The sequence below is a fragment of the Talpa occidentalis genome, unplaced genomic scaffold, assembly GCF_014898055.3.
Source record: "Talpa occidentalis isolate TD23 unplaced genomic scaffold, MPIMG_talOcc4v2.1 talOcc4.4, whole genome shotgun sequence".
Classification (NCBI taxonomy): domain Eukaryota; kingdom Metazoa; phylum Chordata; class Mammalia; order Eulipotyphla; family Talpidae; genus Talpa; species Talpa occidentalis.
In genome coordinates, this window is record NW_023604295.1 from 143,187,522 (window position 1) to 143,472,102 (window position 284,581).

Here is a 284,581-nt window from a genome sequence, read left to right on the forward strand (position 1 = left end):
AATTTTCCAGATATCTAAGTCCCTGGCTAACGCTCTACCCTCTTTTGAGTCCTGGACAAGTGTCCCCTTCTCCGTGAGAAACCCCTGCAGGGGCTGACTTACGTATGAAGCTAGAGAAGCTTCCATTGCGAAGCACAGCTCTGTCAAGCCTGGGCTTGCGTGCTTGTGCTGGTCGTTGTAGAGTTGGAGAAGGAAAGTCAGTTTATAGTTAGGAAGATTCGCTATATAAGCATTTCAGATAAATAGCTTAATCAGAAAAGAGAGACCTATAACTCCATTGTGACAGTAATTACTTATGAATAAATATTCACTTTGGGACCAATTTGTATTTGCCATTTTGTGTTTGTTTCTCAAGAGGAAGATCGTTTAAGCTTGGGGGCCCATAACCTGACTGCTCTGCCTATTTAACACTCGGCCTTCCTTGCCCTATCTTGGCCTAGCTGTCGCGGCTACCCTGCTTTCACTCCCCTTGCTAGCCCTCGTGTGTGCACACATACACACACACACACACACACACACACACAGAGCCTTCATCACCTTCTGACTCGCTGTATGATTGACTTCTGCTTGTTGCTTTCTGTCTGATGCCCCCCCCTTAAAATGCAGGCTCCAAGCAGGCAACGTTGTCAGTGTTATTCCTGGAATCCACAGACCTAATACAGTGCCCTGCACATAGTAGACACTCATAAAGATCAGCAGAGAAGACAAGAGTGAGGGAAAGGGAAGTGGAAGAAGAGAGAGGCAGCAAGGGCTGCCCTTGGGGCCCTGACCAAGCCAGGGAGTGATCCCCAGTCCCCACCCATGGGGGTGGACAGTCCCTGCCTACAGCGCATGGGAGCAGTGACCAGGGGTGGTCGGTGAAGCTCCGAGGACAGCTCTAGGGCCCGAGCTTGGGGACCTGAGGTTTCACCTCCTTCCTGGTCACTCTGAAGTCACTGCAGCCTGCCCGTCTCCCCAGCCATCCTGGGCAGGAGCAGTCAAAGGGGAGAAGCTCTGAACACCTGAGCATTTACCTGGATGAAGGTATTTAAACCAGAAGAGAAAGTTTTGAAGTCCTTCCTTCCCCAACCCAAGTTCCCTCCCCCTCACAAGCCTCCTGCGTGGATACACTAGGGCTCAAGAACAAGATCGCACCAATTACAGAAAGAAATATGTCGTTCTTTGCACATGTGAGCAGTAATAGATAACCTTTCAGAGACTATCTCAAGCTCGTGATGGAAGCACAGAGAATAACTGGTGGATTACTACATGCTTTATTCTAAAAGGTATGAGAATATTAACCAAAAGGAGGTGGGCCATCAATATTTTGGTCAGTTTTATTAAATAAAGAAGTCTTAGTTCTAAAGGCGTGTTAGTATTTTCACTAGCATATGTGTTTACTTTGGATTTATGACAGCGTCTACCAAAATAGGAGGCACCTGGTGGCTTTCAGCATGCCTAGCAGTCTTCTACAAAGTCTTGCTTTAAATAAGTTGTGATTTCATGTAAGCTTATGCCTTGTAGCTTCCATTATATTAAAAATGAGAAGAAAGTAATTGGATTTTAAAATTGTTCATTAGACAAATGAATGAACTAAATAAGTACCCTTAATACAGCTTTTATTTATGTTCACCTTTGTACTCTAGTCATATGATAAGGAGCGCGCACACACACACACACACACACGCAGCCTTAGCCTTTGATGTAGAAAATCTTTTTTGGGGGGGCAAAGGAATGTATCATCTGAAATTTAAAGGAGCTGGAAATTCAAAATATTTGTGTGGCTTTTTTGAAAAAATAAAAACTCGCAGGTTTTATTTATCCCTTTGTGACCTGGGGAAAGCCTTCCCACTCAGACAAGGGTCAATTGCCAGAGGAGCTCATGGTTACAAGTTTATTGAGATGATTTTTTTCCATCAGCAATTTCCATTCACAGGACCAAACACTTTCAGCGGATCCCAGGTCTGCAATAGCTAGGACCCTTGAAGGTAAAGAGAAACACCTACAGATTGTCATTTTCATCTCATTTTGCAGAGCCATTCAGAAAGAAAGAGGCCAGGGACAGATTGAATTCATTAAAAAAAAGCACAAGCCAAACTGTTCCTCTCTGGTGCATAAAAAAATGGTGGCTGTTGTTGTTAAAACCATATGTTCTAGGTAAGAGGACATGTTTTGTGTTCATGCTGACATTTGTTCGGAGGGATGTTCATGTACTTAATGCTGTATGTGCTTAGAAGTCATTTGCAAATTTGAAGAGTAACCTAGAGTTCAAAAATGAGTAAGGAAAATGAGAAACTTCATCTGAGAGATTTCTCAATTATCATTGTGTCTGAATGTTAGAGCAGAAGTGAAGACCTGTGACATCTGTCAACATTTCACAGGTCTGGGTGTGCAGATTCAACTTTTGAAATTTGTTCACTCCTAAGAAAGAGAAAAAAAACTTAGATTTTCTAAAACTGCTGTACAGTGAAGTTAGTAGAGGTTTTGAAAGTGACAGTAATTTGCATGTTTCAACTGAAACTCTGCTCAGTTCTCCAATCCCAGATTTTTAAAAAAAACTTTCGTATTGCTGCGTTGCATATAAAGTGTACATACAAAGCAAAGGGCATTGTATAGAGAAGCACACAAATCTTAAGTGGTCAACTTGACAAACTGTTACCAAGTGAACATATAAGTGACTTCCACCCAGGTCAATGAGAGCTGTTTTTTCCCCAGAACCAGGTCAAAAGCAAGTGATGTCAGTAATGTGACTTCCGTGAAAACCAAAGAAGGAGCAGCATTAACCAAAGTTAATGATGTCATTATAAAGATAATGTAAAAGCACTTTTCTCCTTTCTTTTTTTATACTGATTTTTAAAAATGGTATAAAACACTATTTATATAATTAAATTGTTGGTCTAATAATATATAGAAATGCAGTATCTTCCCCAATAACAGCACAAAGGAGGTGATGTGTGCGTTAGGCTGTACTGGAGGGAAGGGTGTGGTACTGACACTGTAGCTAAAGGCTAATGACTTCCTTTTAGGGTGATGAAAATGTTCTAACATTGTCTTGATGGTTGTACAACTTGATAAACATTCAGTAGCCTGAGAACTGGAGCTTGGATGTTTTATAAAACTTGAATTATACATTTTATATTATTTTATTTTTGTAGGAGAAAAAGAATAAACTGAGTTACAGAAGTATGGGGAATTCAAATTTTAGGGATAGACTGAGGGCTTTCATTATCAGGCTAATGAATGGAATAGGGGCTTGGGTGTAAAGGAGAGAGAAGGACTCATGTGATGAGGACACGGGAGCTCACATGACAAAAACCAAAGCTCTAGTTGTTCGTCTTACCAACAAGATGGCTTTCTCTGATGAAAGGTGATATCTGGAGATGCCCCTAAATCTGGGTCATCTTCATTTTTCCAAGTAGTTAAGTTAATGACAACAGTTTCTCTTGAAGCCTTCAAGGCCTTGTTTGATCTTAGTGTTTTGTATATTTTAAATGAATAAACTGTATCTCTTAAAGCAGTCACTAAAACAATTCATTGCAGACATGTCATGACATTCTTAGGAATGTGTATCCTAAGAACTGGAGCTTGGATGTTTTATAAATAAATGTTATTGTTGTTTTTCTGATCCAGAGGTGTAATGTTTCCCTTAGCATGCATTGTATATATATGTGTGTGTGTGTGTGTGTGTGTGTGTGTGTGTGTGTGTGTGTGTGCGCTACATCCCAGAGCCTTAACAGTTGTAGAGCCAACATTCCATAAAAACCTTCCATATATGGATCCAAGATATAGAGCAGAGAATTTCTCAAGACTGTGCCAGTTAGGAATTGCCTTTTCCAGTCCTTCCCAGTTTGGCGTAACCCAGGGACTCAGCTCTTGCTACAGAAAAGACTTTATTCCGGGGCCTCCCTGGTGTTGCAGGGGCCAAGTCTCAGTGCTATCAAGGGATCACCAACTACAGTGGTATGAGTTTGATCCCCGGCCAGGGAGATACCCACATGGTGCAGCAGACCTCTCCTGTCTCCCCGCTGCTCCTCTCAGCAGTGTATTTCAGTCAGTCTGCCTGTTCTGCTCCCTACTCTGTCTCTGGTGAATCCTCTCATCCTCCCACACATCTGGCCTGCACCCCTGTTCTTGTATACATAAATAAATGGAAATAAATCTTTTTTTTTAAGTATTTTATTCTCACCTGCCTAAGAAAAATCTTTATCCCTGGACTTGTCACCCTACAATTCCAGTCAGTGAATATGGTAGACTCCAACATGACCTTGAAAGTCACCTTGAGAGACGGAAGAGCTACTGTCAGCCTGAGTTCCTGAAAGCCAGGGAGAGATTCACCTGCCAACCCAGAACATACATCCTCAGCTGTGACTCCTGCAAACAATGAAGAGTTATCTTGAGTCAGCATGTTTTTGTGGCCTTTGCAGCCACAAGAAATAGCACCCTAACTGATACTGTAGTCTCTTGACTACAATGTTCTTTCATTCAATGTGTAGTTAGTTCTAGGAGATAAATCCCTCACCCCGAATTATGGCCCCTGATATTCGCCCATCAACAGGAAAATTCACCCCAGGAGACAAGAATTTTTGAAGCAGCTTGTGAAGAAGAAGAAGGCATCCAGCCATCCAAGGCACTTTCAACCTCCTGCTCGAGCCTCTCCCACACCTCTCAAGGAAGAGCTTTTTCCTCATTTTCTGTGATTTTTCTATCGGTTCTTCCACAGACCCCAGAGCTAGAAACTACCACCTTAATGCCCAAAAACAGATGACTGGATCAAAAAGAAGTGGTACATATGCACAATAGAATGCTATTCAGCAATCAAAAAAGATAAACTCATGCCATTCGCAGCAATATGGATGGAGCTAGAAGGGATGATGCTCAGTGAAATAAGCCAGAAGGAAAAAGAAAAATATTGGATGGTTTCACTGACAGCAGGAATATAGGGGAACCAAATAAGACATCAGGGGAAAAATAATAACAATACAAAACAAAACGAAAACAAACAGGCAATTATAAACCAGAGACATCCTGCAGGGGAGGGGCAGGGAGAGGCATCAGAGGGAGGGAGGGAGGGGCACAGGGGACTGAGGTGATGGTGCAGCCATGCATTGGTGGAGAAAATTCTATGGGTACTACACCTGAGGGGGGGGGAGAAAAAAAGCAAACATTGTTTAAAAATGAACAATGATGTAAAAAATAAATAAATAAAAAGAAAAATAATAATAAAAGAAGCTATCACTGTGACAAGAAGACAAAGGGCAATTTTTCCAGGCAAATCTCCTTGGTTCCGTAAATGTTGATCCCAATATTTCTTCTTGTCCTGTCTTATTGGTTTCCATATGACCGCCGGCAGTTTGGGTCGATGTCCATGAAGGTGACAGATCTTCTATGGTGCCTGGCATTTTCCTCTAACAAGGAGACCTGGTCTTCCTTTTCCTATCATAAAAATGTGCAGGTGGGCCTCCCTGATGGCACAGGTGGTTGAGTGCAGAGCTGTGAAGGTGTCGGCAGCCAGTGCAATGCCAGTTCGATCCCTGCCGGCCTCGGAGCAACCCACATGGAGAGCAGACCTCTCCTGTCTCGCCTGCTGCTCCCCTCAGCAGTATATTTCATCAGTCTGCCTGTTCTGTTCCCCTCTCTGTCTCTGGTCAGTCCTCTCACCCTCCCACGCATCTGGCTTGTACCCCAGTTCTTGTATAAATAAAATAAATCTTAATAAAAAATGTGCAGGAAGGGGCCTCTCTGATGGCGCAAGGTGTTAAGACGCAGCACTATGAAGCTATGCGCAGCTACTACAGCATGGCATGAGTTCGATCCCTGGCCAGGGCGGTGACCCGCATGGCGCAGCAGATGTCTCCTGTCTTGCCCACTGCTCCCCTCAGCAGTGTATTTTAGTCAATCCACCTGTTCTGTTCGCCCACTCTGTCTCTGGTGAATCGTCTCATCCCCTGCACCTCTGGCCTGTAACCCAGTTCTTGTATGCATAAATAAATAAATCTTTTTTAAAAAAATGTGCAGGAAACTTTGCTTTTCTACCTGGCAGTGGGCATATGCCAGAGGCACTTTGAAACAGTCTAGGATTTTCACGGAGGACTATTTTTAAAATATCTGAGCACAGACAAAAGGTGGGTACTTTCAATATGTATCCTTATTACTAGAAAGTTTCCGGATTGCTAAAATTCCATGACAGTCCTAAAATCTTTTTATTTGTTTGTGGGCAAAGAAAAGCTGAGATAGTCAGAATCCAATATAAAGCTACATGCAAGCATATTTCCTAATATTAATATTCTTCGGGGAAAAGGTGACATTAGAGAGGGATTAGCTCCTGCTAGAAGCACGATTTTACATAAATGAATGCCTGATCGTATAGTTTCACCACAGTTTTATGGTTGCAAATCAAAAACACAGCAAAGATTCATTTTGCCTTCTTTTTCCTGTGTGCCCTAAACAAACAGTAACCTTGAATCACCGTTTTCATTATCATAGACGGTAGAATTCCTTCAAGTATCTGTGGCATCGACTATGTCAACATTATGAAGGTAAAACCAAGCTCTCAGTTTACCTGTTTCAAGCAATACTCTGCAAACACAGTTCCTCCATTTCCCAAAACTTATACATATGCAATGCCTTACAGCCTGTTTATTGCTCAGGTAAGAAGAAGACACATTTTGGTTTTTTTGAAGGAAACTCATAAATAATGGGGCTGTCAGTGAGGGCCAAATAGTCCTCTTTGCTTTCATCTAAACAAAAAGCCCTCAGAATGGGCCTCAGAAGAAAAATTCTTGAAGACGTGGGGAGAAGCCCAAAAACATTTATCTGAGCATCTCTATAAGTATAGCTAAATCCACCTCCAGCTATTGCATAAGCTCCACATTATATCTCACTAGGGACTTTTTAAGAGGTGATTTTTCTCATGCACATAAGTTTAAAACAAGACATTTTCTGTATTCATTAAGTTACTAGCTTCTGAGACCCATAAGAGAAATTCTGAATTGACAATTTTCCTCCAAAAAAGGTCTGAACGAAGAACCCCGGCAAGCAGTAATTTAACAATTTTCTTTTCTCTGTAACACTCAATAAATCCAGTTATTTTCTCTAGCCAAGACCTGGAAGTACAGTAAAGGTAAATGACTTTGCAAACACTGGATATATTTTATATATATTCTGGCTAAAGACCAAACTCAATCTAACTTCCACAATAAGTGAAAATAATTGGCAAAGTCATACATCGCGAAAGTTTTATTGGTTTTTACTTTAAGGATTAAAGGAAATTTTATGTAAGAAAGAATTTTTATAAGGTCTGCCAACACCGAATTTTTACTTTTAAAACCTGGAGCTGGTCTGAAAGGTAATACGTGAAAGGTAAATCCAGGAAAATGCATGAGCTGCAAAGATATTTCTCTTTAATGGTAGTTAGTCACACCAGAAACCTGTCATTAAATGAATAATTAACCCTGAGAAGAGAAAAACTAAAAACCAAGTAAATATATAACATCCATAGATCAAACTATGACAAGCTAAGGTCGAATAATTTGGTAGCTATTTCTGCTCACAGCTTTCCCCGTGAAACATCGGAATCTTACCAAGATCCTCAACAAGGACCCTCCCAGCCCAGAGGTCTTTCTAGAACAAGACCTTAGAGTTGCTCATAACCCACCTAATGAGGTAGCCTCTTTTTTTTTTCAAGTTCAAAGCTTTCAATTTTATTTTTATATTAAATATTTGATTGAAGTAATGTTGGTTTACGGCACCGTATAGCGTTTAGGAATATAAGTCCACACCACACCCACCATCAAAGCACCCCTAATCTTCCACCCTAGTCCATTGGGCCTCCTCCCTGTTTTGTTCCCCACCACCCTTCCCTCTGGTGACCTCATTTCTGCAGACAGGACCCTCTATCAGTCATGTACTGGGTATGCGCTGGGGTCAGGACAAGAACCAGGGGTCCTTAGTCTCTGTGTAAAGCCTCAGGGAGCTGAATTCAGAACCCACATGGCTTCTCTTATGGCTACAAATCTTGTGCCTCGAGTAGAGAGTAGCCACTCTGGGTTAGTGATATTTACTCTATTGCTGGCTGTCTGAGGCTTAATATTAAAGATTGTGTGCTTGATCTCATGGAAAGCGACCGTGTCATGGGAAACAACCTCCTGGTATCTCTCACCTGCTTCTGACTATCCAGATACTTACTATTTGCGGCCATCAAACCTATTGTGGAAAGTATAACCTATTTCAAAATAGTCTGCAGAAACAATTCACCAACGTAAAGAATATTCACGCAAAGCTTTGAACAGTCACAGAGGTTTAAAAAGCAGAAAAAGAAATAAGTGGGGAAGGGGGAGAAAAACAGCACAGCAGCTCCTTAAAAAAATTAAACAAAGAGTTACCATATGATTTAGCAATTGCACTTTTGGGTGTGGAACCGAAAGAATTGAATTCAGGGATTCCAACGGACATTTGGAGACCCGTGTTCACAATAGTCACTAGGCGGAAACAGCCCAAGTGTCCATCAGCAGATGAGCGGATGAACAAAATGTGATCTATACAGACAATGGAATATTATTCACTCTTAAAAAGGAAGAAAATGTGAATCGTGCTACAACGTGGATGAGCCTTGAGGACGTGATTTCTAAGCAAAATTGACTAGATACAAGAAGACAGCTGGTATATGACCCACTTACACGGGGAACCTGGATTAGTCTAGGTTTATAGAGACAAAGTGGAGTGGGGGTTCCCAGGGATGGGGACACTGTGGGGGGACAGAAGGGGTGGGGAATCAGTGCTTAATTGGGGACAGGGTTTCAGTTGGGAATGTGGAGAAAGTTCTAGCGATGGAAGATGGTGTTGGTTACAACAGTGGGAATGTTCTTTGTACCACTGAACTGTATACTTACAATTGGCTAAAATGGTCAACTTGATGTTGTGTGCATTTTAAGACAATATAAAAGGGGAGCTTTTGGTTTCAAATTTGGAGTCGGTGCAGGGAAGACATTAGCGACACAATGACGAGGAAGCGCTCTCTTCAGACAGGACATTTCACTCAACTCTTAATTGCATTTGTACCTTTTCAAAAAGCTCAGAAAGAATGATGTTGACATTGAAAGACCCCGTCCACCACCGTGGGGCCACAGCCCAAGGAAACACCGTTATCTTCATCTCTGTCCCTGAACAAATCTTTTTCTCATGTTTGTTGTCGCCCTTTGATGTCTGCCCACAGCCAGCCAGCTACCCCGCGTGGCTGCGTAAACTTCTCCTCTTGCCCTGGACCTCGAGGTGACCCGGGGGTTGGGGACTCCTGGCTGAGGGGCAGGATATGCCACAGTAATAATGGCAACTGTCTGATCTCTCCCTTTTATCTACCTCCATCCGCTGTGAAGTGTGTCTCCCCCGCTCCCCCTACCAGGTATCAAACACCCAGATAAAGGGGAGAGGAGTCATCTGAAGTATTGTGCGCTCCCAGTAAGAAATCCAATTATTTGTGGTCACTGGAGACGCTTTTCTTTTAAGCGTGTTGGTGAGTGACCTAAATGCATGGTCTCCTTCTCCCAGGGACAGAGCCCCTCCTCGACCTCACCTGTAAAACCTCTTCGCCAGCCCCTTCCCTTCTTCCAGATAAGAACAAAAGTTGGGGGAATGTGCTCTGAGCTGTCCCGGTGCAGAGAGACCTGGCTTGAGTTTTTGTTTCTCAATTTTTAAGCTAAGAAAATGTCTCTGGCACTTACGGTCGATGTAATTGCTCACGCGACCGTCGAGCGAGGCTGATTCAGGGGCTGCCGGCTCTGGCCCTGGCGGGAAGCAGCACCCAGGACGCGGTCACTCCGGTGTCCCACAGTCCCTCAGTGTCTCCACGCTCCGCAGCCCCGCAGGAGGAGCCGGGAGGGGCCTGAGCTCCCAGTGCTGACGCCTCAGACCCCACTTGGGTGGGGGAATCCTCAGACCAGAACATCAGCTCTTTTCTGAAAGGCCCCCCTCCTACGCTCCCCCCACCCCACCTTGGTCTCAAATGCTCAGCCCAGTTGGGGGGCCCACTCAGGTCCCTGACCCCCTTGCAGAGACTTGGAGACCCCCTGGGTTGGACACCTGCGAGGGTGTTTGCATCTTTGCCCCAGGCAACGTTCCTACTTCCAGGCCCCCCCTGGGACTGAGCCTCCCTTCATTTCCTAGCTGCCTGCAGGCCGTGTAGTTGGAAGGTAAAGTCACCCGAGCAGCAGCTGGAGAGGAGGTCCGGGTTGAGCTCGGGCAGCAGATTCCAGCTCCCGGCTGTGGCCTGTGCCTCCTCTGGTCCCCCATTTCAGAAAGGGTGAGAAAGCAGCGGAGGGGCCCAGGCTCTAGATCAGCCCCTCTCCCCGCCCCCCCACCCCCCATGACCCCAGACCACCAAGTGCAGGTCCTTCCAGGCACTGAACAGCCCCTGGGTCTCGGGTCTCTGTGCCTCCCTCACCCAGTGCCCTCAGCCTTTTCATCATTATCACCCCCATAGGGGGCTTGGTAAGCCATTTTTCCCTGTCACCTCCCCCACCATGACATTTTATTTACACTTTTTAAAGATTTATTTATTTATGCATACAAGAGCTGGGGTACAGGCCAGAGGTGGGGGGGGGTGAGAGGATTCACCAGAGACAGAGTGGGGAGCAGAACAGGCAGACGGACCGAAATACACTGCTGAGGGGAGCAGCGGGCGAGACAGGAGAGGTCTGCTGTGCCATGTGGGTAGCTCCCTGGCCAGCTGGGGATCGAACTAGCTCTGCAGAGGATGTGGATTGCTTCATAGTGCAGTGCTTAACCCCTTGAGCCACCAGGGAGGCCCCCTCCAAGACATATTAATAGCATGGGAGCACTGGATGCCATGTGCGCATTCAGCAAGGTTCCCACCCTTCCCAAGAGCCGATATTGCCCCTGCGGAAGGGTGTGCTCTCCTCCCCGGGGGAGCTGCTGGACACAGGTAGCTGCAGACAGAGCTGCGTGGCCAGCCCCGGGGCAGACGCTCCCGGCAAGGTGTGTGGCGCCCGAGCCGCCGTGGGAAGCCACACTCAGCAGATCCGGGGTTCTCGTCTCTCCGCCTTCCCTTTAGTTTCTGTCAAAAGCATAATGTTCTGGTTTATATTCCGCTTTGTGTTCTTTAGTAAGATTTTATCTCCTTTGCCGAAGATATACTCGATGGAAACCTCATTTGCAGATGAATGTGGGATGTGCTGCCGCTCCAGCTGGTGTGTAAATGTTAAGTATCCACAGCCAGTAAAGCTAATCAGACATCAAGGGAAAATAAAGTTATACACACACTCAACCTTTACAGCTCGCTGAAATTTCCTTGCACTCGAGACACGGAGTACATGAATCACTCTCTTCTCCCGACTTCCCTTCCCCTGTCACAACCCGCTGTTCTTTCCTCAGGGGCCCGAGGCCAGGCACCCCGCGAAATGAGAGTGTCCCTTCTTTCCTCGGGCTCACCCTGAAAAGAACCGGGTGATGGCAGGGCCTCTCAGGAAACTTTCCAAGATGATAGACTTCCTCTGCTCCACCCACCCTCACCTCGTGGTGGGCCCCAAAGTCCAAATGAGTCTTTAACTCTAGCCCCCACCCCACCCACCCCCCCCCCCCCCCCGGGGAGAAGGCACAGCGGGGTGTGCTTTGGAAACTCTGTGTTGCAGCCAGGAGGGCTTGGGGACCACCTAACTGGGCACTAAAGGGAAGCGTCTGAAGCGACTTCAAATGACGGGCTTGGAGAGAGGGCCCTTCCTGCTAAGAAAGTCCTGGTGTGGTGAAGTCAGTCAACCGAGGAGATTAAATGCTGTTCAGTGTCAAATGCGGATTTTTTCCTGGCGTCAGAGTCAACGCTGCCTCCAGGAGAGTGTTGCTGGTTGACGGGTGTTCTGAACTGGATTGCCATCAGCCTCCACGGTCTGGGGTGTCCTCAGGCACCCCTGGGGACAGAGACCAGTGAGCCAAAATCCCCCCCGGGGAGGAAATGCTCCCCAGGGCTGGAATTCATCCTTAGGGCCTTCGCACACCACAGGGTGGCACGAAAACATGGTGTGGGGCTTTGCTTGTGCTTTAGACACAGGCGAGCAGCGGCACCCCTGCACCCCTGGCCGCGGTCACTAGACAGGTGCCTCTTTTTCCTAATAAATCTGTCCTTTAAAATGTGAAAGAGGGCCTCCCCAGTGGCGCAGCGGTTGAGCGCTGGGTTGCGAAGCTGCCCGCGGCCTCTGCGGCGCCGGTTCGATCCCCGGCTGCTCCCCGGCCACCTGAGGAGGGTCCCACATGGCGCGCAGACCTCTCCCGCCGCCCGCTGCTCCCCTCAGCAGTGTACTTCGGTTCTTCTGCCTGCTCTGCTCCCCGCTCTGGCTCTGGTGAATTCTCTCACCCTCCCGCGCTTCTGACTGTACCCAGTGCTTGTATAAACAAAACAAACAAACAACCAGCAAACAAATAAATAAAGCATGCCTCTATAAAAAAAAAAAAAATAAAAAAAATAAAATGTGAAAGAAAAGAAGAAATGATGCCGAGCTGCTCAGGCCACAAAGAAGCCCTGGAATCTCAGTACGTAGAGCTTCGTGCAGCTTCCGTCCAGCTTCCATCAAGTCCACTGTGGACCCCGACTCTGCAGAGGGGTGTCCTCCATGTCATTGACCCGGAGCCTGGAAGCAGCTGGCTGTCCCCACTCCAGGCTTCCAGAACGCTGCTGTGGAGGAAGTGAGCGCCCCACCCCTGGTATCCTTCAGTCTCTTCCCAAGGTGAGGGCTGAGTGTGGGGTGCAGGGGGTGCTGGATGGCACCACTGTCCCGGCTGGCATAAAGTGGTGAGACCTCCCTCTGCCTACGGTCACGTGCCCGCTTCCTCCCCACTGCACTCTGGATTGATTTGGGATGGAGGGGCCATAACTAGGATGATTTATTAGAGGGCTAGAGCCGATTTCCCTCCAAAATGTGTGAGCACCGAGCAGCACCCCGCTTGCTTCTGGAGGCACGAAGCCTGCCCTGTTGGCTACAGCAGTAGGTATTCCGAGCTGGCCAGGGCTCCGCGGTGGTGGGGTCCCGGCCAGGTGAGCCCCGAGCGAGGAGGTCCATCAATATGGCTTAGCAGAACCCGCGTGTCAGCTGACAAGCCCAGCATGTCGTTCACCGACGTCTCCTCCCTTCCTCGGGGTGTTTCTGGAACCGAAAGGGGCTGCGTCTCCCAGGACGGTGCTGCTGCCGGGGAAAGCCATACCCAGACCCGCGGCTCTGTCTGGAGTGTCCAGACATCTGGGACCCAGAGAGTGACAAATGGGCCTGTCCCGATCGGCGCAGATGGCTGGTGCGCTCGCCGCACCTCGGACTCATTTTCAGGGATGAGATCAGTCACGGGGAAGCCAAGTTCTCCTCTTTTATGAACTTTTAATGCTTTCTGGCATCCTGGAAACGTGCAATAAAGATGAAAAAGGAGTCATCCACATTCGCGCTGCCTCTGGGGTCGGCCGGGGCCTCGTGGCATCATTAATTACGCGCGGCCCCCGTCGGGAGCGCGTTGCGCGGAGCGGAGGCTGAACACCGAGGCTTGCTTTCTTGTTTCCCCTCCAACCCGGGTCATTAGCTCCCCAGCACTCCCCCGGCCTTGCCCGCTCGCAGCCGGGAGCTGGCACTTCGCGCTGGACCGCGGGGCCGCCCGCGTCTCCCTCCAGCTCCGGCCCGCGCGCCCCGGGGCGCTCCAGGCAGCCGCGGGGCCCAAGGGGCCCCTCGCGCGCCCGGGGCGAGCTCTGCGCCAAGCTCGGCCTTCCCCTCGGGAGCAGCGCGACGGCTTGGCAGTTTGGGGGTGACGGTGCATGGATTCTGACACCCCCAGCCCCGCTGCAGCCGCCCGGAGCCGAGACGCGGGGCACGAGCGCAGAGGCTGGCCGCGGGGGCTTGGGGTCCCCGAGGCGCCGCGCGCCTTCGTCTCCCGCAGGCGGGAGAGCCCGGCCAGCACACTCCAGGGACCCTGAGTCCTTCTCCTCCGCCCCCAAGCCCCCCAAGCGAAGAAATCGGGGTGCACCCACGCGCAGGGCCTCGCGTCTCCTGCAGGTGGCAGAGTCTGAGCGGCCAGGGGCTGTCGCCTCGGGGCTGGGGGTCCCCCAAGCCGCTTCCCACCCGCGCACCCCCAGACCCGCCATGGAAGGACGTGTCTCCCCCTGGGAGGACAGCGGGGGGCGAGGGGAGGGGATCGTGGCCGGAGCCCCAAGGGCCGGCGCGAGGAGGTTGGTGCTGACCCCGGCGGGAGAACCTCGCGGGGGTCCGGCGCCCCAGCTGGCGCGGGGAGAGGGGCGCGGGCACCCGCGAGCTGGGCGCTGGCTCCAGCCTCGCAGCACTGAACATATCGGGGTCCCGGGGCAAGCGGGAGGCCACCGGCCCGGCCCGGGCTGCCGGCTGTTAGGCCACCCAGGGGGATCCTCCCCCAGCCTGACTCCTTTCTCACTGCGTCCAGCCCAGCCTTCGCCCCTCTTGCGTCTGGAGATGCGGAACGCACAGCCAGTAGCTGCCATGCCGCTTCCTCCGCGAAGCCCCCCTGGGTTTCCCTCTCCTTGCTGTCAGCACAGGACACTGTGTTCACCTGTCTGCCTCGCCCCCCAGGACTTTATTTTGGCATGTCAAAAACTGCGAGGCTCTACCTTGCTCCCCAAAGTTAACTTATTGTCTTATTTATTGAATAACTTTAATTTTCTTATTTCACTGCCACGCTGATCACATACACTTTCTTATGTGCCTTAGGCACAGTGTCGGGGACTCCTTTTATATAGGAGCCCTACACGCAGAGCTTTCTGTCGGATCCACTCTTCAGCTGTGCCTTACTTGTTTTAGTATTGGATAGTGCCAGATCCTGCTAACTTCCCTCCTATTATCAAATGTTTGGGGGCTGTTTTTTTTTCCCCGAGGGGTATCTGTATTACTTAGTGGTTTTTGATTTGGATTTGAGTTTTTACGCACAAAGTTTTGGAATAAGTGGGCGACCCTCTACAAATAGGATACCTTTTTATTTCTTGCACTTGGATTCTTATTACTATTTACAGCCAATTTTAAACAAACTGTAGGGTAAAGAAAAGGTCAGGCTTTTCTGCCCTCCCGCCATGAGGATAGATGATGGATCCTTGTCCTGAATGCATGCCTGATGGCGGCACCTGGAGTAGGGTGTGGGCAGATGTAGATAGGATTCACCTGGGCTGAGACTGGGCTTTTTAAGGGCAGCGTCACGGGGACGCCAGCAGAAGCTGAGAAAGAAGCCCACGTGAAGCCAAGAGAGAAGCAAAGCAGCAGAAGCAGAGAAGGCCAGAGAGCCCAGAGAGAGTACGGATTTGCTGGGGGCTGGGGGGCCTGCCAGCCTCCCGGACCCCCAGCACCCCTGCCTGCCGTGTACCTGGTAATCCCAATGAAAGCCTGCAAAACCACTGAGGACTCTGACGCCTCCTTTACCCGGTCTGCATGGGATCAGAAAACCTGCCCTGTGTCCAGTCCTGCCCCTACACAAACCAATAAGCATCATCTCATTTTTGACATCGCAGTATCTGAGAGTGCAACCAATGTGAATCATTTTATAAGAACCCCTTCATATTGTGACTTGAAGTTCTCCTAGCACAAAATGCTGAGAATAAATGAATAATGTTGGGCATTATCAGCTCCTGCAGTGGGCCAAATTCTTTCTCCATTTAACTGTGGAGATAATGCCACATTATACAGACCCAGGCAATGATGATATAGATGTGACACACTGCCAAATGAAAAACTAAAACGTACAGTAGGGCTATCAGCTTGTTTGTGACCCTCAGCAATCAGTTTCTCCTATCCCCCGCCCCCACTCCCCAAATTAACTACCTAAGCAAGTTCAGTCCGGGCACCTGGAGGCACAATTTTAAAGTTGCAGCTCATTAACGCACACACGAACACACACAAAACCTGTGGGTCTTGCTAAGTCTTTACATACTCTGCAGAGAGTGTCGGAGCAAACATCTTAGAGATCCAGATGGTTCACGAAGCAGCTTGTGATTAAGTGATCTGGAGCGAAGAACCCATTGGTGGCCTTGTATTGTTAGTAGTTAAATATGATTTGGCTTCTGTAATCAGAATTCATGAAACGAAAACAGAGTGGGTACTACGGTTTGTACTTGTTGTGCCAAGTTAGGCTTCTCTGTGGACTTCAAGAGATTTCTTTAATGTTGTTTTATTATATTTGTAATTAGCCCTCGTGAAGACAGGCGCTTTTGGTTTCCGCAGTGATGCATTGCAGCTTTCATTACATCAAATACCCATGACCCCTGGTGCCTAACTGTAAACAATGATAGTTACTAGCCTCATTAGGAGACTAGCAGATGGCTTATAAAGTCCTCATTGGAGTTTAAATCCATTTGTGGCTTGCGGTGCGCAAATGTTTGTCTTTAAACAGTATAAAATATGTCAGAAGGGGTATGCGTCCTGTTTTCATTAGTATTAATGCATTCTGATCCTAACAAGAAAAATTTCTTTGATTACACTTTTTGTTTGTTTGTTTACTCTATGTGAACTGATTCGCAGGGTATTTTTTTCTGACTTCTTACTTTTTTGAAGGACGACGTTTTGTCATTTTCTCACTTTTATCTTTAACTCATTCTACAAATATTACTTGGATACCTATTAGGAGCCAGTAAAAAAACTTTTGAGATACAATGATGAACACAGTACAGTAGATGTTCAGTAAGGCCTGTTCAAAGAATCAAATTGAAAGGAAAGCTTCGTTTTATTTTATACAGTGATGTCTTTCAGCTAAAGAGAGCTTGAACACTATTTCTCAGACATAAAACCCTATTATTTTTGTCCATAGACAATTCCTTTAGACTATTAGAAATGGGCAAACGTGGACAAAAGACTTTGTTTAGTCCAACACAAGAGAAATGTTATGTGCTGGGCCTCCCTGGTGGTCTGAGGGGTTAAGTCGCAGCACTATGAAGTTGTTGGCAGCCTCTGCAGCACAAGTTTGATCCCCGGCCGGCCAGGGAGCTACCCACGTGGTGCAGCAGACCTCTCCTGTCAGCCCGCTGCTCCCCTCAGCAGTGGATTTCAGTAAATCTGCCTGTTCTGCTCCCCACTCTGTCTCTGGTGAATCTTCTCACCCACCCTGCACCCCTGGCTTGTACCCCAGCTCTTGTATGCATAAATAAATAAATCTTTAAAAAAAAAAAAGAAAGAAATGTTCACTGTTAAGAGTAACCCAGATATAATAGTAATAGTGAACATGAATTGAGTTATTATGTGTTAACATTTAGCTGTGACAAGGACTTTATATTTACGAACTCACTTCTATGAAATCTTAACAATTCATGGAGAAGGAACTATTTCCTCATTTTACAGCTGAGAGTAAAGCTTTATAATATCAAGTTGTGGGAGAGGGATCTGAGGGAGGGAGGGAGGCGCACAGGGGACTGAGGTGATGGTGAACGGGTGCGTTGGGAAGGAAACTCTATGGGGACTACATCTGAGGGGGTGCAGGGAAGCAAATACTGTTTAAAAATGAACAATGATGTAAAAAAATTTTTAAAATTAATTAAAAAATCAAGTTGCCCCCCCCAAAAAAATTAAATTAAAAAAAAGTCAAGTTGCCCAGATTCTCCCAGGTGAAACTCAGCAGAGACCATCTGACCCCAGACCCCACACTGCTTTAACCAATATGCAGTCATCCTGACGGCTTTCTCCTCCAGTCGCCCACAGGCTTACCCAGGTCTGTTCCCACCCAGCATCTCCTGGGAGACAACATTTACTAGTCCTTAACCATCAGACGCTGGAGCTAGACAGCTGTCTTCAAATCCTGACTCGGTCATTTAAAGCTCTGTGACTTTACACACGTAACTTGACCTCACTCTTTTCCTTATTTAGAAATTAATGACAATTACAGTACCCACCTCAGAGGCCCCACGTGAGGATTAAATGATAATGTACACAGAACACTTCAGAGAGCGCAGGGTGAATAGTAGATGCTATTATTCTCCAATCAGCACTGGCGACTATTCTTATCATGGTTATTAAAGTGTCACTGTAATGTGGCCATCCAGAAATACCTACATTTTCTGATTTTCAAAGAAAAGATGGAAATCTAAGTTTTAAAAAAAAAACCCCAATTTTGAAATGTCAGCACTTGTGCAAAATTTCAAAACTGCCGAGTGAGCCAAGGAAATTGTGTCTGTAGGTCTAGCTGGTCCACCTGTGACCTCTGGTGGAGGGAGGGTGGTGCAGAGCCACAGAGTAAGAGCGAGAGACTGCGGATTCGAGGGTGGGAAGAGTCAGAGACATCTGCCAGAGTCCAGGGCTGGTCTCTCCATGGGTGGCTTTAGAGCATTCACCTGTCTGCACCACTATGCTATGTATATATAACCCCCTTGGGGTGAGACAGACAAAAAGAGAGAGAAGTCTGGTTCACAGACCACATGATTTTTAGCAGTCTATCACCATCTGTATGTGTCTTCAGAGGAAGAGCCATCAACCAATTGTTTATATATATGTCATACATTTTGAATGAAAGATAAACTATAATTTTCATAGAAATACCATTAAAGCACTAAAAATATTTAGGGTCTAGAGGTTGCATATAAACAAAAAACTGTGTTGATTATTTGAAGGAAGCCACCTTCCAGTAAACAGGGTGTGCTACCTTCTGGCTTAAATGCTTCCAGATCGTTTACATGCTTAATTAATCTTACTGCTTAATTAAACACGCCTTTTCATTTTTACTCACATGTTGCATTTTAGTTCCATTTCACAAAAGTGGATTAGTGGCTCAGGATGATTTATTGAAGTATGAAAACAACAATGTAACAATGACATGCCTACTGCAACTCAGAGCAGCTTTCTATAGAATGCACGCTCAAAGCAAATAAAGCAAGTGAACGTGTGCATGCTGGGGCAAGTGATCTGGGAAGGTGATGATTTTACACAGCCTTGGAAAAGGAAAGTGTGAATGCCACGCAGGAAGAAGAATATCTGAAAATTGGATTTCATTCGACAAGTAACCCATTCACTCTTTGTCCCCAGTGTATCACCTGTATTGAAATTTTGTCACAGAATGACACAAAACCATCAAAACATTTGCATCTTTTTCAAACAAGTCAGTCACCTTTCTAGCATTCATACAGGGTTTTTGGGAATATAAGCAAAATACTGCTTTCCAAGTATGAATCTGATTCATTTCATCCACAGAGGCAAAAAACGAGGTAATAGGTATCAATGACACAATCATCAAGGAACATAGAACCAACACAGAAGTTAATGGCCAGTATCATAAGACATGCTATTGCATATGGAAATGTTGCATAAGAGAAATACAACATAAGGAGAAAGCAGAACAATTCTTGGCAAAAATGTTTCTATCAAAGACCATTGGTTGATATCATAGCAGACAAAATGGCAGATAAAGTGAACGATTAATCACTACACTGTCCTCCTGCTGGCAAACATTTCTTTTTCCTGTTGGCAGGAGCATCAAAGAACAGAGTGTGAATCCACCCAAATAAAAAGCCAGCATGGCCAAATACATTACTAGGCAAAATCAGGATGATGAATCCATGTTGGATGGATGGATGGATGGATGGATGGGTGGATGGATGGATGGATGGATGGATGGATGGAAGCAGAGGGCTTACTTAAGATGTTAGACCAAAGACAACAAGATGGGTCTCCTTAAATTCCCACCCTCTAGGAATTCAGTTGGTTCCAGATTCTGGATATTCCAAGTAAGGACAAAGTGGCTAATGTAACGGAGATGCCCTATAGGTTCAGAGGATGAGCCATAATATAGAAGCGCTTAGAGGGAATAGCATGGGTGCTGGCACACGTAGAAAAGCGATGAAGGCTGTTATCTCAGATTTACCTTAAAGCTGGAAATTTTTGTTGCCTGGTGTAACATTCACCCTCTCAACCCAGCTGACAGCCAGCACCAACTCATTAGCCAGCCGTGTGTGTGGCCTTCTTGGAAATGGACCCTCCACACCCAATCAAGGGGCTGTAGTAAATACCACGTGTTTATGCCAGACCCTGCCCAAACTTCCCCAAAGGAGCAAACTAAGTCAATTTTGCTGCAATATTTTGGGATGATTGATATACAGCAATAGATATCTAAAACCTCCCTCTTGTTTCTTCTCCTTCATTATATGTTACATAATGAAGTGCTGCTCACTTACTGTAGGTCCTCGTCATGTCTGACGACAACAGAGTCTAGCTGGTTTCCTGCCTCTTGCATTGCATCCTCTCTCACCCTGCACTTCTCCGAGGCATATCCCCAATCCAGTCTTCAGAACGATTTTTTTGTAAAACATAAATCTCCTCAAAATCCTTCAACGGTTTCCTTCTACCTTCGGAATAAAGTCCAATCTTAACTGGACAGATAAGACCCTGTCCGTGCATGACGGAGGGGCACACGGGGACCCCAAACTGTTAAGGAGTGCGTACTCTGAAAGGGATCCATGCAAAGGAAGTAGACTCTCAGTGTGAAAGATCTTTAATAGAATTAGTGTGTGTAAAGAGAGAAGGAAGGTTATTCCCAATAATAGCCTCCCCACAAAATCCCCAAATTACCCATCCCCCTCATGGGCAAATGCCCAGCTAAATAAGTTTGGCCTGAAGACAGACTGCTGAGGCCTGAGAGCTTTTCACAAGTCTCAGTACCTTCTGGAGGGGAACAGCAAGAAAGGGGCTAAGCAGGTCCCAGACAGGAGATACCTGGGACAGGAGACACCACATCCTGGTATTGGCTGCCCACCACCCTGCCCACCACCTGAAATGCTCATCCTGGGCTGCCTCCAGGCAGCAAGTCTTTCCCCTGAGGTCCCCCTTTGACTCTCTCAGGGGCCACCCAGGTCCTGTGACTCCATGTGAATATGGGCCTCTTCCACTAACACCACGGCTACTAGCACGACCGCTCCCTGAACACAGACCCACTACCCATGGCCCACTTTGAGCCCCTCACCCTCAGAAACTTCTCTTTATCTTTCCTCCTGTTATATTCTCTCACTATCTTTTCAATTCCTTGGACCAACTGGAGTTGCTAGAGTTTCCCTGAGGCTAAGGCACTAATTCTTCTTAGACCCTTTTTTTTTTTAAGTATAATTTTTTCATAGGAGATATATTTTTTTTCCTATGTTGGTCCTGGGTGTTTTACAAATGCACAGAGAAAGTAAAACTAAGCTCCTTTCTTTAATTAAAAAAAAAACAACAACCCACAAGGGGCCAAGTCTCGGCACTATGAAGCTATCCATAGCCGCTGCAGAACTAGTCTGATCCTTGACCAGGGAGCTACCCACATGGTGCAGCAGACCTCTCCTGTCTTGCCCGCTGCTCCCCTCAGCAGTGTGTTTCAGTAGATCTGCCTGTTCTGCTCCCCGCTCTGTCTCTGGTGAATCCTCTCACCCCCACCCCCACACCTCTGGCCTGTACCCCAGTTCTTGTATGCATAAATAAATAAATCTTTTAAAAAAAGAAAATGGCAGCCATCATCTCTGCCATCAATTCCACCCCAAGTTCCCAGTAGCTCCCCCACTCAGGAAGTCCAATTCATGGCACACTGGGGCTTGTTATCCAGGGTGGCTGCATGTAAGTAGGGGTGGGGAAGTGGTGTCTCTCCTTCACAGAGGTGGATATGTAATGACTTTTCATGGTCAGGAGCCTGTCAACTCTTTGAGCTTTCAAAACATGCCCCCTCCTGCACCCAGATCCACAGTAATGTGGACAGTTGAGTTTCAAATGGGCTGAGAATATATTCTTAGGTTTCTGTGCACTTGAAGATTTTCCATCCACCAAGTAGACCATTGTTCATTATTCACTATTGCCAATTGGAAACAACCTAAATGCCCAGTGATGAGTGACTACGTAAAGAAGTTACAACTCAGTTATTAAAAAGATGAAATCTTGGGCCTCCCTGGTGGTACAAGGGGTTGGGACACAACCTATGAAGCTGTCTGCAGCCTCTTCAGCATGAATTCAATCCCCCTGCCAAGGAGCTGACCCACAGGGTGCAGCAGACCTCTCCTGACTCACCTGGTGCTCCCCTCAGCGGTGTATTTCAGTCAATCTGCCTTTTCTGCTCCCCGCTCGGTCTCTGGTGAATCCTCTCATCCCCCACACATCTGGCCTGTACCCCAGCTCTTGTATGCATAAATAAATAATCTTTTTTTAAAAAAGGATGAAGTCTTGCCTTTTACAACATGGGTAGAACTTGAGGTGATTATAATACTAAGTGAAATAAGTCAGAAAGTAAAAGATTATTGCTATATGGTTTCTCTCACATATGGAATATAAATAACCAAAGTAAACAAACAAATTCCAACAGAAATAACTGTTATATTCTATGAAAAATATAGTGGTTACCAGAGGGGGCTGGAAAGAGGAAAATAAGGGAAGCTAGAGGGGGTCAGTCTGCCAGCGGGAAGGCGCTAGAGCTTCCGTAGTGGGTGAGATGAGGCTTATACACACACAGAGGTGAAGATGTACCCTAAAAATTATATAATATTGTAAATCCATAAAATTTTACTTTGAAAAGAGAATGTCATTGCTCCCACTCATCACCCACAGAGAACAGTTGGGGAATTGTTGCCTTTGCTGATAAAACTTAAAATGTATATAGAAATTTTAATGCTTGAGGGCTGATTCAAATCCAGCCTGGATTTGGGGAATCCATTCTAATCTGTGGTGCTATTTAAGACAAGCTCAAAAGCAGAAAACCAACTCCATCCACCTCAACTACATGACAATCAATTTGGATGTTGTAGAAGATGCTAGAAGGACGTGTCTCCACCTTAGGAGGTCTCCAGCCTACTTCAAAAGAAACAGAAGCAGTGAAGATTGGGAATGAGTTTTCCTTGTTAGGCAAAAGTTTTAGCAAATTATTGATACATTTCACATGTTACATAATGACAAGTACAAATAATGACATCTAAGTCCAGTCACATCCCCAAGGCTCTAGGGCATATTGCTGGGATGAACTTTAGTGGCTTAAAGGGACACAACAATTTTTTTTTAATAAAAAAGGAACAAGATTCTAGAGTAGACTTCATTCACCTTTGTAATAATTCTCCTTTAAAAATTAGGAAGCTTATCGGGAAGAAAGTCGCCTGATGATCAATTTAACTGTGTTACAGCGACATTTTCACAGTATACGTTCATAAACTTTAATTACTGGAATTAAAAGAAAGCAGTACATATGGCAAGACTATCTTAAAATGTAAAGTGACAGATGTCTATAAATATTAAATTCTGTAATTATCGGTATAGTTCATTCATGATCTGTCTTTGGATCTTAAAAATAGGAATGATATTTATTCACAAACACTCAGCCATTTAATGAATAAGACCTTATATGAGGAAACTAAGATCTGACATGTTGACACCTTTTTAGGGTTGTATTTGACTCTTAAGACTCATGTGATCGGAGGTACTGGGTTGACGTAATATATTTTCATAGTGTAAATAGTGCAAACCAAAACTCAATTTGCATTTCAATACATGAAATTTCCTCAATATTTTTTTCCTGAACACTGAAGAAAAAAAAAAGGTGCAACTAGCAGAATGACGTACATTGCTGGGGAATCATTAGGATATGCTCAGACCTGTTTGTTATCAACACTGACAGTAGCTGGACAGAACAGCAATAGCCGGCTTTCCTTCCACCAAGCAGCCTCACAAGCCTTTTGGAGGGTGATTTATAGCTTCTTCTCAAGGTTACTAAGCCAGGACTTCTAGACTTTCTCCTTCCTACAAATCTCTGGGAGGGAGAAGGCAGGAGGTGAGGGAGGAAAGAAAAAGGGGTGGGGATCCTTGGGCATGACAGCAAGCCTTTGCTAACCCACTCTTCACTGAGGTGACGGCCTCTCAGGGGCCCCTGGGGGATGTGGGAGCTCAGATCCTCCCCCTGTCCACAGAAGGCCAAAGTCCAGGTCTCCCCTGCACCCAAGTTCCAGGGCACATTCGTTTGTTGTGTCTTCAAACCACAAGCTCACAGGTCAGTGTTAGCTTCTGGATATTTCTCTGGGACTCACGTTCTTGAGCCCTCTGCTCTACATTTTGGAGAATTCTTGTGCTGTTTTGATTTGTTTTTTAAAGATTTGCTATTTATGCATACAAGAGCTGGGGTACAGGCCAGAGGTGTGGGGGGTGAGAGGACTCACCAGACAGAGTGGGGAGCAGAACAGGCAGACTGACTGAAGTACACTGCTGAGGGGAGCAGCGTGCAAGGTTGCTCCCTGGAGGGCTGGGAATCGAACCCGCGCTGCAGAGGCTGCAAACAGCTTCATAGGGTTGCGTTCAACCTGCTGCACCACTGGGGAGGCCCTACCCGTGCATGATGGTAAACAGAAGCCTTTTGCCCGGTTGCAAATTTTGTATGGACTTTTAAATAAAATCATGACATTTATGTCCTTTTGTGTCTCAGTTTCCCCGTTATCTGCAGCTCATTAGCACTGCTGGGAGCAGTCCCTGCTGTGGCTCCTCCTTACTCCACAATAGCCTGATGCTCACCAATTGCCCCCACCTGCACCCAGCACCCCAGGGGTGACTTGTGGCTCTTACCCTGCCTAGGACAAACCATGTGTGACTTTTGCCTTTCCCGCTTGCTCGAGAGAGTCTGGAGTGGTTTATACTTCTCTTGGAGTTCTTGGAATGCAAGGAGTTGTTTGGTTACTAATGAATAATATTTTCAAGTCCTTTTTTTCACCTGCAATCGGAGATAAGGCACACAGAGAGCGGCCAGCAAATTCTTGCAGGATAATATCCTCAGTGCTTGATCAGTCACCGGGAACGCTGGGAAGCCAAGTTCTGAGTCAGAAATTTGTATTTATTAAAAAAGCTTTTTTTTTTTTAATCAGTTGCTCATCTTTGTTTGTCTGTCACTGTGGAACGCGGCTTACAGCCCTGTGTGTTCTACAGAGGACAGAAGTAGGGTGCCAGGCCATGACCCCCTGATCACAATAAGAGTATTTCAGGTAGGTGACAATTAGTGGAACTAATCCTGAAATTGAGTAGTTCTTCCAAATTCGTTGATTCTCACTGACTCTGTGTTTATCCCACTGGATTTGTAACTACTTCTATTTCTAAATGTACTAAAATTGACTCACAATTTAAATGCAACCAGGAGATTGTGTTATTTAGAGATCCACGATAAATGAATCTAGGATGTAGCAAATCTACATTATGAACCAGTTTCTCCAAATAGCCCCTAATTTATGTCTTTTAATTACAGAAAATTCTCATGCTCAGTAAAGTATATTTCAAAAGCTTTTGGCTACTTATTTGAACTCAATGGAGTTTCTCTAAAAACAATTTATTTTTTTTCCCACTTTTTTATTATTTTTATATTCCCCATACAATTGCAACCCCAATTTTGACCCCAATTCCTCCCTCCCCCCCTAAAAACAATTTATTAATGATGAAAATGTTCACAAATAATCTCTTAATCCACAGAGAGCTGAAAGGGTTCACACTTATGATGAAAAATAGTAAAAAGTAACATTTATTATTAGTAGAAAATGGAAAATGGGTGAGAATGATACATCGCGTTCCTCAGTGTTGGTGCCTCAGGAAAAGTGGGTAAAAGTGGTGTAGACACAGCTGGATGAGAAGACAAAGGGGGGTTGTGGACCTCTGGGTCCTTCAAAGCCCTTTAGGAATTCACGGAAAAGTCACCCACTGCATGATTTCCTTGGAACAATGTTTAACAGAGGCCATTTTCACCTTTAAGTAATGATTAATGTCATTCTTGGCACACAAATGGAACCTAAAAAAGAAAGAGAAACCACCTTTTCTAAGGGAACTGAACAAGAACTGAGAACCCAGAGAAGGATGGAGAGGCTAAAAGAATGAGTTTTCCCAAGAAAGCAATTGCGTGAAATTAAATAAACTGTGTCGTAAATGGTAAAAAGCAAAGGAAAAGCGATAGAGACAGGTCGGTCCCCTGAGTAATTATCCCAGTGCCTGGTTCTCAGGTAAGTTCAATAAATGTCTGTGATCAGAGCAGACTGGAGCTAGAAGTGGGGCGCCCCAGGGGGAAGTGAGGGGGTGAATGTGGGTTACCCCTCATGACCACCAGGTGGCAGCACCACTTCATGCCCCCTCAGCTGTCCCGGGGTCTAACCTGGGAAGGGGGCTGGGTGGGGAGGGGGGGCAGCCTGTTAACCCACATGAGTCGTGGCCCCCATTTGGGAAGAACCTGCATGAAACTTCTCCAATCAGGGGTAATGTCACTGGAGTAACCTTGCTGATGACAGTCTGACCTGAAGTAAAGCTTCAGGTTAAAAAACTTCAGGTTTTCAAAACTTGCCCCCCAGCTCCCCCATTTCTGATCAGTGATATCAAGTTAAAAACACATGGAATGGGGGCCAGAGCAATAGATTTGCTGACTGAGTCTGAGCGAGAGCTACGCTACAAGACGTTACCTTTTTAATGGTAACTGTGAACTGACCTACTTCCCCCAAACACAATTATTCCATTTCATTATTTCAGGCTGATTCATACATGGATATTCTTCTGGGTGTTACTAAAATTAAAACCACGTGAAGCAGATTAAAAACTATATTTAATAGTCCCCGAAGAAATAATCTTTAAAAAAAAAAAGACAGAAAACCTTTTCTCTGCCCATAGCAGATGACACCAACATAGTTTGTAAGCGCAAAATAAGCAGACATGGAAACAAAATGATTTTACGACACGTTGATGCAGATTTGGGCAAACCCTTAAGAAGACAGAAAACATGAGCGAAAGCTACGCCTTTAAAAAAAAAAAATCTCTCATTTGTCTAAATGATCCCAGCCTAGGAACTGCGCACCGCTGGCTGAGGTCTCTCCTGGTGCATTCCTCCTCTGTGTGTGCACTGAGGCTCAGCCCCCCTCTCCTGCCCCGCCCTGCTCCCCCACTCCCTTACCCCCCACTCTACCCCCCACCCCACCCCACCCCAACCCTCCCCACCGACCCCATGCACCGCGGTCCACAAGGCACCTGCCTGCACAGTTCTCTCTGCCCCGGGAGCGTGGAAAACTCCAAAACTGCCCCCACCTCCCCACAGAACCTCCCCTTCCTGCCAAGACCCAGTTTTCCGTGAACATCCCCCCTGGGGACCTGTAGCTCTTGGAGCCGCAGAACAGACTGGAGGGAAGTGGTGAGTGCCCAGGACTTCACCCAGCACGGGCACCGGCCTGGCTGGACACGGCTGGGCGCACTGGGCACAGGCCTTGCACCCCTGGCACTGAGCATTTGAAGTCGTCAGTGCAGGCAACACAGAGGGAGGTGAAGGCCTAGGACTGACGCTGCCTGGGCCCACACCATGGGCCCCGGCTTGTAGATGAGCGTCTATAAACTGTGATGAGGGTCCATGGAGTTAAAAATAGCCCTTGGAAAAGGAACAAATAAAACGAAACCAAAGCAAACCCTAGAGGCCTGGCTGTAGAGTGCAGCTACGGAGCAGGTGGGTGAGCAAAGTGGGGAGGGCCAATGAATCATGGGTGCTTTGGTGGTGGGTGGTGGTGTGAGGTAACATATAACGAAGAGGCGTGAACCTGTCCCCCTAAATCAAATACAGCTCTGGAAATCCATGTTACCCCAATAAAAACAATTCAGCTTTTATGTAAAAATATCAGAATTCTGCTCTTCTCATTCCCGGATGGGACCTACTTGGAAGGTAAGTCTTGTCATGGACAGAAGACAAGGACAACACATAGGCAGAAGAGAAATATTGCTGTCTGCAGGGTCAGCAGCCTACTCCGATCGCGAAATAGTCTGACACGACATCAGTGCCAAGCATATTGAGAGATTTTTCTAGAAGCCAGCTTGTGTCAAAATATCCTTTAAAGTTGAAAAGGAAGGATGTTTAATAGACCATAGAAAACCATGAATGCCGACGGAAGGAATGTGGGCCTTGTTAAATTAGGCAACAGAGATATTTTGACAAGAAAATAGCATAATTTGTGTTTAGGAAAATACCGCCTTGAAGGGTGGAATCCGAACTGAAGAGAGAAAGACAAGGAAGGGATTGCCAAGCGCTGGGCGAGTGACGGTGAGCGACGATTTGCGCGGTGACCAAGAGTGCCGGGAAGGGAAAGGGAAACCTTGTAGAAAATGATTGATGCGGCTTGGGGACCACGGGCTGGCGGAGGAAGGAAATCAGTGATGGCGGAATGACTGCATGGCCTGCGTCACTGAGACAGTCACGAAGGTAGGAGAGAAAATGGGGAAAGTCCAGATGCAAGGACTCTGGCCTTGGCTGGGCATGGGCGCGGGGTTTGCCACGCAGGTGTCTGCGGCGCTTGGAAGGTCTTGCAGATGGTAGAAGGAGTGACCTGAGAGCCACGGGTTTGGAGGCCTCGGCCTACAGGTAGGAGGTGGCACCATGAAAGAAGATGGCCATGGTGGGAGAAGCGTGGAAACCAGGGGGCTGTGCAACAACGTGGGCATGTTTCGCAGAGGAGCCGGGTGCGCCCCAAGAGGGGAGTCCTGGAGGTGTCCAGGACGGGGCCGTGAGGTTAGAGACAGTCTGGGCGGTAGCGCTGGAGCTCGGGCTGTACTGGTTTGCTGGGACCGCCATCGTGAACCCCCAAGACAGAACCACAGACCTGGAGACTTACACAGGAATTTGCTCTTTTGTGGCTGTGAGGTCACCTGGTCCAAGACCTCGGGACTGTCAGGCTGGGTTCGTCTGAGGCCGCTCTCCTTGGCTCGGGGATGCCACCCTGTGTCCTACCTGGTTGCCACTTCTTATGAGGACACCCCTGGCACTGGATTGGAGCCCCTCTCAGGACCTCATTCTCGCCCTAATGGCCTCTTTAAAGGCTCTAAGTGCAGCCACATCTGCAGTACCTGGGTTTAGGAAACAGCATATGAATTTGGGGAGGGGAGCGATGAAGTCCCTAAGGGGTGGTGAGATCTGGAAAGTCCTCACTGATGATTGAAGGGCAGGCATTGCAATGGCCATGGCTGACCCTTACTGAGCACACACTACCTGCTGGAGCACATGGGGAGCACCTCACAGGTACTAATTCCCCTACTACCCCCAGGGCTTTGAAGCAGGTGATATGGAGGAGCCAAGAGATACTTTTGTTGATTGTTTTACTTTACTGGTTTTTAATCAGTGGTAATGTCTTTTTTTTTTCCCTTTAAGATTTATTTATGTATGCATACAAGAACTGGGGCACAGGCCAGAGGTGTAGGTGGTGAGAGGATTCACTAGAGACAGAGTGGGGAGCAGAACAGGCAGATCTACTGCTGAGGGGAGCAGCGGGAGAGACAGGAGAGGTCTGCTGCACCATGTGGGTAGCTCCCTGGCAGGGAATGGAACTCGTGCTGCAGAGGCTGCGAACAGCTTCATAGCTGTTTAACCCCTTGCACCACCAGGGAGGCCCAAAGGTAACTTCTCAAATTTTGTGACTCCAGATTGGACTTTAAAATAAGAAGATTGAGTAGAAGGAAGTGCACACACATGCACACACAGATGTGCATAATGGTGCAGACACGCAAACATGTACAGGTGGAAATAAAGAAGTGGAAGGAAAAGAAACAGCCTGGGGTTATTAAAGTTAGACGTCAGCAGCACCCACCAGCCAGGCTTCCTGGAGAAACTGGGTAGCACGTCACTTTTTCTAGGACAGAGAGACTCCCAAGGCAATGGCACAAAAGATGGAAAATGATTCTAGAAAGACCTCAGGAGTGCTTTACTTCTTTGATCCGTTTCCAGAGATGCTACCTGGAACTAGAAGCCTCGAGAACCAGGATGAAACCACCTGAGGGCTAAAGGTAAGCTGCACCATGAGCTATGGCCAGTGTTGGATGCCCTTGGCACTTGGTACTTGCAGACAGGCACTGTGACTGCCTTGCTCTCCTTGCTCCTTTGAATCACTCATCCCACAGAGACACCCACTGGACACATCTGACTGCCTGAGCGCAGGTGAGTGTCCCACCGGAGGTGTAGGACTGGTTGAGCCCAGCTCAGTATCACAGTGGAAGTATCTGATTGGTTGAATCCAATTCCATAGCAGGGAGGATCTGCGTGGTTGAGAGCAGTTTAGTGTCACAGTGGGAGCAGGTGATTGGCTGAAGTCCACTGAGGTACCCCTTATTGTCCTTTCTAGAGTCCTCTAGTGGGAACTGGGGCTATATCAAAGCTAAAGAAGAGTGTTCTTTACTGGGCACAGAAGGAAAGTCCATAACAATTTGTAAACATTTGTCAGAGACACTGAAAAGCTTGAAATCAAGAGATCTCCAAATTAGAAACAAAAATGATTTATTCAGTAAGGAGAAAATATTTTAAAACTTACTTTCTTCTCAAGATAATGCAGGTTACTTGATGGGTAAGGAGATAGAGAAGCGTGGCAAAGAGAGAAGACTGGTAGAGGGTGGAAGGAGGAGCCGGGCAGGTGGACTGGTCAGCAGCTGCGCCCCTGTGCTGGGCGTCTCAGCGCTCGCTGCAATGCCCTTAGGCAGGCGCTGCTGTTCCCCCTTGACAAATTAGCAAATTGGAGCTCAAAGTAAAGTTGATGGTTGGGATCAGCCAGCTAGTGTGTGGTAGAGCCAGGAGGCAGCTGAGATCTCCCTGACCCCCAAAGTCCTGGCTTTTCTTGGGGGCAACTGTGGCTTTATCTTGTGCTTCTCAGAAAAGTTAGTGGGAATCTGCTCAAGGTGGAACAGTCAGAAAAAAAATGAGAAACAGCAACACGGAGATACCCAGCTCTGCATCCGTGCTTACGTCTGTCACGGCCACGGTCGCTGAAGGCGAATGAAGGGAGCAGCAGAGCATTGCAGGGGAGTCAGAGGCAATAGTCCTCTCTCTGTGCTCTCGCGGGCCAGGATGGTGTTCTCCGCACGTCACCCCGACCTAATCCAAGTTCATCAACAGCTCTTCACGCCGGCACCTGTGTGGTCCAGGTCTCAGCCACTTCCAGGGGCGTAGAGCCAAGGGTTACTGATTCTCAAGAAACCAGGGTAGCAAAGGCACCCACATCCCATGCACTCTTAGTGGAGTCCCTTGGACTTTTCAAAAGGTCTGAGCGGTCGCTGCTCAAAGGAAAAGGCTCTCTGTGGTCCACACATTTTTGTTGTCACTTAGCAACACACTTTTTTTTTTTTTGCATTGATAAACCAGAGCAAAACATAGGAGTGAACTTTGTAGCTGCCTCACTCAAAAATCAAAGACTATCCAGGTTGTGTAGGTGCCAACAGAGATCAGCTGCTGTTTGCAAACACACGTGTCAGTTACCTGGGGTATATTCACACACAAAGTCATCTCCGTGTGGACAACCTCCTTACAGTTCACGGTAAATCAATACTGGCCCTAGGATGATACGTTTCTCTGCCTTCATGGACTTACGTAGAAATCCACCCACGGGTCTAGCTAATACGTGTGCTGGTGAAAATATTTCAATCATGAATATCTCGAATACGCTATTTCTCTGGATATTGAACCCAAATTAGTTTCCTGGCTCTCTACCTCCCATTCTTATTTTTCAGTGAATGCCTTATAAGTTCTTATTCCATTATCTATTAATAAACTTGATGGGTCAATATTTAAAAATGGAAAAGCATAAGGCTATGTGACAGCCACAGTGGCAGAAGAATGGGTTTTTCATGCCTGTTACAATGTAAGAGCCAAAACAGGAGAATGTTCTGGTCTTTGGGGAGTTCAGAGTCCATTTCTTTCATCCGCTATTTGGCTATCTGGATGGTTGGACTTTAATTCCTCATCATCATACTGAACTTTCAAGAACAAACAGAAACGCTTATCTTGCTGTGCACAGATGTGTTCTTACACATTTAAATAGAACTTAATTTTTACATCTTAACTGTCATTGGTCTTTAGAATTACAGTTTTGAGCATTTAACCTGAAACCGTCACAATTCACCAAATATATTGTAGGGTGTCTTCTACAAAAATATCTTTCGGGCCTCCCTGGTTGGTGTAAGGGTTAAAATCTCAGCACTAACAAGTTCCCGCCAGCCACTGGAGTTTGATCCCTGGCCAGGAAGCTGACCACATGGCACAGCAGACCTCTCCTGTCTCTCCTGCTGCTCCCCTCAGCAGTGGATTGCATTAGTTCCCTTGTTCTGCTCCCCACTCTATCTCTGGTGAATCTTCCCAACCCCTGCCCCTCTTGCATGCCCCCCACTTCTTGTATGCATAAATAATTAAAAATTTAAAAATCTTTAACAAAAATCTCATTCAAAAAGATGGGATTTTAATCACGAGAGAAAAAAATGTGACTATGTGCAATGACAGATGTTAACTAGATTTATTTTAATGGTCATTTCAATATATACAAATATAAAATCATTGTATCAGACACTTGAAACTAGTACAATGCTATAGGTTGATTATGCCTCAATTAAAAAAAATACTGGATTTTAAAAGGCATTTTCAGTCCACATGAACTGGAAAAGCAAGCAAAACTACTTAGAAGTAGTACTTCTTAAAGATTTTTGTCTGCTTTTTAAAAATTCTAGTTCTTGTTTGCATAAAAACGTTATTTATATATTTCATGAGGTTTAGTTACAGAATACAGTCACTGTCTTTGCACACTAAATATATAATATTTCAAAATAGTCCATATTTCATATACTTCTTGGCTTTCATAGATTTCTAGCCAACATTGCCGGCACTGAAGGCAATCTAATTCCTCTCCGTTGGAATCATAGATCCGGAAGAAATCTCAAGATAGCAAATGGTGCAGCCTCCTCCCCTCATGGGAGGACTGCCTGCCTGCTATTAAAAAGTGGGACTTTGTGCACTTCAGGCGATCTCCATAAAGGGAGGTCTCACATTGCTTGGTTTCCTGCGCCGGTACGAGATTAGATCCTCTAGACAAGAGGTCACCTAAGCGAATTGTCCTTCAGGCAACACTTGACTTTGGAATTACTTTAGAGTCACAGAAAAGTTGTCGTGTGAACAGTTTCTATACACAATTCACCCAGTCTCCCCCAAAGTGAAAATCTTATAAAACCATGGAATACTTGTCAAACTAAGAAATTAACACTGTACATCTGTGTTCACTGCCTGACTTTGTTCATCAATGTCCACTCCGTGCCATGTTCTGGTCAAACACAGAGCGTTTAAATCACCCCATCTCCTAGTCGACTCTGGGTCATGTCTCCGTCTTTCCTTATTTTATGGCCTATTTTGTAGAATGTCCTTCATCCTGGGCTTGCTGATGTGGGTTTTTTTGGTTTTTTGTTTGTTTTTTCATGATTAGTCGGGGCCTCTGGGCCTTGGGTAAAGCAGACCCCGGGATGAAACGCCTTTCTGCTCTCACCGGAGCAGGGCCAGTTATTAAGGTGGCATCACAGTAATATCAGCCTTGATCGCTTCATTGGAGTTGCCAGAGTCCTCCCCTACACGGTCACTCCTTCCCTCTCCTCTGGTTCTTATTTTTTATTTTTTTAAAGATTTATTTTATTTATGCGTACAAGAGCGGGGGTACAGGCCAGAGGTGTGGGGGCTGAGAGGATTCACCAGAGACAGAGTGGGGAGCAGAACAGGCGAATCTACTGAAATACACTGCTGAGGGGAGCAGCGGGAGAGACAGGAGAGGTCTGCCGCGCCCTGTGGGTTGCTCCCTGGCCGGCTGGCTGGGGATGGAATTTGTGCTGCACTGGCTGACAATTGCTGGATAGCACTGTCTTTAACCCCTGCGCTACCAGGGAGGCCCTCCTCTGGTTTTTAAGTTTATTATTTTTAAAGATTTATTTATTTATGCATACAAGAGCTGGGGCACAGGCCAGAGATGCAGGGGGTGAGAGGATCCACCAGAGACAGAGTGGGGAGCAGAACAGGCAGACTGACTGAAATACGCTGCTGAGGGGAGCAGCAGGCGAGACAGGAGAGGTCCGCCGCACCATGTGGGTTGCTCTCCCTGGCTGTCATGTGGGTCAGCTCCTTGGCCGAGGGATCAAATTTGTGCTGCAGAGGCTGCGGATTGCTTCATAGTGTGGTGCTTAACCCCCTGTGCCACCAGGGAGGCCCCCCCCCTCCTCTGGTTTTTAAAATTAGTCAGTAGCCCTGGTCTATACTCAAGGGGGAGCAGGGAGGCTTCATCTCCTGGGTTCTAAGAGAACCCAAAAAGGATGAAAGGATGTTGGGCTGCATGTCCTTAATGGCAGGTGAATCTCCATGGAGGAGAGTGTCATACCTGTGCTTCTAGAGAAAGGTGGATGCTGGGAAGATCCTGTCAACCAAGATCTTGTGCAAAGGCAGCGCTTACGTTTTCCTCACCGACAATTTGGAAAACGTAAATTTTGTCCTTTTGCAGGGGGAGGTAAACTTCACCTAAGGAGCTGTTGAAATAAGAGCTGAAAAGAACATGTGAGCCAGATCTCTGAGTGCAAAGTATTGAGCTGTTGTTGATGGAACAGTCAGTATTGGATATTGGGTATGGAGGTCCTGATAGTGCGAACCACATTAGCAAGGTGATAGCCATAGTAATCCACCATCAGGTGCCGTTACTTTTTTCCGGATTTTAGAACAAGCAAAATTGGGTTGTCAAATGGGGAAGCAGTGGGGATAATCACTTCTTTATTAATTAGGTTTTGTATAATAAGTTTTAATCCTTGAAGGCTCTGTTTTAACTTACATTGGATTTTATTAACTATTTTAACTGAGAGTCCATGGGGTCCCATTTTACCTAACCAATTTTTTAAGTGCCAGATACTTACTTTAATTTATCATGTATTGAGTTAAAGGGTCTATAACCATATAGACTATTTTAGGGCAATGGGGTTTTTTTTTTATATACTTTTTTTTTAAGGTATGATTTTATTTTATTTTTTTAAGATTTATTTATTTATTTATACAAGCACTGGGTACAGTCAGAAGCGCGGGAGGGTGAGAGAATTCACCAGAGCCAGAGCGGGGAGCAGAGCAGGCAGAAGGACCGAAGTACACTGGTGAGGGGAGCAGCGGGCGGCAGGAGAGGTCTGCGCGCCATGTGAGACCCTTCTCCAGTAGCCGGGGAGCAGCCGGGGATCGAACTGGTGCTGCAGAGCTGCGGGCAGTTTCGAAACCCAGCGCTCAACTGCTGCGCCACCGGGGAGGCCCTAAGGCAATGGGTTTTGATGAATCCAGGAAATTGAGGCCAGGCTATAGTTAAAGTAAGGCATATCTGTTTTTAATTATTTTATATTTAGCTATTTCCCTAAGATTATAGGAGCACAATGTTCAAATTTAGTAATTGGAGCCCCAGTATTAAGTCCATAGATTTTATCCACAAAACGAGTGGACAAATGCTAAAGTCAATGTCAGACTTAGGTAGAAAAGGCAAAAAGCCATTCAGCTTCTTTTTGTCTTTTTGTTAAAAATTTTAATATATAACATTTGTTGTATATTATATAATTATACAAAATCGCTCATGCATTTTTTAATATATAGATTTTGGAGTCCCAATTGGGTCAAATTATGAAACTTTGTTTTAATTGAGGCACATATATATACATATGAAATTAATTCTACATTTATATTAAAATGTTATATATATGTTCATACAATTTATTTAATTTTTTCCCCTCTCCCTTTACCTAGGGTAAAAACATAGCAAACATTGGTCTTTTTGTTTGTTGTTTTCCTTTTTCTTTTCAAACTGATTTAGTCTCAGAGTTACTCAAGTTTCAGTTTCAGTTTCTGCCTGATAAGATGAAAGACAGGCAAGGGAAGGGGCTGGTACCTTCAACCACCAGAGTCTCCCTGGGAAGCCCCCTGTCCACTACATGGTCAAGCCCTCTTCTCCCTGCTTTTTTCCATTAAACATAATTTTTTCCCCTTTAGTTTATATTGCAGTAACATCAGTTTATAATATGACATAGTTTCCAGTATACAATGCACATTATATATTACATAGCATCGTATCATATATCATTAAATATCCCATATACAGTATACAGTATACATCAATCCCTGTAAGCACTACATTAGGTCCTTAACCAAAAAACGAGCTTCTGTCCCCTACCCTGTAATTGACAACTTCAACCCCACTTCCATTCTGAGCCGCCATTTTGTTCTGATCATCGAAGAGCTTGTTATTGTTAAACAAACCTCCAGGCAGATAAGTGTTCCTCTTTTTGTGTGTGTGGGGTCTCCTGTCTGTCTCTAACTCCTCCCACATCTTCTCTCTGCTTTTTGGGTATTTACCTGGTGTTCCTCAACACCCTCTGCTATGAGCTGTGGGTCCTCCTTTTCAGAGTCTCCCAGACAACCTCAACGGGACTGGGGTCTACATCCAGAAGGCAAGGATGACCTCAGCGTTTCCTTTTTCAAGTCCTTTGCTTTTTGACTTTTTTTTTTTTTTTGAAAAAGCAGTACGACTTAAAAGGGCTGTACTGTTGGCCAAACTGGCCACCTCACACACAGCCTCTGAGAAAGCACTTAAGTGTCTTGGGAGGGAGGGGCAGAACAAATGATTTCTTTCCCCTTTTTCCTTTTTTACGAATTATCCAGTGGCCTTCCAAAACAGGATTCTTTACACCCCAGTGTGGGGGATGAATCAGAATCACCATAGCGGCCCTCCAGGCAGCAACAAAGAGCCTGGCCATGAGACAACATTTATGTTTACCCAGTGTCATGGTTTTCTACAAGGAAGGTGCCTCATGCCATGGTTAGCAGATCCTACAGCTCACCAGACCAACGCCCAGATTCTTCACCAGGGACACCCTGTAGAAGGCCCAAGCAGTGAATCACCTATAGGGTGGGGCAGACTCCAGTAGGGAGTCCAGTTGGCCCCTCTTGACCTCAGTGCTCATGGCTAGGTTGAGCAGACACCTCCCCAAGACTGTCTTACGGGAGGAAGTGTTTCCTCACAACTCTTGTGGGGGACCTTTTGTCTTATAAGTTAGTCCTTTTAATCACACTTGGGGTCTCTGGAATCTAGGCGTATGGAATCACGGAAACCAAGTATGACCCAATGGACCAAGTTGTCCCAGGTAGGTGCCAACCTTATGGGAATTACGGCAGCTGCCAACCTAGATCAGTACCTAAGAAAAACGAGGTTGACTTTGGAGGTGCAGGCCTTCGAAGTCCTTGCGCACTTCAGGTTGGAGACAACAGCAGCTTAGGGCAGACAGTTATAAAGCCATGGTAGCTGACGTACAAAAGTGCCGATCATGAGGTGCCTTCCCCGGCAGCACTTGCTCCTTGGTGATTCCAATAAAGAAGCCAAGACCAGTCTATCAACATTGACAATCCCCACCCCAGACCATTCAGGGCCACATGGGGAAACGCCAGGCTCACCATGTATTTTCCTGCCTCAGCCCTGAAATCAGCCATTTCTCTAAGAAATTCTGGTTCTTTTTATAGGGAAAGTGGTATTAAAAGCCAAGATCTGGATGCTGGGAATAGTCCTTGTTACTGAGGTGACATTCTCTAGGCCTTCAGTGAGACAAGTTAGGAAATGCACGTGTGTATTCAAACCCATGGAAATACCTATGTGCCTATCTGCCTGTCTCTCTCTCTCTCTCTCTCTCTCTCTTTCCATCCATCCATCCATCCATCCATCCATCCATCCATCCATCTATCCATCCATCCACCCATCATCTCTCTATCAATCAAGTATCTGTCTATTCACCATCTAGCTATATGTCTGTCTGTCTGTCTATATGAAACTCAACATGCATCTACAGTGAAATTTCCAACACCCTCCACTATACTAGGGTTCATTCGAGGCTCCTCCCTAGCTTATTTGTAACTTTTTTTGACTGTGACGAACCGGTTTCAAGTCTATCTAAACCTAGACCTTTGCTAATAATAATGACTCAGCTGGTTTTTCAGAAGGTACAGAAGCAATGTGCTCCTTGTAACTACTGTCACACTGACTGCTAACTGCTGTGACATGACTAAGGACACAGAGGCGGGGGCCATCCTTGGGGCTGGGTCCACCTTCATCACTTAACAGCTATGTGACCTTGGGGGAATGAGTTAAATGATCTATGCCTCAGTTTCCCCACCTCTTAAAAAAAAAAAAAGTCATACTAGTTTACACATTCCATAGGGTTAATTGGAGGATTAAATGAGCTTATGTAAGGAAAGTCTTCTGCACTGCCCAGTCCATGGCAAGTGCTCAATAATGATTAACTTTTTTATTAAAATTTTTTTATTTATTTATGCATACAAGAACTGGGGTACAGGCCAGATGTGTGTGGGGTGAGAGGAGCACCAGAAACACAGTGGAGAACAGAACAGGCAGACTGACTGAAATACACTGCTGAGGGGAGCAATGGGCAATTCAGGAGAGGTCTGCTGTGCCATGTGGGTTTCTCCCTGGAGGGCCGGAATTGAACCCACATTGCAGAGGCTAAAGATAGCTTCACAGCATGGCGCTCAACCTGCTGTGCCACCAGGGAGGCCTAATAATGATTAACTTTTAAGAAAGTCTAGTTCAGGGCTTCCCTGGTGGCGCAGGGGTTAAAGACAGCGCTATCAAGCTATTGCCAGCCACTGCAGCATGACTTTGATTCCTAGCCGGCCAGGGAGCAACCCACATGGCACAGCAGACCTCTCCTGTCTCACCTGCTGCTCCCCTCAGCAGTGTATTTCACTAGATCTGCCTGTTCTGCTCCCCACTCTGTCTCTGGTGAATCCTCTGACCACCGGGCAACTCTGACTTACACCCCAGTTCTTGCATGCATGCATAAATAAATCTTAAAAAAAAAAGTCTAGTTCAGATTTGACCAAAATATCCAATAGCCAACAGTGACCTGATGTCTTTAAATTTTCAGAGTGTTTATAAATATGATTCGTAAATCAATATAACACATAAAAATCATTTCCATATGGAAACTCTTCAGCAGTGTAGTATTCACACTATATAAATCAATGCATTCCTCTGTGGCAAACCACCTCACTATAACTTCTTCAAATTACACATCACTCCTTTCGTCCCGTATCACAGGGGCCTGCTTTCAATCCCTTTTTATCATTATTATTGTTTTCTACTGGACTCATTTCCTTTTTCACTGAGAAACTTGAAATCTTTTCCTTTTAATTTGAAGAGTGATCTTCCTGCAGGCCTGAAGTTTTTATTTTATTATGGAGTATTCCATCACTTTAATATTTCCAATGAGAAGGCAGTACAGAAGTATCCATGTGCAACCTCGACATTTTAGGACTATTTTAAATCTTTGCAGGGACAGTTTCTTTAAAAATGTAAAAAATATCTGAAATATTTAGCCTTGAAAAAGATATAAAAACTATGTTTTGAATCTATCCTTCATACAAATTTCATTTGAGTATTAAGCCGCTCTGTATATAGCCTGTGCATTTCCCTTTAAAGTTCAAGCCTGTTGGGCCTCCCTGGTGGTGCAGCCAGTTAGGATGCAACCTATGAAGCTGTCCACAGTCTCTGTGGCATGCGTTCAATTCCTGGCCAGGGAGCTACCCACATGGCGCAGCAGACCTCTCCTGTTTCACCCGCTGCTCCCCTCAGCAGTGTACTTCTGTCAATCTGCCTGTTCTGTTCCCCACTCTGTCTCTGGTGAATCCTCTCACCCCCTCTCACCTCTGGCCTACATCCCAGCTCTTGTATGCACAAATAAATAAATCTTAAAAAAAAAAAAAATAGTCCAAGCCTGTTGGCTCATAATGAAATAAAGTCTTGTACAGTTAGGCAAAATCAAAATAGTATAGAATGAGAGGACGTTCAGAGTTGAAGAGGGCAATATTTACACATCCGTGCAACAAGAGTACCGAGGCCCTGTTGGGGAGAAGCTCACAGCTATTGTTAAAAGACACATTCCTACTTCCTTCCTCTGGGGAGTCACATACAATTGACCTGCGCCTGCCTATCTGACTTGTTTTTATGGCAAAAAATGTACATTTAGAAGGAGCCAGCGGGCTCGGTTTAGATGATCCGCTTTTGTGGCGACGCCCAGGGCGGCAGGTCAGGAGCAGGGAGCGGTGCCCTCCACCCTCCTTGGCCCGGCAGGGCATTGACCTCAGTCTGTCAGCGCCGGGAGACTCTGCACACCTGTCTGACCGCTGCTTGTCGGCCTCGACGGCCACCGGGAGCACAGGTGCGTGTCCTTGCTCCTGCCTGGCTGACTCTGCAGGGCCTGGGAGCAGGTGGGGACTTGATGGCTCCTGCCACGCTTGTGTCCCCTGGGGGCGCGCCCCTGGGATTATCTGGCTGCTTTGGACCCACCTTGGGTGGATTGAAAGGTGGGTGACCCGGATCCTCTCTTTTTGTGGCTGTGCAGCCTTCCAGAGCAGCTTCCCTGGCCTTGACAGGCTTGGCTCTGGCCTGGGTGGGGAGCGGTGGGGACTTCCTTCTTTGCCCTGGGCACCGTCTTCATGAAAAAGTATTTCCCCAAATCTAAATAATTAACAAGAGTTCCAGGTGATGTTCATCATTTGGTAAGTTTGGAAAAACACTGATTCCATCCATCCTGATTGTAAATAAGGAAACTGAGGCTCAGGGAAGAGGAAGGGCCCCCCCATCTACCCCCAGCAACCCTCCCCCCATCATTTACCACCTACTCACCTGCTCTGTGCAGGTCCAGTGAGAGTCTCAGGAAAGGTTTGGGATAGTGCAGGCAGCAGGGGTCGAAGCCCACCTGCCTAGGGCCAGCCTGGCGTGGGACCTCTGAGCCCTGGAGGTATAAGAAATTGTCCACCCACATGGATGGGGAATACAGGGAGCAGAATACATATGATATGCAATGGGGGAGCCACCCATTGTGGGGTGTCAGAGCCCCGAGCAGACAAGAGGAGCATCATTTGTGGGGGCAGAGTACCCTGGCATGCAGTGTTGGAGTTTAAGTCGAGTATGGGGGACCCTACCCTGGAGGTGGCCTAGCACCAGATGGGGATCCCACCCAGGGAGGGTGGGAAAAACTTCTCTGGGGTGAAGGAGTGCTGAGGGCCAAAGAAGACATCTCCCCCTGGGGGGACAGAGGCCACCTGTTTCCATGCAGGTAAATGCACGCCTATTAAGGACAAGGAGCAGCAGGAATCTCTTGTTTGCAAAGGTCGCTACAATTCTGGGAAGGGGCTAAGTGAGAATGAAAGCGACGGTGCTAGATTTGAACAGAAGGAATTCGTGCGACCACAGGAACTTGATAGGTAAATGGCTTTCCATGCAGACACGCGTCTGGACTCTGTCCACGCAGAGGCACTGGGTGACGACCCAACGGCCATGAGTTTACTGTGAGCCAGCAGTTAGTTTCCAAGGACCATTCCCCACCAAAAGGAAGCGGGTCCTGGGAGGAGTGGCCGCCCTGCTCCAGGGCAGGGAAAGCCTCAGAGGCGCCTGGAAGAGCTGCTTGTGCCAAAAGTGCAGAGGACACGGGAGTCAAACCCGAAACATTCAAAAAATCCGAGCATTTAAAAAAAAAATGCTCCCATTGGCCAATCCTAAGACATTAAAAAAATCTGAACATTTAAAAAAAAAAAAACAAAAACCCTGTACATTTGTCAAGAGCTGGGGGAGGGGGTTGGGCACTTGGTGTTTTAAAGGTGCAGAGTTCAGCTGGGGAAGACAGAAAGGTCCCCAGATGGATGTGATAATGGTTGCACAAGAGTGTGAGCGTGCTTAGACCACTGATATGTCCACCTAACAATGGTCAAAATGGCAAAATTTATGTTATGTGTGTTTTGCCACAATAAAAATTCTTATAATATACTAAATAAAAAATAATGCATGAGTCCATACAAACTAGTGCTAATGGCAGGAAGGAGTAGAGAAGGTCCTTCACAGAAGACTACTGGCTGAGGAATGTAGAATTAAAACTCCACTTTGGAAGCCTGGTGTAATCATTAAACCAAGCGTGTATCAGTGACACCCACCAAATGCGGCGGGCGAAGATTTGTTGGGATGAAGGACATTCACACAGTCTCAAAGGAGCACCCTGTAGAGAGTTACTAATTGCAAAAGAGAAAAGCTACTTTTAAATGTTACCAGATATCACTTTCAGCGAGTGATCAAATTTATGTCCCATCAACGATGGCACAGAGTTGACAAGTGCCACCTCGTGTAATGAAGAGCCATGAAACCTTCTGGACCAGAACTCTAAGCTGAATCTAATCCTGAGAAATCATCCAAAACCAGATTGTGGGATATTTTGCAGAACTGCTGGCCTAGAATTTATGTTACTGTCATGTTTAAGATGAAAGAGAATCAGGGCCTCCCTGGTGGCGCAAGGGGTTAAGTCTCAGCATTATGAAGCTATCCACAGCCACTGCAGCCAGAGTTCGATCCCTGGCCAGGGAGCTACCCACATGGCACAGGAGACCTCTCCTGTCTCCCCGCTGCTCCTCTCAGCAGTGTTTCAGCAGATCCACCTGTTCTGCTCCCCACTCTGTCTCCGGTGAATCCTCTCACCCCTTGCACCTCTGGCCTACACCCTGGCTCTTGTACACATGAATAAATAAATCTTTTTAAAAAAAGATGAAAAAGGATCAAAGAGACATAAAAAGTAAGTGTAAGATGATGTTGCTGTAAAATAACAAACCAACAAAGAGCTATTCAGGGCATCCCAGGGCAATTAGGACAATTTGAACGTGTCTATTAGTCATCATATCTATTTTAATTTGGGGGATTTGATGATAACACTGTGATTATGGGGGGTATGTCCTTATTTTTAAGAATGCATTTTGGGGCCTCCCTGATGGTGCAGGCAGTTGAGTGCCGCACTGTGAAGCTGTCCACAGCCTCTGCAGCATGGATTCGATCCGGCCTGCTGGCGAGAATCCCACGTGGTGAGGCAGACCTCTCCTGTCTCCTTGCTGCTCCCCTCAGCAGTGTATTTCAGTCAGTCTGCCTGCTCTGCTCCCCGCTCTGTCTCTGGTGAATCCTCTCACCCTCCCGCGCATCTGGCCTGTACCCCGGTTCTTGTATAAAAATAATTTTTTTTTTTAAAAAAAGGATGCATTTTGAAGTATTTAGGACTCAGGTGTCATGATGTCTAAACTTATTTTCAAGTGGTTGACTCAAAAAACCTACACCTCTGTCTACAGACAGAGAAATCAAAGTGATGTGGCAAGATTTTCATATTTCCTGGAGAATCTAGAGGATAGAAACCCAGATACTTATTTATTATTCCTTCAGCTTTTCTGCAGTTTTCACTTTTTTTTTTCAAAGTGAAAAGTCAGATGTGTGTCTCAAGGAGCAAATGGTTCAGACTTCTTATTTATTTATTTATTTATTTTTGTGGGACCCTCGCCTGTGGCCGGGGATCGAACTGGCGCTGCAGAGGCTGCAGGCAGCCTCGCAACCCAGCACTCAACCGCTGCGCCACCAGGGGAGGCCCATTTTTTAAATCTTAAAATAAAAGTATTACACCAGCAAAATCACAAATATTTCAAAATATACATACAGCCCCATATATGGAAACACCCACACACTACAAGTCAGTATTAGAATCAGCAGGGCCCTGATTGTTACTCACCTTCTAGTCTCCAGGACAGAGCATTCATTGTGTACAGTATTGTGCATACAAAATATATTATGATTTTAGAAAGTACAAGATAACAATTTCATAGTTTTGTTTCATAGAGATGTGTACTTGGATCTGATTTGTATATATGTCCCCCAATCTATAAAGTAATACACAAGAGAACTCTCAGTCCATTTTAGAGAGAATAAACCTTTAGTGTAGCATTTGCCTTCACACACTAAATGTGCTAATTAAAAGTAAGTTTTTTATTTGTTCATTAAAACAGTTTTCCCAGGTGTAGGGATTGTGTTGGATAATCTTCACACATCAAGACTAAGCTACAGGATTTGGGTGTGTGTGTGTGAGAGAGAGAAGCATAACACGTATACAAGTGTATAAAATATGAACATATAATTTAATGAATAAATATAAACAAATAGTAAACCATAATATTATCACAATTTCTTCCCCATGTCCTTCTCCACAAATACAACAGCATTCCTCCTTCTAGAAGTGAGCACTATCCTGCTCTGGGTGATGATTATCTCCTTGTTTTTCTTTACACTTTTCTCTCTTTTGTAAATATCCTTAAACAGTATGGCTCATAGTTTTATACATTTTTGTGAACTTTACATGAATTTTACTATGCACATTCTTTTGTTTCTTGTTTATTTTACTCAACATTATTTTAAAAAGTTCAACCAAGGGGTTTGAAAGGCTGTAGTTTATTCTTTTTCATAATTGGATTGTATTTCATTTTTCAAATAGACCATTTATCCACTACACTCTTTATTGGGCATTTGCATGGCCATTTATTTTTTGGCTACAGTATACTGCCATAAATGTTCTTGTACAGGAGTCTGGTGCATAAACATGTGAGTTTCCCCAGGAATATACCTAGGAGAGGAACCCCTAGATCCTAGGATGTAGATGTCCTCAATTTTCCTAGATAAGGTCAAGTTGTCATACTAATGTTGTACTAATTTCTATTTCCACCAGTTATTGATGAGAATTCCTGTTTCTCCACATTCTTTTAAACTTTTGCCAATAGAATGACTCTATGAATATCTCATTGCAGCTTCAATGTTCATTTCCTAGTTACGATGACTTAGAGCATCATTCCACATATTTGTTGGCAAGTTCTATTTCTTTGAACATTTTTTGCTATTTTGATTTTTCACACCTCCCCCACCCTTTTCATTTTGAATATTCTAGATCAGACACACTTAAGAGATCATATTGTAGCTGAATTTCCTAAAGCCACATTCAACAGCATTGAGCCAACATCACAGGATCAAGAACTGAAGGGAAAAGAGAGCATGAATGGACAGAGACTGGACAATAAATAAGAACAAAAAATTTAATGGAAAATTCAGAGGGATAGCAAAGGAGATTCAAAATTATTTTATAAGATAGGGATAAGGGAATATAATTCCATCTTTTAAAGAAGCTGTTTTTCATAGTTGGAATGGGGAAATTGCAAATGAAAGTTGGTAAAAGGAAATTTCATTCCATTATATAAGAAATTATATAAATGAATACTTACTCTAATACCACACAGAGTTTCCAAGAGATGGCTCTCTGCCAATATCTATCTATATATCTCAAATAATATTTGTATCTATATACATGTGAGTTTTTGTTCCTTTTCGCCAATACAACAGAGATTTTACATGTTCACTCTTTAGCAAGCACTGAATTTCTCAAAGTAGGTTTCCCACCTGCAGGAAGGTAAAGCCTAATCTGTTTGATGTTGCTCACTATTGAATTGGAATGATTGTTTTTGCCTAAGGTGTTGGTATAATAATTAACTGAAGGGGAAGTGGTTATGCTAATCAAGATTTCTGGTTTGGCCCCGCACTGGGAATTCTTAAAGATCACATGCCTATCTTCTTAAGGACTGTCTGGACAATAAAATTTAGGAATTGTGGACTGGGGTTACCTAGTCCCAACAATTAGAGATGTTATTTATTTAAACCAGTTTGGTTGCAGAAGGGCAAAAGCAAGCCATCAGAAGCCACTACCCTGATTCCAAAAAAAGAACATTCTCTTTATTTAGAAGTTTATATAATCACTGATCTCCTTGAGGAAACAGGGGCTAGGAAATAACTGAAAACCAGTTCATCTTGACCTACATGAGCCGATTCACTAGCATAACCATAAAGGTTATAACAATAATTCATCGAGATGATTTATACACGAGTAACTCATTCTTAGACACATCAGTTGAAAACGGAGGCCACAATTTACAATAAATGAAATCCTATCAAATTACTGAAAAGGTATAGGCTAAAAATAGAATTGTAAATGAGTTACTATTTTTTTTTAAATGAACCTGTGCTTTTTGAGGAATCTTTGGCATGCAGCACTGTGTGTGACTTTGTGGAACAGGGTCCCACCTCTTCAGATGTATGTGACCACATCATGCCCACCACCAAGTTTCCCACAGTCCTTCACCACAGTCCAGCACCCGGTCCCCACCCTCCTGCTCCTGTAGCCTCCGTTCTGCCGTCCAATTTCTAGAGTTTGCTTTGGTTCAGTCTTGCTTGCTCCTTTGCTTTGTTTCTTCACATTCCACTTCCGAGTGAAACAAACTGGTATTTCTCTTCCTCCTTTTGACTTCTCTTAGCATCCCTGATGAGTGACTTTTAATTCTATGTCACTTTCAGGGATGTTTCCTTTTCCAAGATCTAGTCCCTCTAGATCGACTTGCACGTGGGTGCCACCCACCCTTCTGTCTGCAGTTCTGCCCTTTTGTTGCAGCTACACCTCTGGCCTCGAACTTTCTGCGCGGTGTCTCCAATTTTTAAAATCAAGCCCCTTCGCCCCCTTGGGCTTCCTCATCTGTTTCAGCTATTTGAGTCTCTCTTGCTGGGCTATAAAATCTTGGATTCATACCAGATTCCTCCTTCCAGTCTATTCACCTCTCCCTTCTTAATCTAATCAGTAGTGAATTCTTTGCCAAATCATTCCTTTTCATCCCCCCTGCCTTATTGCTAATCCAGACCTTTATCTATCTCATACCTACACTATCGCGCCAGCCTCCTAGCGAGACGGCTCCAGCCAGTCTTGAGCTCCTGCCCTCCAGATTTGTCTCTGAGCTTTGCAGGGCCAGTTCTGTTTGCAAGCATGCCCTGCCATGCCTGTCCATTTCAGGGGCATGTCTGAGCTCCTCTCCACCCCCTTCTCTTTCCCTCAATGACCATTTTCCTAGTGTATATGTCTTGGAGGCATATTCCTAGTGTGTGTGCCTCCCTGCCGGGCCCACCTTCTCTAGAAAAACTTCCATATTTTCCTATCTGAGTTCTTCCTGTCACACCAAGCAAGTGCACAGGGGACTACACTTTCTGATGGCTGGCTCCCACCTGGAGTGAAGTCAGCCAGTGACTTTTTGCACCTTGCTTTTTTCACTCAATGTGTATTGAGTAAAATCGTCTTTCACTTCTTATTGGCATATGTTTCTCTAATGTTTTTTAATGCCTGTGACTACGGAAGTATCAGCAGACATTTAATCAGTCTCCAATGGGTGGTTTTTCCAGTTTTGTTATTTTTCAACATGCCATCATGGACATTGCTTCAAATCTTGAGGAACGGTAATAGCCAAGGGTGAAATTATAGCATAGGTATCACCAAATTGAAAGTTTGTATATTTTAAATTTGCACAGAGAGAACGTAAGTTGTCTTTTGAAAGAATTTTTACGTCAGCTCCCACTTTTACGAGTGCTCATTTTCCTGCTACGCCACCCAGGATTTGCTGAATGGCTTTTTTTTTTTTTTTTAAAGATTTACTTATTTATTTGTAGAAGAATTGGAGTGTAGGCCAGAGGTGAGGGTGAGAGGACTCACCAGAGACAGAGTGGGAAGCAAACAAGGTGGATCTACTGAAACACACTGCTGAGGGGAGCAGCGGGTGAGACAGGAGAGGTCTGCTGCCCCTTGTGGGTCAGCTCCCTGGCCCAGGATAGAACTCAGGCTGTTGCGGTGATAGTGCTGAGACTTAACCCCGAGGCCACTGGGGAGGCCCCTGAATGGCAGATTATTCCCATACACTGTAGTATTGGAGAAAAAGTAAGGCCAGGAGAAGAGGGTATGGAGGACTCTTCAGTGACGAGTCTAGACTTCCCTAGAAGGGGATGATCTGGCATTCAGGACAGAAGACCACAATGTCTTTCTCTGCCTACCGTGGGCTGAAATCAAATCAGAAGGTCACGATCTATAGCATAGGGTCAAACTGGATATTTATTTTCTTTTTAGGGACAGGAACATAAGTGAAATGAGCTCTCATTGTCTTAACCCTCAGGAATTCTCCAAAGGGATGGTACTATGCAAATTTTGTGAACTCAGAACAGCAGAGCTTACGCTGGATCAAGACAACACTGCCCGTAGGTGTTTCCTCTCTGTCCTCTTAACTGCTTTTGTCACACCAGATGTTTCCTGTGTCAGCCAGTAGGAGAGAAGAAGTCAGGCGTCTCTTAATGGCTTCACTGTTTAGCTCCTCCACTTAGCTACCCTTTTTGAAGTCTCAAGATTTATAGAACTATAAATGTCATTTACCACTGTGTGCTATTTCAGACTCCTCGTCGGGTTTAGACTTCGGGTAAAAATATTTAGTTGAAATCTTATCAAATCTGAAATACACCAAGAAGTATTGTACAGGAGTTCATTCCAGTGAAAAAAATTAAATTGAGGCAACTGCAAAGTGTGTTACTTTTTTTTTAATAGTTGGATGGGGACATTTTGGTATAATACATGTTTTCTAACAGGGGAAGAAGGGCCTGGAAGCAAGGTTTGACCAAGAATGATTTGCTTGTTTGTCTGGTGTTATTAGCACACCTGAATGCAATTCCAGCCATGCAAATAGGCCATTTTAGGAGCGTGGGGATTAATTTTGGATGGGTTTTACCCTTTTTTTCACAACATTCAGAAGTCCAACTGCAAGATCACCCTCGGGGATGTCACCTCTCTCTGGGAACCTTCTCTGAGCTTGTCTCAATCACCTTAAGATGAACGGGTCGGGCAGAACAGGCACCAGGAGGGGAGGTGCCTCTCACCGAGTTCTCAGCCTGCCTTCCTGGGTGTAAAAGAGGCAAAGACCTAGACAGAGTGAGCCTGTGAATTCCTACTGGGTGATCAGCTCCCTGCCCAGCTCCTGTCTTTCTCTACTTGATCATTCCCAGAGTTCTGCAGAGTTTCTGAGGTTTTACAGTTTGTTTCCTCCCATCCTCCAGACTTCTCCAGCAAGCTCCTTCTGGCCCCGTGCTCCAGAGGGCAGGTCCAGGCCCCTCTGTGAAACTGCGCCACGCCTGGCCCCTGTCCTTGTGAGCCAGGACCACCCTCTTCCACCTCAGATTGACCTCAGCGGCCTGCTTGCCTGCCTCCACCCCTACCCCGCCGCCTGGGGCTCAGGAAGCGTCTCTACCTGTTGGGGGGAGCAGTTTACCACCCTACCCAGCTCCGCACAGCACAGTCTCAGGTCACTGGACTCCCTCACATGTCTGTGAATCCAGGAGGGCAGGAGAACGTTACCCCAGACCCTGCCCAGGGATGGTTATCCACAAGGGCACAAGTCCAGGGGCACCAGCCCTCCTGGGGCGCGGGGAGTGGGGGCACCCCTAAAAGGAGCTGCTAAATAACCTGGAAGAACAGGCATGGGCGATGGCGGTGTGGATTTGGCTCAGGTTTGGGGATTGCGAGGCTGTTCCTAGACCGAGGGGCCGGGGGCTTAAAGCTCCGTGTTCAGGCCCTGCCAGTCCCGCTGCTCCATTGTCCAGCCCGAGCCCGACGTCCGGCGGCGCCTCGGAGCCGCCCAGGCCCCGCTCAGGGCTGACTCGAGGGACGGGACAGGACGCACGTCCCACCCCGCACACCCCGAGCCCAGGAGCGGGGCCTGCGGCCGCGGCGGGCCCTCTCCGGCCCCGGCCCCCACTTCCCTGGGCGTTGCGGGGCCCGGGGCGCGGACTTCCCGGGCAGCAGCTGGACGGAGGGGTGCCCACGGGACGTGTCCACTTCCAGCGGCCCTGCCAGCGCAGGGGAGCCCCGGGGCCCGCCAGCAGCCAGGGGTCGGGGCGCCCGCTCCCGCGGGGCCGCTGGGGAGCCGGGGCGCCCCAAGCCGGGGCGCGGCGGGGCAGCTCCGACGGCCGCGGGGTGGCCCCGGCGCCCCCGGAGCCGGGCTGGCGTGGCCCCCGCGGCGCCCCGCACCCCGGGCCGCCTCCTCTTTCCGCCGCGGGCCCCGCGGCCTCCGGGCTGAGGTCACCCGGGCCCGGCGCCCCGCGGAGGCCCCAGGGCGCCGCGCGCGGACCCGCCCCGGACACGCTTCCTCGCGCGCCCCCCGCGCTTTCCCGGGCGCACCCCGCGGGCCCCGGGGGCGCGGGCGGGCCGGGGGGTCTTTGTGCCTCGCGGCTCGCCGGGACGTTTCCTTCCGAGGAGCGCGCCCCGCCCGCTTCCTCTCGGGCCCGCGCCTCCCCGGGAGGGGGAACGGGGGGCGGGGGGGCGCCCCGGCCGCGTCGCGGGGCCCCGAGCGATCGCGGCCGCGGCCGTCGGGCGGGGGGCGCCGGCGGGGCGGGGCGGGGCGGGGCGGCGCGGGGGTGGGGGGCGCCGTCCGCGGCCCCGCGCGCCCCGGCCCCGCGCGCGCCCCGCCCGGCCCTGCGCCCCGGGAGCGGCGGGGTTAAGCCCGGGAATGCGGCGCCAGGAATGCGCCGGCAGCCGCGGGCGGGGCGGGCCATGCTAATCGCATGCTAATCGCATGCTAATCGCATGCTAATCCACGCAAATGAGCCGCCCGCCGCCGCCGCCGCCCGCCGCGCGCCCGGCCCGAGCCCAGACGGCGGCGCGGGCGGCCCGGGCGCCGCGACCCTCGCGGCCACTGGGGACCGGGGCGGAGGAAGGGGCGGAGGCTCGGCCCGGGGGAGGAGGCTGCGCCGCCCGCGCCGACGCAGCCATGGTGGACTGACCGCCGCGCCGCGAGCAGGGTTTCCGGAGCGCCCGCGCCTGGCCCGCCGCGCCCGCGCCCCCCGCCGGCGCCCGCGAGGGGGCGGCCGGCCCGACCCCGCCCGCGCCGCGGCCCATGGAGGCGCCGCCCGCCGGCCAGGCCGCCCACCATGCCTAGGCGGGCCGGGAGCGGGCAGCTGCCGCTACCCCGGGGCTGGGAGGAGGCCAGGGACTACGACGGCAAGGTCTTCTACATCGACCACAACACGCGCCGGACCAGCTGGATCGACCCCCGGGACAGGTGGGCGCGGGGCGCGGGGCGGGGGCCCGCCCGGCCGGCGCGGCGGCGCCTGTTGTCCCGGAGACCCGCGGGCGGGCGGGGCGCGGGGGGCTCCCGGGAGGGGCGCGGGGCCGGCGCCCCGGGGCCGCCTGCTGGCCCGGCTCCTGGAGGACCCGGCGGGGGGCGGGGGCGCCCCCACTTCTTTGCCTCCTCCTTCCCGCCCCCCCCCGGACCTTTAGACCCGTCGCGCCCCAGGGTGCGGGTGCAGGGGCGCCCGGGCCGGCACCCCTGTCCAGGGAACGGATCCAGCGGCGCCTCCTGACCCAGGTTCCGATTCGCCGCCGCCCAGCGCGGGCCGCGGATCCTGGACGGCCCCTCGGGCCTGCGGGGTGGTCCCGGCCCGGGGCGCACGGGGCGCAGGGGCGCAGGGCAGGGCCACCTGTGGCATCTCTGGGGGGCCTGGGCGCCCCGCCCGCTGCTGGCCCCTGACGGGACCCCCCCCCCCCCCCCCCCCCGCCTCCCGGCCCGGTCCTGGGCTTGGAGGGTGCGCCCGGGCTCCCTGCCTCCCGGGCCGGCTCTGGGGTGTCGTCGACGGCGCTCCCCACACCTGAGAAACTCTTGTTTGGGTTTTCCTGCCCATGTTGAGCGTTTACCTGAAAACTTGAACTAACTCCCAGGTCTTGAAAAGACAGACTCCGGCTGGAAGGAGCCGGCCGTGGCGTGAGCCTCACACCTGAGACGTGGTCAGTGAGAACCTGGCCGCAGCGCGGCGTGGATCCTGGGCCCCCCCACGCCCGCTTGTATCCCTGCTGCAGGTCGAGGGAAGATCAGATAAAAAGTTCAGGAGCTGAATGTCCCCCAAGGTTGCTCCTGCAGCCCATCTTGCCTTTTGCGCTTGTAAAGAGTCTCTCTTTGGGTCCCAGTGACTGTGAGAAGGATCCCAGGTGTAGCTACTGGACACGTGCACCTTATTCATTGTAAACTTATATATTGTGTCATCCCGGGCTGCTGCAGCGTCTTTCACTTCTGAGACTTCTTTCCAGCTCTTTCTGGAATGTGGCCTTGGGGCTCCGTCACCTCTTGAGGTGCCTCTTGCAGCCGCCCCCCTCGGCTCACTTGGAAACTGAAATGATTTCATAGTTTATATTCTCAGATGCGTTTATTCCAAGAGTGTTGTTTTTGAAAGCGATTAAAGAGCAATTAAAAGAAGTCATAAAACGACATTATAAATTTATGGAACAATCCTTGTTAAATTATCCATGAAGGCATTGGTTTAGGTTTCTCCTCCTGCCAGGGGAAGGGCAGCTGTGCAGAGAGCCTGGCTCCTGCCACCCAGCCTGGCTGCCAGCTGCCGGCCCCGCGAAAGTTATGACAGGCCTCACACCTCCACAGTCTCCCCGGACATGGTAGCTGTTGTCACACAGACCTCACGCGCCAAGCCAGCTATTTGACGCATGTCGTTGTGCTTTGAAACTGCTTAGCAGATAGTAAATGTCAGTGATGGGGTGCACCCAACAGTGGCTTTTAACGCACCTGTATAAATATTTGACTTGCAGCGGTGTGGTCATTCTTTCTGCTTCCCGATAACTTGGAGTTTCAGCTTCTTGACGTTGCCATGAGTTCTTGGACTATTTCGGCGTTTTAGGTCCTCTTCTGCTTCCGTTTACGTGTTTTATTATATCGTCCTATTTGCGTGTACCAGAAATGAGGACTGGAATACGGGGCGCCTGGGTGAAGCAGATACAGAATAAAGTGACACGGCCCGGCTTCTCCGTATCCCGGCTTCTCCCACGGGTTAAGCATGTCTTTTCTTTTAAATGGTTAATGGATTAACAATTATTATAAACTCTGTTTTCAGGAAACTGGGTAACCAGCTCACCTGGCCGGGGGACAAACAGTTTTGACAAAGATGACTTGTTATTATTCCAGTTTTCCTTGAAGCTGTTGGGTCTTTGAGTACTTGTTAATGTGTATTTGGCTGGTTATAAATGTTTCTGGGGCTGAGTATCAGAGCTTGGGAAGGTCCTCAGATCAGAGTCAACATTGACATACTTCAATTGGAGTGTGTTTTCTTTCAGGACAATGAGGTGACTGTAAGGCTGCTAAATGGTGTAGGAGATGGTGGGAGAGGATGTTTGGAGTAACTATTAACTCCAGGCCATTTGGTTACACACTTACCAAGCACAGGCTAATTGGAGGGCACCCCTGCTCCTGGATGCGCTGACAAGCCCTGAAAACAGCCCTGGATAAACGGCGCCGGCCTGCAGGACTTTGAACTTTTCATTAAAATGATCGCCACGATTTCTCCTGCCCTATTTGTTAACGTTAAGAAAAAGAGTTCTGTGTTCTTGAGTCTGTCAGAATTCCTGAAGCATTTCCCATTGCAAGGTTAAGTGTGCGGATCTGACCAAGGGATTTTCCGAGCTCACCCTTGCATTCAGTAAGTGGTGTGTCGAGGGTGCTGAAGGATTGTTTTAAAAAATACCTTCACGCTCCTGCAGCAGATGACCTGACTGAGACCTGGTCCGACTTTGGCTGTTCTCAGCTGGGTAAGCGCAGAGGAATCTCCGAAGCCTTCTCAGCCTCCCCTTTTTAGGGGAGCCCGGTAGGAACTGGGGGCCGTCGTCGTGACCGCGGACACTGTACACATTACCCAGCTCTGTGCCAGCCGCTGTGCACGCTCTTTAACTGTGATCTTGTTTTCTTTCTCCCCCTCAGTCCTCTGTCCTATTATCTTCCGATGACAAACGAGGACAGGGAGCGACAGAGAGTGTGAGTTTTGCAGTGTGCCGATTGCAGATTGCCCCTGCTGTGAACGTGGCGCCGGCATCGGCGGGCAGGTAGTGCCAGGGGACTTGGGGCAGTGGAACCTCTGCCCAGTGTTGATTTTTCTGGCCGATCGATCCGTCTTTATTGACCTGCAGAGGTGCCTGTCAACTTTCTACGTGTCTGTGACTCCCCGGAGAGCCGCACGCGGGCTGGATCTAGTGCCGAGGGGATGTGGGTCGGGGACTCCCATCCATTTGACCTCAGCGCAGGTAGAACTTGAAACCCACTGTGTCCTCGGGCACATTGGCAGTTCTGTTTGGGGAAGAGTAAAGGGCTTTGTCGCCTCCCTGAGTAGCCCGTGATGTTCCTAAAACAATGTTGACTTGGCCGGCCCCGCCACTGTGGAACCCCGGGGAGATTTACCTGTCCAAGAAGAGTCTTTGCTCCCCCCACACTGGGCTCAGCCCCCCAGGAGTGTTCCTTTGCAGATCTGCTCCCTCGTTCGCTTCCTTTTTGCTCACCATGGACTTCCTGTGACCTCTCCAGCGGGTGTTGACGGCGGGTCATAGATCATGGCCAAATGGTCTGGTGCTTAAAACACCACCACCACCACCCCACCAGCGCATCTAACACAGGAGCCGGGTGGGATGGATTCACGGCCTCTGGGAAGAGCAGGGAGCCAAGGCGGGCAGCCCTGGAGATTTGGGGGGGTGTGGTGGTTTCATAAACTCGCAGATGAATTTTGCTTATTTTTAAATCCTTGCACTGAATGATACCCAGGGAGACAATGACTTTGTCAAGTTGAACTTACAAGATTGACAGCCACACACAGCAGCTTTGCATTAAAACTTGCGCGTCCCCATAATCTGTGGTTGGGGTCAGGTGTCCTTTCTAATCGAAGAAATGGGGCAGGGGAGCCGCCGCAGAGGGAGACAGTGAGGAGGCAGGGGTGTCAGCTGGGCGTCAAGGATGCACGGAGGTCGCTTTTTTTCCCCCTTATATCATTGTTGATTTTTGTACAGTATCGGATTTCTTCCCTCGTGTATAGTCCCCATAATTCTCTCTCCAACACAGCACGCCTGACCGTCACCATCGTCTCTTGTGCTCTCTTCCCCTGTTTTTACTCCTCTCTGCCCCTTTCCCTGCTGTGGGCCTCAGATCTATGGTTTGCCTGCAAATTTTGTCCTGATCCTTTGTTCGGTTTCTCTGTATTCTCCCTATAAGTGAGACCCTCCGATATTATTCTTGTTCCCTCTGACTTATTTCACTTAGCATAATAATCCCTTCTAGCACCGTCCATGTTGGGGCAAAAGGCATGAGTTTATTATTTTTTTGATGGCTGAGTAATATATCCCATTGTGTGTATAGACCACATCTTCTTGATCCATTTCTCTGCTTTGGGGCATTGAGGCTGTTTCCCTATCTTAGCTGTTGTAAATGGTGCTGCAGTAAACATGGGGGTGCAGTTTCCTTTCAAATTAATGTTTTTGTGTCTTTTGGGTAGATTCGTAAGAGTGGAATTGCTGGATCGTACGGTAGCCTCATTTTTAGGACTCTGAGGGTCCTCCACACAGCTTTCCATAGTGGTTGGACCATTTTGCATTCCCACCAGCAATGTAAGAGAGTTCCTTTTTCTCTGCATCCGCACCAGCTTTTGTCGTTGCCAGTTTATTTTAATATGAGCCATTCTCACCAGTGTGAGGCGGTATGATCATAAGTGACGTTGAACATTTTTTCATATACCCATTGGCCTTTCTTCTTTTGAAAAGTGTCTTTTTAGCTCTGCTGCCCTTTTTTTGATTGGGTTGTTTGCTTTGTTTTTGTGGAGTTGTATAAGCTCTTTATAGATCTTTGATATCCGTCCCTTATCAGTTGTATGCAAATATTTCCTCCCATTCTGGGGGTTGCCTCTTCCTTTTGGTTACTGTCTCTTTCGCTGTGCAGAAGCCTGAGTTCGCTTTTGCAGAGCTGCTGTGGTAGGTGAGAGGATCTGAGAAACCCTGTATTGTCTTTCTTTCCCAGTCAGAGCAAGCACTTTGGCCAAACCCACTGCTAGGGTGTAACCTTGTCCGGAGACCTATTTGCTTACTACTACTTCCTGTATCCTCTGAGATGCTAGATGTTACGTGATGTTGCTTAGGTCAGTTAATGATGAACTTCTGTTACAGGAATGAAAGAATATTAGTTGAGCTACTCTCTCATTTCCCTATTGTTGGGCTTTCAAACTATATACCCACAACCACCAGCCATCAGAGACAATTGATTTTCCAGTGGGATTAAAAATAAGAGAAAATTAAGCTGCTACCTCTTGACTAATAGTATAAATATGTGGATGACTTAGGGGAGCAAAGAAAGCCCAATCAGTCCCCATAGCCTTCATCACAGCTGCATTGGCAGAGATTGCTGGAAATCACTGCTCGCCACCATGTGAGTCTTAGGTGCCAAGTAGTTACTGTGAGTTAATTAAATGATTATGGTATTTGAAGTTTGGGGAGGTTGTTAAAAGAAGCAGTTTTTTTTTTTTTTAAATCACCCGAGGAAGCACTCATTTAAACGATGCTGTCTTCCAAAAATTGCCAAAGAAACATTTCTTATAATCAACACATTTTGCTCTAATACTTGCTGGGCTGAGCAGTACTGGGTTGGTGTATGTGACGAAGATTTTTTCGTGACTTGAACAGCCCAGAGCCTGTAGTTTGACTCTGTTGGCAGTCTCGGGACAATAATTGCTTTCCAAGAAAAGTACCATTTATAAATAAATGCTTGTTTGAGCTGCAGATCACTAAGCTGGGAGCTGCAAGTCAACCAGTGTGATGTGCGGCCTCTGAGAAGCCAGTGTTTAGCTTTCATGGGGGAAGCACTCAGGACAGTCGGGAGGCTGCCCTGCCGTCCGATGGGACCTGCCCCGCCTGCACTTGGAGATGCTACCTGTTAATTGCATTTGTGTACTGTTTTTGAGTAAATGTCTATCGGAAAATGATCCAACTGTGATAAAGGGGCATGGCCAGCTTTGTGGAGGTGGGAATTATTGAATGGTAGGTTTTTGGTATAAGCCACCATGTTGTGCAACCATGACATTCTGTAATTTCTGACCATTTTTATCTCCCCTAAAAGAGCCCTCCTATCCATTAAGCGCTTACTCCTGTTCTTTCATATTGCCTTTGACAGCCACTGGTTCACTTTCTGTCTGTTGATCTACCTATTGTGGACAATAAATATAAATTATATTCTCCAAAATGTGTCTAGCTTCTTTCATGCAGTGTAATGTGTTCCAAGTTCATTCACATCGAAGCTGGTGTTAGTACCTCATTCCTTTTTATGACTGTTTAGTATTCCACTGCAGGAGTAGACCAAACGTTTATTCATTTATTAGCTGATGGGCAATTTGTGTTGTTTCCACTCTTTGGACATTATAAACAAAGCTTAAACATACATGAATTACTTCTGTAGGAATATGTGTTTTCAGTTCTCTTGGACATATAAGTGAAATTCCTGGGCCATATGGTAATTCCACATTTACCTTTTCGAGGACCTGCTAGCCCAAAGCCATTTTCTGCAGTGGCTGTTCCATTGACATTCCCACCTTGAGTACGAGCGTCCGCACGCCTCCTCATCCTCATCAGCACGAGTTATTTTCTGGTGGACACGAGGTGCTGTCTTCCCGTGGTCTCGGTCTGCTTCCCCCTCTTCAGAGTGTTTTGATTGTTTTATTGACCCAGGTTTTCCTTCTTAATTCTAGCCTTTTCACAGCCTCTCACCACTTGACCAAGAAAATGTTAGGTAGAGAAATTACAAGTTCCTTTTAGTCTGACCTTTGCTCTCCCCCTTTCTCCCATGCTTGACTGCTCCGATGATTTCCACAGTGAAGCTGTAGATAGAAATTCAGCATCACTTTTTACCTGTCAGCCAGCCAGGTACCGCTGATCTGGGAGCTACAAAGCTTCAGGTCCAGCTCAGCTTGCTTGCCATCGAGTTTGCGTAATCACATTACAACAAAGTGAAAGAAACTGAATGCTGTCAGTTACATTTTCCCTAGAAATCTCTCTGGTTCTGCCTGGTGGTCATTACCGCCTTTCTTCCTACTAGGCAGGGAGAGAAGTGTGGAGAGGGAGTCAAAGTAGAAATACACTGGCATAGTGCATATTCGTTGTTGTCTTCATCTCAAATAGAATGTATTATCTGAGGCACACATAGGAATCCCATCGATAAAGAGACATAATCTGAGTGGCCGTGTATGTGGTCAGCTAATTCACAGTGAGTCAATGTTAAGAGCTTTTAGCTGGTTATATAAATTTTTTTGTTTGCTTTTAAACACCAAACAGTCGAAGGAAGCCTGACAAACACTGCCTCAGCCAGGTGATCAGACTGAACGTTAACACGACGGGTGACGTCTTGTTGATGTGATCGGTGTGACAGTGTGACAGTGGCACTTCCCATGATGGTCTTTCTCCCCAAAATCATGTTAACCACAGTCTAGCCATGTACGGCACCCACCGTATCTCCAAGAGGGACCTCATGTGAGCTCTCTGGCCCGTCCTCAAGACTGTCCCGGTCATCAGAATTGAGGGATGCGTGTGAAACTGTCATAGCCCAGGACGGGATCCGGGAACAGAAGAAGGACTGTGGTGAAAACTAAGGAAATCTGGACACAGCATGGATTTTAGTGAATAATAATAATAATAATAATATATTAATGACACGTTCATATAATAACTAGTCAATATGGGTTCATTCATTTTAACAAAGGTGCTTTCTGACTAGTGTGGGCTAGATGGAAACTATCCCAAGTGAATTTTTTCTCTGAATTTAGAACTGTTCTAAAAAATGAAGTTATTTAAAAAGACAATGACAAAGAACACACAAGGCAGTTGGAAGTGCTTTTCTTTCCTTCATGTGCAACCACGCAGCATACCAAGGGATTTTGGGTGGATGTGAAGAGCAAGGGTGGGCAAAGCCGGGGCCCGGGCCGGGGCCAGGGCCCACCCAGCCTCCCTTGTCCACAGCCCTGCCGCTCGGAGCGGGCTGGACATCATGGGGAGGGCTGTAAACAAACATCCCAAGACAAAGGAGACTGTGTGGCCGAGGTTGTCCGTGGCCTACAAAGACGAAAGTATTTACTCCCTGACTCTTGACAGAGAAGGTCTGGAGCCCGCTGATAAAAAGTGAAATGATTGAGTCTTTAAAGTGTCTCCTCTAAGCATTTCGAAGGCGTTTGCGTCCCGTGAAATGGCGCGCTTGCCGCTGTCCTGGATTCCTGCTCGTTCACTGACCCTCGCCCGGGCCGAGGCTCGGGCAGTGTGAAGAGGCCAGTGCGAGGGGGCCGGAGGACTGGCCTCTCGTGCTGCTTTTCTTCCCTGAGACGCAGCAGCCACTTAACATCCTCCAGGCCTCCCGGCGGCGCCCCCAAGAGCCTGCAGTCGGGTGCGGTGACGCGGGGAAAGCAGGCGGCGGTGACTTCGCAGGGCCTGTGGCTCACGTCGGAAGCGCAGACCCTGGAGTACCTCACCTCACCGCTGCCTGCTGACCACCTGCCTCCCGTTGATGGTGTTGTAAACCCACAAGCTTGGAGACCCTGAGGGTCAGGCAGAAAACAGTCTTCCCCTGCGTCATCTTGACCGTCGGCGCCTGTCAACATGCAGGGCTGCCGCGGTGCTGTGCAGGGCCAAGCTTGTTTTGCTCCGTGGATCTTTTCCCTCTTCCTTTAGCCGGTGGGCGGTGAAGAATTGCGCCTTTGAGAAGGGGGTGGTGAGTGGCAGAGACCTGGGAGCCAGCTGGGAAGTGAGGAGCCACAGCCTACGTTCTGGAACTTTCACCCCGTGACCAAGTTGGTGTGACAGTGGTCCCAAGAGAGGATTAGAGCCAGGGTGTACATTCAACGTACTTGGTCTTGCTGGGAGGGTGGTAGGAAACTTCATTTTAAAGAGATGTAGGGGGCCTTCCTGGTGGCGCAAGGGGTTAAGTCTCAGCACTAGGAAGCTGTCTGCAGCCACTGCAGCACGAGTTCTGTCCCCGGCCAGGGAGCTACCCACATGGCGCAGCAGACCTCTCCTGTCTCCCCGCTGCTCCCCTCAGCAGTGTATTTCAGTAGATCCGCCTGTTCTGCTCCCCACTCTGTCTCCGGTGAATCCTCTCTGGCCTGCACCCCAGCTCTTGTAATAAATAAATCTTTAGGAAAAAAGAGATGTAGACAATAATTATTTTGATGATTGAAATATATGCCGACTTTTGGCATATATGGGTCCTTGCACAGAGGGTGTGTCGGCCACTGGCACCAGGAAGGGGGCCCTCGGTGCCATCACTGGTCCTGCATGGCCCTCAGCTCCAAGTGTGGTGCCCAACGCGTCGTGACCATGGCTGTCCCAGCCCCCACGTCTCTCCCTTTTCCAAGCTGCTCGAGCAGCTCGGAGGTTAGTGGGGTTCAAGCGTGATCCCTGGCCTTGGCTGGGACAGGCTCACAGAGCACAGAGCTGCTCTCCTGTGGGCCTCCACCCTGCAGTTTTCCTAAACTTGGTGTGTCACGGTTCAACAAAGAAAGAAACTCGTGGTGGTGCTTTTTTCCTTCGATGAAATTGTGACAACGAATGATCGCATGGAATCCACATGGCCTGGGGTGTCCTGCAAGGACACTTCGGCCAGCTTCTAGGTCTGCCGTTCTGTCCACACTGTGGGATCCTCCCCTTTCTGCTGACTCTCGGGGTGTTGGAGCTTGTTAGGCTCATAAGATTTCCTTTGTCGCCCGGTCTCTCTTCCCCCTTCACCAGGTGACACAGCCCCTGGCACTTGTGCGCCAGCGTGACTGTGAGCCGCTCTGCCCGGCTGCATGTGGACCTGGCATTGATGCCTGCTTTGCTGTTGCAGTTCCAGAAGCTGCGGAGTTAGCTTGGCCCTTGGCCGTCTAGCGCTGCTTCCTGGCCTCCCCCCGAAGGTAGAGCTGTGCAGGGTCAGAGCCAGCCGCCCAGGTCTGCTGTCTGACCTGGAAGGGCGCTGGCGTCTGCTCACCACTGCTTCGTTAAGCTGCTTTCCAGCCAACTCAGGGTGGACCCCTGCTTTGCGTGCCCTTCCTCTGTGCCCTTAGGGGGCTGGTCCCCACGGGCCACTTCAGAACCCTGTCGAGCCCCGTGCCCACACGAATGAAGAAGTATTAGAAGGACCCCTGGCCTCCTTCCAGTAGCTTCCGGAATCTCTCCCCAGCCTATTTTGACTGACTTGCCCTCCTCGACACCCACTGCTTTCCCCAAACATTGACAGCACCCTGGCAGGCCCCGCCATCATGGCAGGGAGAGGTAGGCGAGGTCCCTGCTGTCAGCGGTCTCGTGTTCTCGGGTGGGGGAGGCACGCTGCACGGGCATAGCGGTGGTTTCGAGGAACCTAAGCAAGGTTAGGTGAGGATGGCGTCAGTGGGGGCTGCGTTGGGTGGGGGCTTGGGAGAGGTTTTTCTGAGGAGCTGGCCTTTGGCTGGGCAGGAGGATGTGGAAGAACCGTCATGTGACGATCTGGGGTGCACAGGGCAGGCAGAGGTGAAGCATGGCCTTGGGGCACATGTTCGTGAAGGTTCACCAGTGTGGAGCGAGGCTGAGTGGTCTCCTGGGTGCTCGTGGCCACAGGGGCAGGGCGTGGCATCCTGGCCTGACTCTGCCACCGCATCAGGCCGCAGCATGACCGCATTGTGGACGAGAGGAGGCAGAGAGGCCAAAGGGGTCAGATCATGCTGTGGGGATACGTTTGAAGGGTATTTGAGACATTGGGGAGCTGACAGGAGGGAGGGCAGGGTGTGTGTGCATGCGTGTGTGTGTGTGTGTGTGTGTGTGTGTGTGTGAGTGAGTGATGTGGTCCCGGCTGTGCTCCCAGCTGTCACTGCTCCGTGGGGAAGGAGTTGCAGAAGTTCTGGAGTCGCAGAAGCCCTGGCAAGACAAACTTGGTGCAAACGCGTCTGGGACTGGCATGATGGTCTTGGCCGCAGAGAGCAGTGAATGCGTGGGGGTGGGAGTTTCTTTTTAGGTAAAATGGAAGAAACTCACTCATGCTTTGGAGATGTGGAGCCTGAGGAACAGAGAGGGCTCAAGGACTCACTGACGGGAACTTCCGAGGGGGACTGAGGCTGGTTGGTACCCGCTGGCTCTGCCCAGGCTCCTGCCGGGCTCACCCCTCTGGGGTGCGCTCACGGGCAGCCGCCGCGGAGGTTGGATTTTGGGAGCCAGCTCAGCTGGAGATACTGAACTTGGGGATACACAGGTAGCATTTACTATTGTGGATGGGCAGTGTGGAAGGGCCCTCCGGACCAGGGTCCTCTGGAGCCACCCCTCCACAGATGAGTCACTCACCTCACTGAACTCCCCCACACCCGCCCCCCGTCCCTCTGTTTGAGGACAGGTGAACTGATTATTAAGAGTAGAGAATTTTCAGAGCGATAAAGCTTGAGTCCAGCAACTCCAGATTCTTTTCTGGAACTCTCTTTTTCACAGGGTGAAGCCCGGGTGGGCGAGCTATAGTGAGAGCCTTGGCTGCGCACAGATGTGTCGGTTACAGACCGTGATCAGAATTCCTTTTTCCACTAGACTTGTGGAGCTGAAGTCACAGAGGAAGACGCCTTCTTCCCGCAGATGGCCTCGTTACCGTTTGCTCTAAATGACTTCTTCGATTTGCATCCAGGCCCTCGCCTTTGTCGGTGGGAAGGGATGGACACCGAGAGGAAGTGGGGTGTGTTTTTGTTTGTCTGACTTGCGCCATGAAACCTCCTGGAGGAGTCACACGGGGATCTGGCCTTGCCTTTGCTTTGTCAAAACCGGCTCCCCTTCTGCTTGCTCTGGCCGTGTGAGGCTAGACAGTATACGGTGTATCTGCTTCTAATTGGGGACCCAGTGGTCTTACATTTCTTCTGTTGACTTGGTTTGAGATCCAAGTTTGTGAATCTCAATGAAATGCTTAGATTATGCGTGTGCAACATCTTTTGTCCCTGGGTTGCTGTGAGCAACAGTTGTTACAGTGAACCTTCCTTTTTAAAGGAAACGCATACAAATAAATACATGAATTTGAACAGGTTAAAAAAGGCGAGGTCATCCTTGACGGCCGTGGACGTCCTGCCTATAAAATCACTTGTTACTGTGACCGTGGCTGTCCTGGCAGGGGGAGAATGCAGAAGGAGAGAATGATCCCCAGACACGTGGACAAAACATTCCTAAAATACTATTCAAATGAGGCGAGACTTGATGGGGCTGCTGCGGGCAGCCAGGCTGGAGTCCTTTCTGCCAGGGTCTGCCCCGGGTTCCCTGTTGTGGCCCCAGAGGCCCGGAGTAGTGGTTTACATAGAAAGGGGGTGGCCTGTGTGAACACTCCCAGCTGCCCCCTTTTAAGTCCCTCCTCCCTTTTCTTCCTTCTTAGAACTTCTTTTCTCCTGAGGGCACTTGGTTCTTGGCTTTCCACCTGACTGTCTGATTTAATGTCTCCCGAGGGCAGCTTGCACTTGCCCCTGGGTCTGGCCTGTGATTTCTGATTTGCTGCTTCATGCTCCTTAAACTCGCATGTTTGCTTACCTTGGAGGCAGTAGCGAAGGGTGCAGGTTGACCCCTTTGGATGAAAACCGGAGTGAAACCCTGGCCTTGCTGCCTAGCACCCGATAGATTTCCAGAAGGTGCTGGAACTTGGCCGGACTGCGGAAGCCGGCTCCCCAGCTGCAGGCAGGAGGTCAGGGAACGGGTTGGTGAGGGATTCATGGTGATCATGTAAGGAATTCTCCTTCCGAGAAGATGGGAAGAGGCCCCTATTGTCCTCTCCTGCATCTTGCCTCTTCCCAGCTCCCTCTCGAGAACCAACACCGGGGGCTGGTCGTTTAGACAGTTTGTGGGAGGAAAACATATACCTTCCTTCTGGAAGATTCCAGGAAGCCTCCTGCGCTCTCCACCTCCTCCTGTGCTCCCGTGCAGAGTAAATGTTGGAGAGCATTTGTGGTTCTATTTTTAAACAAAGGTTTTCTTTTTAGTTTTGAAATTTCGAGTTGGGTTTTCGTATATACTTTTGTTAAGATGTCCATTTTTAAAGGCACACGATGCCGTGCGGCCTGTTGCTTTCAGAGCTCTTCTGGGCTGAGCGCAGGAGCTCAGATGGGCATGTGGTCCTGGAGGTGCTGCTCAACTGACCTGCCGGGGACAGCCCGTGTGCGCGTTGGGTGCTGTGGCTCTTGTCCCCTAACTTCTTTCCTGGCCACCACCCTCAGTTCTGGTTCCAAGGTCCACCTCCGACTCCTGATTTCTTTACGCTGAGAACCATCCACGTGATCATTACCTGGCTCTTAAGAGCTCATCAGAGAACTTGACTTTGTTGATGGGTTTTAAAGAAATGGAGGCTGTCTGGAGCTTTGGTGTCATCATGATTCTAGAATGCATGGCCTCGCTTGGGGGTGAAAAGCCACCCCTGCGGGAGTAGAAAAGGCTGCTGCTCCTTCAGGTGAAATCCTTCTGCATCAGTTCACAGTTTGGGGGTTGAGAGAGCAAGAAGCTGGTTTTCCTCTCCTGGTCTTGAAGAGTGAAATGAAGAGCTGGTTAGTTGGAAAAGCCCAGTAGGATTTTCAGGGTCGTAAGGTTAGCTGCCTGAGAAGGAGTGTGTGTGTGTGTGTGTGTGTGTGTGTGTGTAAATTTTGGTGAAAAACAAGCACCATTATTCGTATTTAATAAATCATCATGGCATACAGGAGATGGTCTGAACTGATTACAAGGAAGGTTGTGTGATGCCAGATACAAGCTGTCCACTGTGATCCACTGCAGTTAGGATGTGTGCACGCACATGCCCACACACACACACACACACACACTCATATTCAACATTCGTCAGCTAGGAGGGTTTTGAACCAGGGCTCTTCATTAGTGGTATCTCTGGGGCGTGAGGCTGTAGGTTCAGAGAATAATTGCATTTTCTGTGATTAATCTTTGGTCACCTGAGTTAATGCTATGTGCCTCATTTACTATTTGTTCAAATAAAAACCTTTAGCAAGAAGAGTTCAACTATTTTATGTTGGTACTTTCTATTGCTGTGCCAAGTTTTTAAGTCTGCTGTAGTCCCGCATGTGTGTTTTTGCTTTTGTTGCAAATGCTTTTGTTGTCGTGTCCAAGAAATCATTGCCAAATCCAGTGTCACGAAGTCTTTCCTGTGTCTTGTAGGAATTGTGTGACTTCAAGTCTTACCTTCAACTCTTTAATCCATTTTGCCTTAATTTTTGTGTTGGTGTAAGCTACAGGTCCGTCTTCCGTCTCTTGCACGGGGCCGTCCATTTTCCAGCTTCGCTGGTACAAGAGGTTGTCCTTTCCCGTCACACAGCCTGGGCACCCTTGTGGGACATCCGTTGACTATACACGCAAGGGCTCATTTCTGGGCTGTCTTTTCTGTCTTCTTATCCTGGCAATCTTTGCAGGGTCGGTAACATTGTCCTGGTAAAGAAAATGAGTTTTAGCTAGAAAATAAGGAGCCAGACTTTCACAAGACCCAGGCTCTGAATTTGCCCACGAGGCTCAGCTGGTTGTCACTATTCAGAAATCAAGAGGTGATTACTCCTTGCCCAAGAAGTCTCTGGAGATGGGCTGTGTTCCCCTTCTCTGGATGCCTGTGCGTGTGCGTTTCTGGTCTCTCCTGCTGAATCACAAGGTCACTGAAGTTCAGGATGTGCTTTATTTTTGCTGTCTCCTGGGAATTCATGTCAGCCGATGGGTCACTGGAGGTTGGAATATATTACCTATCACAGCATGGCCCAGACTACATAATGTATACTACATCACATCGTATTTTATCAGATTATATTACACTGTATTATGTATAGTCTGGCCCCCAGACTATATAATAACCATCTCACCCACCCAGGGCGTCCTCGGGAGCCAGGCCCTCCGCCAGCACCATCTCCTTGGTTCTGAACTATCTCGCCTCCAGTGGATGATTCCATGCTTGGGTGTCTGCTCCTTGGATTCACTTGCTTGTTTGCTCATTTATATGAAAAATGCCACTGCCTGTCGCATCTCACTGCTTTTCCTGGGCTCTGCAGCTCGACTGTCACTGTGGTCCTTGGCTCCAGGGGCCAGATGAAGCCCTCAGATCCAACTGGCGACTGGAAGAGGCCCCACTATCTTAGCAAAGACAGGGCTGGCCAGCAGATCTTTTTCCCTTAAAATGATTTAAAATTCCTTCTCTTCTTTTTGAACAGGTAGTACCTGTACATGCCACACAATCCAGGCACACAGGCACACTCATGGACAGCGAATCTCTGTGCTGTGTTCCTGTCCCCAAAGGGACACGTCCGCCACCAGCTTCTCGCATTTTCTCCCAGAGACGCCGTGTGCGTGTACAGGCGTGTGCTTCTGCCGTTCCCTTAGTGTTATTTTTGACCCAATTCTAATACTATTTTGCACCTTAACTCCCCACTCCCTCCCCCACCCCCGTATGTTTTTAGAGATTGTTCCATTTCATGGCTGTGATCTGCCTCTCGGCTTTCTGTTTCGTGGGTGTATTGTGTTTTTTGGAATCCTTTTCTCATTCATGGACGTGAAGCTCCTCCCAGTTTTATTTTTGTGTAACAAATAGTGCTTCGCTGAAACTAGGGCGCGTGTCTCCTTCGAGCAGTTCCGGGGCGTGAAAGGCTGGCTCAGGCGCTGCTGCGCTCGGTGCCCGCGGCTGCTCCATCTTGCTGTCCAGGGGCCGCGCCGCCCCCCACTCCCCGCCAGCTCTGAGCGAGGCCCTGCTTCCCACACCTCTGCCAAGCACCGTGCTTCGAAACACCCTATTTTACTGATAAGAGAAATGCACGCCAAAGCTGCAGCGAAATGACATTCTCCACGTATTATGAGTGAGGCGCAGCCTTCGTTTATGTAACAGCCGTTCATGCTTCCTTCTTCTGCGAGCCGAGTTCGTATTCCTCACTCGCTTCTCGGTGGATGGTTGCAGATTTTGTTTCTGGCCTGTTATTCATGTGTTAGGGAAAGGATAACATCAGCGGCCTTGGGAATGGATTAGTCAAATGGTGTGGATGCCACAGGTCGCCTTACAAAATAAAATTCAGATTCCTGTGCTTTTCGCCAGCCACAGAGCTGTGCAGATGACTGCTGGGGATAATCACATGGAAGGAGATTGTGAGCGCTGGAGCTTTATTACAGGGGGTTGGGGAGCTGTGTGACCAGTGGGGGGACTAGTCCAGGCTGTTTACCAGGAAGGTGACCAGTCTCACTACTGACCAACTCGCACGTGACCAAAGGCATGTCTAAAACTGAAGGGCAGAGGAAAAGAAAGTCGGGGGAGGCAAGGTTCCTGTACCCAGGGAGAAGCTCGGAGCCTGAGCGAATGACTATCTGTAATTCAGTCATGAACTGAGACACAGAGGAAAATGGGTTTCTCAGGAGGAAGAGCAGAAGGTCCAGTGAATATAGGGGAAGAACCCATTTCACTAGGAACACGGGAAATGCAGGGTAAAGCTCCAGTGAAGTATATTCCATTTCCCTCTGATTTACTAAAACCAATAAACCTACTAACAGCAAGTGTGGAGGGGATGGGAAGAAATGGGACAGAGTGACTCCATCACACCCGAGGGCCGCTGGCAGCTGTGTGCAGGTTTCAGCATCTGCGTTGCCGCCACGAGTCCCCGACTCTGCAGAATGCTGCCTGGTTGGGGACCCTGGAGAAGCTCTTGCACGTGTGCACAAGCAGGTTCATGGTGGCATGATTTGTATGAGCAAGAAATTGGCGACCATCCAAGTGGCCATCAGTCAGGGATTGTGGTAAGCATTTTCTCTGGAGTAGGTCTATAACGGAATACTATGTAGTCGTTAAAACATATTAGCTAGACTCTCCCTCCACGCCCTGCCGTAGATCTTGGTGATGGTGTTTCGAGAAACAAGTCTAGAGATATGTCTGTTTCATTCCTGTAAATCAACCCCCTACAAACCAGAGTACACAGCTGTGTGGCATTTATGGCTGCCTCATCATGTGGTCAAGATTTAAAAACAGGAATGGTCTCCCCTGACATCAGGGTGGTGATTGGTCTGAGGGCATCTCTCGTGGAAGATATCTGTTCTACGTCATGTTTGTAAATCTAAAGGCGAGAATGACTTCCTTAAGCCCTGGTGTTAGATGTCCCTTCATCTCTGTCTTTTTTTGTCTTTCATCGTGCCTTGCCACCATGTGGAGATAGTCTGTGCTTTAAGCTATTGGATAGAAAATTTTATTCATAGATTTTGCATTTTGCCATGAAGTCCACTTGGTCACTTAGAAAATGTATCCCCAGATTGCGTTTGCTATTATTTTAAGATTTTTGCATTCATATTCATAGAGTAGCCTGATTTTGTTTTTCTTCTCCTTACTGAATGCTCTCTTGACCAGATTTTGGTTTTAATGTTATAGTGACTGCCTAAAAAATATTTCTAAAGAATTCAGAAGCTTCCGTTCTTTTCCATGAAACAGTTGAAGTATCCTTGAAATTGTATGACCTTTGTGGTTTGGTAGAGGTCACATTTATGACTTACTTGATCTCATCCTGTTTCTGGGGGGGTCTTGGGTAACTTTTGGTATCTGTGTGGTTGAAAAGATTTTCCCCTGTCTTTGTGGACCACTTTGGTATTTATATTTTCCTGGTAAATTTATTGGACAAGCTGTACCTGACTGTTCTTTCTGCTCAGTCTGTGTTTTTCCTCTTTTCACTTACCACCTAGGACAGCTGGACTTTTTCATTTTTTTCCTTCCTACGTCAGGCAATGTACTTTACTCGGTTATTTGGGTATTTCTTCTTAGAGTAACCTGCCCCGGATGTCTTGCTATTAACTGCTGTTTCTCCAATTCCCTGTTTTTCACTTTTATCTTTATTCCTTCTTTGCTTGCACTTTGTTTCTTTCTCTTTTTTTTTTTTTTTTGGTAATTTCTTGAGGTTTGCTGAATTTATTTTCATTATTATTAATTAGTCTTAGCAGTTAAAACTGAATATTCTTTTGATTTGTTGGGGACCCGTTGTCCCCAAAGACAGCGCCCTTCCTAAACTGCCATGTTTTCCTGCAGAGGTGTCCACCCCAGCATTAAAACAAAAATGCACCTGTCCATTTCTGTGGGTCTTTATTTCCTCCCAGAGGCTCCCGAATCTCAGAAAACTTACTCAGTGCACGTATGTGCTTTACTCCCATTACCCCATTAGTATGTCAGTTTCAGCTTTAGACCCAGGGGTCCCCCCTGTAAGATCTCTGACCTTAGCTTTCATAGTTTCAGAGCTTCCGGTATGTGTGATTTTATGGTTACTTTGTACATATTGATCAATACTCACTTTCGATTTTCTCTTTATCTGAGAATTTGGAATGCGTGGCAGCTCAGATTTCTCTCAAAAGGTAGAAATGACTAGACGTATGGCCAGAGAAATCCCATGTGCAGGGAATGACCCCAGTGCCGTGACCCTATCAAGGTGTTTGGACATGACGTGGGGCCCCTAGGGCTGCTTTGAATGTGTGTGTTTGGGGGTGTTTGGGGGGGCATTGAAAGGGAAAAGTCTGGTCCAGGGTTGTTTCCTTTCAACCCGCATCATCTCCGATGATTTGAGCCTGGCTGCTCCGCTGTGGAACGGGTGTGTTCCCTGGAATGAGGGTGGAGGTAACACCTGTATTGCCAGGTGTATTTTCAAGTGACTCGCAGCTCAGGGGCCGCAGGAACTCTGCCTTCGGGTGCTGGATCCAGATGATCTGACAGACTTCCCTGGCTGCTTGCGCTCCCAAGCACTGGTTTTATAATTATGGAAATATTTTAAATAAATTCATTTGGTAAAAGTGGATGCTAAAACATTTTGAAAATGCTAGTAAATATTAGTGAAAACCGGGGTGAAGCCCTCTCCTTCAGCCTAGAGCGTCTGTGATTTAGGGCAGTTGTCTCTTGCTCGGTTGGGAAAGGAAATCACAACTTGGGCCGTTTATGTTGACTTTGCATCTTACATCGGGTCTGGAGCTTCAGGTACATCCCAGGAGCCACCACACGGCTTCCTGCTCTCTCCTGCCTCCGTGCGCCACCAGGCATTTTTCATGCCTAACTTCGGGATGCCTTTTCCGGAACGTTCTCACATCACAGTAGAGAGCTCTGTGCCTTCTTGTTTGACTCACTCGGCCTGTGGATGTGTATTTATCTTTGGAGTTCCAGCGGCATTCCTGCGCCCTCCCCGCCTCCGCACAGGAGAGAGAGGAGTGAGCAAATTCCTAGCAGCGCCGAATGGATGCCTTGAGGGCCGGCTGCTGAGCGCGTCCGGCGGGTGAGATGAGGGGCTGGCCCTGTGCGTGTCCAGGGCTGGACCAGGGTGCGGCCCAGGCTCGGGCGTAAGCGGCCCCCTGAGGGTGCAGTCACACGTGCCCCCGACAGCCAGGGTCTCCTTGCACCTCGGCCCAGGACCCCGGCTTTCCTCACCCGGGCCGGGTCCACCCTCCTGCTTCTGCAGAGACTCCCAGGAACTTCCACCCACCTCGCAAGCCCAGCGTGGCCCGCCCACCCCTCCGTGGAGGCCTCCTTCTGCAGCGGAGACGCGGCCTGCTGGCCAGCGAGTGGTGAGGGGGCGCCGCCGGGGCCGAGCAGTGCAGGGGCCTGTGTGTCCCTGGCCGTGGCCTCCTCTTCGTCTCCCGTTCTGTCCGCCTCAACCCCACATGGGGCTGCAGGCGGGGCCCTGGGTCCCCCTGCGGAGCCCCCGTCCGTATCTAGGCAGGGTCATGGCTTCCGGCCAGGAACTCCCATCTGCCTCAGGCAACGTGCACCCCTGCTCACAGCCCGCCACGCGGGGGAGATTCTGGGAGGTTCTGGAAGGTGAAATTTGGAATCGGTGGACCTGGAGCTTGAGTCTGGTTCTGCTGTGGACTTGGAAGCTGGGTGACCTTGTGCCGTGGTCACACTGACGGGGCGAGGGCTGCCCTTTGTTGTGGCGCCCACGTAATTAAATCATTAATCCCTCGGACGAGATCGCCTCACAGGTGAGGGAAGTGACTGAGGCTGCAGCCACTGACCTTGTCGGGCCTGAGATAAAATCTGATCTGTGTGGCCGGCTTCTCGGCGCCTCATTGTGGAACGTGGAAAATGGGAACGTTCTCTGTAACGCCGGCCTCATGGGCTCTTTGGGAGGATTAAATGAGGCAAAACGGAACATTTCGGGACGGGGCATGTCACGCAAATAGCCGCCGAGTTACTCCTGCTGCTGTGCTGGGCTTGCGCGCCCGCCCTCGGGGTGGGGTCCGGCTCGTTTTAGGCCTCTGGTGAGTGTTTGCGGCGAGTCCCTCTCCCTGACCCTGCTCCTCGCAGCAGCCCCCGGCGCCGGGCCTGCTCGGGCAGTGCTGGCTGCCGCACGAGAGTCCTGGCCTCCCCCGTGACCGTGACGCCCGCTCCTGCAGCTCCTCTCATCCTCTCTCTGTCCCTGACCAGCCGGCTTAGTGACAGGCCCTGAGGCTGTTTATGAGTCAGACACTCGGCGTCCAGAGAGGTGTCTTGCAGGACGCCTCTGTCGGGAAGCGTTGGCCCCTCTCGCTGGCCACCCGCGCTCCTGGGAGCTGGGGTTTTGCAGAGCGTCTCGCTGTGACCAGCTCTCCGAGCCAGATCAGTAGATTGAAGGGCGTTTGTTCTGTGGGTCACTTCGGGGGGTGTGGATTGCCTCCCATCGCTCTGTGTCACGGGGGCGAAAACAACCCCCGTGAGCAATAGCAGCTCTGTTCGTCGGGGCGGGTGAGAGGCCGAAGAGTGACCGAGGCGCCGCCCCACGAGACCGCCGTCGCTTCTCGGGCTCCGCGAGAGACACCCGAGCCCGGGCTCTGGCCTCGGCTTCGACTGCCAGCTCGTTCTGTTCTTGAGCGGCTCGCCACCATTGCTCTCGGGAGCTGGAAATCTCTGGTCCTTCCCAGACCAGGACAATAGCCTTTCCTTTCTGTCCGCCCTCTGCGCACACGGCCCGGCCCAGGTGCTCGGGCGCCGTGGAGGCGAGTTTCCGGCTCCCGCGCCTGCAACAGCGCAGGACGCGGCTTCTCCGCTCTGACCCGCCGCCCTCTGTCGCCGTCTGTCCCCCCCAGCGGCCGGCCAGACCTTCTGCCTTTGCTGGATTCACAGTGGCCGTCGCTAGCGAAGGTTGTCATTTTGTCTGTGCGCCTAAGTCACTGAAATGCTTTGCTGGGACATGGTTTTCGGGGTTTTTATTTGTTATTTTATGACTAATGTAAATGCACTTTCCGGGGAGGGATTAAATCTGATGTGCTAACAATGGTGTAGCACTGTTACTGTTCCATTTTCTAGATACATTGCGGAGGGCCTGCACCCATGTGGTGCCTGCGTGGAGACCTTGGGCTTGGGGTTCGTGACTGAAGATGACTCTGGAGCCCTGAAGTATTTTGGGCTCGCTGCCACCCCCTTGGGGCTCTCAGCTTTCTGCCTTCGCTTCTGCCTTCTCTGTGCCCTGAGAGCACTCACCCACCCGCAGGGCTGAGACAGTCTCCCCGGACTGTCCTGCATTGCAGCAGGATGGGGTGGCAGCAGCGAGCGAACCCCACGGGGGCCTTTCCCGGGCTGTTCTCTGTCTTTGAGGTGTGAGGCTGTTGCCCCTTTCACCTGCTCGAAACTCTCCTGCCTGGGCTACCCCGAGATGTCCTCGTCCCACCCCATGCGTCGGTCGTCACACCTGCGGCTCCCAGCCTGGCCCCCACACCCGGGCCCTGCACCCTCTCCCCTTCAGGGGCCTGTGGGGCCCGGGGAAGACACCAGCCATGCCCGGATTGATGTTTTCTTTGGGCTTGGTTACGGATTTGGACGGTAGCTCTGAGTTCAATCTGCTTTATTAATAACTTGGAGGAAAATAGTGGCGTATTTATATAGGCCAGGTTTTCAGCAGCCAGGATCCCAGCGCCTTGTAGGCTTGGGTGAAGCAGCGAGCGGAACCAGACCTAGTGCACCCGGCGGCCTCGCACCCGGACCTGAAGCTGCCGTAGAAGCACGGTGTGCCCAGCGGGGCTCCCGGGGGGCGGGGGGACTTAAGCATTTTAATGGGTGATTTGGATTCAACCTAAGTAAAGAGTGACTTGATTTCTGAGAATGCTTGGGTGTCTGGTGGGGTCAGGAGCACAAGCTGCTCTTCCCTGCGACGTCACACCCCGACTCTGCTCTTCCCTGCGACGTCACACCCCGACTCTGGTCTTCCCTGTGACATTATACCCCGACTTTGGTCTTCCCTGTGACATTGCACCCCAACTGCTGCATTTGGTTCAGGGGTCCCCGCCCCCCGGAGTCCGCTCAGAACTGATGGCTTAAGGGACGGGGAAGCACTTGGAAATGACAGCACAGCAGACATGGTCAGAGAAAAGGCAAATGCTTAAAAAATATTTCCAGAGGCCGAGCGGTGACTCGGAACCGGGTGGTCGAGCGGTGACTCGGAACCGGGTGGTCGTGTAATTTACTGTCCACAGCAGGACTCTCTGGGACACCAAGAGGGCGCAGCTGATAATCATGCTGGGGCGACAGGCGTGAGCCACGCTGTCCTGGGCCACTGAGGCACAGGGCTCCCTGCTCTTGAAGGGTCCGAAGGTCTGTTGTGTGAAGGGGAAGGGGAGACCTCATTTGTGGGGGTCAGAGGACCAGGGGCACGCCGCAAGGACCACGCGTCCTTCCCCTCGAATGAGTCAGTGCAGCTCCTCGGGCTGTTGCGGATGGACGGGCTGCGTCCCCCGCGGTGTGCTTCTGCTTCCCGCCCGGGCCGGGAGCGCGTGTGGCTGCCCTTCCTGCGTCTGGACACCGTTGGGGTCAGGTGAACCGATTTGCACCAGTCCCTCAGGCATGGGTGCGCCTGGTCCGGCTGAGTCCTCTGCAGGTGTCCGTTTTCTCATTGCACTCAGCTTGGCCGTCGGGAGGGCTGTGCTCCGGGCGGGGACCGCCCCCAACTTCCTCCCGCTCCCCCCTCCTCGCCCTCCTCCTCCTGGACGTACCTGATTTTGCCCTTTCCAGTAGCTTGGAGAGGCAGGTGTGATGGTTTCCATTCTGGAAGTGAGGGTTACCGAGGCTGAGTACCCTGCCAGAGGCGACCCTGCCGGTGGGCTGCAAGCTGGGCCCAGGCCCAGGTCTCTTGGTTTGTCCACGTGTGGATTCATTCAGCCAATGTCTGGGGCCCGCATCGTGCCAGGCGCCCCGCCAGGTCCTGGCTGCACCTCCGGAGTCCTAGCAAGTCACTTTGCATCTCCCCACAAGTCCAGCCCCCCGGCCGCACTGGGCACTTCCCTCCAGGGTGCCGCGCTTCCTCTTGTTGGCCAGGAAGACAGGCCCAGCCCCCCTGCTGCCTGGAGTCGGGGTGGGTGAGCAGACTCGGAGCGGTCATTTTGCTGGAAGCACCACTAGTGCCCCAACGAGGAGGACAGGATATAATCGCAGCGTGCGACGCCGCCGTGATTTCCTCCAGAGGCTGGGGAGGCCTTCCCGGGGCACGGAGGAAGTGGCTCTACATGGAAAAGTGAAGGATTGTAGGAATCAGAAGTGGAGGGAGATCATTTCGGGGGGACAGGAGAAAGAGCATGTGTGGTCTCTGAGCAGGAAGACTTGATGCCTTGGGCGTTCAGAAAGAATGCAGGGTGTGTGTGATCGCGCATGCGTGTGTGTGTGTGCGTGTATGTTTGTGTGTGTGTGAGAGAGAGAGAGAGAGCGCGCTCTGGCAAGCAGGATTGGGAAGCAGGTGGCTTCATCGGCAATAGGGGAGGTAGGCAGGGACTAGGTCAGAGTTGGGTACTTTATCCTCAGGGCAAGATATTCCCCCCCTTTTGATTTTCCTTTTCTTTCTTTTTTTTTTTTTTAAAGGTTTATTCATGCATACAAGAACTGGGGTACAGGTCTGATGCGCGGGAGGGTGAGAAGATTCACCAGAGACAGAGCAGGGAACAGAACAGGCAGACAACTGAAAACACTGCTGAGGGGAGCAGCGGGCGAGCCAGGAGAGGTCTGCGGTGCCATGTGGGTATCTCCCTGGCCGGCCGGACAGGGATCGAACTCATGCTGCAAAGGCCGCGGACAGCCTCACAGCGCTGCGCTCGGCCGCCTGCGCCACCAGGGAGGCCTGGTTTTCCTTTTCTGACTAGGTGAAGCAGCCACATCGCTGATGCTCAGAGGACACCAAAGGATGAGGCAGTGTTGCCACCTTCCCCCATCTTCCTTCTATTTAATTCCTCTCCCTGGAGACAGCCGTAGTTGCTTTTCTTATCTGTCCTTCCACAGGTATTTTGTACACCTGCAGGCAACTAGATAGCTATGTATTTTTTCTGCACCCCTTTTTTTTAAACAAAAGTAGTAAATATTATGTATAACTTTTTATATCCCTTAACTTTTTTCAGTTAATTTATTTTAGATGTCATTCTGTGACCGGAACTCTACCACAAGTATGTACTCTGGTATCTCTAACAAGCCTGGGGACCGATGTGGGGGGCAGTACTGGGGGATGGTGGGTGACTGATGGGTCAGCAAGGAGGTGATGTCACATGGGTTCACAGAGTTACAGTGGAGCTGGAGATCAAGTGACTGTGCACGAGAGAGGTTTAACCGTAAGCAGCGAGAGCATCTGCTGACGGATGGGATGTTGGTGGCGAAGCAGAGGGATGACTTCTACCCTTGCAGGCTGGTGCAGGTGGGTGGACCATGATGTCATTTAGCAAGTAGGTTCTCCAAAGGGCAAGGCGGAGTTCAGCGGGGGAACCTGTTAAGGTGTTTGGGAGACAAGCATGGAGAGCGGGGTGGACATTTGACTGTAGAAGTCTAGAGCTCAGGACAGAGCGTTGGTCTTAAGAGCTGAATTTGGGAAGTGTTTTTGTGTAGCCCTGCACATTGCAGTGCTGGCACTTGAAGTCTGGGCAGTGGTCGGCCCTGGTCAAAATGTTGAAGTGGTGGAAAATGTGAAAAGGGGTGTGCTTTCAATCCCTGGGGAAATGACGGACAGCTTATCAGGAGGTTATTAAAGCTCACTCAGTGAGTTTGTGAAAATGGCGGCAATTTGTTTGATATCAACTAGCACACGAGGAGCGTTTGCTAAGGAGTTTGATTCCCTCTTCTGCCAGGAAGTTGGTTGCCAAGCAGCTTTGCAAGGCTTATGCGTTGCAAACGCAGAGCAGATAGTTGGAATTTTGCACTTTTGTTCTAGTCATTCTTTTATCGATTTAACACATGCTGAGCGCTTACCCTTACAGGGCGGTGTTCAGAAAGGGTGTTGTCTTGAGATTTTCATGTTTCCAGTTGCTGTTTTAGCCGCCTCATTATTATTATTATTTTTTTAAGATTTATTTATTTATTTATACAAGCACTGGGTACAGTCAGAAGCACGGGAAGGTGAGAGAACTCACCAGAGCCAGAGCGGGGAGCAGAACAGGCAGACTGACGAAGTACACTGCTGAGGGGAGCAGCGGGCAAGACAGGAGAAGTCTGCTGCGCCATGTGGGACCCTTGCCGGCGGCCAGGGATTGAACCAAGGCTGCAGAGGCTGCGGGCAGCTTCGCAGCCCAGCGCTCAACCGCTGCGCCACTGGGGAGGCCCCTGCCGCATTATTAATTTCAGCTGCAGAGTATCATTATCTTCCATTTAGTCCTCGGGTTATTATTCTGACTCAATGTAGTAATGCTCATTTACAGCAATGGGATTTCTTACCCGTCTTTTTCTAGTAACAGAACTTCAGACAAGCGTGAATTGCGGTTAAAATATGAAACATGCCATATTTACTCTTACTGCTAAAACAAGGAAGTACATGCAATAATCCTCCCAGACTTTTCTTGTATAGCCACAAATGTCTTGTTGGAAATGAGTTCCTTTTTCCACAAAAGAGTAGAACCACTGGGGGCCTCCCTGGTGGCCTAGGGGTTAAGTCTCAGTGCTATCACTGCCACGGTCTGAGTTCGATCCCCGGCCAGCGAGCTGACCAACATATGGCGCAGCAGACCTCTCCTGTCTCACCCGCTGCTCCCCTCAGCAGTGGATTTCAGTAGATCTGCCTGTGCTGCTCCCCACACTGTCTCTGATGAATCCTCTAATGCCACAGGTAGATTGCAGGACCCAGAGCATTGAAATATCTAAATTTCAGCACTTGCCAAGAACCAGTTTCCCCCTCTTTGACGACAGCATCACGTGCACTTCTGCTTCAGGAATGCATGGGCTGGTAAAGGGAGCCCTATTCAAGTGACTATAGACTGCGTGATTCAGCTCCTGGGATGTTCTTTTTTTTTTTTTGAAAATTTATTTATTTATGCATACAAGAGCTGGGGTACAGGCCAGAGATGCAGGGGGTGAGAGGACTCACCAGAGACAGAGTGGGGAGCAGAACAGGTAGATTGACTGAAATACACTGCTGAGGGGAGCAGCGGGGAGACAAGGAGAGGTCTGCTGCACCATGTGGGTTGCTCCCTGGCTTGCTGGGGATCGAACTTGTATTGCAGGGGCTGTGGCTTGATTGCTTCATAGCGCAGTGCTTACCCCCTTGCACCATCAGGAAGGTCCCCCTGTGATGTTCTTGAAAAGGGGAAGCTCTAAGGTCAGAAGACACAGCTGTGGTCACTGGGGCAGAAGGAGGGTTTCACCACTTTGGGGATGCGGGAACTTATGGAGGTGATGGAAGTACTTTATTTTGTGATTATGGTAGCGCTTATGTGTCGTATGCAATTTGTAAGAATTAATAGAATTGTTTTAACAGGTGAATTGGGTGGTATTTAATTAGACCTGACAAGCCCAACTTTCCCACACTAGTGTCCTGGGTTGAACCTAGAATGGTTATGGGGAACAAGAAGACTGGCAGTCGTGAGGCTGATCATTGTGTGACACTCACCCATCTGTCCCAGAGTGCTGTGAGTGTGCCGAGAGGCTCACATACAGTATCATACATGACACCATAAAACCTGCATGTGCGCGCGCACACACATAATGTGAAACCCACGTGGTGATGAAAGAATGTGTTGATGGAGCGTGTCCAGGGAGCCTTTGAAGCCTTCACAGTCCAGCCTCCTGAGGACAGAGGCCGGTCCAGATCATCATGTTGGAAGGACTAGTATTTCCTTGGGTGCTGCTGTGAAGCCAGGTTGAGTTTTAATTTGTAAGAGGAGAGAGAACAAAAATAATGCTGCCTTCCTTTTCTTAGTGGGAACTGACATATCGCCAGGCTGAAATTTGGTTAAAAGTGTCTCAGTTCCTGGGGCATCTAATGGGAGGAAATGTTTTCAATGCTACATTTGCCCTTTTTGTAGTTGAAGGTGAAAGTCTTCTTTGTTCCTGACTGCGGGCTCCAGCTGAAGTATAGTGTGTCCTAGGCCAGGGACGCAGGGGTGGTAGAAATACAGGTTTTGCTTTTGAAATACCTTTAACAAAGGTATTTGAATTTGTAAATGTTGCCAAGAAATGGAGTTTCCTCCCCCATTGAAGTCTTATGTATGATCGTTGTATAGCATCTGATTCTGAGCCAATTGTTATACTTCCAATGCTCTGGTGACAAATGACAAATGAGCTTTTTTTTTTTTATTTTGAGAGCCCATCCTGAATCGCCACACATGTCGGGAGGTTCCCAGAGAGCAGCAAAGGGCGATTCTGCTTCTTGCACTCTTCCAGTAGCCGGCACAGGGCTTGTGGTCAGCGGCGTGGACTCGCGCCACTCCCAGGACGGCACCTTCCGGGCTGCAGGTCACGGAGACGCTCTTGCTGACTTCCTTGGTCCCAGAGGACAGGCCTCCTGTCAGCACCTGTGGGTCGGTGTTTGCAGCACGCCCGCTGGGGCTGGACGCGGAGGGACGGACGAGGACGTGCAGTCTTCAGCCTCGGCCACTGCGCACTGGCCTCACGGCGCGCCGGCCCTGGGCTGGTCGCTGCGCACACAGCGGCCCCTGCCAGACGCTCCCCTGACCGCGAGCCCTGGATGCGACAGGGCCGTGTCTGTCAGCGCGGTTTTGTTTGTTTTTCTTTGTGGTTTACTCTCAAGTCACTCTTTTCGCCCCCCTTTCTATAGTGTCCTCTTAGACAGGAGGTCACTGTGTGCAGCCCACACCTGCGGAGTGGGGGCTGCGACCGCCTCGGGGCGGAGCTCGCCCGTGACCTGCACCGTGTTTTTGTGGCGAGCCAGCGGCTAACTGGACGCCGGAATTGAAACGATGCCCTTACAGTGTTTTCCTGAGAAATGAGCTGTGGAGACGTGCACCTCATGTACGGGCCACCGTAATCTTTGCAGTGACGGTGAGAGACATGAGGCGGCCCCCAGGACGTGGGGCGTGGTCACAGGGTCTGCAGGTGACCCAGAAGGGAGCTGATTCTGTGGCTGGAGTCTGAGGCGGGTGAGAGAAGCAAACCCTCGCCCGACGGGGGGAAACACCTGCAGGTCACTTATCTAAGCAGGTCTGGTTTCGAAATTCTCAGAACTCAACAGTTTGAGTTGATTAAAGCCGGTTGAGTCACCACAGAGGACGTCCAGGTGGGAAGTCAGCAAATGAAAAGGTGTTCAGCCTCGCTGGCTTTTAGGGAAACGCAGGTTACAACCGCGAGACAACCCCCACGCCTGTGAGGACGGCGGAATAAGAGAATATGGACAAGACCCACTGCCCGCGGGGCGTGAAGTCACTGGAACTCTCCTCTGCTGTTGATGGGGACGGGGAACAGCGTTGGCTCTGGAAAGAAGTCGGCAGGTGTCTAGTGCAGTTGCACACTCTCAAACCGTGTGACGCAGCAAGTTCTCTTCCTCGGTATTTTTCGTAGAGAAATGAAAACTTACATTCAACAAAAGCGGACACATCAGAGCTTCTGGCAGCTCTGGTCCTAGTCCCCCCACTCTCCCCAGAACAGCCCTCTTGGAACTTCTCCATGGGGACGGCTGTGGGCCGCTTGTCACCCCTGCCCTGCGGTCTCAGGAGGGAGGCAGAGCAGGGAGGCGTTCGTGCACACCGGGAGTGGGCTTGCTGGGGTCTGTGGTTGCATGTGCACCTTTGCTAGGGAAAGCCAACTAGTCAACAGAGAAAACTTATTTTTTGTAGGGCAGTTCACACCCAACAACGGTGAATGAGACTGCCCAGTTCCACACATTCTTGGCAGTACTCGAAGATGCGTGAATTCTAATCCCCCGCCCCCACCACACACACACTGGGGTGGCTTTGAACTGGTTTGAATTCTTCACTTCCCAAATTATCTGTGAGGTTGGACATATTTCTGCATGCTTGAGGCCGTTTGTTTGCCTCTTCTTTGAAATTCCTGGGTGGGTTGCTCGTAAGTTTGTTCATCTTCCTATTCGTTTGTTAGTTTATTACTGACTCTTTGAAGTTCTTACAGATTTTAGAAACAAATCCTTGTGAGTCGGGGGTGCTGCAAGTATCTTCCCCCAATTTGTGGTCTTTTTTTTTTTTTTGACACACTCTTTATGGAGGTTTTTGCTAAATGTCACTTCTTAATACACTCAGATCTGTCTATCTTCTCGTTTATGGTTGTGCGTTTTGGTCCTTCTTGGAGAAAGCTATATCCTGCATCCTGAAGTCATAAGACATTCTACTAGATTTTCTTTGCAAAGCTTCAGAGGTTTGCTTTGTGCCTTTGGGTCTTCAGTCCCCTGAGTATGAGGTGTGAAGCGAGACCAGTCCCAACCCCCATGCAGCAGCCCCCCCCCCCCCAATATGTCTCTGTGTTTTGAAAAGTCTGACACCCCCCTCCCCCCAGCAGCAATGACACCTATTCTGACATGTCAAGTTTCTGTTTCTGGGGCTCTTTTTTATGGGGCTGTTCAGTTCCTTTAGTCTATTCGGTCTGCTTGCCATTATCACGCTGTCTTAATATTACAGTTTTATTACAAAACCCAATATTTAGTAGGGAAAGTTTCCTAGATTATTTATGTGAAGGCAACGCTATGGTTTGCAAATAATGACACTTTTGTTCTTTCTTGCTTATCCTAAATCCTTTCATTACTTTTCCTGCCCTGCTGGCCTAGCTTGGACTTGGAATACAGTGTTGAATTGAAGTGGTAATAATGGGGATCTTTGTTTTGTTCTAAATCCTACAGGAAATGCTCTCAATGTAAATAGGTATTTTGCAGACACCTTTATCAGATTAAGGAAGTTCCCTTCTGTTCCTCGCATGCTAAGAGTGGTTTTTTATTTTTTTTTAAATGATGCTGGATTTTACTAAAAGGGTTTTGTTCTTTTTGAGGTAATCGAATGATTTTTTTTCCCTCCTCTGTGAATGGCACAAGTTACATAAATTGATATTTTAATATTACCAACCTTGCGTTCCTGGAATAAGCCCACACTGGTCATGAACTGTTATTATTACTCACTTGCCAGATTTTGGTTTGCCAGTACTTTTTGTCCCCACATTTAAAATGCCATTTATGTAAGATGTATCCCCTTTTCAGTGATGTTAAATTTTGTTTTTTTATATATGCACATTGATTCTTGGTGATGAGCACCTGAAACTTATATAATGTTATAATGCAGTGTTAGTTCAATTTAAAAAACAAATGAAATAAAATAAATTCACCGAGTAAAAATAATGCTTAAAAAGAAAATGACTAATGATGATTCTAAGATGCCTCAGATTATATAATGTGTTCTGGCTTCAGATGTGTTAAAATATCAAAAATCTGTATCTTTATGCCAATTATTGTTTCACGCTTTATATCCATGTTCTTTAGTGAACTTGGGTTACACTTGTCCTTCCTCATTCTTGTTAAATTTCAGTCTTAAGCTTATCCACCATGATAAAGTGAGCTGCAGAATGGACCTGCATGTTCCGCACTCTTGACTAAAGATGGCCTTCTTTCTTTCTTGATTGGCTGATTGTGCCCATAAAATCAAATGAGTTTAGCTTTTTTAACTACTAATAGAGTTTCTTTAAAACTTATAAAACTATTCAGGTTTTCTTTTTCTTCTTGATTCAGTTCTTTTGAGCTTCACTTTTAAGGAACTTGTCCAGATTTGTTCGTCTGAAGTAATTCATAGTAAAGTCCTGTGTTTAACCTACATAGCACCTGTGGCTACAGCTCCTTGTCGTGGTGCTATTTTTTGTATTTTCATTTAAAATTTAAAAAAAAAAAATATTTATTTATTTATGCATACAAGAACTGGGGTGTAGGCCAGAGGTGCAGGGATGAGAGGATTTACCAGAGACAGAGTGGGTACTCTGCAGAAGAGGCAGATTGACTGAAACACACTGCTGCGGGGAGCAGCGGAGAGACGGGGTAGGTCTGCTGTGCCATGTGGGTCAGCTCCCTGGCCAGGGATTGAACTCATGCCACAGTGGCTGGTGATAGCTTGATAGTGCTGAGACACTTAACCCCTCGCTACCAGGGAGGCCCCTTCATTTTTTTTCTTTATCAGTTCTTGTTAGAGGTTAATCAATTTTATTATTCTTTTCCAAAAAAGGAATTTTAATATTAACATTGTTCATGTCTTTAATTAGCTTTCTGTTTCATTCCTTTCTGCCCTTATTATATCCATCCTTCTATCTGGGGTTGATTTTACCACCTTTTAAAAGGGATGCTTAGCACATTACACTTTGATCTGCTCTCTTTAAAAATTGTGTTCATTAGGTAATAAATCTACTTGATGCTTTCCTTGAATTTCATATACTTTTATACGCAGGGTTTTCTTTAACCTTGACTTTGCACTTTTTGTAATTTTTAGCTGGTTTTTTTTTTTTTTCTTGTAACCCATAACTATTTAGAAGTATCGCTCTGAATTTCCAAACAACTGAGATCTGTTACTGATTTGGATCCCTCGTGTAACTGGAGTATGGTCAGAGTGAGTGTGGAGAGTGCCATTCCTTTGGCTTTGCCGAGACTTACTTTATGACCTGTTCGATTGCCATTTCAGTGAGTACTACATGTGTGTTTGAAAACTGTGTGTAGTCTAGAGGAGTGATTACAGCGAAGCTTTCATATACAAGACTTGAGAGCAGTGCTCCACGGGGAGAGGGGCCAAGCGCTACCAATAGACAGAAAAGACAAAAGCAGACTTGCTTCATTTTTTATTAGTGGAAGATACTCACATAAGAGTCATAAATACCAACTGTTAGCTCGGGACTCTTCCATAATTTCAAGGATATATTGGGATGAGAGCTATTTTTAGTGTACATAAAGAAGCATTCTTTTCAATAAGCAGGTAGAATTACAGCTTTACTGTTGGTTACAATGATTGATGAGACCTCGTAAGAAGAGCCCTGGAAAGGAAAAATAAATTGCTTTTCTTGCCCAGTGCCCACTTTGCTTGCTTCGCTAATATGATCGCCGACCTTAGTAATAAAAGCCAGACACTGGGTTGAGAGAACCCGCAGTCAGACTGCCGCCTGTGAATCTTGGCTCCGCTGCTTCATAGCCGTGTGACCTTTCTGTGCCTCATTTTCCTGAAATGCGGGTCTGGGTTGTCCCCACTGCAGAGTGTGATTTGGGGAGTAAAAGTGGATCATTGGGTCCCCAGTAATAACAGCCAGTATTATACAGCTCTTCCCCTGTGCCGGGCACCCAGCTGTGCACAGACCACCCTACGAGGAGTATTGCTGATGCCCCCAAATTAGATCTGCTGGGGTCATGGGGATGGCAACTCAACCTTTCCAGAGCCGACACATCTGGTCCTGACCTGGGACGCTACAGCAGCCCCTCTGTCTGTCTGGGGCGGTGGGGGGAAGCAGGCTGGTGGGGGAGTCCCCTGGGGAGTCCTTAAGAGGGAGAGGGAAGGGTTTTTGAAAAATTCAAGACCCTTCAGGGTCGTTTTGTTATAGGACAGGGAGAGGGGCAGCCCAAGCCCCGCAAACCTGCCTATTCTAAATGGGTTCTGCCATCCGCCGCATCAACACAAAACACATGAGACTTTAATGGGAAGGAACTTTAATAAAACTAGGAAACAATACAGGAAAGGCAAAGAGTCTAGTTTCTAAATGAAGCACCCAAAGTTACCCATCCCCTCGTGGGTAAAAGTCCATCCAAATGGGATTGGCCCAGAACAAGGCCCCAAAGCCTGCCACAAGTCTAAAGCATCTTCCAGTGGGGACCCACAGAAAAGGGTCACAAACAACTGGACAAGCCCGGAAGGAAAAGAACAAAATCAACATCAAAATAAAAGCTGCCATTGTCACCTCCCCACGGGTCTCACCCACATCTGTGTCACCTAGTCCACGACCAAAAGACAAGCGCAGTTTCTTCACGTGTCTCTAGGCTCCATGTGCCTCCTCCAGGTCTCCTGGCTCCATGCTGCTTCCTTCCTCAGTCTCTTCTGCCGCTTCTTCTCTTGCTGCTCAGCTCCACCCTCCCTTGGGTGGGGCAGGGAACCTCCCCCTTTCCTGGGGACCACCCTGTTGCAATCCCCCCTTTTAATTTTTGCCACCATTTCCATGGTGATGAAGATCAAATATATGGAGGTTGGGATGCAGTCTCAGATGAACGTTTTGTCAGGTTCCAGTGTGAAAGAAAACCAGTCTCTCCAGGTATTTGTCCATTGTGGAAAGCAAAAGTCCTCCACTCCAGGAAAAAATAGTTCATCAGTTTAAGCCAAAAAAAAATCTGGAGGCGTTAGCCAAAACAAGTCAGCAGATATGTAAAAATTTCAGGAAAAAAAATCTTAAAATGGTTCAACTGATGTAAAAACACAACCTCCCCCTTTCCTGGGGACCACCCTGTTGCAGTTTTGTCCTCACCCTCTGCTTACTAGTCCGTTTAGCTCACCCCAACAGATGAGACGCCCTGCTCTCTCAAGGCCAAGGTGCTGGCTGATGCGACTGCTGGGGAGGGGTCTCTTCCTGACTCGCGGTTGACCATCTTCTCGCCAGTTCCTTGCCTGGTCTCCTTGAGGCAGCTGGAGGAAGCTCCCTGCGCCTTCCCTTTCTTAGGGGCCACCCATGCTGCTGGGTCTGGTGCCCACCCCACGGGCTCTCTGACCCTTAATCACATACTGAGACACCACCTCCCAACGCAACCACCTTGGGGGTCAAGATAGTAGCCTGCGGACTTTTGGGGCAGACAGAGTCCAGTCCTTAGTACCCCCACCAAAGGCTGTACCCCCTCAGCCGCAGCAGCTTCTTTTCTCCCTCCCAGTGAGTGTCAGGTTTTAATCACAAGTTGTTCCCGGAGGGGTAAAAGTCATATCTGTCTCCCCAGTGGCTTATCTCTGGAGGCAGCGAGGGGCCATGGTGTTGCTAGAACAAGGCCAACCTGGCACCGCTCGGAGGCCTGGGGGTGTCTTAGGGGGCTGATGTGCGCGCCTGGCCCCTCCCATCTCCTGCAGCTCTGGACGATGAGATGCGTGCGCTCTAGCAGTCATTCGTTGAGCAAATAGCTCATTACCCGGCTGGGCTGGGCACTGTTTCTGGTCTCTGCTGACAGAGGAACAGCGTGACAGAGCAAGGCCTGCACCTCGGTCTGTGCACTGGGAGAGGCTCCCTCGGTTGAAAAACTGGTGGGGAAGTAAGGGTGTGAACCAGAAACGTCTGCGAGAAGATTACAGAGGGGCCACTAGGACGAAGCACAGAAGCCCACGGTCACTCGTGCGGGCAGAGGGCAGTGCCCAGTGGGGCGCTCCCCACTGCCCCGACTCCAGGGATGTCCAGTGCCGCTGTTAGGATCTGATCACGTCTAGCGAGGGCTGCAGTAAACCAAGCTTTTCCTGCCCAAATGTAGTTTTTTTCTTGGTGGCTCAAGCGTGGCAAGAACCAGCTTGCTGCCCCTTTCAAAACCAGGAAAATTGTCACCTCTTGCCAGCCCACGGCTCTGGCGCTGACCGGGTCGGTCTGTCCTTTGAGTTTCCCTCCCGTGCGAGGGAGACTGAGCCCGGAGAGGGGTGTGTATCCAGGTCGCTCCAAAAGGGGAGCGTTTCTTTGTGATCTTGTTTTCCTCTAGAGTCGGGCCAATTTTACATTCTTCCAGGGCTGTGTCTGCGCCCGTCTCGTGCGAAAGCCTGCCTGAGTGTCTGCCTCACGCATTGCAGCGCCCTGGCCCCAGCGCGTGCCCCAGGCAGTCGGCGGGGTGTGTGTTCTGGCCTGGCTCCGGGGCTAATGGCACCCCAGGGCACAGGGCGTGGGCTGGGTGGTGCTGCCGTTCAGTATCCTGTATAGTGAAACCCAAGAATGTTCAACTTCCTTCCATAAATTATACGTAGAGTAAAAACCAAGAAATGCAGTTTTCTTCCCAGAGAGAGCAGTGTAAAGTGAAGCATCAGAAACCCCGATCCCAAGTCAGGGAGGAAGGCTGGACTTGTCCTGTCCCCCAGTCACTGGCGGGAGCCCAAGGGCGGACGCACCCCGGAGTGCTCAGATTTGGCTTTGGGACCCTAAAGAGGACTGCACTTGTGCAGGCTAATTTTCTTTTTTAAATAATGTTTTGCTGAGTTAGTGTTAAAATTCACTTGGTGGGCCCTGTGACTGCTCCTTAATAGGGGCTGGAGGTGACTCTCACGTCCCGGGGGGCTGTCCCCCTGCTGCTCCTGAGGCCTCCTCAGCCACCTGCCAGGAACCTGCTGGACTGATGACACGCGCTGACCTCCCTGCTCAGGTGGCTGCGTGCCTGGTCTGGATTCCAGTTCCTCGTGTACTTGGTCCTGATCATCATCCTTCTGGCTTAGTGTATTTTAGATCATGAATCTTTTCAGGCATGCATAATGTTAAGTTCTGTTTCCCGACTAGTCAATGAATATTTCGAAAGTTTTTCTAAGATTGAAAATGATCTCTATCGGAGGTGAGATTTTGCGCATGGGCTGACGTTTCTCGCATAAACTCTCCCTTGTGGCGAGGTCAAACGACTAACTGTGAAAGTAAGGGGATGGCCACAGAGGCGTGGAGGACGGGAAGGGTAATACGCTCTTTTCCAGCATCTTCTGCAGGGACCTGTATTTCAGAATCTGGCGTCCATGTGCCCTTTGCACGTCGTCAGCACTTCGGACCCATTGGTTTGCCAGGATTGGGCTCCCTGATATTGGAAAGCCCCAAAGCTAACTTGCCTACAAGCGGTGGGTGGGTTGATTGCATTAAATCAGCTTTTCTGACGTTTCTTTAGTCTGAATCCAGGAGCTTTTTCTCCGATGTGAGTACTGTGCTGAAGTAGTTAAAGAGGTAATGTAAAATAATGGTTGGGTGAAATGGGACCATTTTGACTTGAATAAGCAATTATTGTTTCCTGTGAAAGCTTAATGTTTAATTTAGCGTCCTTGTTTTGGAATTTCCATTGCGAATTTAAAATACTTTCTAAATTTAGAGGGTATTTTGCTAGGAGGTTAGTACTGAATTGTGCTAGGGGCATGAAAACTGCCTGGCATTAATTTCATCATCTTGGAACACTGCTAAATCACCCTTTTGATGGCTAAAGTTAATATTTGAAAGTAGTAATTAAGGCCACTGCTGTAGGACTAATTGAAATTTTTGTAGTGAGAAAATGTATGATCCCAGATGCCGGTCCTAACTCATGGTGTGTCTGATAAGGGGGAGGCTGGATTCACTTGTGTCCACACAAGCTGTTTGTGACAGGACCAGGTTTGGTTAATGCTGTTCATTGTGTTTGCAGCTCTGGTCATGATGGATACATGCTGCATTGTAGTTAGAAGATCTTATGTAAACAAACATTTCAAGTACTGGGAAAAAAGGCCATTTGGCTAACAAACACCTAGGCGGCCTCCAGGCCCCTGTGCTTTGCTTGTGTTTCTCAGCGCTGGTTTGAGTAGGTTTTATTAAGCTGGTGACCCCTGAGAAACGTGGCAGCCCCAGGCAGCGTGGCTGTTCAGGCGAGAGGGCGCTTCTCCGAGGGCCACCCCGTCTAGATGGAGAGAGGCGGCCCCCGGGCCCCGGTGTCCCCATAGGGTAGCTTTCGGGCTAGAGGTATGCTCTTGTGAAACGTTTATAGATCACAGAGCCTTGTGGTAAGTGAAGGAAGATGACTTGTAAGTCCAGAAAGAAAATTCCGGGCAATCTTTATTTTCAAGCTGTTTGAAAGTATATCTGGCAAGCATTTTCCCCTTTTATTGTTGTTGAAAAGAGGACGGACCAGCAGTCTGACAGAAGAGTTTAAAAAGAATTATCCATATGCCCATCTATTTTAAAATGTTTGTCTGCATATTACCTTCTAATTATCATTTATTGCATGCATCTTTTTTATTACTGAGATCACCACTGTTTTGTACCGGGGCCACTCACAGGCGCCAGCGACGTGACTGGCCCGCTTACTGAGGCGTGGGTCGGGCAGCGAGGGCCCCGGGAGGGCCAGAGCAGCCCCACTCAGAAACAGAAGGGGGCAAAGCTGCTGAAGCCTCCGAGCCGTCTGCAGAGAGCAGCGGGCTTCGCGTGCGGCTCTGTCTCGGCCAGAAGTCCTCATTTGTTAAATAGGCAGATGAGCTGGTAGCGCCAGCCTTTTACTAGTGGGGCTCAGTCTGTTGCAGGGGTTTGTTTGCAGGGCCTGAGATAAGGCCGTGGGAGGAGGGATGTCAGAGCGAGGCCAAGGGACGTGGAGGCCCGTGTCTCGTCTGCGCCCTCTGACCTTGGACGAGCCCTCCAGGCCGCGGTTTCCTTGCCAGCAAAACAAGGTTCCATGAGTTGATGGTCTTTTCTCCACCCCTAAATTTATCCTGCCCTGTGCTGTGGAATTGCCTTTTGGGGTGTGCGTGTGATTTTATATCCTGTGTATGTTTTGCTCGGGGACAGTGCTTCTGTAAGATCGGATGGCAGCACCATCCCGTGCTTTCTAAACAGAGTAAGTGAAAAATTCCTGGTCATCAAGATTGCCTTGCAGCGGTCAGCTTAAAGACATGATCTCTAAGCAGAAGAAATGCATGTGTCCAATAAAATGAAAATGTGCACAAATAAAATGTAAAAATAAAAAATAAACCAGTGGATGCTGACAACAGAACTGAGGCTCCTGGGGGGCAGGGGGAGGATGAGGTGGGGTGAAGCGGGGAGACAGTAGAGGGTGGTGGGTGTTTCCTTTTACTGAAAGGAATCATACAGTAGTGGTAGACAGTGGTCCAAAAAACCCCACAATATAATAAATAGAATTTAAATAAGTGTGTTAAAAGACACTTTTGAGGACTATTGTAAAAATTACCAAGAAATTAAAAAACAGAAACACCTAGAAAGCTCATTGAAGCCGTTTCCTGGGCGCATTCCCAGAGTCTGACTGCCGGGATGGCCGGGCACCTGCCGTGACCTGCGCAGGCAAGCTTTCTTACTCCCACCTCGGCCTTTTCTGAGAAGGGAAGGAAGTGGGAACCTCCCAGAGGCACGCATGTGCATGTGCATGTGCATGTGCATGTGCATGTGCAGACTGAAATCCCTGCTGTTACATACCGGGAGTTACCCACGGTGCGGTCACGGCACTCTCGCTCTATAAGGCAGCAGAGTCTGTGCGTTCTGGGAGGCTCCGGAGGCTCAGAGAAACTGAGTCACTTCCCTGCAGACACACAGCCAGACTGGGCGATGTCCGGTTTTCTAATGAATGCCAGATCCTCATGGTAGCTCTTACGCTACGTCTTCCTGACAGGGAACTGGCCAGCAGGGCAAAGTCTGGGTGATGAAGGAGTCCTGGACATCTGCGGTGAGGACTCTGGTGCCTGTCCTCGCCAGGACGTCAGCTGCGCCAAGTGAATCTTTGGAGATCTGTCATTGCTTAAAATCACTTCAACTTTTGCTCCAAAATGTTGTAAAAAGAGGATATTGAAAAATAAAATGATATCGAAAAACAATTTAAATGTAAAAACCTAGGGTCACGGTAGGAATGGCACAGGCATTTCCGGCACGTTCTGTTGAGGATTTCAGTTATGCTGCGAGAGCCTGAGAGTGACAGGAACACAAAAGATCATCCAAATACTTACTTTCTTTCAAGTTCTGTGTTTGGAACCATCCTCGAGGCACACATGAAAGCAGCTGAGGAGAAATATAAAAACAGTAAGGTGAAGCATGTTTTTTTTTTTTCTGGGGAAGTATGTATTTGCACATGTTAATATATTTCATTATTTCATTGTTCGGTATGAATGGGAACAGCCTGTGTAAAATAAAGCCTCAGAATGTGCTGAATAATCCTTTTGTTTTGAGTAGTTAAAAAAAATAAAAGTAGGTTATAAGAAATTTTAGAACTCTGTGAAATTATAGCTCTGCAGTTAGCTGATCTTTCAAACCGCCCTTCAACTCTGATTTACCTCTCTGAGTACAAAAGATGTGTGTCGTGTGTGAAGCTGTGGCTCTCGCCCAGGATTTTAGGTGTGCACATTTTCCCCTTCTATAAAAAGAACCTGTCTTGGCAAAAACAGTGGGATTTTGGGATATTAAATATTTCTGCAGACAAAACAAAGACAAAAACAAACAAAACAACAACAATAAAAACCCAGAAGACTCTTCAAGGGTTAATTTGGCGGCTGGTTTATCCCATATTAACATTGCTGCTAATGAGTGTTGAAATGTACTAAGCTGGACTCAAAGGCCTGCTTAACCTTATTTAAATGTGATCTGGTCTGAGAGTTTAATGGGGCGACTGTTTAAGATGACCGTACTGCTGCTGTGCCGTCCTCCGCATTTCAGATCGCAGTGAGGTATGATTCTGAGTTTCTTGCTAAGCTGGTGCAGTAGAATGTTTCCCAAACCCTGGCGCTGCCCCACTGCCTTCTCCACTTCCTGTGACTCTTCCTCTCCAGGGATGCGCTCAGTCAGCCACGCTCAGCTCCGCGCTGACCCACATGGCACGGCAGGCTCTCCTGTCTCCCCGCTGCTCCCCTCAGCAGTGTGTTTCAGCAGATCCACCTGTTCTGCTCCCCACTCTGTCTCTGGTGAATCACCCCCAACACCTCTGGCCTGCACCCCAGCTCTTGTCTGCATGAATAAATAAAAATAAATCTTTTTTAAAAAAGAAATAAAATAATAAATCTAAAAAATTAAATGTTAATTTAACATCCACATAAGTGGGGATCCAGAATTGGGAGTTTCATAAATGAAAATGAGGGTGGGGAATTGCTGCTTGTCCCTGGGACCGGGATTGTGTCAGTGTAGTTTGCACTCACGGATGTGCAGAGACCAAAGTTACCTGTCCTTGCGGGTCCCCTAAGAACAGGATTTGGCATTGATCTCCTGTAGGTCTGCTGTTCTATGTGGACTATAAATTTTTGTCTTCAAAGTAAGTTTAGACACTTGGTGTCATTTTCAAATCTCAGAGAGGCTAAACGCCTTCCCCGAGGCCCCAGAGCTGGAGGACAGGCGAGCTGTGGTCCAGGCTGCTCTTCAAAGCCTGGACTCGGTCCTCTGTGCTTCGCCCCTCTCGGGAAAAGGAATATGAGGACGGAGTCAGATGCCAGGTATTTTTTATGATTATTTGCTCAAAAAGTCCTCTTTAATTTGTGTTTATTTCACTTGAGTTTTAAAAGACACTGTAATTCATATTACAACTAAAGTAGTTAAAGACAAACTGTGTGCCTGCTTAAAAAGTGACAGTTGTTATTAAAGAAAACGATCCATGCTATATTAATGTGCTATTTTTATTAAGCTAATAATTGAAATGTCAGTTTTTAGTAATTATTATTGCCCTACAAATAGGCATGATTAATGAGCTTGCTATTTTAACAGCGATTAAGTTGGCTTTTCAAAGCCAAAAAAAAAAAAAAAAAAGATCAAACCCATCATGTAGTACCTTTTAAATTAGACTGCGTTCTAGACGCTAAACCAGAAGTATGCAGTTAAATTATTTTACTTTCTGGCTAATTTTTAGAATGCCTTGATTCGATCTTTTCTCATTTCCATTTGTAAAATGGTAGAAAGTGCAAACTCCAGACACTGCCTGCATTTGAATCCTGGCTCTGCCTCTCGCTGGCTGTGTGAGTTAGGGCCCGTTACTTAACATCGCTGGGCCTTGGTTTCCTCATTTTGGGAATACCTAAATCAAAGGCTGACGATTCAGTGATTTGATTTCCACTCAAGATGTGTTAGCTGCTACTACTATTGCCTTGACTTGTGGAGACGGTATATTTAGGTTATTTAACATTCCTGAAGATTCTTCCAGGGAATAATAGTTCACAGTAACCTTGAAGCCCTGGTCCCTAGGAAGGAGGAAGACAGGGGTCAGGTGCAACTTTGAGATTCCCGCTGGCGGATGTCTGCCTGCACCACGGGATCTTCAGCGCTGTGACTGAGTGGTTACCTCTCCCCGGAAGGCCTCGCCGCTGTCACAACTGTGCTTCAAAGGTGTGGCAACATTTCATTAAGTTGGATTTCTCCCGTGGGAATTGTTCCTAATCTGTGCTGGAGTAGGATGTAGCTCAGCCTCCTGACCAGCCGCCCCTCACCCCCACCCCGGCAGCCCCAGGCCCAGCGGACAGCGGCTCTCGCGCCGTGTTTACCTCTGGCCCCTGCTCTGCTCTCGGACCACAAACACCGGTTCTTCCTGCACTGCTTTTCCTGTATGCTTCTTGGAGAACTCCGGCCCCGCCCGCGTCTCCACGCTCTCCCTGTCACCCGCCCCGCTGTGGCACAGAACAAGCGTGTGCCGAGCTACCTGCCGGGCCAAGTAGAGACAAAGAATGACAGGAGGGGAGGGAGTGGGCAGGAGCTAGAGGACTGATCGTCTGAAAAGCAGAGCTGTGCGGGGCTTCCGGGCCGCGTTACCCGCCCCAGCTCTAGTTCCACACCCTCCGTGGGGAGACAGGTGGTCCGGGAGTCGGAGGCCCCGCGGCCTCTAGGTGCCTTCGCTGAGCGACCCCGGTCAGCGTGCACAGAGGCTGGTTTGGCTGAAGGGAGGCTGGAGGACAAGTTTGGAGACTGATCTTGAGGGGAACGTAGTTGAGCCAAACCTAAGCCTCTTCTGAAAGGTTTTGGTAAGCGTGACGGCTTGGAAGATGTATTTGTAGAAGAATCTGGAAGGGTGTAGGTGGAGAGACCGAAGGGGGTGGCCAGAGGGAAGGAGACGGGTGAGCCCCACACTAACGAGGAGAGGCGCAAGGGCACCTGCCGAATCCTGGTGCAGTGACGTTACGTGAGCGACTCCGATTCTCACCTGTGTTGGCAGCCGGGGGGACTCCGTGCCCTTGAGGGTCATCAGACGTGCTTGGAGACCACGTCACAGAACGTCAGCCCGGCCCTTCTCCCAGCGCGGGTGCCGCCGCCGGCACCCCATCTGCTCCCAGCGCTTGCCTGAGAACACGGGGAGGCAGAAACGTTTTTTCCAGTTGGTGCCAAAACCAGCACTTCCCAGCCTGTCGTGCGGAGCCTCGTCCTTGGTCACATCTGAATTCGGATTTTAAGATGCTGTGATAATGCTAATTGTGAATTTCCCATCCCGTTTTGTTCTTTGTCCTCGTCATACTCCCCTCCACACGCCTGCCCTGGATCGCAGCGAGCGAGGTGAGGACGCGCCCAGGAAGCACACACGGGCAGACTAGGCTGAGTCTCTTTTCTTTTCAACTCCTTGTTGTGAAATGATGGCATCCTTCCAGAAGAGCTGCAGAGAGAGTACAAAGACTCCCCAGTACCCTGCCCCCAGATTCCTCAAACGTTAACATTTTTCTGAGTTTGCACACACACCCTATATGCATTATTATTATTTCTGTCCTGGACTGTCTGAGAGTGAGTTGCAGGCACTTCCTTCTGCCCGTAAACAAGGGTGTTCCCTCCCGTAGTCACAGGCGGCGGCGTCTCGCCTCTCAGATTGCGTGACCTCGCCCTACCTGCCTTCCCAGGGGCTTCCCCTCCCGGGCACTGTACGGTCGGGGTGCACCTGCCTATTGATTGCCACTGTCCCTTTCGTGTCCCCCTGCGATAGTTCCTCAGCGTTTCTTTGTCTTTCACAAACCTGACGTCTCCGAAGCGCACAGGCCATTGATTTGGTCTGAATGAGGGTCTCGGGGTCTGAATGTCCCTCTCGGTCTGATGCTTCATCGTGATTGGTTTCAGGTTATGCATATTTTTTCGAGAAAGACCCTAGAAGTGATTTGTGGCCTCTCGATGCCTCGCGGGGCCGAGGGGGTTCCTGTTGCCTCCCCACTCCAGGTGACCTTAACTTCGGCCTCTGTTCAGGGGGCGCTCACCAGCGCCGGGACGCGGCCTCTAGCATGTGCTGGACCGCACAGCTTCTGTGCTGCTGGGGGGCCTTAGGCGCTCCCTGTTCTTGAAAAGTTCCTTCTCTTGCAGATTTCTGCGCCCTCCATCAGGTGTCCTTTCTCCTAACTCTGCAGTTCCCAAAGTGCCTCTCTCCTTTCCTCCTGGGGTCCCCCAAGTAGCGGCCTTTCCAAGGCTGCCTCAAGTCGGGTGCCATGTCACGCTGTGGCCCCCTCCCGCTCCCTGCTGTATCCCCATTTTCAGGTAGTGATTCCAGATCATCCGCAAGGTCACAGCTGCCACCCCCCTGTCTCCCACCTGGCTTTTCCCAGCCCCTTCCTTCCTGGGTGGTGCCCCCAGTGGGCTCGGGCTGGACAGCCAGGCCAAGGCCCCATGGCCCGTCCATCCCGGCACATCTGCATCATGAAGCCGCAGGGGTCGTGGGGAGAACCAGTTTGGGGACACGTATTTGCCCCCTCAGGCTGCCATGACACCAGCCCCACAGACTGGGTGATACAAACACCAGACTCTTCCCCTCACAGGCCTGGAGGCAGTCGTTCAAGGTCTGGGCCTTGATGTGGCTTCCTCAGGCTGCTGCCCCCAGGTGCCCTCCTGGGTCTCTGCTCTACGCGTGTCTGTGTCCTTGAGTCCTTGCGTCCCGTCCTGATGAGAGATGCCAGCCCTACTGGATCGGGCCGCCGCTGTGACCTTGTTGAGCCTTAACCATCTCTTCAAATGGGGTTAGAACTTCAACCTAAGAATTTGGGGAGGAACGTAATTCAGCCCGGGACAGAGCACAGCACTCAAGGAATGTCAATGGCCCATTAAAAAAAAAAAGAAAGAAAAGACAAGGCCCTAACTAAAGACTGTAGCACCGTGTTAAATCACTGGAAAACCTAAAGACCCCATCCGCGCGGCTTCTTACCTTGACAAGGACCTGGGCTTGGCCTGTGGGACTTGGGAAGGACGACCATAGCTGTGAGTTGTTCTGTCGGATGCCGAGTTGGCGCCACGTGAGGGTGGTGCGGCTCCCGGCTCCCCGCGGTGGTGGATGTCGGGGGTGTGTCTGTGCTTTCGGGCTCCTGCCAGTGTGGTTCAGTGGGATGCGGTTTTCTGCTTTCTCTAGTGTTTCTTGCAGGTGAAAGTGCTCATAAGTGAACTCAGAATTCTCATTAAGCTCTAATTGTTCCCTAAGATATCAATTACACGAAGACCAGGCTTTGTATTTTCGAAACAAGTGTTACAGCAGGGCTGACAGACCTCGCTGGGATTTGGTGTTTGTTTTCTTACTTTCAGGTAATTTGCAGACACTGTTCTGTTTATCCTGAGGGCATGGGCTTTGTTTTTGTCTTTTAAAGTTGTCCTTTTACATCTGAGAATGTGCTGGGGGATCTGGCTCTACCGAGCTGTCCTAACCGCTGCTCCACTGATGCTCCCTAATTCCGCTTTTTGAAAATACCTCAGTCACCATAAATGAACGCTGTGAATTAATGTGCTTTAATGTGAAATTTTCTCGTAGCCCCTGCATTCTTCTGTCCTCATGTCCCTTATTTGTATAATTAACTTCTCCCTTTTGGTCTTAGCTTAGGGTCTTTGATTCTCTCCTGAAGTTGCATTGTTTCAATAAGCTACTCAAATCTTCAGCCTCCTTGGCCTAGGTAGGTCATTTTAAATTAGGGGTTGGAATGAAATAAGGCTGCTCTCCCTTTGCGTAATTCTGATGTGCGTAGACGGCAGTTTCCCTGGTTTACCAGCAACACGGCGCAGACTTCAGCCACCACCGTGTAGTGACCATGAGTAACTGCATACAGCACAAGCCTCGTGTCGGCCCACAAACCACTGCCGTGATAAAACACGCGCGTCCCCATCTGTGGACGGTCCCTTCCCCTCCCGCTGCATCCCTGAGTGAGCCGTTCACACGGACGGACAGCGGATTGGGTGCTTGTACTGGCGCCGGTTCTCAGTGATAAACCCACACACAGTATAACAAGAATGAGTGAGTAAAGAGGGACTTGGCAGACCAAAAGGAAAGTGCAGCAAAGCAATGAACAGTGATAATGCTAGAAGTGAAATCAGAAGCGATGAGAAGATTTGAAAATGTAGACAGCCAAATCGGACGCGACTCAGGCCTGCAGGCCGCTGGGGTCCAGTCCATTCCTGAGACTGTGAAACAGGGTGGGTCAGTTCACCAGCTTGGAGTGTAAGTTGCAGTAGGAGCAGAATACAAGTGACAGTCAACACGGGAGGTTTACTTGCCTTTGGATTGAAGATTAATTAAAAAAATCCTAATCAGTGTGACTTATCATTTAGGGCAAAAATTGAGTTAGTTGCCACACTGAAAGAAAATGGCATTACCTAGTAATTGAAGAAGAAACAAGATCCGCAGAGACTGGTTGCAGAAGTGGACGCGAATTGATTCATGTTCAGCCTTCAGGGGAGACGTAGCCCAGCCAGATCTTATATGCATATCCCAGGGATTATTTAAGATGGCGCAGGTGATCATCATCTGTATTTGATGTTGAGGTGGTTTGGAAAGTGGCCCCCACAGGAACTCTTCCCATGAAAGGCATAAGATATCAAAGTGGCTAGAAAGGGGTTAAACTGAGTCACCCCTTTCTAGTAAACCAGGGAGACTGATGTGCACATCAGAAAAGTGTGGCAATGCAGAGCGACTTCAAATGCACACCTGCTCATTGATCAGTCTGACTCCTCCGGCTTCAGAAAATCATGCGAAAGCATCTCAGCCGGCCACAGAGATCTGGGGGATGGCGTCACTGCTTGAACTTGTTTCAGTTGTTTTGTTCAAAGGTAGGAAAATAGTTTAACCTTTAAAGCAAAACTACGACTTAGATAAATTAGATGTTAGATGCTACATCATGTTCCAGATCATCCCAATTTGGGGGGGTTGGGGCTTGAATGAAAATGTGAAAATTTACTTTTTTGCAAGCACAGCAGTTTCCATTCATAGCAGCCAAGAAGCCTGTTATCTTAGATGGACTTCTGGAGAGGTTATTGGTGCTCCAGTTGGAGATGGTACATTTTCTGGAGCTGAATTTGGGAAGAAATAGAAACATTTCAGGCATGACAGCTGGTGGGAACTGTGAGTGATGAGGGTACAGACTGGCAGAAGCTTCTCCCACCCTGTGCAGATAACCTGGCGGGACTCGACTCGAACACACAAAGTCTTAGACGAGGCAGTGACCACATGGGCGTCACCTCTGTCACCCCTGGAGGTGACAGCCAGAGGGCGTTGGGGGAGGCAAACTCTCAGACAGAAGTGAGGCAAGTGGTTGTGACGGATGGATGAAATGTCCCAGAGGAAGTGATGTCACCAAGTACCTGCAGGTTAAAGGAATACCTGCAGGTTAAAGGAATTCTGGGGGATAGTTCATGACATTGGGAGAGCACAGGATGAAATGTGTGCAGCTGGACCAAGCTGAGAAAGGAGTGTGGCCATTTGTCAAGGTAGGGAAGAGTCTTACTCCGCACGTTTCCCGAGTTACGCAACAGGATAAAGCAAGTCCGTTCAAACGACTCTTGACAATGTTTTTTAAAAAGAACTGAACACTTTCATTCTCAGTGTTTAATGTGTTAAATTACAGTGTACTGAATAAATATTAGTTTTCCTGTGTTTTTGCTTCCTTATCCATCTATGGACAGTGTTTAATATTTTGGCAAAAATGGTTTCGAAGGTCATAGAACAATTACAATGCTTTGAATTATTTATTCTTTGTTATTATTTTTTATGTTATGTAAATATTGTATTATTATTTATTGTCATCATTAGTTTCTTATTGATTCATTACTAAAACCACCTCGCACGGTCTGGGATTGCACGTTCTTATTTCTGGTCCTGCACTACCATGCAAACGAGGCTTGCCTGTGTCAAAAGTCAACTTTTTTTGCCTCCATTGCCATCCCTTCACTTCAGCAGCCACGATCAGCTTTTAATTTTTGTATCTAGCTGTAGCCCTAGACTCTGAACAGTATTTCCTGTGAGCAGTTACGAGCCACCCTTGCTCTCTATGGCACATCTTCTCAAGCTGCCCGTTCCTGGCTGCAGAGCTGGCCGCTGTTTTGGGTGGGACTTCCAGATGGTGTGACTCCTGAGAAGCGGCGTTCACACGATGCGCCCCCCACCCCATCTCCACACCCCACACCCTGCCCCTCAAAGCTCTCCTTCCCCCGATTGCTCAGCTTTGCCTAGTTTACCGGTTACCTGTGGGTTCTAGCACCTGTGCTTGGAGTCTCGTTCTGGACCCCCAAGTCTCAGCCAGGCCTTTGCCTTTCCAGGCGTGTTCATCTCTCTTCTGTGTTCCTGCGGGCGGCGTTTCCACGCTTCCGTTTTTGTCCTTCCCAAGGAAGAGAAACCTTCCCACTTGAGCGGTGAGCAGTGAGGTGCCTTCGGATGTGACCGCAGGCTGTGTTAGGGACAGAGAGGGCAGGGCCCTTTAGGGTCCACTGGGGCCCATAAAGCAGACGTGCTCCAGGCAGTAGAAAAAGTGGCACTGTGGAAAGGGAAGCAGGCCGGGCCCTCTGCCCGCCAGGCCTTGGCTTAGATGCTAGAAGCTCCAGAAGCTCCCTCCTCACTCTGGCCCACGCTGCACTCCGCCAGCTCACATGGGCCGCAGGGCGAGGGGAGAGGGGCTGGGACATGGGTTCCCCACACCAGAGGAGGAGCCCAGAGTTCACCGCTGGAGGGGTCATTGGAACAGGGCGGCAAGTCCTTCCAGTAAGCAGCGCGTCTCGGGGTGGGGAGGATGTAGAGAATCTGAAGGTAAACTATGAGGCTGAGAGACTTCCGTGACCTGGTAATAAGTAGCGCGAGTACCAAGCTGAGAACTTCACACGAGCTTTTGGGGTCTGACGCCAGGTACGTTAGGACACACCTCTGTCTCCTTTATCAGTTTTCACTTGGAGTGTTTGAAATGACCCCAGCCAGAGCCGTGGCCAGATCGCACTGGACGTGCCCTTTGTCTGGACTCTGTTATTCTGTTTGGATGTTGCTGCCAATGATCACCATTATTTTAGATGTTTTCAATGTTGTGTTTGCTAAGTCATGATGCAGGAGCTCCTTGTGACCTACCTGTTGGATACCTTCCAAGTTTATAACGATTATACATAGAATTGAATCATCAAACAAGGTAGCCAGATTAGTGGGAGTGGTTTGCTTAAACAATGCAGGTTGTATTAATTTTAGATAAAATGGAATTCAGATAAAATGTCCCTTGTGCCTGTGGGCAGCTGGGCCAAGTTACTGAATTGCTCTATTCAGTTGGGATTGACTCAGTCTAACAAAATGGTACTTTTGGAATTTTTGAGGCCAGTGGGAAAGTGGGACTGAAATTACAACTCTCTCCTGCAGTGTGGACAGCAGTGGAGGAAGCCCGTGTAAGGGGTTTACCTTCTGCTCTCAGTCTCTTTTAATCAGATTTCATGATGTTGAGACTCCCTGTTACTTTACTTGGAAACTGTTGTGACTTAATGCAGGTCCTTGTCCTCAGCATTGTGTGATCTGACATTCTCTCTTTTAAAGTAATGGGAACAGGGGGAAGAGATTGGGGGTTAGTCTTTAAAAGACAAAAAAAGAACTAAGTGAGAAATCCCTGCTTTTTTTTTTTTTTTAAATCAAACACGTTTGGGAAACTCACGAGCCACTCTCCACTGTTGGAAGAAAGGCTGTGCTGCGTGTGGCTCCCGGCATGACACAGGAGCTGTCCTGCCTGTGGGCTTGGGTCTTGGAGTACATCAAGTTTAGGCCACTTGAACCACTTATTTGGAGGATGCTTCTCAGTGGAGTCAGACCCTCTGGGTACTCCTGGACATGGGCTGATGTCTGGGGACAAGGACAGATGTGCAGAAAGACCAGGCCGGTCAGTGGTGGGTGGCTGGCTGCGTGACAGCCCCAGGACAGTGCCATCCACATTCTCATCACCGTGAGGGGTTTTCTCCACCCGCAGAATCCTGCGCAAGAGGCACGTCTTGCGCCTTGAGGGTCACCAGGGCCTGATGAGGGTCAGACTCCTCCAGGCCCCATCTTAACCATCTTCGCCGCCCATGTACGTAAACAAGCCTCCCCGACCCAGCCGTTCACCTCACATTCCAGCCCTACGCAGGCTGGGTGAGCGCCCATGGGGATTTAAACCGTGGTTGGGCAAAGCCCTTGGAGGGAGGGTGGGTCAGGAAGTCGGGGCGAGGGCGGAGGGTGGAAGGGCCTCTCCTGACTGGGAGTGTCACGGCACATTCACGGCAAACATCGGAAGGGCCTCTTGATTAGGGCTTGGTATGTGGAGACTGGCAGCGGGCTGCTCGGCCTTCTTCTCGCCTCCTAAATTCCACCCTGATAACAGCAGAAATGCTGCTGACTCGCGTGGCCCTGAAATATCTGAGCGCGGAGGGTCAGGTGCTAGGCTGGAAGAGCCCTCGAACCCAGGCTAAATACGGCTTCGTGGGGATGTGGTGTCTGAACAAAGGACTAGGTGCGCTATTTCCATGAGGGACTGTGTTTAATTCTTACAGAGCACAGCAGGCCCTTTGAAGGCAGTTTAAGGAATGGGTGTGGAAGGGGGTGTGGGGGAAGGAAATCTCAGCAGAATGCTTTTAGATATTTCCTGTTATATAAATGCTACATACTTCTCATGCCTTCAGACTCCCAGCAGATGGGAATGAAGCCCACTGAGGCTTAAATTTAATTACAGTTACAAAGAATGTAGAAACTGTATAGGTAATGAAGGAACTTTCCAAGCTGGCACAAAGTAATGTTTCATCCGAATTCTGCATGTGCCGCTTGAATGGGGGTCATGAAATATACTTGGACAGAAAAAAAATGAAGTGTGTTTGGTGGGAAAAAAACGCTTTTGTTTAATTCCTGGGACTTTGTGTTTTAGTAAAAGACTTGAGTCCATCTCCAGGTGGACATTCCAGATGATAAAGTGTCTCTGGACGGTGTCCCCAGAGTAACTTGCTCTATTTCCGGAGCAGACTGTGATGTGCTGTGAACCAGCCCCCCCATTCCGTCACCCTCCGCGCCTGCGTCTGGTTAGTCACCGGGATTCTGGGTTCGCAGTGAGACCTTGAAGGTGAACACGTTCCACATCCAACTGCCTTTTGCTCTCATATTTCTTTTTTGTGGTGTCGCCCCCCCATCCCCCAGAACCCCCGGGCATAACCAGGCCCGTCCCTCCTAGGGGCTGGCAGGAGCTGCCAAGGAACCGTCCCCGTGTTTCTGAGATGCGGTCACTGTGGCGGGGTCAGGTCGGGGCAGTTGCCTGCTGTTTCCTGCGGCGTCCCGGGGCTCTCGGCGCGGGTGCCTTGTCCGTCTGTCCGCGCGGGCCCAGAAGGCCGGAGGCGAGCCCTGGCCCTGCCCTCTGCGGCGCCCCGCGAGCCGTGGGGTCGTGTGGGGACGGCTGCGCGCCCTGGGTGTGGCTGGGGGTCGGCGGCTCCAGCTGGGCACAGCTCGGGTGACTTGCTCGTGGGTTTCAAAAGAAATGTGCTCAGCCGTGTCCACTGCGCGAGCCTGTGTGCTGCCCTGGGCCCTGACCCCTGTGCCGCCCCATGCCTGGCCCCTGTGCCGCCCAGTGCCTGGCCCCTGTGCTGCCCCATGCCTGGCCTTGTGCCGCCCCGTGCCTGGCCCCTGTGCCGCCCCATGCCTGGCCCCTGTGCCGCCCCATGCCTGGCCCCTGTGCCGCCCCATGCCCTGGCCCCTGTGCCGCCCCATGCCCTGGCCCCTGTGCCGCCCCATGCCCTGGCTCCTGTGCCGCCCTGTGTCCTGGCCCCGCATGTTCCCTGCGCCCTGACCCTGGTGAGCCGCGAGTGGGCCCGCTGCGCCCTGTTCCCAGCCCCGGCTCCCCCGCCCGGAGCCCAGAGGCCTGGGGGGCCGGAGCCTGCGAGCCGGGCCGGGGTCGTCGGCTGTGCCCGCGGCTGGGCCGCCCGCGAGCAGGACGCGTCTCCGCAGGACGGAGCCTCGTGCGGTGTGAACACGGGGTGTCCCGGGGACGGCTGGGGGGTGTCCAGCCTGGCCTAGCGCGAGACGGACAGGCCTGGGCGCTCGTCCACCCTGCGGCCCCCGGGGGAGGGGGGGGCGGCCGAGCCCGTGGGGCGCCCTGGGGAGATGAGCCCGCGCAGAGGTCGCCGGCGGGGAGGGGCGCCCCTGCCCTTCCTGGCTGGAGGGTTGGGGGGAGGATGGGGGCGCGGGCTCCCGGCTGGGGGGCGCGGCTCTGCGGGTCGGGGGACGCCCGAGCAGGCCCGCGGGGGGCGGCGGCCACTCGGTCACGCACTTGGCTCACGGGGGCTGCACGGGGTTGGGGGGCGGCACCCCGGGGCTCTCCGCAGGGGGCCAGGCGTGTGGTCTGCGAGTGATTTATGTTTAAAGATTTAAAGTGATCCTTGTGTTTCCTGCCAGATGCCGTGAAGGACTCTTCTGGGGCGCAGGAGTTTAATACAAAATTGAGGGGCCCTGCCCCCCGGGACCCACTGAGGCGCCTGTGCGCGAGGGGAGGTGGTGGGACAGGAGGCGCCAGGAAGCAGCCCCGGGCCGGGCGCAGGACTGTGGCTCTTCCAAGCTGCTGTTTCATGGATGGAGAAACCAGCAGAGAGTTAGATGCTGGCGTCGTCCTGCCAGTTTCTGGCCCACATGGGTCGGGGCCTGGGTGCTCCCATTTCTCGTGGAGAGTGACCTCCATCCTCACAGAGCTGTTATTTGGGGGACACCTCCATTTATTTTGGGCCCAGTCACCTCAGCATCTCTGTCTTGGCTTAGTGGAGACCCCACACACCACTCCAAGGACGCCGAAGCTTTAGAAACATCTAGTGCCAGCCATTCTTTGAAGAAGGCGAACATTAAGTAGGGAGAATGTCGAAGGATTTCACCCCTCCCTGTGTGCACTGATGTTGGGGTGCAGAGGCTCTGGAAGGATCTGTTAAAGATGACAATGAAAAACAGTGAAAATAGGTACCAGTCTCCCACGGTAGCCCAGCGTTGGAAGTGACCTGTCGTGTGTGCAGGCAAGAGTTTCGAGATTTTCCCTTTAAATTTGAAATGTCACTTTTCTTTTTACCACATAAAGTATTTTAAAGCCTGTTGTCATTGTAAAAACATTTGAAAATGTTAAATTAAACAGAATTGATCATAGGAGTACAGGCTTATGCAGCCTTGACCAGTAGGGGAGGACTTTATTTAACTTTTATTATACACGCTGTCACTGATACTCATTGAAATCAGCTGAGTTACTTTAACGCTGTTAAGGTTCAGGAGGGACTGACATGGGTGCTTTCTGTAGTGTTTATACCTTTATGGAAACGTGCCTTAACTTGATAAATAATCATAGTTGTGGATGTCCATTGGATGTCCGTTTTGAGTGACCACGGTATACCCAGATGATGCAGTAATATCTTCATGCACACAAGCCTAATTTGTTTATATTACATAGTATTTATGCTCAAGGAAGAAAGTAATTTTGGAGATTCAAGACCTAGTGTAAAGAAACGAGATGTTAAATGAAGTGCTACAACTTACTGTCTAAAACTAATGTTTTTACTGCATCCCTAATAGCGGTATCCCCGAATAAACAAATGTAAAATTATGTTTTCATCCCAGAAACACTTTGGAAGCCCGAGTTTAGTTTACTGTAAGGTAAGCCCTCAGGTAAATAGAGATGTACCTACACGGAGAGTTGTTTTGAAATCAGTACCTTCTCATAGACTCCAATTTGAGTTTCAAAAGAAAAGAAGACATTTCCCCCACGAAAATGTATAACAGGTCAGCAGATCCGTGCAGGCGTGCTCAGCATGGCTGGTCCTTAGCGAAATGCCAATTAAAACCACGCCCTGCTTGTTGAGAGGCTGCCCTCCTCCAGTAGAGGAGGTCAGTGCCTGTGTGGATGTGGGGCATGGGGACCCTTGGGGTACAGCTGCTGGGATTGTGAATGGGCACAACCACTATGGGAAAGAGTATGGTGGAGCCTCAGAAAATTCAAAAAAGGCCTACCGTATGATCCAGCGAGTCCCTGGCTGGAAATAAAGCCAAAGAAAATGAAATAGCTAATGGTGGAAGGTATCTGCACCCCATGTTCACTGGGGTGCAGAGTAACAGGAAGCAACCTAAGTACCCATGGGTGTGTGAATGGGTAAGGGAGGCTTGGTGTTGTATACGAAGGAATACTATGCAACCATGTAAAAGCAAGGAAATCCTTCCATTTGTGGGGCAACATGGATGCACCTTGAGGGCAGTGTGCTAAGTGAAGAAAATCAGACAGAGACAAATCTAGAGCACGTGATCCCACTGATCTATGGAAGCCAGAAGAACAAAAACCCAAACAGACTCACAGGAAAGATTCGATTTGAGGTCAGCAGAGACATAGGGTAAGGTGGGGTGGGGGGATTGGAGGAAAGTGGTCAAAAGGCACAAACTACCAGTTAGAAGGTGAGACAGGACTCGGAAGATAATGTGCAGTGACTCCAGCAGTGCCTGCTGCCCGAGGGGTGGGACAGTGGTACAAGAGAGCACTTTTCCCCTTTCCTGCCTTCTGCCCTCTGTCTCTGTGTCAGAAGGTGGGTCTCGGCTGAGCCTGTCGTGGTCTTCCTTCTCCAGTGTCTGAGTCACACCCCACTCTGTGCTGAAGAAGAAACGTACCTCCAAAGGATGACTTTATTCTCTTTGGAAAATAGGTGCTCGTTACTTAGAGAACAGTAAGTCTGTGGGACAAAATGAGCACAGAGCTGCAGCAGAAGTGAGGCTGAGAGGAAGATGCCAGCTGCACCTTCCAGGTGCTGTGAGCATAAAAAGGCGAAACCGCAGCTCAGCCCTGGGCCCGAGAATGCTTTCCACGCCAGAAAACCGTGGGTCGGCTTCAGTGCATCGTGAGGCTTAAAGCACCAGACACTAGCGTGACACGGTGGGGGGCCCAGCGGGCCAGCCTGAGGCTGAGCACCTAGAAATAAAACACTGAAAAACTTCACTGGAGGAGGATCTCAGGTATCTGATGGGGCTTCCGTGAACACTTGCCAGCCCCGAGGTCCCAGGGCAGTAGCCGTTGGTGAGAACTCATGGCAGTGGGGCCCCGAGGGGCACTTGGAGAGCGTGAGGTCTGTACTACGGCAGGTGGGCAGGTGCGGGGAGAGGAAATGGACGTCCTCACGGCCACACAGGCAGCCTTGCGTGTAGACGTGCTCTTTCAAGGGTGTTCTTTGTTGCATTGATTTTTCATTTTATTAATTGACAGCGCGGTAGGAATAACAGGGCAGAGAAATGGTCATTGTCTCAGGACATTTCAAGAGTCATTTCTTCAAACGAACCTGTTTCTCTGATTTATAAAAGGTACAGAGAAGGTGGCTGACAAGCTGAGCGAGCCGACCACCATTTCACATGCAGCCCCCGGAAACGGCTCTTCACCCTCTTGCTGTCTTCTCTGTACCGGCCCCGCGGTGCCTGGCACATGCGGCACGTGCTTTATCTTTCCTGCTAGACGGTAGCCTCTTGGAGAGCGTGGTCAGGGGGCAAATGATAAAAACGACAAAACATAAAAAGAAAAGTGTTGATGCTGTGCTTTCACACTTTACAAACTACTTTTCCTATATATTCCTTGATATCTCTTTTTTATTGTATTTTTATTGAGGTAACTGGTTTACGACACTGTGATTTTGGGGGTATAGACTCTCAGCTCTTCAGACAGAGGTGACCACACCACACCCACCACCAAGGCCCCCAGAACCCTCCACGAGTCCACTGGGCCCTCCTGCCTCACTGCCTCCTCTCCCACCCTCTGGTACCCTCGGTTTTGCAGTCAGATTTCTAGAGTTTGTTTTGGTTTAAATTTACCATTCCCTTGTTTTATTTCTCTATACTTCACAAATGAGTGAAAGCATCCTGTAGTTGTTTTTCTTCTTCTGACTTATTTCACCTAGTATATTCCCTTCCCATTCCATCTGTGTTGTCCTAAATGGCAAGATTCCATCCTTTTCATAGCTCAGTAGTATTCCACTATGTGGAATACTAGAGACCTCATCTTCCTAGTCCACTCCTCTGTCCTTGAGCACTTAGGCTGTTTCCAGAACTTGGCTGTTGTGAATAGTGCTGCAGCGAGCAGGGATCCCTCTGAGTGTTTCTGCATTTCGGGTAGATTACCGAGGAGTGGAATTGCTGGTGTTTGTTGTGTCTAGACTGTATTGAAGCTAGCAAGGACTTCTAAATAAAAACTAGAAAACCAAGATATATTTGTGTTTTCTATTTAAGATTAACTAGAGCTTCGTTTATACTAAATATCTTCACACTTGTAGGTTATGCGTTTTAGAGTACTGAAAAATATGCTTTACATAAGCTCTGAGAATATGTAACTTTACAAATTTATATGAAATTTCTTAGGGATAGATTCACAATCACCAAATAGATACCGTAGAGAAAATTTTTCTGACCTCTGAAATTAAAGTTGAAAGCTTATGGGAGATTTTTCTTAAATGGACGATCTGACAACTTTTTTTTGATCAAAGTCATATTTGTGAATGATTAATGAACACAACTAAGCCCCCAAGCAAACCAGCACACCTCGCACCACTCTTCCTAACCTCATTTTCTCTCTCCTAAGACTCTCTCCAATTCCATAGTCACTGGCTTCTCCAGGCTTCTCTTATCTCTGTTTTTAAACAACATATTCATGTTCCTTGATTTTCCAGTTGCAGATTTTAGGGTTGAAGATCTGCCCTCTTCCCTTTGGGCGCCCTCATGTCCACTCTTCCCCCACACCCATCCTCTTTGTGTGTCAGATCACCTTGTAAAGAAGTCAGCAGGCAGTGTTTACATTTTTATGACTATGTCAATATTGTTCCTGGATGACCAATCAAGTACTGTAATTGAATTTCCTTTTGTTTCCTCTGTAGTTAATAATTGTTTCTCTTTTCCCATTGGCTTAATTTATGGCTGGAATTATAAACCTCCTTTCAGTGTCCCCAGCATAGCAGCATCCCCTCAGCATCAGACCTGCTCCGTCTGTCCTCCACCTGTGGTTCAGACTGGACCACCATGCAGTTGGCTGCAGAGTCATCACTCAGTTCCTTTCCCACTATATACTCTTGGGTATAGTTTCCATACTCCAGTTTTCTGAATGTCAGGTCTTCCTGTGTCGTTGGCGTCTTCTCTCATGTTGAGAGCTGTCTTAGATAAGAAGCACAGGGTAAATCAGCCTAGGCGTTGAAGATCAGCAAGGGACAGGCTGTTCTACTTTCATGCGCATTTGATATTTTAGCTGGGGATGTAATTCCAGGTTGGAAATAATTTGGATGAAAAAAGTTGATGATGCCACTGTATTGCCTTGTAGCTTTCCATCTTATTTTGAGAAATCTGATGCCTTTCTGATTTTCGACTTTTCTTTTTTTGTGACCTGGGACCTCCCTGACGCTTTTAGGTTCTTCTCTTTGTCTCCCTGTTCTAAATTTTCTCAGCATGGTGCTTTGATGTGTCTTTTTAGGCACCGTTGTTTTGGCGGGCTCGTGTAATCAGGAAACCTATGTCTCTCCTGCACCACGTCTCCAATGATATTGCCCTCTTCATTGTGGTTTGCTCTTCCTCCATCCCTCTACCTTTCCCCACCCCGCCTCCTGCTAGTCAGACACTAGCACCCCCCAGACTGGTTCTCCAGTTTTCCCATCTTTTCCATTCTGTTTGTCTTATTCTCCAGGAGGTTTTCTTCACTTGATCTTCTAACATTTAATAGAGGGATAGATTCAAAAATCATTAGATACCAAAGAGAAAATTTTCTGGCTTCTGAAATTAAAATTGAAAACTTTCTGGAGATTTTTTTTTAAGTGGACCATTTTACAACTTTGTTTTGATCAAGGTTATATCTATAAATGATTAATAAACACAGACCGGTGCCTTAGTGTTTGTTTCCAAGAGTTTTCCAGAATTCTTTCTCCAAATATTTTCTCCTATTTTCTAGGAGATGCAGTTGAAAGTTTCTTTCAGTTCCTCTGAGTGAAATTCAAATGTGCTACTTAATTCAGCATTTTAAACTCTGCTTTTACTTTAGAGGCCTAGTGTTTTTAACGTCTGCCTTAGACAACTAATACCAGTCACTGACTCCTGGCACATGAGGTGAGTATCTTACCTGCCCCCATGTGATCTGTTTGGTCCATCACTGTCCTTGGTGACTGGACTCTTGTGTTGAGATGGGGGTGCCTCAGTGACCCCAGATCCTGAGCCATGATATGGGGGTCAACTGCCCTGAAGAGTTATCAAAACCATTTTGAACTTAACTTGAGTGGGAAATGAAGGTTTGTGATGTTTTCCCTTTGAGACCTTGGTGTTTTTCCTTTACTGCCGCGTTACCTAGCCTGCTGGGGCCAAGTCCCTGTCCGTCTTGTCTAAGAGCGAGGCATGACAAGCTGTTCGAAAGTGCTGGGCTCGTGAACAGGGTCAGCCTTGCTCAGCCTTCCTCTTCGTGCTTTCCCTGGCGTTAATGTCAGTACTTCTCTTTTCTTGTGCTTATTAGTTTTCCCAGGAAAATCACTACTGATCTCCCACCATTTGCCAGCCCTGCCACTGGGATGCCCCAGATCTGTAGGGAGAGGGAGTTGGGAGGCTCCCGGCTCATGCAGGCTGTGCCTCCGTCCTCCTGCTTGTGCTGAGGCTCTCCTTTCAGCAGCACCAGCAGCCTGCATGGGCACAGTCCTCCGCTTGAGTCCTTCTGTAGGAGAAGCCTTCAGGTTCTGACCGGTGGTTCAGGGGCCAGATGCGGAGACTGTGAGGGCCTTGCCGCCGACCCGGCCCGCTGCTGGGCGTTCTCCGCTGGCTGGGGCTTCCTGTTTCTCAGGTCTGCTTCCCACTGCCCCGGATTCTGTTGCTCTTGTCCGCTGACTTGCCCTTTGTCTTCTGGTGTGTAGGCCTTTTTATCTTCTTTCTGCTATTTTCTAGAGGGATTGTAGGTGAACACATGTGTTGGCTTAGTTGTGTTGACTGGACTTTTCTTAATGAGGGATTTTTTTTTCCCCTCCCAACCTTTTGTTATGAAAAATTTTAAGCACACAAAAAAATGAAAACAGTGGAATGAACATCCGTGTGTATCTTCCATCTAGAGCTGACAAATGGCTTACTGCTCTCTCCCTACGTGTGTGCGCGCGCGTATATTCACAGCAGCATTGACTTTCTTTGCTGTGACCCTGGAAGGTAAGCTATAGGTATTATGCCCCTTCACTACTACATAGTTCAGCGTACATCTTCCAAGAACAAGGATTTTCTTCAGCACCCCACAGTTACCACATCACACCCGAGGAAATTAAAAAAATATAAGTTCCATAATCTCATCTGATTACATCTAGGACATTTAAGCTACCCAGTTTCCAAGAATTCTTATATAACTTTTTTTTTTTACCCTTAAGAATTGAGTTGCAACTGAGGCAAACATGCTACAATTGGATGTTATTTCTCTTTTGGACTAGACAAGTTTCCCAAGTTTTTGTTTTGTATTTACATTTTATTCTGCATTTCCACCCCCTTAGTCCTGAACAGTAGTAACCCCATTAGAAGTGTGAGGGTGATAAAAGACGAGGCCCTGCAAAGGGGAGGATATCAGTGAAAAAATAAGGGACTAGAGTAGGTTTTTTTTTTTTCCTTTGTGGCTAACTTTTGATTCATATATTGTTGCATAATGTTTTTTTGTTTATTATTTTTCTAACCTTCCTTACTGAGGTAACAGGTTACAACAGTGTATATGATTTAAGGGTGCAGGTTCACACCTCTTCAGAGATATGTCCCCACACCACATCCACCTCCAAAACCTCCATAACCCTCCACCGCAGCCCATCGGGCCCTCTCTGACTCACTCCCCACCCCACCTTCTGCTTCTAGTAGCCTCAGTGCTCCAGTCAGATCTGTAGGGTTTGTTCTATGTTTTGTTCCTTTACGGGGAAAAGCATGAGTTTTATGTTATACAGTAATCTTAATGTTTTGTTTTTCTAGCTCAGGGGCTACTAATGTAACACTAAGCCAAGCAGTGCTTGCACTTTTGACTCACTAACATTTTAGACACAGATGTAGTGTTCATCTTCGCGGTCAAGAGCGCCGTCCAGACCATCTCTGGCCGCCCCAGCCCGCCTCACCTTGCGCCATGCCCGCGGTCAGCCTTCTGACTTTTGTTTGCCTCAAACTGGATTTGAGCCTGAGCTAAAGGGCATGCCTTTTTGTTTATAACTCAGGGCTGATCCCTGAGGTTAGTATAGCTCTCCGACATTCCTCACATTCCATATGTCTAATTTTTAGTGCTTGGAGGAGCTGGGGCTGTGCCAGAGCAAAGCAGAGGCTAGAGAGCACCAGGAAATACCACCAAAGAAAGTCTCCATCGAGTCATAAAAATTCAGTCGTGTTTAGCTAGCAAAGCAAACGCTCGGTATGGAACTGATTTGTGGCGTGTTCACGCCATGCCTTTTGCGACGGAGAAGCATTTCTTAGCTTTCTGATACTGGATTCTTGAAATTCCTATCCTCCAGCTTTGGGGGAAAAAAATTCTGTGATTCTTTTGGATTGTGAGTTCATGGTACTCAGGCCAAGACGACTTTCCACGGCAAGGCTGGGCCTCCCGAGAGGGGCCTGGGTATGGATGGCGGGTCCACACAGCACCATCCCCACATACGTTTGAATGAGCCCAGCAGCTGCCCTGGGCGCCGGGTTGGAGGTGGTGGGCACGACGGCCGTGTGGAGGCAGGAAGCGATGTAGCCATTGAGAAGGCGAGTTGCAAGGCCCAGCCTGAGGGGCATCAGCCCGTGACTGGACGCAGTGACTGCCCACAGGCCTCAGTGACTCCCAGGCCAGATGTCCGCGTCCTCTGTCCCTGTCGCCTCAAGGCAGGTGAAGAGGACGCTACATCAGTAATCGCGTCCACTCTGCATCTAAGGGCTGGGCACGATGCAGGGCCTGTTAGCTTGTTTGATCACTGAAAGTATGTGTTTTTTTAAAAATTCAGATTTGCCTCATCAAACAGACACATTTCACAGTCAGATTAGATTCTGGTGTTAATATGTAAAATGATAACCTCTGTAGATTCCTTAGAAGACCATTTAACACAAGAAAATGGAAGAGGATTGTAGGGCGCCGTGTCAGGAGCCTCAAATTTCGTTCTATTCCTGAGGCGGATACCCAGGTTCAAGGAAGGTCAAATAAGAAGGGGAAACCCTGTTCTTAGTGGAGATGTTATCTGTGAAATACGTGAGTAGACACTGACTGTAACCAAGACTTATACCACACTCTAAAAAGCTGCTGCTGGTGTCAGGAAAGAATTTCAGAGTCGCGTTTCTGACGCGGGCCTAATGCTCACGTGTGTGAGGGGCCATCTCGGAAGGCCGGACAGCAGGTGCCCTTTCTTGGTGTGAGAAGCTGAGGTGCCCGGCATGGACTGGCCCCTTTACCTCTGCAGGTCTTCCTAGAAAGAGTCAGACACGGCTTAATTTTATGGGTACCTGAGTTGTCTACACCCGGCCCTAGCTTGAGAGTCTTTTCACTGTGGGTTCCTGGAAGATCCCTGACCATCCAATGCTCAATAACTCCCCTTGGGTCAGTCACCCGAGCGGGCTCTTAATGCAAAGCCAGACCCTGTCATGGGATCAGGAAACTTCTGCAGTTAAATCTAGTGGGAACACAGCATCCACGTGGCCAGGCCTGTGTGTTTCCCTGGGGCACACACACCATTTTCCATGATGGGGTAGCTGGGAGGGATGTGGGGAGCGGTGAAGAGTTGGGTGTCACGTGAGCTGTGGAGTGAGATGCCCCTTGGGATGCCCTGGGGACATTGGCACTAAAAAAACCTGGATCTCCACAGCGGGGTCTGTCCAGGAACACCCCACTGCTCTTTCTAGCAGACCCCTGTGAGCACCAGCGCTGCGTGGTAAGGGCTTGGAATGCAGAGACAAAAACCCGTCAGGCCACAATGAAAAATGTGCAGAGGGTGAAAAGTGACTAATTGCAGGAGAATATTTCCAAACCAAAGCTCTTACTGTGCCATTCCCTGGTGACAGCCTCGGGATCAGGATGGCATTCCCCAGAAGATGATGCCTGAAGTACCTTTCAAGGGAGTCAAAGTTTAAAGGACAACTGTAAGGGGAAACTGAGGCAGGGGACACGGTGGGAAGACACAGGAGAGAAGGTGTTCCCAGCAGAAAGAACAGCACGAATAGTTATGCTTCGCTCCCTCACATTAGCCCGACTTGCTGTCAAGTTCCCCCAAGCCCTTTCAATAGTCTTTTACTCCCAATAAAGTTCATGGGTAAGTAATAGCCTCAGGGGAAGAGAAAATAATTGCAAATTGACAAAAGAATAATACCAAACTATGTTAAAAGTTGCTGTCAATAAGAACAGACGACATGTTTTGAAAAGAACAGGTCACAAAATAAGCAAATAAATACAGAGACGAGTTACCACCTTCCCCTGTAATTAGCAGAGAGTGCTGAGGAGCGGGTAGCAGCCACGGTAAGAGCTGCCCCGGCTTTGCACGGCGCACGGGTAGGGCTCACGTGAGGGGTGCCAGACCCGAGGGTTTCCATGCCGATGTGTCTTCAGTGTCCCTCTAATGCGCGGCGACACTTTTTAATTTAAAATGCATGGCTGATCTTTGACTCGTTGCCAAGAATTTATTCTAAAAAATAATTGCACAGCTGAAAATATTTATAAGCATGTTCACTAAATCAAGTTTCTCTTGAAGGAAGTTGAAACTGTCTGTTAATTGGCGATTAGTTAGATAATGAAGTATCGGCTGCTCAATACATGCCGCTCTCAAAAGGTGGAGGGAAACCTTTACGAATGCCCATTGAAGGCTTGCTGATGTGTAAACTGAATAAAGCCACAGGAAATCCACAGGGTATGGCCTTGTTTGTGTGATTTGTAACAGCTTTTGAATTTTAGACAGACCGAGAAGATGCTAGAGTATTAGAATATAAGAAGGGACTTTACTAACAGTTTATCCTCTTTATGTAGTCTTCACCTGTGTAAAGTGTGTTTTTTAAGGCAGCATTCAAAACCAGAGTACATGTACAGTTTGTTAAGTTTAATCCCAAGCTTGTGAAAGCGTGTGTAATATTGCATGCGCAGAGGTATACATACGGATATTATTTATTTAATAATAATAATAAAAAAACAAGACAGCCTGGAGTGAGGCTTGTGGTGAGCTGGGATTACCCCAATGTCATGAGATTATAAAGATTAAAAAAAATCTTCCAAGTTCCTTGATTTTTGATACAAGAATCGTACGTTCACTGTAGTCATTCCATCTGCCTCTCCGGGGGCTGAGTGAAACGCGGGCTGTCGGTCCAGGGCCCTGCTGAGCGCCGAGCCGCCGACGGGAGGTCATCCTTCCAGAGCCAACGCTCACTCCGCCGTCCGCCTCGGCCCTTGAACCGCCGCGCGCTGTGAGGAAACCAGGGCGTTGTGCGTTTGACCTCTAGGGAGGGGAGGGGACAGTCTCGGTGGCGTTCGTGTGTTTGGACAAGAGTCTTCCAAGAACCCGTCCTTCCTCACACTCCTGTCTTCTTGGCTGACACCTCCCCTGCAATTCTCAAAGCATTTTCCACAACCACGACGACCCAACAAGCAGACATTTCCCGGCACTTTAGAGAGAAAAGAGATGCAGGTTCAAGTGTTTGCTGACCGCTCTCTCTTCTTCTGGACGGTGAAATCCTAGTTAAAAAAAAAAAAAAAAAGACAACTTGCTGAATTATTGAAATGCCTGCGATTAGTGCGCTCACCTCCTGCCCTGTTTCCTCCTCAGCAGTTCATCTGTGACCCCTAATGTGATTGCGCTAAACTAAATTACAGGACCGAGTGTTTGCTGCGGTATTGACCTTTCCAGCTCCTCAGCATCAACCTTCATGTCGATATTTTAGTAAATACCTTTCCCGCTGCACCTGTGGGACAGAACTCCGGGACAGAATTGTTTGCCTTTGTCGTCTTTCCAATCCGCATCCAGCCAGTCAGCACCGAATCCGCACCAGCTGCCCAGGAGGCCGGCCTGGTGCTGGGGACCCGGAGCCCAGCAGGGCCTGCCTGGGGAGCGCGTGGCTGGCGGGGCTGGCGCATCAGAAGATGCCTCGAGTAGCTGCTGGGTCTTCGTGGGCGTGGCAGGTGGGACAGCGTGTAGGGCACACTGTGTTGGAATGGCATCCCCACCTTCCACGGAAGCCACATTTCAGTGGTTTTTTAATAGTGCCAAAGGGCTCTTTAAAGGGACTGTATATCTCATTACAAAATACTGCTCGTTACACCAGCAATAAATGAAAGCAGCTGATCGCCCACATCCTCATCAGAACTGAGTTTCATCATTAAGACAGAGCGACACAAAACAAACACTCGACACCTTCCCAGACTTCACATTAAGCCGCACGTTGTTTTCTTTGGCATTTTTTATTATTGGCCAAGTTGAATGTGCTCCCATATTTTCATTATTTCCCCATATTTAACGTCCTCCCATGAAAATGTTTTATTCATGTGCAATCCTGGCATTCTTCTAACTTGTTACTGTTTTTTGAAGACGATGTATTGAGGTGAAAATGCACAGAACATGAAATGAGCCCCTGGCGGCGGGCGGCACCCACGCTCCCCCCGCAGCCCCCGCCCTGCCTGGGCCTGACTCCAGGAGACCAGGGAGCAGCTCCTCTCCACGGCCCCTGCAGGCCCCTCCCGCCCTGCCGATGGCTCGTGGGTTTGTGTATCCGTGGACTCGCACCACGGGGGCATCGAGTCTGGCTTCTCCGGCCCAGCATGATGCTCTGGAGGCCCGTCCCCTCTGGCGCTGTGCGGGGCCTCCCCTGCAGCACGTGGAGAGACCCCACATCCTCCCATCACCCTGGCGGGGTCGGAGCCGCCGGGTCTAGGCCTCCAGCGGTGCCGCCGTGGCCGGGCGTGCCCGGCTTATGCGAGGCTCCGTTCTCATGAATCCTGGGCTTTGGCCTCCAGTTTCATTGTCTGACTTTGTTTTTTGTTTTTCATTTCCCCATCCCTGGGTTGAATTCGGGCTGAAATTTGTGCCCCTGGCCAGTCGTTCTCAAAGTGTGGTCCGGGGACCGGCAGCATCAGCATTATGTGGGGGTTTGTTAGAAATAAAAAGTCTCAGGCCCCTCCGCCAATCCCTGGAGTCAGAATTTGTATTTAAAATTAGAGCTGGGCACAGCCAGGTGGGGCAGTACGCCCTGGGATGTGCTCTCAGATTTGAGAGCCCCTGAGAGATCAGCAGCTTCGGGCCAAGGGTATGTTAGATATTGTTAATGGCCTTGGGGGAGACTCATCGACAGCCTCGGCCTCATCACCACCAACTTGGTCTTGAGCTGATAGACAGTTTAAACAAGCCGAATCATGCTATAGCCTGTCTAAGCATGGCATGTAGAAATCATACAGTTTTACTTAGAAATTGCTTCTCTCTCTATAAATCATGTCAAAGAGACGTCATTTATTTTTAAAAAATGTGTTGAAGTCATGCTGCATTACAACATCACAGACGTTATTCCCCGGCTTCAATCACAAACAAGCTTTTTCCCTGCCTGGACTATTCACACGGTGACAAGAATTGCATGTCCTATGCAGAGTTTGATGGGGTTTAACTCCGTCCATAAAATTGCACGTGGCGCCTGATAAACACTCAGCACGTGGGTGATACCATTAGCGTCATTTGCATATGTATAAATTGACTTTTTCAAAACAGAGTATTGGAAGCGTTGAGGCTTTTGCGAGTCATGTATCTGGTTCCTCAGACCAGCTGCCCTCGTGCTGTGCTCTTTCAAAGGTGAATCACCCCGACGCTGGCCTTCGAGGACACACATGTCCGTGAGGGCAGAGCCGGTGCGAGGCGGCATGGGGAGATTCGGCCAGGCCTGCTGGAGTCCTCCAGATCCCAAGCCTCTCGGTCAGAACCAGTGGGGAGAGTCTGCTCTGACTCGTGGGGCATGGGGGGCGAGGGCAGGGAGAAACGTGGGGTGAAGAGTGGGAGGGGAGAGACAGGAGGAACAGTGAGAGGAGGGGCCTTTGGGCACTCGGAGAGCAGAGGCGGGGGCCCAGGTGGTTGTGCTCTGCTGCTTGACAGCCCTCATGGGCCGAGGATGGACCTAGTTCTCTTGGGCACCATGGGGTCAGAGGGGTACGACTAGCCCCAGCCTGAGGAACTGCAGGAAGCCTGGACCTGAGCCTCCACCGGAGGACCCAAGCTGGTGCCAGGATGGCCAGAGCCGGTCTGAGGACGGGAGCCCGGGGATCGCCCGTCACCCCCTCCGGCTATGTGGCCACGGCGGCTGGCCCGTCCCCCGTCTCACAACCGGACTGCTTGGAGGCACGAAGGCCAGTTTCCCCAAGACCCACCGTGGGCTGCAGTCGCCTCTTCTGAAGTGGTCTGTGCTTGCTCTTTGCTGGTTTTCTTCTTGCTGCCTCAGTCCCCCCTCTGGCCGCCCCCTCCCCTGTCCCTCTACTGACTCCTTCCCCCGAGACCTGGGTAGTGAGGGAAGCAGGTCCATGTTGCTTGGAGAAGACTCCTCGTCATTATATGAAAATGCCTGCAGAACTCTAGCAAGATGGCAGGTGTCTCCACCCCGTCAGCTTAGATTGTGCACCGCGGCCTCGCAGAGGGGTTCGGCCGTGGGCGTGGGGGCAGATGCCGTAGTCACCAGACCGTGCACAGCCAGGACTCTGCCTTGAGTGAGGTGAACGGTGAGAGCCGCAGATGCTCCGAGCACCCATCGCGTAGGCTGTCTCGCCCCCGCGGGAGCTGCTCTCTGGGGAGGCACGACTCCCGTGGCTAAAGATTTATTGACCTGAAAGTGGTTTTCTTGTCAGGGGCTTTTCCCTTCAGCGCAGTGAGTCACACTCAGTTACGAGAACAAACACAGTGTCTTGATCATGGATCGGGCACGATCTACGCTACGTCGGCGTGTAGCCTCGCACCCCGCGGGCAGGTACCGGGGCTCGACGATGAGTGCAAGTGCCAGGCCGTGTGAGAGAGTGACACAGCACCACGAGGAGCGGAAATGCCACGCAGACTCCAGGCTTGGTGTGTAGACTGTGGCAGAGCGTGGCAGCACATTCCCGTTTTCTTCACATTCGTCACAGTGCGGGGAAGACGGTTTTTGAAGCAGAGTCATGTCAGGAATGTAGCAGAAAGACTCGTGTTAATTTGAGACTTTGTGCATGATTTTGCTCCTGGCAGGGAACGAGCCAAGAGCAGACTCCATCTTTTCTTACTCCCTTGCCGTCAGGGCAGACGGGGTGTTTCAGAGATTCCGCGCGAAGCCAGAGAAGAGACCGAGGAGCTGGGGTCGCCCCTGCCTGCCCTGTCTGCTCGGACTCCGCTGGCCGGGACTCCCCTTGCGGCCCAGGGACGGGCCCGGATCAGGACGGCGGCGTCACGAGCATTTCGTCTCGTTTGTCATCCTGGGTATAATCTGTAATTCAGGTTCCTCAGACCAGCTGCCCTGAGAAAGTCATCCTGGGTATAATCTGTAATTCAGACGAGAATCAATTCCTAAAACTTCCCCGTCTACACACATGTGTCCCGCGGTTTTACGCGTGGGTAGAGAGCGAGCTGCAGCCGCCTGCGTGCAGCCACAGAAAGTCAAGGGTTGCGCTGATGGTTGAAGTAACGTGGCAAAGAGTTTTTGTGGAAATCTGCAGGAGTGGAAACAGGAATTCCTAGCCGAGCCCAGTGACGCGTCCACGCGAGGGTGGCCTTCTAAGGAGCGGGGCCGTGGCTCGTGCAGTGCCTGCCGTCTGGGGACACCTGGGTGCCACGAAGTCGCTCAAACTTGCGGTCCGAGCCCACGAGGTGATGCGTCTGTGATGCTGATTCCAAAAGCCACAAACACATCCGTGTCCCACTTGGGCATCCACGTGTGGTCGGAGCCCCAGGATTAAACCCGTGGAACCCCCTCGCTGGCGCGCAGCGCTGCGCGGCTCTCGTGCCTGCCACTTCGGGGTCCCGCGCCGGGGGCCTTCTCTGGCCAGGCCTTGCCTGGGCGGACGCGCGGGAGTTGGTCCCCAGGCGCTGCTTGGAGTCAGGGCCGCCAGGGTGGACGGGACGGGGCTCTTGATGAGTCCCCGGCCGCCCAGCCGGCCCTTCTCCCCGGCGGCTTCTGCACAAGGGGGATCCTGAGCACAATCCCCTGACCAGTTTTTGGACCCAAGCTGAGCTCGGCTTGACTCCAGCTTCACACGCCGCATGCGGCCTGGAGCGGCCGGTTCTGCGGCCTGTTTCTCCCCAGTTCTGGTGCTGGCACGGCTGGCCCGGGCACCGTGGCCGAGAAGGCTGCTCCATGCAGCGGCTGACTCGGTGGACTTGGCGCCTCTGGCGCGTCCCTGGGGGAGTCCCCGGGTGCTGCTGGCATTCAGGGTCACTGATGCAACGTCCTGCCGCGTTAGACACCGCCCTCCGCTCCCTTCACCCCCTCATGTATCTTTCCGTCCCCTGCCCGCCCCACTCGGCCCTGTAGCCTGGCAGTGTGTTACTCTGATGAAAGCCACGGTTCTGGGAAGGAGCCGGATTGCCCGGGAGCAAGGGGAGTGTTGCTCCCCAGTAGCTCAGATAAAAGGGGTTCCAGGTGCTCTCACATGTAGGCTCTGGGGTGCCAGCTCATGACACCTCAGGGCAGATCTACTGAGGCTTCTCCCTGCTGCACCCCTGCTGCGTCCTCCGACGTCCCCCCACATCCTTGCTGCACCTCACTGCATCCCCCCAGAAACCCCGCTGCAGTCTACACTCTGCTTAGGAAAATCAGGGCTCCCCCCTAGTTCTCAAGCTTAAGGAGGAAGCATGAGGCCGTCTCAGAGGCTGAGGTCACACCCACAGGTAGATGCCGTGTGTTTGGTTTTGTTCAAATTTGTGTTGAGTGACTCTTAGATACAAGATACTAGCGAAACAAAACGTGTCACCCTTCTCGGGAGCCCACGGTCGAGGACATGGCCACTGAGTGGCCGGAGCATGCAGGGCCACATGGGGCGCCTCTGTCCATCTCCTCTTTCAGGCCCCACAGGGGGCTCTGGGCCTCCAGGGCTGGGGTCTGGGGTCCGGGCAGATGTTTCTGGTTAGTGGGATGACGCGTTAGCTGCAGAGCCAGACCCCAGGCCTCCCCGCTCTCAGCGCGGGAGTCTCCCTGAGCCCAGCTGCCTCCTGGCTGGCTGTGTACGTTTATCCACCAGTCTCAGGCTCTGAACTTTCAAAGGACTGTTAGGACATTTTGATTATCCATCTTGGGTTGTCACTGCATTTTATCCTGGTGGTTGTTTTCTTTCAGACTTCTAACACAGTGGTGTGAACTCTAATCAAGAATAAAAAGAAATGCAACCTGGACACTTTGATGTGTGTGTGTGTGTGTGTGTGTGTGTTGGGGGGCGCTGCCCTCTGGCTGCCTGCAAAGACTTACCTGTGTCTTGTTCTGTTCTGTTGCAGGTTAACGAAGCCCTTATCCTTTGCGGATTGTGTTGGCGATGAGCTGCCGTGGGGTTGGGAAGCTGGGTTTGACCCCCAGATTGGTGTCTACTACATTGATCATGTCAACAGTAAGTTTTCCTTGTTGGTAAACCCCAAACATACTAGGAAAACAGTCCTCTCCAATCTAGCGTCCACAAGAGCACACATCATACAGAGCGAGAGTATTTATGTGAATGTCACTTTATCGGGTGACGAATATTTCATTGATAGGCACATCTGGGTTATTGGGAGCAGGTGTGCAGAGCTGGGCTTACTGGGACAGACGGAGACGGGTCTGTCAGTCTGTCTGTCTGTCTGTCTGCCTGTCTGCTACCTGCCCAGTAGGGGGAGTTTCTTCAGTGCAGAGCTGGGGGCCTGTAACCCCCACAGCCATTCACCTGCTCTCCCTGTGACCGCTACAGCTTCAGAAGGGGTACAAGGGGGCTCCCCTCTACTTAGCCTTGTCATAGAAAGCGGTGGCGCTGTCACCAGGGCCAGCCAGGTGTCTGAGAGTGTGGTGGGGGGAGCTTGGCCCTCACAGCAGCTCTGCAGGAGGCACCTGGAGCTGGTGGGAAAGTCTAGTCAGTTGTTCCCAGTTGTTACAGTTACTTGATGTGGTGTAGACAGCTGAGGAGCCAGCATCTATGCAGGCATCAGTTCAACATAAATACAAAGAACAGTTCCTGCGAAGTTTTGTCCTTGCTTCCCTTTTTAAAATAATATTGGAAGAAATGTAACTTTGTTTCAGAGAAATCTCTCCCTGAAAGTTCCTACAGGAACTGTAGGTTAATTGTAGGTTTCAAAGTTAGCTTTTATTTTTGTATTTTCTGATAAACCTTTCTTGATACTATATCATATTCTAGGTTTTATTTCTTCTCAGTGATTAACAATTGTTTTCATTTATTTTTTTTTTCATGTCTGCAAAAGAATTTATTTTACAGATCATATTTTGGTAAACAACAACAAATATTAATCAAATATTTCCCAAGGTACCAAGGTACAATTGTTTTAACGTCATGGCAGAAACCAATTTGGAAAGTTAAATTAATTTTAAATTGTTGTAGTTCATTTTTGAGCCATTGCAAATAAACAAGGCAGTGGTTCTTGACCTACTAAACATAGAGCTTCCATATGATCCAGCAATTCCACTCCTAGGTATTTACCCAAAGGACACAGAAACATCCATTCCAAAGAACACCTGCACCCCTATGTTTATAGCAGCACTATGTACAATAGCTAAGCTTTGGAATCAACCCAAATGCCCAAAAATAGATGACTGGATCAAGAAGATGTGGTCCATATACACCATGGAATATTACTCAGCATTCAAAAAAGATAAACACATGCAATTTGCAGCAACATGGATGGCGCTGGAAGGGATCATGCTCAGCGAAATAAGCCAGAAAGAAAAAGAAAAATACCGATGGTCTCACTCATAGCAGAAATCTAGAAAACTTAAATAAGGGACCAGGAAAAAGAATAACTATAAGAAAGAAAATATCAAAATCAACAAACAACTATGAACCAGAGACACTCATTGGGGGGTGGGGGTGGGGAAAGGAGAGATTGGGGTCAAAATAAGGGGGTTGCAATTGTATGGGGAATATAAAAATAAAATTGAAATAAAAAAAAATAAAGCTATAAACAAAAAAAAAGAAAGAAAAAAAAACAAGGCAGTGGACTATCTGGCTTGTATAGCTATTTAAATCTCATTTTTATACTTATTTTATATGGGTAAAAGTTTATCTTTTTCCTCATAAATAATATTTGTGAAACCAGAAACAAGCCTATCTGCACCGATTTGGTAGAAATAGAAGCTGTCAAGGAGGGAAAATAAATTCCTCAGCTTCCCTCCCACTACCTACAAATTCTCTCGTTTCTAAACTCACATTTAAGATCTTCTTGGTGAAGAGGTACCCTTATGGTCACACCCCCCAGAAAAGACTCCCTCTTAATAACTTTTCTATCTGATCCTCTGTCCAATATTTGGTGTCTTTACTAGTTATGTGCTAGTTTAAAAAAATTTTTTCTCCCAACTTTTCTATTTCTGTTGATTCTTTTGTACACAAACACTGAAAGTGCTTAAAATGATTCCAAACTAAAATGACAAGAAAAAGCAAAAGCAGGCATCCGTTTTGCTGTCTCAGCCCCAGTTCCTTGCCAGCTCTGATCTAGTCTTCGCCCCATCTCAGTGAACCTGCCTGAGAACCATGGTCTGCATGAACCTCGCGTGGTCCGTTGTTGCCCCTCAGTTCAGAACCTGCCGGCGCCGAGGTCCCTGAGACCCGCACAGGAGCCGATCCCTGGTCTTATGCCCTGGGGCTGAGGGGCGTTGTCACTGGGCTCCGCCCTCTTGCTCCTTACCACGTTTCATGAGGCTCCTGGTTGGCCCGTTGGGGACCTACCTGGCTGCTCCTGCCCCTTTGACTTTCTCTCGTCCCTGCTTCACCCACCCCTGGTGTATGGATCGCTGTAAGGTCCTCTCTCTGCACCTGCAGGTCACTGGGGCGAGGACTTCGGTCTCTTCCCGGAGGGGCTGGAGGCCAGTGTGTCTCTCCCTCTGGTCCAGAGCTGCCCCCACCTCTCTCTTCATCCCCGGGCTGGGCACCAGAAGACACCCATCGGAGCCAGTGCTTCCTGGGCGTTCTGGCTGTCTCCTGTCTGGGCCCTGGGCCCTTCCTTCTGACCAACTGGCTTCTCCTTCTAGGGTCCCCCTGCTTGGGCCCCAGCGCTTCTCAAGGCAGGTCCCCACCCTTATTCTGAGTCAGGTGCCCCCCGTGCAGGGATCTCTGTCATGCCAGGTCCTTAGGGGGGCATAGAAAGCAGTTGTCATTGCATTTAAATTGCTTGTGTATTTCCCTGACTAAATTGCAAGCTTCTGGGGGCAGTGACTGCACCTTCTATTTTTTTAATCTCAAGGTGCCTGAAAGATGATAAACTTTTAAATGTTAGAAGGAAGGAAGAAGTTTATTAGTCACACTTATACACAGATTAAAAGCTTTCTGTTTGCTTTTTTAAGGAATTAAAGTGCATTTCAAGTATAAATTATGCTTCAGAAAGCATCATTCTGAATATATAAAAATTAGATTAATCATCAGAATATAGATTTTTAAGTCTACCGTTTTGCTGCAGTAAAGGTATCCCAGCAGCCTGATGGATTTACTGGGCCCTAAAGTGCCCAAATTACCCACAGCAAGTAGTTTTCATACTAAAGAGGGTCTGCCCCATCATCTCATTAATCTTCACGACAGTCCTGAAGGAGTTTAAGGAGCACATGGTATTATCCTCTCATAACAGCTGGTCCACGCATATGCTGTGTCTTGACATTGTATAGTTTCAGCATTATTTTCTCTTTATTTTAATAAAAACTGAAATAAAGGTTGTATGGCTGCCTAATACCATTTTTTTGTAACACAACTAAATATCTCGAAGGAAAAGATTTGACCTTGACAATGATAACTGTATAGATATTGGTCAGAGATGTTTATAGCTGGCTGGAAGGTAACTACGAAGTATATTTATAATACATTTATTTTTTTATTTTTTATTTTTTTTAGAGTTATTTATTTATTTGTTTGTTTGTTTATTTGTTTATTTATACAAGCACTGGGTACAGTCAGAAGCGCGGGAGGGTGAGAGAATTCACCAGAGCCAGAGTGGGGAGCAGAGCAGGCAGAAGGACCGAAGTACACTGCTGAGGGGAGCAGCGGGCGGCAGGAGAGGTCTGCGCACCATGTGGGACCCTCCTCCGGTGGCCGGGGAGCAGCCGGGGATCGAACCAGCGCCGCAGAGGCTGCGGGCAGTTTTGCAACCCAGCGCTGAACCGCTGCGCCACAGGGGAGGCCCTATAATACATTTATAATATATATTTATAATATATATAATATATGTAATATATTTTAAATATATCCTGTTCACAACCAGAACTAGTTGCAACTAGAAGAAAATCACTTTTGGGGGAAGATCAGAGTTACACCTTAATATTTTGTCCTTCTTTTAGTAATTGAGGTCTTATTTACATACAAGAAAAAGATAGTTTTTAATTGTATATTTTGATAAAATTTGATCATCGTATAATCCTTTGTCACTCCAGTCAAGATGTAAAATACTTTCTTTCCAGCCACTGATGAAATTATTCTGTTTTTCTACCATCATAGCTTGGTTTTGCCTGTTCTAGACCCTCATGTAAATGAAATGTGTTCAACTTTATGAATGGATTCTTTTAGTCAACATATTTTCTGGGAATAGCCTATACTGCTATACTAAAGTACAGTATGCTGCTGACACTACTATACTCCTGTACTATAATACAGTATACTGCTGATGTGACTATATTGCTGTACTCTAGAATAGTATACAGCTGTGCTCTAGTATCTGCTGATAAGACTATATGGCTGGACTATAGTACAGTATACTGCTAAATAATGCCATACCGCTGTACTGTAGTATACTACTGAGACATACAAGATCATGGATGCATTTTCATAGTACAATTATCTGACAAAGAACCCATACCCAGAATATATAAATAACTCCTGAAATTCAACATTAAAAAGACAAAAAAATATTTAATAGACACCAAACAGACACTTTAAAACAAAGATACACCAGCCTCGTGTTTGTGTTCCTCCATACTTCTTGTGTATCAGAGGTATATTCCTTTCAGTTGCTGAGTATCCCACTGTATGAACAAATTAGTCTTTTAAAGCCATTCTGCCATTCAGCTTGTAGTTTTCCCCTATAGGAAAAAGGCTAATACGAACAGTCCTATACAAGTCTTTTTGTGGATGTGTATTTGTATTTCTATTGGGATAAATACCTAGGAAGACAGTTGCTAGGTCAGAGGGCAGCTTGTGAAAGAAACTGCCATCAGCTTTCCAAAGTGGCTGGGTGTTTTCTGTTCCCACTACTTGGTACTTACGTTTGCTATTGTCAGTCTTTATGCTGTAACCATTGGAGTGGGAGTAAAATGGTGTCTCATGGTTTTAATTTGCATTTTTCTGATGACTGAAAACTTCTAGCACATTTTCATTTGTTTATTAATCTTGGATTTTTCTGTTAGTGAAATGTTTTACTAGTCTACTATTTTTTGAAAGTTGGGTCACTCTCTTTTTAATGTTGATTTTTAAGAATTCTTTACATTTTCTAGGGACTCCCCTGGTGGCGCAGGCAGTTGAACGCAGCGCTGTGAAGCTGTCTTTAGCCTCCACAGCGCCGGTTCGATCCCGGCCAGCCGGCGAGGGTCCCACATGGTGCGGCAGACCTCTCCTGTCTGGCCCGCTGTGCCCCTCGGCAGTGTGTTTCGTCAGTCTGCCTGTTCTGTTCCCTGCTCTGTCTCTGGTGAATCCTCTCACCCTCCCGCGCATCTGGCCTGTACCCTGGTTCTTGAGTAAATATATAAATCTTAAAAAAAAAATAAGAATTCTTTACATTTTCTAGATATGTCTTTTATCAGATGTAGGATGAATATTTGTTTTCTAACCTGTGACATGTCTACTTATTTACTTACTGGTGTCTTTGGAAGAGCAATATTTTAAAATTTTGATGAAATTCAGTATATCACTTATTTTTATTTTTTACATAGTATTTTTTTGTGTGTTTATCCAAAAAATACCCCAAGATTGTGAAGATATTCTCCTAGTTTTAGTTTTCATGCTTAAGCGTATGAACCAATATGAGTAATTATTGGTGTGTGGTATGAGTTAAATGTCGAGATTTTTTTTTTTCCCTTTTATATATCTCACCAAGTTGATGCAGCACCATTATTATTTCCCCACTGAGTTAGAGCTTCAGTTGAAAACCATTTGACTTTATATGAGGGTGAGCCTGTTTATGGCTCTCAGGTCACTGAACTTACTTCACTGTGACTTGATGATAGTCTGAAAGTCAGGTAGTGTAAGTCTTCCAACTCTGTTCTTTTTTCAGGTTTGGCTAGTCTAGATTCCTTGCATTTTTATATAATTTTAGAATGAGTTCATCAAATTCTTCAAAAGAATCTGTTGGATTTTTTTTGAGTTTAGATTGTATCTATAGACAATTTGGAAAGATGACTGTCTTAATACCATGAATATGGTATAACCTGCCATTCATACAGGTTTTCTTTAGTTTCTCTCTGCAGTTTTGTGTGTTTTTTTTTTGTTTTTTTTCAGAATAGAAGTCACTTTCAATTTTTATTAGATATTTCTAGGCATTTTGATTTTTTTAATGCAATTTTTAAGTGATACCAAAGAATCAACTCTATTGGCGCATAATTTACATTCCACAGAATATACACACATTAAGAGTATTGCCACCACAGTCATGCTAAAGCAGCTTCTTCATTATAGAAAATTTCTCTCTCCCCTTTGCAGTCACTCCTTCTTCAACCCCAGGCAGCTTAGTTTCTGGCACTCTCGATTAGCCTTTCCTGTCATAGACATGAATGGGAATGGAGTAACACAGGGTGAACTTATGGTTGAGTCATGTTTTAGATTCATTCATGTAGTTGCATAATCAGGCCTTTCACCCTTTTTATTACTGGCCAGTAGTGTTTGATTGCGTGGATAGACCTGGATTAGTTAGGTCATCAGTTGGTGGTGTTTCCACATTCTGGTTATTATGTACAAAGCTACTTGGAACATCTTTGAGTAAAAATATATCTTCATTTCTAGGGCAGAGGTCCAGGAGTAGAACTACTGGGCCATGTCATATGTGTGGGCTTACCTGTTCCAAGAATTTGCCACAGTCTTGCAAAGTGATTGCACAATTTATTATTCACGACATCGGTGTTTAAGAGTTTCGGTCGTGGTGTTAACTCTAAATTTTTGCCATTTTAGTGGGTGTGAAATGGTGCCTCACTGTGGTTTTAATTTGTATTTCCCTATGACTAGTGATGTCACCAGCTCTTAATGTGTTTATTACCATTTGTGTATGTGTTTGTGAAGTATCTGTTCAAATCTGTTGACCATGTTCTTATTTGGTTATTTGCCCTCTGGTTATTGAGTTGTAAAAGTTCCTCATGTATTCTATCTACAAATCTTTTGTATTGTGAATATTTTCTCCAAGGCTGTGGCTTGTTTTCATTTGATTAACAGCAGATTTTCCAAGAACTGAAGATTTTAATTTTAAGTTTAATTAACTTTTAAAAAAGTGATTCATACCATTTGTGCTCTAAAATTCTTTGACTTCCTGAAAGTCATAAAATCTTTCTCCTCTGTTTTATGATTTTCAGTTTTTATGGTAGAAGTTTCTATTAATCTTAATTTTTAGTGTGCTATAAGGTCAAAATGCATTCTTTTTTTCCCCTGAACAGATATCCTATCATTTAAACACATTTCTCTTAAAGGATATTCTTCCCCCATGTGATCAGATCATTGCTTTTGTTGGAAATTACTTGGTTGTTTATGTAAAGGTCTATCCCAGCATTTTCTGTTTTAGTCTGTGGACACATGTCCAGCTTATGCTAATACCACATAGGTTTGAAGCTTTGTGGTAGCCTTGAAAATGGCTCTTATAAATCCCCTAACTTGGTTCATTATCAATATTGTTTTCCCAATCAAGTATATGACTTTGGATTTCTATATAAATTATAAAATAAGTTACAGTTTCTACTAACTACCCCCCTTTACTTCTCACCGGTTTTCTATGTATTTTGCTGAATTTATTCTTGAGTAGTTTTCTTTTTTGGATGTTATTGTCATGGTAGTTTATTTTTTAATACCGCACTAATTGTTTTTGTTTAGTCTATAAAAATACAGTTGATTTTTATAACTAATCTTGTAACCATGCTAAATTTACTTTGTTTTTATAGATGTCTTTGGATTTTTCTGCATAGAAAATCCTTTTTTCTGCAAATAAGGAATAATTTTGTTTTTCCTTTCCAGTCGGAGCCTTTTCTCCCCACACCCTTATTTTCTTTTTCTTTTACACAGTGTAAGGAGCTCCCTCCCTTATAGTGCTGAATAGATGTGATGAGAGGAGATATTCTTCCCTTTTATTGATCTTAGAGGGAAAGCATTCGGTCTCTCACTATTAAGATAGTAGCCACAATGTTTTATTGTTTGTAAATGCCCTTTATCAGGTTGCAGAAAGATCCTTCTAGTTCTAGTCCCTAAGTGTGTGCTTGTTTTAACCACAAATGAACACCATGTATGAATACTGTAAAGTGAGTCCTCAACATTTGTTAAGATGATAATATCATTTTTCCTCTTACTGTGTTAATTGGGTGATTTTCATTCATTTGTGAAAGTTCAACCAACCTTGCATTCCACAAAGAATGACAGAGTTTACCAGTCACTGAAGAAAAAGGGATTGGCGTGGGCTCGGAGCTGGGAGGTTCAGGAGCTCCTTGGGAGAAGGAAGTATCTCTCAACTGCCCTGGCCTTTAACCAGCCTTCTGCAAGGCTTTTACAACTTTCTAGTGGGTAAATAGTTGTTATATTTCAAATTCACTTGTCACAATTTCTCCTGTGTTTTGTAACTTCCTCTGCGGGCGAGAGGGAACATTCCTGAAAGTCTGTTTTCCCCCATGCACGTAGTAGATGGTCAGCAATTGTAGGAGTAGCAGATAGTAGATAAACAGCAGATAGTTTCTAAAAAGACAAGATAAGGAAAGTTATTCATTTCGTTCATTCTTCCTGAGCACAGCAGGAAGAATAGAAATCTGCACAACAGACAGAAATAATATTCCTGTGAAGCCTCCAATGTTATCTTCCTTCCACGATAAGCTCTTGTAATTCGGAGCAGTCCCACGTCTGTAACACTGATGGAATGTGAATCCCCTGGAGGCATGTGACATTTTAACAGCATGTGACATCTCAGTTCTTTTATGTAGTAAACAATATGCAAATTGCATCGAATTATAGTACAGCATCTCCCAAGGCCACCAGGTCTTAATAAAAGAACACCACATTTGTATAGTAGCTTTGAGTATTTACATTTAATAAATACTCTTCACAAATCTGTGGGGCAAATACAGCTGATGGAGATGAAGCACAACCCTGCTCAGTGACGCCCTCTTCCAAGGGGCCTTGGGGACCCCTCTCGGAGCTTGTGTCTGAGCTGTGTGGTGTCTCAGAAATGTGCATGCTTCCTGCTGAGTCTCCTGTGTCGTGCACAGCCTCCTGGAATGTGTCTGCTGAACTAGCCAAAGCAAATGCTGACGATTTATTGTTGTTATTTCTCTTATACTTTATTTGTCCGTCAAATAAATTTCTGTGACAGTTGAGCTGTTGATTAGTATTTTATTGAAAGTATGTCAAGTCCCCAGTATGTGGGGAAATATGTTTCAGTCAAACCTCTGAAGACTTGAGAGAGAACCACTGGTACGTGTCCTGTTTGTAACTTACAAATACTTAAAAAGTTTCTCATGTGTGTTTACAATTTGTAGTGTCTCTTATTTGGTTAGTTAGTCAGTTATCTCATGATAACAAATTACCCCAAAACTTAGTAGTTTAAAATCCCTTCATTACCTCACAGTTCTGGGGCTCCTGAGCACTGGCAGGTTTGTGGGCTCTGTGGGCTCCAGGCGTCCGGCAGGCGTCCGCCTGAGGTGCGCCCAGGCCACAGGCCTCTGCAGGCAGGACGGGGAGACCCGCTTCCAGGCGGTGTTGGCAGGATCCGGGGCCTCTGTGGCTGCTGGCTGGTGGGGGGGGGGCCTTGTTCTTTGCCATGTGCACCTCTCCATGGATTAGCCGACATGCACTTTGCTTCATGAAAGCAAAAAGCCAAGAAGGGCGGCCAGAGAGAGAGAGAGCGGCCAGCCCCAGCCTCCTGCAACCTTGTCTCAGCAACACCCACCCCCCGCCGTGTCTTGTTTATCAGGACAAGTCACCTGCTCCAGGGGCAGTCGGGGCACCGCGCCACAGAAGCGGTGGCTGCCTTTGGATCCACCAGCACCTGGTTCCACTGCAGAAACTAATCGAGTTTCTGAATTTGAGTGGTGTTTGGAGCACACCGGTGATTCTACTATGCAGAGGTACGAATCCAAACACCAACTTTCAACTGTAGTCACCAAACCAGAACCAGTTTGTTTTTAAATTTCTAATCCGCCTTGGACAGACGCGCACCTTGTGAAACACACTAGAAACGAGTTATTAGAAGTGGGGAGAAAGGAAACATAGGCGGCGAGCCCCAGGAGTATCAGCCCGCAGATGTGCAGTAACCACATAACGTCGTCGGTGCATGTTTCGAGTGTTTATTCTTGGGCTCTTCACTTGCCGTGGACGCTCGCCTGTCCGTGAGCTGGTGCTGGCCGCGGCCCGTGGGTGCCCAGGTGTCGTGGGCGGCCTGGACGGGCCTGTGCAAAGTCGATTGGGTTCAGGTCCTGTGGGCCTTGAATGCTGGCATGAGTGGCTGGACTTCGGCTCTTTGGGTCCTGGGGTGCCAGAGAGATCTCGAAATACCCGGTCTGGCTGTGGACATTGTGTACAGAGGCTTCAGGGTGAGAGTGAATTGCCGACGGGGACCTGGAAGGGGCTGAGAGAGAGCAAGTGAAGTAAAACAAAAACTGTTGCAAATTTCTAGAGCAGCCGCTCCACCAATGCTAATGCACTCCTCAGAGGATACAAGAATTTAAGCTGGCTGCTCTTTTCAAAGCTGGAACGATCTTTTAAAAAATAATTACGTTGTAAAAAAGAACCCACCTCATGTATTTTCAGAAACCACACAGATAGAAGATCCCAGAAAACAGTGGCGGGGGGAGCAGGAGAAGATGCTCAAGGACTATCTCTCGGTGGCCCAGGATGCTCTCAGGACGCAGAAGGAGCTGTACCACGTGAAGGAGCAGAGGCTGGCCTTGGCGCTGGATGAATATGTCCGATTAAACGATGCCTACAAGGAAAAGTCAAGTTCCCGCACCAGCCGTAAGTACAGGGGGGCCATTCAGACGAGGCGGAGTTTAGTTCTGAGCCTTGTCCCTCCGAGGCGGTAGGAGTCCCTCAAAGCCCGGCGAGGACACACACAGCGCCGATTCCTCAGCAAACCCCCTCAACCCCACTCCAGAGAAAACTCTCCTCATTGGGGATTATGGATCCTTTTGCTCCTCCCGCTGCCTGGTTGCCTTTTATTTGTTTATGAGTTAATTTTTACCTTTCCAGATGCAGGGAAATCACAGCCCTTTTTGCTGCTCTCCAATGCGGTGGGGAGGAGCTGGAACTGTCAGTCACAGTGAAGTTTCTGTTGACCCCAGAGTCGATTCACTTCACTCTCAGCACATAAATCAGTAATAGGGCGCTGGCCTTGTCGGCAGAAGGCTGACAGGTGTAGAAGGACTCCTTACTCTACACAGAAGTTCTGTGGAGTCGGGAAAGTTCTTCTACGCTGAACCTGCAATAAGACCCTCTCAGATTATGCAGCTCTAATCCAGGATGAAATCCAGCACCAGGGTCTTTATGACATTCCCCTCTCCTGAGTTTTTAGAAGAAAATTATAAAGATTTGAAGATTACATTTTATATTTAGATGCCTGACGAACGACAGTATAGGAATTGTTGGGTAATTATCCCCCGAAGTATGTACCATCGTGTTTGTAGGGTTTGCACATTCTAAGCTGAGGACTTCGCTTTGCAACTTGTAAAAGTTACTCCCCCCCCCCTTTTTTTTCTCCTTCAAAAGTATTCTCAGGATCTTCATCCAGTACTAAATATGATCCGGATATTTTGAAAGCTGAGATCTCCACTACACGATTAAGGGTAAGGCTTTCTGGTTGTGGTTCCGCATTGAACATACACCCAGAATCTGAAGGGTTGGGAGGGGCTGTGAGATCACTGCCATCTCTGTGCAGACTTCGAGCCTCCCCACTTGCCCCTGACAGAAGGTCTTTCTGCTGTCTGGCGGCGTTCGGCGCGGGGGTTGTCCTCGTCTTGAGACCGTGTGCCCTGTTCCTGGGCTGTCTTACTACTCACAACGAGTGAGCCGATGTTTGAGTCCCAGGAACTCACTTTCCTTCCTCCTGCTGCAGTGTGTCCTCCTAGTTGCTCTTTCGTCAAACAACCTGGTACTTGGAGAGGCCCACAATCCTTGTCCTCAAGTTGTTTCTTCTCTAGGTCAAACTCACAGTTCCACACACTTCCTCATGGGTTGTTTCCCCATCTACACCCTAAACCTTTTTAACGAAGCTATGACTAAGGCCAAAACTTTTTATCCTTGATTTCTGGAGTGTTAAAGACTATTCACCATGTCAGTAAATCCATGCAGCCAAACCTAGGTGACGAACTGGACAGGCCTTCGCTACAGCAGTCCCCATAGGCCCCTCATCGCCACTCTCCTTCCTCCGGGAGGCAACACTAACCTCATCAGCACCGTAGGTTAACTGTCCGCTCGCTTAGAACTTTGTCAGACTGGAATGCTGCCATTTGTGTTATATGATGGCTTCCTTTGCTCGGAAGCACTTCGAGATTAACCCACATTTGCTCCTACTGCTGTAAAGCATTTCACTTTGGTCCACATACCAGAACTTCTTTATCTCCTCTGTTGATCTGCATTCAGCAGCATGTATTTTCTTCTAGCTGCTGATAACGAAAAATTATACTCTCACATATATGTCTATTACCCGTGTCTTTTGGTGCACATATGTGTACATTTTTTGTTGATTATGCAACCAGGAGTAGAATTGCTGTGTCAAAAAAGATACATGGCTTCAGCTCCAGTGAATGCTGACAAATAGTTTCAGGCCTTCTCATTTTCAAATATGCGCCGTTTAAGCCCAGAATTCCTTTGAGCACATGGCTTTTGTCTACATTCCACAAGTTCTGAATTTTGTATTTTCATTATTAATCAGTTCAAGATATTTTCCAACTTCTTTATGATTTCTTGTGAGTGTATTGCTTAATTTTAAACTAGCAGGGACTTTCTTTTCTTGCTGATTTCAGCTTTATCTCACTGCGTGTATTCTCAGTTCTAAAACTTCTATCTGATTTTTTTCTTTTTTCTTGTTACTTGCCCAAATTCTGAACATTGATAGCTTTTGGAACACAATCACTTGAGTTACTTTTAAATTTCATGTTCTGTTTAATTATCTAGATTTCCTAAAAGTTGAATTCTTCTGTTGGGTCTATTTTTTTCCTCTTGATTTGTGATAAATATTTGACTTCTTATAACTGCTTACTTTTTAGTAAGAGGCATATATTATATATGAAAAAGATACTGTGGGGTGTGGGGTGATTTCACCCTTTAGAGAGTATTGTGGTTTTGCTCCTTGCGGGCAGTTGGGCCAGGGCAAGTAATTTTAATTTAATCGAGGTTTGAGTTATCTGGAACCTGCCCTTTGTTCCTTTGTGACGTGTAGGTCTATTACCAGCTTACCCTTTCTTTTAGGGCAAAGCTCTTCAAAATCCCAGTTGAACTCCTGGGATATTTTATCAGGGCCCCTTCTGCTTAATTGTGTCTGAACTCCAGAGCTCTCCCCCGTGCCTTCAGTAGTATGGGGCTGCCTTTGTTCACTGCACTGAATTATTTAAATGACAGTTTGGGATAATATGTCATTTCATCTGTAAATACTTCACTAAGTATTTTGAAAAGCTAAGGACTTTAAAAATACATACGTAACATTATACACCACCATTCCCTCCAGCAAGCAGTCAGGAAAGTGGCCTGTTTGGAAAAGCCGTGCTGCGTAAAGGAAGCCTTTCAGCCTTTGACTTGATTGCCATCGGTGGCTCACACAGGTTTGCAGCTGGAGTTCGCACCTACCTGGATGGTCTGGGGAATCCGAGCTGAACAGTTAGAGGGACCTATGCCCAGTTTGGGCAGATGGCTGTGCCCCCGGGCGCCTGCAGGTCACAGCCCCCGTGCGGAACACGCCTGCCCTGCACCTCCTCTCCATAAAGCGCCAAGCACCCGAGCGCCTACCTCCAAACTCCAGTCCACACAGAGACTCATCATTGAGGTCTCACCACTAATAGGAACTGACAGGACCAAACAGACGGTAGACTCGGATCTTCAAATGCTTCCGGTTTTGTTGATTTTAGATACAGAATAAAATATATGGGTATTGAATATGTCTCAAGAAATAAAGGAGGAATTGAAAATTTGAGTAAGGAACATATGATGCCAGTGGCCAAGGGTATATGAAAAAGAACGAAGTGGGGTTTCTATCAGTTTATCTCCTGATCGTTAAAATTCCAAGCTGCCAGAAGAAAGGTTACTCGTGGCATTCCAGCAGCTAGAGACAGCTGGTTAGTCCACACCAGCGGTGGCAATAAAGTGACAGCGTGATGCTTTCAGTGTCCTAAGAGAAAATAGCCAACAACCAGGATTTTATACACAGCAAACCATCTCTCACACACTTGGATGAAATAAAGATGTTTTAAGACAAAATTAGAGAGTGACACGTGGCACCACAGTCCTCCACCACTGGAAATTCTTTAAAAAGGAAAAAAGGAAAACCAAAGGAAGAGTCTAATATAAGAGGGTAAAATGACACCCAAATGCATCAGTATTAGAATTATATAATACTGGATTAAGCGCTCTGGTTAAAAAGACAGAGATTAACAGAAAGGGATTTGGAGAGACAAGCCTTCCTGGCTGATGGTGACGAGACACCTAAAACAAGGGTATGAAAGAGTCAGAATTAAAAAGCTGAAAACAGGGCCTCCCTGGTGGCGCAGCGGTTGAGCGCCCCGCTGTGAAGCTGTCCGCAGCTGCTTCAGCACCGGTTCAATTCCCCGCTGGCCAGGGAGAACCCCACATGGCGCGCAGACCTCTCCTGCCTCGCCTGCTGCTCCCCTCAGCAGTGTCTTCGGTCCGTCTGCCTGTTCTGCTCCCCGCTCTGGCTCTGGTGAATTCTCTCACCCTCCCGCGCTTCTTACCTGCACCCCAGTTCTTGTATAAATAAATAAATCTTTAATAAATAAATAAAAAGATGGAAACAAAAAACAATACCAAAGTCCAATCAGAATAAAGCTAGTATTGTTATCCTCCCTATCCGGAGTTTGGCTTTCCATGGTTTCAGTTACCCATGGTTAAGCACAGTCTGAAAAGAAGATATTTGGGCGGGGTGTGGGGTGGTGGTGTTATGGAACTTTTATTACAAAAAATTAATATTTTTATTAATATTCTTACTATGGGGGCCTCCCCTGGTGGCGCAGCGGTTGAGCGCTGGGTTGCGAAGCTGCCCGCGGCCTCGGCAGCGCCAGTTCGATCCCCGGCTGCTCCCCGACCACCGGAGGATGATCCCACATGGTGCGCAGACCTCTCCTGCCGCCCGCTGCTCCCCTCAGCAGTGTCCTTCGGTCCTTCTGCCTGCTCTGCTCCCCGCTCTGGCTCTGGTGAATTCTCTCGCCCTCCTGCGCTTCTGACTGTACCCAGTGCTTGTATAAATAAATAAATCTTTAAAAAAAATATTCTTACTATGAAATATTGTTGGAGTTGTTCTATGTTATGATTATTGATTCTTACTCTGCCTAATTTATTTTTTTTAAAGAGTTGTTTATTTATACAAGAACTGGGGTCAGAGGTGCGGGAGGGTGAGAGAATTCACCAGAGACAGAGTGGGGAGCAGAACAGGTAGATGGACTGGAAACACTGCTGAGGGGAGCAGTGGGCAAAACAGGAGAGGTTTGCCACACCATGTGGGTAGCTCCCTGGCTGGCCGGGTATCAAACCCGTGCTGCAGAGGCTGTAGACAGCTTCACAGTGCTGCGCTCAACCTGCTGCGCCACTGGGGAGGCCCTGCTAATTTTTTGGATACTCCTCTCTTCCTGAGTCTGGGCTGGATTGAGTGATTATTTCTGATGAGCAGAGTCAGAAGAGAGAAAAATGGCAAATGATAGCGAAGAACCCTGTCAGATATCACTGCAACCAAGTAATGAAGGCTAATGTCACCAGTGCTAGTCATGCTGGTGGCACGTGTCCAGATGTCATGCGGCAGGAGGGACACATGGGCTCGTAGGCGGCCTGCCCAGGGCCTGTGACCTCGTCTAACTGTGCGGAACAGCATCAGGCAGACACAGGACACGCTTTACAGGGCGTCTGACTTACTCAAAACTCACAGGTCACGGAAGACAAGGGAAGACTGAGGAAGTGTCATGGATTGGAGGAGTCAAGAGGCGTGACCATAAATGCGGCACGGCACCCTGTGCTGGGGCTGGAATAGGACACGCACAGTGGAAAGACTCGGGGAGCCCTGTCCTGCCCATGGTCAGTGGTGCTCGCGGCATCGGGAGAGAAGCAGAGACAAACTTAAAGCCTTAAGTGGATCTGTTGGAAATCGTAGTCTTCAGATGGTGAGCAATGAATTCCTCCTCAGAGCAGCAGGGTGAGTCCCAGACAGGAGAAGGAGCAATGCAGTCAGGGGAGGCATTGCTGGCGAGTACACAGGACTCTGATGGGGTCAACAGAAGAAAAATTTGTTTCTTAAAATAATAAAATTGACAGATGTCTGTAAAGATTGACTCAGCAAATGACAAGGAAGATAAAATTGATGCTTAAGAAATAAGAGAACAGGACCTCCCTGGTGGCACAGCGGGTTGAGCACAGCGCTATGAAGCTGTCCGCAGCTTCTGTAGTGCCGGTTCGATCCCTGCCGGCCGTGGAGATACCCACATGGCGCAGCAGACCTCTCCTGCCGTGAGGGTCCCGCATGGCATGCAGACCTTTCCTGCCGCACCCGCTGCTCCCCTCTGCAGTGTACTTCGTTAGTCTGCCTGCTCTGCTCCCCGCTCTGGCTCTGGTGAATCCTCTCACCCTCCCACGCTTCTGACTGTACCCAGTGCTTGTATAAATAAATAAATAAATAAATAAATAAATAAATCTTAAAAAAAAAAAAAAGACAATTACTTAGTAAATAAAAGTAAAGTCTCTGCTCTCCCTGTGAAGACCCGTCAGCTCGTGACTCACCCAGCCGGGGCCTGTTTTTCTCACCTGTCAAATTTTACTATTGCTGTCTCCGTGGACTATATCTGCCAACAGGAAAAACTGTTTCTTTTTGATCAGTTCGACAACAAATATTTATTGATCACTACTGTGTGCCTGGTACTGTTCTAGAAGCTCGGGGTGCAACTGGTGTGAATGCGCGTACATTCCCACGGGAACAGGCAGTCAAATCTCACAGGGAATTTCAGCTCTTGAAAAAGTTTATCAGCGTATTGTCCGGGTGGGGCGGAGGGACAGGCCCTGTTTGCAGAGGTAAGGTGGGCCAGTGGCTGCAGCTCTGGGGAAAAGCCTCCCAGCCAGCGGGAACAGCACGTGCAGAAGCCCCGAGGCAGCTCCTGCCTGGACCCTGGGGAGGCTGAGGGCGGCCACAGGGCCTGGGGCTCGGCAAAGGAAAGCTGCAAACCGCCTGGCAGAGCCAGAGACGCCTCGGTTTGAGGTGCTGGCGAGGAGGAGCGCCATCACAGCCTTCCTTGCGTGTGGACTCTAGAGAAAGCGAAGGTCAGGCAAAGCCAAATGAGAATAACAAACCCTGTACGTCTGGCTGTGGAGTCGAGGCCACAGGTGGGGAGACGGAGGGAGAAGACAGGAAGGGGTACGGGGCCGGGGGCGCCCTGGTGGTGGGTGTGGGGTCCGGGGCTTCTGGTCACACAGTGTCCCTGCAAAAAAGTAATCTAGATAAATACATTAAAATTTCTGACCCTCCCTTTCTGGCTTTTTGTCACAAAATAGAGCTGGTTGTGTCCTGCTCGAAGGAATTTTGCGAGATGGAGGAAGAGGGCATGTGTTCACCACCCTGCGTGGCGCTGGCGGTCGGGCACGACTGATGTAGCTGCCGGGGGGCGTACGTCAAGGAGAAGTGGGTGGAGGGACAGTGGAGCTGACGGCCGTGTTTGTGTGTTTAATTCCTCACTAACGGATTATGTTTTAAAGCAGTGCTGCTAATTATTTACAAACATTCATATTTACATTGATTTTTCACAAAAGGTTAAAAAGCTGAAGAGGGAACTCTCGCAGATGAAGCAAGAGCTGCTCTACAAAGAACAAGGCTTTGAAACGCTGCAACAGTAAGTACCAAAACACCGACACCGGCCGGTAGCGTGGCTCAGGGCCCCTCACGCCAGCGGAAGCGGAGGCCCCGGCTTCCCTCAGCGATTTCTCCCCGAAGCGTGAAGTCAAAAGCTCAGAGCTCTCACCAAAAGCCGAGAAAGCAATCAGCCCACAAAACCAAAACTTGGGGAAATCTATACACTCTGAAAGGGCTGAAGCTGTTACCAGTCGTTGGAGAGCCAAAGAAACCCGAATGAGAAACTCCACTGCGGCTCCCTGCCTTGAGGGGCTGAGGAGAGGGCCGGGGTATGGGCCCCCACCTGGCTCATCGGCCCCGGGCCTGGGCCAGGCCTCCCTCCCACTCTCTGCGGCCCCACGCGCGCCCTGAGTCCCACCGCAGAGCTCAGGGGCCAGGCAGGAGTCAGCAGAGGGGCTGACCACGTCCTCACGTCCAGCCTCTCTGTGCCACAGCCTGGGCCTGGCCCTCGAGGTGGAAGCGTAGATGACATGGGGTGGCAGGAATCCCTGCCCCGCTAGGAATCCCTGCCCAGCTCCCCGTCCCTGGAAGCCACAGTTCTCCCTGCTGACGGACCCCAGACCCAGGGAGACTCCCTGCTACTTGCCACCCCCACCCCTGGGCGTCTGCTCCAGGGAGGAAGCCTGTGGGTCTCAGCACTGCCTGACCAGAGGCTGCTAGGGCAGGACTTGGCTGCTCCCTCCCAGGGCACAGGCTGGGGCAGTGCAGGGAGCCTCCCGGGGGGCTCGTGCTCTTCCTGTTATAGAGCAACCCCGATATTAAACGGGTTCCTGGCTGTGGGTCCTCACCCGCGCGCTTTAAAGGGACTTATGAATACTCTACTACAGACACACGCAAAAAGGTTAATAAAAAGCTTATTTACAAGAGGAAAGGAAATAAGGAAAATGTACAACTCAGGGAGAAAATAGGGAAATAAAGTCTTTAATGCGTCCTACCCGATCCGACGACCTGGAAACCCAAAGTCACTCTCAGGGCTGGCCGGACGCTGCGAGCTGGTGGAGAGCCAAAATGGGGTCCCCCGAAGTCCATGTGTCTGCCTTTTATATCCACCTGGCTGCTTAACCCCACTCTCAGGTCCCAGCCACCTTCCCTTGGGTGGTGATGGGATTTGGAGTTCCCAGTGTCTTTGGCTTTGACCTGGGGTGGGGGTGGAGTCCACAAAGCCTATATGGAATTTGCTTTGGGACAGCCTTTTCCCCCTAACATTCCCACCCCCTACATAGCTCTTCCCGCCCCTCCACATAGCCGCAGAGCCTGTGTGTTTGCTGACTAGACACTCACAGGCCGTTGCTCTGGGTGTCAGGGTGATGAGTTGTGTGGGGGACACCACGGGTCCACGCCAGTCCGCAGTCAGTGGCCGTGGCCTGCTGTCCTCTCAGTCGCCCAGCCTCGTGGTCCTCAGGCCTCACGGCCTCTTAGGGTAACCTGAGGGGCTCTTAAAAACTTGCCTTTTCTGGTCCCCCAGGTGGGTCGTGGGAGACCCCAGGTGCTTCTCGGGTCTGACTTTGTTCCAAGACTCCCCCGGTGGCAGAGCTCCCCCAGGCCTGAGCGGGCCCAGAGTGACGGGAGTGTGATGTTCAGTCACAGTGAGGGGGGCTTTGGGGTGGGAGCGGAGGGGAAACAGGGCTTTGAGGAGTGCCAGAGTCTTCGCCATTCGTTAGACGTCCTTAAGGCACGTGCAATTATAGCTCCTGCCGCCACCTGAGGATTAGGCCCTGGCCGTGCTTGCTGTTTTTGTTATATTGATGTAACAATGCCGTATTGTTTTAAAGCAGTTTGCTTGCTAGCAAGTTTTATAGGAATCTAAGGCATGTTTAGGAATCTGTCAATAACATTCCACAGGAAAACAATAGACATTTGTTGTAGAAATCCGGGCCTCCTCCCGCAGCCGTTCTCATCCCTCGGGGGCAGGGCAGGAAGGTGGCAGAGCCGACAGGGAGCCCTGGCCGCCCGGCGGAGCCGCAGACAGCACAGAGCCGCTTCCCTGCCAGGCTTGGCGGCTGAGCTGCTCCAACTTTGAAGCACAGTTGAACCCGGAGACCACACTTTCCAGGGAACCCCATCCCTGATACCAGACAGGGGCTTTCATGGCGAGTTGGAACAGAAAATGTATTTCAGGGCAAGATTTAAATAGAATCCCACCAAGGCCTTTGCGGCCTTTCACTTATTCACAGCACAATGGACTATTTTTGTGGAGTCCGGCATTATAACGTAGTTTAACTCCGGCTTCAGTTTTGCCGGGCCCGGACTGGGTGCTGGGTGAGGGAGCGCCCCCTTCTCTCTCCGTTATTCTCTTCAATCCCGGTCCCGAGCCTGACTTTGGCCTCACTGGCAGAATAGCGGGCACGTGGCCGCTCCCCTCTGCCGCCCCTGGCTCAGCGCTGGAAGGTGGGAGATAAGGAAGCGCCAGCCAGACAGACAGACAGACACTGCACACGGCCCGTGCACGCTAGCTCTGGGCGCTCATGTTTTCCAGGAAAAAACCTGCAAATGTAACCTCTTTCCTTTCAAAAGAGACCAAGATACGGGGAACAAATTAATTACAGAGTACACACCAACCAAAACCATTTAAAAAATTTCAGGGGACAGTATGAAAGAGCGCATCCCAACTGAAGAACAAAAAGCATAGTACTTTGTTTTAAAGATCAGTGAATAATGCTGTATTTTACTTTATGTTCAGGTAGGGTGGAGGAGAGAGTGGAGGCGGGAGATGGTAGTGGAGGAGGACAGGAGAAGCATGGAGTAGAGGAAAGCCGGAGGACAGGAGCAAAGACCATGCGCTGCCGGCTTGCTCGTGTCACCCGTGACGTTGGGCTGAGTGGTAGAGAGTTAAGACTTTCCATCGCTTCATTTGGGTTTTTTTGCAGAAATTGTGGAGTTTCTTAAATTTTTTAATCGATTTTGTTCTTTTGCCCTGCCTTGGTAGTCGTGGGCAGTGCTGCTGTGAACACAGGTGTACGTGAGTCTGTCCCAATGAGAAGTTATTTTGTTGTTGTTGTTTTTTGGGGTGACAATACCTAGCAGAAGTATTGCTGGATCGTACAGGGTGGATCCATTTTTATTTTCATAGGACCTGTCCATGCTGGTCTCCATAGAGGCTGCGCCCACCTGCACCCCCACCTGCAGTGGACAAAGGGCCCTTTATTGCCACATCCTCGCCAACGTGCGTTGTTTCCATCCTTTGTGATATGGACCATGCTCACAGGGGTGAGGTGGCATCTCACGTGGCTAAGCGATGGCCCCCATTTTTCCAGATCCGGGGCTATCTGAATGGCTTCTTTAGAAAAATATGTATTTAGGTCTTTTGCCCATTTTTTTGGCTGGGTTGTCTGTTTTCGTGTTGTTGGATTGTCTTAGTACTTTGTAGCTTGGGAACCAGCCCCTCGTCAGATGTGTGACATGCAGGTATTTCCTCCCATTCTATAGTTTGCCTTTTTGTCTTTGTGATGATTTCTTCAAGATACAAAATGGACGTAATCCTGATGTTGACTCCCGTTTTGTTTCCCCGCCATTGGAAGGGTGTCCCCACTTGCATCTCCGTGCGGGGCGTCCCGAGTGCGCCCCCCTGTGTTTTCTTTCAAGTAATTTGTGGTTTGGGTTCTTATCTCTAGCTCTTGAATCAATTTTGGATTTTTGTGTATGGAGTTAAGTGGAGCCACTTGGGACCTTTCGTGGCTCCGTACAGATTTTATAATTATTCGATTTCCTTGAAAAAGTCTTTGGGATTTTGATAGGTATTACATTGAATCTGTAAGTAGCTTTAGGGAATCTGGCCATGTTCACGATGTTTGTTCTTCAGGTCTCTCATGCAGGGTATTTCCCCCCAGTGATTCTATCAGTTTCTTCGTTTCTTTGTGTGCCTCGAAAGTTCTAGATTTTTGGTTGTGATTACCAAGGAATGATGCGTGACTCACTATGTCTAAAAAAGCCCTCGATGAGCTGGAGTCAGCCCTCTGGCGCTTACCTCTGCGGGTCATGCCCGTTTCTCCCTCCCATTTAGTATTTTGTTGTTGACTCTCCGTATTCTCGCTCAAGCGTCTGATTTTATATTCCTGTTGTCATTTTACTCGGGGTTTTGTGTTTTGGTTTATTTTCTTGTAGAAACAGTTCTTGAAGGCCAGGTGTGGTGGTGATAAACTCTACTACCATCAGGGGGAAACTTTCGCCTTCCTATTTTGAATGATAATTTTGTAGGATAGGGTCTCCTTGGCTGGAAGTTCTTTTCTTCCAGGACAGCGAGCACCTTCTTGCTGGAGACGGGGACGGAATCTCAGGGAAGCCTGATTTGGAATCCACTGTAAATTGTCTTTATCCTAAGCTTCCTGTAAATTTTTTTTTTTGTCTTTGATTTTTGATAACTTGACAGTGACGTGTCTTGGTGCAGGTCATTTTATATTTAGAAACGTGGGTGTTCTCTCTGCTTCTTGGACATCATGTTTAATTCATTCTTTAGGTTTGGGAAATCGGAATGCCCATTGTCTTGATGTTTCCTCTTCTAAAGTGAGTCTGCTGTTTCTCCGAGTGTCTCTCTTTTCCTAATTGAGTGGTTTGTTACATTTGAGTCTTTTATTTCTGAAATTATTTCTTCTACCAGTTTAATGCTATTTAAAGCACTTTCTAGATATGTCCTTGTTTCAGAGTCTCCCTTTGTGTTCTTTTAATGCCGCCAGTGGTTCTGGTGAGGAACTCGCTCCACTCTTCCAGCTCCTTTCTACAATCTTGCACGTGCCTCTCTGCCTTTGACTAACCTTCCAGCAGCTCATTTTTTTTTTAAATAATAAATTTTATTGTTATATTCCCCATACAATTGCAGCCCCCCCATTCTGACCCCAATCCCTCCCCTCCCGCCCCGCCCCCCTAAAAGTGTCTCTAGTTCATAGTTTTTTGTTGATTTTGATTTTCACTTTCTTAAAGTTATTCATTTTCCTGGTCCCTTATTTAAGTTTTCTAGATTCCTGCTATGAGTGAGACCATCCGGTATTTTTCTTTTTCTTTTTGGCTTATTTCGCTGAGCATGAGCCCTTCCAGCGCCATCCATGTTGCTGCAAATGGCATGTGTTTATCTTTTTTGAATGCTGAGTAATATTCCATGGTGTATATGGACCACATCTTCTTGATCCAGTCATCTATTTTTGGGCATTTGGGTTGTTTCCAAAGCTTAGCTATTGTAAACAGTGCTCCAGCAGCTCATTTAGCATTTTTAATATTTGTTCTTTCAACTTCTTCGTCTGATCGGTCCTCGACTTCTGTATCCTGTGTGCATGTCCCACATCTTCTCTTATCCTTTGCTTTTCCACCTTGTGTTCAGATGTCCCTTGCTTCCTGCGCGTGTGTGCTAAGGGTAGATGCTATTTTTGTGGTTGAGGAGCTCCAGGCTTTTTTCTGTTTGTTTCTCTTGCTAGTTCACCTTGGCATGAGGTGGGGGCAGGAACGGTTTCTGGGGCTTAAATACTTGATCTCAGTTCTGTTGGGGAGTGAGGTCGGTGACCTCTGCCTCCCCGACCCCTCTGCTCCCTTCTCCTGTGGATGGAGCTCTCTGGAGTTCCATCACCTGGCGACGGGGTCCTCTCTGGTCCACAGAGCTCACACTCGGGACTCACTGGGCCTGGCAAGCAGGAGGTATGTGTGTGCGTTGTCTGCCTGTGCAGCAGAAAGGGCGCCAGAGTAGCCGCCAGCTCAGTAGCCCCCACTCTGAGGGCCCAGGGCTGCCAGCTCCGGAGCCCCGGCTGCTGCTTTCCAAGGGGCTGGTGACTTGTGTCTCTCCAGGGCGTCTCTCTGCTGTGAGCTGATGCAGCCCCGCCTGGCTCTGCGGGGCCTGTGCTCACTTACTTCTGTGTGGGGGGAGAGCCTCCTGGCCGCAGGACCTGATGTTCCTGACATCCCAGGCGGGGTGACTGACTCCTTTTCTGAACAGCCCTCCAGGGAAGTCTGCAGTGCCCGCCCCGGGGCCTGGGCCCGCCTGCTCAGTCCACCGACTGCACCCTCTGCTCTCCCTGCCACTCTCTCCTTCACGTCCTCCCGAACTTCCCTGCAACAAGCCAGAGCCTAGTGCCAAGTCCTCCGTGGGAAAGTCCTGGGCCTGGCAGGGAGCTTTCAAGTCTCCTTTTGAGCAAATACTGTCTTTATAGATGTTTTTAGGGGGAAAGGTGATGCCAGCCTCTCTGTTCTGCCACCATGTGGGTCGAACCCGGTCATTTAGTTTGAAATTAGCAGCCATAAACTAGTCTGTTTTTAATTCTGTTTTTATGGTAGTTATTCTCTCTTGTTTAATGTATTGAATTCATTTTTTTATTGAGGTAACACTGTCTTCCCAGCTGTGTATGATTCACAGGAAGAGGATCACACCCTTTGCCGGGCGTGTCACCACCACCCCCCCCAGGACCCGGGGCCCATCCAGCTCCGGCCTGTCCCTCCCCCCCCCCCCCCCCCGCCCCCTCTGGCAGCTGCAATTCCAGAGTCAGATTTCTGGGGTTTGTTACTGGCTTGGTTTTACCTGGTCCTGTGCTTTGTGTCTCTGTGTTCCACATATGTGAGGAACCATCTGGTATTTGTCTCTCCCCGGATTTCATTTAGCATCACCCCCTCCGGTTCCATCCGTGTTGTCACCAGCGACAGGAGTTTTTCTTTTTTAGTAGTCCTGCTTTTATTCTTAAATGTTCAAGTTTATATCTGAAAACAGCTCATGATACTCTTTCATTTTGAAATGCTAAGTTTATTTCTGAATTAAAGATTTCTTTTTCAATGAAATTCTGAAGGCTTTACTGAAATAGGAAGAAATTCCTTGGGCCTTAGAAATTCATGTTGACACAGCTTGAGATACGGCATTGCTCGCTAGTGCACGAAACCTCAGAATTTTTTTGATAAAATAAACCCTTTGTCTCAACTAAGTTGTTAGATATATTTCATTGGCACTTCGGGGTGCCAAAAATTTCATGGATAAATCCCTTCCCAAATAAATGGAATTAACTGATCATCAAAGTACTTTCCAGCATTCTTATCAAATATTCTAAATATGACAGTCATGCGAGCGCCATGCCTGATCCCGTTGTTTCGAGGACAGTCTTCGTTGGTTCGGAATTCATGCACTATAGGGGCTAAATTTGCATAAACTTCTGACTCAGTTTCTTCATTTGGCGAAGAACAACCAGCAGGCTTCCGGGGCCCTTTGCACACTGAGTCCACCGGGTGTTTAGTTCAGTGATTTGGTTGGTTTTGCTTTTATTCAAATGACATTATCATGAAATTTATTTTCTTAAGGTTCTTTAAGGCTTTTACTGCTTATTCAGCAGCATAAAATATTTACGGCAGTCGTACTTGAGGAAATACATTGCCGACTGAGCTGCATTTATCTAAGTAAACTGTGTTAGGAAAAGCGAGTTAAGGCGGCACTGTTTTGTTTTTTCGGATTCAACCCTTCACATTGAGATAAATATAAATTATGAAATGTTTTTCGCCAAATGAGCCCAGAGCCAGTTTTCTGCCGTATGATAGGTGCTGTTTCTCTGGGTGAGAATCTGGGGGGCAGCCAGGCAGAGCCCCCACCCCACAAGCAAAAGCTTGTCCCGGCAGCGCAGGTGACTAGGAGACCAGGGAGTGGCAGCAGAGAAGGCACTAGGCCATTTTTAAGAGAGCACCTGGCGGTCTGATGGGCCTCCGCCCCTCTCCCCCCAACACAAAGGCCTGGGTGGCACCAAGTCCCCTGCCAGGAGGTACCCTGGGAGCTGTGAGGGTGGCTGGAAGGTGGGCCTGCAGGACAGGACACTGCAGGGGCAGGATACTCGCCCTCCGCCGTAGCTGACAGGTGAGCTCATCTGTCCCTCCACCTGAGCGCGTTCAGCAAGGCAAGCAATTTTAGCTCCACTCACAACCCTCTTAAAACCAGAATCAATACTTCCCAGGTACTAGGAGGAGGTAATCAGCCAGCCACCGAGCCCCATGCTGCGGCTGCTCCTGGCAGAAATGAGAAGCACTGCGCCCCTGGGGTCCCCTGCTGGGTGTTGCTGCACAGCGTGTGGCCGAGGCTGCAGGCGCAAGTCCTGAGGTTGTCCAGGTCATTGGACTTTCGGTCCTCCTGCGAAATCACCCCTGTGACCTGCGCCCATCAGGGTGGAGAGCAAGGGCAGCATCCGAGGCCACTGGGGATCGGCCAGAAGTGGTTTCCCTCGGACAGACTGAGGACAAAGGACTGAGCCCGTGAATGATGAGAAATGAGACAGGAGTGTGTGGGGGCCGGGAGGGGGGTCCAGCCGAGCCGGCAGCAGGGAAAGGAGAGGCGGTGGCGTGGGCGTGAGCGCGGGTTTCTGGAGCGTGAGAGTCCAGTGGGAAGACCACCCGCGGCTGAGACAGCCTAGAGACCAGCTCCTACTCGTTTGTACGCTGGCGTTCTCTGACTTCTTTTTTTTCCTTTTTTAACAGGATTGATAAAAAAATGTCTGGAGGCCAGAGCGGCTACGAACTCAGTGAAGCCAAGGCCATTCTAACCGAACTGAAATCTATCAGGAAGGCCATTAGCTCAGGAGAGAAAGAAAAACAAGACCTGATGCAGGTTCGTTGTGGAGCATAAGTCAAATCACTGTCTTCCGAGCAGGAGTTCTCCCTGCGAGCCGGGGTCCCTTCATCACGCGCCACCCCCTCGTACAGAATTTCATCTGCGGGAGATTGTTATGGGCGCTGAGGCCACCTGCTGCCTCAGAGAAGACCAGACTGTTTCCCGGGTTCTGATGGGCTTATTTGAAGCCAGGCTTTACGTGGCCCTTGAGATGGTGGGTGGTGGATCCCAGAGCCCATAGGAGCTCAGCCTCTTGTGTGCACCCGGGAGCTCACTGCACGTGGGACCCAGGTGAGCAGGCTGAAGCAGTGGTCCCCAGCCCAGGGCACACACAGGGTCTGTCAGTTGTCACCCGTTAGGGATGTGAGGAGCTTAAGAAGGCTTTCCCGAGCCCAGGTGACTCCAGGGGCTCACTGGGGGCTGGAGGGTGGAGGGGGGTAATGTTGGCCCACCTGGGGTCTCTATGGTCCCCTTAGGAAGGCTGTTCACACCTGTACAAGTCTCAGCTTTTGGGTCTTAGCTTCAAGGGACCCCAGGTCATTTGAATATCCATCCTGAGCAGAGGAGAGTCAAGGTTTTTTTTTTTAAGCATGTATCTCTTCCCCCGCCTCCATCCCATAATTATCACAAGCACTGGGAATTCTCTGTGTTTCAGAGAGGTGGAGTTCTCTACTTAGCTCAGTAAGGGCTCAGTCTGTGTTTGGGAAAACAGCACAGCCGCGGCCGATGTTTGCATTCTCAGTAGAACCTCTGTGTCTAAACGCCATATTCCACTCCTCCATGTCAGCTTCAAACTGCTGTTTTCATATTGTAAATAGGCAAATGTTCTTGAACCCAGATAATTTTACATTTGGGAAATTTCGAAATGACTTGCAAGAGATCAAATAGAAAAGACAGCAGTAATAATAGCACATGCTGGTGAGTAATGACTTGGCGCCTGCCTTGGGTGGAAATAGTTCCTTTAATTCTCACAGCCACCCTGAAGATATGTGCAATTATTATCCTCAACTCACAGACTAGAAAACTGCAGTGCAGAGAAGATAACTAACTTATGTAAAGTCACACAACTGATTAACGGCAGGACCGGGGTTCAGACCCAGGCAAAGACTTGCTCCAGAATATGTACACATAACACGTGCAAAACTTCACTTGCATGTATTTTTTCTTCTACAGTGATCTATTCATTGGATCATTAAACTGTAATAGATTCTTTGAAAAAAAAAATAGTTAATGGGACTGGAAACAAATACACTTTGGAACCGTATAACTTAGCAATTTTAGATCACCTCTGAGTCTTCCTGTAAACTTTGGATTTACACACAAGCCAGATTCAATTAAAGACTAGAGTCTCCCCAGTTCCTGCAGCAGAGAAAGCAGCGAATGGGCCAGAAACCCAGGCGAGCTGAAAGAGACTTCTAACCCTCCTGACCGTGACCCACAGAAAGGGATAAATATTTCACTTTCAGACCTGCTGACACACAGTTGGAGCGGCTGAAAGTTCCGCAGTTTCGGGGTTCTATTCTTTGTCCCCACTTCCTAATCACTGACATCAGTTTGGGTGAAGTCATCTCTCAGGTTCTGTCCAGATGTGAAAGGCCGTAACCGCCATTCTTTTAAGTAGGGCCTTTCCGTGCTGCGGCCTGTGTGAGGCAGCATCCTAGGCAGGGCATGTTTCCACAGTTTCCACTATGGAAAGGGAGTAGTTCAGGAAACTTCTTTTCATGAAATTTTAAAAAGAAAAAATACATGTGTTCAATATAGAGAGACCATTATTCATGAGTGAACCGTTCCCCGGCCCCCTTGGGAAAGGTAAGATAACCTGTGTAGTGTCTCATACCTGCTTCCAAAGCACCTGTGTGTCTATGCAAAAGTGCATTCTACTCTTATTTTTCAATAATTTAAAGTGACACATACCTACTAAAATAAAGTGAAAATTGTTTTTTCCACTAAGATTCGCTTTTGCCATTAATTGTGCGTGGTGGGGAAGCTTTGCCCTCCTAGACGTTAAGATTTACGAAGGACTTTGTGTTTCCCGAACAGAGTCTTGCTAAGCTGCAGGAGCGGTTTCATCTGGATCAGGGTCTTGGACCAGCGGAACCGGACTTGAGATCCAGCCCAGTGAGCTCTCACTTGGCCCTCTCTAGACAGACCCTTGATGCAGGGTCACAGACAAGCATTTCCGGAGATGTGAGTGACACACATGGGAGGGCGGGCCCCGGCACTGCCCCCACAGGGACCTGATCAGAGCAGGACAGGTGGTCTGGATGCCACTGTGCACTTTCAGGATATTATGCTCAGAAGATTCGTTTAGAAAATCGTAGCCACCTTCTCTGGTTGCCAAGCACATCGGGATTTTGTTCAGATGTTCTCCTACTGGATGTATTTAGAGACACAGGAAAGTTTTCAGTTTTTCCTATGAAGTTTAGAGCCTTGGGAACTTAGTTCCTTTCAAATAAACATTAAACATGAAATAAACATGTTTCTCTAATGAGAAACATAGATCTATATACCTTTAAAAACTAACCAAAAACTTGGTTTTATGTATCTAAAGTTGATTCTATTGAGATATTCCATTGTGGTATATACCTGGCATTCTGAGACAGCTTACAGGCCTTACACGTCATGAGCTCTTGTCCTTCTTCCTTTTGGGGTGCCATTTGCTGATATCTACTTTTTTTTAAGATTTATTTTTTATTATTTATGCAAGAGCTGGGGTATGGGCCAGCGGCGTGGGAGGGTGAGAGGATTCACCAGAGACAGAGCAGGGAACAGAACAGGCAGACGGACCGAAAGCACTGCTGAGGGGAGCAGCGGGCGAGACAGGAGAGGTCTGCCGTGCTATATGGGTTTCTCCTTGGCCAGCTGGGGATAGAACCCGCGCTGCGGGGGTTGCGAACAGCTTCACAGCATGGCACTCAACCCGCTGCGCCACTGGGGAGGCCCTGGGATATTTACTTTTTAATAAGTTCCCAGATTTTTTCTTATTCTCTTCTGCTTCTTTGAATTCTGCGCTATGAAAGTAAAGCAGAGATCAACAGTAGGGCTTACCTGTTTGTTTTAATTTTTCAGTGATTTAGTTCATAGTGTATGCAGTTGAAAGCTAACTAAATGATGGAAATTTTGGCTCATGGAGACTAGGAAATTAGTTCCAGTTCATAAATTTTATTGACCTGGACAGCCTTCATAAACCCTTAGATACCAGAAACATTTACCTGACATATTTTTTAACCTCAAATTTAATGTGTGGGGAAAAGGATGTGAAAATCTTTGAAAAACAGACAAGCCAGAATTTGAAAGAAACATTTGCCCCCACCGAGAGGTTAAAGCAGGTGCCTTTCCAGCCCTCCCCCGCGCTCTGCGCCCTCTTGGTGAGCGATCCCATTACCTGTGCTGCCCAGAGACAGAAGCAGTTTACTTCCTTCATTGGGGGCGTCATTGACTTTTCCCCTTTTTGTTTCCCACCAGATCGCCATGAGAAGTAGATCCAACTTAGCGGAAAAGGTCAGACTCAGCCTCCAATATGAGGAAGCCAAAAGAAGGTACCAGCAGGGGGCAGTCCAGCTGGGTGGCCAGCGGCTCCGCCAGGGCTGCTGGGTGCTCCCCGCGGGTCCTGACCAAGGTCACCCGTGAGTCTGGTGGAATGTGAGGGTCCCTGCGCCCCCTCTGTCGCTCCGTTCCTTTCCCGTCCTCCCCACCCTAAGGACAGTCCTGAGCAGTGTGGGGATGCGTGCGTCCCTTCTCTGGAAGAAAGCGGCTCTGAGTTGGGACAATACTTATAATTAAAAGTGAGAAGGTTGGTTTCTCAGATAGAAACTTGATCCTGGGCTCTGGCACGGCCTTGAGAGCTGCGGAGTCCCCGGGGAAGCGCCTTTCAGGGTGTCCTCGGCTCTGACGGAGACCGGGTGCGGATCCCCCAGGGTGCTGAGGTGTCTGTGCTTCAGGAAGAAGGAAGAGAGATTCTTATTTCCCCACTTTATCTTAGAAACGCTTATTAACCCCTGTGCTGCCTCTTCTTAGAGATGGAGGGGCAGCGAGAGAGGAAGATCTGTGTGTGACGGACGTGCAGCGGCAATCACCATGACAGTGAGCCAAGGGTTAGGTTTGGGTTAAGGGACTTAGCCATCTGGTTGTGGACCTGTGAGTACTTGATTCACATGTGTGTGTGTGTGTGTGTGTGTGTGTAAGTGCGTCTCCACGATCCTTTCAGCATACCTACGGGTTTTGTTTCCTACAAAATAATTGTCAAAATCAGGAAATTTGTCCTAATCCTGTTATCTGATCTGCAGCCCACCTGAGGTCTTATCTATTGTTCCAATAATGTCCTTTACAGCAAAATATAAAAAACCCAACCTCAGGTATGTCTCTTAGTTTCCTTATCTGGAGGAGTTCTGAGGCTCTGCATTTCATGACTTCAGCGTTTTTTGAAGCCAGTCATTTGAGTTCTTGTGTGTTTGTTTTTTAATATGCAATAATTTGTTTTTCTTTTTACCTTTTGACCCCCTTCGGCCATTGCGCCCATCCCCCACCTTTGGCAAACCGCCATGTTCTCTGTCTCCAGCTCCGTGGTTTTTTGTTCAGATCCCACATATAAGGGAGATCATTAGATATGTGTTGTTCTTGACCTGACTCATGTCACTTAGCAGAATGCCCTCGAGGTCCATGTTACTGCAAATGGCAAGATTTCGTTCCTTTTTCATGGCTGAATAATATCTCATTGTAGATACAGTCCTGTGTTGCTTAATGTTGGGATCCATTTTGAGGTACGTGTCATTGGGCAGACGTCATGTGGGGTCTCCTGCACATCCCGACTGTCTGGCGCAGCCTGTGGGGACTGCCAACACCTGTGTGGCCAAAATGTTGCTAAGTGACCCCCGACTGCATACGCCATGCTTTCTGTATCCACTCATCCAGCTGGCGTGGTTAGCAGGACTTGGTTATTGTGAAAATGCCACAGTGAACTTAGGGATGCGTGTCTCTTTGCAAGTTAGTCTTTGTTTTCTTCAAGTGAGTACCCCAAGGTAGAATTGCTGAATAATATGGTAGATGTAGTTTAAATATTTTGCGGACCCTCCATTCAGTTTTTCTTTAGGGACCAGACCAATTTCTGTTCCCACCCAGAGTCCGTGAGGGTGTAAGGGCCGCATCTTTCTGGCAGGAGCCGTGGTGGCAGGTGGGAGCTGACTTCTCACTACGGTTTGGATTTGTGTCTTCTTGGTGGCTGGTGACTTGGCATCATCCCTGTGCCTTCCGGCCACAGGTGTCTCCTTCGGAGAAATGTCTCTTCCGATCTTTTGTCCAGGTCTTAAGTTGGTGGTTTCTTTTGTTCTTTCTGCCATTGAGTTGAATGAGTTCTTTGTATATTATAGATATTAACTCCTTATCAGATAGGTGATTTGCAGATATTTTCTGGCATTCTAGAGGCAGAAAATTCTGTATTCATTTTGTTGATGGTTTCTTTGGCCGGGTAGGAACTTTCTAGTTTGAGGTCGTCTCGCTTTTTGGTTTTGCTTTTGTTGCTGTTGGTATTAGATTCAAGCAGTCACCACCAAAATCTCTGTCAGAGAGATTTGTCCCCCGGGAGTCCTGTGGTTTAAGGTCTTTAATCCATTTGGAGTTAATGTTCTTGGGTGGCACACGGCAGAGGTCCGTCTTTTTCCTCCTCTTTGACTCTGCCTGGGTGACCTTGAGCTTCACCGTCTTCGTGTTGTGTCAGACCCAGCTTGTTTTCGACACGTAGAGCCCCATGCTTATTTCAAGAGTCACACTGATACATTTGGTTTCTATATTTTCCTGTTGAATTGCTTAAAAATGCTATTGATTTTTTATTCAGGAAGACATTGGGGGGGACCTGTTATCTCCCCGCAGGGGCCGAGGCATTTGGCACGTCCCTCCTTGTGGGCCTGGGACGCTCAGCTGAGAACCTTTTGGTGTCAGGGTTTCCTCCCACAAGGAAGAGCATCAGATAGCGGCAGAAGGATGTCCACTATTCTGGGAGATGGTGGTGATTTAAAAGTAATTGACCGTCGTTCTCAGAGGTTATCTGGCTTTGACAGAGTAATTACATGATCTGCTCAAAGACAATTTTTAGCATCATCGTCTCGGTTACTAATATTTACTTGGTTCTTTGATTTACTGAAAGAACCCTAAACTTTCGTCCACAAATCACTAACTGTCTGAGCTTGAGCAAGTCACTGAGTCCCCTGCACGTTTTACTTGGCTCATTTTAACGCCTGTCAATTAGATGATCAATTTCTTGCGGTTGGGAAGAGTCGTGCGTACTTGGTTGTCTGCTTCTCAGCGTCCGGCTGGCGTCCTGTCCTCACCAAGGACTTCGGACTCTCTCAGGACCGAAGCTGGCGATGGGATGCCTCTGTGGACGCTGCCAGCATCCCCTGGTGGTGGGCGTACCCCCAACCCCTGCGTCCTCCGTAAACCACACCCGGGATTTGCTTAACCCTGGAGAGCCAGGCGCCTGCCCTGGGGTCGCGGGCTTGCCTGGGTCCAGGGACCTGGGCTATGCTTTGGCTGCAAACAGTCCCTTTCTACTTGAGCTTACGCAGCATTTTCCCTGCTGAGGTGTCCCAGGAAATCTTCCAGATAAGCTTGCAGACCCACTGCATGCCTCGACTGCACAAGACATGGTGCCATTCCTCGCCCTGTTGGTTAATTCCATCCAGATTCACGACACTGCTCCTTCCCTTTGGTTGCCACGCCGTCCTGTTACCCCGCTTGGGCTTTTATTTAAAGTTACTGGCGATGCTGATGAGGGGCTAAATCTCAAGGGCTGGTGCATGTGTTGAAAGGCTTCTTATTCCTTAGTTCTGAATAAGTAAAGAGCCGGGTTGTGTATCTCTGAAACCTGTTTTCTCCTTCCAGCCTTTGTTTTATGCGCTTAATGAAGCTAATAATATCATGCTTATTTAGCATTTTGATGATTAATTTTCCAGTATGTTGAGACAGTTGTGTATGGTTTTGTGGATAAAGCTAAAGAACAGCTGATGTTACATCTATCATAAGTGCAGACGGTGGGTGAAATTCACCAGCACCTCGGATATGCAGCGCCAGTCTAAGGCTGCAGTTTTAGTTTGACCAAAACAAGAGACTTACGGCCCGGGAATGTGGAACTGCTTCCACCTTTGCTCCTGATAACATGTTTGTTCATCTTTTCTCTTCCCTCTACAAAAAGGAAAAGGCATTCCTTCCTGACAGCTCTTTGGCTGCAGGGTGGGCCGGGACGGTGCCCGACGTTTGGCCAGGCAGCTCCCCGCACGCACGTGGGCTCCTGTGTTGTTGACTCACTGCACCCCCTTGCAGAGGACACCGTTGTCCTCGGGCCCACAGTGCAGGCTGGATGATTCGGGCGTTGGGACGTTCTCAGAGTTGGGATGAGGGTCTCGATGCTGAAATCTGGGGCTGGGTAAATTCCTGAAGCCAGAGACATTGCCCTGCGCCCTCCTCCTCCTCCCGTCCCCCCATTGGCACCTGTGTTCCCGCCAGGGGGCCCCTCAGCCGCCTGTGCTGGTGAGCAACCCCCCCTCACCCCCACCATCGTGACAGCTCAGCAGGCGTGTGGACGCCTCCAAGGCCCCGACCTCCAGGGAGAAGATCTCCATCCTCTGAGGCCAGGGCAGGCAAGCCAGGCCTGCGCCCTGCCTCTTGGCTGTGGTGGGCCCTGTTGGCCTCGCTTGGTTAAAACAGTGCCTTCTCCGATTGGCACATGTCCCGGTGCCCAGTTTCCCCGGGTCAGTGTCTTTACCCTGAGGAGCGAAGTCTATAACAAAGATAACACAGGCATTTCGGGGACCACTTACCACAGTGGTTTGTTTTGTCTTTAATGGAGGAGCCCAGGTTCACACCCCACGAGGCAGGTGCAGGGCAGGACTGGCCCCGTGCTGGGGGAGCTGCCTGCCCTGTAAGCACGCGTGCGCTTTGACCTCTGTCCAGCTGTCCTCCTTTTAAAGGTGGGGACGGGAAGCCGAGGAGGAGGAGGTGTGCAGTGGGGCAGCCCCAGCCCTCAGCGCTCCCTGGGAGGGTCCTGGGCACCCGCGCCTTGGCCAGCGTCCCCTTCCCTCGCGTGTGCGCTCAGCTCTGCCCCTCTGTCCCAGCATGGCCAACTTGAAAATCGAACTGTCAAAACTGGATGGTGAGGCCTGGCCGGGGACACTGGATGTCGAGAAGGAGAAGCTGATGCTGATTCATGAGAAAGAAGAGCTGTTGAAGGAGCTGCAGTTCGTCACGCCACAGACGCGCTCCCCAGACGAGCTGGAACGCCTGGAGGCCGAGAGGCAGCGGCTGGAGGAGGAGCTGCTGCCCGTGCGGGGTGCTCCCAGCCCAGCGCTGGCCGAGAGGTGCGTCTCCGAGGGCGGGTCCGGGCCGGCAACCAGACCACGCCATGTCCAGGTCTGGACGCCTCTGTGTCTGGGACTGAGACCAGCAGTGGCCCCCCTCCCCAGTCCCTCCGGGCCCCAGGGCTGTGGGAGATCCCATGACAGACAGTGGATAACGCAGGGAGGGTGACGTGACCCCAGGGACGCGGCTCAGTGAGCGCTCCTGCCCACGCAGTGGACGCCTGGGTGTCCCACAAGGACGGCAGCGTGGACGGTCCCGGCCCCCCGGGCGCCCTTGGCTCTCACTACGCACGAGAACGCAGACGTTTCTTGCTTTTCGTTCGAAAGCCCTTGGGTGACACAGAGTGGCTTGTCCAGACCCAGGAGGCTGGGGGCTCCGGGAAGGGGACCCGTTTCGCACTCACCCGTGGGGGTCGCGCGTCTCCTGAGCCCCGGGCTGTGCCCTGACGCGGCAGGCGCCGTCCCCACCACGACCGGGTGTTAGTACGAGGGGAGTGATGTGTTTTACGGGTTGATTTTCTGAGTCATTGGAAAGCATCGAATCATTTATGATTAGCGTTGCCAAAAAGAAAGGAACGTGAATTTCCTCTTCATTGTCCGTGACCAGAAGCCTCCGCAGAGGCCCTTGGCGTGTGGGGCGTGGGCACCCGCGCCCCGACTTTAGTGACTGCAGGTTTCCTGCTGCTCCCCTGGGTGCAGCTGGCCCCGAAGCACCCGTATTTCACTGCACCCGGAGCCCAGAGCCTCCTCCCGAGGTGAGCGGCCCTTCCCTCGCCTGCGGGCATGTGTGGCCGCCCTGGGTCCCCTGGTGTCGCTGCCGTGTGCTGTCCATTTTCTCCTTCTTCACCCCTGGTTCTTTCTTCCCCCTCCCGGCTCTTTCTGCATCTGACCAACGCTGTTGACCCAGAACGGGGACGCGAAGGCGGCTGCAGCCAGGACAGTCCTGGGGTCGGGTCCTCCTGGGAGCAGGGCCGGGGCGCAGCTTCCTCCCTGCCCTCTGGGGCTTCCCCTCTGCTTGGAGAACAAGACCAAGACAGAAGCCAGGCCCCGGGAGCAGGGCAGAGGGAGGACTGTCCCCCGATGGGCACAGCCGAAGCTTTGGGTTCTGCTTTGCAGTTTGAAACACGTTCAGGACCAGCTTCTGGTGCCCCGCCCGCAGCCCCCGCGGAACACCAGAGGAGCCGCTAGCTGCCCGTGCAAGGCTTAGTTTCAAAACTGACTTCAAAAGCGTTTTCTTGAGACTGCTTCAGAAGACATGGGTTTTAGTAGATTTGGGGGACGTTCTCCAGGACTTTATGTTCCCCCTAATTCAGTTAATCTACTTTGTATTCATTTTTCTTCCTTGTTGAGTTTTTGTTCACGTTTATGAGATTAAAACTTAGGGACTGTGTTCCTCTTCAAAATACCTCTCTGGAAGCTGCGAATTCAGGATTTATCAGCCTTTGAAGTCGTGAACAAAATGACGAGAATTCCTTTTTGTGCTTTAACAATCAGTGAAGTTGTGTTGGTGACTCATCAAAGAGCAGGGGCTGGTGATAAAATGCAGACTCACTTCCTGCGGCCTGATACACACCTCACGTTTCAGAGAGGCCAGGATCAGGGGTATTGGGAGGCTCCACACAAAAGCAGCTCCTTTCCCCCCAACCCAGGGCAAGCCTCCTGTCTCTGGCTGCCAGGCTTTGTGGCAGATGTTGCTCTTTGAACCCCTTTAGTGACCTCAGGCAGCAGCACCCCAGGCCTTATACCACTTAAGAGATGAGAAAGGCGAAACCTTGAAGAAGCGGCCGAGCAGCACGGCCAGGACTCGGGCCTGTGGAGGCCCCTGGACCCCACTCTGCTGCCCACTTGCCTGCCCCGAACAGGCGCCTCTTGCTGAGGCGCAAGCCCTGGAGCTGCCATGGAGAGTCTCCAGCGAGCCCTGGGCTTGGAGCTCCTTAAATGTGGCTCCCCAACCACGTAATTCTATCAGACTCGGATTTCTAAAAATCTCATAGATACGGGTGCAGCTGAATGGGGGTGAAATTTGGTGGTGACCTGGGGTAGGTGGTGAGATGCGCTGCAGGCAGGAAAGGAAATCACCTTTGCTTCTTTTTCTTGCTAAAATAGGTAAGCCACAAATTGTTAGCTCCCAATAGCACTGTGGACTGACATTTTGTAATTGCTGAAATACTAGCATCTACTTAATAATCGCTGAGTGTTATTCTGGAGCCAACTTTCCCCAAATTGAGTATTTAGGATGATCTTCGCTGGGTTTTTTTTTTGTCGCTGAAGGTTTTAGTGACATGAATTCAAAGGAAGTAGAGGTGCCTTACCCTTTTAAGAAAATTCTAGAATACCAAAAAGTTTGGAGTGTTTGGCAGTGCTGGAGGTTTGAAATCCTCCTCTTTATTTGGCTTGGGGCTGGCTGGTCCTGCCACTCTGCTTCTCGCCTGTTGCTGCATTTTCTCTCGAGTTCATCTGGGATCCCCCTCCTGTACCCTTGCATAACAAGAATCCTTTCCTTTCTGTCAGTTTTCATGCCTTGTTGTAATCCCTTGAAAATAAATTCCCTTGTGTGATTTTTCTAGATTGAAATTAGAAGAACGGAGAAAAGAGCTGCTGCAGAAACTTGAAGAAACTACTAAATTAACTACTTATTTGCATTCACAACTTAAAAGGTACACCTGTTTGAGTCCTGAGGGGCAACAATTTGGGTGCAGCCTAGTTCATCTTTGATCACTTTGTATTTTTAACTCTTCAACACTAAATAAAATAGTGGAACTAGTACAGTTTAAGACCGAGGTGATCAAATTTAAATGTTGCACAGAGTTTTTTCATGGACCCCAAGGTCATATCTGAAGTGAGTTTGGAGTGTGTCGTGGGAAGAAGATAGAGCTCAGGTCTCAGTACCTTCCGATGAGGATGACAAGTCTCTCCACATCACCCCTGCTTTTTAAGAGGGGTTGAGGCAGGGGTGGGGTGGGGACTTGCCTTAAAGAGTTCCCCATGTGGTCGGTCACTCCCGCTCAGCACAGAGAGGACGAAGGTGAGCACTCAGGGGCCTCTCTCTCGACAAGCTTGCCTTTTTCTACATCAGAATTTTTTTCTTGAAGCAAAATAACTATAGAGTTTACGCCCTCCCCCAGCTATATGTGAAGTTGCACAGCTGCTTGTAACTCTCTGCAGGGAGATTTGTCCACCAGTATTTGATATTCTTTTTAACTTTTGCAAAAGAGCCGTGATTTTTAACAGTAGAATTGCTGTTTAAAGAACACTTCGAGAGCCTGCTCGGAGATGTTCGTGGGTGAACACGGAGTGAGGAGGGAGAGGCTCCTTGCCCTGGCCCCAAAGCCCTTCCCTGTCCGGGCTCCTTCCTCCCAAGGGGAGCAGGGGCCGTGCTTGGCTTCTGCACAGCGGCGCGTCTCTCCAGCCTGTGTTTCCCCGCAGCCTCTCCACCAGCACCCTGTCTGTGTCGTCCGGGAGCAGCCTAGGCTCCCTGGCCTCCAGCCGCGGCTCCCTCAACACCTCCAGCCGGGGCTCGCTCAACTCCCTCAGCTCCAGCGAGCTCTACTACACCAGCCCGGGGGACCAGCTGGACGTGGACTACCAGTACAAGCTGGACTTCCTGCTGCAGGACAAGGGGGGCTACATGCCCTCCGGCCCCATCACCACCATCCATGAGAACGAAGTGGCCAAGTCCCCCGGCCAGCCCGGCCAGGGTGGCTCCAGTGGGGCGGCCACGGCCACCGGCCACACGCCCCCAGCCACTGAGGCCCCCAAGTCGGTGACCTCCCTGTCCTCCCGCTCCTCCCTGTCCTCGCTGTCCCCGCCCAGCTCGCCCTTGGTTCTAGAGGGCACATTCCCCATGTCCTCCCACGACGCCCCCCTCCACCAGTTCACTGCCGACTTCGAGGACTGTGAGCTGAGCAGCCATTTTGCAGACCTGGGCCTGGGCGAAAATCAGCTCTTGCTGGACTCTGAGGCGGGCGGCGCCTCCCGGCCACTGCTGGAGGAGTCTGGCGGGGCCAGGGAGCCGCTGTATGGAGGAGCTGCAGGTAAGTGGCAGCCTCAGTCTGGGCGCCCTCTGAGCCGTCTTCAGGAGGAGGGCGGGGGGTCGCCCACTCCACAGAAGTGGGGTGCGGCGCTTGCTCTCGCACTGCTGGTGCAGCACAGCAGCCACGGCATGGCCTGTGCCCAGTAGCCCCCCTGGCATGAGGTGGAGCGACCGAGCACCTGCTCTCTGGCCCAGAAGCCTCTGCGTGTCGCAGCTGCCAGCAAGCATGTTGGGCGAACCCACTTCATCCATGCAAATAGGTGCTGGTCCTGAAATTGCAAGGGAAGGAAGACCTTCTTTTAAAAGTTGGCCTAAAACAGATTAAAACCCACGCAATTAGCATACCAGCTAATTAGTACCAGGGTTCAATGTTCCGATCGCTCGGGGAATGCTGTATAAGTACAACTCTCCTTTCGTGCCAGGCTCCATCTGCCCGTGTGGAGCCAGGGCCGGTGCCCGTGAGCTGGGGTGCGCTGCCATCTGCTGGCCGCCCTGCTGGTTGCAGCCCCGGAAGAGGACCAGGCTCAGAGGCAGAAATAGGGGAGATTGAAGATTTTCAGACTGTTTTCTTTTGCAAGGCAGAAACGTGTCATAGAGTCAATGTGGCTGTAAAGGAAGCAGGGCAGTGCCCTTGCTGGCAGCTGATGGCCGCTTGGTGCAAGGAGGAGGGCCCAATGCTGGAAATGAAATGGGAAATGCAGGCCCCCGGGCTGGTCCCGGGAGCCCTGCTCAGGTCTGCGCTCGGCCTGTGTCCATAGTCAGACCAGACAGCCTCATTCAAAGTGATTGTGTGTGTGTACATGTGCTTAGTGTTTATCCTCTTAGGAATTCTAAGTATTCATTGATTGGCCAACTCAGATGTTTAAGGAGATAGATGAGTCTGACTCGTGGTCTGGTTTCAGAGCCTGAAACCCACCTGCCTGGGGAAGGGGCGGAGCCCAGGGCCCGGGGCAGGGAGAAGGCAGGTCCCGGAGCCCTTGGTGTGGTTTGTGCGCTCCAGCCTGGCAGGTGCTTGAGCTATAAGAAAAGTCTTATTGAACAAATCGACATCCAAAAAAAAAAGTGCAGAAACGGTGTTGACATACTGGCCCCAACTAGCAGAAACCTGCCAGGGGCTCCTGTGCCTCTGGGAATGCGCTCATTGCGGGGGGTCACCCCCTGGAGCCACCACACACCTGCAATTTGGCTGCCCGCTGACTGGTCATGTGCTGGGGAGCACGTCACCTGCATGGCAAGACTGTTCTGAATCATGTGCAAAATGGGGTTCACCCAGGATGGACCTTGTGGGTCCTGGGAGGCTGGTGCATCCATAGCACCCCTATGCCTGGCACTGGGCACCCCGCCCAGGCCACTGTCACCACGCAGGGGTGAGAAACAACACAGGCCTCAGAGCAGACTCCTTACCACACCGCGCTGACACTGGGGAGCGGAGAACCAGGAGCGGGGTTTTGTCCCTTTGCCATGGAAGAGCTTCCTTCTCCCGAGCGTTTCAGAGCTGCTCGGCTCTTGGCGTGTTTGGCGTGTCCTCTGGGGACCACGTCTCAACACTCCATCGCTTGGGGGGGCCAGGGAGTGAGGACTGTGCCGAAAGCTGCCCAGGCCGTCCCTGCCCAGCCCCTGCCTGCAGCATCCTGGCCCGGCCTCGCGCCTGCCCGGGCAGGGTCCACTGCCTCTGAGCCGTGCCTGGAGCCCGTCCCCCCAAGAGCCACGAAGCAGCCTCCAGCCATGACAGTGAGTATCACCTGAGAAAACTGCTGTGGAAAGGCCCCCCCCCCCGAGGCAGAATATGTCCACGTGTGTTCAAGACCTCGGTTGGTAAATCAGATTCAGCTGCGTGTGCGGAAACAGCAGGAAAGACCACTTCCCCGTGGGTCACCCGCTTGGTGGGGCCATGTCCACCCCCCAGTGCTGAAGACGTCCTGCCCCGCGCCCCAGCACCGTCCCTGCCGGGCCACAGGAACCAAGGTGGGGTAGCTAGCCACGGCCGGTCTCTGTCATGTCAGAGTTGGTTTCGCGGCCGTGGGCGATCAATATTCTGGGGGTGATCAATCACCCCTCCCGAGGGGGCTGGGCGAGCGCGCGCACTTCATCATCAAGGAGGACGCAGCCCGCTGCCAGCAATGAAAGGGGCCGTGCAGCCAGCCCGCCTGTAATCTGAAGCCTTGAAACTTGCACATCTTAACCAGACGTAGAGTCACGACGCAGAAGTGGGGCGCGATGCACAGCAATCCCGGCCGCGCTGGCCCCGCAGGAGGATGAGAGAAGCCACGGGCTTATTCCGCGGGAGCGCAGCGCTGAGTGGGCGCCTCGTTCACCGTGGGGTGCTGCTGGATGAAGATGAGCGAGAGAGAAGGTTCAGTGGTAGTTGCTGCTAAAGATTCGGGAGCACAAGGATTTTTCCACGGTACCCGCTGCTGAGAAATTCTGTATGTCCAGGACTTATTTGTCCTTTAACCTCCGTGACAGTCACAGCAGAGAAGGTGGAGCTCGGCCCGCGGGAGGAGGAGGCACAAGAGCCTCCGGCCCTGGAGTAGCCCCTGCCTGTTAGAAATGGAGCCACTCCCTGGGGCCAGAGCACCCCTCACCCCTGAGTCTGGGGGCTCTGCCGCCAGCACCCCAAAGGAGGCCAGAGAGGGGATGTGCAGTGTTCCCTTCCCTTAAAATATCTCAGGACAAAGAACAGCCATATTCTCCCGCAGCCGTGACCAAAATAGATGGTGACCCCGGAACTGACAAGCCACCCCGGCCTGAACCCGCTGCGTGCTCGCTGGGAGGTGGCGTCCCTGCTTCTCAGCTGGAAGTTTCATTTTGGATTTCTCATCGCCAGACTGCGTGCGTGTGTGTGTGTGTGTGTGTGTGTTTTATACACCGAACTCTTGCCAGTGAGAAGCCCTAATTAGTGCTATCACTTCCTTTCCTTAGATGTGGAAAAATCGTTACCGAAAAGAAGAGTCATCCACCTGCTTGGGGAGAAAACCGCGTGCGTGTCGGCGGCTGTGTCTGACGAGTCTGTGGCTGGGGACAGCGGGGTCTACGAGGCCTTCATCAAACAGTAAGGAGTCTGGGTGCTTTGCCGTACCTCCTCCTGGCCAGGCAGGGGTTCCATGCTGCAAAGGCATGCTGTTGCTCACCCCCTCCCCTCTTTTTGCAACAGTAAGGGCTGCGGTGTGAAAGAGATAGTGTCCCTAAAATGACATCAGCACCCTAAAAACATGCTGTCAGTCAGCCTGGGAAAGCATGCACGGGCCGGTGGCTCAAAGACAGCAGACCCTCTCTGAGGCTTAACCTGGGTGTCAGTGAGAACAGGCTTGGCCGGCACCTGCTCGGTGCTCGGAGCTTCTCCTGTACGTGTCCGGGGGCCTAGATAGTATTCCAGGGTGTGGGGTGCCATCGAGGCTCAGGAATGCCAGGCACAGAGTTGTTCCCATGAAGGCCCAGAAGTGGACTCTTGATGAGGGGAGGAAGACCACCAACAGTCAGCTTTCCCGGGCTCCATGCCTCTGAGGCGGTGGGTGGCAAAGGGCCACTGTAGATTCAGGTTTTCGTCGCCATGGACAGCAGTCACCATAGCAACCAATATCCCACTGATGAACCTTCTGTGCCCACTGTCCCCCCGCCCTGTCCCCATCCCCAGGCCCAGCGAAGTTGAAGATGCAACATACGGTGAAGAGGATATCGCCGTCATGGAGACTGCCCAGGTGCAAATTGGACTCAGGTAAAAGATTGAGCATGGGAGAAGGGGCGATTCTAGAACCTTCTGCAGTGCTTTTCCCTCACCTCATCAACATCTCTTTTGACAGATATGATGCAAAACGGTCCAGTTTCATGGTGATTCTAGCACAACTCCGAAATCTTCATGCCTTCTTGATACCTCACACTTCAAAAGTGTAAGTAAAACCGCCCGTATATGATAATTGTACACCGTAGTCAAGCAGTTCATCCAGTGAAGATCTGGAGAGGACTCGGCTGGGCCGATCGCGTCTCAGCATAAAGACCGAGAAGGAAGGAGCATGCAAGAAAAAGCAAATTGGGTTATTCTACCCATTCATTATTGAGAATAGGAACCAAGACGTTATCACCCTTTTCAACCAGAATTTCCGTCGTGTGCCATATTGGGACCTGGTTTTATTTAAAAATATAATTTTAATTTTCATAATGGCCTAATGGTGACTTCTGGGTTGGAGGAACTCCCTGGTCTTGTACATGAAAATGGAGTGTTGAAATTTCACCTGTCAGCCCAACCGGTGAGGGACCACCCCCACCCCCACCCCCACCCCCCCGCCACAGCAGGACAGGAGAAGCGCCCCTACCTTCTTTCCCCTGTGGCTTCAGCTCTTAATCCTGCAAACACTCAGAGTAAAACTGAAGTCAGGGGAAGCAAGAACCCCTCCGTCCTTCCCAGCACTCCCAGGAGCTCCCAGAAGCTCCCTTCTGTTGCTGCTCCATGAAGAGAGAGAAGATTCTGCCTGACAAGGCTCAGGCCTGGACAGCAGTGGCCAGCGTCCTCTAGGGTTTTCAAGCTGTGTCTCCACGATTAATGCTGACATAAAATATCAGAGTAGCAGGACAGGCTTGCTTCTGCGTTGGAATGTACAGTTTTTATAATTGAGCAGGGCACTAGCCTGGAAATGGGGCAGGGGCAATGTGAGGGGTGTTCTCTTTCTGATCTAAAAGAAAAGACCTTGTGCTGTTTCCAAGAGTTTTGAGCCCGCATGCAGTGTGTGCAGAGAAAATCCTCCCGAAAAGCAGTTTCACAAGTTCCTGCTTTTCTGTTAACTCTTCACTGAATTTTACAAAGCATAAGGCTCTTGCCAGAGCTGCGACTTCTGAGGTGCTAGGCCGTGGCATTTTGGAACTGTTCCCCTGTATCTGCTGTACAGTTTCAAAACACGATGCTACTTAGCTTTTCTCCTGTAGCAGGATAGGGTATTCCGTTCCTGGGAACTGTTTCTCGGGGTCTCTCGTTCAATGTTCAGGATGAGACTCCTTGGGGACACGTTGACCCATACCCGCTTAGTGTTCCTCCCTGCCCCGACTCGGGCACAGCCAGGGAGGGAATCAGGTTGCCTTGCGCAGGTGGAACGTGGATTCATCTTCCCCACGGACTCCTGCCGGGCGCAGATACTACAGAGTTTTAGGTGGACGATGAACTTCCTCACCGCCACGTGTCCCTCTTTTGCAGACAATTTCCAGCACCCGCTGTGAATCCAGTTTCATTAAAGTGCCTCTGAAATCCATTTTATCTTGTGCTTTGCAGATATTTTAGGGTTGCTTTACTTCCCTCCTCAACCGATGTCAGCTGTCTATTTCGAACTAAAGTCCATCCGGCCACGGAAGCCATTTTATTTAATGATGTGTTCAGAGCCACCATTTCCCAAGCAGCCTTGCAGCAGAAGACCCTGAGAGTGGACCTCTGCTCTGTCAGTAAGCACCGAAAAGAGGAATGCCTGGTAGGTTGCTTCGTGATCGTGGCAAGCAGCCCTTGTGATGGATGAGCTGAGTTGCCATTGGCCAGCCCTGGTGCCACTACCATCCACCCAAAGCCTCGGGCACCTGCGGCGGGTGACCCATTCTTTATCTGAAGTAGTGATTTCTGGTATTCAGTCCCTGATTCCAGACCTTTGAAATCTCCGGGTTAGTTGTGCTTTTCTGTTTTACTTTCTATTTCTACCTTTGGTCAAAGATGAACTCTGACCTCTGGTGTAACTGTCACTGTGGATTTCACTTATTCCCAGTCTGAGTCTTGTGCTCAGTGCTGTGTTTACATTATTTCATTTAACCCTCAAGACAGTCTTATGAGAAGGGAAGGATCATCCACTGTTTTCAGATAAGAACTATGTAGAGAGTTCGTGTGTCCTGAGCCACACAGCTTAGTGAATAATGGAACCAGGTATCGAAGACTCCCGCATAGAATTCCCTGCAAGATACTGTTTATTGTTCCTTCAATCAACTGGTTGTTCCCAGCCCTTGTAGGAGAACCTCTTGGAAGACCTAAGTATTGCTCTAATAATATTTAAATGCTGAACAGCAGAACTTCCTACATAACCAGTAGTGAGTTTAACACACCTTTGTGCACAGTGACCAGAAAGCCACCACAAGCCAACAAAGGGTACATGATGGTCAAATGCAGGCATGTGGGGGGTCAGCATTCAAATACAGGGGTGTGAGGGTGAGCCCCAGCAATGAGAACTCAGTGTGGTCTCCAGAAGCCCAGTAGGAGGCATGAAACGCCACGATCACCATGAAAGTTGAAGAGAGTGATTGATTTCTTACAAAGTTTTTCTTTTCTTCATATGAAAAAATGTCTGATAATATTGTCTAGCAATAAAGAAAGAGAAAAGCGCAAAGGTCATAGGCCTGTTAGGTAACATGTTGGAAGAGCCAATACAGTCAGGAAATCTGTTCCTAGGTAGCCTTTAAAGAAGGGTCCAGCTTAATTTAGATTCTGGCTGAAATGTGTGCTTTTGTGGAATATGAAAATCTCTCACCTTTAATTTCATTGACATCCTACTAACTTACCCAAAGGAAAACATTTCTATCTGGTTTCTTAAGAACCAGAGCGGGGATTTTGTTTGTTTAAAATTTTTTAGGGAAAATGGGATTTGTGTGTGTGTGTGTGTGTGAGCAGTCCTCACTCTGTTCTGTGGTGTGTTACAAGAAGTTTTATGGCTTATGCTTATTACTCATTTATATTTTTATTTTTAACTTTCCACCTGAAAGCAGCCCCACACTTACAAAACGTTGCGTCCCTAAGTCATTGGCCAAATAGTGTCTGACAAAATCATCCCAGGGTTGACTTTTATATTGGGGAGTGTTTCTCCTATTTCAAAAACTTAAGATATCTCCAGGTTTTTCAAAAATCCACCAATGCTTATATCATGAGTGATGTATTTCTTTAGCCTAAAGCGAGCTTGCTCGATTATCTTAATTATGTCAGAGGGAGCAAATGTGAGTTTCAACCTTTCCTTTTCTCTCCCCCTTTTCCCCTTTTTGTTCTTTCATTCCACGCAGGCTGGGACTCAGATCAGCCTGGCAGGTTTGCCATTTTCCAGTGACGTTTTCACTCTGTGGTATAACTTACTTCCTTCCAAGCAAATGCCTTGCACGAAGGGCGAGGACGACAACGAAGACTCTGTGTTTCCACCAAGCCAGCCATTGGTAGATTCTATAGACTTGGTGAGTCAAAATTAAGAGAAAAAAAAGTCATTCAAATTAATCAAATGAGCTGGGAATGCTATGATATCTCTGTGTTGTTATTCATGCTCACTGTCTTTACTTTCCTGCCAGGCTTCTAGCAAAAAGAAAGATAATTACCAGCTCTGTCTCGAGGGCAGATCATTAAAGGATCACTCATTTCTGCTCACCCTTCCTTCCATGAAAATAACCGATATGGAGGCTTCATTGACTTCAGTGTCCATGGAAGACCTTTTGATTTTAATTATTTAAATTTTCATCCACCGTGTCACGTCTTTGATCCCGTCGCCAGGCCTCACATCGGAAGTCTGTTCCGCAAATGTGAAATCATTAAGCCTGCAGCGTCTTAGCTTTCCATTTGTCACATCGATACCCATACATATTTTCTATTAAAAAGTTTGTTTTAACCAACAGTGATCTTCAGCACTGAAAAAAAAATTACTAAAGGATATTTCGTGATGCCCTTCTTCAGTGATGTGGCATCTGTGGCTCTCGTTTTCCCCGGGCTCACTTGAGAGAAATATGAGGAATGAGCCCACCAAGCAAAAGCCAGAAACTTCAGCAACAGTGTTTCATGATCATCTGTGATGTGCAAGAGGCATAAAAAAATAAAATCTTAAAAAATATGCACATACCATACAATTTGCCCCCTTAGAGCACACAGTTTGCATTTGAATTATATAATTTGAAATTCGTTTTTTTTGCATATTCACAGAGCTTTGCAACTGTCACCCTGATCTTAGAATGTTGTACCAGCAGTCATGCCCATTCTCCCCAACACTCACTAATCTTTTTGTCTCTAAAAACTTGCTTATTACAGACATTTTCTGTAAGTGGAATAACATGATATTTATTCTTCTGTGACCAGCTTCCTTCACTTAGCCTAACTTGTCACACACAGTGTGCCCATATTGTAGCATGTACCTCATGAGTACCTCATTCCTTTCTATTCCCAAGTAAAACATTCTATCGTATGGCTATACCACATTTTGTTTATCTGTTCACCAGCTGATGGGCTATTTCTTCTTTTTGAGTACTAATGACACTGTTGCTCTGCACATTTGTACACACAGTTTCTGTGGACATGTGTTTTCCATTCCCTTGGGAACATACCTAGGAGCAAAATTGCTAGGTCATACGTAACTGTGTTTACCATATTGAGAAATTGCCAAATTGTTTTCCAAAGCAGGTACATCACTTCACTTTCCCACCAGCAATGTGTGAGCGTTCCAGTTTCCCTCCACCCTTACCCCTGACTTTTTTATTCTAGCTTTGCTAGGGGGTGTGCAGTGGTGTCTGATGATTTTGTCTCACATTTCCTTAATAACTAATGATGTTACGCCTATTTTCATGGACTTAATACCATTAATGTATTTTTTTAGCACTATCTCTTCAGACACTTTGTCTCTTTTTTAAATGAGTTGTTTATCTTTCATTATTGACTTAAAAGAGTTCCTTGTATATTCCCTTACCTAACACATGACTTGCAGGTGAATTCCTCTCCTCCTGTGGGTTGTTGTCATTCTTGATGGTTCTGTTTGCAACATAAAAGTTTGAAGTTTTGATGAACGTGCGCGTAGTCTGTTTTCTTTTATTGCCTGTGCTGTTGGTGCAGTATCTAAGAAGGCTTTGGCCAACCTAACATTGCAAAGATTTATTCATTGCTTTCATCTGAGATCTTTAAAGGTCATTCTTATTTTCAGGTCTCTGACCCATTTGAGTTGTTTTTTAAGTGTGATCTGAAGAACAAGTTCGATTTCTTTCTTTTTTATATGGGTCTGCGATTCAATAACTGCTTATTGAAAAATTGATTTTTTTTCTCCATTGAATTATCTTGACTCTTGTGTCAAAAAACAATTGACCATAAGTAGAAGTGTGCACACTTACATTCTTGACTGCACATTCTGGGCCATTAATCTGTATGTCTGCGCTTAGACCAGCACCACCGTCCCTGGGTAAGAGGAGCTTATTTTGAAATCAAGAAATGAGAGTCATCCAATTTTGTTTTTCTTTTCCAAAGTGATTTGGGCTAGTTGGGACGCCTCATGTTTCCATGTGAATTTTAATATCAGTTTGTCAGTTTCTGCTAGGGGGAAAAAAAAAAGACAACTAGGATTTGGTCAAGTTTGTACTGAGTCTGTAGGTCCATCTGGCAGGTGTTGTCATCGTAACATCCACAAGTACAGGATGTTTTCCTAATTTCTTTCAACAGTGTTCCATAGTTTAAAGGATCCACATTTACACTAGTTTTATTAAATTTATCTTTAAGTATTTTACTCTTTTTGATGTTATTGTAAATGGAATTATTTTTTTCATTGCAGATTATTTCTTGCATAATTATATCTGGTATCCAGTTGCCTTGCTGAGCTTTTATTATTTCTAATAATTTTTCAGCGATAATTAGGCTTTTTTTTGTATGTAATAACCATATATGCTGCAGATATAGTTAGTTTTACTTCTTCCTTTGAAACCATCTTTTAATTCTTTTTCTTGCCTACTTGGCCTGACTGAAACTTCCAGTACAGTATTAAAAGAAACAGTGAGGACAGCCATCCTTTCTTCTGCCTCATCTTAGAAGGGAAGTTTTTGGTCTTTCACAGTGAAGTATGATTTTGTGAGTTTTAGCTAAATACCTTTTATCAGATTGAGGAAATCCTCTTCTTCCCTTGTTTGTTGAGTGTTGTTTTTTGTTTTTTGGTTTTTTTAATCATTAAAGGCTGTGGGATATAACAGATACTCTCCGGCATGTGTTGATAATCACGTGGCTTTGTCCTTTATTATATGGACAATTGTATGGTTTCTTGATTTTCAAATGTTCAACCACTCCTGCGCTTTATTCAGAAGTTTCTTCTTATGTGCATGTCAGTAGCTTGTCTCTTTCTAGGAACTGCTCACTTCATCTCGGTGGTCTCATTTATTGCCATGCGATGTTGAACAGTATTCCCTTGTGATCCGTTGTGTATCTCCCAGAAAGTCCTCTCATCCCTGATTTTGGTCATTTGAGCTTTCTCTGTTGTTTTCAGTCTGTCCAGCTAAAGATTTATCAACTTTTCTTGATCTTTTCAAAGAGCCAACTTTTGGTTTTGTTGATTTTCTCTCTTTTTTTTATTCTCAAGTTCATGAATTTCCACTAGAGTCTTATTACTTCCCTCTGATTGCTTTAGATTTATTTTGCTCTTTTTTCCCATTTTCTCAAGATGTAACTTAGGTTATTGATTTGAGAGCTTCATTTCCAATGTAGATACTTAAGCTGCAAATTTTCCTCTGCAGCAGCAGCTCATAAATCACCAAAATTTAGTATGTTGTTTTTTTTAATTTGCATTCATCTCAAAATATGTTATAATTTTCCTTGTGATTTCTTCTTTGATTCATTGATTACTTAGAAATGTGTTAACTTCTTATTATTTCCTCTTGTTACTGATTTTTAATTTCATTTAAGTGTAAAGAACATATTTTGTCTGATTTCAGGGCTTTAAATGTACTGAGACTTGTTCCGTGGCCTAGCATATTGTGTATCCTGGAGAAGGTTCTACATGCACTTGAGAAGGCACTATACTCTACTTTTGGGGTGGCATGTGCCACAGATGTGTGTTTGGTTTAGTTGCTTGATAGTTTGAGATACATACATTTATGCACACACACATACATTTTTATTAGACTTTTTATTGTATTCTAATCTCACTGTCTAACTTGTTTCTTTTGTGGAGAGGTATGATGCAGAGATTTATAACAAGGTACACAGACCATCATTTAATTTCCAGGTTTCACAAAGCCGACGCACCTTTGTAGCCATCACCCGGATCAAGATATATAGTACATGACCAGCACCCCAGAATCTTCCCTGGGGCCCCATCCCCATCATTACCACTCTCTCCTAAAGTCAATCTCTATTTTAACTTCTATTACCAAATATTTCTTTTGCCTGCATTTGAACTTTATATAATAAAATCGTTGTGTAGATATCCCTTTATGGCTTGTCTGTGAGAGGCGTCCCTGTTCCATGTTACCATACTCCCCTGTGTCACTGTAGTGAGGTGTTGCATTGTGTGACTGTGTCACGGTTCATTTGTTCTGCTCTCAATGGCCATGAGACTCACTTCTCGTTTGGGGAACTGCCGTGACCTGTGCTGCTGTTAACATCCTCTTACGTGTCTTTTGGTAAAATGCTATTTACCTTCCTTCCTTCTAGCCACGTAGGTAGGGTCAGAACACACGCTTGTGTTTTGTTTTTTTTAAACTTTTTTTTTTAAGATTTATTTATTTATTTATTTATTTATACGAGCGCTGGGTACAGTCAGAAACGCCGGAGGGTGAGAGAATTCACCAGAGCCAGAGCGGGGAGCAGAGCAGGCAGACGGATGAAATACACTGCTGAGGGGAGCAGCGGGTGGCAGGAGAGGTCTGCGCGCCATGTGGGACCCTCCTTCGGTGGCCGGGGAGCAGCCGGGGATTGAACTGGCACTGCAGAGGCTGCGGGCAGCTTCGCAGCCCAGCGCTCAACCGCTGCGCCACCGGGGAGGCCCTACGCTTGTGTTTCTTGCATGTTCCTGGTTAAAATGTTTAATCAACTAATGATTATGCTTAGGAGCTGAATGGATATCATATTCGTGAAATGTATATGCAATACCTTGCCCATTTTTCTGTTGGATTCATGTATATGTGTGTGTATATAAATATAGGTAGCAGTTCTTAATTTTATACTTGAGTGTTTTGTGAAATGTATTTGTTGGAAGTGTCTTTTCCCAGCCTGTGGCTCGCCGCTTCATTTTCTTCATGTTGTCTGTAGTAATGGAAATACTCAGGTTTCATGTAGCCTTACTTGCCAGTTCTTCCCTTTATGCTGAGTGTGTTTCTTTTCCTGTTGTAGAACTATTTGCCTGCCCCGAGGCTGTGAAGGTTTTTTTCTGTATTGTCTTGGCACTCGTGTTTGTTATTTTATCTTCCACATGTAGATCTGCAGTCCCCTCAAAATTAATTTTTTGTGTAAAGTATGAGGCAGGGGTTAAGATTCCTTTTTCACCCATGGGATGCCCACCTCGCCCAGCATTGTTTGTTGAGGAGATTTTCTCAGCTGGTCATAGTCACCTTGGTCACCTTGGTCATAGTCACATAGTGACTCTGCGTGTGTGGGTGTCTTCAAGTATCTCCTGTGTCCCAGTGGCCTACCTGTCCTTTGTAGATGATACTGTACTTTTTCAAAGTGGAGACTTTCAATATTTCATCATTTAGAATGATTTTTCTAAGGCTCTTTATAGATGATCACTATCAGATTAAGAAAGTTTCCTTCTCTTTCTAGTTTGCTAGAAGTTTTTTAATGCATGGATATTGAATTTTATCAAACATTTTTACTGTATCTCTTAAGACGATTACGCAGCTGTTTCCTTTTATTCTCTTAATGTGATGGATTATGCATTGATTGACTGAATTTTAAAGTGCCCTTGGATTTCTGAAACAGAACAAACTGCATTTAGTGTAAGAAAATGTATGCGTTGTTGGAGTTGATCTTTAATATTTTGTTTGGGTGTTTTGGATTTTTTTTATTATATATCAGGAGAGAAATTAGTTTCTCTTCTTATACTGTCTTTGTAATTTCTTGAGAATAAAGCTTTGCTGATTGCATAAATGAGAAAGTATTCCTTCTTTTTACTGTTTGCAAAAGTTTTTAAGGTGGGTGTCCTGTCTTCCTCAGATCCCTGGGAGAAGCCCCCACATGCCAGCCCAGCCTGTAGTTTTCTTGGTGCAAAAGCAGCCGGTGTCACCCGGAATTCTGGGCGAGACGCCCAACAGAAAGGCTTTCAGTGGTTTTTTCTCGTTTCTCTCAAGGATGACACGTAACTACACCATCCCGGCTGTTCTGTGTTGACGTAAGGGCTGCGTGAGGGCGTCAGGGCTGCCGTCCCAGGGGGTGTCAGGGAAAGGGCTGATGGCCCACCTCTCAGTTAAGAAGTCCGTCTCGTCCCTGGGCGCAGCGCTGTTCTGACTTCCTGTACGTGCCCTGGTCTTCTTCACTTGTATTTTTCACAGGATTTGTCCATTTATCTAAATAATCAAGATTTTGGCAAAAGTTCTTCATTTATGTCTCGTTATTATCTTCCCATATGCCGCAGGATGAGCAGTGTTCTCTGTTCCATTTCCTGATACCAGTGATTTGTTCCTTCCCTTCTTATTTTTTTTTTCCTTTGTATCTTCTTGCCAGGGACTTGCCAAACTTTTTATTTTATATAAAGAAATGTTTGGCCTTGTTGATATTTCTTACTACACATGTGTTTCTATTTTATTAATTCTGTTCTTTCTTATTTCCTTGCTTCTACTTTCCCCTTTTTCGGACTCTCTGCTCGTTAGGCAGGTGTTCAGGCAGCTGTTCTACCATCTTCTTTTCCAGTATGTGCATTTTGGGGCTACAAAAAAATCCCTTCAAGCACAGTTTTGGCTGCTTTTCACAGGCTTAATAATGTGACTTATCCTAATACCATTGAGTTCAGAATATTTTATAGCTTCCATTGAAATTTCTTTTTTGATCCATGAGTTCTTTTATAGAAGTATATTTACTCGATTCCCAGAGAGTGGGGTTTCCTAGTCGTCTTTGGTTATCGATGTCTGATTTTATTTACTGCTCTCAGAGCACGCCACTCATCCACACTGAACATGAAGTTTGCTTTCCGACTTAGCCTGTGCTCAGTTACAGAAGTACCAGGTGCTCTGGAAAAGAACATATGTTCTTCAGCTTAAGTGGTTAATTTTGTTTTCCAGGCCTTGCACAGTTTCTGATTTTTCAGTTTGCTTATTTTATCAGTTACTGAGAGATACATTAAAATGTTTTTTTAAGATTTATTTTATTTATGCATACAAAAGCTGGGGTACAGGTCAGAGATGTGGGGGTGGGTGGTGAGGACCCACCAGAGACAGAGCAGGGAGCAGAACAGGCAGACTGACTGAAATGCACTGCTGAGGGGAGCAGCAGGGAGACAGGAGAGGTGGTGGCGTCCGGGTTTCGCCTCGCGGCTCAGCTTCTCTGCATGTGCAACCTGAGAGACGGCTGCGGCCCGGACAGATGCCCCACGCAGCAGAGGCTTGTCCCGCCTGTGTCCTCCGGCCCTTGCCGCCCGCCGGCCCCAGGGAGCTGGGGTGTTTGCCCCCCGCGCCCTCCCGCCAGCATGGCCTGTCTCCCAGGCTGCTTGCCCCTGCCCGTGCCACCTCGTGCCGTCCCTCCGCCCTGGGCCCGTGGCCCCTGTCCTGCCCACCTTGCTGCCCCTCATGCCGTTGTACCAGCTGGGGTTTCGTGCTTGCTTGTTTTCTTCGGCTTTCAAATTTGTTCTCTGCAGGAGAATTGGGTCTAGTACCAGCTTCCCTTTCGCAGCTGGAGGCATCGGTCACCGTCGCATGTTCCAGTCATTTCTCAAAGTGCCTGATGCTAATTGCTGTGTGTTTTGCTCTCTCCCAGGATGCAGTGTCGGCCTTACTTGCAAGAACATCAGCTGAGCTGTTGGCAGTGGAACAAGAATTAGCACAAGAAGAGGAGGAAGAAGAACCAGGACAGGAAGAAGAGCGCAGGGGTCCCGAGGGAGACTGGTGAGTTATTTCCTTTCGCTACTGGGGGCTCATGAAGGATGTGCTTGGTTTCGGGGAGATCTTCATAGGGTCACAGCTCATCCTTAATTATGGAAACCTGCGCCAAGCACCGTCCCTCTGCAGTCACTAGGGCGTTGAAGGCCCTAGCAGCAGCCTTCACCCGTGAGCAATCTCTTTGTTCTCGCCTGAGGCCCTTTTAATGCTATTTCCTGAGCTTTTAAAGTTTTAGGTTTAAATTCCTATTTTGAAATGTCTGACCATTTATATTATAATCATAGATAAATTTAAAAGGAGACTCTTGAAGTGGTCAGAGGTACCACTTAGGCTCTGGAAGACGGAGCAGGTATTTATAAAACAGCTGCTGGGAGTCATGTTTCTGCTTGAGACCACCTTTTCTGTCCCTTCTCATTACCAATAGCCCGTCCTTTAAAAAAAAAAGTGAGAATAAAAGGTTTTGGTTTTTACTAGATTCACATGTGTGTGAAGGACTCTCTGTCTTTCCTGCTTTGCACCTTTTTCTCTGAAAACAATTTTCAGTGAATGTAGCAATTATTAAAAAGTATATGCAAATCATTTGCATTCACTTGGCTTAACTCTGTGCTGGTTAACTGTGTTGCTTATACTATATGTTTGATTGAACTACTGTTAACACACATGCATATCCGTATGTAACATGCATTTGTGTATCTGTGCACATACAACTGTCTACCAACTTAGAGTGACAAGGTGTACCTGTTACAGGGCTGGGAGAGGGGCAGCCCAGACCCTGCAAACCTGCCTGCTTCAAATAGGTTCTGCCGTCCACCGCATCAACACAAAACACATGAGATTTTAATGAAAAGAAACTTTAATATAATTAATAGCAATACAGGAAAGGCAAAGAAGAATCTAGTTTCTAAATCAAGTGCCCAAAGTTACCTGTCCCCTCATGGGTAAAAGTCCACCCACGCAGGATTGGCCCAGAGCAAGGCCTCAAACCTGCCACAAGTCTAAAGCATCCTCCAGTGGGGATCCACAGAAAAGGATCAGAAACAACCAGACAAGTCTGGGAGGGAAAAGAGAAAAATCAAAAGCAAGACAAAAACTGCCATTGTCACCTCCCCACGGGTCTCACCCACATCTGTGTCACCCAGTCCACGACCAAAAGGCAAGCGCAGTTTCTTCACGTGTCTCTCGCCTCCATGCGCCTCCTCCAGGCCTCCTTCTGGCTCCATCCTGCTTCCTCCTTCCTCAGTCTCCTCTGCAGCTTCTTCTCTCCCTGCTCAGCTCCACCCTCCTTTGGGTGGGGCAGGGAACCTGGGCCCCTTTCCTGGGGACCCCCCTGTTACAGATCTAAATAACAAAATCACAGATATTGGAAGGAACAGCTTAGTATAGTGATGTAGAAAGGTACAGATACACGTTGTCCTTAGCAAACATCCTTTATAATGAATAAAAATCAGAGCACTGCGGAGAAAAATAAATAAATCTTAGCTCATTTATATGCTCCCATGGAATCGTGGCCTATAGAGCCTCCCTCACATTTGTAAAATACAATTTGTGTCACACACATTTAGCATATGACAGAAAGGGATTAGTAACTCACAGTGTTCACAGCTAGGCCCCCTTTGTTGGTGTGGAGGGGAGGCGATTAATAAAGAGTGGGAGGCCCAGCTGTCCGTGTGTCACCAGCCGTGTTAAGGTTCGACTTTTGTTATCGTGAGTGTCTCTATTCCAAGAACATGAAACTGCAAAGCCTGATGAGCTGCTCTGAGCCGTGCAGGTCTCTCTTGCTTCCCTGTCAGTGTCATTTTGGAGATATAAACCGAGCTTAGGTGCCCAAGCCCAGGCCACGGCTCTTGTTCCAGACAAACTCACAGGCATAGCGTCCTCTGTTGCTTCAGGAATAAAAAATTCCCTTTCACAGGGCACGACCCCTCTAGATCCCAAACACAGACGATGATGTGCGGGTTTCTGTTCATGCTCAGAGTCAAAGCCAGCTCCCCATTTGATGTGGTCAGTGTATCATGGATGGCACGTCATGTCAGAGGGCACCAGGGGTCACCATTAACGTGGGATTTCAGAACGTTGCTATTTTAGTATCTAGGAATCATGTCAAAGTTCAGGAATTTAACTTTCTAGGACCAGATTCCAGTGATCTTGCCACAGATTGCTAGAGGATATGGTGATGATTTTCTTTTTCACGAACATTTTATTGAATTAAACGTTCCAGCCCGGCCAGCGGCAGCACAAGTCCCCTTGCGTGCGTTTCCGCCCAGGCCAGGCAAGGTGCTGACAGCCCTGGCTCCCGGGGTCCCGGGGCTCGCTGCTCAGCCTGGTGTGTTGTGTCTTGCTCCCGGCAGGTTAACGATGCTGCGAGAAGCCTCTGATGAACTTGGGGCCGAAGAAGAGGCTGCTGTTGAACTGCCAGGGGGCAGCAGCCATGCAGAAGAGGCAAGTTCCTGCCCGAGTGTCCCCGAGATGAATGAAGACTCCAGCAGGAAAGACGGCCACGGAGCCCAAGACCTCGGAAGTCGGCCGCCGGCCGGAGCGCCTGCCCTGGTCAGTGCGTTGCCCGTCTGCTCCCGGAACAGGTGTAATTCCATAGTAGGGTCTGTGCCAGGCGCAGAGCCCGGGGGGCGTCCTTGAGCGCAGGCAGTCAGACGCGTTGTAAATGCTTTATGGTTTCTGAGCCCAAGATACTCGTTCCCAACTTAAATTAAAAGATAAATGTCCTGAGTATTTGGTGAAGCATTTTCAGAATCTCCTGGATAAACACCAGGGTGAGCACTTCATTGCATTACATGTCATAAGCGGTGTAAGTTTATCTCCATTTTAGACACACAGTGAACATGTCAGTTCATTTAGTGACGTGGTGTTCTGATTGACACGTCTTCTGGAAGGTGGCAGGTGACCCAGTTTGGTGCAGGTGTCGGCCAAGTTACTGACATGCGGAGGCTCCCATCCCCCAAGGGCAAAGACCACTTCCAGGCTCTGAGGATGCTGGAAAACTGGGATGTCAGTAGTGGAATTTAGACAATTTATATTCTTTATTCCTGAGAAAAGTAATCTCAGACCCTGACTGAAGACTTCCTTTTTAAAGGAACAAAGCAGCATGAGGCAGTTTTCAAATCACGAAGTTCGTATGAGATCTGCAAGAGACACCCGTGGGTGCCCATAGAGCTGGTGTCCTGACAAATCTTGGTTTTACTTAAAGTTTTCTTTCTGTTGCCTTTCCAAGCATCCAGCAAATGTCCAGACTGGGGTGTCCACAGTATATAACAGCAGCTATCATGTTCATGTACATATAATCGCATAGTCTCTGAAATCTGGTAACTTGTCGTATATTTTCATTTTCTCGTATTTAATGGCTTTTACCATTTAGTCTGGGAAAAAGGTAGCCAGAAAATTGAATATTGAATGATTAAGCATTCCCAAATGCCATTCTTTATCGACCCACATTTATGCCTCAAATATCTAAAACTTCCTTTTGGTTATTTCTGATCTGTGGGCGGTGTCAGCTCCACTTCTGGGTAACCCGGCTGCTCCCACGGAGGATCGGTGACTTCCTAAGACTTCCCGTGGGGAGGCACACAGGGCTTTTCTCTGAGGAGGGCGCTGGGGCAGGGCCTGTGTCCTAAGAGCAGACATCTCTCTCTCCCCCGTGCCCCTGAGGGTGGAAGGGACATGGACCCATCTGTTTTCTACTGACCTGTGACCGGCCTGTCTTGCAGGTTGACAAAGAGACCAACACCGAGGAGGCGGGCAGCCCCAGCGTGGCGGTGCGCCCCAAGGATCGCAGTGGTGTGAGCGCACGCCAGCGCCCCTTCGTGCGCAGCAGCGTGATCGTGCGCTCACAGACCTTCTCCCCGGGGGGCCGCAGCCAGTACATCTGCAGGGTGAGGGCAGGGGTGCAGGGTGCGGCGCGGTGGAGGGGGCTGCTGGAGATGTGGTGCGACCACTGGAAGCGCCATGAAATACACAGGCAGTGTCACCCCCAGGGTCCTTCTAGTTTGGGCTTATGGGGGTATGTTTTTTTCTTTCCCCAAATTCAGTATCTGTGCCATTTACCTGGTTCTTTAGTGAAATTTCAGGCCCTGGCTGCTAGGTGTATTTGGACTTTGATCTCTGTTTAGAAACTTAGTGATTTGAGATTTATAAAAGTTTCCAGTATTTCTGCTCTCCACCAATACATGCTCCAAACCATGTTGGTTCTGCAGGAACAAAATTTTTCCAATTGGATTTTGTAACAAAAAGCATTTCTCAGTAATGCCTCGAGACCCTGAATCAGTCTCACAGTTCTTAGGATTAGTTTTGAATCGTTTTGCCAAATTCCACCTCCAAAAATATTTTTGACTTGTAGTAATACAGGTTTAATAGTATAAAACGGGTTGGAAAGTGCTTTTAAAGTTCTCAGTATATTCCTTCAGGCGTATTCATATGGTTGGATTTTAGAACAAAAAGCATCTCTCAGTAATGCCTCGAGACCCTGAATCTGGACTGACCGTGTTCTAGATTCAACACACGGTGACCTACTCTCACCAGGAGTTCCTAAACCATACACATCTTTAAAAAAAAATTTTTTTTAGCGAGGTAGCATCCGTTTACTACACTACGTTGATTGAGAGGTCTACGCTCACACCTCTTCGGATGCCTGTCACCACACCGCACCCACACCCAGGCGCCCATCCGCCTCCAGAGTCCTCGCCCCTCCATCCTCTCCCTCCCTCGCCAGCATCTTAACTCTACTGTCAAATTTCTTGGGTTGCAAACCTGACTTTAAAAAATATATATATATGGGCCTTCCCGGTGGCACAGCCGGTTGAGTGCAGTGCTATGAAGCTGTCTGCAGCCTCTGCAGCACCGGTTTGATTCCCGGCAGGCCAGGGAGATTCCCCCGTGGCACGGCAGACCTCTCCTGTCTCGCCTGCTGCTCCCCTCAGTCAGCAGTGTACTTGGGTCCTTCTGCCTGTTCTGCTCCCTACTCTGTCTCTGGTGAATTCTCTCACCCTCTTGTGCCTCTGGCTTGTACCCCAGTGCTTGTATAAATAAACCTTTTTATATATATATATATATATATATATATATATATAATATTAGCTAAAAACACAAAGGGTAATTTTATTTCAAAATATATATAGTTATCTCCACACTTGGCTTCTTGATAAACTACCACCAAAAGGTGATGATTTAAATTATTTAAGATAATTAAGTTGTTTCAGGAAGGTATAGAACAGAGGAAAACATGGTTGGGAGGGAAATCACTCCCATTGTCACCACCACCTGCTTTATCTGATGCCCTTGTGGCTGCCGAGCTTCCCTGGGGCTGTGATAGGCACTCATTTTACTGATTTATTTTTTATCTCTAATTGCCAGTTAAATCGCAGTGACAGTGACAGTTCCACCCTGGCTAAGAAATCCCTGTTTGTGAGAAACTCCACTGAACGGCGCAGTTTGAGGGTCAAAAGGGTACGTATCTCTTCGGCAACACCCCGTCCAGGCAACACCCCCGTCCCAGCAACACCCCATCCCAGCAACAGCCAGGTCACCCCCAGCAACTCAGATGCCCAAAGGCAGAGCACCAATAGTGGGGTGTGGGCATCGCCCCTCTGGCCCCGGGCTCTGAGCAACCCCAGCAGTGGCAGAAACGCAGATGAACCCCTCTGTAGGGCTGGGACTGGACATCCCTGGTCTGGGACCTAAGATGGTGAAGGCGGGAGATGGAGTTTAGTCCGCGGAGGGGCCTCACGAGCAGCCGGGACCGTTTCTGCCAGGTTGTCTCTGCCCTGTCTGGCTGTAGAGCGATTGAGAGAATATGAAACCCAGAACCTTCTCCAGAGGCTGAGGTTGTGGTAAAGCAGGAACACACAGAGTTGCCTAAAAACAGACTTTGTAGGTTACAGGGAGTACAGACGGGGGGCTCAGAGCCAGGCGCCCAGGGGGCCCTGGTCTCTGGATGAGACAACTGGGTGGAAGGGGTGGGCTGCCCCTGAGGTCAGCAGGTCCCGCTCCCGCCCCTCAGCAGCACACTCACCACTCGGGGAGTGTCCAGGCGCCTGTGCCAGCTCCAGGTGCCGCCTGCAGGCTCTGGGGTCTGAGGCAGTGCACGGGGGCCTATTGCAGGGCGTGGTGGGTGATCGGGGCTTCTGATTGGGGAGTCACTGAGACTTCAGGGAGGAGGCCTGAGACATCCAGCACCCCTGGGTGGCTTTCAGCGGAAAATGGCAGCTGGGTGGGGGTGGGAGAGGAGACAGATGAGGGGAGGAAAGAACTCAGAGGAGCGGCTTGCACACTGGGGGTGGGGGAACCTGGGATCGAGCGCTCCCCTGTCTCTGGTGCCGCGGGCCTGACCCCTGGGTCCCCGGGTTTAACCTCTTAATCACCTGGAATTGATAAAGATGCTCGTTTTTTTAGGGAAGTCTGCTGGCATAATTCAGCATTCAGCATTTCCAGGAAACGCCGAGGAATAAAATACTCAGGTCGCCACACCGTGGGCTTCAAAAGCACCGAGTTGCCAATATTTTGAGAAGTTTTCTCAACTTCTTTAGGCGCCTGCATTCTCAAACAGCACCTCCTCTTGGAGCATGGGAGAACGTTCCCGGAGGGCTTTGGAAGGGTGTGGGCCAGGAAGAAGCTCAGGGTGCTTAAGGGAGTTCCTAGAACCTCTTGAGCCAGAGAGAGGGGAGTCCCGGCGTCCTCCGCGGGAGACGGTGCCCGCTGGAGTCCAAGCCAACGGTTGGCGGTTGGCGTAGAGGAGTGGGGAAGGGTCTGCACTGTGCTCGGGAGCCCTTATCTTGACGAGCCTGGAGGTGGGGATCGCAGTCAGGAATAAAGCACGTCCTTAATCTCAGGCGGGGAGATCAGGCAGGAGGGTTCTCCGTTTCTGCGCACAGACTCAGCTTTGTGGGGAGAGCTGCGTTCCCCTGTGCTGTCTGCAGGGGATGTTCTCCTGACTCAGGGTCACCTCCAAGGAACAGGAGGGGTGAAGGGAGCCGAGCATCTGGCACATGAGTTGAGGGTCCGCCTGTCTGTAGCCCCTCGAGCCCTACAGCTTCCTGCTCCCCCCGCCGCCTCCGCGCCCTGCCCCAGCCAGCTGGCCGCCTGCTGGCACCTGCCAGCTGGCCGCGTGCTGGCACCTGCCAGCTGGCCGCGTGCTGGGGCCCTCGGCAGGATTTCTGAGGCTGAGAAGGGAGTAGCAACGGGTGCGTGTGGCGATTCTGCCGTGGGCTGAGTCTGCTGGCGAGGGCAGAGGTGGAGGAGAGGGGCGGGAGCCCGTGGGGGTGCTGGAGGGTGTGGGAGAAGCTCACAGCCCTCACTGCGCGGGGACGAGGGGACCACGAGGACTGTCCGGGCCAGCGCCGAGCCTTGGGGATAAGGGAGCCGGGCCCCCTCCCTCCGTCTGTCCTGAACCCCCCGCGGCTCCAGATCTTTGGGCTGCAGGGCTGAGGTTCTCAGGCCCGAGCCCCCGCCCTCTGCTATCGGCCGGGCCCTGCTCTTTCCGTAATCTTATTTTCCATTCCCGCTGCCAGTGGTCCAGGTGACACACCCTCCTCGTCCCCGAGGCGTGTGCAGTCTCAGCAGCCTCTGCCGCCTGCTTTCCTGAGGCGCTCCCCGCCCGAGGCCGTGCCCCCTCCCCGCAGCTCCCTGGCCACGGGCCTCCGCTCAGAACGGCGCCCGCTCCTCCTGGTGTCCGCCGGCAGAACTGTGTTCATACGTGCTCGATTATTACCTCTTGACGCGCGGGTGAAGACCAGCAGCGGTGCCGTGGTCAAGGAGACCAGATAGTGGAAACTGAGGCAGAGCTGGCGGAGACGCGGCTGGATCAGACGCCAAAGTCTTAGCCCCGTTGGCCAGCTGCCTTCTGCCGGCACGGGAGCGGCAGCAAGGGGAGTGGACATCGGGTGTGTGTCCCGCCACGGGGGGCCTGGCAGTCCTGTGACGTGCTTCTTTCTCCCGCTGGGCAGACCGCGAGGGGACAGCGGGCAGGCAGAGCTGAGCCATCTTCAGGTCATAACTGTAAACGTCTCTGTGGGTTCAACGACAAAGGCTTAGTCCCTGCTCGGGCCCTTGTCTGCTGCAGGGTAGTGGGGTACTCTGCTCCTCGTTCCCCCACGACCGGGCTGAGGGGTCTTCCCTCGCTTTGAGAGGCCCCTGCCTGGAGCGAGCCACCCAGTGCCACCCACGGGTGCTGGCCCCGACTGCGCCCTCCAGCGCGGCCTGAGCGTGCCCTCCTCTTCCGTGCAGGCGGTGTGCCAGCCGGTGCTCAGACGAGCCTCGCAGGAGTGCCCAGTGCGCACGTCGCTGGACCTGGAACTGGACCTCCAGGCCTCCCTCACGCGGCAGAGCCGCCTCAACGACGAGCTGCAGGCCCTGCGGGGCTTGAGGCAGAAGCTGGAGGAGCTGAAGGCTCAGGGAGAGACCGACCTGCCCCCGGGCGTGCTGGAGGACGAGCGTTTCCAGAAGCTCCTCAGACAGGCCGAGAAGCAGGTACAGAGCTCGCTGGGGCTACCCCTAGCCCTCTCCCCACCCCGGTCTTCAAATCCTCTTTCTCGAACATTGAACACTTTTCTTTTAATTGTTATCGGCCTGTTTGGAACCCACGACAGTGCCATGAGCCTGGCCCCACCAAGGTGCCACGAGACCCCCCCCACAGGCTGGCACGGGCTCCTCTGGCCACAGCATTGGCCAAGGGGCCTCGCCATGTTTCTGTCTCAAGAGGAGCCAGGCCAGCAAATACACCGCACCTGTTCACGTAACTGCTGACTTTTCTTGAGTTTTACACAAGTAGCTCCTCAGTTTCAATAACCACATTAGTTGTAAATGCATCGCTGACTTTAAAGTGCCTAAATTTTCATTCTTTCTTACCTTCAAGAGCGATTGCATGTCACATTCTGGCCTGTCCCTTGCCTTTCGTCAGGCAAGCAGCCACACAAAACAGGGCAAAATCGCTGACGGAAAAGTTAGTTTTCAAGGGTCTCTTTCTATAGTTCTGCTACCTAAATGTGACCAGATTTTCAAGAACCTGCATATTTATGAAACTGATTTATTCTCTCAAGATTGGAATTTGTATTTTGCTGTAGGCATGTGTGTTCACTCCCACTTGTAATAACCAAATCGCGTTTTCCACATAAGTGATGTATTACAAATGCCACAACATTATTTTCTTTCAACTCGTTTGGATGGAAATCTGCAATAGGTTAGACTCCTCCTTAAACAACAGGAAATCTTGGCCATAATGAACGCTTCTCTTTTTGGCCCAAAGTTATTTTTTCATCATGTCGCGTTTGATACTGGACTGTGGGGAAACAGTCATTGCTTCTTCTCACACGACTAGTCCCAGCGGAGCTCAGGAGTATGACAGGTGAATTCTGGGGATCAGGCTGACGCCATTAACTTTCTCAGAAAGTATAAGAAAACGTGTTAACACTTCTGGGTGACAGCCTGTGCGCACAGTAGGACTAGCAAGTACCTGTTCCGTGGGGAGTTGAATTTCGGGCTTTCTGCTGGACACTGTGGCCACGCAGAGGGAATTCCCACAGACAGGGCGCGAGCTTGTGGTTTGGTGAAGGAGGCAAGGCTCCAGAGCCACCTCCTGGCGAGACCAGAAGTGGTTTCATGGATGAGGTGGTGCTTCAGCTGGTCTTGAGAGCAGGTAGTGGGGGTGAAGAGGCCCAGCAGGCGGGAGACCCTAATAGTAAAGGAGCAGAAGCTCCAGACAGGCAGGGTCACAGCAGGAGCCACCGGGAGCAGCCGGGCTCAGCTGGCTTTAGAGGCTGCCGGAAGCCTACGTGACCTGCTTTTGTGCCACGACCTTCGTGGTCACTGCCCCCGTTGCCACTCGCTTGAGTCTTTCAGTTCAACCGCGACAGGAATTTCAAGCCCTTAGTTGACTTTCTCATCATGGAGAAGCTCCCGAACCTTTTGACCCTGATCCAGGACTCTCAGAGCTGGACTGGTGACTTACAGTGGTTGGTTTTAGTAGAACTTTGAATGTTTGGGGTTTTTTTGCTGTTTGTTGGCTTCTAGTTTGTCATGATATGAGATTCTGGAATCAATAATTTATAAAAACTTTGGGACTTTTTTTTTTTGCTTACCAGCATGTTGCTAAGAGCCATCTGCAAATTGCTTGACTATAGTTTGTCTTGGCTGCTGTCTCTTCTCCACTGTGGAGAGAAGCTCAGTAATACAGAAACTTGGTTCTTCAGAAAAACCTATAAAAAAATAAAACGGCCAAGATCAACAAAGAAGACCCAAATGAAGAAAAGTATAAAAGTAAAGAGAGACAGAACTACAGATAAATTTGAAATTCAAATGATAGGTATTATCAAAAACCCACGATTTGGACAAAATCTAGGAAAAATAAAAATACTAAGACTGATGAAAGAAGGGGAAAAGGATTAAAAGCCCTCCGCCTCTTGAAGAAATGAAAGCAGTGATAAAAGTCTATACACAAAGAAAGCAAGGTTAGTTGTCTTACAGACACGTCCACCAGATTTTGAGTGGACAAATTATCAGTGTTTTATACAAACTCTTCCAAGTACTAGAAACAGAGAGACTATTCTACAACCCATTATGTATGACCAACATCCCTAATCATAAAACTGGACGAAGATATTATCAAAAAGGAAAATCACAGGCCAGTTTCATTTATGAACATAGATGCAAAAACCATAACTAAAATCTTAGTAAACAGAATTCAACAGTGTAGTAAAAAGATGATATACTTGACCATATAATTAATCTATTTAACACATTTAAGGGAAAATAAATACTTGCTCAACTCAAAAAATGCAGGGAAAATGTTGATAAAAGTCAATCCTTATTCTTGTCTAAAACTCCCAGGAAGTGAGGAAGAGATGGGGCTTCCTTAACTTGTAATGAGTAACAGGCAGTGAATGTGGCCCTAACCAGAAGAACGTGGGAATTGCTCCCTTTTGAATCAGATTCAAGCAGACAGTTCCCTCTGCTCAGGGTCGTCTCAGGAGTTGTAACTGGGACGTGAGAAAAGCAGAAGCAGATGTTGGAAAGGAGGAAATAAAACTGTCATTATTTGCAGGTGACCTGGTCACCTACCTGTGCATTATTACAAATAACATGAGAGTATGGCAAGATGGTAAACAGAAGAATGATCTAGAAAAGTCTGTTGTGTTGCTCTGTCAAAAGCAATCAGAGAATTTAATTAAGATCTGGTTTACAACAGTAGGAGTGATCATCAAGTATCAAGGAATAAATTTTTAAAAAATGCATATAGTATAGGGAAAACCTCATGGGGAGAAATAGAAAAACCCCTAAATTCGTGGGAGAACATACCACCTTTAGCTATGAGGGGCCAGACAGGATAAGGTCTGCAGGCCATGGAGCCCCAGTCACCAGCACTCAGGTCTGCCACTTAGCACAAAAGCACCAAGACAAGATGCAAACAGAGGATTGTGGTTCTAGTAAAACTTCACAAAAGCAGTGGCGACCTGAGACGGAGGAAGAATTAATACTGTGGAGCCTGTCCATTCTCCCTAAAATGCGCTGACAATTCAGTGTCCCTCCCAACAATGCCCATGTGGTTCTTCGTGGAAATTGATGCCGCTGATGGAGAACAGAGAACAGCCAAGACTTCTCTGAGGGAGAAAGCCAGGAGGGGGCTTGCCCTACAGGGAATCGGGATCTATTAAGCTGCCAACATGTATGGGCAGTGTGGCTTGGGGGAGGAGTTGAGACCCATCAATGAAGTAGGGAGCCCAAACCAGCCGTACCCACGGGCCGTGTTGTGTGGTGGGCGGAGGCCATTTGTCAGCAGGGTCAAAAGGAGGGAGTGCAGAATTAGTGAGGCTGGGAAAGGAGCGCCCGCAGAGAAGAGGACTCTGGGTCCCTGGCTATAGACCCAAGCCTACTCCATGTGGAATAAGGAGTTAAATCTTAAAAATACAAATTGAAAACTCAGGGTTAAACACATGAGCTGGCTCTTTCCATGCCTGGGTTCTGTATCTCTGGCACCTGATGTGTGTCCTACAGAAACAGCTGGAGCTGAGCTAGACCACGGCAGACTTACTGAGAGCCACAAATGTCTGAGGACTGGGGAGCCACGGAGGTCTCACAGCAGGCCTGGGAACGTGGCCGCGGTTGCATGCAACGTCAGCCAGAGTGGGGGCACCGCCCTGTCCCACAGGTGTTTCCACAAAATCAGTGATCTTGGATGTGGAGCCAGATCCAGGGAGTGCGAGGGGCCCACACTGAGGGAAGGAGACAGGCTTCGGCCTCCTTCCCAGCTGGAAGCGTCGAAACGCCAGTGCTCCAGCAAGTGTTTCTTTTAATCATCTTCTATTATAGAGTTCTGAGATTTCTGCAGGTGCTGATGAATGATTAAAAGTCTGCAGGATTTTAGGGTGACTCTTGTTTCCCTTCTACATTAAAGGAATCCGTAGAGTTTCTCTTAGTACAAACAGATGGAAACTGGAAGGGGTCCAGATCCCACAGCAGGTTCTTCAGGGCAGATAGAAGAGCCGAGGCCTGATGCCTGAGGCCCACCTGTTCATTTTGTTGATGGTTCTCGTCTTTCAATGAGCCGATCGTGAACCGGTGTCTGTTTTCAGCTGCAGAAACTTGTGGGAGGCCTTGACCAGAGAGTTCCCTAAAAAACAGCAGAGCCTCTTTGTGCACATCCTCGCTGTCCTGAAGCACCCTCAGCCAGCGGGTGGGCACCCAAGGGGGTGTGAGGCCCCTTTTTGCATCTGTATTTCTGTGCCTGAAAGTAGTGGTTCCACCCAGCCGTGGTGCAGGCTGCCTCTGCCCGCTGCTGATCTTGTTGAGCAGACGCGTTTCTCTCTTACTCCAAGTTTTGCTTGTTCCACTGTAGGGCCAGTGGGCACAGGACAGGTTCACTATCCATTCGGGCAGACAGATAAAGGAGAGTCCCGGAGCCCTCGGTGGATTGCTCAGGCTTTAGTGCTCTCCCAGGGAACCAGGCACACAGGCACACAGGCAGGGAGGCTGGTGTGCAAGGGAGGCGGGCAGGGCAGGGAGGCAGGCACTAGATAGAGCGGCCAAGTTATGGAAACAACCAAAGTGCCCAGGGACAGATGAGTCGATAAAGAAAATGTGGTGTATTTACACAGTGGAAAACAACTCTGCTGTAACAGATGAACTTACGCCGTTTGTTCCAACATGGAGGCAGGGTGATGCTCAGAGAAATAAGCGAGAAGGATAAAGACACAGATCAGGTGCTTTCCGTCATAGGTGGAATAGAAAGAAACGAAACAGACGAAACAAACCCTAGAAATCAGTTTGTAGAATAGAGACTGCTGGAGGACATGGGTGGGAACCCAGGAGGAGGGAGCACAGTGGTGGAGGTGTAAGGTCAGGACATGGGCACAGGGCAGGTTTTCTGATCCCATGCAGATCGGGTAAAGGAGGAGTCAAAGTCCTCAGTAGTTTTGCAGGTTTTTTATTTGGGGTTCACCAGGCATATGGCAGGCAGGGGTGCTGGCTGGGGGGCCGGGAGGCTGGCAGGCCTCCCAGCCCCCAGCAAGTCCTCACTCTATCTGGGCTCTCTAGCGTTCGTTCTGCTGCTTCTCGGCTTCGGCTGCGGCTGCTGCTGCTGCTGGTGCTGGTGCTGCTAGCGTCCCCCCGTGACGCCGCCCTTAAAAGCACAGTCTTAGCTCAGCTGAATCCCATCTACCTATGCCCACACCCTATTCCAGGTGCCCGCCATCAGGCATGCATTCAGGACAAGGATCCATCATCTATCCTGATGGCGGAAGGGCAGAAAAGCCTGACATTTTCTTTACCCTACAGTCCACCCCCTCAGGGTTTTCTGCCATATAGTCTATACATATATATACAATTTTCTAAGCAAACAAACAATGCAGCCATGGCCCACAAAAGCAAATACATCAAATATAACAAAATACAATATAACAAAATACAACAGAACACAAATAAGTCCAGGCAGGGCACCAACCAAGTGCAAAAGACAATTATTGGTACCAGCAGATGAGCCACCAAATCTGCTGCCGAAGGCACTGCTCATACGAGGGAGGGGAAATCACACACGGCATCTGCTATAACACACCAGGAGCCGTCAGGCTTCCTGGCCTTCTCTGGCTGTAGTCTCAGCTACAAGGCACACACAGCATCCACCCCCAGGATGCACTAGCTCTGGGATTGGCAATTTTATTCTGTTGGGGGTAATCGCCAACCCTCAGGGTTTCTGTCTGCAGTCGCTCCAACACTCGGCCTTCATGGCCACCCATGCGACTCACAGACCCCTGCACTCAAGCCAACCCACTGCACAAGCACATGGGTTGGGGATCCAAACTTTGCATTTGGCTTGGGCTCCACCCCAAGCCACATTCCCCACCCGTCCCCCAAGGACAGGTTCCTCAGCTCCTCACCCTCGCTCAAGAATGAGCAGGGCATCACCCACAGGTGATTTTACGAGACTCACAGTTCTTCAGCATACCCAGGCTGCTTAACAGCCGCTCAGGGCTTCTCAACTTATCATCAGTACCAGCTTTTGCCTTCTTAGTTGGCTTTTCTCCTCCACCTGGCTGCTGGGCATGCACAGGCTGCTTTTGGCCATCAAGGCCCACTGGCCACCCCCAGATTCCCATCTCCTGGGGTTTACAAACAAAACTGTTCCACCCCCAGGGTCCCAAAACATATCAACCTGCAAGGTCCTCCGCCTTCTGGCGGCATTGTCAGTCCAAGTTTATCAGTCCATGTCCATTGGCCTCTCCCTGCGTCAGCAGCGGCCTGCTGCCTCAGGGGTCATTGGCTGGTCCTTTCCGGTGTCATTGGCTGGTCCTTTCCGGTGTCATTGCCTGGTCCTCTCGGGCCTCTCCCCACGCCAGGTCTTGTCCTGTAGCTCGTGGACGTATCCATCTTCTGTACCGCCATGGCGCCTCCAGCGTCGTCACAGTCAGTCTTTTACTCCTTAGTCCCTCCAGGTCTTCGGAGGGCTCCAATACCCGTCTGCATGGATCTTGCCGACTTACGCCAATTGTAAGGTCAGGACATGGGCACAGGGCAGGTTTTCTGATCCCATGCAGATCGGGTAAAGGAGGAGTCAAAGTCCTCAGTAGTTTTGCAGGTTTTTTATTTGGGGTTCACCAGGCATATGGCAGGCAGGGGTGCTGGCTGGGGGGCCGGGAGGCTGGCAGGCCTCCCAGCCCCCAGCAAGTCCTCACTCTATCTGGGCTCTCTAGCGTTCGTTCTGCTGCTTCTCGGCTTCGGCTGCGGCTGCTGCTGCTGCTGGTGCTGGTGCTGCTAGCGTCCCCCCGTGACGCCGCCCTTAAAAGCACAGTCTTAGCTCAGCTGAATCCCATCTACCTATGCCCACACCCTATTCCAGGTGCCCGCCATCAGGCATGCATTCAGGACAAGGATCCATCATCTATCCTGATGGCGGAAGGGCAGAAAAGCCTGACATTTTCTTTACCCTACAGGAGGCCTGTGGGCGCCTTGGTGGTGGGAGTGGGGTGGTGACACCACCTGCAGGGTGTGATCCTGCACCTCTAAATCATACACAAGATTGTAAACCAGTGTTGCCTCAACAAATAAGTACTAGAATGAAAAAGAAATGAATTTTTAAAAAATGAAATGGCCAGATGACAAAATATGAGGAACAAGAGGTTGGAAGTATACCTGCCAGTGTCAACAGTAGTTATTTCTTGGACACAACGATAAATCGTTTTTAATTTCTTTTTGGAGGGCGCTTAGGTTTCCCAAGCGTAATAAAATAACCACATATTGGCAGTGTGATAAGATTTTGAAAATATGATAAACTCGCCCCGTCAAGGTGAGCTGGCGTGTGGGAGTCACCCCCGATGGCGGACACGGCTCCCTGTCGGCCACCCGGGCTGCTGCCCTGGCTCTCGGGCCGTCTTTCGAGCCTTGCAGCGCACCTCCAGGATGTCCTGGGTCACGTTTTATGGATCGTGTGTGTTTTCACGCCCTGTCCAGGCTGAGCAGTCAAGGGAGGAGCAGAAGCAAGGCTTGAACGCCGAGAAGCTGATGAGGCAAGTCTCCAAGGATGTGTGTCGGCTTCGGGAGCAGAGCCGGAAGGTCCCCCAGCAGGTGCAGTCCTTCAGGTGAGCCCTGGCCAGCAGGCAGCCCTCACGCAGGGGCTCCTCCAGAGCAGAGCTGGAAGGACTGGCGTGGGGGGCTGCGGAGGTGAGGCCCAGAAGGGGGAGCCCCTCCTCCACCTAATGAGTTGAGAAATGGAGGGACTGAAGCTGGGGTCCGGGGGCTCTGCCCTCTTGTTGGAATATGACAGTTGACAGTGAAGAGTTTTCCCTGCACTATTCCGCTCACGATCCCTCCTGTTACTTTCGAGAAGGCTGCACCTCAGTCCTTTAGAGCATCAGGGTGGTGAGCAAGTGGTCACCTGGAGAGGCCCCCCGTCCAGCTGTTGCTAAAACCCCAAATACAGCGTCATAAACGTGCCCCGCATCCCTCGCCAGCGTCGGGCGGGTTGGAAGAAAGGGTAAGATGGACTGCAGCAAGGCCGGCCTAGCCGGGAACGGGGGCAGCAGGGCCTGAGCCCAGCCGCTGCCCCCGGGGAATCGAGAGCCCATGTTCCCTGGTCTTCTCACTCGTCCTGGAAAGTTGGGTTTCAGCGATGTGCACGTCAAGTATCTCAAATGCACACACCGGCAACTAAGTCAAGTATTTAAAAACCCCACGAGGTCAGAGAAACCTGTTGGGGTCGTGCCGGGGCCCCCTCGGGTCTTTGCTTCCTCCAGAAGGCCCAGTGGCGGGTGCGCTCGCTGCCCTCGTGGAGTCTCGTGGGATTGGACTCACCCCGGCCCCACGCTCGCCTCTTCCTTTTCTTCTCTGGCCTCCGCTTGGTCTTCAGAGCGTTTCTCTCTCCACTCTGACTTCTCGCCTGCCTTACCCTCCTCCACCCAGACCATCCGGGTCTCAACAGCGGGCCCGGCTTCAGGTGTGTGTGCACGTGTGTGTGCACGTGTGTGCACACGCCACCCTGCACTCTTCTCTCCCGGCCTCCCCCGTCACCTCCTTTCTACCCAGTGCTGCAGCTTTGAGACAGTCAGACTCGCCAGGTCCTTCCCTTTGGTTAAGCCCTGGGGTCGCCCACCAAGCCGCCCTGGCCGTTGCCAGCCATCCTGGACTTGAAATCGTTTTCCAGGAGGCCCCTGAGGCGGTTGCCGGGTGTCCTCCCTCTTGGTTCTCGCCTTGCTGGCTCAGACGCGCTCAGCCTGGAGCAGACCCCAGTGGGGACGAGCATCTCCCCCCGGGACCCCCGGGAGGGCTGCCCCCCTGGCGTCCAGGGACGTGGCAGCCGCTGCCGAGGCCTCCTCCCCGCAGCTGCTGTGACAGGCCCCGGAGGCCTGGATTTTACGTGATTTTACCTGAGGAGCCCTGTCTGTGTCCAGCCCGGAGGAGGCCGAGGGGCTCCTGGGGATGCTGTGCAGGGTCCCGGGGTTCTCACCACCGTGTTCGCGTCTCGCCCCACCCAGGGAGAAGATGGCCTACTTCACCAGAGCCAAGATCAGCATCCCGTCCCTGCCGGCGGACGACGTGTGACGCTGCCCGCGCCGTCCCGGGGGCGCCGAGGCGGGGGGCCTTCTGTCACCACCTGGACTCCTAAAGAGCTTTTATTTCACGTCAGATTTTCAACACGTTCCTTCGCAAAGAACCTTGAATGTAAATCATAAGTGTTTAAAAAAGGGAAAAAAAAGCATCCGCTAAGCAGGCCGGGGTGCTCTGGGACACGGCAGCGAGCGGCGTGCAGGTGTCGCCAGTGGCTGTAGCTGGTGACACGGAGCAGAGGCCGAGCCCGGCGGGCGCCCTGCTGGACTGGCGGCCGAGAGCCCTGGGCTCAGCCGGATGCCTCTGCTCTTCCCCGGTGTGCTCGGGAGGGGACTGCAGAGGGCACCAGCCCAAGAGACGCCAGCAGCCCGCGGCCTGCGGGTGGGCTCGGCCTGAGGGTGGGGAGGCCAGGCCCGCACCTCCACCGCAGCCGCGGCTCTGAAACAGTGTCCTTTTTGTGCTTTCCCGCCGGGCTAAAGAAAACCAAAACAGAATGCCCCGTGCAAGAATGCGATTGAGCAGTCCTCCAGGCCACGCTGGGGAGCTTGTGGTGCAGGACAGTGAGGGGAGCGGAGGGGGAGAAGACAGTCACCTCGAGACACCCCGGAGGAGGCGCATCGGCGGCACCTGCTGCTTCCACTCTGCCCGAAGTGGCTGGAGTGTTCACGTGCAGGCTTGGGGCTCGCACCCGGCGTGTTTGGTCCCAGGTGCAGGGGTGTGCGTGGACAGCCTGGCCCAGACTCTGGGCACCGGCCGTCCGGCCGTGGGGAGGCCCCGGAGCAGCACCCTCTGGGGCAGCCAGGAACAAAGCAGCAGGTTTCCTGATGGAACCCAGGTTGCCAAAAATTAAAGAGAGAACACATTCACTGAAAAGATTTCTAATATTTGCTAGAAATTCCTTTGCAGTTATTTTAGGGGAGCCCAGCTCTAATTTATGGGAAGGAGTTGGGAGGCAAAGAGAAGTGTGTGCCTGGGGAGATGATTGACTTGAAGTATAAGCAAAGTCATTTGTTTTCCAAAAAAAGTCTAGAGAAACAGGTTTAGAGACTTCAAGTGACCTCCAGTGTAGAATTTGAGCTGACTCAACCCAGGCACTTCTGGAAGGAAACAAAGCTGCCGATGTCTCTGCCAGCGTCAGGCTTCTAAGGTCAGTGGTGCCAATGGAATTTAAATGCTCCTTAGAACTTGGTCGGCTATACTGAAACAGGTAATTTTAAATCAAAACTTTGGAAATACAAATCATCTTAAAAGAACAGGGCCCTTGGGACGGGGCTGGGGGTGGGGCGGGTAGGGCTGGGGGCGGCACAAGTTCTATTCCTAAGCTAGAATCCTCAGTGGCAAAACTTACACTTTCTTGAAAGTAATTATACCTATTTTGGAAGGTTCACTTGATCAGAATCAAAATTCAGATGAAGCCATTTCTGAGCCTAGAACTTTAATTGTGTTTTTCCTCTGTGTCCCGTCACTTATATACAAATGTCTTTGAAGCTATAACTGGACATGACACTACTTTGAACAAAATCAGCCTGAGTCGGCCAGGCGCAGACCTGCGTGGCTGTCTATTGGATGACTAAGGAGAACTAGAAAGAGTATCGTTCGTCCTCGTCAAGGTCAAATGTGAAAGGAGTTTATTTAATGTAGAGTTACATGAAGGTCAGCTGTTTCCAGCTTCTTAGTTTGACCATGAAAATGTTTATAGAATTATGTGTAGTTGTACCGTACGATTTTATTTTCTTCATTTATTTATTTACGGTCTTATTTATGTTCTGTTTAATATATAGTTCGGTTCTGGCCATTTTTAAATGTTTGACATAGAAGAGGCAATATCGGAATATTTACAGCTTTATAAAACTTCATCAGATGAGCTGTTAGCTTTTTGTAACACAAGAAGTTTCAGATAAGTATAAAAGAGCAAAATCTGTCTCCGACTGATAGTGTTAGTAGTGTGACCAAGATGCTTTTGGTTTTCTTACACAAAATTTTCTCATTTCTAACATGAGAGACAAACTCAATATAATCCTTTTCCACACTTTAAAAAATCAGCGATAGTGTTATGTATTTACAGGCAGCTTTTAACAGTTCTCTCGTATTTGTACTAACCCCAATGATTCACAATGACAAGACATTTTAATAACTTCATCACAAAACCATATGGACAAATAAGAATTTTAATATTATAAATACTATTTTTTAAAAGGTAGAGTTTATTCTGCACAGGGTAAAAAGAATGTAATATTTAGTTCTCCAGTCTGAATTATCAATATGTTATTACAATTTTGTATATGAGAATCTGTAATAGGTACAAAAAGGATATTGCTAGCCAAATGAACAAAGTTTAGCTGAATCTCTGTAGCCTGCAAGTCAAATCAATTTTAAAATCTTTTTTGTTACTACGTTATATTGTATTAAATATCAAAAGCTCAGGACTGAACTAAATATTTAATCAGGTTAAATTCTGAATATGTTTCTGTTGTCATTTGTCATGTTTGTAAAAATATGCAAATACATCACATAGTTTAACTTTGGTTTCTGCAGTTTTTGTGTGTTTACGGGTGGGAATTTTTTTTTTTTTTTAACAAAGATACTTTGTTAAACAAAGATACTGCCTGATACTCTATTTCAGTGACCTTTATTGTTCAGTTAATTTCCTTGATTGGCGCAGACACAAAAGTTCACTTGAACTATGTCCATAGCAAATATGAAATATTCCATGAAGAACTCCCCAGGCCCGAGGATAGTTCTTGGTGGACAATATGTATTGCTGATTTTTTAAAAAAAGGCAGAGGATTTTCACTGGGCGAGGGCACCAAAGGGCCCCAGAGTCCTGGCCACCTGTCCAGGCTGTGTGCTCCCAGACCCGGGGCCTCGGTGCCAGGATCTTCTCCAGCCCCACCTGCAGTGCCTTGGGGTAGGCGGCCGGGGTGGGCAGGACTGTCGGCCGTCCAGCATGGTGCCTGGAACACAAGAGCCCGAAGCACATTTGTGTGGTCGATGTCATGTGACCCGTCCCAAACTCCAGCTCACCCCACCCCCCCACCCCCCCACCCCCGCTTCTGGCAGAGGGGAGATGCTACGGGTGAAGGTGGCCGAGAAGCTCCTTTGACTGAGGTCTCCCATCAAAGGACATGATGCGTCAGGCGTGTCTTACCTCTCACGCTTTCACAGAGCCAGCGATCTTTGTTTTTAGTATGATCGGATATACATTTTAAATAAATGTGCAAGGAGACGTTAAGTTTTCATATAATAGGTGATCTTACACACTCGGAAGAAATAGCGATTAACAGGAACACTTCCAATTGCCAAGATGATTCACCTCTATAAATAACACCTTCAATGACCCCTAAGTCCTAATATGTCTTATTTCCCAGTTCTGCGCAGACCTTGGAATCTATTTGAAAGTTGAGAAAACTCATCCACTGTAATGAGTATGATTACTATTAAGTCTTGATTGGTATTGCTCAGAGTAGAAAATAGAAGTGGTTTACCATCTTAGAAATTCTTGTTTAAGAAGCTAATAGCCCCAGGAGGAAAAAAGGCATTTTGAAAATCAGCAGCAGAGTGACTGTAGGGCTGTGTAGTCAGAGCCCTCCCAAATCCAGAGCAGAGGAAGCGTCTCCGGAAGACGACACCGCTGATCCCTCCTGGCTCAGATCCTCAGGTGGGTGGTTTTCATCTCCAGGTGTTGGCAGTGATACTGCATTTCCGCCGCTGCATAGTGGCCCGAAACTAGAGGGGGCCGGGAGGAGCAGGCTGCACAGTTCAGCAGACAGCCTCCCAGGAGCAGGAAAAAACCAGCGAACCAGCCGAGAAACAGGGCATCCCCAAACTCCCACCGAGGCACGATCTCCGGGACCGTCTCGTCCCAAAACGCCTGCACCGTCATGTGGGCGACCCAGGAAACAGGAGCCAAGACCGAGATGCCTGCTGTCCAGAGCAGGATGCCCCCCAAGATCAGCAGCTGCTTCTTCAGAGCCTGCTGACTCTCTCCAACTCTCAGGCAGTCCAGGCCAAAGCCAGAGACCAGCAGGCCCAGAAATCCCAGCCCGTTGGACAGAAACATTAAAATCCTGGAGATCCTGAGTTCAGCAGGCAGAGCCAGGAAAGAATCGAAGGTCTTGCACTGTATCCCACCTTCCTCTTGGACGACACAGGTTTGCCAGAGGCCCAGGGTCCAGGTCTCCATTTCATTTAAATCCAGGTTGAGGTCTTTCCACTGGGGCAGGTAGTTGGTGAGGCAGGATAAAACCCATCCCAGCAAAGACAATGAAATCCCAGCCCACTGTGCCGCAGCTCTAAAGGTGAGCGCCATCGGCGAGCTCTGAGCGCGTTGGGCAGTCTCACACCGGCTCTGGGGTGTCGTGAAAAAAAGTGCAGCCCTTGTGTTATCACTTCAGCACTTTTTCATTGTGTATATAGGAGGATTGCTGCCAGAGTTGACATTGTTTGATTCCATGTTGAATAGGTTTCAGAAAGGGATAGGGAAATAATTCTGCAAACCAGTTATGCCGAGGTGTGGCCAGGATCAGGTTCATGTCCTATGGGCTGGCTTTTGTAACGCACAGCATGTTATGGAAACAACCTGAAGGGGTAACACGCCTCCTTTCCTCGTGAAGGTCTGGATGGCTTTCATGCCCCCACCTTCCTACCGTCCGAGAAGTAAAGTCTAAATGCACAGCGTTTCCTTGACAGCTTTGCTTCAACTCCCGCTGCTTTCGAGCTTGCTAAGGGCCTCTGCCGGCTTTTATCTGCTCATTTTATCCTCACATTCTAGTCTGTATATCATGTCAAGATGTTGCCACTTTTCAAAATAGTTGCCAGAAAACTGTTACTTAACCAAATAAATTACTGTTATCAAATCTCTGGAGACTGAAATCAGGCCATCTTTTCCAAAGCCCTTAGCACAGGCCACAGAACCTGAGGACGCCACGGCCCGCTTACCTACGTGTCTTTCTGCCAAATTCATGCACGTGCGCATCAACACGTGTGTCTTTCCTTTGCCGAAACACGCTTTCCGCGCTGCAGAGAAGTTAAGCAACAGGACACTGTAGCTTAGACTCAGCTGGGTCGGCCCGAAAGCCTCTATCCCCAGCTTGTCATTTTTAATTGAACAAAGGAAAGTCTTCTTCGGGCAAATGAGCTGTCCCTATCTGCTATCAAGCGAAATATTTTTGGAATGTTTCTCTCTTAGATATGCAGCTTTTGGAGGAGAGAGGAGGCTGGCCCTTATTTTGAGCCTGAGAGCATCGAGCTGTGCCGAGAATCCCCAGCCTCTCACCTTGTCGCACAGGTGTCTGAGCTCAGCCCCTTCTGTTCAAAGAGCAGCCTCAGCTGTGGAAATAACACTGGGTTGACTTAACATGTGGCTTGCTAATGCGGGCAGCTTATAAGATTTCAGCTTTTTTTTTCTTTAGGAAACTAGTTACTATCACTTTCAGCTACCAACAAGAACACCAAAAACCTTTTCTAACATAAAATTGACATGAAAGCTGAAGCCTTGGGGTATTGCATGACCAGCAGCACATTTTGATTTTAGTAACCCCAGCGATGACATGCTTTGGCTCATATCTGTGTAACGCTTAGCATAATCATTTTAGATTTAAGATTTACCTCTTTCTTACTTCTCCAGCCTTGAGAGGGGCTGGGGGAGGGAGGACCTGGTAGAGAACGGGTTATTGAATGAGAGTGTGAGCAGCCCAGATTTAGTTGCATAACAAAGACCCTTTTATCACAGTGGCTGTAGCAGGATGCATCTCCAATCTTGTGAAAGCCTTACATTTTCAGATGTACATTTCCACTCAGCTATGGACACTGAGTTGGCATTTCCGCCGCTGCATAGTGGCCCGAAACTAGAGGGGGCCGGGAGGAGCAGGCTGCACAGTTCAACAGACAGCCTCCCAGGAGCAGGAAAAAACCAGCGAACCAGCCGAGAAACAGGGCATCCCCAAACTCCCACCGAGGCATGATCTCTGGGAGGGTCTCGTCCCAGAACGCCTGCACCGTCATGTGGGCGACCCAGGAAACAGGAGCCAAGACCGAGATGCCTGCTGTCCAGAGCAGGATGCTCCCCAAGATCAGCAGCCGCTTCTTCAGAGCCTGCTGACTCTCTCCAACTCTCAGGCAGTCCAGGCCAAAGCCAGAGACCAGCAGGCCCAGAAACCCCAGCCCGTTGGACAGAAACATTAAAATCCTGGAGATCCTGAGTTCAGCAGGCAGAGCCAGGAAAGAATCGAAGGTCTTGCATTGCCTCCCACCTTCCTCTTGGACGACACAGGTTTGCCAGAGGCCCAGGGTCCAGGTCTCCATTTCATTTAACTCCAGGTTGAGGTTTTTCCAATGTGGCAAATAAGTTGTGATAATAGAGAAAACCCATCCCAGCAGCGATAATAAAAGTCCAACAAATTGCATAATCACTCCAAAGCCCAAGGCCATTGCAACAAAATGGGAAGGCGTATTCCGCCCCTATAGAAGCTGCTGTCTCCGTGGTTGACGGGAGTGTGACGGCCTTGCATCGACGCCGCTGGAATATAAGCTGCGCTCGTTAACTCTTTGGGCACTCTGAAACGCGTGTTTGTTCTTCTCAAATATAGTGTTTCATGTAAAGGATGAAGGACTCTGTTAAAACTATGAGTTAGGCTTTCTGATAAGGATTTGATCTGTTACCTTCCAATTTGCTTGGTAAAATTATATCCCCAATGCTTGATGATTATAAGTCTAAGGATGAACAAAGAGGGCTCTATGACCCCTCACCCTAAAACACAACAGAAATCTTTGTGCTTCAATATGGATTAATTAGATTTTAAGTGGTGATAAAGGGCCAGCTCTTTCTACAACAGGACCTCATTGTAATAGCTGAATCTGAGATTTCAGGGACGCAAAACAAGAGCTTGAACAGAAAGGTAGCTGTTCCCCTATAATCTTTATTCTTCTCAGACTTCCTCATCCTACACAAGAGCCTGGCCCGTGTTCGAGTGTCACAGGGACTCGGAGGGGACTTGGCAGAAAGTTGCCCTGAGATTCCTTTGAAAGGTAGAGGCTGGTTCACTGGGTTAATTAAAATGAAAAAGACCCAGGCCGGGCCCAGAGGTACTAAGTGAGGACCGAGAGTTCTAGAAGCTCTGGATCTCACGCTATTATTTTCTCCACCCTCAGCAAGGACTTGGGGTGAAGCCTGATTTCTTTGTGTCTAGGGAGAGTTTTTGTCCAGAACTGGGCTTTCTTCTCTGCAGTTGAAGCCTCATGGACAAAGCAGTGCCGGCGTGAAGCCTCCTGCCAGTTCCAAGACAAAACGCTGTAGTGTGAAAACAAAATCCACAATGGGGCTGACCTTTGAGGCTTCATCTTGTTTGTTTGGTTTGGTTGAGGCCACACCTATGAGCAGACCTCCGCGGAGGCTGAGCCCTTGGCGGGTACAGGGCCCCAGTCAGGGCAAAGGGCCCTGTCTCCAGGTTCCCAGCGCTCCTGGCGGCACAGCCCAGGGCCCAGGAAGCAAGCATGCCCCTCGCGAGCGCAGGGCCTGATGGGCCTGCAGGGGACCCGACAGATTCCCACAGCGGAGCCACCAGCTGGAAGGTTCTGGCCAGGTGAACCGAAGCCACTGCCCATCATGGTCTAGCTGTTGAGTCTGGGCCAGCCTCGGAGAGGATCTTTTGTGATGTTGCTCTGCAGGCGAGGGGAGAGACAGGACCCCCATCCTGGTTGTAGGATTGATCGGGCTTTTGCACTGTTGGCCTCTGGGCTATCACCTGCGGCCTTAAATGCAGGAGGTGCTTGTGAACGTGAGCTCAGGGTATGCATGCCTGATGGTGGACACCGGGGTATGGTGTGGGCATGCGTGAGTGGGCACACCTGAGCCTGGAGGCTGAGCCTGTAAGGGCAGTGTCACAGAGGACGGGGCAGCAGATAGCAGTGGACAGGCTATGGGAGGAAGGGACCAGAAAGAGTAAAGATCCTGCTGGGGGCTGGGAGGCCTGCCAGTCTCCTGCCCCCCAGCACCCCTGCCCGCCCTGCACCTGGTTGCTGCACTACAAATGGTGTAGAAAGATCATCAAAAGCCAGAAAACCCCACTAAGGGCTCCAAGATTCTTCCCACATCCATAGGAAACCTGCTCTGTGCCTTTCTGGCACTACAGAAAGCTCGCCACCACTGGACTCTTTCTCAGTGGTTGCAGTTTTCCAGGATCCCCGAGGCTGTGTTGCTGCCCTCCATGGACTTAAAGCAGGGAGCTGCTCCAGTTGGCGTAGGTCATAAGGGTCCGGGAGACACGGCTGTGGTGAACCAGACCTGGCCTTCCAGGAGGCAGACAGATGAGAATGTTCTGAAAAGCAGGCGTTAAAAATTATAGGCAGATGGTTAATAGTGTGTGGAAGTCTTTTTCTAAAAATGGAATGGAACCTGTTTCTCTGAGGTAGAGAGCTCCATCCAGAAGTGTTTATACGGATAATGATCACTTGTCAGGGCTATTGAAGAGGAGATTTCTGTGGTGGGAGTTGGACACCAGAACCTCTGTCGAGAATCCAGAAATAGCAAAACTAAAACCACCAAGTTAATAATCGTATTCAGTAAGAGTTTATTGTGCATATAAGAACAGTTCTCTTTCTGGGAACCGTCAGCCCCTGCTGTGAAGTTGAGGGCGTGGAGCCACAGGCTGGCTGAAAAGTGGAGGCACAGGAGTAGCTTACCCTTATTATTATTTACGGTTATTTTTGCCACAGACTCCTTGGATGCTGAGGGATGGGTTTAAAGGGATGCCCTCGTGCCCTGTTTAGGATAGCTGAAGTTCCTTTTATAATTGTCAGAGGCTTCTACAAGAAATAACACAAATTCAGCTTCACTTCTGATAAACAGTTTCCGTCCTACTTACATAGTGAAGTGATTTCGTCTGCCCAGGTGTAGGGTAAGTAAATGATGTCAGGCTTTTCTGCCTTCCCGCCACTAGGATGGATGATGGATCCCTGCGGCCCTGAATGCATGCCTGATGGCGGCACCTGGAGTGGGGTGTGGGCCTGCGTAGGGGGGTACACCTGTGCTGAGAGGCTGGGCTTATGAGGGCGGTGTCACGGGGTCGCCTGCAGAAGCAGAGCAGAGCAGCAGAGAGAACGAGAGTGAAAGAGAACAAAAGTGAGGCAGTGACCGCCAGGGAGCCCAGAAGGAATGAAGATCTCCCAGACCCCGGCACCCCTGCCTGCCGTGCACCTGGTAAACCGCAAATAAAGCCTGAAAAGCCACCAAGGACTCCAGGACGCCTCCTTCACCCCATCTGCTCGGGCCTTAGAAATCCTGCTCCGTGCCTTCCTGCCGCTACACCAGGGAATTTTCAAGTCCACCTCCATTTTGTATTTTGAGTCCCCTCTCATTTATCCTTTTAGCATTTAGAAAGACACCCCTCGAGCGCCTCCTACTGGCCAGGCAGTGAGTGCGAAGGTGCAGGGGGGTGCGCTGAGGGCCCCCGTGCTGGGTGGTCTCCAGCTGGGCTCCCTCTCAGGGCCAGAGGCCATCAGGAGGGCGTAAGCAAGAGCATTCCAAGAAATAGAAAGGGGTGAGGGTTCCAGGCAGAGGAAAACAGTGCCACGGCCCCCAGGCTGGACAGCAGGGAGCCCCAGGCCCACCCCCCAGACCTAGGCGCGCCCTCCTAGCTCCGCATTTCGGGTGGAAGTGAAATCCAGCCAGAAAGAAAGCAAATTACCACCACGTTGTTCAGCGTGTGGACAACGGCGCTACCTCAGCCTCAGGAAACGTTCATCTGAAAAACCAGACAAAGTCTCACACTCAGCGCCCGAGTCACGTGCACTTCCCGTAGGCCCAGCCGGGGCGACCAGCCAGCCCCGTATGTCCAAACCTCAAATCCTAGGAGACCTCTCTGTCCGGGCCAGCGTGCGACTGTTCGCTGAGAAACCACCCCGAAGCTCAGCTGCCGGGCACAGCGGCCACGCGCGCGTGTGAGTCTCGTCTGCTCCCGGCGCCTGAGCCCAAGCAGGCCCTGATGTGAGCTGGCCCCACACTCCTGGAGGCCAGGGCCTGCTGAGCAGAGGAGGCACAGGCCCCCTCTTCTGATGCGGAGCAGCAAGGTTCTGAGGAGCTACGGAACTGGAAATACCTTTGTGGCCATTTGGGGGACAAATACATCTGTCAGGAAAAGCAAATGAGCGAGTCCTGCCATTGGAACTGTTAGGGGGAAGGACGTGCTGAGCAAAGTCCGTGCAGGCTGTGTGGTCGCCACCCCCACGACGCTGGGAACTACAAATCCCATCGTCACCACAGGGAAGGCTGCGAGGACCTGAGGGCGCAGTGAGCAACCAGATTCTCGGGCTGAGTATTTACCTGGCCGTGTGGCCGGGGTCGCCCTCTTGGCCTGGCGGCATTGTCAGGTGCTCTCCAGCTCGGCGGGTCCTTGGGATCCAGGCCGCGGAACAGGTAGGACGCATTTACGACCACATCTCCCTCTTTTCTCCCTGAGTAATTTATTTTCCCTTCCCCTGTAAATCTTTTATTCACCTTGTGCGTGTGTCTGCAGTTGAGCGTTAATAAGTCCCCTTAAGCGCGTGGGTGAGGACCCGCAGTCAGGCAACCTGTTTTATATCGGGGTTGCGCTGTAACAGACCCACTGACCAATCCTAGAACCCAGGAGCTGTCTGGGGAGCCGCGCACAGGCACCATGGCTGCCAGTGGCTCCTGGTCTTCGCCTCTAGAGTTTGCAGCCACAACCAAAACGTCTGGGCGGTGCAGACCCTCCTGGGTTTCCTGAGGCCCAGTCCAGGGCAGACATCAGGGGACAGAGCCCCCAGGCGGCTCCTTCGTTCAGCATCCCACCTGCTCCAGGACCGAGAGACAGAGCCTGGGCCACAGAGCTTTGCTCTCCAGCATGAACCCCAGGGAGACAGGATGCGAGATCCTCGAGCAAAGCCGATGTGCAGAAATGGGCGGTTGCGTCAGGGCAGGGAGGCAGCCAGAGCATTTTGGAAGAAAGGGCCTTGCACAGGGTGGTGGGTGGGAAACTGTTTCAACATCTGATGCATGGGGGCTGGCAGGTAGCAAGGGACCCACAGAAAATGGGGCTGGGCTATAGTCTCCGTGGCGGGGCGCCGGTTTCCCTATTTGGACAATCAGGGACTTTGAAGGGCTCTACTCCAGGTGTGAGTGTCCAGGATGAGCTTGTGCAGGTGATCTGAAAACCAGCGAGGCCCGAGGTGGTGGCTGGGGCCTGGGTCTCTTCAAGGACGGTGCCTGCTAAGAGCACTTGAGGGGAGATGGGGCGGGTTGGAGCGCTCCGGGCTCTTGCTGAGTCATTACAGTCTGAAGTCGCCGAGAGATGCCAAGCCCGGTTGTCATAATCACCCGACAAACACCCCTTCAGTCACGTGGCCGAAGTCCAGCACCCGAGTTTCCTCCACAATGGGCTGAGCACAGATGACGCGGCCGGCTCGGTGGGGATCTCGAAGGACGACTGTCCACTAGATCAGGGACTGTCAGGGAGCAGCATCTGCAGCTCTGGATTTGCAGCCGCCATCCCTTAGAAGGCGCCTCCTCATCCTCTTACTAGACCAGCATCTGCTGGACGTGGAGAGACAGGCCTTGTGCGTGGGCATGGGAGGGTGGCAGGCGGACCTGGCCTCGCAGTCAGCTCAGAGAGGGGCTTGGCAGGACGAGGGCCAGGAAGGAGAACAAAATAAACTACAGGTTTTCTTTTAGTAAAAACAAAGCAACCAGTGTCTGGCACGAAGACCTCTTGGTCTTTAGGCAGATGCCAGGGAGACAAGGAGGCCTGAAGCTCCTCCTGGAATTCCCCGACATACAGACGCTTACCCCTGGAGAACCAGGCCCCCTGATTTTGCTGCAAGGAGCTCAGGTCTGAGACATTCAGAATTCCTGGCCGACCCCCACCCCTGATGGAACTCAGCCTTTACCTGGAGAAGACGGAGGTGGGCTGGGTTTTACCAACACCCTTCCTGCTCCGCCTACCTCTGGATTTTTGTTCTAGGTGATTTTTCCAAAATATCCAGGTGGCCCCTTATGTCTTTCTGATCAGCCCCCGGCGTCGACTGTGTGGCTGTCAGGTCTCCAGAGAGTGAGGACAGTGTCAGTGTAACAAAGGAAATCTCGTTTTCAAAGTCATAGCACTTCTCAGCTCCTGCAGCTGATTGGTTTGACTTGATGTTGGCCGGGAAGTCCATCGAATGCCCCTGAAACTTTCATCAGAGAGTTTGGGGTGGGGTGGGATGAGGTGGGACCATAAGAGACTGTGAGGCTGTTTCTCAGCAAGTGTAAGCGGGTAGAGCCCTACAGCCTTCCATGTGGACCTGGGGGGAGCCAGTGGCTGCCCACGACAGAGGGTCTTTAGGGCATTTTCCCACGGACCGGATAGGCTTTGAGCAGGCTCTTCTGGGGGCGAAAGGACTGAGCGCAGGAGGCCGGCATGGGGTTCAGTCCAGCAGAGCATCTTGGGGATGAACCAGGGAGGAGTCTGGGCTTTTCCCAGGGCCCCAGGGGAGGGGGCTCCCTGAATGGACAGGCCCAGCATGTACAGAACACAACACCCTGGGGCCCCTCCGTGTGCTGATTCAGGGGGTGGCATTTAAGAGAGGAAGAGGGGAACCCGGGCCGTCTTAGCCTGTCTCCCCTTGGAGACACCGGCGCTGTCCGGAAGCAGATCTGAAAGGCCTTTTTCATAACCGGGTGTGTGGGCGGAATGTTTCTGAAAGCCTTGTTATCTGATGTTTCTGTCTTCTGAGGCCCCAGCCGAGCTTTTATTCCAAGCCTTAAAAGGACTGAGGCTTAAAAAAATAAGGCGAGATGGACCGAGAGAACGGAGACCATCAGATCCGATAAACAGCAAAAATAAACAACCTTGGGTCCCTTCCACTGGCTAAGCTTTAGGACAAGGGCTTTCTCTGCGTCCCCTCACTTGCCCGCCTAAGAACCCTACCATGTGGGCACAGTTATTACCTCTGCCAACAGGTGAGGAACCTGACGCTTACATAAGTCACCTAGTTGCCACGCGCATAGCCCCCCAGACTCCAGGGCAGGCCTCCATCGTTTTATGCTGAGGTAAGTGGTCTCGGCCATGGCCACGCCCGCCCCTCCAGGCCGTCTGGCCTTCACTGAGCACCTTGCTGCCCTTGGACCGGAGTCAGAGCCTGGGTGTGCTGAGGGCAGGGCCCCGTCCCTGCCCCCTGCCAAGTGGCGGAAGCTGATGCTGGCTTTGTGGCTGCAAAGTTAGAAATTGCAACCGCAAAGGGGCTTGAAGGGGAGGAAAATGGGACTCGTCCACACCCACTCCACAAATAGGAGTGAAAAGACCTCTATCTCAGGATTAACTGGGTTCTTTTCTTTGTAAATCCTGTCTAAATATTACCCTAGGCTCACCCCCGTGGCGGCTCCGCTGATTTCCCGTTAACAGATGAGGAAGGCGCTGGAATCAGTGGCGGCGGCAGGGGCCACGGCGCGCGGGCCCGGGAGGCTGGGGCAGGGCCTGGCCTCCGCTGTCTGCTTCCCTGTGCTCAGCCAGGAGCGCGGGCCAGTGAGATCCAAGGAGGAGACGGGCTGGCCGCGTTTGATTCTGCCCCGCTTTTTGATTGCTCTCCGCAGACATTGTGGTTTCCCAGCCCTCCCCCCGTTGAGATCCCTTCTCCTGAGGACCTCGCTCATGTGCTCCTGTTCTAGCAAGAAGGGCTGGACGTGCTGTGAGACACAGCGCTACTGCTCACTTAACACACTGAAGTAGAGTGCAGGTGCATTTTTCTTACATTTTAAAAGAATGGGCTATTAGGAAAGAGACGCCCGTGTAGGCCCAGCAGGACTCAGGAGGAGAGGGCGCTGCTGCTTTGCGAAGGAAAACACCTGCGTGGTCGCCATGGGCAGGAGGTGGCAGCTTTGTCGTGCAGGTTGGAGCCACACCCAGTTATTTCCAAGGTGCGCCTGTGCTTCAGCTGCTGGAAGAGTGGATAGCACAAGGGTTTTGGCCCTGGACACGTTGCTGCTTAATCCAGGGAGGGTTAGCAGGGAGGGCTCGAGAAGGGGCAGAAATCCAGGTGTGTTCTCTGAAGGGCGAGCGAGCCCTCTGAAGGAGCTCGTGCAACTGTGCTTCTTCCCCGCTGCTGGTCGGCTGCTGCGCGCCGGCTGAACACACGCCCTGCCCCGAAGTCCCTATGAACTGATTCTTCTAAAACCAGGGTTTGCACCATCAGAAGAGGCCTGGCTCACTTGGCCTCCCCATGAGGCCATGCTGTCCCCTCGGACACGAGTGGAAGATCCTCCGGCAGGCTCGCTCCCCCTCACGCTGAGCCCCTCACAGTTTTGTGCGACGGCCTCACTCGCCTTTGGATTAAGAGCATCAGTTACTCGGCATCAGCTGCGGTTCCTGTGGCCACCAGCCCACCTGAGGCCGAGGCCGGACTCAGCCACCGTCTCTTGCCAAGTTCCCCTGGGGCCCTGCTTTGGCAGAACTGCTGTAGATGTTATCAGCACAAATATTTCTACCAGCCTTAGCTGAAAGGAAGATTTTGTTTCTAGGAGGAGAAAAATGATGAAAGAGATTGTGAATCTTCCTCCATCCTTCCTCCATCATCATTCTATTCATTCCCCTATTTTTTCATTCATCCATCCACCCACCCACCCACTCATCCATCCACTCATGCGCCCATTTCCTCCCTGTAGGGTAAGGTAAAAAGTATCCGGCTTTTCTGCCCTCCCGCCATTAGGATAGATGAGGGAACCCTGCGGTCCTGAATGCATGCCTGATGGCGGCACCTGGAGCAGGGCGTGGGCCTATGTAGATGGGATTCGACTGGGCTTTTAAGGGCGGCATCACAGGGTCGCCAAGTAGAAGCTGAAATCAGAAGCCAAGAAAGCATCAGCAGAAGCCGAGAGAGAAGTAAAGAGAAGGCCAGAGAGCCCAGATAGAGTGAGGATTTGCTGGGGGCTGGGAGGCCTGCCAGCCTCCCGACCCCCCAGCACCCCTGCCTGCCATATGCCTGGTAAATCCACATAAAAGCCTGCAAAAGCCACTGAGAACTCTGACTCCTCCTTCACCCGGTCTCCTGGATCAGAAAACCTGCGCGGTGGCCTGTCCCGCCCCTACACTCCTGTAGCGGGTATCCCTGGGATTGAGACCCTGTTAGTGTGTCAGGCATGTGAGGCCCAAGGGGGTCAGCGTTGGAGAAGAGGGATCCTCGCTGTCAAGTACCGCACAGACCACTCAGGAAAATGGGCGGGCAACGGGACAGGTCAGTTGTAAGGTAAAGAAAATGTCAGGCTTTTCTGCCCTTCCGCCATCAGGATAGATGATGGATCCTTGTCCTGAATGCATGCCTGATGGCGGCACCTGGAATAGGGTGTGGGCATAGGTAGATGGGATTCAGCTGAGCTGAGACTGTGCTTTTTAAGGGCGGCGTCACGGGGGACGCCAGGAGCAGCAGCAGTAGCAGCAGCAGTAGAAGCCGAAGTAGCAGCAGTAGGAGCAGCAGCAGAAGCCGAAGCAGCAGCAGTAGGAGCAGCAGTAGAAGCCGAAGCAGAAGCCGAAAGAGAAGCCGAGAAGCAGCAGAACCAACGCCAGAGAGCCCAGATAGAGTGAAGACTTGCCTGCCAGCCTCCCAGCCCCCCAGCTAGCACCCCTGTCTGCCATATGCCTGGTGAACCCCAATAAAAGACCTGCAAAAACCCACTAAGGACTCTGACTCCTCCTTTACCCAGTCTGCATGGGATCAGAAAACCTGCACTGCAGCCAGTTTCTGCTCCTTTACATCAGTGCAGGGTAATAAATGTGACCTTAGAGGAAGAAGAGACAAGTTGGCGAGGAATGGGGCGGGTGGGGGAGAGAAACATTTGCTGAGCTCCATGTGCCGGGGCTGCCAGGCAGGCGCCCTCCCGAGCGGGTGATATGGCATGCCCACGGCAAGCACCACTGACACAGGCAGCAGAGCGGAGAACGGGCAGGAATGGCCCCAGTAGGAACAGTATGTGTGAGGCTCAGAGGTCCCCGCAGATGGCCGGCTGGGCGGGTGGGTGACAGCCACAGGGCCGGGGGCCGGAGGACAATCCCTGTTTCCCAGCGCCAGCCCTCATCAACCTCACTGGCAAGTGGGGAGCCCAGAGATCAAGTGGCCCAAGGTTCTGTTATTAATGCAAAGTTGTTCACGGTGATGTGAGAACAAAAGAAATTCACTTTCTGAGCAGTGACTCGAGCTTCCCGCAGTGGAAATGCTTCTCACACGAGAGTAAAGCAGGTGGCACCTCCACTCCGGGGCTATCAGGAGTGGCCTGAAAGAGTCGGTGATGAATGGTTTAGGTCAATGGGAGGGTGATTCCAATTAAGGAATCTCAGTGGAGAGGCGAACGCAGCTGCCCGCTGAGGAAGTGAATGGCCATTATTGTCTAGAAGAAAGCAGCCAGACCTTCGAATAGAGAACGCATTGTTTTGGAGAACTGATGAAGAACATGTCTGAAAATGGATGTCAGTCTATTGGGGAGGGTTGTTCTAAGTATAGAGTTTGTGATTTACTTCTTGCCACTGACCTTATCGTGAGTGAGCTGGGGTATGTTCTGGGTCTCGGCCAGTGCTCGCTCCTGGAGCTGACCTCACTGTGATCAAATAATCAGAGCTCAAGTTCGTCACAGCAACCACCTTCACAAGCCCAGGAAAAGCAGTCAGGGGCGAGTGTGTGATGCCCACATGTGAGCTTCTCAGGAGAGCTGTGTGGGGAGATGGTCCCTGAATGAGGGTGACACATTCCATCACCTCTTCTGAAATCCCAGCATCATTCTCTGCTATTGAAAAACAATTTGGCCTAAAATTAAAAGGGAGCTCTTGTGGACCCACCTCAGACGTCAAGTGACCTCATGAGCACGTCTGGACCCCGAGGCCCTGAGTGCGCAGAGGAAGGGGCTGTGGCTGCATGCGGGTGAGTGGATTGCTCAGGCTTTTATGCCCCCAGTCCCTGTGGCTGTCACCTGAGGCCTTGAATGCAGGAGGAACTTGGGCGCTGGGCACGGGGCACCTGGAGTGTGGTATGGGCACACGTGAGTGGGCACACCTGGGCCTGGAGGTTGAGGCTATAAGGGCGGCGTCACTCAGAGACAGGGGACAGCTACAGGAGAGTGGCTACAGAGGAAGAGAACACAAGAGAATGCCAGAGAGGGCCCAAAGAGAAAGAGTAAAGATTCGCCAGGGGCCAGGAAGACTGCCAGCCTCCTGTCCAACCCCCCACAACCCTGCCTTGCCAGCCTGTGGGCTTGCCCAGAGCAGTGGGCATAGAAAGAGCATTAAAGCCTGAAAAAGCCACTGAGGGCCCTGGGTCTCTCCTTTACCCGTCTGCCCGAATCGACAGAGAATCTGCCCTGTGCCCGCTGGCACCACAAGAAAGGACCTGCCTGAGAGCCACCTCTGGACCTTGGGGGGCTGTTCAAAACCCCATTGGAGCAATTTATTCCACCTCAAAATCCAAGTTCTTGCAGACAGGAAAGTCAGCATGTGTTCAAGATCTAACAGCTCTGAGAAAGAAGACGGTGAACGAAATGTTGACAATAGCCCCCCTCCCAAAGCAAACCCCTGCCCTCAGATGTGTGTCCACCCAGAGTTAACCGTGACCTGTGGCTCTGCTCTCCTCCTGTCTAAGCAGCAGTGATGGGGCAAGAGGACTTGCTGCTTATAACTCAAGACAGTGACGTCATTCGTATCCATCCTGATCATCTATGATTATTGACCCCAAAAAGGAATGAGCTGACAAAAAGTCAAAGGCGCAAGATGTCAAGTAGGAAGAGAAGCTCCTCTTGCCCCACCCCTCTGCACCCGCAGGCACCCCAGGCACCCCAGGCACCGGACTCTGTGCGACAATAGAGGCCTCCTAACTGCACATTGATCACGTATTCACTCAGCCCAAGTGGTCTTTGCAAGCATGGGCTCAGGAGTCTGACAACCTGGGTTGTCAGACTGGGGAACCGCAGGGGAAACTGGCATCTTCATCTCCGTCCTGTACAATGAGGCTGGCACTGGTCCCCAAAAGGCAGCCAGGAAGACTGAGGTCAAGGCAGGTAGCTGGCCGTGGTAGCAGCTGTGTACAAGCCACCTTCGGTGATGAAGAACTGCTTCTCCAGCACCTGCCAGGTGTCGGCCCCGGAGACATGGCTCCTCGCCCCAAGTAACCACGCAGGACGACCTGGCAGCTGGTGGGCCTGCAACTCCATGGGGGTGGGGGCAGATGAGGGGAGACACCGCCAGAGAACAGGAGACATTTGCTGGTGGTTCTGGGGGTTCAGAGCAGAGGAGACTCCAGTGGTGAGGAAGACGTGGTTAGACTAGGGGGGTCTCCTCTGCCTTTTCAACGAACTTGAAATTTATCCTAAAAGTCAAGGGGAGACCCCGAAGGATTTTAAACCAGTTGGCTCCCTCCCCCATGGTTCACTAGCCCCAACCAGCGCCCCACTGTTCACCCTCACTGTGACGGTGCCTCTGATGAGAAACTTGGTATTTTTCTTTCGTCCTCTCAAAGATATTTGTTGGAACGCTTGTCTGGGTCTCGACTGTGGCTGATTTTTCCTGCAGCAGTTGTCACGATGTCATGTGGGCCGCCGGCTAGAAAATAAACACGGCTCCTGCGCGCTGCTTGCTCCCATTTCTTTCTCATTTGGTGCGCTCACTCCCAAAAAGGATGGCCGACTGTATTTCTTCATCTGTGGAGGGACACGCGGCAGGCTCGGCGCATTTAGGGCAAACCACTAGGCAAAGCTGTCGAGTCAGCCCCGGGGTGAGAGCAGATTTATTTGCGGAAACATATGTATGATGCTAAATGGCTGTTCTAAATGGGGTCATTATCCAGCCTTTCTGCTGTGGCTGTAAATGTCCCTCCCGAGCGTGGATGCCGCAGTAAGTCCCGCGTGCTTCCCGGATGTGACTCGGAGACCATATTTATGAAGGTTCCAGTCAAAGCTCATCCCGTGCTTGGGTCATTTCACCCGCATTTCTTGAACACTTAAGCACAGACTCAATGTCAGATGCTTTATTAAGCGTTTCCCGGGCGATCAAAGGCAAAAGGAAGGGAGTAAGCAGAGGCTGGTTGAGTAGTCAATAGAGATTAGGAATTGAAATGCAACCCTAAATTATTCATAGTTTGGAATAAGTCGGGGAGAGATCAAAACAATCTGGGGCCACCTCAAGGGGCTCCGTCTTTCTTCTCGGGGGGGCCCCCTCCTCCAGAGTGCAGTGAGCGGGCCCATCTGCTCGGAACCAGAGACAGACCCTCACACTGGACCCTCGGCGGCCTTGGAAAGCCTCTCTGCCATCGACACTTCATCTGCCTGGTTGGAGAGCCCCCTCTGCAGAGAACCTCTGAGGTGGCAACCTTGCGATTCCTTCGCAAAAGTCGTGCCAAGCCCCAACATACCATGAGTTCTTGTTTTGCTTCCCCACCGCTACAACAGAAATTGCAACAGATTCTCAAAGAATGTACCAGTTTTTATTTATTTAAAAGGACTAATTGCATATGTATAGGCCGAAGTCTGTACAAGCAAAAAGACAGAGCTGGAGCAGATAGGTAGCCCTCTGCAGCCTCAGGACGTGAGAGGACAGGTCCCCCAGGCCCCGTAACAGCAGGACTTTGTAAGCAAAGGATGCATGTGGGAATACCAGCCCATCCCAGCCCCAAGCTGGGGGTGGCCTCAGGATCTTGGAGAGGCCATGCTCTATAACCAGACATGGCATAGGCTCAGCAGGTTGGTTTGGATTTTAAAGAAAACGGGTGAGCACAGGAGCCCGGGAGGCTTGGCGTGTGGGGCAGCTGACGCGGAGTCACGGCTGTGTGTCATCACAGGCAGGCATTGCAAGGAAGGCACTGTGTCTTCTAGCAGTTCTCCTCATGGCAGCAAACATAAAAAACAAATTCCAGAAAAGACATTTGATAAGCTCAAGAGATAAAAGGCATCACAGGCTGCAAGTTGACTTGATGCTGGGTGAAGACTCAGGAGAAGCTCTTAATTCACATTTTAGAAATCATGAGGCGATAAATGACCTTTATCAACATTTCTGCATGCGGGCCCAGGAGTTTCCTGGAGATACATTTTAGGAGATATAGATGTTTATTATTTCATTAACACATGCATCGAGCACCTCCTCATACACATCTCCGTGGACACAGGCAACAGAGCGAGGTCCACAGTTCCTCCTTCAGAGTTTTTGGTCTGGTGGAGAATTTAGGTGTTAATCAAGGAATTAAAATAAATCACGGTGAATATTTTCTTGGGAAGAATATAGAATATTTTGGTGCAAAGGAAAAAGCGCTTTTAAAAAGACTCTTGCTACATCTTAGCTGATTGTTCTCCCAGAAACCTTGTGAAGCATGGCAGGCCGGCACGCCAACACCTGTGTTCTCACCCCCACAGGTGGCCCTGAGAACCCACATTCTTTGTCATCTCTGCCAATCCCAAAGGCCAGAATTGCTTCTGATTGTCTTGCTCACAACAATTCATTATGTATATAGGTTTCTGGTTACTCTTCTTTTGTCCTCCCCCTTTGTGAGAGGTATTTAGCGACCCTGCCTTCGTGTGTCGGGTTTCAGAACGAAAATTGCTTCATTCCCCAAAGATATGTCTAAATTTTACACCTGGAGTGGCAGTTAAAGTCGTTCCTTGTGTCCTCCTTTGGCCACACCTCCCTGACTTTGCCTTGCTCCTGAGTAATACCCACTTCTGCTCCAGAGAGCCTGGAGGAGACCCACACTAATGCAGACCCACTCTCCACTCTGCACCAGATGTTTCCACGCAGAAGGCTCTGGGTAGGTCAAAGAGGGAATGGAAGGCTGAAGGCCTGGATGAACCTGGGGATGTTGGCAACTTCCACAGGGGCTTCTTTAACCGTTGGCTGGGCTATAGTGTGTTGGCCACGTCTGTTGTGTAAATCAGTCTGAGCCCCGGTGGCACAGAGGCTTGAGTGCAGCGCTGTGAAGCTGTCCGCAGCCTCTGCAGCACTGGTTTGATTCCCAGCCAGCCAGGGAGATTCCCATATGGCGCGCAGACCTCTTCTGCCTCGCCTGCTGCTCCCCTCAGCAGTGTACTTCGTCAGTCTGCCTGTTCTGTTCCCTGCTCTGTCTCTGGTGAATTCTCTCACCGTCTGGCACCTCTGGCCTGTGCCCCAGTGCTTGTATAAATAAATAAATCTTAAAAAAAAGTATCATTCATTCATTCATTCATTCATCCCACAGCTCCTCTCCTGGCAGACATCTGGTGTATAAGGATACAATGTGTCTATCATCATGTGACCACCCAAAATTGTTAGAGATTTCAGCCAGTGTAACTTGGAAAGCCATTCTGCAGGGATACAGCTGGCAGGTCCACCCAAAAGCAAACCACCCCCCGGACAGGTCTTCAGCGTCCAGTGGATCCCTCACATGAAAAACCAGGCCTGAGTAGCAGAGCCCTGGGGTTGGGGCTGCCTCTGGTATGTAGGGGGGACCAGCTCCTGGGTGCCCTGATCTCAGATGCTCCCCCACACCTGGGCAGCCCTGGTGCCTGCGGAGTGGCTCTGTCCCCTTGAGTAAGAAAAGCGTCCCGGTAGGACCAGCCATCTGTGTTGGGGAATCCGGCTTTGGTGACCCGCCGTTCTCTCCTGCCACCTTCCCCTTTCTGTTTTCCTCAGTCCACGCCCTTTTGAAAATGTCCTCTCGCCTTCTTTGTACTAAGAGACAGACACCAAGGAAAGGATTGTGTCTGCATGCTTGGCCAGGTTTCTCTTTGGGCGGGGGGGCCCAGTGGGCTTTACCTCACCCCCAGAGAGGATTAGCAGAGGCGTCAAAGCCACGGGAGTGCAGTGGATCTCCACCTTCCTGCACACAATAATCTGCTGCTGCTGCTGCTGCTGCTTTCTTTTCTCCTTTTCCGCCCCCTGCCTTTTGGGGCTCCCTCCCACCCCCTTCCCTAACCCATAGGTCAGTGACGGGCGGGGATGCGGCACCTCCTGAGACCCCTGGAGAAACTCTGCACCCAAGGGAGTCCCCCTCCGATGGAGCAGGGGGCGCGACGGTTTCACCGTGGCTCTGCCTAAATGTTCACACTTCAGCAGGGGAGCAATATCATCCTTTGATTTCATTGTAGTGGAGCTTTGTTCTTTGCTGCAAGAAAGTCTTGGTGGTAGAGCCCAGCGGGAAACTATAGAGGCAGCTCTCAGGCCTGGTCGAGCCCCGCGGAAGGGCGGTGCCTCGAGTTCCTCATTCATTTCAATCCAGTGTCTGCTTTTGGGAAGCGTCCTGGTGTCTTGTGAATGAGTTTCCCATGGGTGACTGGGTGGTGGTGTCGCTCTGACTGGAAGGGTCCGGTCTCTGTCGCCACTGGAACCACCCAGCGTGGCTAGTCAAAGCAAATCTGTGCACAGATGAACAGGGCCCTGGACGAGCGACTTCTCCCCGCTCCTGACGGGCAGGCAGTGGGCACACTGCCCTTAGGCCGGAGCCAGGAGAGTGGGGGGGTGTCGGGGGCACCCATCAACGGGGCTCAGGTGTTGTCAGTGTCGGAAATGAATCGTTGAACTTCAGCAAAAGCTTCCATTGAGCGCTCGCTGCCTGACGATGCTCATTATTTGCATATTGACTTTTATTTTTAGGTTTTAAAAAGGTTCTCGTTGTCAACGCCTCCAGACACATGCTCGTGGCAATAAACTCACACAAACTGCAATCTGACAGCCACCAGCCAGGCAGCCGCCCCGGACAGGCCTTAAAACCAATCTCACTGTCACTTTCTCTCAGATCAGACCCAGAGTAAACGTCCATCTTCTTTGCTCTCTGTCATGAAAGGTCAGAACGCCCATCAGATGTGGGAGTGCAAGGGCGCTGCAGCTGGGACCTGGACAGCCAAAGGGGAGCGAAACCCTCCTGCCAAGGTTGCCCCTAGAGATATGGGCAGTTCTCTGAAGGGGAGATCCAGGAGGCTGATAGATAACGTGGACAGGTATCATGTCAGACCCTAACACGCTTCAGCTTGTACTAAGCAACCTCTCACCAGGAAAAACAGAATGAGAATGGAATTTTCCAGGCTGGTGGTCTACACATTCCAGGCCATTGCCAACCTTGCACTGTACCTCTGAAGAAATGCTTCCACCATTTATGCAAAGTTTAATAATTCAGTAATGCAACCAGGAGACGAACCATGAAACCGTCCGAATATGTGGGAGGAAAACACAGGCACACACTTGCAGATGTTGTGGGAGGCCATGGAAGATTTAGAAAATACTTACCCTCTTTGTAAACCAAGCATTTGCCCAATTTCAGAGCATCAGAATTCTGTGGTGAGTGAACTCTATAGCAAAACCAATAGCATCGCGTGTAGGACCAGAAAAATAAGTCCTTATCCACAGGCAAGCCTGGTTGGGGTGTGGGCAGCATTGGGAAGCAAAGGGGCTGGCTGGGCATAGTTCTGAAGAGGCTGCCTTAGGAATAAATGCCCGATGTTAGTACTCGGGTAGGAAGGTGGGCCTGCCCTGTGCAGGGGAAGAGTAAACAATCCTGTGATGTTTCTATGTAAGGTGTCTGCTCAGTCATTCACCTAGATCTTTTAACCCATGGAGCCATCAAAATGTGTCTGGAAGAGAATAAAATCCCCTGCTTTTGAGAGATTACTGAAGACTTAGGGAATATTTGCCCTCTTTGTTAACCGGCATTTTCCACATCATCAAAAGGCACTGGGAATTAGCAAGCCCACCGAGCGGCCGAGGTGAGAGCGGCCTATGACAGCTGGGTCCTTTCTGCCTTTGTTTCCTTTGCAAGATGCGAGTTTCTTCCTTATTAGATTGCTGTTTCAGTTTCTTTTAAAAAAAAAAAATGATATTTCCCTCCACGAGTGGAGAAAGAGAAAAGAAGATTTCTTTTAAAGAATTCCCCTTGCAAGTGCTGACACCCTACTTAGAATTTCGGGACGGTGGGCGGCCCTGCAGGTGGACGGACGGGCTCGTAGGCGGAAACGTGTGTGGCTATTAGAGTCTGGGCGCCGGGCACAGTCTGCAGCCGGCTCGTCCAGGCGCCTGAGAAGGCCCAGGGCAGGGTAGGAAGGGGCCACTGGCTCGAATGCTTTGGGGGGGTTAAGAACCGCAAAACCCTCAGTCGTGAGCATTTTAGAAAGAAGACAGTTACCTAAAAGAAACGTTGGAGAGCAAATGACGGAGTGGAGACTACAGAGGATGCAGAGCTAAAAAGCCCGAGAAGAATGGAGAGAAAAATACAGCCGGAGGACATGGGGGCATGACGGGGTGTGTGGGCCCAGCCGCCCGCTGTTGTCCCTGCCTCGAGGGCACAAGGACAATGGCACAGGATCCACCCAAACAAAAACCAGCTGCGGCCCTGAAAATACTGCCTCACGTGCATTTCAATTTTCCCTTCCAAGTTTTGCCTCTGTGGATGTTTTTAGCACAAGACCCAGAAGAATGTCTTCATTAATAAAAGATTCCTGATGGTTCCCCTCCTTCATGGCCAATGACAGAAGAGAAGGCAGAAAACACTTGGGGGCCTTCTGAAAATTATGCCACTGTGGTCACCACGGTCACCTGGAGAGGGCTTGTGTGTGCGTGTGGGTGGGGGGCGGGCGTATGATGTCTGTGTGTGGCACGGTGTGTGGTGGAGGTATGTATGTGTGGTGGGGTGTGATTTGTGTGCAGGGGGTGAGGGTAGGGAGGCTAGGGGGTGTGGAAAAATGAATTGCTCAGCCTTTTATGCCGCTGGACGCTGTGGCTCTCACCTGCGGCCTTGAATGCAGGAGGCACTTGGGACCATGGGCACAGGGCATGCAGGCCTGATGGTGGCCACCTGGAGTGTGGTGTGGGCACGCGTGAGTGGGCACACCTGGGCCTGGAGGCTGAGGCTCTAAGGGCAGCGTCACTCAGAGACAGGACGGCTATGGAAGAGTAGCTACGAGAGGCAGAGACCACAAGAGAACGCCCCAGAGCACAGAGGAACGTGTACAGGTTGGCAAGAGGGCCCAGGTTGCTGTCTCCCTGCTGGCTTGTTTCCCCTGCATACTATTAAATACCTGTGGAGGTGATGCCAAGGGCTCCAAGTTTCTCTTTAAAGCTGCCTAGGCCTATGGTGAACCTGCCTGGCCTGGGATAGTTGCAAATCATCAGAGAGAGAGAGAGACATGCGGGGAAGTGTTTGAGGGTGGTGTGTGTGTGTGTGTGTGTGTGTGTGTGTGTGTGTGTGTGTGTGTGTGTGTGTGTGTGTGTGTGCGCGCGCGCACCAGTAGGAGGTGGCTGGTGGCTGGTATTCTCACCGAATCCATAGCCTCACCTCCTCCCAGAACTGCAGAGGACTTCCTGGAGGAAAGGCCCCGTGACCAGCCTCCTTCTCAGCACCTCGGGGAGTGGTGAGGGCCATGGGTCCATGGGTGCCAAAAGGAAGGAACCCCAGGGGGCCCTCTGTGAGTGAAAGGAATGATTAGAGAGAGGGAGGCAGAAATATAACTGCTGTAAAGACTTACAGGCTCTATGGCCTGAGGGAAGAAAACAGGAGCTGAAAATTTTCCAGGGCGTCAAAGTCTATAATTTTCATTGCATGAAAATTGTGATGAATTGAGAAATGAACAGAGGGCTGGAGAGACGGCGAGAGAGCTGATAAGACCAGGACAGCACAATGCTTCAGACAGAACCAGGGTGCTGGGTGTGTGGGCGCTCACTGTACAGTCCTTTCCACTTCCCTGCCTGTCTGAAAATGTTGATAGTAAAATGGAAAACGGGTGGTCAAGACCTTATCTGGAAACTAGAAATCAGGTTTAGCACTTGCTCCCTCCCCGGAGCCCTGTTCCAGCCTGCAGGGTAAGGTAAAAGTATCCGGCTTTTCTGCCCTCCCGCCCTCAGGATGGATGAGGGAACCCTGCGGTCCTGAATGCATGCCTGATGGCGGCACCTGGAGTAGGGGGTGGGCCTAGGTAGATGGGATTCACCTGGGCTGAGACTGGGCTTTTAAGGGCCGCGCCACGGGGACGCCAGCAGAAGCAGAGAAAGCAGAACCACAAGAAGAGCAGAGAACAGAGAAGCAGAGACCAGCAGAGAAGGCCGGAGAGCCCAGACAGAGTGAAGACTTGCTGGGGGCGCAGGGAGGCCTGCCAGCCTCCCGGCCCCCCAGCACCCCTGCCTGCCGTGTACCCAGTAGATCCCAATAAAAGCCTGAAAAGCCACCAAGGGCTCCAGGATTCACACTCCTTTACCCCACCTGCTCGGGTCATAAAGATCCTGCTCGGTGTCCTCCTGCCCGTACACAGCCGCTCTTCTTTCACATACGCCTTCCACCTTCCTCACTGCAGGGGCAGGACCTGACCAACTGAGCAGGTTATCTAATCCAGCAGACGGGGTCAAGGGAGGAGATCTGGAGCCCTCAGGGGTTTTGCAGGTCTTTTATTGGGGCTCACGAGGCATATGGCAGGCAGGGGTGCTGGGGGGCCGGGAGGCTGGCAGGCCTCCCAGCCCCCAGCAAATCCTCACTCTATCTGGGCTCTCTCTGGCCTTCTTTCTGCTTCTCTGCTCTTCTGTTTGTTCTGCTACTTCTTGGCTTCTCCTCGGCTTCTGCTGGCGTCCCCGTGACGCCGCCCTTAAGAGCCCAGTCTCAGCCCAGGTGAATCCCATCTACCTAGGCCCACCCCCTACTCCAGGTGCCGCCCTCAGGCATGCATTCAGGACCGCAGGGTTCCCTCATCTATCCTGAGGACGGGAGGGCAGAAAAGCCTGACATTTTTCCTTACCCTTCGCTCACCTCCTTGGGGCAAATTCTCAAGAGCTCTCAGGACACGTTCAACCTGCCGCTGAGAAGAAAGAAAAGAGAATTCCCCCCCATGGCTTGTCGCTAGAGGCTTTCCCAGTGAAACATCTTTTCCTGACCCTTGCGGTAAACTCCCCGGGATCACCTCTTTACCTTTCTGTTGGGTCATTTAACTGGCTACATTTTAGAAAAAAGCAAGTCGTGGTCTAGCAGAGTTTCCCACAGGGTGAGTTCGGGGAATGTGGGCAGCAGGATTTGACCCTGTGTTTCTGGAAGTCCCTCCCTGTGTAGGGTGAAGACTGATCCCCCACCCAGAAGCGCCGGGCAGGGAGCAGCCAGTTCTTTGTGTGTGATGTGAAAGCCCCAGATGCAAAATGAGGGATTCGTGTCAGAAATCCTGGTGGTAACCAGGAAGCCAACTAGGATCAATGGAGTTCAAGATGCCAGGAATGTCAGAAGCGTCTGCTGCCATTGTGCTAGACCCCTGTGGTGGTAAGGGGGTGGGGGCAGAGATGGAACACAGAATCACACCAGGAAGCCCCATTCATGGCTCTTTCCAAGTCCGTTTTGAAAATTTATTCATGGGGCCTCCCTGGTGGCAGAAGGGGTTAAGGCGCAACCCATGAAGCTATTCGCAGCCACTGCGGCACGAGTTCAATCCCCAGCCGGGGAGCTACCCATGTGGCACAGCAGACCTCTCCTGCCCCGCCCACTGCTCCCCTCAGCAGTGTATTTCAGTCAATCTGCCTGTTCTGTTCCCCACTCTGTCTCTGGTGAATCCTTTCACTCCCCTGCACCTCTTGCCTGTACCCCAGCTCTTGTATGCATAAATAAATAAATATTTTAAAAAATAGAAAATTTATTCATGGAGTTGGTCCAGTCTCAGCCAAACTATTGAATTTGTTCGCATAAAGTTGTTCATAATCGGCCCTATTATTGCTTAGTGTTTGTAAGACCCTTTCATACCTGATGTTGGTGATTGGTACTCATGTTAGTAACATATATTAGTACTTATTTACTTTTATGGCTGAGTTGTATTTTACTGTATGGATCTACCACATTATATTTATCCATTATCAGCCGATGGACACTTAACTCTAATGAATAATTGTGCTATAAACATCCATGTACAAGCTCTTCTGAGAACTCCACTTGTTTTTATATTGATTGCTACTTTGATCCCAACAGGCCTTTTCAATTACCACTTATATTCAGTTCCTCCTTGCTGTAGAATGAAGTAAGGTGAGTCTCTTGATTACTTCCCTGAAATGTAAGCCGATCATGGAGCCTGAGTTGGATTAAGCCTGGGGTGAAATCTTGATGTGCCCAAGACACCTAGACATGCAGACAGTCAGTAATTTCAGTTCCTGAGCTGCTCAAATGGCACAGAAGACACAGGTGCAGAATTTGAGGACTAGGCTGAGAACCCTTACTTAAGAATTCTTGAGCAATATATAATTCATCAATTCGGGTTAATGAATGCATCTCGTTATACACTAAATCACCTTTTAGATTAGACTTGCTCATATGCAGACACTTTGATTCCTGGCAATCCCTACGAATAACTTGTGACATTCCGGAGAACTATTTCATCCCTTGGAATCCATTTCCTCCACTGCAATTTGTATCTAACTCCAAAGGACAAAACAGTAGTAATTTATTTTTCTTTCACATTTTCACCATTTACCTAACTCAGAACACTTCTGCTAAAATCTGTAAAGAGAGAATTCAGCATGTCCCTTATTTTTTATTTCCCTTTAAGAGGGCCTGTGGGTGAAATTACTGTGAGAACGTTCTGTCTGATAATAGATGAGGTCTTGAGTTGACTTCATGAGTAAAGAAAGGAAGGAGCAAAAGGAGGTTAACTATATGTGAATTTATAGATGTTTTGGTGTCTGGGGTCCATGCAAATAATATATTACCTCACTGTAAATATTAACTCTGCTAGAGCCTAGGTCTTTAAATACAAATTACCAGGAGCTCTAGGGAATGAAGGATCTTCTACTCTTAATGATCTTTTTAATACCAGTTCCAGGTACTTAAGCCCCTACAGGGAATTCCTGGGATGTGTAGTCTTTAAGATACTGGTTTCCAGAGTTGAATAGTTTGTAAAAGAAAAAGGAATCGTTGCCACAAAAAAATGAGAACTAAAATACTCCAGCAATGAATGCTTTAAGAATGGTTACAGGAAATGCTGTTGGCGGGAGACTCCAGCATAATAATATGCTTTTGAATAATATTTTTTAATTTTTCATCTCACTTTATTTTCAAATACACTTTATTTAAAACAATACCCTTTCTGTGAGGATGATATCAGTATTAGGAAATCCAATTATACAAATACACTACATTTTATCTGGAGCACATTGATTTTGGTGAAACACATGAAGTGGCACTAATTACAAGTTACTATACAGTAATTAACACAAACCACAGACCTTTAACTTTGCTCGGCTGCATGGACTTGGGTCTCTGACCTGGTACATTCCCAACACATTTTTGCCACGCTGGGTGCCAGCGCCAGAGCTATGTCAATGAAATCTGCAGTGATGACTCACCAGAGTCCCTGGCAGCTGACAATGACAGGGAGGTCACGCTAGTTATAAAGTGGTTACAGCCTAGTTCACGAAAGTCACCAATGGTTTCTTTTCTAGGAAAAAGAAAGAAGAACTTCCTTGAATGAGAGCTTGTGGGTCTGTGGGGACTGAGAGCCATGTCAGCTGGAGCTCATGGTGATCATGGGGTCTTCCAACACTGGTAGCAAGGTGACTTCTGATTTGTAATCTTAGGTAAATTACAGGTGGTGGAAAAGACCAGCCATCGCCCACTAAGATTATAAACAGCACTTCTAAATGAAAGGGGTGGGGGGCTGAGCTCACAGCAGCAAACACCGGTCAATGCTCCCAATTCTGCCCTTACTGGCTTGCAGAGTAGCGCTGGCGGCCATTTCAAAAACCTCCCTCACCCCCTCTTTGGTCTTTGGTGAACACTCCATGTACCTAAAAGCGCCAATCCTGTCTGCCATGTCTTCTGGTTTCACAGGCTCCTGCTTCATCTCGGCCAGCTCCCGCAGAGTTTGCGCATCATCCCGAAGGTCCTTCTGGTTCCCAACCAGGATGATGGGCACGTTGGGGCAGTAATGCCTGACTTCCGGGGCCCACGTTTGTGGGATGTTTTCAAAACTCTCACGATTGCCAATGGAAAAACACAGCAGGACCACATCGGTGTCCCTGTAGGTGACGGTCCTCAGGCAATCATAATTTTCCTGTCCGCTGGTGTCCCACAAAAACAGCTCCACCTGCTTTCCATCCCCCTCCACTTATGCCACGTTGTTCTCAAACACTTTGGGGGTGTAGCCCTCCGGAAACCGGCCAGTGCTGAAGATGATGAGCAGGCAAGCCTTGCTGCTGGCGTCATCCCCAACAGCCACCAGCTTCTTCTGGAGCAAGGGCAAGTCTGACATCTGTGGCCGGAAGCTCCGCAAAGCCCCTGGAACTTTCAGACAAAAGGCACCTGGCGACAAACCCCCGTCTGCGAGGACACCCTCAGAACTGGCAAGCTGGGAGGTCCGGGCTGGGGTAGAGGAGGCGTCCGAGGGCAAAGCCAGACGACTGACAGATGCCTGCCGCCTGGGGAGTGCACGCCGGGCGGTGGCAGCGGAAGCAGCTAATTTTGTTAAGGTAATAAAAGTGGGAACTTTGACCAAAACTGTTCGTAGAGATTTGTCTGGGGACACGTCAGGACCCCACCTGACTTTGATCTCTGTTGACCTTCCCACCCACCAAAAAAAAAAAGTGAAAATAGGGCCTCTCCGGTGGCTCAAGGGGTTAAGTCTCAGCACTATGAAGCTATCTGCAGCCTCTGCAGCACAAGTTCAATCCCAGCCCAGGGAGCTACCCACATGGCGCAGCAGACCTGTCCTGTCTCCCTGGCTGCTCCCCTCAGCCACCTATTCTGCTCCCCACTCTGGTGAATCCTCTCACCCCCATACCTCTGGCCTGTACCCCAGCTCTTGTATGCATAAAGAAATAAAATTAATCTTTAAAAAAATATAGGAAAATAGCCCACAGTGGAAACTGCCCTGCTCCCCACGGCTGAGTCCCTGCCCTCAGCCCTGTCCCCACCCTCTCTCCTGTTTTCCGGGGTCTTCCCTTCCTTTTTCTCCCTTTCACACCTGTGCTTTGTGGGAATTGCCTCCAGCCTCTCTTCCTCATCCGCGTCACCCACCTCTGTGATCCTGCGGCCAGGGGGACCTGTGACTTCTCACCAGTGAGACGCAGCCCCTTGCCTTTCTCCTTCCCTTGCAAGCATCAGCTGACCCACCCTCTTCCTCATGACCCAGACCAGGTCCTGGAAGCTGGGACCCTGGGCCACCTTTGTCCCCCGGTTTTTGGACTTTGGAGCCTAGTTATACACCTGTCTCTGATACTCACTGCCTGGGTGATTTTTCCAGTTTCTCCACTTCTCTGGGCCTCAGTTTTTTCTATATGAGAACATTTGGGGGGGTCACCAAGATAGGTGTAAAGTGTGCAGAGTCTGAGAAATATAATCTGCGCCTGCTAAAGGTTACCCCTAAATGCTCTGGCAATAACAGATGCCCAGTGGTAATAGAGTGGGGGGAGTCAACTTGGTGGGTGATGATACGTGTTGGCGTAGATGGGGTGACGGCTTCATGGATAGAGACTTCTCTCCAAAAGCACCCAGTTGTGCCGCGGACCAGCACAGCAGTAGACGATGAGGCCACCTCAGGGTTGAGAGAAGCGTGCAGGGTGGTCAGGGCGTCGGTGAAAGAAATGACAAACAGACACACTTCAAGAGTGAAAATCTGAGTGTAATTTTCTTTGAGTTTGTGACCAGTATATATATGTTTTCCAAAGGCACAGGGACAGTGAATATCAATGAAATCAGCTTGCTCATGGGCTCAGTCTATCACCATCAGGGAGGTGATCTACATAACAAGCAATGACTTTTATAGAAGAAAGAAGGAAGTTTAGAAAGACAAATAAGGGATTAAAGTTTGTAGTTCTAGAAAGACAGAATAAGATTTTTTGCATTCTTGTAGTGGTTCCTGGTGGTCGTTATCTTTTGATAAGCTTCTGCCTTTTCAGGGAACTTCCGCTGTACTTCCTCTGCTTCAGGGTGTTATGCTGTTCTCCCCCTGCGCGCTGGTTGCCCAGCCAGACCTAGGGACGGTTAACCCTAAAGGTCACTGCAGGGGGAGGTGCAGCACAGTTGAATACATTAAATATGTACAACATGTAATAGAATGATCTAGATTGAAGATGACATTACATATGTCAATCATCCCTCAAAAAGGGCTTTAAAAAGAAGTTAGTGCTTTCTTCTAAGACAAAAATATTAAGACTCCTAAGAACATTTGGTGAGAGGAGAAAAATCACCGTTGCCCGGGGGATGCCGGCCTCTGCCACCTGCCCACCGCCTCCTCGTCCTTTGGTGCTGGCCCCCCCACGCCCGGCTCCCATCCCACTGCTCCCCGCAGGCTGGAAAGGCACACTGCAGGGATTCACGAGGGGCCCGGGGCTGCAGAACCTGTTTGCAAAGTACTGCACTATATTTCAGTACATTTTTTGAGTTTTAAAACAAAAAGAGTTGGACTTTTGGGCCTCCCCGGTGGCGCAGCGGTTGAGCGCTGGGTTGCGAAGCTGCCCGCGGCCTCTGCAGCGCCGGTTCGATCCCTGGCTGCTCCCCGGCCACCGGAGGAGGATCCCACATGGCGCGCAGACCTCTCCTGCCACACCCACTGCTCCCCTCAGCAGTGTACTTCGGTCCTTCTGCCTGCTCTGCTCCCCGCTCTGGCTCTGGTGAATTCTCTCGCCCTCCCGCGCTTCTGACTGTACCCAGTGCTTGTATAAATAAATAAATAAATAAATAAATCTTTTAAAAAAAGAAAAAAAGAGTTGGACTTTTTTTCTTTTTAGTAACAAATATATAGTGGTCAGCCCTGTACAGAAATTGACCCCCTCCCTCCCTGCTCCTTCCATACTATGTCCTTTCTCACTTAGAGACCTAACCACAAAGAGCAAAAAATAATGTTCATTATTTTTTAATGGAGGTGTCATTGGTTGATAATACTGTATGATTTTTTTCCCTCAATCATCACACACATGGATGAACTGTAGCCTTTACCTGCATGTAGACTCTGCTAGAACGCAAAACTGTTGCAACAGTTGTCTTTTAGGAGATTGCCCACCTAATTGAAAGCTAACATGCTTTATGATAGCGCCTGTGTACCTCAAGGAATATTGGACAGGCAGCTACCTATTTTTTTAACGATTTATTTATGCATACAAGAACTGGGGTACAGATCAGAGGCATGGGAGGGTGAAAGGATTCACCAGAGACAGAGCAGGGAACAGAACAGGCAGACTGACAAAATGCACCTCTGAGGGGAGCAGTGGGTGAGACAGGAGAGGTCTGCTGCGCCATGTGTAGCTTCCTGGCCGGCCGGGGATTGAACTCGTGCTGCAGAAGCTGTGGACAGCTTCATAGTGCTGTGCTTAACCCCTTGCGTCACCAGTGAGGCCCAGCTACCAGTTTTTAAAAATGGAAGCTTCTAAATAAACTTACAAAAGATAACACTATAAAAAAATGACCAATACATGGTGGAACCCCCCCATGTTTGGAAGAGGTTCTGTTGTAAGTAATCACCCTATTCTCGAAGGCTCGTGCTGCTATCTTTGAAATTTTCCTCCCAAAGTGACCTGCAACCGCGTCCTTAAAAGCACAGCAGCCTCCCGCCTGGGTCCTTGTCACCACAGCTCCCGGAAACAGGAAAGGCCAAGACTTACTGATCCGCATCCGAATCACCGGGAAGGAAGAAGAAAATACAGCTTGTTCTTGTTAGGGAGTACTCCTGCTAATTAAACAGGAATTGCCACTTGGACTCGGAGGGAAATAAATGGAAGGGGAGGGGATTGTGTTTTAGGTAAAGCTTGTGCTTAACACACGATCCTCCACTCCCCCCACTTTTTCTTTAGAACAGCACAGCTTTCATCTTAATATTGGAAGAAAGTCAGACCAGGTAAGTCTGAGCCATTTGCAAATGTGCTTGCCTCTTGCGTAAAAACTGAACAAAATGAGAACAGAATCTGCAGCGCTGCAAATGAACCCAGCTCACCAAGCCAGGACTCTTCAAGACAAGATGAGCTTTTTTTTTTTTTCTTTTTTATGCAAGATGTCTTTTTTTTTAAGGTTTATTTATTTATTTATACAAGCACTGGGTACACTCAGAAGTGTGGGAGGGTGAGAGAATTCACCAGCACCAAAGCGGGGAACAGAACAGGCAGACTGACGAAGTACACTGCTGAGGGGAGCAGCGGGTGCGGCGGGAGAGGCCTGTGCACCATGTGGGACCCTCACCGGCAGCCGGGGATCGAACCGGCGCTGCAGAGGCTGCAGGCAGCTTCGCAGCCCAGTGCTCAACTGCTGCGCCACCAGGGGAGGCCCAAGGAGAGCTTATTTTTGCCTTTCCAAGCCAGGGTGGCTCATGCTCCGTCCAGCTTCACTCTAGCCTCGGCCTTGTTCTCACAGCCTACATACTTTAATGATCACCCTGAGAAAGAAAAATCTGCTTGGGACAAGGCATGAAAACCCCCAATTGGGACTGACCAAAGAGGATAGAAACCTGCATCCTAACTGCCCCTCATAGATTTACCTTGCCTGCACTCAGCAAGGTGTGATCTCCTGTTTGGGTAGAACAGGCTTCAGGATGTGGAGGTTGGCAAGTGTCCCTCCCACAAACACACTGGTCCCAGCCCCATCCTAAGCCTGCTGCTAGCTCAGAGTTACTCCCAGGTTCCAGCAGCTGCTGCAGCTACCCCCTCGGGGCTGCCCAGGCGATAACGGCCCATACTTCTAACTCACCTGGCCTGACCTGGTTCCTCTCTCCTACTTATTTGCCAAGTTTTCCACTTCTTAAAAGTCTAGCTTTGCTGCAAATAGCTTGCCTCTCTGGCTAACCCCCAAGGAAGACTTTCACCCACACACACAACTGGGTGACCTGAGTGCACCCAAAGTTTCCATGTCAGAGATGCATGGACAAGCAGTTAATTGTGAGACTTGATTCCTCAGTCCCAGCAAATGCAACCCAGCAAAGAGCCAAGGGTATCAGCCCTCTTGGTTGTTTGCATCTAAACAAAAGCAGTCACACAGCAATTAATATATCCCGGGTGCTCAGCAGCAGCATGGCATTCTCTGAAGCCTGCGCAGGGTTTCACAGCACAGCAGACTTGTGAAGTCTCTGGTCTCAAAGAGCCTGTAATAAGTAGGACAGGGCAATTCATTAGCAACTCTCTATGTGTTAGAAGCGCATCTACCACAACATCTGAGGGAGTGGAGGGGAACAGGACCAGCTGGAGGTGGCCCCCGAAGCCCCAGTCGTGGCTGCATGGTGGCGAGGGGGCCGCGTCCTGCCCAGCCCTGGCACTGTGTCACCAGACACAGTTTCCGATCAGAGCGGCGCATCCCCCGGGGGTGTGTGGAAACGTATAGAAGCGTTCCTGGTTTTTGATTATTACAAACTGACATTTTCCCGGTTTTACTAAGCAACCGTCAACACACACCGCTGTAGAAGCTTGAAGCACAGCACACACGGCTGGGTTTACAGGTGATGTGAATGATCATTGCAATGGGCTCAGCCACTGCCAGTCTTCTCGCAGAGATGCAATTAAAAATAAGAATGAGAAATGAAAAAAGCATCTCCCCTTGTGATGAGAAGACAAGATCTGCTGTCTGCAGCTCAAACTGCATGCGTGGGGTTCAGGGAACTTAACTGTCTACAGCGTGCGCAGCGGCCTGTGCCAAGATGGAACATGAGAGCCAAGAGTTTCCTGCTCACAACGCCGGTAGGCTCCTGAGGAGAGCCGGTAGACTCAGAGCTGGGGTGTCTGATTCCTTCCCACATGTTAGGGAGGTACTGCGCTCCCTACCTCCTCTTACAGGCAGTCTCCTTGGACTGACCTGGGGGTGAGGGGTGGAGCTGAGCACCAGAGGAAGTGATGTAACACCAAAGGCTGGCGGACTAGAAAAGCGGCTCTTGCCTGTCTGATGTAACTCGCGCTTCAGACTTGGAGGGAGACGTGAAGAAGACTCTGGAGGGGAGACATGTGGAGACCCTGAGACAGACACATGAGGGAGTGCAGGGTGAGGGAATTGCTCAGGCTCTTGCGCTACTGGCTTCTGTGGCTGTCACCGGCACCCTTCAGTGCAGAAGGAGCTTAGGAGCTTGGGCTTGGGGTACACTTGCCTGATGTACTCCAGGTGAGTGTGCACACCTGGCCTGGAGGCTGAGGATGCAAGGGCGGCGTCCTCAGACAGGACGGCTATGGCAGAGCAGCTACAGGAGGAAGAGACCACGAGCGAATGCCAGAGAGAGCCTGAAGAGAAAGAACAAAGACTCTTCAGGGACTGGGAATCCTGCCAGACTCCTGGGCCCCAGGCTTCCCGGCTTGCCAGCCTGTGGGCTTGCTCCATAGCAGTTGGCGTAGAAAGAGCACTAAAGCCTGAAAACGCCACCGAGGGCCCGGGACTCTCCTCTGTCTGCCCGAATAGATAGAGAGCCTGCCCTGGGCTTGCCGGACTGCAGGGAGGGACCTGTGGGGAGGTGACAGTGGCAGCCGTTATCTCGATGTGAACCTTTATCCCAGATTTGGGGACCTGCCTTACCCCTTTCTTGCTGTCCCCCGACCACAAGTTGCCTTAGACTTGTGACAAGCTTTCGGGCTGCTGTGGCCCTGCTTTGGGCTGACTCTGGGCATTTGCCCACAAGGGGATGGCTAATTTTTGAAGCCTACTCTCTCTCCCCACCCGCCACCCCTCTCTCTCGTCACAGTAGGACCCTGTTCTAGATGTGCAACTTTGGAGGCCCTGGTGGCTCCTTGATCACATGCTGACATGCACAGCTTGGAAAACCCTCGGGGAAGGACAGCACGGGGAGGGGCTGGGTGAACCCCATTCCCCACAGTCCCGAGAGCGCTAACAAGCCCAATGTTCTCATCGGCCAGGCCCAGGTGGCAGGTCCGCCCTGGCCAGGAAGAGGGAACCCACCGGGATCACCTGAACAAACCCAGGGCAACTATTTCCCAAAAGGAAATGGAGGTGGATGAATATTGGGCAGCAAAATGACAAAATCCCGGTTCCCAGTTCTTCCCGGCTTGCAGGGCCACGGCTGAGTGTCCACGGCCCGGGAGGCATAGCTAGACCATCACGGCCAGGTGGGCCTGAGAACCCCAAAGCGGCTGGCGGCCCACCTCCAGCTGGACCACCTGGGGTGGCTGCTGAAAATTCAGATTCTTGGGCCCCGCCCTAGACCTACTGTGCCATAAACCTGGTTTTATGGATCTGGATTTAATATGCAAATCTCCTATTAAAATAAACTCTCTGAAGCGTCTCTTGGCCAGAAAAGCCTGAGAAGCACGACGCCTAAATCCCGGCCGCCTGGGCGCTGGGAAGAGCTGGGGGGGGCGGGGGGAGTCCCGGTGGGTTTTACATCCAGCGCCAGCAAGTCAGACAGCAAACCCCACACGGCCTCCCGGGTGTTTCCCTGCTTGCTCCCTGGAAGGAGCCTCCGCTGCTCATTGTTCTAAGGAGTTACCCTTCGGGTGGGAGCCACCCAGAACTGCTCTTTCCTGAGGGCAAATGGAGGCACAGCGGCTGGTGAATTAAGAGACTTGCTGGGTCTCCGAGCCCAGGTCTTAGACGGTCAGCTTTGTTCCCCTGTATACAGATGCTGACTGTGTGAAAAGTCTCCTACACCAAGAGAACCTCAGACCTGCAGAAGGCCCCGCGCGGGTCTCACACCGAGCCCAGGCATTTTCTCTTCTGCCTGAGAGTCTCCATTTTGTTGCTCATTTTCTGAGTCCAGAGGGCCGCCTCTCCCGGGCTCCAGGCCGCGCCCAGAGTCCACTGACAGCACCGCTGAGCACATGGGCAGGGTGCGGCCCTTCCCTGGGGAGACAGATGGAGCAGCGCGAACAGGAAAGCTGATTGTGCTTTGCATCCTTATTTGGAGAAGTGTGGGCCCCCTTGGGTTTGGCGTCTTTAAGTGAAAATGGGGTCTGGTTGAGTCATCGAAGCTTCACCCCCTCATCCACAGGAGGCTGCCGCTCTCCGCATTCTGCAGAGCTTTATGCCCTTTCTATTGCATCCTTTGCGCTCGCCTGCAGGGGCATCTCGTCGTGAAAATTACTGCCAGGCAAAGGTGGTGTGAAGCGACTTTATTACCACGTCTGTTTTCTGAGGGATCCTTTTCCACATCCAACCCAAGGCGCCATCGGTCTTTCTTTGTGGTGGTGATAATATGGCTCGTATCTATGGTAAATAATTGGTAGTGTGCCCTGGTTTTTTCTCCATCCTTCTCTTTGATATATGTGCAGATTATTATTTCCCCCCAGGTGTATTGCGTTGCATTTATCTACATTAAATCTCTGGTCATTTATCTCACTTCCTCACCAAGCTTGCCAGAACAAATTTTTTTTCTCCCCTCCAACTAGTAAATCGATGGTGGAGTGAAAGTGTTGCTAGAAGGGGGTCCCCTCAGTGTGAGCCTTTCTCCTCGGCATTTGGAGAGAAGCATTAGTAAGTACTTGCACTGGCCAGCTGGCCCTCAACAGCACTGCGCCTTGACCGCGGCCCTGTGCTGGATTTGGCGGGACCAATCTTTTGTCTTGGACCCTTAACTCTTGCTGTGATCTTTTTCCTTTCCTGACTGTTCTTCTTACAACCCTGTCTTGAACCGTTGGTCGCTTTCATTTTCTCTTCTCTTTACAACAGGCGTGGGAAGGAAGGTGCTGGTATCCCCACGTGTATTTCCACGTGTCCACACTGGAGTTTTGTTATTCCTTCCCAGGCCAACCAAGACAGTAGCTAATGCCTTCTCGTCCCCACTTTGTCACAGATGTGGCCGGTGCAAGACGTCTGGTCTCTGAATCTTGGTATTCTTCACCTATAAAATGAGGGACCCCAAATAAGGTATGGGGAGGAAAGGAATGTGCTAATGTCTGCTGAGATTTAAGAAATAAAGATTCAGGGCCTCCCCAGTGGTGCAAGGGGTTAAGCACCACACTATGAATCAATCCATAGCCTCTGCAGCACGGGTTCGATCCCCGGCCAGCCAGGGAGCTACCCACATGGAGGAGTAGACCTCTCCTGTCTCGCCCACTGCTCCCCTCAGCAGTGTATTTCAGTCAATCTGCCTGTTCTGTTCCCCACTCTGTCTCTGGTGAATCCTCTCTCCCACCCCCCACCCCTCATCTCTAGCCTGTGCCCCAGATCTTGTATGCATAAATAAATAAATCTTTAAAAAAATAAAGATTCAGAAATTAAGGAACTAAAATAATGTCATAAGAAGCAGAGATGGGGTAGAACTGGGATTGCAAGGCTTGAAGCAGAGAAAACGGGACGTGAGTAGTCACCTGTCAGCTCTCATTATCCTTGTCTTGTGATGCTGTGTGGAGTGTCCCCAGCCCCTCTGTCAAGGTCTATCCCAGAGTGCACGGGTGGGTACCTCCGTCAAAAAGTTGCCAGGTTCTTAGGATGGTCCCAGATTCAAGTAAGTGTGGCTCTAGGGACCGTTCAAGTCCATTCCTTAATCATTCATTTCAGAGAAACTAATGAAACCCTCATTTCCAAAATAGGAAGTCACTTCCCAAGGATACCTGGTTAAGTCACTTCCCAAGGATACCTGGTTAACTCACTTCCGGATCCAGACCACCATCCAGGATGTGATTTCCTGAGATGGCTAAGAGCACGGGCTTCTGGGCCTAACAGCGTAGGCTCTGGAACACTGAGAAGCCCAGCAATATTTGTGTCTTTATTGGCAGTCACGGGAAACCCCAAGAAAATGTGTCAGAAAGAGCTAAGTGAATATTATGAAGTATCCAGCATCCCTGAATTGATTTTAAGGTTGAAGCCAGAATACAACATCAATCAAGTTTTTAAAAAGGAATAATGGGGCCTCCCCGGTGGCGCAGCGGTTGAGCGCTGGTTCGCGAAGCTGCCCGCAGCCTCTGCAGCATCGGTTCGATCCCCGGCTGCTCTCCAGCCACCGGAGGAGGGTCCCACATGGCGCGCAGACCTCTCCTGCCGCCCGCTGCTCCCCTCAGCAGTGTACTTCGGTCCTTCTGCCTGTTCTGCATCCTGCTCTGGCTCTGGTGAATTCTCTCACCCTCCTGCGCCTCTGACTGTACCCAGTGCTTGTATGCATGTATGTATAAATCAATCAATCAATAAATCTTTAAAAAAAAAAAAAAAAAGGAATAATGAGGACAAATGTGTATTAAAAGATATTTAAGCATATATAAAACATACACGCACTCACAACACTCTAAGGATGCGATCCTGTGCCGGAGTGGACGGACAAAGCAGCAGAAGAGGAGACTATGCAAAGGGAGACCTGTTGGGCAAGCGCCCGGCGAAGCCAGAGCGGAACTCCCTGCAGGGACCAAGGGCAGGTGTTAAAGTTTAACTGCTGGAGCCGGGCTTGGCAAGACCCGAGCAGGAAGGGCAGGTGGGGAAGGGCACTGGCATCACAGAGGCTTCGGGTCCCGTGAAGCCAAGCCAGCGGGACGATCCCGGGCCAGCCCTGCAGGCATGTCTGCTGTGGGGCACCGGGGACGAGGAAGCTCAGAGCCCACCCAGGAGGGCGAGGATGGCGGAGCGAGGGCGAGAGGCGGGAAGCAGGTGCGGACAGGAGGGGGCCACCGGGCAGATGCAAAGACCCCGGAGGAGGCAGAAGTGGTTTTGGGAGGGGGCCGGAGCCGCTCTTGTCTGGCGCCGTGAGCCAGCAAGGGATGAGAAATGAGGGTAATTAGGGCTGGACCCCGGAGCCTTCCACCCCACAGTCTGGGAGGGCCCGCGGCCTGCTGGGTTATAAAGAAGATGAAGCGCTGGCCGTGAGGGGCCCGGAGAAGGGGACAAAACTGGCCTGTGTGCAAGTGTCAGGCGACGGGAACGACGGCCGCTGCCAGCTCCCAGGCTCTCCGCAGGCCCCGGCCCTGGCCGCCTCCAAGCTCCCCAAGTAGCGAGAATGCCCACGCCAGGCCGCGGGCAGCCCGGGGCCCCTGCTCAGCCGCACCCGCACCAGGTCTGAGCAGGGGTGAGACCGGAGCATCTCGGCTGGCCCGGCCTCTGGCGGGGGCGTGATCAGCCCGGCTTCGTGAAGGGGCCGGCTCCCCCAGCCCGGGCCGGGGAGTCTCTACCCCTAATCCTCGATTTGTTAATTATTTAAACAGTGTGTGTGCGCGTGTTTCATTTCCTTTATTAAAAAAGTACATGGGGCCTCCTGGGACGCAATACTGAGAGAGACGGGAAGGACACCCGTCTAAGAATGAGCCAGCGGGCTGGAAGGAAGCGCCATCCCGGGACTCCAGCAAAGAGGGACTCTGAGCGCTGAGCAGGGGCGGCTGACCCCCAGGTCAAGCTTCTTTGCTTCCTGGTCCGGCCAAGCCACCTTCCAGGAATCCTGCCCTCCCGCCCCCTGCAGACCGGCTCACCTGGGGGAGCCTCCAGGCAGAGGCCAAGCAGTTCCAGGCCCCTGGGGCCACCGGCCAAGTCCCGGGACGTGGACAGTGGGTCCACTATGCCTCTCCTCTGCCAGGGCTTCCAGAGACCCGCGTGGCAGATGACAGAGGATGTGTAAGGTCTCTGCGGTACGTGCTCATGCCAGCACAGGGCTGCGGGCCTGGCGTCACCTCCACCACTGCTCACCCCTCTGATGCGCGGCTTCCGCAGCAGCCCACAGGGTCCAGCTGGAGATGGAGACACGGAGGCGAGGGAGCTGGCCCGGCTCACACGGGTGGTCGCGGGTCTCTAACCGCGCCCCACGCAGGTCTCCGCCCGCGGGAGGGAGTGCAGCTGCCAGGGGTGCAGGTCCCGCGGACACCTGAGCATCCCGAGGGATCAGACTCCCAGCGCCAGGGAAACCAGACACGTGTGTGACAGAGGCTGCTTCCAAGCTGAAACCCAGGAGACAAGGGGAGACATGGACAGGCCTCAACCAGCGGAAAAATGCTTCATCTGTGTGGCCCCAAAATAACAAGACTGAACACATGGGAAAATACTCACGATGCTTGTTAGGAACAAATGACTGCTCGTCTGCAACAAATCCTTCAGGCGTTTCGGAGAAGGAGCTCCAAACGGTGACAAACAAAAAAGGTGCTCAACATGTTTATCTCTTTTGATGCAAATTGAAACACCAAAGGGGGACATTTCTCACCTGGAGGGTTGTCCAACCAGCTCCATTTTCAGATCTACACCTTGGGGTTCAGTGGTTTAATGGGGAGCAACCTGCACCAACACCCTCAACTACTTACTCACTGACCCATCCTCTTCAATGAGTCAGTCTCCCGTTCCCTGGTCTCCGCTGCCCCCCAACTCCTGTACTGACTCTGGGGGCCTGGACTGGCCACTGTCCGCACTGCCCCACACAGATGCACCCCCACAAACACCCCAACTTGCCCTGCACACACACGGCCCCCTCCCCCCCAGGATACCCACCCTGCATGGCCCCACCCTTAATTCAAACAATGTTTAAAGATAAACCTACTCTCCTGTGAAACAACAGGCCCCAAAGCACCTCAACCTTTGAATACGCCTCGCTTTCCTACACCGTGACCCTTGATAATCCCCGACCCCTTGATAATCCGCAGAACCACTGAGCACCTCTTGCCCCCCGAGGGTGTGTCCATGTTCTCCAGCTTCTTCCTCTGCCATCCCCTCGGCTGCAGGCGTGCCGGGACAGACGCCTGGAGTGGCTGTGGAGCCCCCCACCCAGCCACCTGGCCCACCCTGGGGGGACACCAGACTGAATCAGTCACTTTTGATCTGCCCGGCCGGTGACTGTCCAGCAGTGCTGCCCGCCTTCCTCTGTGGCTTCGCGCTCAGAAAGGGAGCGCCAGTGCCCTGCGCTGGGTTCCGCGGGGGTCTGCAGAGACGCGTCAGTTCTAGTCTCTGCCCGCAATGGCCTTGTATTTTGTGCAGGCCAGACCTTGGCCTGAGGCTCCCAACACAGTCTTCATTCCATGCGTTGCTGCTTTTCCCTGGGGTTCAGGGTACTCATCTGGAAAGTGAAAGTCCAAGCTTTTCTAACACCCACATTCGGAGGGATTTGAGCACCACAGCCTGCCGATGGCCCTCTCCCCACAGCACCAGCCCAGGCTCCGGCCGGCCGGCCAGCCGCCTGACTTCCAGACACTGCTCCATGGTCACTGCTCGATGGTCCTGCGCCATCACGCCACGTGCCGCAGCCGCCCTGTGCACATCAGTTCATTGAAACCTCAACCATGTGAGGTCGTGGCTTCGATCCCCCCTTTTAAGATATTGATACTGAAGCTTAAAGAGGCCCTGAGCTCCTAAAACATGGAACCGGGAGCTGAAACCCAGTGCATGGGACTCCGAAGTGTGGGTGCTTCCAGCACTGCAGGCAACCACACCCCACCAGGTACCCCCGTCCTTCCTCTCTGCTTCCCTAAATCTCAGGAGCCAGCTGAGAGACCACAGGGTATCCCAGGGTCCGAAGGCGAGGTCCTGGGGAAACAGCCCTGGCAGGGTTTTCCCAAGCTGGGCCGGGAGATGGGTGGGCGCTGGCAGGGGACCACTCCTGAGCCCCGCTGATCCTAGTGCCCTCCAGACTCTGCTCTGCTTCTTTTAAGATGTGGGTTCACCTATTTCCTGTCCTGTAAAAGCTCTCCCTGGGTGGAGGCCTGGGGGTATGTGTCTGAAAAGGAAATCCATTCAATGCCTGCAAAGGGAAGGCCTCGGAAATGTAGCCCCGGGGTGGAAAAAGGCCAGTGCAGTCCGTTGGTGCCAAGCCCTTGCACCCGAGGGCCTCAGCACTTCATACATGCGCATCCATGGATCCCTGCGTGAGTGGCAGGGGCCTCCGCTGGCCCCTTTATGAGCACCTGCTGGGGGGGGGGGGGGCGGGGCCGTTGTGGCTCAAGATCAGGGCTCTGAGCCGGTCTGGGTGGGGCGCGAGGCAGGTCTTCCCTCCCTAGGGCCGCTGGGCAGCATTTGTCACATAAATTAGTGGCTTTGGTGGGAGACCTGGACACAAGTGCCCGCCCACTGGCATGAAGGCCACTTCCTTGTCCCTGCCCAGCTGGCCCGGCCTGACCGTGCGTTCCTATCCCTTTGGAGGCCCAGTGCAAGGAAAGAAGAGGAAGCTTCAACCAGTTCCAATAATAATAATCTGCCCCCATCGACCACAATGGAGGGGAATTCTGCTTCAGGCATGGGGACCAGCCCCTGCCCCCCAAGGCTCCTCAGAAACTTGTTGGCTCTGGCCCTTGAGCCCCTCCTGCAGCCGGTGCTTACCTGCAGGGACCGGAGCCTCCAGCGTTGTCTTCCCTGGAAGGCACGGGGCTCTCCCGCCTTCCCTGCCCCCCAAGCTTGGCCAGGATGGAGGGGAGCCGCCTGGGGTGGGCGGGGGAAAGCAAGGAGGGCGAGGAGCCATCGTCACAGGTCTCGGCCTCAGCTGTAGCAAATCCACACCCGGGTGCAGAATAACGAGGAAAGCCGAGGAAGGAAGCCGGAGGGGAGAGGCGCCGAGGCCACGCACACCCCGCAGCTGCTTCAGCCAAAGAGCACGGTGGGCGCAGTGCTGCTCCAACTCCAGGGCCCATGCCCGACACTGGCAACTCCCACTTCCTGCTCGAGAACCTTCTAGGGATGGGAGCCCCTAGGCTGTGAGAAGGCCCAAGAGTGGATAAGAGGCCCGTGGGGGCGGGAGCCCAGGCCCGGCCTTCAACATCCAGTGCTCCCAAGCAGCAGCCAACTCCAGCTCTGCAGCCGCGTGGGAAGGCCGGCCTGAGGAGGTGAGCCCTCCCATACCCCCAGCCCTGCCCGCACTGACGCCGCGGGGATTGGGGACCCGCTTCCCCCCACCAACCACCAGCTTGCAGATCTGATGGGCTCTAGCTGTGAGGCTCTGGCTCGTTACGCAGCACTTGATCCTCAGATCCCCAGCCGGGTTTCTGGGGGTTGCCAACAAGGGGTGATGCTCTCAGCCCCCCTCCCCCCCGAGACTGCGCCCCTGCTCCACCTCCCGGCTCACGATGACCTGGTCTCAGAGGCTGGGTCCTAACGGCTCACCCAGCGCTGAACAACTGTCACACATTCCCACCTTCTCTCCCGCGCCCCTCGATGCCATCCTCTGAGCTTGGGGACCGACCTATGCGGGGGGCACTGGCTGAGGGGGCCCCAAGTTGGCAAGAAGAAATAGGGATCAGGAGCTGGTCACCTGTCTCCAAGCCCAAGTCTTTGCCTGCTGCTGGGAAGGCGCTGGGTGGGGCTTTTGTGGACTCCCTTCCGGCCTGCCACAGCACCCAGCGGGAATGAACCCCACTGTCCACTGGGGAGCCTGAGGAAGCCCAGGGAGGGTGGAGTCCAAACTGCAGGGACCACGAATAGGCCCAGACTTCAGACGTCCGGGCTGGGGCCCCGGGCAGAGTTGGCGTCAGCGTGCTGAAGGGACAGAGGTCAACAGGGGTGAATTCCAGCAAGTAGGAGGGAGAGGTAGAGGCCATGCTCCCTGCAAGTTCACCCCAACATTTGCTGAGAAGGGAAGGGAAGGAAAGACAGAGGCGATCAGCAGCTAATGGGAACGAGCCAGCTGGTAGGGACTGCCTGTCAGCAGCTCGCCTGGGGGTCCAGCTGGAGATGACTTTGCAGGTTTAATCATCGTGGGCATGGGATGCCCACGAGGCCCGCGGGTCCCTGCGAAGTGGGAGGGATGGGCCCCAACTCAAAAGGCAGGGGAGGGCCTCCCTGTTGGCACAAGGGGTAGGCACAGCACTGTGAAGCTATCCCCAGCCTCTGCAGCGCAAGTTCAAGCCCCAGCCAGGGAGCTACCCACATGGAGCAGCAGACCTCTCCTGTCTCACCCGCTGCTCCCCTCAGCAGTGGGCTTTAGTAGATCCGCCTGTTCTGCTCCCCACTCTGTCTCTGGTGAATCCTCGCACCCCCTACACCTCTGCTCTGTACCCCAGCTCTTGTATGCATAAATAAATAAATAAATCTTTAAAAAAAAAAAAAAAGGCAGGGGAGGCTGTGAATGCTGCCGCTGCGCAGTGTGGGGGTGCTGGGCGGGAGTCCAGGGGGGCTGCGGGGCGCAAGGTGGAAGGGTGGCCGGCCCACCTGCCCCAAAGCCGCCTTTGCACACCCCTTCTCCGACGGGCTTTTCCAGGCAATAAAAATATCCTTTCCAAATAAAAATTTCTTTGCTGAATATGCGTTTAGTCCTCTGACGTAAGGAGAACGCGGCGCCCGCGCGCGGAGAGAGGTTTGGGGCGCAGGGCGCGCGCTGGGGAGGTGCCCACGCGGCCGCCGGTGCAGCCCGGGCCTCGCCCGCTCGCGGCTCCTGCGCGCCACCCGGTGGCCACGGCCGGGACTGCAGCGCCCGGCGGGCTCGGCCCAGAGACGGGCTCTTGTCTCAGAAGGTGCTTTTCCTGCAAGGCAGCCGCCCGTGCAACTGCTGGAAGCGCAGTCCCGACAAACAAAGCCCTGATTTTTTTATAGCAACAGTGGAAACCAGACCCCACTTCCTTCCTCCAGGATTAGAGTTTTGTTGATGCCGGTGGAACGGGTCTTCTTATGCAGCCGTGCATGCTCCGGGCCTGGAGACAGCAGGAATACCTGGGCTCTCCCGGGACCTCATCCAAGGTCTCTCTCGGGCACGAAAGAACTTTCTGATGAGTCCGTCTTTCTTCCTTCCTCCCTCCTGCCTTTCCTGTCCTGTCTTTCTGCCTCTCTGTCTGTTCCTCTCTCTTTCTAGCATCTTCCTCTCCTGCCTCTTTTTTTTTTTTTTAAGATTTATTTACTTATTTATATAAGAGCTGGGGTACAGGCCAGAGACGTGGGGGTTGAGAGGATTCACCAGAGACAGAGCTGGGAACAGAACAGGCAGATCGACTGAAACACACAGCTTAGGGGAGCAGCAGGCGAGCCAGGAGAGGCCTGCTGCGCCATGTGGGTCACCCCCTTGGCCGAGGATCGAACTTGTGCTGTAGGGGCTGTGGTGAGCCTCATAGGATGCGACTTAACCCCTTGCGCCACCAGGGAGGCCCCTGCTCTATAAAAATTCTTATGAAATATAATATTACCTGAAAAAGTTCTCAGTAAAGGTGGCAAAAGAAAAATTAGCTCATTTATACCACATGGTATACCGCTGGGGTTTTTTATACCACTGCTTTTTTATATTCCTTATATTACTCTATAAGAACACAAGGGTCAATAAGCCAGACCCATAAACCAGGGCTCCGTATAAATAAATTGCTTCATAGTGCGGTGCTTAACCCACTGCGCCACCAGGGAGATCCCCTCTCTTGCCTCTTCTCCTTCCTCCTTTTCAAGTATTTTAATAATAAGAGTGAGTTTCCCTCGCCTGCGTGGTGGAGAGCAGCTGAGCTGTGACACGTCAGTGTTAGGGGACGAGGCTTCCCAGTGCTCTCAGAAAGGGCCCCCAGGGGCCCAGGTGGGGAGGGTGTGTGACGGGATCTGGTGCTGGCCACGGCGAGTGCCTTCTGGCCAGGTGCCCTAATGGGTCCGCACAGTGGATGCCTGTGATGAAGTCAATTCCCCACAAAGGAATTTAGGTCAAGCCACTTCAAATGAAGATTAAGCCCAACTGAAAACTCCATAAGCAATTATTATGCCTTGTTTTGGTGGGGGGTGTAGGGGGCGGGCCAGGGAGGAGGTGGTCCAAGCACCAACTTAGTAGCTGCCGGTAACTGAGTCACTCACCCTTTCAGGCTCAGCGTCTGCCCCAACATGGGGGTGATAGGAACACCTGCTTTCTGGGATCACTGTGTCTTTAATGAGAGGACATCCATTTAGTAGTATGCGATTTACTCTAAGACATGGAGTGTGAAAAATGCTACATTCTGAACTTTTCCAATCATATTAAATCGCCGTGCCTTAGTGGTGAGACAGTGGGCCTCAACTCGGTTAGGGGGTCTCCTCCCCATCTCCAGAGTCACTCAAGAATCACTGCGGTGTCTAAAAAACCAGAACCAGCCTCTGTCCAGCAGAATCAGATCTGCCCCCTGCAGGCACTGCCTGCTCCCTGCATTCTGGCAGCCCCTGAGTGTAGGCCTGGCCTCCTTGGGGACCCCCTCTGAGGGCCCCAAATGTGCCAATTTGGCACTGGGATTATTTTGAGCTGAGGGCAATCGAGAATCAACCCAGGCAGGATGAGTCTCTATAGGCCACCCCCTCACCCCCCATCTCCCTAAAAGCAGCGTGGATATCCCCTTTTGGGAAGAGGCTGAATATCCCCCGCCGCGTACCAGGGGGAGAGCTGGAGAGCGCAGTGGTGGGGACCAGCAGCAGAGGGGTCTATGCGAGTCTCCCGGCCCTGCTGTCCATCCCTAGTTCCCTCCCCACAGCTCAGCACCCCTTCAAGGAGGCTGTCTAGGGTTAGGCTGGCATGTGGGCCTCTGAGTCTGAGCAGTCTTTGATGTTTTTCTTTTCTGTGAAACCCTGTGCACGTGAAATTAAAGAAAAACAATTTTAATTGGTCTCAATTTTTATTCTTTTTTCCCCTACCACCATCCCTTGTACCCTTTTAACCTCAGAACCCCTCAATTTGTTTACTAGTGTCCACTTGTTCTTGTAAGGATTTTGCATCGTCGTTTCATCCACTAGGTCAACACCCAATATTTGTCTTTGTCACAGCCGCTTGCTTTACTGCGTCTCATTCCCTCCCACTCCCTCCACTCTCCCGGCTGAATGCTAGTCCAGTGCTTGGAGACGGCACATCTTGCTTCAAACAGCAATCAGTGGCCACTTAGGTTGTTCCATGTCCTGACTGTGGCGAGTCGCCCTGCAGCACACAATGAGCAGATGGCATTTTTTGAGTTGATTTCAGATTCTCTGGACTCATGCCCCAGAGTGGCATCTGGGTCATTGGGTATTTCCATGTTTAGTTCTTTAAGGTAAACCCAGATCACTTTCCCAGATGGCTGGGCGGGCTCACACTCTTACCAACAGTGTGATAAGGCTCCCCTTTCTCCACACCGCCCTGGGCTTGTTACTGGGGGGTGGGGGTGGGGCGCCACGCCTATGAGTGTGAGATGGATGTTGTCCTGGTGTCAACCTGCATCTCTCTTACTGCAAGTGACAGCGAGCATCTAGCCCTGTGGCTGTGGGTCCGCTGGATCTACTCTTTCGCAAATGGCCTGTCGTATCTGCTGACCATTTATTAACTGGGTGGTTTGTTTTTCTATTGATGAATTTATATGTGTTTAATATTTTTGGATATTAACCCATTGTTAGAGGACTTGGCTGGGGCTTGTCCTTGCTACCTGCAAAGTCCACTCAAATCTTTCAGTTGCCAACCTCAGGGTTCCTCCCCAAGCCTTGTGTCACTCTGCCACCTTCTGCGTCTTCCCCTCCAAAGGCCTTGAACTCTGCCCTTTGTCTCTAAAGAAATATCTCCCACAATCCCAAGCACCGGACAAGAGATTCAAACTCAGAATGCAAAGGGGAAAAGGCAGCCCAGGAAATGGGCATTTTAATTGTACACATGAGGAAACTGAGGCCCGGTGACGTGTCAGCCTGCGCCCAGGTCACACAGCTAAGCAGTGACGGTCCCTGAGCCCGGCCTCTGTGACCCCAGGTCACTCCCACCAGGTGGGTTCCGCCCTACACCATGGTCTTTCCTGAAACCCTGCACCCCAGCAGGGAGCGGGCAAAATGGGCCAGGTCTTCCCAGCCATAGAAGAGCAGCCGGACCAGGGGAGACAGCAGGAAGGAGAGCTGGGGACCCCAGGGGCTTGGAGGAATCTGGGGTCCAGGTGTGTGCCAAGAAGGGCTCCTCCAGGCCACCAGCCAGGGTGGATGATGGGGGCCCGTTCACACGCTTCCCGGGAGTGGGGCCCACGGAGGCGGCCGTCCCCGGGGGAAGCCAATGTGGCCACGTTCCATGGGACCCGGCGGTGGAAATGGAAGCAGCAGCTCCAGTGTGCTCCTGGCTCTGAAGAAGCTGCTGCCAACTTCCGTTTCCTAAGGGGATCGTGACTCTCAGTGATCCCACCAAAAAAGAAAGAGGAATGTGCTATGTGTCACCCCTGAGAGCTCACAGGGCGGGGAGGATCCAGCACGCCCAGGGCACCTTGGGACTTCACTGTCCTCCGTGAATCTTGCAAATAGTAATTTAGGCCACTGGGTAAATTGGTAATAAAACTCTCTGTATTGAGGAAGTTGTAAAGTTAATCGGCTGCCAGCCACAATAATTCCTGGGTGGTTTTCTTGCATCGCATTCTAGCACTTGTCATTGTTTTGGGAAAGGCTGGGCTGTTTTGCCACCTTCATGCGTGGAATGAAATCAGTGTTGACTCATGTCAACAGTGAATCATCCCAGCACAGAGACGCCACCTGGCCCAAAGTAGCTGCGGGGATGACATCGTTGTGACAGTCTAAGACTCAGCTGGCCTAGAGCAAGATGACGAACCAGAGATATGGTCAACCTGAGGGGAACAATCTAGACATTGGTAAATAATTTTTAATGTCAATGGCTCAGGATAGACCTAGAGACCTCTTCGGTTTTTTTTTTTTTTTTTTTAATAAACTGTCTTATTTATTTATTTATTTATTTATTTATTTTTTTATTTATTCATACAAGCATTGGGTACAGTCAGAAGTGCAGGAGGGTGAGAGAATTCACCAGAGTCAGAGCAGGGAACAGAACAGGCAGACTAATGGAAATACACTGCTGAGGGAAGCAGTGGGCGGCAGGAGAGGTCTGATTGCCATGTGGGACCCTCGCCAGCGGCCAGGGATCGAACCGGCGCTGCAGAGGCTGCGGGCAGCTCTGCAACCCAGCGCTCAACCACTGCACCGCCAGAGGAAGCCCAGAAACCTCTTCCTTTGTGCCCTGGAGCAGACCTCCTGGAGAGCCTTCCAGATGGTTGCATTGGGGAGATTTCCTGCTCTTTGGATAATCCAGCTAATGACAATCCCAGATTCTGAATTTTGTGTTTTTTTTAAAAAACAACAACATATTCTATCACTGGATTCAACAAAAACAGCGATCTCCATCAAAGGTCACTTGACATCTGGCATCTTTAACAAATGCACATGACCCAGGAACCCCAGTGCTGGCAGCACCAACCTCCATCTCTAAAACCACAGCGTTGCTCCGTCCCATCACGCTGAAGAGCTGCTCGCCACTCGGTTTCATCACGTGACCGGTCAAGTCAAGAAAGGCAGGAGCCAGTGAGAGACCGACTCCTTTCCTCTCAGGCCGTAAGAAGCTCCCCACTCTTTACAAATGAATTTAGACCATCTTTGTCCCCACCACATCCCTTGCCCCTCTCCCTCCAACCCCCGCGTCACCCCCGAGTCCTCACGGCGCCCACTCAAACTAGCTTTTTCGTTTGGCTTTATCTGACCCCTTGTTTTCCACCTCTAAGTGGCACCACAGGTATCTGTCTTTCTCCTCTGACTTACCTCTCTGAACCTCATCACTTCCAGCGCCATCCATGCCACAAATGGCATGTTTGAAGGTATTTTACGTTCTCGAACTGTCTTCTATGTAAAATGTCCAGCATTTGCTTTTATTGTCTGACTTGCTGTGTTCCTTTCCTGCTCCCCCTCCCCCCAGACCACCAAACAGTCACCCGTCTTTCCTGTATGTGTCCCCACTGGAACGGGGTCCACAGGAGCTGGGGTTTGTATCTGCTTTGTTCTTGGCCCTGCCCAGCACCCAGGAGAGGCTTAGCACCCAGGAGGAATCCAATTACTATTTCCAGAACAAATCCCCATCACCTCAAATGTGGCCTATGAATCCGTCCTTGGGGCCTCGTCACTGTCCTTGCGTATTATCTCATGGCTGTTGGCTGAAAATTCTTCGCCCGAATATAACCCTTGTTGACCCTGTTTGTCTAGAGGATCCTTTCGCATTTACATGTTGTAGATCTACTGAGATTTTTGTTTTTAATTCACAGACTCTGCTACTCTGATACTTTGTGGGTAAAATGTAAAGGCATTAAGAACCTTCACTTCACCTTGCAGTCCCCCTGGCATCTAAAGATAGTAGCAGGCCTCCCCCTCGGCCCAGCAGGTTGAGCCCAGTGCTGTGAAGCTGTCTGCAGCCTCTGCAGCACCAGTTCAGTTCCCGGCCGGCCAGGGAGATACCCACATGGCGCGGCAGGCCTCTCTTGTCTCTCCGCTGCTCCCCTCAGCAGTGTATTTCCATCCTTCTGCCTGTTCTGCTCCCCACTCTGTCTCTGGTGAATCCTCTCAGCCTCCCACGCCTCCGGCTTGTACCCCAGTGCTTGTATAAATAAAAATCTTTAATATAAAATAAAGATAGTAGCCAAGCTATGGAAATTGCTCCCTGATACTTACCTACAACCATGAAGACTAAGAGGATGAGTTAAATGGCTCCTCAAAGCCAATCCTTTGCTAACCCTCACCCCCAAATAGATCCCAAATAAACCCACCTTCTACCAACAAAATTAGATCTAGAACCCTGCAGCCTCAGAGAAAGGAACCTCAGGAATTCCCTGTCCCAGCCTCTCTAGTTACAGATGTAGAATATTTTAGTTTTTCTTTCTTTTTTCTTTGTCAGGAGGAGCTACAAATTGCAGTCATGCACCCCATCAAAATGTTTTGGTCCACAACAAACTGCATCTATGGTGGTGGTCTCTATATACAGCCTGAGTGTGTAGTGGGCCATGTTACCCAAGGTTAAGTACACTCTGAGACATTCGCACAGTGACACAATTCCTAACACAGTTTCTCGGCCCATGTCCTGGCTACTAAGTGAAGCACCATTTGGTCCCTTTCCAGCAGAGCCTTCTGTGCATTATCGCTGTGGCTATGCGGTCACGGCCTCGAGGACATCTAGAAGAATCTTGGTGGCTTAGGAGGCTAGAGGTGATTTTGGACAAGGCCGCCTTCTCCCTGTGCCCAGAAACATGGAAGTGCAGGCCGGGCCTGGGTTTCTGAAAGATCCAGAAGAGATAAGGCACCTCTTGGATTTGGAAGCCTTGCTGCACAGGCAGGCCTGGACTGTGGTTGGCAGTTGCAAGGAAAAGGCCCCTCTGGGCCAAGAGCACAAGGCTCGGTGGGATGGGCACAGGAAGGCAGCTTTCTCAGCCCCCCGGAGCACGTGTCAGCACGACACTTGGGGCTCAAGACCTGGTCGGCAGACTTAAGTGCAATCCCCAAGGACTCCGTCCCCAGGGCTGTGAGAAAGACTGAGAGAGATGGGGTGAGCCCGAACCTGCGCTTCCGACAGAGGCTATGACCGCTGTGATTCGAGGCAGGAATTCGTGAGTCTTCAAAGGAGGCAGGAAAAGTGGAGTGTTGGGCAGATTGACTGAAGCTAATAAAGAACAAAGCCCGGAGCAATCAGCAACTTCCCTCAGATTCCTGAGAGCTGGGAAAGCACAAAGGATGAAAGATTCTAGCTAACCCGGAGCGAAACAGAAACATCCAAGAGTGGATTCTATAGTCAGTCATGTGACGGAGTTCACAGAAAAATTATATTAACATTTAAAGCTATTGAAGCTTCTCTCAGCTGCATTGGGATAGCCGTCACTGCACCCAGAGAAAAACGGCCTTCCAGAGTAAAAGCTAACGTAATATACATATTATTCTGAAACTAAATAAATAGGTGTAAGGTAAGCTAAAAAGCATCAGGCTTTTCTGCCCTCCCGCCATTAGAATTGATGACGGATCCTTGCGATCCTGAATGCATGCCTGATGGCGGCACCTGGAGCAGGGTGTGGGCATATGGAGATGGGATTCACCTGGGCTGAGACTGGGCTTATAAGGGCAGTTTCACGGGGACGCCGGCAGAATGAACAGAAGAGTGAACGGGAAGCAGAGAGAACCATGAACGAGAGCAGAGACCACCAGAGAAGGCCGGAGAGCCCAGGTAGAGTGAAGGCTTGCTGGGGGTTGGGAGGCCTGCCAGCCTCCTGGCCCCCCAGCACCCCTGCCTGCTGTGTACCTGGTAAATCCCAATAAAAGCCTGAAAAGCCACTGAGGGCTCCAGGACTTCTTACACCGTCTGCTCAGATCATAGAGCTCCTGCTCTGGCCCTTCCTGCCATACAATAGGATAATATACTTTATATTTCTAGAGTGCTTTTACTTTTTGAGGATTTCCTTTTTTAAAAAAAGATTTATTTATTTATGCATACACTAGCTGAGGTGCAGGCCAGAGGTCTGAGGGATGGTGGTGAGAGGATTCACCAGAGACAGAGTGGGGAGCAGAACAGGCAGACTGACTAAGTACACTGCTGAGGGGAGCAGCGGGGAGACAGGAGAGGTCTGCTGCGCCACGTGGGTCAGCTCCCTGGACGGAGATGGAACTCATTCTGCAGAGGCTGCTGAGAGCTTCATAGTGAAGAGACTTAAACCCCTGTGCCACCAGGGAGGCCCTATTTTTTCAGGATTTCAGTGCAGAGTACTTGGCCAACATTATCTTACTGCTTAACCACGATTCCTTTATATGCATTCCCTTAATAGATTCAAAACCTTTCAAATTACAAAAAGATGCCTTGATAAGAATGAAATTAAGTTCCTGGATGTAAAAATCCCCCAAAGGAAGATTCCTCAGCAGTGTTTCCAGGAACACTTCCTGTTCCCAGTGGGGAGCGTGGAGGGCACCATCTTGGAAGCTCAGGGCGGTGGGCGTCCCCCATGCCAGAGGCTCGCACATCAGGTCATGCCAAACACTTGCTGCTTGTGGATGCCCTGGCTCTCTGCAACGTGTGGTGTGAGGGCTCATATTCTGTTTTCTCCTTGCCTTGTCAGGAATTTCGAGTCCCCCAAATGGGCTTCATTTTCCAGCATCTTGTGCCCTGAAGTGGTGGTTCCTGTGTATCTGACTAGAGGGTTTCAAGTGGTTCCATGGAAATTGCTTCTCTTCTTGAAACCACACACCTAGTAGAAAGAATGCCAGCCTGAAAGCAACTATCAGCCTTCACAATGGTCTCTCTGGGATCTGTTCCTTAATCGTTCCTAAATTTCCTAAAAATGAGGAAACAATCTCATTATTCTTAAGGAGTCTGCAGTAATAGTGTAACCCTTGGGTGGAGCTAAAAGACTGTTACAGGTGGTGCACCCTGGAGGGGGCTGCTGGTGAGGCTAGCTAGCCCCAGGGACAATGCTAAAAAGTATGGTCTGTTGCGGGTGGAACAACGGATAAAATATAGAAGGGACTGGAGAAGGGGACAGATTCATTCAGTACTCAGGATTCAGAGGTTTTCAGATCTTCAGCCTTTTGGGGTCAGTGGGTTTTGGTCCCCACCACACCAATCTTCCAGAGGGCTGTTGTGGGTCGCTGAAGGTGGAGGCCTCTGCAGCCAACCTCTGAGAAGAAAAGTTCGGAGTCTTTGCAAGTAGCTGAGCCACTGAAACTATTCCTGATTTTGCTGCTGTTACAGCCCAGCAGAGAAGGCGAAGACCTGGAGCTGGAGGCAGAACTGGGTGCCTTACTGAGCTGTGTGAACGAGGCCGTTTGTGGGGTTGTTCAGCCGCTGCAGCTGCTGCCTTGAGTGTCGCTTGTCTGGTGCTATGCTTGGGCATCCTGGCAGCTCCAAGAGTGTCTCCTGTTGTGTCTTCTGTTGTCTTCATGAGTTGAAACCTGGCCTGGGGTCTGGGTGCTGTGTGCTCCAGGTCAGCAGAGGCAGGAAGATGACATCTTGGACACGTGGCCTGTTGTTCCAGAGAGGAATGCCGCCTCCTCAGTGGCAGAAGATGCCATCTTAGCTGCTTTTGTTTACAACTGAAAAACACTGGACACTGCTTCCGATGAGGTAAACGGCTATTTTTGGCCTCAGTAACTCTTTGGTTTTCCCTGGTTTGTTAAATAAATTCCACTGTTGTTCTCTGAGCCTGAGTAGTCCTGCAATTGTGCGCATGTGTGTGAAGAACTCAGACAGTGACTGGTAAACTATTTGGGCAGTGTCCTTGGCCAGTTTTAATGCCCCTTGCTGCCCTGTATCAATAGAATGCCATAAATCTCTGATATAAGAAAATGGAAGTAATTTAGAATTGACGTCATTCTCCCTCCAGTGTGTGTGTGTGTGTGTGTGTATACATCTCCTTTTTCTGAACCAATCACTTGTGCATTATGATTTCTCATTTAAGACACCCAAAATGATACTAGACTGTCAATTATACTAGATCCAGAATCCTCCGACCCAGAGTCACTGGGGTGGGGAGAGGAGAGGATGTCCCAACCCTTGCGCTTCTCAGCCCAAGCCTTTAACAAAGGCCCAGATCCAGTCCCAAGTTTACCAAAAAGTTTAATCAGATTTCCCCCACAATAATAAGCAAATTCATGACTGTGGGGGTAACATAACTCATTCTTTTCCCTTCCAATTTACTAGTTCCCATTTCATGAGGCTGTGCTAAAAGGAGCACGCTGATCCTCTTAAGCTCTAGCTTGGCAAAATAAATAAATGTGAATAAAAATTCCCTACTCTTCATTCTGTATCAAAGCCGTGTGGAATCAATTTCACCCCACCAAGCCCCACTGAAATCAACGGAGTAAGCTCCTGAATTCATCTCCATGAGACTTGGCATTGTAAAAATAATTGGATTGCGCTGCTAACACTTCTTTTAGGAAATAGAGAAAATGTGTCTTTGCTAGTAGGTGGGGGTGAAAACTCGCCTAAGTGCTGGTGGGTTTCACCCTGTGTTCTCAGTGTTGTCTTGTCAAGAGGAGCTATTACCAAGTCCCAGATGAGCCTGGCGGTGCTACCCTCAATGAGGTGTTTAAAACTGCCTTCCCCAGTGAGAATGAAAACATTCTTTTGTTCCATCTTTAAAATTAACTGCATAGTATTACCACTCTCAATGACGTGTTTAACATCAAAATTGCCTTCCCTGGTGCGAAGAAAAACACTTACTTTGTTTCCTTCCTTAAAATTAATTGAGGTTTTTAAAAACTCATCCTTATTCAACCAACAGTCACATCAGAGGGGAGAAGTAAAGGGGATTTTTAAATGTTGCTTTGGTAGCCCAGCAAAGTACCGCTCTCTCTTTCTGGTTCAACGGTAGGCGAAACCCTTCTCTGCTCTTCTGCCTTACTTCCCCCCCTTGTATTTTACAACACTGGCCTCATGGGTGGGGGGGGGCACCAATGAATAGGTACTTGGTAGAATGAAGGAATAGAGGAATGACTCATCAACCCCGATATTCCTGGGGTCCACTCTGTGGACTAGAGGAACTGCTTATTAACATTACCTTCTAGTAGTAACACCTGAGGGGGCTTCCACCGTCGTGGCTAAAGGTGCTCCCTTCTCCCATTTTCCTCGGGGGATTCCAGAGGTAGATGGGGCTTTTCTAACTCTCCGGCCAGTATTTGAGAGGAGAGGCGTTCTGTGGTCACTGCCTCGGACAAGATACAGCAAACTGTAGGAGGCATAAGAAGCAAGACCTTGACCTTGACAGAGCACAGTTCCAGGTAGGGCACTGCAGTAGTTCAGAACTCTGAAGACCCAAACTCCCTGTTATCCTGGTAAGAAATTCTCCAAAGGAAAGAAGAACTTGAAGGGGAGGGAAGCAAGAGAATTAGGCTACTGTGTGAGAAGGGGTCCCGTGGCCCTTCCACCCTTACCCCCAAGGCTGAACTACAGAGGGGTGGGGGGAGAGGAGAGTGGAGGATGGGAAAGCCCAGCAGGTGGGCTTTGCATTTGAGCACCTGGAGCGAAGTGCCCCATGCTTCATTCCCAGGGGGACTTTCCAGGGACGCTGTGAGATGTCCAGAGCCCCTTCTCCAGGCAGGCGGCGCTGGACTCGACGTGACTATGGGATGCAGCTAGGCGAGGTGACCTGAAATAGCCTCCTGGAGCACCTGCGTGCCCAGCATGGTGCAGTGGGCACTGGAATGTTTCCCTGGGCCCGAGAGAAGCAGGGCTAGCAAGGGGAGCCCCTGGCCTACAGACGCCTGCCGCCAGGACGAGGAGGATGAAGCAGCGGCTACACAGGCCTACGTGGGCCAGACATGGAGAGGGAAGATGGATATTTCAGGGGCCCGGGGATTCTCACCTTGACCTCCACCCAGAACCCCTTTGTCTTGACACTATGAAAACCACCGGGAACGGACACTCAAACTCTGAATGGACTGAAACTCAGCTTCTACCGGTGGGTAGAATAGGACCTTAGAAAAGGGAATGAATTCTGTCACAGTAAGAGCTACATTTCTTTACACACCTTGAGTTTGTGGACTGAGGTTTGCATCCGCAGAGCTCAGTTTATTTGCAACGCTGTGATTCGCATAAACCAAAGCACCAGTTATTACGACTGCATCATCACCAAACAAAACCTAAAACCTGTTTCAAGCTCATGTATTGGCTGGAAGCTACAGCGCAGGTGTTGACCTATCTCTTGACACACGTGCTCTCACTTAATCCTCCAGATCCATATTCTATTGCTGGTCCCCCTGATTTACAGTTAAGGGACTGAAGACTCGAAGAAGACAGAGAAGTCAACTAATTTGCCCAAATCCACAATAGTGGTAAATAATGGAGCCAGAATTCAACCCCCGGGATGTTTGACTCCTGAAGAATTTTCTTACCCGCTAAATTAAACACAGCCCTCTCATTTGGCTTCCCAGATATCTCCAGGAACAGCCTTTCTACTTCCTCTGCGATTCAGCTTTTGAAGGTGATAACACACTCATGTCCTGGGGCCCCAGGGTTTAGACACGCACACATTTCATATCCTTCCTGGTACTAGTTTCCAAATTGCCTAGTAATTAAATCAATTGTTGCTATTGCAACCTCGTGTCTGAACTTCCCAATCGTAGCTCAGTTCCCATCTCTTTTGCAATCACCACACCTGGTGAATTAATAAAAATTACTGATTAATTAAGTTCCACTAAGGAGCACTACATGACAGGAGACAGTCCCAACCCAGAAGCCGGCAGATGGACTATGTCCCTTGGATTTTCATTCCAGTTCTTCCATTAACTATTTGACATTGAGCAATCACTTAGCCACTTTGAGTCAGTTTCTTCATTTATTGACAAAATAAACACCACCTTAAGCCCCCACCCCCGCCATGACTGTGAAGAACCAGAATCAAGTTTATTAATTTGTGGAAACTTGAGCTGTACTTCTCCAAATACTTTTTTCTGATGTCTATCTGTATCTCCCCCTAGATTTAACTCTGCCCCATTCTGGGATAAGGCACAGGTGAAGAGTTTCACAAGCAGACTGGCAATTACATATATTAAAGCCTCATGTTGATATTAAGAAGAACATGCTAAAAAGATAAAATTCTCTGTGGTGAGGCTGTCTGTGAAGCAATACTAAGGGATCTAAGGATTGCTATATGTTCATCACTTTGGCTAAGACGTGGAGAAAGGAGGTCATCTTGTTGCTGAACGGGCGTCGAACGGGTGGGTTCTTGTGTCCGAGCGGCTGAGGAACCATCACCGGCACACCGGCCGGAAGCGTAGCAAGCTCAGGTTTCTTGCAAGAGACTCCTGGCAGCAGGAGGTTCTCCACGGGAGGACCGCAGGGTCAGGGTGCTGGGTTCTTTTTTTATAGGGCTTCCAGGGACTCTGCACCCCACTCTAAAGCTCTTGGGGCTTTTTCCTTCTTTGGGGAAAAATCCACTGCCCCCTGCCCCTCCACTGCTCCTCTTGTCTCCTCACCCCCTTCTTCACACCTAGAGGTGTGAGGCGACCACAAGCGCCTCCCACAGAATTGTCTGGTTCATTTGAAACTGCTTGCTGTCATCCTTTAAAAAAATCTTTTCTCACAAACGCCAGGTGATCTCACCCATGTGTGGAAAACAAAGAAACAAAGCAAATAAAATCAAACCCTTGGGTTCTGACAGCAGAACTGAGGTAACCAGCAGGGGATGGTGGGGAGCAGAGGGTGGAGGGCCCAATGGAGGGGAGCAGAGGGCTGCTAGTATTTTGGTGGTGGCTGTGGTCTGGTAACATGCATTTGCAAAGAAGTGTGAACGTGTACCCCTAAACAATGCGTAGTCTTGCAACCAATATTACCTCGATTAAAGAAAATCCTTTCCGGTACTTTGATCTTCCTACGCGTGCCAATGTCTTTTCTGTTTGCTTGAGTGTAAATCCCTTGACTTATTGAGTTGGTTGTTTTGCTTGTGTGATATTGACCCTCCTTGGGTGTTGACTGCTCATTAGGCACATGACTCAGGCGTGCACAACCAGAGTATCTCACAGCCCTGGCTAGAGAGTTTATTTAAGGGATAGATACATGACTCAAGAGAATCCCTGGGTTCCTAACACAACCCCAGACACCGGCTGGACCAGCAGGAAAGAAGTTCTCTTTCTCCTGCAGTTGTGGAATGATGATCAGGGCGGATGTGGGCGCCTCCAACCTGGTGTCACTGTGTGCCAAGAGCTTGCAGATGGCAGCTAACCCAGAGAGAGCAAAGTCTACAGGAGAACAGAAGCTCATTTCTTGGTTACACTGTTTCTGTGTCAGGAATCCACTATCTCCTCCCCTGAATGAACAGGGCTAACACATGCCCTTAAATCCCCTTTTTGTTTATGTAGAGTCATTTCAAGTCATAATTTTTGGTCACTTGCAGCAGAAATGAGTCAGGCTAGCACTGGGAACAGGCAGTGGAGGCCCGCGCTTCGCTATTTCCTCACAACAGTAGATGCCAAGGGGCTTTCTGAAGTCCAGGTAATTGCCGGAGCCCAGGAGAAGGGCTAGTGGAATCACATCCTATCTCACTTTCATTGATGTTTCACTGCTGTTTTAGAAACGCATCCCCATGCGATATGTAACTTCACAATCTCATTTGCTTCCCATAGCAGCACACAAACTTGCCGTTCATTAGTGTTAAGGCTCGATGTAAAAACGACGGCACAAACGCTGCGGGTCAGTGGGGACTGATCTCTGCCTGCTGCCAGTTCACCCCCAGGGACCAGGTTCCCTCAAAGCCAGACTCCATTCATGTCCAGCGATCTGCAGTACGGTCTCCACTCTAGAACTTTCTTACATGAGGTGGGAACAGTTAATTTAAATGCATGACAGGTGATCAACAGAAGAAGAATAAAAATACAACTAAGAAGGGCCTCCCCGGTGGTGCAGGGGGTTGAGCACAGCGCTGTGAAGCTGTACGCAGCCTCTGCGGCGCCGGTTCAATCCCCGGCAGGCCAGGGAGCTACCCACATGGTGCAGCAGACCTCTCCTGCCGCCCGCTGCTCCCCTCAGCAGTGTACTTTGCTCCTTCTGCCTGTTCTGTTCCCTGCTCTGTCTATGGTGAACTCTCTCACCCTCTGGTGTGTCAGGCGTGTAATCCAGTGCTTGTATAAATAAATAAATCTTTAAAAAAATATATAAGAAACTGGGAAGTGGGAGGGGGTAGCGTGAGTCTACCTATTTACTGCTCACGTTCTGGAGGGAAAGCATGACAGCTTTAGACTAAATGTAAACAATCAAGAAGCAGAAATGTAAGTGTATCATCTGGAAACCCCACCCCCAGAAGGGGGTAGGGGCACCCCCACCCCAGAAACAGACAGAAATTAGTATTAATGCTCATGTCAGCAGAGTGGGAACAGAGGTGAGAAGGGAGACCTCCACTTTTGTCTAAAGACTTTGCATTGTTTTGCAACATTTCATTTTCCCGTGCATGTACCAGTATGTTTTGTTTTAATGGCCACAACTTAAACTATGTTTAAGGATGGTAGTAGAGGACTGCTAGCAAGCAGGCAGCTTGATCGCCATCTCTAAAATATCCATCCCAAGCATCTCCCCCAACCCCACATGGAACTTCACTTCTACGTCCCACCTCCATATTTACAAACCCCCCTTTTTTTAAAATAGAGAACGCCTGTGTCTACAGGAGGCTAACAGGCTGGGCCAGCAGGGGAGAGGAGGAATTGAGTGCTAAGGCACTGTCCTGCTGTCCACAGAGGGATGCTTTTAAAACCATATATATATTTAAGTTTTTTTTTAACAATAGCTAGGGTATCGGCCAGAGGCGCGGGAGGGTGAGAGGATTCACCAGAGACAGAGTGGGGAACAGAACAGGCAGAAGGACTGAAGACACTGTTGAGGGGAACAGCGGGGAGACAGGAGAGGTCTGCCTCGCCATGTGGGTATCTCCCTGGCTGGCCAGGAATTATACCTGTGCTGCAGAGGCTGCAAACAACTTCACAGCGTTGTGCTCAACCCAGGAGGCCCTAAAAACATTTCTATTACAGAATTTTTCAAACACATACAAGGCAGAAGCAAACGTTATCCCCTGTTGGATCCCAGCCCCTCCACTTCTGCAGAAACTGCTAGCTGCCCTACTTTTCCTGAGCACCTCAACCCCCATGAAGAGCTCTGTCTGGTGCCAGACCTATGCAAAAGGAAAAAAAAATGATACAACCTGAAATACTTAACATTTCACTGAGCACAGGTGGTGCCAGTTGTTCTGTTCGCAGCAGACTCTCCCAGGAGGTGCTGCTGTGCAAAGGTCAAGCGGCAGAGTCCGCCAGAAGCAGCTTGAAACCGTGCAGCTGGCTGAGAGCCAAGAGCACCTAAGGGAGAGGCTGCCCCTACCCCCTTCCCTTGTCCCTCCCACCCTCTTCCCTGTGCCTTGGAAGTAGTGCTCTCTGTAGTAAATTCGGAAAAGGGAAGAATCCCGTGTTTACAGGGAAAAGGGACATGTTTGGGATTTGCTTTAGCAGAGTGCAGTGGGTATGGGGCACTGTGGGGAGGGACAGATACAGTAACCAGAAGCTGGGTTCATGGCCTTCATTATAACGTTTGCTTCTGCCTTGTATGTGTTTGAAAAATTCTGTAATAAAAATGTTTTTAGGGCCTCCTGGGTTGAGCACAACGCTGTGAAGTTGTTTGCAGCCTCTGCAGCACAGGTATAATTCCTGGCCAGCCAGGGAGATACCCACATGGCGAGGCAGACCTCTCCTGTCTCCCCGCTGTTCCCCTCAACAGTGTCTTCAGTCCTTCTGCCTGTTCTGTTCCCCACTCTGTCTCTGGTGAATCCTCTCACCCTCCCGCGCCTCTGGCCTATACCCTAGCTATTGTTAAAAAAAAAAAAATCTTAAATATATATATATGGTTTTAAAAGCATCCCTCTGTGGACAGCAGGACAGTGCCTTAGCACTAAGTTCCTCCTCTCCCCTGCTGGCCCAGCCATCAAGCCTTACATGCCCCAGGAGCCCAGCCACCATGTTAACTGAGCAGGTGACAAAGCTGTCCTTCTACTAGCCCCTCTCGGTCGGCGGGTGCTCGCGCTCAAGCTACTCCCATCTTAGTTGGAAAGCTGCCAAATCCCATGACCTTCTCCAGAGTCAAGCATCTCCCTTCCTCCAACTCACCCCAACATCCGGGGTGCCTCTCTCACACCATGAAAGCTGTTTTTTGCTAAACTCCAGCCTTTACCTCTGGCTCCAGTCTCTGCCCCTGACTTGCGTGCTGGGTTCCCTCTGGAGTTTTTCTGCGGTTACTCATGCAGGGGACCACCTTCTTCTGACAACCTTCTCTTTACCTTTCAGGCCACAGTGCCTCATTGTGACCTGGCTGACTTGTCACCGCTTACACTGTTTTGTAAATTTCCCTTCACTGTCTGCTGTTGCTTAAGTGAAGTCCCAATCTCCACCACGCCATCCACTAGGTTGCTGGGCCGGCTCGGCCTCAGGCTCACAGGCAGGCCTAGGAACCACTGGCTTCGGCCATCACCTTTATGACCGGGCATCCCCAAGGTGTGGGATCATGGGGAAGCCATCTTGCAGAAAGGCCTGTGTGCTGCTGGAATTTTTACTGAGTATCTTAGAGACACAGATGTAGCAGCAGGTTCAACAAATGTGCTTCCACTTACAATAGAAAACTCAAATCTCGCGAATGTAAGAGAATTCATTCACCTGCGGTTTAGAACTCAATTTGGGGGCGATGGAGAGATTTCTCAGTTGACCAGGAGTTTCCTGTGCTCATCTGATCAGATTTTCCATGGGCGCCTGCTCAACCGCCATCCCAGCGCCCTTTGCGGCTTCTCTCTGTGCCGTCTTCCCTGTGGGGCCCACTGAGAGTGAACTGTCTGAACTCCAGGCACAAGCAGGGCACGTGCATCATTTCAGGAGCATCTCAGGGCTCCCAGTATTCACTTGACCCCAACTAGGCCCAGTGGTCTGATGTTAGAGCTAGCTGCAGCCTGTTTTGCCCACCTGGGCTCTCCACCCCTGAGCCTCAAGTGCACCATGGTGCCTGGCAGGTATCTGGTACCTCCCCATTCCTCTCTCTCTTTAGAACTTTCTGGTTTTCTCTTGGCCTGTGAGACACAAGGGGTATGTGTGTGTGTGTGTGTGTTTGAGGGAGAAAGGGTTATTCAGTTACATGTTCTTCCTGGTTTATGATCGACCACAGAAGGCACCGTATATGCCCCAGGTGTGCTGAAGGTGCTACCATCTAACAGTAGGTTTGCATAGTTTACAACTGTGACAGTCACACAACTATGAAATTGCCCATGATGTTTTTCAGAACATGTCTCCCTGGGTAAGCAACCTTGGCTGTTATCAGAGGTAGGAAAGGCATCCCCCTTCTGTGCTCCCCTCTCAAGGCCACCCCACCACGCCCTGCTCAGGGAATTCACTGGGCTGTCTTCTCCCACAGGACCAGGAGGCACCAACACACCTCGCCAACACCACCCCACCCCCCAGTGATTTTCCCCAATTCTCTTCTCAACTTTTCTCTCTTAACTCCCTCTACCCAGAAAAGAATTTTCCTGTATGGTAGAAAGATTTTTGTTTTAAATACATGCTATTTTCAACTTTGTAGTCCATGGTCTATGCCCATAATTTTCATATGCAAAATCAACATTCAAGATTCATAAAGAAAAATACATGTATCTTTTTTGTCAAGCACCTGGGGCTTGCAAATAAGTACTCCAGTTTTCAGACTTTGAGGTTTCTTTGAAAAATTATTTTGAACTTCAGGCTATTTGCCCTCCCTTTAAGGCAATGAAGCCCAAGGGTGGAAGGCTACACGGCCAGAAAAATATAACATTCTTGACTTGAAATTCACAAATATCTGGTAATCAAAGATTCGTTTATTTGCTTTTTCCCTAGAAAAAGAATTCATGAAAGGAAAACCCATAAAATGTCTCTCATTTTTCAAACTGGTAGGTTTCAGCAACTTTCATTGCAAAGTCCCATGTCTCAAAATTTCTTTGTGCGTGTGTTTTCATACAACCTGATTTGGCATGGCAGGAAAGCGGGCCCTCTTATTTTCATATTAATAACTGGATTGATTGTTCAGCCTGTATATAAATTGCACAGTCCTTTTGTTAGGGGGAAAAGGCTGTCCCAAAGCAAATCCCATACAGGCTTTGTGGACTCCACCCCCACCCCAGGCCAAAGCCAAAGACACTGGGAACTCCAAATCCCATCACCACCAAAGGGAAGGTGGCTGGGACCTGAGGGTGGGGTGAAGCAGCCAGGTGGATATAAAAGGCAGACACGTGGGCTTTGGGGGCTCTCTCCATTTTTGGGCTCTCAGCCAGCTCGCAGCGTCCGGCCAGCTCTGAGAGTGACTTTGGGTTTCCAGGTCGTCGGTTCGGGTCGGACACATTAAAGACTTTATTTCCCTATTTTCTCCCTGAGTTGTACATTTTCCTTATTTCTTTTTCTCTTGTAAATAAACCTTTTATTAACCCTTTTGCGTGTGTCTGTAGTAGAGTATTCATAAGTCCCTTTAAAGCGCGCGGGTGAGGACCCACAGCCAGGAACCCGTTTAATATCGGGGTTGCTCTATAACACTTTTGGTTCACCTAAGTGACACTTTTTTGCCTGCTTTTTCTTAATTTTAAGCATTTTAATATCAAAGTCTACAACATTTATTGGAAATAAGTTTCGCAATTACCTATCATTTATTAAAGTTGATTAAAGTACACCAGTCCCTGAATTGGAAAACACCGACAACAGACAAGGGGCAGCGAGTGTGGCCGCTCGCATGTGAGGAGACCACGAGGACGAAACAGCTGACAGAGGATTTGGGGCGGCAGCGAAACAGGCACATTTATTTCTACGCCGCCTCCGGGCCGCGGCGACGCTGTGAACTGCAGGGAACCCTACAGACACCCTGAGGAAACCTGCTCTTGGCCAAGAAAACACAAGTGAGAGTAGGCGACCCAGCCCGGGCTGCACTGCGGGAACCCAAGGCGCCCCGCGGGGCCGGGGCTCCCGGGGCCGCCTCGACTGAGGGGGGGCGGGGTGCAGCCCGGGCGCCCGGGGTATTGTTGGGGCGCCGCAGCCCCGAGGCCGACGGGGCCGCCGCCATCTGCCCTCGCGCCAACATGGAGGCGCGCTTTTGTTGACTCAGGCCCGGCGCAAACCAAGCGCGTCGGGGCGAAGCGCACCGACCCGGCCGCGCCGCGGCGGCTGAGGGGGGCAGGGCCGCCCGGGTCGGGTGTGGGACCCCGGATGCGGGGGCCCCCAACCCAGCCCAGCCCAGCCCAGCCCGCCGCGCACACCTCCCCGCGCCGCCCGGCCCAGAGCGGCAGGAACGCGGCGGGCACACAGCACGCGGCGTCACAAAGCCGAGCCCCGGCGCCCCGGGCGCACCCCCTGGCGTCGCGCCCTCGCGGGTGGGAGGAGCCAAGCCCGCGGCCCCGCCCCTCGCGGGCGCCGTCGCAGCCGCAGCGGCGCGCGCCGCAGAGCATTCTGGGCGAGGCGGCTGACGCCGGAAGGGCGCGCGTGCGCGCGGCGGCGGCGAGGTTATAAAAGGGAAGGAGCCGGCGGCGGGCGGAAGTGGGCGGTTCGGCGGCTGCCGGTGCTGTTGTGGGGTGTTGGGGCCTCCCGAGGGGCGTTCTCCGGAGGCCGCCGGTGCAGGCCGCAGCCGCAGGGCCGCTCGCGCCCGCGCCCCCCGCCTCTCCGCCGGTGCAGTCGGCTCGCGGCCTCCGCCGCGCGCAGGCCCAACATGGCGCAGGAGGTGTCGGAGTACCTGAGCCAGCACCCGCGGGTGGCCGCCTGGGTGGAGGCGCTGCGCGGCGACGGCGAGACGGACAAGCAGTGGCGCCACCGCCGGGAGTTCCTGCTCCGCAACGCCGGCGACCTGGCGCCCGCGGCCGACGGGGCCGCCCCGGCCGCGGAGAAGGCGGCCGGCGCCGAGAGCGCGCCCCGCAGCCGGCCGCTGCAGCAGCTCATCTCCTTCTCCATGGCCTGGGCCAACCACGTCTTCCTCGGGTGCCGGTGAGTGGGGCGCGGCGCCCCCACGCCGCCCTCCCGGGGGGCCCGCCGCCCGCGCCCGGCCGGGGCCCTCGGCGGACCCGCCTGGCGGGGAGGGGAGGCGGCGAAGCGCGGGAACCCCGGGCCCGGCCGCCCTCCGAGGGTGGGGGGGCAGCGCTGCCCGGCCCGACGCGGCCCCGCCCCGGGGTGCCCTCGCTGGTGGGGGCGCCGGCGGCGGCGGAGGGGCCCGCCGCGCACTCGTGGACGGACGCTAAGTTGAAAGGTCGGTAAGGCGGACCCCGCCTCCCAGACGCGGGGACATTTGTTTCTGGGGTTCCAGGAAACCGAGACTTCCTGGCGGTTGGTGCACTTGGTGGATTCCCACCAGGAAATGCGGCTCCCGCGGCCCGCCTCGGCGCGCCAGAAGTCGTAGCTTTTTATTTTTTTTATTTATTTTTATATTCTCCATGCAGTTGCACCCGTCGTATTTTGACCCCCATTCCCTCCTTTCCCCGCTCCCCCCCCCCACAGTGTGTCTCTGGTTTATAGTTGCTTGTTGATTTTGATTTTTTTCTTCCTTACAGTTATTCTTTTTAGAAGTCGTAGCTTTTTAAAAAGTGCGCTTTCCTTCTTTTTCAGGTATCCTCAAAAAGTTATGGATAAAATACTTAGTATGGCGGAAGGCATCAAAGTGACAGATGCTCCTACCCATACCACAAGAGACGAACTGGTTGCCAAGGTGAAGAAAAGAGGGATATCGAGTAGCAATGGTTAGCAGATCATAGATGTGACCATACATAGGAGTTTAGAACTTAAGTTTGATATAATTAGGAATTAATGTTGTTACTAATTTTTTTAACCAGCTAGCATTGAAAATGTAATGTGATTAATCAAGTTGGAATGTTAAACCTAAATTATGTGTCTGTGTGTTTTAGGCTTTGCATTTGATGGTTTCCGTTGATTGTTACAGATGCTGAAGCGTCAGATGTCTATGCTGTTCATTTTTTAATATTAGACATTAATGATGTTAATCTTTGCTGTTTTAAGAAATTAATGATGTGATTCTGCAGTATTTAAAGAAAACGGTAGTCCTGAAATATTTTTGCCTTGTGTTCTTAACTTTAACAAGTAATCTGTCTTGTAAGTTTTTATCTCCACGGTATGAGATAGACTTGGTCACGTGTATGTTTTCCTTCTTTTCAGAAGGGGTAGAGGAGCCATTGAAAAAGCGAGTCACGGAAGGGAAAAACAGTTCTGCAGTTGAGCAAGAACTTGCAAAAACGTCTGTCAAAACAGAGCGAGCGTCAGCCCAGCAAGAAAACAGCTCAACCTGTCCTGGGTCCTCTACCAAGTCTGAGAGCAGTGGGAACTCAGCTCGGGGCTCTGGCTCCAGTCAGAACAGCTCGGCAAGTGATGGAGATCGGTCTGTTTCCAGCCAAAGCAGCAGCAGCGTTTCCTCTCAGGTAACAGTGGCAGGGTCTGGAAAAGCTTCTGAAGCAGAGGCTCCAGATAAACACAGTTCAGCATCGCTTGTCTCTTCATTGTTGAAATCCAGTGTAAATAGTCATGTGACCCAATCCACTGATGCCAGACAACAAAGTGGATCACCTAAAAAGAGTGTTTTGGAAAGCTCTTCAGTGTCAGCTTCTCAAAGCACGTCAGAGGTAGAGGTGCCCTTGTTGGGGTCCTCAGGAAGCTCGGAAGTAGAGTTGCCATTGTTGTCTTCTAAACCTTGTTCAGAGACAGCTTCAAGTGGGTTAACTGCCAAAACTTGTTCAGAGGCCAGTCTTTCATCATCAGTTTCTAAAAACAGTTCCTCATCAGGCACATCCTTGCTAACTCCCAAGAGCAGCAGCACCTCAACAAGTACATCAATGCTGACTTCCAAAAGCACTTCACAGGTAGCTGCATCACTGTTAGCTTCTAAGAGCAGCTCCCAGCCCAGTGGATCTCTGGTTTCCAAAAGCACTTCCTTAGCAAGTGTGTCCCAGCTGGCCTCTAAGAGTAGTTCTCAGACTAGCACATCACAGTTGCCTTCTAAAAGTACTTCACAGTCAAGTGAGAGTTCTGTCAAATTCTCTTATTGCAAGTTAACCAATGAAGATGTGAAACAGAAGCAGCCTTTTTTCAATAGACTGTATAAAACGGTGGCGTGGAAGTTGGTAGCTGTTGGTGGCTTTAGTCCCAATGTGAATCATGGAGAGCTCCTGAATGCAGCCATAGAGGCTTTGAAAGCAACACTGGATGTGTTTTTTGTCCCACTAAAAGAACTGGCAGACCTGCCTCAAAATAAGAGCTCTCAAGAAAATATTGTTTGTGAATTGAGGTGCAAGTCTGTGTATTTGGGTACTGGCTGTGGAAAAAGCAAAGAAAATGCAAAAGCTGTTGCATCAAGAGAAGCACTGAAGTTGTTTCTCAAGAAAAAGGTGGTGGTAAGAATATGTAAAAGGAAATACAGAGGCAGCGAAATAGAAGACCTAGTGCTCCTTGATGAAGAATCAAGGCCCGTAAACTTACCTCCGGCATTAAAACATCCGCAAGAACTACTATAATATGTCCAAAGCAGCACTGCAGGTATCTGGCATTGGAGGAAAAAAAATGGCTTACTTTTGTATAATATAAAACATAGGCTTTCACAAATTTTGTATTGCTTTTTTCCAGTTTTGCAGAAAATTTACATTCTAGTTCTCTTCACACAGTAGAAATTGTAAATAATTTATGACTGACAGTAGACATTGAAAGATACACATATGCAGCATACCTGGATGCTGCTTTATTTGCTTAAGAAAAGACTGTCTTCTATTTTTAATGATAAATTAGGTACGATGTGTAGTTCTGTAGAGTCATGAAACTTTTGTACTACTTTCAATTTGGTGAAAATGTATTAAGTTGTCTACCATGCTTTTTTTTTTTTCCCTTAGCTGAATAAACTTTCACATGAAAAGGGGACCATAGTGTTTGAATGTCTGGAAGCTGTAAAGCTTAGGGTTTAAAAATTGCTGAACATGTCTGTTAAAGAGTAAGAGAAAAAATAGTTGCCTCAGACTATTTTTATGAGAAGTTGTAAGCATTTTTTAGATATAAAGCAGTATAAAGTACTTAAGGTTATTTTATTCTGAAGTTGTTTAAAATTCACCATAATTTTGACTGCTGCAGATTCTTTAAGTGGATTAATTTATGTTTTGAGGTAAAACAATTTACACTTTTTCTTAAAGGACATAAATGTGGGTTTCTATATTAAGCATATTTTGTGACTACTATTAACAGATTGATTTGTTTAGATATTAAATGCTTTAAGCTATTTTACCTTTTCAAGAAGTTGTGTGGTTTTTTTTTTTTTTTTTTGCCTCTCCTTCCACATCCCCTCCCCCCATCAGTAATTCCCAATTCCTACAAATGGTCTGGTTGTTGGAAACTGCACCAGGGAGTTTCGCAAGGTGATCTGAATAGCCTTTTATGGGTAGGGAAGTTACAGTTTTCAAAACTGGAGCTAGGAGGTTTTGTTTACAGATCTCAGAACAGCCTGGACAGCTGAGCTCAAACTGGCCCAAGGGGTTTTCTTTGTGACCTTTCTCATGGTTTTCTCTGCAGTGAGCAGTAGTGGTGGTAAAGTACAGAGACAAATGAAGAAAATACCTTTATGTGCCACTTGTCTTGGAATAGGAAAGTTGATGTAGAACTCTTATGTAGAAACTCTGCATTCTGGAAATAATGGATGTGGACACTCTGCTTACCTGAAAGAATCAGTATTTTACCAGGTGACCTTTATAAATGACTGATTTTTGAGGATAAATTGGATACATAAGTCCCTATTCTATAAACTGGTTTCCTTTACTGTGAGAAACAATAACCTGAGTGTCTTGTGAACACAGTTCTCCTTATTTCACTTTGTATTTTGTGGGACAGTGATTGCCAGGAAGAGGCGCCAAGTGTTACAAGAGGTTTCCATCATATCTCCGACTAGGTGGTTTGGTAATTTTTTTTTTTTTAAGATTTATTTATACAAGAACTGGGTTTCAGGTCAGAAGCATGGGAGGTTGAGGGAATTCATCAGAGAGCAGGGAGCAGAACAGGCAGACAGACGAAGTACACTGCTGAGGGCAGCAGCGGGCAAGGCAGGAGAGGTCTGCCAATGTGGGTTTCTCCCTGGTCAGCCAGAAATCGAACCGGTGCTGCAGAGGCTGCGGACAGCTTCACAGTGCTGAGCTCAACCCCCTGCGCCACTGGGGAGGCCCAAGTTTGGTAATTTCTTAAATGAATTTGTTTCAAGTCAATATAAAAATAATTATAGGAAGGCTTTGATGGGGTAGAGTTTGAGGAAGCTACTTCATGTGAAACAGCTTTTCATAGCATTTGCTATGATTTTAAAAAAGTAATAAAAATTTAAAGAGTCCCTGATTGAAGAGAAATGTGTATGTCAAATTCAAGATAATACAGAATGCTGGAGAAAAACCTAAAATCTTGTTGAGATAGAATCTTGGTTCTGCCTCTAAATTTTAACTTCATGTGTACAGGAGAACTCAGATTTCCCTTCCGGACCTGCGAAGATTCAGGATACATTGATGGTGTGCCGTGTAGCACAGGCTGTCATAGTTTATTGCTTACGTGTTTGCACTTCCTCACACTCTTGAAATGACCTATTCTCATTTGGCCCATTTTACAAATGAAACTGATCAAGTTCTGCAAATCCCTATCATTCCAGATCTCAGCCCTCAATATGTTGAAATGCTTCTTAACCTTTCTCACTCAAGTTTCTGAAAACCCCCTTAGGCTTTGGTTTTCTACCAGTTTGATTTTTTTTTTTAAAGATTGATTTATGCATACAGGCCAAAGGTGGGGGGCGGGGGCTGGGCAGTGGGTGTGTGTCAGAGGATTCACCAGAGACACAGTGGGGAACAGAACAGGCAGACTTGACTGAAGTACACTGCTGAGGGGAGCAGCGGGTAAGACAGGAGAGGTCTGCTTCACCATGTGGGTTGCTACCTGGCCCGCTGGGGAAGAAACTTATGCTGCAGAGGCTGCAGATTGCTTCATAGTGCGGTGCTTAACCCTTTGTGCCACCAGGGAGGCTCTCTACCAGTTTTTTTAAGTGACTGAAACATCTCACCAAAGCTTAATTTTTTTTAAATGAGTTACATCAGGAGCTTTTGTGCTTAATAATATTTCTTAGTACTTGCATGTCTTATATTCTCAACTAGCAAACCATCCCATGTGGGTGTAGTAAATTTGCAATCAAAAATTGAGTCTGGGCCTCCCTGGTGGCGCAAGGGGTTAAGATGCAACCTATGAAGCTGTCCACAGCCACTGCAGCTTGAGTTCGATCCTGAGCTAAGGAGCTACCCACATGGCGCAGCAGACCTCTCCTGCCTCACCCGCTGCTCCCCTCAGCAGTGTATTTCAGTCAATCTGCCTGTTCTGCTCCCTACTGTGACTCTGGTGAATCCTCTCACCACCACCACCCCACACATCTGGCCTGTACCCCAGTTCTTATGTGCATAAATAAATGTTTAAAAAATTAGATGATAGAGGTGCAGAATAACAGATTTTTTTTTAGTCAATGAGACAAGATAATGATGTCCTGAGACTTCCTGGTTGTAAAATCAGGATTTTTTTTCAAATGGTAAAATGGAAAGTTGACTGAAAAATGGTATTGTCATAAGTTTTTAGCCCAAATTCTTGGGGCTTGCCTACTGTCGTTACTGGCTGGCATAATTGTCTTAGGAAGTGTGTGATTCCAAGACTTTTGTACATTATCATCAAAAGCCAGATCCAACATCTGTGTGAACAGACCATCGTTTTCCCTGCCAAGCAGCGTGATGGAGATTTCTCCCTACCGTTTAGATTCCTGAGTAAGGGGAAGGTAGCAGAAGCAGCAACTGGCAAACAGGTCAGTCCTATATTTGTGCTGTTGTGTTTTAAGGGGAATTTGTGGACTTGGTCTGAAAAATTGTGCCTAAGTCCTGTATTAACACACTTTCTAGAAACTGGTAAGTGTATATTTTAGCATTAAAAAATATCTTCTGTGGTTGATGAAAAGTTCTTGGTAACTTACTACCATTTAAGCCAAGCTAGATAAAAGTGGTTGTCAGGCTCTTTTTTCCACTGCTCTGCAAGAAAAATATGAACAGATTTTTCACATTTCCTTGGCATTCCTGCAAACAGCTTAGTTGTGATCCAGCTGGAGCCATCTCTTTCTCATTTTTTTATTATCAACTTTCTCTACTTTCCGATTCCCCTTCTTAAAACTCATTATCTGAAAATGAGTATTAATTTTTAAAGTTCTGTTTCTTTGCTGTTTATGCAGCAAGAAATGCAGTGGGCGAGGTCCCAATCTAAATTGACTTTAATTTGGAAAGGAAAACACTAAACACGAAGGGCATTCTTTTTTTTTTTTTTTTTAAATGATGCACCTTTTATTTTTATTTTTTTAAGATTTATTTATTTATACAAGAACCGGGGTACAGGCCAGATGTGTGGGAGGGTGAGAGGATTCACCAGACACAGAGCGGGGAACAGAACGGGCAGACTGACGAAATACACTGCTAAGGGGAGCAGCGGGCGAGACAGGAGAGGTCTGCCAAGCCATGTGGGACCCTCGCCGGTCGGCCAGGATCGAACCGGCGCTGCAGAGGCTGCGAACAGCTTCACAGCGCTGCGCTCAACCGCCTGCGCCACCAGGGGAGGCCCGAAGGGCATTCTTTATAGTAAAAACGAATAGAATCAGAATCCTTGAAAATCATCAGGAAACAGCCAAACTAAGTAAAATAGTCCCTGGAACTACAAAGGCATCTAGAAGTGGGTGTATAATACATCTGACATGATACAGGAAGGAATGTCAGTACAAATGCATAAGAAGCTAAGCATCACCTCTTGTCGCAAGTCTTTTCAGGTAAGTAGGAATTTGAAATTACGAAACCCGAGTTCTGTAATATATAACCAGTGGTTTTCAAACTTCACTTAGAAGTTTGAAGAAAAATGGAACCACTCAGAGCAGAACTATTTCCGTTGAAGGAATGGCTTCTCCCATCCGTTCTCAAATCCTGCAGCACCTCCCTGGACTGGAGCAGAAAGAGGTTTAGCCATGAGAAGGCCCAGGGTGGATGCCAGCTTCCTTCTGCAACAGCTTTTAGAACGGATTAAGGAGAAAACCACGTTTACTACTTGTTTTTCAAGTAGCATGCCATATTAGAATCAGCAATTAGTAGGCACTCGGGTCAGGCTTAAGGGACCAGCACATAAATTAGTATATAATTCACACTAACAGTTGCTGCCACTTCTTTTTTACTGTGAAATGTAATTACAGAAATCCATAAGGACATTGAAGTTCAAGAATTTTCAGTTGGATGTCCATATAGTCATTGCTACGTCAAAGAAATGAAACTCAGCACAAAGTACTCCCCGGGGGCCTGCGGTGTGCTGCTGTCATGGGCCCCCCAAGTGGGTTAATGTTGTTGATCCTATGTTACAAATGAGAAAGCAAGACTTTTGAATTGTTCCCATCAAATCACAGAACTAACAAATACTGAAGCAGGGACTTCAATCCAGTCTTCATACAGAAAACTAAACAGTGACTTGGTTTAATTTGGGGCAACGAATGTGAACACCAACCAAACATGCTGCCATACTTGTTTCATATATTTCAGGAAACAGTAAGTGCAGCCACACTTTGAGGAAAATTTGAGAAATTTTATTTAAATTAGGAAGCCTTAAAAAAAATTGATAAAGCTCACTAATCCTGTCTCTTTTTCTACACTAGCTAAGTTAAAAACGGTCCTTATGAAATAAAGACTAGCCATCCATGGAAGCATGTGTACTTCATCTTGCTGCCTGCACCATGCTCCGCAGGACAGTTTCCATGCATGTTCAACCTGCGGCTTGGAAACCCGTGTGGGGTAAAGTACGTGCCCCTTTCTGTCTGTCCTTGTATTTCATCTCGGTATGTTGAATGCAATTGAAAACTATGAAAAAAATGTAAAATAATGCTATTTTGAAAATATTCATTGCCCTCCCTGTAACATTGTCTAGCAGTCACTCTGCCCTTGGGATGCAGACAGGAGAGGAAGGATCCTGTGGCTTTAGGGAGGTCTGCACCAGGGTGTGCAAGGACGTCACAGGGTCCATTCCAGCCCTGGTGGAAGTTGGGGAGAAGGGAGGCAGGCACGGGAGGCGAGGGGCCTGGCCTCAGACCTTCATGCGTGTCAGAATCACCCGTGTGAGTGATGAGCATTTGTTTAATGAGGTCGCTTTGTTCATCCTGTGACATCTGACGTATCACCCCTTAGGAGGGCCCAGAGGTGGATAAAAAGGACTTGATTGGGGGCCTCCCTTGTGGCACAAGCGGTTGAGTGCCACACTGTGAAGCAGTCCACAGCCTCTGCAGCACAGGTTTGATCCTGGCCGGCCAGTAAGAATCCTACATGGCGCAGCAGACCTCTCCTGCCGTCCGCTGCTGCCCTCAGCAGTGTATTTCATCAGTCTGCCTGTTCTGTTCCCTGCTCTGTCTCTGGTGAATCCTTTCACCCCCTGCTCCTCTGGCCTATACCCCAGTTCTTGGATGCATAAATAAAATAAATCTTAAAAAAAGAATTTAAAATTTATCCCTTCTTATTATAAGGGAATCTGGGTAACCACATATCAAAGCAATGTCCCTACTGACTTTTTTAAAATTAATTTATTTATTTATGCAAGCACTGGGTACAGTCAGAAGTGTGGGAGGGTGAGAGAATTCACCAGAGCCAGAGCAGGGAGCAGAACAGGCAGACTGACGAAATACACTGCTGAGGGGAGCAGCGGGTGCGGCAGGAGAGGTCTGCACACCATGTGGGACCCTCGCCGGTGGCCGGGGATTGAACCGGCGCTGCAGAGACTGCCGGCAGCTTTGCAGCCCAGTGCTCAACTGCTGCGCCACCAGGGGAGGCCCCCCTACTGACTCTTGAGAACAATGGCAGAGTTTTTAAACTATTAACACCATGTTGACTTTCTATTGCTGCCAGAACAAATTACCATGAACATGGTGCCTTCACACACCTCTAGGCTAGAGCCCAAGCCAGTCTCCCACACACAAGTTGTGGGCAGCTCTGTCTCCCCTGCAGAGGCTCTGAAGGACAACCTGCTTCCTTGCCTTTTGCAGCTTCTGGTGCCAGTGGCATGCCCAAGGCTCATAGTCCACTTCTGTCACCTTCGACACCCGCTGAGCCCTCAGGTGAGCCCTTGAATTGCCTCACACTGGCTCTACCTCTGCTGTCACATTCCTTTGTCTGACCCCAACTTCTCGGCCTCCCTTTTCCACTTGTATGAACCCTGTGATTATATTGGGGGTACATGGATAACCCCCCTATTTAAGATCACCTGATAGGTCCATGATCTGATCAACTTTAATTCCATCTGCAATCTTAATTCTCCTTTGCCATGTAATACAACCTTCTCAAAGCATAGGGATCAGGGCCTAGGACTTAGGACAGGGCTCTCTGTGGGGGTCCATTAGTCTGCTTACTGCAGAGAGGCTTGAATTTGCCACCACCATCATCATTTATCTTCAGAACATTGGTTTTTTAACTTCATAAGTGACAAGTAGTGACTGCCTTGCTGCATGCAGAGGGGGAGACACGCCTTAACAATAGCTCCTCCTGCATCCACGCGTCGCTTGAGTTGGATAAACTTGCTTGAAATGATGTCTAACCACATGCAGTTTCTCTGCCATCTAATTCTAAGCATATACTAAGGAGACCCTTTCTCCTCCAGGTACCCCTAGATGACCGACTTTTTCTTACGGGCTAAGCTACAGCAGTAACACTGCTGCTACAATGGCAAAACAATTGTTGAGTTTTCCAAGCCTTCTTCGGGATGTGGCAGACGGAGCAGAACCGCAACTCCGCCAAAATGAGGCTAGAGGGTATGATAATAGCCACAAAAAATGCCCTGTGGCTAACTGCCCTTCTTAGTTATTGCTTGACAACCACATGAATGTGAAATGTCAACCTCTCATTGCTGAGCAAAATACATCTCTGGATTTACAGTTCTCAGGACAACTGGACAAATCGCCGAAAGGGAACGTGTCATTATTAGGACTTTCTGCGGTACGTTTTTCACAGCCATAACAGGTAAATCCTAGGCACTTTTTAAAAAGCCACACCAATTGCCTTTAAGGACTGTAAATTTTATCACGCACACCCTAAAGTGGTGACAGGAACAGAGGAGCATGGCAGCCTCGTGGGGTCACGCTCTTCCAGGCCGCCAGGGAAAGTCTGGGAACTTAAGTTCTCAGTGCTCTCCCACCATCCAAGAGAGCATGTGGGTTCAGGGGTGAGTGCAGGGCTCTGGGAGCTGGCGGGGGGCACTCAGAGCCAGTGAGCCCCGTGACCGGCTGGCTGCCCTGGCCAAGCAAAGGTGATGTGTTTCTCACGCACTCACCCTGACATCGGGTGTATTCACACATGTCTCCCCAATACTAACAGTTCCCCAAAGGGGATACTTGGACCTAAAAACTGGCAGCCTGAGGGACTTTGCAGGTATTGGCTCACACTCAGGATCTTCAAGTCGCATGAGCAGCTGACGCTCAGAGATACTTTTGTGACTAAGAAAGCTTGCATGACATGTTAAAATGAAATTGTTGATAAGCAAAGAAAAAAATGCTCTTGTACATTTGTAAATTGGGAAGGAAGAGCTACAGAGAAGTGTGGTCAGTGGCAGCAGAGATGGAATAAGAATGAGCCTTCCCAGGGTGAAGCCAGAATGGAATCGGCACTTAGAAGAATGTGCAGAATTTGGGGACAAATAGTAGTTGCTCATCGTATGTTCGTAAGGTTCTGCTGTGATAGGGGCCAGTTTCCACTTTGAGATACATAGTGTCAAGTTGGCATGTTGATCTTATCTTTTGAGAGGTCATCCAAAAGTGTCAAAGAAAATGAGAAAAAATTCCCTGGTCCTCCCTGGTGGCGCAAAGGGTTAAGTCTCAGCACTATGAAGCTGTGCTCAGCCTCTGCAGCACAAGTTCAATCCCCAGCCAAGGAGGTGACCCACATGGCGCACCAGACCTCTCCTGTCTCTCCCACTGCTCCCCTCAGCAGTGTGTTTCTGTAGATCCACCTGTTCTGCTCCCTACTCTGTCTCTGGTGAATCTTCTCACAACCTGCCCCCTCCACCCCGCCCAGCACACACACCCCCCCTCTGGCCTAAACCCCAGCTCTTGTATGCATAAATATGTCTAAAAAAAAGTTTTTTAAAAAAGGCAATTTGGCTAAAAATCATTTTTATTTTTAAAGAGGGGGAAACTCTTGTGCATTTCCACATTATATACACCTGCCAGACCTTATTACCCTCTCAGGTAGTAGCAAGTTGTGAAACACTTGTAGGCCAGCTTGGATATGGTTAAAAAAGATCAAGCATGAAGTTTGAAAGAAGTAACTGATTCTACCTGCACCCCCGCTAGGAGCCTTGACTTCCCGGTGGGGAGCCCCACAGTCAAGCCCAAAGGTGGAAGCAGGTTTCCCTGAGGCAGCTGCGCGGGGCGCCCCGAGGCTTAGGTGAAAAGCCCGACATGCGCTCCCGGGGCCACGAGGGGGCAGCACTAGGGCATCCTAGCGCAGGGAATAACCTTGAAAAGGAAGGAAAAAGCGATAAACATTTATTCCACGCACTCGTGTTGGACAGCTCGTGCGCCAAACACTGGCGGCGCTTGCAGCTGCCGGCACACGGAGCGGCGGTAACAGGTGTCCGCAGCAAAGTTGCCTGCTGTCCATTCTGCTATGGTTTCCCCCAGCACGCTCTCCTCCTGCACACCCTGGTCAGCTTGGAACAAACGCCCAGTTGTTCTTACTGCTCACGGCCGGCCTCTCTCGCGGTCTGCCCCACTTTTGGATGAGGCCCGACTCACTTCTAAGTGGAACACAGAGATTGTCACTCTTGCCTGATCCTTTCTTACAGGCAGAGTCAGACTTTTGTCATGTCAGTGTCATAGTGTTACAGGGCAGGGAAGGGGCAGCCCCAAACCCTGCAAACCTGCCTATTCTACATGGGTTCTGCCATCTGCCGCATCAGCACAAAACATATGAGACTTTAATGGGAAGGAACTTTAATAAAACGAGGAAACAATACAGGAAAGGCAAAGAGTCTAGTTTCTAAATGAAGCACCCAAAGTTCCCCGTCCCCTCGTGGGTAAAAGTCCATCCAAAGGGGATTGGCCCAGAGCAAGGCCCCAAAGCCTGCCCCAAGTCTAAAGCATCTTCCAGTGGGGACCCACAGAAAAGGGTCAGAAACAACCAGACAAGCCCGGAAGGAAAAGAGCAAAATCAACATCAAGATAAAAGCTGCCACTGTCACCTCCCCATGGGTCTCACCCACATCTGTGTCACCCCGTCCACGACCAAAAGACAAGCGCAGTTTCTTCACGTGTCTCTAGGCTCCATGCGCCTCCTCCAGGTCTCCTTCTGGCTCTGCATCCTGCTTCCTTCCTCAGTCTCCTCTGCAGCCTCTTCTCTCCCTGCTCAGCAACACCCTCCCTTGGGTGGGGCAGGAACCTGGAACCTCCCCCTTTCCTGGGGACCCCCCTGCTACAATAGGACCTTATTTATTTTTTTCCTCTGGGCCTGCAAAGGCAAATTATTTATCATTAGGTCCTTTATAAAAGTTTTCAAACCCTTGATCTAACCATCGTTCTCTCTCCACACAACCCCAAGACTCCAGCCTATGCCGGCTCTGCCTTCTGCCTGCCTCCTCGCTCACCCTGCTCCCCTTTCTTTTACTCAACCACCCCCCATCCTTCTCTTCAGGACTTTTATTCTTGCTGCATCTTTTACCTGGAATGCCTTTACAGCTTCGTTCTTGTCCGCTAGGTCTTACCTCAAATATCCTACCTACAGTGAGCTGCCCCTACCTCTTAGTCTCTATCGAAAAATCACCCTCTTTAATTTCTTTCACAGTCATCTCACTTAGTTGCCACTCAGCCATTTCTAGTGTTTTCTCCACTAGAAGGAAAGCTTCATGAGGTCAGGCCACTTCCTGTCTCATTCATCAGAGATTGTCACAAGCACTGCTCAGCCACTTCTTTTAATTGTGGGGATATGCATATAAAATCAACATTTTTTTTTAAAGATTTATTTATTTATACAACACTGGGTAGAGTCAGAAGTGTGGGAGGGTGAGAGAATTCACCAGAGCCAGATCAGGGAGCAGAACAGGAAGGAGCACTGAAGTACACTGCTGAGGGGAGCAGCGGGCGGCAGGAGAGGTCTGCGCCATGTGGGACCCTCGCCAGTGGCTGGGGATCGAACCGGTGCTGCAGAGGCTGCGGACAGCTTTGCAGCCCAGCGCTCAACCTCTGCGCCACCAGGGGAGGCCCTAAAATGAACATTTTTAAGAGGGCGGTTCAGAGATCTTAAGTAGCTATTGTGGTGCTACCCTCACCACCATCTACCTCCAGAACTTTGTCATCCTCGTCTCTCCTCCCCCCAACACCATTTTACTTTCTATGGATTTAACACTCTAGGTAAATTTGTCAGCTGAATCCTGCAATATGTGTCCTTTTTGTCACTGACTTATTTCCTTTAGTTTAATGTCTGTAAGACTTATCCACATTGTAGCATGTGTCAGAATCTCCTGCCTTATTTTTTATTATTTTTAAATTTTTTAAAAGATTTATTTATTTATGCATACAAGAGCTGGGGTATAGGCCAGAGGTGGGGGTGAGGGATGGGGTGGGGTGGTGAGATGATTCACCAGAGACAGAGTGGGGAGCAGAACAGGAAGACTGACTGGAATACACTGCTGAGGGGAGCAGCGGGGAGACAGGAGAGGTCTGCTGCGCCATGTGGGTAGCTCCCTGGCTGGGGGTCGAACTCATGCTGCAGTGACTGCTGATAGCTTCACAGTGCTGGGACTTAACCCCTTGCACCGCCAGGGAGGCCCTCTCCTGCCTTTTTAAAATCAAATAATTGTAAGTACTTACCACATTCAACTCAGTCATTCACCGATGAATACTGTAGAAATTTCCTAGTTTAAAATAATTTTGACTGCTAGTGGCAGGGTCTGGGAAGAGATGACAGCGCCTTGTCTGGACTGCAAGGGGCGAGATGCCGCTCCGGAGGCAGTCCAGCTGATGGGTGAGCCAGATAAGGCAGGGGCTGGAGACGAGAGCCTTTGGGAGGGCCATTGGCCACCCGTGGAATGAAAAAATCTGGCAAAAAGTCAGCTGTTCCTTGTGCCTGAGGCGCTGGTGAGCCTTCATTTCATTCCTGTTTAAATGTCTGGATTCCCTGCCATGTCTGTTGCCATCAATAGCCAGAATAAAGTAAAGTGGAGCTTGCTGCACTTTTAAGAGCAAACTTTTTGTAAAAATAAAAAGATCATAAAGAGGCTCATCGTCATGAGACCAGGCACCTTACAGCCCTTTCTTAGCTGTGAGGTCCGAGGAAACCCAGCACAGATGGCACGTAACAACACACACTTGCCAATGTGGTTCCATTTTCTTCTTAAATATGCACCATCATCCATAAAGCTTGATTGACTCCTGCCAATTTTAGTGGTCTCTTCTGCCTTTCCTCTGCATAAATTGCTAACTTGCTTTTATTTCTGCTTATGCCTTTATTTCTGCTTATGCTCCCCCAGCCTATGAGCCCTATTTCCCTGGAGAGACTATTAGTGTCTCTTGGACATGGACCAAAGATGTGTTTTATTTTAAATCCACGTACAGCAGGTACATATATTGATTATTCTTTTTCCAGTGAATCCTGTTAAGACTCAGATGGACAAATTGGGTTTTAGATTTCTTCAGCAGTGTTTATGGTTGTTTCCTTTGGTGACCCCAGAGTGACTCACAGAACCCACAGCAGGTTGTACAGGTGACTGAGATTTATTTACTACAGTAAAAGGTAGAGAGTGCAACAGGGAAAAGATGCATCGGAGAGGCCAGCCGGGCTAGCACAGGCTTCTGATGTCCTCTGAAGCACCACAAGGAATTGCCTCCGCTAGCAGCCACTGGCAAGTGTGTGTGGAATGACTCTGCCCATAGAAGCCTGTTTGAGTCTTGGGTCCAAGACTTGTATGGCTAGCTGTTACCGTACCCATATTCTGCTATGCAATCACTCACGGCAACCGAATCTCAGCACCCCAAAAGGGAAACCAGGTGTGTACATGTTTGCCCAACACAACCTGATGAGATAGTACGTGGGATCCACAGTTCTGGGTGTATGTAACCTCATACTCCCCAGCATAAGAAACACCTAAGGGGCAAATTCCCAGGGCTGCCCATGGTCAGTCACGGCTCCCCAGGAGACATGCACGAGGGTGAGCGACCTGACCCGCTGCATGAAGTCTTTCTTTATCAGGCTCTCTGCATGTCCTTGTGGTCACTGTTACCAACTCTGCATTTGCTAAGAAAAAGAATACAAACCTAATTAAGTCTTAGCATATGGGAGGATTTTTTTTTAAGATTTATTTATTTATGCATACAAGAACTGGGGTACAGGCCAGAGGTGTGGGAGGTGAGAGGATTCACCAGAGACAGAGCGGGGAACAGAACAGGCAGATGGACTGAAGTACAGTGCTGAGGGAGCAGCGGGCGAGACAGGAGAGGTCTGCTGCGCCATGTGGGTAGCTCCCTGGCCAGGGATCGAACTCACACTGCAGCAGCTGCAGACAGCTTCACAGTGCTGCGCTCAACCTCTTGCACCACCAGGGAGGCCCTGGAAGGATATTTTTAAGACCACTATGTGTCTAAATCATTTCCTCTAGTCATTACCCTCCTAACCCATTCCTAGTTCCAATTTCTGTAGCTGGCAGTTCTTCACAAACAAGAATGTATAGGAGGCAGATCAGAAACCAATAGGAAGCAAGAATTTATGCCGTTTGGAAGAGGAGGCCTAAAATGAATGGAGACCAAAGATGTGAAAAACTACATGGTTGTAATCCTGGTGTGACTAAATTTATCTCTCTTCCCCACATACCTGCTTTGCCTTCTGGATTCTTTATTTCCCGTAGCCTTGCCATTATCTGCTTAGGGCTCAAGCCAAAGCCCTAGATGACTTCTCTTCTTCCCCACCCCCTAAATACAGAAAAGACACTAGGCCCAGCTGATATTACCTCCTAGAAAGTTCCTGAATCTATCTCCTTATTTCCTTAGGACTCATACCTGTTAATTGCTCCTTTCTTGCTTCTGCTTCCCTCTCCCCACAGGCTGTGATCCACAACAGCATAACTGTCACTCCTATTTTTTCCTAGAAAGCAGCATCCACACACCGAAGCATAATTTTCTGAAAAAAACCCTCTTGTATGAAGTCTTGTAACCGCTCATGTCACTCCATTTTTTTGTTCTCCTGTGTGTATACATCTACGATATCCATTTTATTGGAAAGGATTTCTATTCTGAGTTAAAAAACAGGTCTACTGGAATGGAATCAATTTTTTGAAGTTCTCTGGGCCATGCAACAGAAATAGTGAGAGCTGCCTCCTGTGCCTCCCTCCTTGCTTCATGACATCTGTGCTCATCTTTCAGGCTTTTTCCTTAGCTGCTACACTCAGATTCCTCCTCATTAGACACTTGTGAATCAGTGCTATGCAGAGAAGACGGCAGCTCAGAGAGAGGCCTGGGAAGGCTCCTTCTTGGGGAGTCTTATTTCATAGGTCCCTTCTGAGGGCATAGGCAGAGTAACAGATGCATTAACCTGCAACATCAATCTGAACAGGAATTTGCAAACACCTGAATCACAAAAATGATAAAATTGATTCCACATAAACCTAAAGTATTCAAATGAGATTCTACAAAGAGTTTAAATAGGGGCCTCCCTGGTGGCGCCAGGGTAAAGACGCAACCCGTGAAGCTATCCACAGCCACTGCAGCATGAGTTCGATCCCCGGCCAGCCAGGGAGCAATCCACATGGCGCAGCAGACCTCTCCTGACTTGCCCGCTGCTCCCCTCAGCAATGTACTTCGGTCAATCTGCCTGTTCTATTCCCCACTCTGTCTCTGGTGAATTCTCTCACCCCATGCACCTCTGGCCTGGATCCCAGCTCTTGTATGCATAAATAAATAAATATTTTTTTAAAAAAAGTTTAAATAGCTCCTGACTCCTTGAGGACCATACTGAATGAGGAAAAAGGTTACTGTCCGTAGTTCTGAACTATTTCCAGAGAGTCACGAAAGTGTTTCCAGTCACGAAAATGTTTCTGCATCAAAAGTGATAGATTCGTTCCTAAAGTCGGAAGTCCTTAAGAGCTTCAAATTTAATTTCGAAGTTTGGTTTTCATTTTGTGTAATATGTGCAATTAAAACGCTGGCATGCAAAGTACAGACACTGCTAACAGCAGCAGTAGAAAAATTCCGAAGCACGGGACTCAGTCTAAATATCCAGTGCCTCTGTGTGTGGGCTCCTGTCCTCGTAGGCAGCATGCACGTGCATTTTGCTATTCTCAAACATGCAGGAAGTTTGGTTGCTCCTTTATTTTAAATAAACAAAGCATAAATTGTCTTAAAGTAATACCTGAATCAACAAAATCAATTGTAAAAAATAATATTTGTGTAAACGAAACCTTCCTCCAAGTCCAGGTATCCAGGCCTGAGTCAGCTACCATCACTCGGTATTGCTGGCCTCTTTACAGACATCTATTTCCTGAATACAGAAAATTAGGGCTATTCTAGAGAGGACGTCACACAAGAAAGTCACTAGGCTCCTCTGAATTATTTTTGAATCAAGGTGCCAGTTCGCAGAGATTAGATGAGCTAGGTCATCTGTGCGTCCTGTGTCTTCTGTTGTGCACACAAGCATCACACATAGTTTCCATACATGTCATTTACGCACCGTGACCCCTGCATGTTGATAATGCTGTCCCACCACCATCCGTGGCTCTAGTGAGCATTCCTTTCCCTCCACTAATCACTCCTTTTCCTGATTCTTCTATTTTCCACACTACAAATCTTGTTAGCCCCTGATAATTTCCATACATTTTCCCTTATCTCTTTTATAACTGTTTTTTCCCCATCACTCTAGTTCTAGTACTTCCTGTAGTCATATAGCAGCAGGAAATATTTCTACCATCACTTTACGTAGTTCTTCAAAGCCCTTTCTCTGAAAATGCCATTTCTGTGATCAAAGGCTATTATGCTGAAGTGTGCCAGTTAGAAACAGCCAGAGAAATTATACCTGGCCTGTGCTTAGAAAATAAAGTTTTCTTAAGCTGACAAAAACGACTGAGGGCAGTCTAAAAATGAAGGAAAATCAGATACATTATTTGTATAAAATTAATATCTTCATTGTCAAGACCGGGTCATCTTTATACCACATTTAAAATTATGTTATATAACAATAAAAGATTTAAACAAAATAAGGTTGCCAGAAACACATCCATAAAGTGAGATATACTAGTTTCCATATATAGGAGTCAGAAAACCTCAATTTATGGAAATAAATTAGATAACTAATCCCAAAACTGTCATCCATGGAAGATAAATCAATATTCACCAAAAGCTGGGTTAAATTAACCATGCCAGAGCAATTAATGTAACAATAGCTCCGATAAGGTCTCATGAAATGATCAATGTGAATCATTTAAAAGGAACAAAAGATTGAGCAGAAAGCAGGTCACCAGCGTTAGTTTTATTTTTTAAAGACCATTCTCATTTCAGTTAGAGCTGTTGAAAATGAGTAACAAACTAAAAGATTCTGGGCTTTTGTAATATGTTTGAGTTTATGATTATTTGGAATAGCACTGTTCAGGAAATTCCGATTTTCCTTTAGAGGGATTCTTGCAAGGTTTTGTTGCAAGACTTCTCAGGGGAAAAAAAAATCATTTTATAATGTTCCAAGTCCTGAAGTTCTAAATGTTTTCCCTATGGGCACTTTTCTCTTTTTCAATAATTATTAGCTCGGTGTAGGGTAAATGATGTTGGCCAGGCTTTTACGCCCTGGCCTCTGTGGCTATCACCTGAGGCCTCGGTCTTGTTAAGGTATGGACACCTGCGCATGAGTGTGTGCGCATGTGCGAGTGTGCACAGGAATATAAGGGTGGCGTTACTCAGAGAAGGCTACGGCGGAATAACAGCTGCAAGAGGAAGAGACCACAAGAGACCAAGAGAACGCCAAAGAAAGTCCAGAGAGCGCCCAGAGAATGAGTGTGTGGAGATTCACAGGGAGCGCTCCTTGCTTTCTCCCCCCTGGCTAGCTTCCCCGTGTAAGGTGTAAACCCTGTGAAGATGATGCCGAGGCCTCCAAAATTCTTCAACTCACTGGAACCGACGGTGAACCTGCCCAGCCTGGGATGGCTGCAAAACACCAGGAACACGATGAGCAGTATTTGTTTTACTCCCGACTCTGCAGTGTGCACTTGTCTCCTGACCTCTTTGTGTCCCCGGCAAAGGACTTGACTGCTCTGGTTTCCCATCTGACAACCTGTGAGAAAATATTGATCGGCTGATCTATAACTGGGTCCTCAGCCTCCTCCTCTCCCCACAGATGCATGGTTTTATTTATTTATTTATTTATTTATTTATTTATTTATTTATTTATTTATGCATACACGAGCTGAGGTGCAGGCCAGAGGTGCAGCGGGTAGAGGATTCACCAGACAGAGTTGGGAGCAGAACAGGTGGATCTACTGAAATACACTGTTGAGGGGAGCAGTGGGTGAGGCAGGAGAGGTCTGCTGCACCATGTGGGTAGATCCCTGGCGGGGGATTGAACTCACACTGTAGAGGCTGCATACAGCTTCTCAGGCTGCGTTTTCAGCCCTTGTGCCACCAGGGAGGCCCTACAGATGGATGGTTTTGATGAGCTGCCATCAGCAGCAGAGGCCCCCGCCTGCCAGGCCACCCTCGGCTGCCTGCTCTCTCTTCCTCTGGGGAAATCATTGATCCTAAAATTACTATAAAAAGTCCATGAGCCTAGAGCGAGAATGAGATTAAAAAGGGCTGCCCGAAATTGCGCAAGCAGGAGATGCAGGCTTTCTTTTCTTTCGCTCCGTCTAACCTTTTTTTGAACATTGTGCACGGCTTTCTGTGAAGCTCTTAGTGAAACACCATCAAAATGAAAGGGAGGGTGAAGGCTCTGCTCCCACAGTTTTGACAGCAGTCCCCCCTTGCCATCTTCTCTTTCCCTCTGAGGAAAGTGATTTAGAGCAGAATCTGACAGGGGTGGCCCGGCGTTAACAGGCTACCAAAGGCAAGAGCTCAAAGCTCCAGTTTGCATAGGGTTTGGCCCCTGCAGGGCTCCGGGCTGTTGCTGGGTTTACTGTTGCTGCAAAAGCATTAATTCTCTCAGGCGCCTTCCTGTGGGCACTCTTTATTCAGGGAGCAAAATCAGGCCAGAATTTCCACTCCGAGTATATAAATCTCTTCTCGCTAAACCCTTCCCCCTGCTTTTAGGAAACATAATTGTATGATTCAAACTCCTTTACTACTGTGACCTAGTTCCCCCTCTTGATGTTATAAACAGCTCATGTAACCATGGTAACCATCTAGGGAAAATGGAATGTTTTTCTGGTCAGCAATATGCAAAGTATACCATTCGTGTTATTTTTTCCTCTGAGGGATAACCAAAGTGGATAATATGTGTTTGCTTTTCTTCTTGGCTATGGGAATGATATTTTAAAATGCTCAATTTTCTCTCGACGATAGCACGTGTCATTCAGTCCCTTCACTAAAATGTTTTCGGCACATCTTTTGCTGCTAGTAGTCATTCTGCACACGGAGCAGCACTATAACCCAAAGTAGTAGGATTGCTGATCTATCCCAGTCCTAAATCTGTGCTGTACCCCATAAACTAAATGTTCAGGTTGACATTCAATCTGGACAATAGGGTATTTTGTTAACTTTGTCCTTTAGTTTTAACCAAAGTATTTTTTTCTTTTTTTTCATTTTTTCATATTTTATTAGCCATTTACATATCTTAACTGAATATTTGTTGTATTCTTCTGTTCAATTTTCTTTTTTTTTGCATTACAATTGACTTCTATTTATTATTTTTAAATTTTATATATTTTTTACATCATTTTTCATTTTTGCACAATTGTGCATTTTGTATGCATCTTGGTTATAGTCCCCATACAATTCCCACCCCCCTTTGTTTTGATCCTTCTCCCTCCCCCCCCCAGTGTGTCTCTGGTTTATAGTTGCTTGTTGATTTTGATTTTTAATTTATTGTAATTAGTCTTTTTCCTGGTCCCTTATTTAGGTTTTCTAAATTCCTGCTATGGATTAAAGAACTAGACATAAGATCTGAAACCATAAAATATGTAGAAGGAAATATAGGTGAAATACTACATGACCTATACCTCAGTAACATCTTTAAAGACACATCACCCGGGTCTCCCCTGGTGGCGAAGGCAGTTGAGCACCACACTGTGAAACTGTCCATAGCCTCTGCAGTGCCGTTTCGATCCTGGCCGGCAGGCAGGTGAGGGTCCCACGTGGCGCATCAGACCTCTCCTGTCTCGCCCGCTGCTCCCCTCAGCAGTGTATTTCAGTCAGTCTGCCTGTTCTGTTCCCCGCTCTGTCTCTGGTGAATCCTCTCACCCTCCCACACAACTGGCCTTTACCCCAGTTCTTGTATAAAAATAAATAAATCTTTAAAAAAATAAATAAATTAAGACACATCACCCAAAGCAGTGATAGTGAAGGCAAAGATAAACAGCTGGGACTACATCAAATTAAAGAGCTTCTGTACAGCAAAGAGACAGTAACCAAAACAGACACCCTACGGATTGGGAGAAATTTTTTGCACGCAACACTAATGATAAAGGACTGATCACAAAAATTGACAAAGAGCTGATGAGACTCAACAAAAACAAAGTAAATAATCCAGTCAAAAAATGGGCAGAAGAGCTAAAAAGAAACTTCTCCAAACAGGAGATGCAAATGAGCAACAGGCATATGAAAAAATGTTCAACATCACTTGTAATCAGGGAAATGCAAATCAAAACTACCATGAGATACCATCTCACACCAGTGAGAATGGCACATATTAAAAAAACTAGCAACAGCAAATGTTGACAAGATGTGGAGAAAAAGGAACTCTCCTGCACTGCTGGTGGGAGTGCAAACTGGTCCAACCACTATGGAGAGCTGTGTGGAGGCTCCTCAATCTGCTAAAGATGGAGCTTCCATATGATCCAACAATTCCACTCCTAGGTATTTACCCAAAAGACACAGAAACATTCATTCAAAAGGGTACCTGCACCCCTATGTTTATAGCAGCACTGTTTACAATAGCTAAGCTATGGAAACAACCCAAATGCCCAAAAACAGATGACTGGATCAAGAAGATGTGGTACATATACATCATTGAACATTACTCAGCAATTAAAAAAGATAAATTCATGCCATTTGCAGCAACATGGATGGAGCTGGAAGGGATCATGCTCAGCGAAATAAGCCAGAAAGAAAAAGAAAAATACCGGATGGCCTAACCAAAGTGTTTTCCTAAAGCTCAGCAATTAACCAAAATTACCCGGGGTGGGGGAGGGAGCATTTGAAGAGCTATCTCCAATTTGTAGCGATTTTAATATATCTTTCTAGCCCTGTTTTGTTTTCTCCTCTACAATTAGTATGTGCTCCTTACATAATAATTAAAATGCTTAAACTGAACTTTGTGTAGATGATGCAGACTATTTTTTTTTCAGTTGCTTATTGTACTAATGAATTGATTTAAAGTTTTGGATTTTTCAGTACAATTTCAAATACTTCCCTGGACCTATGGAAAGAAGTTATACTCTAATTCAAACTCCTAAGTTTTAAAAGATGAATTTACATTAGATGTAACTGCATTTCTACAGTGGGTTATCTATTGGTGAGTTTTTAACATGAGGATTTTGTGTCGTGTTTTTTTCCTCCAGATTTTTAAGTGTTTCAGATATCTTCCTTAGGAAAACACTGCTATCTGCTTCACTGAATTAAAGAATTAACTATTGCTTTTTGGGTTAGAAAAGACCTCACAAAAACCAAGTGCTGGATATAGAACTTGTTTTGGATCCTGTTGATCAAACCCAGTATAAAAAGACATTGAGATAACAGATAAATTTGAATTTTTGGCACAGCAAATGACAAAATTCTTTTGATGAGAAAATGGTATTTTGGTTATGTCTTTAAAAAATAACTCTTTCCTTGGTTAAAGTATTGACAGATAAAATGACCAATTCAGCAAAGGGAATGTGGAGGATTATAGATAAAATAATACTGGTCACATGTTGGTTAAATGTTAAAGCAGGGTGAACGGTATATTAGGATTTATTGTACAATCAACTCTTTCGTGTGTGTTTAAGATTTTCCATAATAAAAAGTTTTAAAACATTTAATAATAGCAAAAAAAAAAAAAGATTTAAAATCTAGTTGGCCTGATTCAAGCAAAAGCAGAAGTTCTCTTTCACAATCCTGAGCTACTTGTTCTATTGTGGCCAATCAGGGCTTGAGGCTGTTGCTCTGTCTCACCTGTTAAGTACAGACCATCATAACACTTATCATGGACCTCTTAAAATTATTGCTTAGAAATGAAAGGTAACCCCAAACACTATTTTGGAAGGTGTTTGTTTCTTTTTTTTTAAGGGTCACTTTTTGGTTGAAAATATAGTTTAGAGCAATTAAGTTGCCTTTTTGTATTTTTTGTAGGATATTACTAAAAACTTCCTATGGTGCTGAGAATTCCGGTGTTGTTAATTACCGCATTTAGCAGAGTAAGGGAACCTACTTTTGAACAGGCCCCAAATTTCCAGTTTAGTGATTATTAGGAAAAGGACAAGAAAAACAAGCAAGGTCAAGAGCTGAGCCTAGGGACTGTGGTAAAAGCTTTGCCCCTTCAATACTCTCTCCCCACACAGGCTGCTTCAAACTTCGGTCGCATAAGCTTTCTGATTAGGATTTGTCAATCAACACAGAGAGAAACACGCCTCTGAAATAATGCACACATCCTGCTTTATTAGGAGTGTTTCACGGGTTTATATCAATACGGGCAGATTTTTTTTTTTTCTTCTGAATGTCAGCCTGTTGAGCAGAATTATGAGAGGTGAAAATAACGTGGTAAGGGTCTCCAATCCCCCCTCACACGCATCCGTGTCTTCCCCTCGCCTCGCCGGGTTGCTGCGGGAGTCACCCCAGGGGTCCTGCATCACCGCCTGTTCTCGCTGCTGGTTTCTACGCTCCCTTATTGGGCTGCAGATGACTTCCCGGGCTTAATAATATCCATAGATGCATCCCCCGTCTAATCTGAATCAATAAAAAATAAGGCAACTAGCATTATTTGAGGCCTTCAATAAAGGCCAGGAGTGATCACCAGGATCGGAGGAAAACCAATAAAATTCAATTCCTAACAGTGACTGGTTCTGACAAGCCCGGGCTGCTTCATCTGATTTAAAGGGTAACAACAAAACCCCCGACGGTTCTCAGAAATACGCGGCACCGCCCGCGTGGACTCACGTCCAGGTGATCAAAACCCGGGGTCACAGGGGACACCCCCCGCCCCCCGTAATGTCTCGTTGCTGCCGCCAAGTCGTCGGGTTCCCCGGGGAGCTTCGTCTCGTCCTGCATTTCACAGCCCCCCAGGTCACGGTCGAGGGGTCTCGTGCCCGTCGGGGCGCACTGTGACCCCGGCTGCCTCCGCAGCGCCCTGCACAGGCCGGGCCGGGGGTGCAGCCCCGCGGGGGACCCCAACCTGCTCAAACGGACTTTATAACCCGAAGGTGCCGTTCGCCGAGGACACGGGCCCCGGGTGGCCCGCCGCGGGCTGAACCCCGAGACAGCAGGCGTTCCGTGAGGAGTCCCTCCATGTCCACCCGCGTCCCCGCCGGGCCCACGTTCTCGCCCGCCCGGATGCGCCGTCTCCTCGGCTCGGCCCGGGCGGCGGCCCCGGGGCGTCGCCGACGCCTCGCGCTCGAGGCCCGAGCCGGGGAGCGCGGGGTGCGGGCGTCGCGCCCGAGGGGGGCCCGGGGCGTCCGCGGGAGGGGGGCGGGGCGCGCCGGGAGGAGGGTCTGAGGCGGGCGGGAGGCGAGGAACGGGGCCCGGGGCCGCCCCCGCCGTCCAGCCCGGGCCGCGGGGTCCGAGGGGGCGGCGGGGGCCGGGGGAACTGGGGGTCGCGGGGGGGGTCGGGGGGGGGCCGGGGGGTCGCGGCGCCAAGCATGCCGGGAGCGGCGCCCGCGGCGCGCGGGGTTGCGTCGCGCCGCCGGCCTCGCTCCGGGTCGCCGCCGAAAGGGCCGCCCGCTGCTCCTTCGCGGGCGCGGGGCCGCGGCCGACGCGCCCGCCGGGCCGAGCCGGGACAGCGCGCCGGGAGCGGGTAGGCGGCGCCCGCCGGGGGAGGCCGCGCCGCCGAGCGCCGGGGCCGGGGGCCGCCCGGGCTGCCCCTTTAAGAGGGGGCGGGGCGCCGCCCGCCGCTAGGCCGCCCGGCGCGGCCTCCCCGCCCGCTGACAGGCCAATCGCCCGGAGGGCGGAGGCGCGGCGGGAGAATGCGAACCCCGCGGCCGGGCGGGAGGGGCGGCGCGCAGGCGCAGAGGCGGCCGCGGGCGGAGCGGCGGGGCCGGCGGCGGGAGGCTGTCGGCCGGCGCGGAGGGGACGGGGGCCGCGGCCCGCGACGGGCCTGTCATGGCGAGCCGAGCGGCGGGCCGGCCCGCGTAGCCGCCCGGGGCGCCGAGGGGGCCGGCGAGCGCGCCCGCCCGGGCCGGGGCCCGCCGCGCGGGGGGCGCCCCGCGGCGCCCGGGCGGGGGAGGGCGGGGCGGGAGGCGGGCGCCCGGGCCTCGCCCCGCCCCGGGGCCGGCCGCCGCGGGGGCGGGGAGCGCGGGCGGCGGCGGGGGGAGCGGGCCTCGGGGGCCGCGGCGGGGCCTCGCGAGCGGCTGCGGGTGTCCCCGCGGCGCGGGGCGGCGGAGCGGGGGCGCCGCGGCGGCGCGGCCGGTGCATGTGCGGCCGCCGGGCGCGGGGGCGGCGGCGCGGGCGGCAGGATGCTGGGGCAGCAGCAGCAGCTCTACCCGCCGGCCGCGCTGCTGAGCGGGGAGCGCAGCCGGCTGCTGAGCTGCTACGTGCAGGACTACCTGGAGTGCGTGGAGTCGCTGCCGCACGACATGCAGCGGAACGTGTCGGTGCTGCGCGAGCTGGACAACAAGTATCAAGGTAGGCGCCGAGCCCGCCCGCCCGCCCGGCCGGGCCGCCGCGCCGCGCCTCCCGGGGGACAGCCCCGCGGGGTCCGGCCGGGGGGGGCGCGGGCCCTCGCGACGGGGCCGGGACTTCGGGGCCCTCGGGGCGGCGGGGCCCGGCGGCGCCCACTGCGGACCCGGCGCTGCGGCGGGCGCGGGCATCAGCCATCTTAGCCGCCGCCTTGGTCCGGCGCCCGCCCGCCTCGCGCCGCGGACCCGGGGCCCGGCCGGGGTGTGGGCCGCCCCCGCCGCCCCCGCCGCCCCCGGCCCGGCCCCCGCCCGGCCCCGCCCGCGGGAGCCGCCTCGGAACGTGCGGGGGGAGGGGGCGCCGGCGGCCTCCCGGGGTCCCTGCCTCCGAGCCCCGCGCGGGCCGGGCGGCGGCGGGGGTGCCCGGCGCCCGCCGCGGGGAAAGTTCCGGGCCGCCGCCCGCTCCCGCGCCGCGAGCCGAGGGTTAAGGGGGAGGGGTCCCCGCGGGCCCGGGCGGGGGGCGTGGCGGGCCGGGCCGGCGGGCGGGGCCTGCCGCGTGACGTCGGCGTGGGAGGGGCGCGGCCGCGCGCGCTCCCGCCGCCGCGAACTCGGCTGGCGCGGGCGGGGCGGGGCGGGGCCGGCGGGCGGCCTCGGCCGGGCCGGGCCGGTGTGCGGGGCTGGGCCGTGCTGTCCGGCCCGCAGCTCGGTCGCGACGCGCACACGGCCCCGGGGCCCCCGCGGCCGCGCAGTTCCGGGTGGCGCGTCGCTTCCGGGCCGCGGCGGAAGCGGGTGGTTGGCGGGGCAACCGCGGGCGTCCCTGCGCTCCCGGGCCCTTCTCCGCCGGGGGCGGCGGCGCCCCCCTCCGAGCGCCGCTCGCCGCGGGCCGCGGGCCGAGAGCCGCTGCTCGGGGCGACGGTGGGGCCCGTTGGCGGCGACCAGCCCCCGCCACGGGCCCGACCGCGGGCGGACTCGGGACCTTGCAGACCTGAAGGAGCTGCCTGAGCCCCCTGGGGGGTCCTAGACCCCGCACAGCTTGCGATTTAGATTTTAAGGAACTCACTTCTGGGCTGACGTTTTCTGGCCCGCAGCATGTTGGAACACTGAAGGGTTTTTAAATTTACGACTTGTGCTCTCTCTTCTGAACTCACGATAAGCCTGATCTCTGGCGGGTGCGGCGGGGAACAGTGTTGATGGCATACTCGCTGTGTCAGGTCCAGAACACTCATCTCATCCTCACAGGGACTGTGAAGTAAAGGCTCATCTTACAGATAAAAGTTATGAAGAGTTTAAAAAAGGTGTCCAGTTAATTAGGTGAATATTTGTCCCTGCAGCCTGGATACTTCCGGTGCATATCTTTGTTTTTATTTTTTTATTTTTATTTATTTATTTTTTTTTGTGGGACCCTCGCCGGTGGCCGGGGATGGAACTGGTGCTGCAGAGGCTGCGGGCAGCCTCGCAACCCAGCGCTCGCTCAACCGCTGCGCCATCAGGGGAGGCCCTAAAATTTTTTAAAATATTTATGCATGCAAGAACCGGGGTACAGGCTAGAGGTGCGTCCCATTAGAGGACTCACCCGAGACAGTGGGGAACGGAACAGGCAGACTGATGAAGTACACTGCTGAGGGGAGCAGCGGGAAGACAGGAGAGGTCTGCTGCGCCATGTGGGAAGCAGCTGCTGTGGCTGCGCATAGCTTCATAGTGCTGAGACTGATCCCCTTGCGCCACCAGGGAGGCCCTAAACTTTTTTTTTAAATGAAAGTACTTTGGTGGTATTTTCCACAAACATGAGCACTTAAGTGAACTGTGATCCAAAATGATATGCATGTGCTTAAGAATTGCCTGCTGGAACGTGTTAAA

At 49.6% G+C, this 284,581-nt stretch overlaps 5 protein-coding genes and 1 pseudogene across 12 annotated transcripts in view; 3 read left to right on the forward strand and 3 right to left on the reverse strand.

Moving 5' to 3' along the window:
* The first annotated feature begins 50,395 nt into the window (after positions 1-50,395).
* On the forward strand, positions 50,396-191,083 carry WWC2 (WW and C2 domain containing 2). The gene is made up of 23 exons (XM_037526480.1): positions 50,396-50,541; positions 118,639-118,748; positions 129,297-129,500; positions 130,251-130,327; positions 136,494-136,573; positions 145,009-145,138; positions 147,182-147,328; positions 148,607-148,680; positions 153,247-153,489; positions 156,057-156,146; positions 156,916-157,523; positions 160,445-160,574; positions 161,157-161,237; positions 161,323-161,409; positions 162,780-162,972; positions 164,534-164,698; positions 172,158-172,285; positions 174,628-174,826; positions 175,999-176,163; positions 177,641-177,733; positions 180,509-180,751; positions 188,219-188,346; positions 189,739-191,083. Exons 1-23 carry the CDS (start codon positions 50,411-50,413, stop codon positions 189,803-189,805), a joined length of 3,573 nt encoding a protein of 1,190 aa, XP_037382377.1. The 5' UTR covers positions 50,396-50,410; the 3' UTR covers positions 189,806-191,083.
* A 2,374-nt stretch (positions 191,084-193,457) lies between these two features.
* Positions 193,458-194,120, reverse strand: LOC119258263 (claudin-22-like). The gene has a single exon (XM_037526702.1). It carries the CDS (start codon positions 194,118-194,120, stop codon positions 193,458-193,460), a length of 663 nt encoding a protein of 220 aa, XP_037382599.1.
* Positions 194,121-195,610: 1,490 nt separating this feature from the next.
* Positions 195,611-196,240, reverse strand: LOC119257014 (putative claudin-24). The gene has a single exon (XM_037524736.1). The coding sequence runs from the start codon at positions 196,238-196,240 to the stop codon at positions 195,611-195,613; it is 630 nt and encodes a 209-aa protein (XP_037380633.1).
* Positions 196,241-219,188: 22,948 nt separating this feature from the next.
* Positions 219,189-219,986, reverse strand: LOC119258264 (transforming protein RhoA-like; annotated as a pseudogene).
* Positions 219,987-256,248: 36,262 nt separating this feature from the next.
* CDKN2AIP (CDKN2A interacting protein) lies at positions 256,249-267,467 on the forward strand. Of its 8 annotated transcripts, none has more exons than XM_037526482.2 (7): positions 256,392-256,690; positions 257,306-257,436; positions 257,870-258,129; positions 263,970-264,315; positions 264,423-264,563; positions 265,797-265,868; positions 266,408-267,467. In XM_037526482.2, exons 1-4 carry the CDS (start codon positions 256,419-256,421, stop codon positions 264,042-264,044), a joined length of 738 nt encoding a protein of 245 aa, XP_037382379.1. In that variant the 5' UTR covers positions 256,392-256,418; the 3' UTR covers positions 264,045-264,315; positions 264,423-264,563; positions 265,797-265,868; positions 266,408-267,467. The 8 variants fall into 8 exon arrangements, with proteins under 8 accessions (XP_037382378.1, XP_037382383.1, XP_037382379.1 ...); XM_054701065.1 differs by lacking the exon at positions 263,970-264,315 and having other exon boundaries at positions 257,870-259,240; positions 266,408-266,558; positions 266,683-266,947; XM_037526485.2 differs by lacking the exon at positions 263,970-264,315 and having other exon boundaries at positions 266,408-267,464.
* Positions 267,468-282,436: 14,969 nt separating this feature from the next.
* The window catches only part of ING2 (inhibitor of growth family member 2), a 5,867-nt gene continuing 3,722 nt past the window's right edge, over positions 282,437-284,581 (forward strand). The window contains exon 1 of the mRNA XM_037526487.1: positions 282,437-282,734. Coding sequence (XP_037382384.1) covers positions 282,566-282,734 — 169 coding nt within the window. The 5' untranslated portion in view covers positions 282,437-282,565. The remainder of the gene's footprint in view (positions 282,735-284,581) is intronic.

Bases quoted from the DNA above. Each gene is read 5' to 3' on its own strand.
- LOC119257014 (XM_037524736.1), bottom strand. From the start codon at position 196,240: ATGGCCTTGGGCTTTGGAGTGATTATGCAATTTGTTGGACTTTTATTA.
- LOC119258263 (XM_037526702.1), bottom strand. From the start codon at position 194,120: ATGGCGCTCACCTTTAGAGCTGCGGCACAGTGGGCTGGGATTTCATTG.
- WWC2 (XM_037526480.1), top strand. From the start codon at position 50,411: ATGCCTAGGCGGGCCGGGAGCGGGCAGCTGCCGCTACCCCGGGGCTGG. The intron at 161,410-162,779 runs GTAAGTAAAACC...TGTGCTTTGCAG, and splicing joins ATACCTCACACTTCAAAAGT to ATATTTTAGGGTTGCTTTAC. The intron at 162,973-164,533 runs GTAGGTTGCTTC...CATTCCACGCAG, and splicing joins ACCGAAAAGAGGAATGCCTG to GCTGGGACTCAGATCAGCCT.
- CDKN2AIP (XM_037526481.2), top strand. From the start codon at position 256,419: ATGGCGCAGGAGGTGTCGGAGTACCTGAGCCAGCACCCGCGGGTGGCC. The intron at 256,691-257,305 runs GTGAGTGGGGCG...CTTCTTTTTCAG, and splicing joins CACGTCTTCCTCGGGTGCCG to GTATCCTCAAAAAGTTATGG. The intron at 257,437-257,869 runs GTTAGCAGATCA...CCTTCTTTTCAG, and splicing joins AGGGATATCGAGTAGCAATG to AAGGGGTAGAGGAGCCATTG.